Here is a 266,771-nt window from a genome sequence, read left to right as displayed (position 1 = left end):
TTCAGGACTTTTTTCCAAGTCAAGTTGTTGTCCTTTCAATCTTAGTTGTGGAGGGTGCAGCTCAGCTCCAGGTCCAGTTGCCGTTTTCTAGTTGCAGGGGGTGCAGCCCACCATCCCTTGCGGGACTCGAGGAGTTGAACCAGCGACCTTATGGTTAAGAGCCCACTGGCCCATGTGGGAATCAAACTCTGGCAGCCTTCGGAGTTAGGAGCACAGAGCTCCAACTGCCGGAGCCACTGGGCCGGCCCCTCTCATGTTTTTCCATGGAGGTTCCTGAGACAGACTTAGGCAACAGGCATGCAATGTCTATTAAATTTTGTGTTTTGTGTTTTAAATTTCTTTAAATTTAGTATATTACACTTTAAAATGTCTTTATTTTTTTTAAACACAAAAATATGTTATTTACCATCAGGGAAAACAAATACCAAAAATGGGCCATATGTTGGTCTTGTGGTTTCTGATATGCTCAAGCCTGCTGAAGTGTACCCCTGGGGTGTGTCCTGGTTGAGAAGTAGGGACTGAGTAGAAAGAGCATTGACCCTGGCCTCTGAGCTGGGTCTGAATTCTGGCTGTGCCTCTGCTTACTAATTGTGTGACTATGAGGAATTTAATTACCTCTCTGAATCTTGGGGTCCTTATCTGTAAAATGGGGTGATAATCCCCACCTTGCAGGGCCATTGTGAGGATTAGCAATGATGTAAAGCAACAAGCACACACTGTGGACTAGAACAGACATTTAAAAATGTGGTTATTGCTATGATGGTGCCCTGTGTTGAGAAGACACCCTGAACAATTTGTATCCCAAGATACTAGAAGCTAGTACCAGGCATACCATGTTTAGAAAATCTTAGGCCTCCGTAGAAAAGCTGCTAACTATTTAACAAATATATGTTGAATACCTACTATATGTTGTGCTGTTCTGGGCACTGGCTATATAGATGTGAGCAACACTGACATATGGTCCCTGCCCTCATGGAGCTTGTACTTTAATGGGGAAGGAGGCAGGGTACCTGTTAACCAAATACACACACGTGTGTAATGACAAATTATGACAAATTCCATGAAGTGATACTATAGGATATTAGAAGAGAATAATAAGGGCCTAATTTGGACTGGGTGGGTAAGTAAGGGAAGGGCTTTTTGAAGAAATGGCATTTACACTGAGATCTAGAGAACAAGGAGTTAGCTGGGCAAGAGAGGAGGGAAAGGAATTTGTGAAAGAGGGAACAGCATTTGTGAAGGAAGGCCTTGTAGAACACAGAAGTAGACTTTCACAAGAAGGTATCTGCAATCCTTTTTTTACCCTCACTAGAGGGAAACATGGAGAACTATGGTAGAAAAGATTATAGAACAGGACTTTGAAAAATAACAAGAAGATATTTAGGGGTGGCTGGATGGCTCAGTTGGTTCGAGCACGAGCTCCGAGCAACAGGGTTGCCGGTTCGATTCCCACATGGGCCAGTGAGCTGCGCCCTCCACAAATAGAATGAAGTCAATGACTTGGAGCTGATGGGCCCTGGAGAAACACACTGTTCCCCAATATTCCCCAATAAAAATTTAGGGAAAAAAAAGATACTTAAAGAGCACAGACGACAGTGGTCTATGTGACTTAGGCAAATGATTCTTAATTATGTTTCTTCATAAGATGCCCTCAAACTATGTGTAATGTCCCTCTACCCCCCTTTTCTTTCAAAAATAGTTTAAAACCATAGCATGGCTTTGCCTAAATAATTAATTATTAGAATAGTTCAAAATTCATTCGCCAGAAGGCAAGAGTTCAAAGTGTGATCTGAAGAATTATGAGTGTTCTTCAAAGTGACAGAATTCTGGGTTGGGCCAGGGGTAAATTCACAGGAGAGGAACAGGGCAGAGCAGCTGGGCAACTTGGAAATTCCTTCTGACTCACCAAGTTGTCTTCTCATCTTCTGGATTGTTTGAAAAAAATAAAAGTAAATAAAAAAATCAAGAGACTAAAACCTTGTGTGATTCCATAAGAAATAAATATTTTGTTTTCGTTCCTGAAGAGCTTCTACAACCCTTGGAATTTCCTGAGTGATAGGAGTATCTTCTGGTATTCCTAACAAGTCCCTGTCAACCATATCTGAGTTTATGCTAATAAAGTGACTCTAGGTGGGCCCCTAGATAGCTTCAGGATGGAGGCTGCTTGCCAGAGGAAGCTGTCATGTGATCTGAGGGTTGGAACTTTCAGCCCCACCCCCTGACCTCCAAGAAGGGGAGACAGACTGGAGATTGAGTTTATCACCAATAGCCAATGATTTAATCAGTCCTGCCTACAGTAATGGAACCTCCACAAAAGCCCCTAAACAATGGGGGTTCAGAGAGCTTCCAGGTTGGTAAACAGGTTGAGGTGCTGGGAGGATGGCATGGCCAAAGAGGACAGGGAGGTCCCCCACACACCCCCTCAATACCTTCTAATACGCATTTCTTCCATTCGGCTGTTCCTGAGTTGCATCCTTTATAATACGGTAATAGTAACTAAAACCCTTTCTTGAGTACTGTGTGCCATTCTAGCAGTTACTGAATCTGAGGAGAGAGTTGTGGGAATCCCAATTTATAATTGGTCAGAAGCACAAGAGGCAACCTGGGACTTCGAAGTGGCATCTGAAGTGGGGGCAGCCTTGTGGGACTGAGCCCTTAACCTGTGGGTCTGCGCTAACGCCAGGTAGCATCAGAATTGCAGGATATCCAGTTGGTGTCAAGAGAATCAGAGGACTGGGTTGTTGGGTGGAGGGAAGAATCCATACACTGGGTTGTCAGAAGTGTTGTGAATAAAAACAGTTGACCTTGGAAACTGTACTTTGAACTCCACACTGATAGTTTAGTTTGCGGGCACACAATGGTAGTAGGCCCTCTTGTATTAGACTTGCCATCTGATTGAAGTTTACCCTGAGAATGGTCTCCGAGGACCATGTGGTGGTCACATCTGCCAGTGGCATTTGTCAAGGATATAACTGTAGCTCTCACAGCTGCTCCTGTTTCATCCTCTGTTGTTTCCATTAGCAGTCTTGTGGTTAACCGTCCCTCGCTGCTTCAGTTAGGTGAGCCAACTGGGCACTTGCTTTAGGTGTGGGCGAAATGGGCAGAGCGAGAGATCGCTCAGCTGCGTCTCTGGGGACAGTGTAACCCACAGGAACTTGTTGAATGCCTGTTGTGCACCAGGTGTCTTGTCCTGTACTGGGGACAGAGAGGAGTAAAATGTACTCCAGCCCTTCTGAGGAGAGGGGAGACAGAAACACCCACTGATGGTAATGCAGAGTGATGAGGACCCATGAGAGGGCCTGCCTCCTCTCAGCACACCTCTCTCCCTACCTCCTGAGGCTGGAACCACACAGAACTCCTTTGGGTTATGCCAACAGCTTTCACACCTTGGCACCTTCACATATGCTGTGCCCTCGTTCTGGAAACGTCTCACTCTTTATTTGGCTAACTCCTACTCATCCATCAGGTGCCAGTTTAACGTCACCTCTTCCAAGAAGCCTTCCCCAACCATCCATTCTGGTTATCCCCCATCTTCACCTGACTGTATGGTGTCTCTTACCTTAATTTGTTTCCTTCTTAGCCCTTTTCCCAGCTTGCAGTTAGGTATTTCTTTGCTTTGGTCTCCCCCACCAGACCATAACTTCCCTGAGGGCATGTCCTGTTGTCCTCTCCAAGTTTGACACTTACTTGATTTGGATGGTAGGATAGGTGCTGACACCTACAGCTCAGCACAGTGTTTTCTGTGACAAGGAGTGATATGCCAGGAGAGGTGGAGAAAGGCTTTGTGAAGGATGTAGCATTTGAGCTGTGCTCTGTAAGAATGGGTAGGGTTTCACCCCCTTGGGAAGGAGGGAAGAGCAAGCCAGACAAAGGGGACAATGTGAATGAGCACATGGGGACTTCCTGGTGATGGGAGTGGAGAATGAGAACTGGGCTGGGAAGGGTCTGGACTCCAGGGCACATCCTGTAGATAGAGGGAGAGCCCTTGAAGGCTTTTTTTATTTGTGGGAGTGAAGCACGATCCTATTTACACTCAAGCAGTTTCTCCTTGAGCCAGCCTCACATGCTATTATTTCTCTTTGAGATAACAGAAAGCAATTTCACTAAGTGCAGCTTTAAGTTTGCCTGCTGTTCACACAGGTTTTCTGGGCTTAGTTGGCAAATTGTGTTCTGCAAGGAGCTTTCCCCAGGCACTACCTAAAGATTCCACTACCTAAAGAATTCCACGGAGCCCTTGTACTCGACTTCAAGATCCTGGTTCCCTAGGAATGGGGCCAACGGATTCTTCAGGGCAGTGGTCTGCAAGGTGGTCCCATTGCCACGTTGGGTAACAGAGAAATTAAACTGTGATTGGTTTTGAAATTTGTCTTCCTCGTCCAGTCAATAGAAGGTTTGCGTACGCTGTTCAAGACTCTGTGCTAGGTGTTGTGGGCTGCAGCTCAGGACGCTGCCCTTTCAGAGCTCCCAGGCTGGTAGGGAATTACCGCCATCCATAAATAAGTACAATGAAAGGTGATCAGTGGCACAGATATGGCGCTGACAGGGTGCAGGGGGGAGGGTCACAGATTTCAGTAAGGTGTGTGTTGAATTCAGTGATCAGTTTCTTTGCTAGATTTTCCCAGGGGCAGCAAGAGGAGCCAGGGCTTTGGCAACAGATTCATTTATTCTATCTTTTTTTGAGTAGTATCTAGAATGTTCTGGGCATTGTTCTAGTCCTTGGGATTGAATGAAGCCCCTGTGCACATTCTAGTGGTGGAGACAGATGGTAAACAGAGAAGTATGTGCTGTGTCTGAAGGGAAACCAGGCAAGTCGGGTTAGAGAGCGAAGCGCTGGGGAGGTGGTGACTGCATTCGAATGGGAGGGCAGGGAAAGCTCCATAATGATGACATGTTGTTACGTTTGAGCAGGGCCCTGAGTGAAATGAGAAAGCAAACACGTGGGTATCTGGGACGTGGAGGAAGAGGATTCCGGGGCAAAGGACCTACAGTGCAGAGACCTGGAGGTATGTTGGGGGAGGCACGGAGGCCAGTGTGGCTAGTGGGCAATAAGGTTGGAAACGTGGCCAGGGGCCAACTCTGAAGTATCAGTGAATTGTATTTTTAGACTTTTGGAGGCTTTTAAGCAAAAGAGGGAAATCTGACAGGAATGTTTTAAAAGGACCCCTCTGGCAGCTTTGTGTAGAACAGAGCAGAGGGAGCAGGCAAAGACACTGCTTAGAAGGGTTGCGGTAGTTTAGAGAGGTGGTGAGCTGGACCCGGCAGTGGGACAAGAGAGAAGTGGTAACGTGCCTTAGGAAATGTGTATTGCTCATAATTGGATTGTTGGTGAGAGAAAAAGAAGAGACAACGCGCCCCAAGATTTTTGATCTGAAGCCTATGGAAATGTCACCTCTGCTGCTTCCTTTCATGTGCCCTCCCCTTTTTAAAAGAAAAGGTTTTATTAATATATAATTCATCTACCGTATAATTCACCCATTCAAAGTGTATATTTATTGGTTTTTAGTACATTCACAGAGTTGTGCAACCATGACCACCATCAATCTGAAAACATTTTCATCACCCCAAAAAGTACCCATTAACAGCCACTCCCACTTTCCTCCTAACTGCACAGCCCTAGGCAACCACTAATCTTCTTTCTGTGTCTTCTGTGTCTACATTTGGCCCTTTTAGGGTCTCAAAATCCCAGTTGCCTCATCTGTCGCTTCACAAGGTGAAGGTGAGGTTTAAAAGAGAACATGATCACATGAGAGCATGCGTAATGGGCCACGCCGACTGGCCTTGGCCATAGTAAGTGCTCCGGAAATGCCAGCCCTTCCTCCCTGTTACTGAGGCAGCATGGGCAGTGGTGATGAGCGTGGGCACTGAACCCAGGCTGCTGGGTGTGAATTTTGAACTCGCCATTTCCTAGCTTTGTGATTATGGCAAAGTTTCTTAACCTCCATGGGGCTTCATCCTTAACAGTCAAAAAGGGACCATAGCAAGTACTTCTGACGTTGCTGTGACTCCAAGCTAGTGGAGTGCTGGGAACAGTGCCTGGTATGTAGCAAGTGCTCAGTGAGTGGTAATTGTTTCAGGGCCGTTAGAATTATTAGTCAGTTAAGGAGTCCCGTAGGCAGGTGGTGGCTCCCAGCTTCAAGGCCAGGAATGGACGTTTCTGAATCCAGGTGGTTGCAGGGGTAATCGAGAAAGAGACCACACATTTATTTTTACTGTTGTCCTCTTGTTGGATCTATGCCTTTGCAAAAGTCACTTGTTCCCTCTAAGCCTCAAGTTGCTCACCTGTAAAGTGGGAGTAAAAGTCAGCCTTATTTCATGGGGCTCTGTGGCGGACTCGGTGACCTATTGAGCACCTGTTGTCAGGCAGTTTTGAACACAACAGGAAAACAAGCCTTGCCCTCCTAGAGCTTAGGTGGAACTGGTAGAGACACAGAAAGTAAATAATAATCATAAGGATCATAATAAATAAAAAATACATAAATAAGAGAGAATATGTGTAAAGCACTTGGTGTCTAGCATGTGGTGAGCACTCCACAAATGGTAGCTGTGATGATTATTATGTGAAAGCACTTTGTTACGCTGGACAACACAGCACAGAAGTACTGATAGGTGTCTAGGTCACTGATGGTGCAAACATGTTGCCTTCATTTAAGCTTTACCTCATTCCTGCTCAATTACATTTCACTCAGCCTCCAAGGCCCCTTTCGCGTTGCCTGGTGGAAATCTGTGTATCTTACGGTATAGAGCTTTCTTCAGCTGGCATTTACTGAAGGTCACTTTGGGCCAGGCGTTCTGCTGGATACTGCGGCTATTAAGCTAAAAAACCCAGGAGGGGTGTGGTTAGGAGCGTGAATGGAGGGAGCCCTGGGCACTCCGGGAACCTCCAGGCCAGGCCGATGTGAAGGAACCTGGCACGTTGGTTTTATTCTGCCAGGGAAGACCCTGGGGGATTTTGACGTGGGTGATAAAGTTAGCAGGAAAACTTACGACTTCACAACATTCTTGTTTAAATACTGCATGGTTAAAGCAAACATTTGCATTATGGTCAAATGCGTAGTCTATATTTAAGCACTACAATCAAATCAGAGAGCTACAAGATGGAGATGTAAGAACTTGTAGAGGAGCAAAGACTTCAGGGCAAATAATGTCTCAAGGTGAAGACAGTATGCCACTAGATCAGCAGGAAATGTGGTAGAATGGAGGAGGGACTTTTAGTGCTGGATGAACCTAGGTTAGTTTTTTTTTTTTTTTTAAAGAGACTAGTATCTCTTTTTTTTTTTTTTTTTTTTTTTTTTTAAAGATTTTATTGGGGAAGGGGAACAGGACTTTATTGGGGAACAATGGTCAAATTGTTGTCCTTTCAATCTTAGTTGTGGAGGGTTCTGTTCGGCTTCAAGTTGTTGTTCTTTCAGTCTTAGTTGTGGAGGGCGCAGCTCAGCTCCAGGTCCAGTTGCCGTTGCTAGTTGCAGGGGGCACAGCCCACCATCCCTTGCGGGAGTCGAACCGGCAACCTTGTGGTTGAGAGGACGCGCTCCAACCAACTGAGCCATCCGGGAGCTCAGCGGCAGCTCAGCTCAAGGTGCCATGTTCAATTTTAGTTGCAGGGGGCAGAGCCCACCATCCCTTGCGGGACTCGAGGAATTGAACTGGCAACCTTGTGGTTGAGAGCCCACTGGCCCATGTGGGAATCGAACCGGCAGCCTTCGGAGTTAGGAGCACGGAGCTCTAACCGCCTGAGCCACCGGGCCGGCCCCCCTAGGTTAGTTTTTATTACCTCCAGCAAGCTGTTAGATTTTGGTGGGAGAGTTAATACTGACCCTGATGCTTTCAGAGTGCGGAAGGGGTTAAAGAAAACACCCATCAAGTGCCTGGCACTTAATAGGCACTCAATAGAAGGTATATGTTAAATATTAATAGCAATATTAATTATTAGTAACAGTGCAGCATTATGGAAAGAGATCTTTGTGTCAGCCAGACCTGTGTTCGAATCCTGATATATCGAGTGCAAGCTGCTTAACCTTTCTGAGCCTTGGATTGCCTCCGTTCCTGTAAAACGAAAGAATGAAAAATACCTTCCTTGTGGGGCTGAGGTTGGGAATAAATGTGATAATAAAGTTTCTAGGCTATATAATACGTGTTCAGTGAAGTACTACTTTTAAATCAAAGGACAGTTAGCTTTACTGAATATTCTGATTATAAAAATTATATAGTGTGATGGTAAAACATTCAAACAATATGGAAACATTGAAAGAAGTAATTAAAACCACTGGAAATTTCATTACCCATAGCTGATGACCAATCTTTTTGATATCTCTTGATGCAAACTTTTTAGTTTGACCTTCATAATATACATGGGTTCATAGTACACATCTGTCCTGTTTTCACTCAACAGTATGTTGTGAGCATAAGTCTAGTTAATAAATATAGACTTATATTATTATTTTTAATGGCTTCCTAGCAATCTTTTGTATGGAATACCAGAATTTAGCATTACGGATGGCCATTGAAGTCATTTCCAGATTTTTACTATTTTATACAATGCAACCTGTACATAGATCATCACTCATTTGTTTCATTTCCTCCCTGGAATAAATCACTGTAAATGAATTACTAAAGGTTTTTTCCACGATAATTTTGTTACATATTACTAAACTGTCTCTCAAAAGTTTTACTCCCACCAACAGTGTGTAGGTTGTACCTGTTTGTCTATATTCCTGTGAACATGGGGTTCTGCCAATCTTTTTAAACTTTGCCAGCCTGATCTATCGACAAACGGCATCTCGGTTTTGCTTTTATCTATAGTTCTAGGATGACCCATGAGGTCAAAAATCTTTTCAAGTATTTATTTCCGTTTGTGTTTTTTCTTTTGCTAATTGCCTGTTCAGGCATATTATTTGTTCATTTTTGTAATGAGGAGTTTCCCATTGACGTTTAAGAACTCTGTTGATTAGGAATCTGAATTCTTCTTTGTATAGGTGACAAATATTTCTGCCACTTCATTGTTTGTTTTTAACCTTGTGCGCCTGTTGTTGCCACATACTAATTGTTTATTTTATGTAGTCAGATCTATTGATTTTACTTGAATGGATTTTTTTTCTTCAACTGCTACAACATGCTTAGAAAGACTTTCCAGTTCTAGGATTATAAGTGTATATATATATATATATTTTTTTTTTTTTTAAATTTTTTTTTCCCTTCCAATACTTTCTTTTATCAAATGTAAATCTTTGATCTAGGTGGTCTTTAGATTTAAGGAGGGAGGTGGAGCTCCAACTTAATTTTTCTCCTAGTGGTCTAGCTACCCAGTGGTCCCATTCTGTTTACTGACTTCCATCTTTTCTCTACCAATTTGAAATGGTACCTTCACCATGCACTACAATTCCTTATGTGCTTGGCTCTATTTTTGTACTCTGTTCAGTTTAACATGTCTGTTCCTTTGTCAAAATAGCATCATTTTAGTTGGTGTAGCTACCTAATGCATTTTAATATCTATTAGGTTGGTGCAAAAGTAATTGCGGTTTTTGCACTCATTTTTAACCTTTTAAACCGCAATTACTTTTGCACCAACCTAATAGCAGAACGAGTCCCAACTCGTTAATCTTCAAACTTTTCTCTGCAGTCAGGAGGAGTGAATAACTTCACAGAGCTTGGGTTCATTCAGCCAGTTTGAGCTTTAATCCCAGGTCAGCCACTCGCTAGCTGTGTAATCTTGGGCAAGTTATTTTTTTCTCTCTGAATCTCTGCTTCCTTGTTTGCATAATGTTAATAATAACAGTTATCTACCTTATGGTGTTTTTGTGAAGATGGGATGAAATGATGCATAGCAAGGCCTTGGGACAAGGTCTGGCACATGGTAAGTGGTCAGTAAATGTTAAGTTATTTTGTTATAAAAATGATCTGTTTTTCCAGTTGAATTTTAGGATCATTTTGACAATAAAATCTCAACCTCCTTGGATCTTGATTGGGATGACATTTACTTGATAGACTGATTTGGGGATAATTAATATCCACCTGCTACTGGATCTTCCAGTCTAAGACAAGCTATGATATTTATTGGTCTAAGACTTCATGCTTGTTGGTAGAGTTTATAGTTTTCTTAATATAAGATGTGCACGTTTTAACTTTATTTCCAGATAGTATAAATTTGTTGTTGTTGTTGTTGTTGTTATTATTATTATTCTTGTGAATGGGATCCTTTATCCCCTATTATTTTCAAATGGGATTACTAATAGTACATAAGAAACTTATTCACTTTTTAAACTATATTTGACATATATTAGTTTCAGGTGTACAACATGATTCTGTATTTGTATATATTGCAAAATGACCAGCACACACAATAAGTCTAATTAACACCACACAGAATTTTTTTCTTGCGATGAGAACTTTTAAGATCCATTGTCTTAGCAACTTTCAAATATGCAATACAGTATTATTAACTAGACTCACCATGCTGGACATTACATCGCCAGGACTTATTTTATAACTGGAAATTTGTACCTTTTAACCACCTTTACCCATTTTGCGCACCCCTCCATCCCCTGCCTCTGGCAACCACCAATCTATTCTCTATATCTAGTTACTAATTTTTTAATGTTTATTTTACAACCAAAGTGGCTATAATTATTGAGTTGGGAAAGAATTTCTCCCCTCCTTGTGTCGGCTTTGAGACATCCCCTTCTGTCAGCTCCAAGAGCACCCCAGACTTCTGTCATTCGGGCACCTCCCACAATGGCTTACCAGCACTTGAAATCCGTGTGTGTAATGCAGAAACTATCTAATTGGGCTGTTAGTCCCCAGGGCTCAGCACAGGGCTTGCATCCCAGTAGGAGTTTATCAATGCCCATGAAAATAGGTACCTGATGCTGTATTACTGTTTTCTGGGATAGAGAAGGCTCTCCTCAAGGACAGCGGGCAGGATAATAAATAGGCCTGCAGTTCCTGACCTCATCTGGCCGACAGTCTAATTTGGGAGCAGACATTGAAGAAGTAAGTCATCATCACCGCCAAGAGTGAATTATATTTTTCCTCATTACATTTTGAAGGAAGCATTGGGTGCTATGGGAGTGTAAATGACTTAATGAAGATAGGTCGCAGGGGAAAAGCCTTGCTGGGGAAATACTCAAGGAGGCATTGAGGATAACTCTGCATCCCTGGCTGCTTCTCCTCTACTGCAGACTAGTCAGCACATGAAGAGCACATGCTCTGTGTCAGGTCCCATGCTGCTGGGCCTGGGGCTGCAAGGTTGGATAAGAGCCAGTGTCTGAGCTCAAATCAGAGCTCTGTGGAGTCCTGGTTGTTACCGGAGGCAATCAAACCTCCTTAGTACGAGATCTGCCTCCTGTCCCTCCCTCCCTGCCCCCCGCCCCAGCCCCCAGTCCACCTTTCTGACCTTGTCTCTTGTTCCTGCCCCACTGGATGCTGGCCCCTCCCCAACTGAACACACTTGCACTTTCACACACATATGGAGGCTCCCACCCCTCCACCCCCGGTCCCACCTCCTCCCCCCTCATACTCACTGTCACTTCCACCGGGAATTCCCCTTAGCCACTCCTCTTTCCTCTGGGCCTTCAAGGCCCAGCTAAAGTATCACCACTTCTGTAAAGTCTGCCCTCCCCATTTATTACTGTTTCCTTGTCCCAAATCAATCATAGATCTTAATAATGTACAGAACTTGTTTGCATGTCTCTGATCCCATTAGGCCAGAGAGCCATCAGCGTCAGTGACCTTGTCTTTGTCTCTTAGGTGGGACTTAACACACAATTGATCACTTAGGAATTGCAGTTAAAATGGGGTCAGAGAAATGCAACTTATGTTATTAAAGGGGCAGGGTGCAGAAGGAAGATGGAGGAGTGCAGATTTTTTAACTTAGAATGGTGGTTTGGAACCCAGGGCTCCAAGGAGGCAGAACAGCAAGGTTGCAAAGAGTGAGGCATGTGCAAAGTTAGGTTACTGGGTTTGAATCCTGGCTCTGGCATATATTGTCAGTTCTATGAGCTGGGACAAGTGGTTTTATGTCTCTGATCCTCCAAGAAAAAGGGGAATACTACTGTAGTTACTACTCTTCCTACAAATTAGTTTCGGAGGGCCTGGGCACACCCTGAAACATTACAAAGAATTTTGTATAAATAGGTATAAGTAAAGTTTTTCTGGAAAGAGGGTCTCGTTTTTTTTAGCAGATCTCACAAAATGCACCATCCAGAAGGGAGGCACTACCTCTTTCTTAGGTATCCATTTGCTGTGTAACAAATTACCTCAAAACTTAGTGACTTAAAACAATAAACAGCATCTCACACCGTTTCTGTGGGTCAGGCATCCAGGATCACCGTATTTTGGTGATTCTGGTTCCGGGTCTTTCATGAGATTGCAGTCAAGATGTCGGCAGGGGCTGAAGTCATTTGAAAGCTTGTTTGGGGCCACTGCCATGTGGACCTCTCCACGGGACTGCTTGAGTGTCCTCGTGGCATGGTGACTGGCTTCCCCCAGAGCACGTGATCCGCAGAACAAGGCAGAAGCAGCAATATCTTTTATGACTTAGCCCCAGAAGCCACACATGGTCATTTCCACAGTTGAATACCTTTTAAAGTGGGAGGGGACTAGGAAGGATGTGAATGACTGGGCCCATTTTGGAGGCTGGCTCCCACAGTGCTGTAGAATTTGGAATGAGTTTGGGGTTTAAATCTTGATGCCAGCAACCACTAATCGTGTGATCTTGGGCAAGTTCCTTCACTTTACGGGTCCTGTCAGTTTTCTCACTCCCCTCACACGGTGGTTGGGATATTAAAAAATGAAGGCCTGTGAAAGCCCTCAACTTCACATTCAGACATTAGCAATCATTAAAAGAAGAGGAGGAAGAAAAGCCAATTGGGGGGGGGGTGTAAGTTTCTAGTTTCATAAAACATTGAAAATGAAGAAATAACCCATCTACCCATCTCATCACATTAGCACCACCACTTTAAGAATTTTGTTAAAATGCACTTTAGTTTCTTTTCCATCTTCACAGAGAAAGGATGGAGGAAATGGCTTAATCTGAGGCCAGTTAGATTTATGGTAGATAGGAGTACACCTCTATTTCTGGCATTGAGAGATTAAACATTGGGATAAGCTCCTTAGTAAGGTTCTGAAATCTCCACCTGGAAACCTTAAAGAATCAGATGGAGACTGTTATTTTCCACAATTTTGGCAAAAACTAGCTCAGGTCATCCTTTGAAACCATTTGTGTGTGTGTGTGTGGGGGTGTCCCCACAAATCTTTTTAAGTAAAATGAAAAGAAGAATTTATTATTAAAGATGTTCTCACACTGTTGAGCATTAAAATTTTTTCATCATACTCATTCTAGACGATCTGGAAAATAAAGACAAGTGTAAAGAAGTGAAAAACATTACATCTGCCACCTTAATCTAAATGCTGTTTTGTGGGTGAACTGAAAAAGAATTTTTTTGAGGGTAATTTGACCTCTCTGAATCTCAACCTCATTTGAAAATGAGGATGAAGTTATTGAGAGAGAACATTCATCAGAGTAGCAAACTGTTTCAGGGCTTGGTTCACTGAAGTAGAGAAATGAGGCACACTAAATCTTCTTGGAAGCAAAGAGAGCTGGCATTTATTGAGGCAACTGTATGCAAAATGCTTTACAAAGATCCTATTTAGGGCGGATGGGTGACACAGTTGGTTAAAGCGCGAGCTCTGGGCAACAGAGCTGCTGGTTCGATTCCCACATGGGCCAGTGAGCTGCGCCCTCTGTAACTAGAATGAAGTCAGTGAGCTGCCGCTCAGCTCCCGGGTGGCCAGATGGCTCAGTTGGTTGGAGTGCGGGCTCTCAACCGCAAAGTTGCTGATTGGATTCCTCGACTCCCGTAAGGGAAGGTGGGTTGCGCCCCCTGCAACTGACAACTGGCAACTGGACCTGGAGCTGAGCTGCGCCCTCCACAATTAAGAATGAATGGATAAAGACTTGGAAAAAGTCCGGGAAGTACACACTGTTCCCCAATAAAGTCCTGTTTCCCTTCCCCAATAAAATCTTAAAAAAAAAACCCAAACATCCTATTTAACCCCAATTCTACCCTTTGAGTTTGTTATTATGCACCCCGTTGTCGAAATGATGACACTGAGTCAATGAGAGGTTTCATCACGCTGCCAAGGCCACACAGCTGGAGAACAAGTACAAGAAGATTCAAAGCCAGTGGCAATACACTATCTCCTAGTGAGGTTCGGCGACGGTGAGTGTATGTGTCCTTTTGGGAATCCTTGGTGTCTGCTTGTGGTGCCTGTACTAAGCATGTGAATTTTAGAGCAATTCTCTAGTTACTCCTTGGAGGTCAGAGGTGGGTGAAGCTACTCAAGAACATTTATTATTCAGATTCCTGAATGTGTCCCTTGCTCATAACTGTAGTTTGAAAAGTGACTCATCCCCAAATGGGGCAGGGTTGAATATCAGTCCTGTTTGTTTTATACTGCCCTGTGACACCTGTGTTGACTTTAAAGATACTCTGGAATAAAAGCACTGGGATTAAAAACAGAAACACACACACCAAAAAATGTATAGGGCAGGTTTTTGGTGCTTCTCACAAGAGAAGAAACTCATTGACTTTAAAAAAATCCCAGCTACTTAAGGCTTAATGAGTAAAGCCAATTTTCCAACACATACCGTCTACAGTCCTCTGAACACATTTCATTCTTTTTACTCTTAACTATGATGTTATCGTTAGTTTCTGTTTGATTCTACAAGGGTAGAGGCCTTGAAATACTCACATCTGGATTCCCCCATGGCTGGACCCAACTGTGAGAACTAGGCAGTGTTGGCTGCAAGATAAATAAAGGCGTTTTTCACAGTGCCTAGATTAGCTTTTTTGTGCTACTATAAATGTTACCCTGATACAGTGGCTTAAAACAACATCCATTTGTATTTCACACTTTCTGTGGATCAGAAGTTGACCACAGTGTGGCTCAGTTGGTTCTCTGCTTTGAATCTAACAAGGCTAAAATCCAGTTGTTGGCAGGACTGTTTTCTGCAGACTCGAGGGTGGAGGAGAACCTGCTTCCTGTTCATTCATGTTGTCAAAATTCAGTTCCAAGAGGTTGTAGGATTGAGGTCCTGTTACTTGTTGGCAGAGCTTGTTCTCAGCTTCTGAGGCTCCCTACATTCCCTGGCTCATGGCTCCCTTCAAAGTCAGCAACAGTGGGTTGAGTTCCTCTCAAGCCTGGAATCTGATTCTTCTCCAGCTTCATTTATCCAAGGCATCTCTTCTGTATTCTGCTTTTAACGGTCCATATGCTTACCTTGGGCCCACCAGATAATCTCGGATAATCTCCCTATTTTAAGGTCCTTAATTCCATCTGCAAAGTCCCTTTGCCAGGAAATATAACGTATTCACAGGTTCCAAGGATGAGTTCATAGTTTTGGGTAGGTTGGGGTCATTATTCTGCCTCCCACAGTGCCTGTACTAAGCATGTAAATTTTAGAGCAATTCTTCTCTAGTTACTCTTTGGAAGTTGGGGGGTGGGGTGAAGCTACTCAAGAACATCTGAAACAAGCCAAATGAGTTGTCAAAGGTTATTGTGTCAGGTATAAATTAAAAACAAAAAATCAGTTGAAACTAGTTTTTGGTGGTGGTGATAGTGGGTGTTGTTCTTCCTTTCCCCCCTCTTGGGGTGAAGTTGGAAGGGGAGAGATTTAAAAACATGCTTTCACCATTTAGAGTCTATTCACTTAGCAGGAGTTGTTTTAGTGGGCGTGGACGTCTGTGACCAGCATTAAAAGCAGGAGCACTGAACTGGTGTTGGACAGCATAGTATCAGTGTTCTCTCAGCTCCGGCTCGACCTTGTGCTAACACCAAGGAATGGAGGGGATGTTTCCTCACCCAGGGAAACTTTTGAAATGTGGCCAATCACCCAGCCTCCCTAATTTTTAAGAGCTGGCCATTAATCCAGTTTAGGACTGATTCTAGGAATGTTTCTGGATATTGATTCAATAGATATCTGTTGATTCAATAGGCTGCTGAGTGCAGCTTCTGCAAATACAGCTTCTGCAAACACATAGGGCACGAAAGCACAGGAGGAAATGAAGAAATGTCTGGGTCCATCAACTTGTTGACTCAGATATCTGTTGATAGGAACACACAGGAACAGAAAACCTATGTGTTGGGTACTCTGAACCTCATTTCATGCTCTGCAACCAAGGCTCGAAGAGGCTAAGTACTATTGCCCATTATCTCTCTGCTTGCACTAATTATTAAACACTTGCTCCACGCCAGGAGTCAAATTATATGGACCTAATATCAAGGTCCCTCTTCACACGCTCCTCCAATCTGCCAGGTGTTTTATGTTAATTTTAATCCCAACAATGCTGTGAGGTATTAAGACTCATGTTGTAGATTAGAAAATTGAGGCTCAGAGAGGTGAGCCCCTAGTTTTAGGCTGAGAGCCAGGGAGTGATTTAGCCAGGATTCCAGTCTAGGTCTGTTTGACTCCACCGCCAGTGTTCTCCCCGGAATACTGCCTCGAAAAAGGCCTCAGGTGCATTCTATTCAGTATGGCCTCCAAATCCAAGTTCTTTGCACTACCCGTCAACATATCACCAAATTCACCAAGTGGTAAGAACGCTCTAGGCTGCTGAGTGCAGCTTCTGCAAATACTGCTTCTGCAAACACACAGGGCATGAAAGCACAGGAGGAAATGGGGAACTGTCTAGGTCCATCAATTGTGGAATAACCGTTTTACTGGTATGAGTGGTTGTCTCATTATTATGCGGCAGTGAGTCATTCAGGGGAGGACCAAAAGGGAAAGTCCTGCCTCTTGTCACCTAAAAGAAGTGTCGGTGAGAACGGCTTAGGTGGAGAGAGGCACAAAGTGGGCTCTGGGAGTGGAACGATCAATTTTCGATCCCCACCCTCACCCATCAAGCAGCAAAAAGCGCCGAAGAGGTTAAACGTGGCTGGGGAGTGGTGGGGATTAAACGTAGCTCGGAGAGCCCAGCCACCGCCCCTTCCCAGCATCGCCTCCCAGAATGCCTCAGGCCCCCAGCAAGTTCCCGCACCTCGCGAGACTCCGCCCAGTCCCTTCCCCGAACGACTGCCAGTTCCTCTTCCTTACCGAGCTCTGCGTGAGGCTAACGGAGGCAGGGGAGGGCGGAAAAACAGGCCGCGGGGCACCCCGGGAGGTGTGGTCCAAGCGTTTCACGCAGCCATATTCTTCCGGAGCGGGGGAGGCCAGAGAGGCAGGCGGGACTACGATTCCCAGCAGTCCTTTCGGTTTGTTTTTGTTCAAAAAAAAAACCCCACACTCCCCCTCCTCACTCTTCACACACACTCACACACACCCACAGCAGACACTCACACACCCGGGCGCCGAAAGGAAAGCCGCGTCTCGCCTTCCCGCTCCGCCTCCAGTCCTGTCTCGGCCCCTCAGCAGAGCGGGAAAGCAAAGGCCGAAGCCGTGACCTCTGACCCCATGGTTATGCGGAGCCGCCGCATTCCTTAGCGATCGTGGGGCTGCCGCCGCCGCTGCCGCCGTGGGCGACTGACGCAGCGCGGGCGCGTGGAGCCGCCGCTACCCCTCCCCCATCACCGCCCTCGCGCCAGCCGGTCCCCGCGCGCCCGCCCCCACTCCCCGGCCGCACCCGAGTCCTCGCGCGCCGCCGCCGCCACGCGCCCCCCGCCGCCCCGCACCGTCGTCGCCCCAGCCCGCCCCGCCCGGAGGTCCCGCGTGGATTCACCGCTGCCGCCGCCGCCGCCGGGGAGGAGGAGGAGGATGAAGGACAAACAGAAGAGGAAGAAGGAGCGCACGTGGGCGGAGGCCGCGCGCCTGGTGAGGCGGGCCGCCAAAGGGGGGCTCAGTGGGGGCGTGGGGGTGGGATCGCCGCGCATCCCCCACCGGGAGGGGGAGGGGCGAAGCCCTGCCCACCGCTGGAGGGGCGGGGCCACCCTTCCTCCTGGAACGGGACAACCCCCCAAGGCGTTGGGTGGGGAGAGGTCCCCCGCCAGGTTGGATGTGGCGCCCTTTTCTGCACGCCACCCCCACTAAATTCCTGCGGAGGGGCGAGCTGGTAGGCCAGCTCCTCCCACTCCGGGCGGCGGGGCCCCAGCCTCCCCTCCCCCACTATTTGGCAGCGTCTGGGGGTCTGGGGAAGATTGGTTTATGCACTCGGGGGGGAGTTAGGTTTCCGGGAAGGGTCGGAAGCTCCTCCCTCGCTTCCTGGTGGGCTGTGGGGTGATGGGTTTGACTCCAGGGGTGGGGAAGCGCCCCCAATTTCAAGGACACGAGTGGCATTTTGAGCTTTCCCAATATAAACCAGGTGTGTGGAGGGAAGCAAGTGCTTCCTCCTAGCTTGACCCTGAGCAGTGGTTCTCAAACTTTAGTGTTCAGTGGGGACACCTGGGGAGGTTGTTAGGAATGCTGCTTCTGGGGCCCTACTTAAGAGCTACTGAGCTAGATTCTGGAGTTCCGCCTCAGTATCTCATTTTAACCGGATGCCCAGGTTGATTTTAATGCAGGTGCCATGGACCACACTTTGAGAAACAGTGACTGGAGTGTTTTATTTCATAAACTAGACTGGAGATAGGCACGCTACAGAGAACTGACCACACTTTGCAAAGAATGTATGTGTGTTCTTTATTCCTTAGTGTCCTGGCCTATGTATATATATACATGAAGTGTTGCACAAATACCAAGTGTCTGAAGGTACTGCTCACTAAGGTTTTAGCAAGGGAGAGAGTAATTTGAGTGTTTGAAGCTGCCTGGTCAGGGAGGTTGTGAATTTTGTTTTCAGAGTGTCAGAGGACTTGTAGGTGAGATACGTTCCTTTTGGATTTGCACCCACAAAACTAAGACACTTTGAGACGTGTTCTTATAAAATCTTGCTGATGACAGTAGTAACAGGTTGTGTTTCTCCCAGAGATGTCATTTCCTCAGAACTGTCACACAGCAGGGTTATAGTGCAGAGACCATTACTTGTCTCTTCACTCCCTGTAGTTTATATATAATTGCTATAATTCACTTTTAATGATGAATGGAATTCAACCTTCTAATCTTTTATTTTATTGGGAAATGAGATTCCTGCCTTAAAGGGGTGCAAGAAAAGATGAATATATGTTTAGGGTTGTTACAAATCTATGATACATCTTTTTCTTTTTTGGAGTCTCTAAAACTCAGTTACTGACTTGGAAGAACTATAAAGTTGTTTGGTCTATAGAGTTTTCACTGGTGTTCCAGATTGTCTTACCTGGGCTTTTTTTGCCCAAGGAATAGAAATAACAATTGTGCGCTGAAGTTTTTGTGCTTCAGTTAAATTGTTTTGGTTTGGCATGTGAAATTTGAAGATTTTTGAGATTCCTAAGTATTTTTTCTGATTCAATCAAAATTGGAAGCTTTGGCTAGCTTTCAGGATCTCTTGGAAATTTCAGGATTTCTTCAATGTGGCTTCACCTAGAAACAAATTTAGCCTTGAAGGAGAGTAAGGGAGAGCCAAAAGGATGTGCACTCTCTTTCCTCGAGGTCGAGTTTTGTGTGTTCATTGAAATTCTCCTCTGAGTTCCTGTTATGCAGGTGTTTATGGCTCTGGGCACCAAAAAGAAATTTGCTTGCCAGAGTTTTACTTGTTAGAGGTAGGTGAAAGTACCTTTAAATCCTGTTATTTATGTCCTGACAGAATTTTAAGTCTTATTTGTCTCAAAGCTCTGTTGGCTCTTACTAGTTGAAAGACTTGAGGAATTTGGGGTCGACTATTCTGTTCAGCCTCTTTAGGTTCTTGAGTTTACTGTGATCTGACCTTCAGTGTCCAGGTTGCTTGTTTCTGTTTTGTCATTAGCCCAACTTCATGCCAGATGATGTGAGTTTTCTCTTTTTCTTCTATGGTTCTTAATTAAAAAATAGTCATACAAATAGAAATTACTTTGTGGTGCACTTAAAAATGTGAAAGACAACTCCTGGGAACATGGTCTGTAGCTTTGCATATCTTTTATTGTTTTTTGTTTTAGAATTTTCTTTGGGTGAGGGGGAGCTTTGAGAATCCTCTCATTTAAAAAAAGTTGCTGTAACTGAGTGCTGGAGAGTTTGTGCGAGTTTACACCGGACAGAGTGGCGTTTGAACATGAAGTTTGTGGAGTATCAGTTTGGCAGTATCAGGTAGAGAGACAGGCAGAGACCAGATTTTGAGGGCCTTGTATGCCAACTGAGCTGACATGGAAGGGCAATAGATTAGATTTAACTGCTCTTTGGGCAGGGGAATTAGAAGTGCTTTACCGTGGCATTCAGATGCACTTGCTTGCGGGCATTTCATATTGCTTCTGACCTTGCTCAAAGTGGTGGCTAGAGTGATACAGGGAACCCTTTCAAGTGTTTTGGTAGGAGAGACAAGACTTCTGGAGAATTTCAGCAGTGTAGTATGCTCCAGGAGATTGATTTTTGCAGATGTTAAATATGTTAAGAAATAGATATTCTCTCAAACATTTTGTACGGTTGTCTTTTCTAGATGTAAGAGGTAGACTTCAGGGGTTTGGATGGGTATAAATACTCCTGGTTGTTAAGAATAACTTATTTGGGAGAAATAGCCAAGGGGATTTCCCTTTAAATTGAATGCCCTTAAATGGATTCTCCCTGGCTTTGAGAAACTCTTCATTGCACAGCTTTATCTTTCACTTTGATTCATGACTGACCATTCTTACATCAAACATTTTTTCCCCTTTGAAGTAGGAGAAGAGATACTTTTCTCCCCCTTTCTTTAAAGTGTGCTCTAGAAGCACAGAGACTAGGAATAGAACACTGCTGAATTGTTCTTATACTAAAAGCTGGAGGCATATACAGGTTTAAGAAAAGTAAATACTTTTATCTTTTAATGTAACTTCCTTTAGAGATTTTGTTTCCTCTGTCTTAGATTCTCAGCCTCTGATTCTCAGTTTTCCTGATTGTTGTTTAAATAATTGGTAACTAATTTTTTCACTCGTGCTTAAAAAAAAGTCCTACAAAAATTCACTAGCTCAGCTCACAATTAGTATCAAAGAAATTATATCTGTAGCAGTGAACATTAGTAGCTTGTCCCAGGGTTTGTTGTGGGTTTGTAGAAGTTGACACTGCCTACTTAGGTTCTTGGAGTACAAAGGTGGATAAGGTTTACCCTTGAGAGACTTACGGTCTTCTGGGGATGGGGAAGGTCCAGACACAGGAATAGAATTTTCCTAGCGGCATGGTAAGTGCCATCATAGATGTATAAATGGTAGAGTGACTTCTTGGTTCCTGTTTATTGTCCTGCTTATTGTAATTATGAACAGTCCCTCTTTTCACTCTCAAGTGTTCTGCTTCGGAAGGTAAATTATATGTGTTGTGGAACTATGGGGACACTGAAAAGACAATTCACTTCTGCCTGGCAGAGATCAGAGGTGGCTTCCTGGAGGAAGGTGCTTTCCGAACTGAATCTTGAGGGGTGAGTAGGAGTTAGGCCCATCACAGAGGATGTAAGCAGGAGCTGGTGACAAGAAATAGCAGAGGGAAGAGAGAAAGAGAAGGAATTTGTAAGGTGGAGATTGGGGGAATTGGGTAGAACTACGCATAGTTATTGGAACATGAAGTTTGTGGAGTATCAGTTTGGCAGTGTCAGGTAGAGACCAGATTGTGAGGGCCTTGTGTGCCAAGCCAGTGAGCACCTACTTTGTTCTGGGCACTGGACACACTTACATTATCTCTAATCTGTAAAACAACTCTGAGAGGAAGACATCAATATCCTTCCTTCACAAGTGAGAGAACCTGGGCTCAGATTGGGTAGGTTACTTGCCCAAGTTTAGAAGGCCAGAATTTGACTCCAAGTCTGTCTGGTTCTAAAACCCGTGTTTTTCTGGTGGGCCAATGGATTGTCTGGAAGTTTCAGCTTTTGCTGTGTGTGGTTAGGTTGCTGTTGAAGGATTGTAAAGCAGGAAAGTGATGAGGGCATGTTTATTTTGTTGGGTTGACCTCAGGCTATAGCAGGTAAGTTCTGCAAGAGCAGAGATTTGTCTTGTTTATTGATGAATTCCTAGAATTGTTCCTGGCACAAAGTATTCGTGTATTTGTTGAATGAAGGATGACAGCAGGGTAAGAATGGACTTGAGGAAAGCAGAGCTTGGTTGCACGGATATTAGTGAAGAGGCTGCTGTGTTGGGTCAGGTAAGAAACTGGTTGTAGGAGGTAGGGCAGGTGAGAGTGGAGGACGACACCTGGGTTTCTGAACTAGGTGATTAGATAGGCTGCCAACCAAAGTAGGGAATACTGGAAGAAGAGGGGAGATGAATTAGGGTGGATGGTCAAGGGGCAGGCCCGGTGCAGAGCTGAATATTTGAATCTGAAGTTTGGGGAGAAATCAGGGCTAGAGGTAGAGATTTGGGATTTAATCAGAATGTAGGTAGTACTTGAAACTTTGGGACATGCTAATGCTATCCAAGGAGAATGTAAAAACTGCAAAGAGACAAGCTAAGAATGGGTTCATAGTAAATAGGGGTTTTATTTCAGCACCTATTTCTCCAAAACTTGACTTCCTTTTGTGTTGAGGGCTCATGTTCTTCCGTAGTGAGAACCGTCAGCAGCAGTCCTGTCAGACTTCTTGCTTTACATTTTACTTGTGACAGAGCAGTACTTAGTTGTTACCGTTGTTAAGTGACTAAGATGTAGTGGGGGCAGCCCCTGCACAGGTGGAGACAGTAGAAAGGTGCTGACAGCCTGTCTTTTTTCCTCCTAGAGAAGGATAACATTTCTAAAACAACTCAACCTCTTAAAGTCAGAGAGCTGCAGTTGCTCGCAAGAAACTACCGCCATGTCTTAGTTACAGATGATGCCGACATAAATGGGACATTCTGTTTCTCATTGTTTTGCTTGCACCCATCATGTAGAGTCATAGCATCGTGTTGCCAAATGGCAAAATGGGCCGTGGCAATTAACACCAAAATTTTACAACAGTAGCAGAAACCATCATTTAAAAATATGGGTACTGGGGTGGACGGGGTGGCTCAGTGGTTAGAGCGTGAGCTCTGGGCAACGGGGCTACCGGTTCGATTACCACATGGGCCAGCAAGCTGCGCCCTCTGCAACTAGAATGAAGTCAGTGAGCTGCCGCTCAGCTCCTGGGTGGACAGATGGCTCAGTTGGTTGGAGGGCGTCCTCTTAACCACAAAGTTGCCGGTTCCACTCCCACAAGGGATAGTGGGCTGCACCCCCTGCAGCTAACAATTGCAACTGAACCTAGAGCTGAGCTGTGCCCTCCACAGCTAAGATTGAAAGGACAACTTGACTTAGAAAAAGTCCCGAAAGTACACACTGTTCCCCAATAAAGTCCTGTTCCCCTTCCCCAATAAAATCTAAAAAAAAAATAAGATAAAAAAATTAAAATATGGATACTAATCAAACTTCCTTGGGAAAGAAAATCTGAATGCATTTCTTATAAATTACTGTGTAGCACTATGTATTTTGTGGTTTAGTCATACAAACAGTGTCAAGTGAAACAGTAAACAGGGATGCTAAGGTCCCACATACTGTAGTATACGAGGTGGGACTTAAGTTTGTGAACTCATCCTAGAAAAAGTGCTATATACCACATTGCTGAATATCACTATGGTCACCTTCAAAGTACTCCCCTTGGGAAGCTATGCACCAACGCCAGCGCCTAGTCCACCCTTCAAAGCAATTTTGGAACTCTTTTTCTGGAATGGCCATCAGGGCTGTCGTCATATTACCCTTGATGTCCTGAAGGTCATCAAAATGTCTTCAATATTTCCTTTATCTTTGGGTAAAGAAAGAAGTCATTGGGGGCCAGATCAGGTGAGTAGGGAGGGTGTTCCAATACAGTTATTTGTTCACTGGCCAAAAACTCCCTCACAGACAGTGCCGTGTGAGCTGGTGCATTGTCGTGATGCAAGAGCCATGAATTGGTGAAAAGTTCAGGTCGTCTGACTTTTTCATGCAGCCTTTTCAGCACTTCCAAATAGTAAACTTGGTTAACTGTCCAGTTGGTACAAATTCATAATGAATAATCTCTCTGATATCAAAAAAGGTTAGCAACATTGTTGCAACAAGTTTGCAAACTTAATTGTCAGACCTATATGCTAGGAAGATGTGTTTTTAGAGTTGAGAATTAGAATATTTTAGCTAATTGCAGTCACAGCAACTATGTGTAACTTGGTTTCTAAAGTAATTTTAACTGTGGAAGAAACTAAATTGTCAGCAGTGATACTGCGTAACAGAACTGTAGCCCATTATATGTTGATAGATATAAATGGAAATTGCACACTGAAATCATAACATTTATATTTCTTCAGGTACTAGAAAACTACTCGGATGCTCCAATGACACCGAAACAGATTCTGCAGGTTATAGAAGCGGAAGGACTGAAGGAAATGAGGTTTGTATTGCTTTTGTTGCTTAACATGAGGGTTTCATAGGACGTGTCTTTCTGTAGTTCTGTAGTGATGTAAGTCCACATAAGCATATATATCTGCTCATATGTCTGGTAGTGGTGTGGAACTACTGTGTTTCCCCAAAAATAAAACCTACCCTGAAAATAAGCCCCAGTTAAGATCGTCAGCCAAATGGACACATTTAGTACGCTATGATGATGTTCCAGAAGAAGGTGACATGACTGTATTTGAATAAATGTAGATTATTGTACGTGAAAAAATAAGACATCCCCGAAAATATGCCCTAATGCGTCTTTTGGAGCAAAAATTAATATAAAACCCAGTCTTATTTTCGGGGAAATACGGTATCTCCCAGATTGTGTCCTCTTGAGTGGAGGGTGGGAGTGGGTGAACATTAATTTGTTTTCATCAGAGGTCCAGTGGCTTTCCCCATCCTTGATCTCCCTTAAATCTTGACTTGTAGCTTGCTTTTGTTTAAGGAGTTGGCACATTTTCTCTTGTACTGTGTTTTGTAAGTTTCAGTGATAGAGTGGGGTGGATTCTGACAGGCTCTATCGAGTCTAAAACTACCCTTTCTCTCTGCTGTATCTCTGAAGTCCTTTGTGTAGAATCAAAGAGGGGTGGTCTCATCATAAAATCCACTGGCTTTTTTTTCTCTTACTGATTCTAGCCATTCATGATATGAATATAGTAAATTTTGGGGTAACCTTGATTTTTGTTGTGCTGTGATGTAGGTTTCCCTGAGAAGCAGCAAGTCAGCAACAAAAAAGGGATTGCAGGTCCCCAAACCAGTGACTGCCCTTAATCCTTTTCTCTCCTCACCTGAACTTTTTTTTTTTTTTCAAATGCAAGAGGAGAGCTCAACACAGTCTTTTCTTGGGACAGAACAAACAGCGTATGTTTTTGCTGGTTAAGCTCTATCTGCTTGGCATTGACCTTTTAGGGTCAAAACATACTTTCCTGTTGTCAGTTCATACATTCTCGAGTTGACATTTTCTGGGGAAGGAAGCTCAGGATTGCCTAGATCACATTCATTTAAATAGTACCTGTGCACTGTGTAGTGTTATAATTGTGCTTTATTTTTGTTTTTACGGGCTATTTCCCATCATGCTGCTGTCTGCACTGCTGTTGGACCACTATGCCTATAGAAGGTAAATTAGTCCCTTTGGGACAGATGGAATTAAGAACTTGAATTTGTTTCTGCTTCTTGCTCTTGTAGGAATTCTGTAGCAGTCATGGTGGCTCGTGATGAGTGAGCAGCTCTGTAATTTGTAGACAGAGGTATAGTGTGTAGGAGCCACACTGTTTGCAGAAGGAGTCTACCAGCATGCTGTTCCCCTTGTAGCAGAGATGTTAGCACACCCACTTGATACTCCAGATTCTGCACAAGATTTCTTTTAGAGATTGGTTCTTCATGAAAGTGTTTTTAGCATCCAGTGTGTTCCAAAGCTGTCTAAGTAATAGGTTTTTTTAATGGCTTTTTTTAAACTCAGAAATTATTTTTAACACTGCATAAATCAGGGCCTCTGGTTCTGAAAAGTGCTAAGAGACTTTCAGATATTCGTATATTTTTTTAACATGCTGGGGAGAGGGAAGAGAAGGTGCACAGGTGAATGCGACCGCCAAGCTCGTGCTAGTGCCAAACTTGGTCCCGGTAACGGCAGGGGTCTGTGTTTTTGACAGCTTTTCTATTTTAAGATTTAGGAACTAGCCTCTCATTCACTGAGTTGTCATTTATTTTGGGAACTAGTGTTGTAGCAGGGACCATGAAATAACTTAACATGCCATCTTTTTTTTGGTTTAACGTTATTGGGTACTAAATCTGTTGTACTTTTTTTTTTATATTCAAATTGAAACGATTGCTCTTGTGTAGATGTAGAATAAAACCTATCCTTCCCCCTTCCCAACAGAGAAAAAGCAAATGGAATACTGTTCTTTTGTGTGCTGATTAGAAAATATTTAACTGGGAACAAAAAAGCTGTGCTTGTTCTTGGGACGGCACCATTGATTTCTGTGGTCTTTGTGTTGATAATGTTATGTGGCGGTTTCCAAGCATTACATGCATGAGTGAACTTGAAAAATAATTGTATAGTTTTTCTAAATTTCTTGAGAATTTGGTTCATATTGTCAAAATGCACTAAAGAAGTGCCAGGTATGGCTCGGGGTTATCAGAAAACATGTCTTGTCCCAGAGTACTGTGGATGTAATTTATGGGAATTTCACATGTTACTCTTTTGCTACTTTCAAAGTGGAATGTTGTCATGGGAGCTTTTCTTCTATAGTTCTTGCTCTGCTTTTTATTGATTTAGGAATGAGTTGGAGAGTATTAGATCTTTGAGTAAGTAGGCATATGGACTTGTATGACCCTCACCCATCCTTGTGTGTTTTTACAGTGGGACATCCCCTCTCGCGTGTCTCAATGCCATGCTGCATTCCAATTCAAGAGGAGGAGAGGGGCTGTTTTATAAACTGCCTGGCCGAATCAGCCTTTTCACACTCAAGGTAAGTAATATAAACTCGGTTTTGGTGCAGTGGTTCTTAAGCTTTTACTGGGCATACGAATCACCTGATAGCTCTGGAATGAGGCCGTGAATTTGCATTTCTAATAAGCAGGCCGGTGAGGTTGATGCTGTTTGGTCCTAAATGGCAGTTGACTGAGATGTTGTAGTGTGAACAGGGTATTAGGAATTATTTAGTCATATCGGCTGTTGTGTCTGTATTCGGCCTTTCCTGACTATAGCTTTGCAGATTGTATGCAGCACAGGGATAAGTATGTGTGGGGGTAATTACAAACGTGCCTTGATTAGGGTTTTGTGTGTGTTAATATTGTGAAGGATAAATTACTGGGCAGCTAAAGTAAGACCTGGTCTGGGAAATACCTGATTGTGAACATTCTAGTGGAAATTCAAAAACTCATTGGCATTTACTAAGTGACACTAATTATAAAGGAAGATAACTTAAGTCAGATAAAGCTTTAGTAGAACGGAAATGAAGAAGCTAATTATTTCTCTACCATTTGTGATACGTGTGGCTATCATTTAAACCAGCGTTGGCAAACTTATTCTGTAAAGGCCAGACAATATTTTAGGTTTTGTGGAGCATACTATCTGTATCATAACTGTTTAGTTTTGCCATTGTAGTGGGAAAGCAGCCATAGACAATGCGCAAATGAAGGGACCTGTCTGGCTGTGTTCCAATAAAACTTTATTTGCCAGAACAGGCAGTGGGCCAGATTTGACTTAGGGCTCCTGATTTCCTGACTCCTGATTTAGACATAAGATGACCTGTTGATGGTGAGGAAACTGAAATTTTGATGCTGACCCTTATGCTCTTCCAATATGTAATTATAAGTTGCGGTAGTCCACATACAAACATTTCCCTTTTAGTTTTGTTCTCTTGATAGGCTTGTTTTCTGTAATTAATTCAAAATTAAACACTTGAACAAATACAGTCACAAATGCAGTCAGAAAACTTGATGTTATATGTACATATCAAATGTATCATGTTCACGTCTGTGTCATTTTCTATATTATTTTTATTTCTATTATTTTGGACTTTTTTGTTAAGAGAAAGTATAATGTAATGTCAGGAACTGAGCCTTGGGAGAGACAAAGCCCTGAGTTAAACACCCAGCTTTGGAACCTGGGACAGTTTTAACTCCGCTTCATGGTGGCGTATGCATCCCTGGCACAAAGTCAGTTCTTAATAAATGGTAGCTTTTGTGGTATTCCTTTAGGTTCTTCATCCTTAATTGCTTGTTAATGGCATTTTTCTACTGTACATTGTTATATATAATGTAATTATACTATGTAATTATGTATAATTATAATTACGTGTATTGTATGTGTTACAAATATGCTTGTTAATGGCATATTTCTATTTTAAGAGGGAGGTGTTCTATAAACACCTTGAGGGTAGGAACTGAGTTTTATTTGTCTTTGTAATTTGTCTCTGGACAGAATTCTTGGCATAGTCCATGCCTAATATTTGAACTGAATTAAATTTCTTAATTTTAATATATTTGAGTAAACTCTATTGTATGAATCTGCTCTAAGCTTGGGGACATTCTGTTAGTCTGCAGCTCTGTCTGATGATGCATTGATTGAAGATGTATGTGCTCAGTGTGTCTTCTCACCTGCCTTTGGCTTTATGTTGCTTGGGCTGCATAGCATGTTGCTTGTTGGTGTTGTACATCACCGCTCTGATTCTTTGTGCTTTTTGGGGGTTAGTGGCTTGGTTGTCTGGTTCCCTCAGTGAGATTAAACTCCTTGAGGGTAGAGACTAGGTTTATTTATTTCAGTATCCACTAGGGTACTGTGCAGAGTAGCCATCAATAAATGCATGTTTAATGAATGATTAATGCATGATGGCTACATTTTGGTACTTAATTTTTATCCTAATCTTGATGAAACTATTCCTAGATCTGCCTCTGGCATGTAGCTCATATCTCAGCTAAAATAGGTGTTTACTGTTGTGGCTTTAGTAGAAGTATAGTTTGATTAATTATGTGTGTGTCACTTAATTTTAACCTGTTATAAAAGCAATATGTGCAAATACAACAGAAAGCAAAATACAACAGAAAAAGTGAAAGTAACCCATAAATTCTACCTATAACCTACATAAAAAGTTATATTAATTTGAAAAAAATTGGCTCATACGTTTCTTAATGGCTTTGCTGTTTACTTTAGTTAATATATTTGCCATGATACTAGTACGTATAGACATACCTTATTATTTTTAAAGACTGTTGTGGGATTCTAGATTCCAGGTTAGGAATATGTGGTAATTATTAGTCTCTTGTTAAATGTCTCGTTATCACTACACTATCTCCCAGAAATTGTGCAGGCGTTTACTTTATTGTTACTTAGGAATGGATAAGAATAGATACCAAAAATCTGAACCAGCTTGATTACCCTCCTGGTGATCTGAGAACCCACGTCTGTCCAGTAAACACTCAAGTTCAAGGTGGTGTTGACACATATTTTTAATCCATTTTTGTATTTTGAAAAAATTTCAAAACTGCAGAAAAATTGGAGTACAATAGTGAACGTCCCCTACCGTCTGGCTTTCTTATTAATTGTTACAAGTTTGCCACGCTTGCTTTAGTCCTCTCCACATAGGTATGTTTGTTTGTTTTTTGTTGATGTTTTCTCAGAACCATTTGAAAGTGTTAACTAGTGCTGGTACTTCACACCTAAATATTTTAGAATATATGTCATTTATTTTACATTTTTTTATTTTTCAATTACAGTTGACATACAATATTGTATTAGTTTCAGGTGTACCACATAGTGATGAGACATTTATATATCTTGCGAAGTGATCACCCTGATAAATCTAGTATTCATCTGACACCAAACATAGTTATTACTAGAATATATATCTTAAGAGCAAGGACATTGTCCTAAATAACGGTAATTTCACTATCACATTCAAGAAACTTAATATTGATACAGTAGTATATAATACATTGTCCATATTCAAATTTTCTCTAGTTCCAAAAACATTCTTTGTAGCTTATTTTTTAACTCCCGCATCGTCAAGAATCATACATTACATTTGGTTTTCATATCTCTTTAATCTCCTTTAATGTAGAACAGTCCCCTGGTCTTGTGTCTTTCATAGCATTGATATTTTTGAACAGTCCAGGTCAGTTGTCTTACAGAATTAAATACATTTTTAAAGGACTAATAAAAGTGTGGATATCTTGGTTATTTCCAGACTCCTTTACGATGGTACTGCTAGATAATGTCTACTGTTCCAGGGTGGAGCCCAGAACCACTCAGCAGTGACAGATCGAAGTGATGGGATGTTTTGTATATTGGTCAGGATCTTGCCTGTAATAAAGGACAGGAAGACACAGATTATTTAAATCACATTTCTCATTTTTCCCTTTAAAGGTGGTGGTGACACCTCTGAAATCCTGTGGCATTTTGTTTTCCTAAGTTTTCTCTCCTGTGTTAAGGAGAAAAGCATGTGCAGAATGGCTTGGTAGTTTTTCTCCCCCTTGCTTGGAAATCTCTTCTAGTGGGCCATCAAGGTCAAAGTTATACTTACCTATTTGGTTTTGTTACTTAGTTGAAAATAGAGGAGTTTTTTCACTTTTGGATACATTGTGTGGTGTTGTCCATGATTACCAAAGCTTTACTGATAAGCTGGAGTCTTTTGGGGCATGCCACAGGGTTTCTTCTCTGATAAAAGTTGTTCCGGGTAATGTGATGGTACATTTGACACTTTATATATAGATGCTTGCATCAGTCCGCAGAGCTAGTCCTCAGGGATACATGGGATAGATGAAATCTGCCCATGCTTTGAATTCTTGATTTGAATTGCTTTCCTTAAGCTGTTCCTGGAGTCAGCTGCTAGTGTCCATCATTGCCTGGTTAGAGGTAGAATTTATATTATTTTTTACACCGGGGATTTTCCATCCTGTAAAACCACTCTGAGCTGCTTTGTAGTGTTCTACATTTTTAGGACGTTCATGGTGAACTACTCTGCATTTGTGAATCTGATTGTGTCACTGGTGAGTTTAACCTGCATTGATGAGTGGTCATTTCGGCCCTCACTGTCAGGTATCACTGCAGTCATCTGAACATGGCTCAGTGTTACTGTGGAATGATGCTCGAAGTGAGATGTCACTTAGGTCACTTATGGCTATTTGGACTCCTTCAGGGCCTTTAATTCAATTAACATGCCTGGTTGACTCTTTTAAATATATAAAAAGTATAAAAGATGTCTTCTCGTTAAAAGAAATAGATGACTACACTTGAAGTATCCATCCATTAAAATCCACAGTTTGCAAATAAAGGAAAAAACAATTGGAGAAAGAGAAGGTAATTATTGTAGTCTCACAATGTTACTTATAGAACTGCAATTAAAATATTTATGTGCAACTCCACACTTAGAGCAATTTCAAAACTATATTACCATTAAACAAATGGAATAAGCCTAGACTTACTGCAATAAAATCATAGAGTCTGTCATTTGAAAGGCAGTGTCAGAATCCATTTTGATTTTTGATAGGTACACAGAAAGCAGAGTGAGTGGTCTTTTAAAAATGCGAATCACATCGTATCACTATCCTGCTTGGCCCTTGCCTACCACTCTGATCTGCTCTCCCGGCACTTCCCCTTGGTCATTATGCTTTAGCCACCCTTCGCTGTGTTTCTTAAGTACCCCAAACTTGTGTCTGCTTCAGAGCCCTTTCACTAGCCCCTCTGTGTAGCTTCTCGTCATTTGGTTCTTCGTCCAAAAGTATCTTCTCTGTGAAGCTTTCTCTAACTACTAATCTAATTCCACAACATTATCGGGGTTTTTATCTGTTTCATAGCCCCATCAGTATCGGAAATTACCTTGTTTGTTTGGTTACTGGGTTATCCTTAGCGTCCCTGCACTAGAATGGAAGTGCAGGGACTTTGTTTTCACTGCGTCTCCTGTGTCTGGCATGTAACGATTGGCTGACTGTAACGTAGAAGATGGCATCATCGAAATCTTCAGCCAGCTAGTTCTTGTAATTCACCTTCCTTTTATATCAGTTTTACTATAGAATATGCATATTTTTTCTTCTGCTCAGCAAGTTGACTTCTAAGAATTTTTTTTTCCTTGCCCTCTTTAGAGCAGTTCTACATAAATCTGTGAAAGAATCTGCTGACAGTAGAAATAAATCTTTCCCAGGCTATGGCTATAAACTGGTTTCTCTTAATTGCTGAAGCCAGAAACTGAGCCATTTAGAAACAATTTAAACATTTTAGGTATGTTTTAGATATCATGTTATTATTCCTTTTAGAGTTTTAAATTTTGATCATCTTGCTTGTTAGATACAGGAATTTTTCTACTCATTGAAAATGATAGTGACATTTTTAGACAATGTCTTATGGTCTGTGTTAGCCTTATCAAATATATGATCTTTTTAATGCTTAGAATCCTAGAATGTTAGTGTGGGAGGGTCTCTCAAATCATCTTAATTTTGCAGATTGAAAACAGAATTTCTAACAGATTAAATGATTTGAAATGATTTGTTTGTGACCATACTTCTGTGTGACAAATGCATGTGGCCGTGTTGGGACTAGAACCCAGGGCCACACCTTTTCAGTTTGATTTCTTTTCTTTTTTCCACCTCCCGCCACCGGTTTAAGCCATTGTTTCTCCGTCTAATTGGCCCAAGCTGGTATTATGAGCCTTGTGCTCCCCCTGCTGAGGCAGTCGGTTGGCCGCTCACAGCAGCTCTTGGCCCTCTTGCCCGCTGCTGGCCGCTCACGATGGCTGCCGGCCACTCACGCCGCACGCCGACCACCGGCTGCACACAGCAGCCCAGCTCCAGGGAGAGCCCTTGTTCACAATCTTAGCTGTAGAGGTCACAGCTAGCTGGCCCATGTGGGAATCGAACCAGTGACCTCGGCATTAGGAGCATGGTGCTCCAACCACCTGAGCCACAGGGCCAGCTCTTGATTTCTTTTCATTATGCCATTTTAGAATAAATAATTTTTCTTCAGGTTTTGTGACCTTTGGTCACTCCATCTTTTTGAAGCACCTTATGAGTTTCTTGATAGTTCTCAAAATGTCAGTTTTACTCTCTTTAATGAAAATTCTTATAATTGTTAAGCAAAAGTAGCTTTTCATATCCTTAGATGTGACGTCTTTAGTTATGGTTAATTGGTTTGCATTTCTGCCCTCTGCATTAATTCTGTTGGGGCAGTTCTGATCATAGGCGTTCTTTTCTATGCCAGAATGAGTAACTTCTGGTGGTGGTAAGAGCACTGGACTCAGAGTCAAAGTCTGGGTTCCAGCGGAGCACCTCATGTCTTAATGTCTTCATTTGTACATGTTTTTCTCGAACACTGAGGGGTTGAAATAGATTAGTTGTTTAAATACATCATGTGTAAAACCATTTTTTCTCATGAAATTGAGCTTCAGTAATAAGTATATGACTGTGAAACTGCTCTGTTTGAAACAAGCATGAGGGCCCAGCTTCTCCATCTCTGTGGATTTGCCATCCTCACCCCACTCCCTAAGCACCCCAGACGTTTTTCCCAGGCCCTGCAGCTCTGTTGAAAACATCCTGGAGTAAAAATCCAATAAAGATCCTTCCTGTGCTCACATTCTAACATCTAGACTGTTTTGTGTGAAAAGTAAGGCAGCCCTGGATATTTTCCTTTCCTGTTCTTTTGTGAGGCGTTTGCTATTTACTGGAGGCTCTGTTTCATTGCAACCCCTGTTCCACTCTGCTATCGGAGGTCAGCACAGAAGGCCCAGTTAGTAGAGCAGTGGTACCATTTGCTTTGGGTAATGATAGCAGTTTAGTTTTGATGAAGGCTTTGACCCTTCAATTGGTAAAAGGTTCCTTATTTGTTTGAATGATTCTCAAGGGATGTCTGAATCTGCCTTTGAAAAAAGGGATATTCCGTTGTCTGACAGGATTTCCAGACAGCTCAGGGAAAAGAGAGAACTTGATTGTTTGGGGAGCCCTGGTGGGACTCTGGTTTTATGCCTAACAGATGAGTTGCCTTTTGTCCTTCTACCTCCTGAAGTTCAAAGACCTGTAAGAATGAAGCGGTAAAGGTCAGGTAACAGGTTTGGAAAGCATTACCACCAGGAGGATTTTGTGGTAGCTCGGGGTGGGGGCAGGGGCAGGATGATAATTTCAGGGTTGTTAAAGTGACATACATTTTTAAAACAATTATAAACTTTTTTTAAGTGTGTGTGTGGTTCTTTTCCTTTCTTTTTTTTTTTTTTTTTTTTTTTTAGAGCACCACGGTTCTAGGGAAATGAGATTGTGTATGTTCCAGGTTTCCTTGGGACTGTGTTTGAAAAAATATTTAGTGCTTTTCTTTTGGTCAGCCAATGTGAAAACTCTGCATTTGATCTCTTTTCTCAGTCCTTCAGATCAGACTTTTTGGGAGAGTTATTTGAGGAACTTGTTTAGTCTAAGCATAGCTAAATCTGAAAGAAAAGATGGAAACTGGTGTTTGAGTGCTAACTGTATTCTAGCCAGGCATCATGCTTCTCACATTGGTCTTTTTTAAAACATAAATGTGTTTCCTATTCCTTGGCTAATGGGGAAACAGCCTGAGAGAGTTTAATGGTACAAAGTCACATTTTTGGGTATTTGAGAGGTTTGTATTTAACACGTGGGGGACAATTTAGGAGGTTTTAAGTTTTGACTAAATGAGTTGGTTCCCAAAAGTTTGAGAAGCATAGTCAAGGTTCTGAAAGAATACTTTCAAATTCTTTGTGCATCTTGGGGTGGGAGAGGAATAGGGAGCGAAAAAGGTGGCTATTTTTTTCTCTTCTGGAAGATTCTGTCTTTTTCAATTCATTTGTACTAGATGGGCTTTGAAATGTGTCCCTTCAAGGGTCAGCTAATTTTTTTTGTTTTAGTCTTTTCTTTGACTCTTTTATGCTAGTTTTCCTTTGGTAAATTAAGTCCCGACAATTCCCCTTTTAAAACTTTTTTGGGCTCTCCATTTCCATTACCACCACCTTAGCGGAAGTTATCCTTGTATGCGGGGTACTGAAATGGTTCCTGCTTGGTCTCCTTGCTTTCATATTTGCCTTTTTAGACTCCAGTTTGCTCCTTTATAATTCTCCCAGTGCCAGAGGGATTTTTTAAAAACATAATTTGATCATGACACATTTCTGTTTGATACCTGTCAATGGTTTTCTATGGCATATATAAAAAAAATCCAAACCTTGCTCAGCCACACCACCCTTTCAGTTTTTTGAATTCCTTAAGCTCTTTCCAGTTTTGGGATCTCCCATTTGGAACTCTCTTCCCTCTGCTTTTGCCTGTCTCAAATGTCAGTTCCTCAGAGGAGCCTTATGTGTAAATTGGATATTTTTCTTGTGCCCTGAACTTCTTATCGTATAATTTTATATAATTATTTGGGTGATTGTTTGATGCGTCTCTCCCGACTAGGCCTTAGGGGCAGATAATCTACGTTATTTTGTTCTTGGCTATATCCTCAGCATCTGTCATAGTAGGTGCTCAAATGTTTTCTGGACAAATGCAGTGGAAAGGTACATGGAGGGAAATACTTTGATTGGTAGCAGTTCTCTATGCTGAACAGGTGAATTGGTTCAGGATAGTGAATTTTAGTAACAAAATTGAACTTGTAGGGAATGTTCACCAGGATCTCTTTTCCATGGAATGGAGTATTTGGAAACCTTCAAAGTGTAAGCTTTATTTTCTCGAAAGAAGAAACAAATGTCCAGTGTTGGTTTTGAAATCTAGTGTCATATTGATTGCTGATCTTCTGTATGTGCCTCCCCCCTTCTTTCTCTTGCCTTTCCCTGAAAGCTTTTAGGATCTTTTCTGTGGTTATATACTTTCGTGTGGGTGTTTTTTCACCCTGTGTACCTTACGCAAATGTCTAATGATCCTTGGTTGAGGGCCTGTTCCTGAGAGTCAGGCTCTTAACGCAAATACTAGTGGGAAATTCAGTGTGTCGTGGTTTTGTGGCTTCACTTGTCTCCTGTAGCAGTGGGTAGTGGTTGTCACTTAGATGCATGGTGCTGGAGTAGGGGTGTCTGTCTCTTGCTAATGCAGACTTGCAACGATCCTCATGTTCTCACCCCCCACCTCATTCTTGTCTGCCGTGGTACCTGGTTTTAAGTTCTGAGCCTGTCTGAAATTTACGGGATAAATCTGCTTGGTTCTTTTTAGTATCTTCTGCTGTAATGCTTAGGTTTCATCTTCCTTTGTTTTGCTAACTTGTCTCTTGCTTCTCGGTTTCTCTGTCACCGACAGCTTTCAAAGTGTATAATACCCACCCTGGGTATTCCTTCTTGAACATCAGACTTGTATATATTCAATTGACTATTCAGTATCGCTATTCGGATACTAATGGCATCTCAAAATTCACGTACAAAACCGATCTGATGATTTTCCCACCCCAAATCCGCTTCACCATTGTCTTGACTATATAATTAGTGGGAATTCCATCCTTTAAGTTGCATAGGGTAGAAACCTTGGCGCTATCTTGGAGCCCTTTCTTTTCCTCTCATGCCACATGTAATCATCCATAAAGCCAGTTGGCTAAACTTGCAGAAGACATGCTCCCCCGACCACCATCCTGGTTTAAGCTACTATCATCTCCTAGATTATTGTAGCTTCCTAACTGGTCTTGCTGCCACGCTTGCCACCCTCCTCACCACTGGAGCCAGGAAGATTTTTTGAAAACGTCAGTCACATCATGTTCTTCTTCTGCTCAAAACCCGCCAGTGTTCACCTCCTTTCACCTTCACTCAGGGTAAAAGCCAAACCCCTGCCCTTACGCGGTCTGCCTTGCACCCTCACTACCATCCCTTTCCTCTTATTCTCTCCTGGGTCACTCTGCTCAGTAAACACAGTGGCCTCCCTGGTGACCCTTAAGCTGCCTGTGTTTCTCCCAGGGCTTCTGCCCTTGCTGTTCCAGCCGTCTGAAATGCTTTCCCCCCAGATAATACCTGCATGCTTGCGTCAGGTCCTTGCTCACAGTGCACCCTGACCGCTCCACACCCCATGGCGTTCCTAATCCCGTTTTCCTGCCTTATGTTTTTCTTCTTGGTATTTACCATTGTCTGATACACTATATTATGTATTTTTTTTTATTGCTGTCTGTCTCCTTTGACTAGAACGTAACTCCACTAGGGGAGGGGTTTTTAATTTTAATTTTAGTTACTGTTGTCTCTCCAATTCCTAGGAAAAATGTAGGCACTCAAATATTTGTGTGAGTTAATGAATAATAGTTTATTTCTTTTAATTTGGTAACATAGTGAATTATATTAATAGGTATTTTTCCATTGCTCAAGCACCCTTGTATTCCTAGAATAAATGTCACTTTGACATGGTTTTCTTTTTAAATACACACTGCTGGATTTAGAGTATGAATATTTAGGATTTTTACATCTATATTCATAAGTGACATATCTATCATATTCTGATTTTAAACCTTGTCCTGTGTTAATATCAAAACAAGCTATGCTGACAAATGAACACACAAACTGATAGACACAGACAACAGAGTAGGGTGGTTACCAGAAAGGAAAGGGGTTAGGGGAAGGATAAAGGAGATCAAACATATGGTGATGTAGGGAGACTAGATTTTGGGTAGCAAGCACACAATGCAATATACGGATAATGTACGTATTATAGAATTGTATACTTGAAACTTACATAGTGTTATTAACCAATGGCACGCCAGTAAATTATAACAAAACAAAAAACAAGCTGTGCTGTTTTCCCTCTCTTAATTACCTGCATTAGTCTCTTTAAGACTGAGATGATTCTTTTTAGTAGAACATGCGTATAAAACCTACTGGGCATAGTATGTTTTATTTATTATATGTATATATATTAACTTTTTAAATTGTGAAATATGTAATTTATACAAAATAAAGTATATACAAAGTTTGTGTCGTTCAAAGAACAATAGCTTAAAAATGAATGCACACTCGTGTATCCATCAGCTAGCTCAAGGACAGAACACCCTTTGTATTCTACTCTGTGAAACCTGTGAGCATATCCCTTTCTCTCACTGCTGAAGATAACCACTCTTCTGATTTTTGTATCAATCATCCCTTGCATTTATTTCTAGGCTTACTCCCATGTATATATTGCTGAACGTGCCTTTTAAAATTATCTGGATGTGAATGGAATTATACTGTGTGTATTTTTCTCTGACTTGCTGCTTCTGCTTATCGTTTCCGAGCTTGATCTGTATTGGTGCATTTAATTGAAATACATCGTATTTTCTGCTGTCTTATGTATGAATATACCATGATTTATTTGTCCATTCTGTGCTTGATGTGTTTTTGGGTTGTTTCTGGTTCTCATAATAGACAAGGGTGCATTGAATACCCTTCCTTGTACATGTCTCCTGGGTACACGTGTGCGGTAGCTTCTCTAGGGTGTGTACATTGCTGGGAATGCAACTGACTGATAGGTTTTCCTCTGATCATCGTTACTAGGTGTGGTGCAACTGTTTTTCAAAGTGATCATATGAATTTACACTCCTTCCATAGTATATGAGAATTCTTGTTGCTCACAGCCTGAGTATTGATATGAAATAGTATTTTGTGTTTTTCCCCTGTTTTTAAATTATGGCATAATTTATACACAGTTCCCATTTTGATGTGTTAGTGTACAGTTCTATAAGGTTTCTTAAAAATACATTTGATTTTTTAGTTTACATTCGTTTTGACATTTTATTTGGCATTTCAGCAATGCTATTTAAAGGTATATCCTACGTGGCTTGAATTCAGTTCCTTCAATAAATGTTGGTGCTAACAGGCTTCTCCCTCCCCTAAAAATTTAGTTTTACATACAGTAAAATTTACCCTTTTTAGGTTATATATAGTCCTTTGAGTTTTGACAACCATATACAGATGTGTAATTATCACCATAATTAAGATACAGCACAGTTCCAGCACCCCAGGAACTACCCCTATGCCCTTTTGTAATCACCTCCCCACCACAGCTCCTGGCAGTCAGTCATGGATTTGTTTTCCATCTTTGCAGTTCTGCCTTTTGTGGATGTCCTATTAATGGAATCATACATTATGTAGCCCTCTGAGTCTGGCTTCTTTTACTTAGTGTGAGGTATTTGAGATTCAGCCATCTCGTAATATTCGTTCCTTTTTTTGTTGAGTAAGATCTACCACATTTTGCTTATCCATTCCTCAGTTGATGGATATTTGGATTGTTTCCTCCTTTTGACTATTAAAAGTAATGCTGTGACTGTTTGCATACAAGTCTTTGTGTGGACTTACATTTTCATTTCTCTTTTTTTTTTTTTTTTTTTTTTTAAAGATTTTATTGGGGAAGGGGAACAGGACTTTATTGGGGAACAGTGTGTACTTCCAGGCCTTTTTTCCAAGTCAAGTTGTTGTCCTTTCAATCTTAGTTTTGGAGGGCGCAGCTCAGCTCCAGGTCCCGTTGCTGTTGCTAGTTGCAGGGGGCACAGCCCACCATCCCTTGCGGGAGTCAAGGAATCGAACTGGCAACCTTGTGGTTGAGAGGATGCGCTCCAACCAACTGAGCCATCCGGGAGCTCAGCGGCAGCTCAGCTCAAGGTGCCGTGTTCAATCTTAGTTGCAGGGGGCAGAGCCCACCGTCCCTTGCGGGACTCGAGGAATTGAACTGGCAACCTTGTGGTTGAGAGCCCACTGGCCCATGTGGGAATCGAACCGGCAGCCTTCGGAGTTAGGAGCATGGAGCTCTAACTGCCTGAGCCACTGGGCCGGGCCGGCCCCCATTTTCATTTCTCTTGTGTAGATATACCTAGGGGTGGAATTGCTGAGTTGTATCATAATTTGTTTAACTTTTCTATGAAACAGCCAAGCTATTTTCCAAAGTGGTCATATCATCTTACGAGATGTGATCAGAAAATACGGTGAATGTTTAAATAAAAAATTGATTACAGTAAAAGACACATTACATTAATCCCCCTCAAAATACTCCTCCTCACTTTGAATACACTTATCCCATCGTTCTTGCCACTTTCTGAAGCAGTTTTGAAAGTGCTCTTTCATGTCTTTAGTTGCGTTGTGGCTGCCTCGATGTCCCAAATCATTTTGACTTTGGGGAAGAGCCAGAAGTTGCACGGTGCCAGATTCGGTGAATAAGATGGATGAGAACACACCATAATGTTTTTATTTGACAGAAATTGCTGTACCAGAAATGATATGTGACACGGAGCGTTGTCATGATGGAGGATGATTTACGGCACACTTTAAAACATACTTTCCCTCAACCGTAGCTCACACCCAACTGACTGCACTGAACAAGTTGAAACTTGTCACACACTGTTACTAAGGTTCGCCTTGCTGCTTCCTGTATTGAAGATCCCTGCCTTTCCGTTGGATGGCATTCAGCAGTAGCATTCACCGTATTTTTTGATCACACCTCATATATTCAAGTCTTTTGTTCTTTAGGAAAATTTTTCCTTTTTTCTGGCAATATCTTTTTATTCCTGAAATCTACTTTGATATTAATATAGCTGATCCAGCTGTCTTAGAATTAGTTTTTGCACGGTATGTTTTTTCCCATCCTTTTGTTTTTAATCTATCTGTGTCTTGATATTTAAGGTTATTTATATTTCTAGTTGGGTCTTTAGTTTTTTTAATCTAGTCTAATAATTTCTGCCTTTTAATTGGGATGATTGGACAATATACTTTTAATGTGATTATTGATATGGTTGGATTAAGTCTGCCATCTAGCTCTTTGTTTTCTATTTGTCCTGTTTTCTTTTTCCTTCTTTTGGATTGAATGTTTTTGAGTATTCCCATTTATCACCACTACTAGCTTACTAAACTATATATATGTCTTTAATTTTTTCCAGAGATTGCTTTATCTTTTATACAATGCACCTTTAACTTGTCACAGACTACCTTTAAATAGTATCATGCCATTTCATCTAAAATGTAAAATCCTTGTACTGTTCTTCCATTTACTCTCTCCTCGCCTTTGTGATATTTTACTTCTACATAGGCTATACACTTCACAAAACATTATTACTACTTTTGCTTTAAACAATTCTTTTAGAGAAATTTAAAAATAGTGGGGGGGTATTTTTACCTACATACTTACTATTTGTGGTATTCTTCATTCTTCTGTGGAGGTCCAAGTTTCCATTTGTTATCATTTCCTTCCTCCTGAAGAACTTCCTTTACCACTTCCTATAGTGCAGGTCTGCTGTGACAAATTCTCCACTTTTCTTTGTATGAAAAAAGTATTTTGCTTTGAAGAATATTTTTGCTAGCTACCGAATTCTAGGTTGAAAGTTCTTTTTTTTCTTTCACCTTTTAAAAGATACCAGTCCTTTGTCTTCTGAGTTGCATAGTTTCTGATGAGAAGTTTGTGTTCTTACATGTGTTCCTCTTTTTTCTAGTGCAGGTTTTAAGATTTTTTTCCCAGCATCATAGATTTTGACAATTAGATTACGATGTGGTGAACTTATATCTGTGGTTCAAATTTGAAATATTTTCAGCCATTATTTGAATTTTTTTTTCTGTTGTCCTGTCTTCTGGGTTGACATGTATGTTTGACCACTGTTTATTGTCCCATAGGTCACTGAGGCTCTATTAACTTTATCCAGTCTTTTCTTTGTGTTGCACTTTGGATGCTTTCTGTTGTTACTGACCTTTTCTTCTGCAGTTTCTGATTTGCTGTTAATCTCATCCAGTGAATTTTTCATTACAGATACTGTATTTTTTTTTATCATTAGAGAGTCTGTTTTTTTATTTTATATCTTTTATTTTTCTTATGTTCATTCTTGCCTTTAATGCTTGATCGTGTCACATGCACTAATAGTAGCTGTTTTAAATCTTTGCCCATTGATTCCATCTCTTCTCATTTCTGGGTCTGTTGCTGTTAATTGATTGTTCTGCTTATGAGTCACACTTTTCTGCTTCTTGGAGTATCTAATAGTTTTTGTGTGGATGTTGAACAATGTGAATTTTATGTTGTTGGGTGTTACAATTACAAGTGTTGGGCTTTTATTTTGGCAGATCCTTAGGTTACATGTGGATTAGTTTACTGCCTTTGAGTCTTGTTTTTAAGCTTTGTTAGGGCAGGTGTAGAGTAGCCTTTACTCTGAGGATAGTTTAACTCTGCAACTAAGGTATTTCCCTTCTAGGGTCTCCACTAAATGCCTCAGATGTTTAACAATGTCCCCTCCACTCTCGCCGGTTGTAATTCTATGTCTCCTGGTCTTGAGCTCTGGGAATTGGCTCTGTGAATTATTCAGCCATTCATTCATTGCCCAGCCTTGTGGAATTTCACTCTATGCATATGCAGAGACCTCATGCAGAGTTCGGGAGGTCTTTTTCTGCATAGCATCCTCCTCTGTGGAATTCTGCTGTGGAACTTCCAGCCTTCTCAGCCTCCCAAAACTTTGTTCTCTGTCTCCACTCAGGAGAACTGTGCTCTGCTTGGGATCCCTCCCCCCTTTTCTGTAGTTTGGATTGTACCTCCAGGCAGAAAGTGGGGACAATAATAGGACTCAGTTTATTTATTTTTCTTTTCAGGACCACAGTCTTGGGCTGCCTGTTTTCATAACGTTGAAAACAGTTGTTTCATGTAGTTTGTCCAGTTTCTTAACTGTTTATAGTGGGAGGGTAAATTTGGCAACTGTTAGTCTATCATGATCTAACAGAAAAGATTGTGTACATACATACATACCTCTGTATAGAGAGAGTCCCCGACTTAGAGTTTTGCGACGTTATGATGTTGCAAAAGACACAGTTTAGAAACCAACAGTTCGAATTTTGATCTTTTCCTGGGCTATTAATATGTGATGCTGGGCAGTGGCAGCAGGATGGTTTTGCCCAACTGTAGGCTAATGTAAGTGTTCTGAGCATGTTTGACATAGGCGAGGCTGAGCTATGGTATTTAGTAGGTTAGATATTAAATGCATTTTTGACTTAAAAGATATTTTCACCCTACAGTGGGCTTGTCGGGACATAACCCCATCATAATTTGAGGAGCATCTGTATATATATTTCTGTAAGATAAACTATTTCAGGTGTTCTTACTGATAATCCCAATTCAAATTCAAGGCTAGGTTTTTTTGTTTGAACTTTTTCAACAGCCTCAAAATAAAAATACCAGCACTGCCGCCAACAATGTGATTATTCTCAATGGTGGTGGTGGATGATGTCCTTCGGGTATATCTCAGTAGGGATTTTACACGTTACTGCAATTAATTTAAAGTCACTTGAAATAATTCATTTGTATGTGGTTATGCTATCAATTTTATACAGTTTGGTTCATTAGTTTTACCTTTTTTTTTTAAGGATTGCTTTTATAAATTTTAATTTCGTTTTATAATGATGTGAAATATTTGTTTATGGTTAAATATATAGCAGTGTTTATTTGCTGAAGTCTAGCTCATATCCAATCCCCTCAACTTTTTCCGTCTTTTTCCTGCAGGTAAGCGTTTTATTTTTTATTATTTTCCTTTTTAGAAATACAAACAAATAACATATTTGTATTTGTATCTTCCTCCTTTCTTAGAATGGCATCATTACACACTTTACCTTACTTCACTATCTTTACTTAACATTTTGTATGCGGGCATTTTCCCGCCAAATCGCATCGTAACGCGGGGCTTTTTTGACATTTTCTCGCCAAAATTAGACTTTCCGTGAAATATTCATATCTTTCGATCTATTTGATATTTTTCTATGAAACTTTCAGTGTTTTAGTGTAAAAAGAGGTCTCTATTTATTTACTTTGCAAAATTTTTGCCGGTTCCAACTAGAGGCTATATGATGAGTTTACTCGTTTCCCACAAACAATGTTTAACAGTAAATCCAGATCTTTCCATAGCTGTATATAGAGATAGTCTTCATTCCTCTTTACAGCAGTATAGTCCTGTATTTTGTGGATTTACCATTGTCAGTGTTAATCAAAGTGAGATCCACAGACCAGTGTCAGTTGGTGAACTGTCGTTCCAGTTGATGATGATCTAAGTATAGAAATTGGGAGTGTTTAGAAACTTTCATTGCAGTCTGGCGTTGCCATAGTGTCTAAGCGCGATAGGTGGACTTCTGCCCACTCTAACACAGCACGTAGCTCAGCTTGGATGTTTGCACAGTGAGTCACATGTGGCACAAACTCTACTAGTCCAATACAGTAGGACCACATATTGGTCTTTGATGAGTTGGGGGCAAAAACCCAAACTGGTCCTTTACCCCAGATAGATTGAGAAGGAAGGAGTGTATTTACCCTGAATACCTTGTTGATGGACATGACCCCACAAGTTTTGACATGCATGCTTTTATATTTCTTAAGTTCTAAATATTTTGAGATTTCCTTTATGGAATCTTATTTAATTCATGAATTAAAGTGTTGGGTTTTATTTATTTATTTAGTTAGTTTTTGAGTACATATTGTGTTCCCTTTCCCCCATTTTACATGTTTTATTAAATCAGTGTCAAAGCTGTATGTGTGTTTTGGATTCTGTTGAGACTTCATTTCTAGCTTAATATGTGGTCAGGTTTTTAAGTGCTTAAGGCGTGTTTTAACGGTATTTGTATTTTCTCTTTGTCTTTATCACAGTATTCTGTATATGTATTATCAGTCGAGTTTTTAAATTAAATTTTAAGATCGCTCTTTAATTTTTTAATCAGCTTTATGTATCAACTTGAGCAAGGTCTTTTTATTGTGGATTTGTCAATTTCTCCTTGATGTCAGACAGTTCTTCCTTTATATTTTGAGGCTATATTTATTTATAAGCTCAATTATTTATGTTTTTAGTATGGTGTAGTAAACCACACCAAATGTTAGTATCTTAAAACAATAACCATTTTATCATGTCTCATGAATCTGTGGATTGCCTGGGCTCACTAGGGTGGATCTTCAACTTCACATGATGTCAGGCTGGGGTTACAGACATGTGGTGCTTGTGTTAGACTGAAATGTACAAAGCAGTTCACACATTTGACAACCAGGGATGGCTGGAAGGCAGGGCTTAGTTTGGATGCTGAGGGAGCTTGGCTTTCTTTCTGTGGGGTCTCTTTCTATGATGTTAACGTTTAGCACAACAGTCCTTCCTATGCTGTTTTTCCAGCAGGGGTATTCAACTTTCTTATATGGCAGTTCATGGCTCTCTAAAGTGCAAAAGCACGAGTTGCCAGGCATTCTTAATTAAGGGTCAGGCCCAGAACTGGCACAAGGCCACTTTTACCATATTCTGTTGCATAAAGAAAAGGGCGAGATCAGCCCAGATTCAGTGGGAGGGGGATTGTACAAGGACAGAAATACTAAGCAGCTTCATTAATTGGGGTCATTTTTGGAGACTAGCTACTACTGTGTTTCCCCGAAAATAAGACCTAGCGGGACCATCAGCTCTAATGCGTCTTTTGGAGCAAAAATATAAGACCCTGTCTTATATTATAGTAAAATAAGACCGAGTCTTATATTAATTTTTGCTCCAAAAGACGCATTTGAGCTGATGGTCTGGCTGGGTCTTATTTTCGGGGAAACATGGTACATCGTGCATTCAGGTTTTTGATGACAGCTTTTTGGATTGCTTCTTTTATTGCCAAAAAAAAAGTCCCTCTATATTAATGGTTTTTGCTTTAAATTCTTTTGTCTTTTGGGTGGGATGGGGTATGGTTGCCTTATCCTCTTCAAGTCTTTCGACCCTTTAACCTTTCTGTTACTGTTTTTGCTGTTGCTTATGAGTAGCTTATAGCTGGTTAAAAATATATTTAGTCTGGATTTTCTCTGTTTTAATAAGTGAATTAAACCATTTGCATTTGTGATTAGTGTATTTTTGTCTTCTGTCCTTTTTAATACTTACTATGTGTTATCTTGTGTTGCTCCTTTTTCTGGCTTTTGTTGGTCTCGTTTCTTAAAATTATTGCCTTTTTTAAACTGTGGTAAAATGTAAATACCATAAAATTTACTGTTTTAACCATATTTAAGTGCACAGTATTGTAGCATTAATATGTACATTCATGTTGTGCAACCATCACCACCCATCCATCTCCAGAACCTTCCCCAATGGAAACTTTGTACCCATTCAATACTAACTCCCTAGTCTCTCCTCTCCCAAACCCTAGTAGTCACCATTCTTACTTTCTGCCGTCTAACTATGACTAAAACGTCTTTTGACTATCTAATGAATTTAACTACTCTAGGTACCTCGTATAAGTGCAATCATATAATATTTGACCTTTTGTGACTTATTTGACTTAGCATAATGTCTATAAGTTTCATCCTTGTAGCACGGACTCATTTTTAAAATTCCCACTTTTTACCCTCTGCTGTCTTGGAAGTTATTTGTATCCTACTGGTTACCTTTTATACTTTTCAGCATTAATATTTACAGTCTGAAGTGAGTATCTCGACATGAATGATACGTGCATTTTAAAATGTTTTAATTCTGAATGTTTTCACTTTTTATCTTACGTGCTCTTGTCTACTACTTTTGAAGTTCCATCTCACTTTTAAATCTCTTAAAGCTAGGCATTAATACAAAATTTTCAAAGTTAATATTTATGTTGAGATATTACAGATTTCTTAGTTTAGCATTGCTGCTGCTGCTTCTTCCCTTTTTTTTTAATTTTTAAATTTTTTTGGTGGAAAGGAAAGCAGGTTTATTCAAAATGCCGGCATTCTGTGAGGATGTGGACTCCTGTCCAAACGCCAGCCCCTACCATTGCTTCTTGCATCCCACTCTTCCATTCTGTGTTTAATTTGTTTTTGTATTAATATACATCATTTATCAAGTTCTTTCAGTAAGGATCTTAAGCAATAAACTATATTTGTATTATCTTAAGGCTTCTATTTCGCCCGTACTCTTAGATGACATTTTAGCTGCGTAGTGATTTATAGTTGACTTCCCTCCTGGGAAGATGTCATTGCCTATTTGTTTTCTGGCATCTGTTGTTGCATTTGAGAAATATGGTATTTGTTGCTTTATTGTTGTTCTTCTTGGTTGCTTTTACTGTTTCTTGTTTGTCTTTATTCTGCAGTTTTGCTATAGTGTATATTTGAGTAAATTACTCTGGCAATCTGAAGACTCATGTCTTCAATTTTGGCCAATATATCTTTGAATACCTTTCCTGTCTCCTCTTCTAACTCTTTATCTTTTTGTGCTACTTTCTGTGAGATAATTTCTGATCAATAATATAGTTCACTAATTTTTCAGTTTTGACTAATATTCAGCTTTTTATCACATTTTTATTTCTAGATTTTTCTGTTTGTTTTTGAAATTTGCTTATTCATTTCTCATTCTATCTTATTCTTGTCTTGTGGTTTTTATTTCTTCTTTTATTTCTGTACATTTTAAAGCCTTTTTATTCTATTCTACCTAGATCTTGAGATCTAAATCTGTTTTGTCTGCTGAAAACCCTCCCCTGCTTTGCTGGTTCATTTCTTGATACAGTTTTAAATTTTGACTTAATGCTTATCATCTGTGGGATTTCTTTTTTATGTGAGTCAGGTGGTAGAGGTGTCCTTCTAGGGATGTTTGAGTTTCTGCTGAACTGACAGGTTTCCTTAGTGTCATATCTGTTCTTAGGCTAATATCTTGGGTTGGGGTTCCTGGACCACTTGGATGGTATGATTTTGGAACCCATATCTGTGACATGGAGTTTCAGTTTCTCAGAGGTGACTTTTTCATCTTCGACTTCTGGCAAGTGGTAAACTTCCTTTTCATGGCCTGGAAATTGGAGTTTTATTTGTGGCTTTTGGTATTTTATGCATCTAATTCATTTTCAATTTCTTGTCTCTTAGTCTTTTGCAGGCATTAAAAACCTGCTTTAAGCCCTAAGACCTGTATCTGGTTTCAGTAACCCTGTGAGTAATTTGGCGCTGAGTAGCTTCATTGTTCCCTAGCAACAGGGAATTTTTCTTTCTTGCTTTTGGGCTTGCCTATGTGTATGTGTTACGTTTTGCACAGCTTTTCTATGTATTTAGATTGGGAGATGAGTGCTTTTGTGTCAGGCCTATTGGTCATATTCACTGGAATATCTGTAACAAATTGCTCACTTGTATAATAGTTACATCCTGTAAAACAGGTGTAACTCACTAAAACATACACGTTTCTGAGTTCTGTCAGAACTCGTGCTACTGGTGATGCAGCAGTGGTATTGCTAAGATTGTTTGACCTTGTGCGTAAGCATTGCGTCAGGCTGAGGGGATATGTCAGTTGACATCACTAATGGGCCCTTTGCAACTTGATTCATCAGAGTACCTTTGATCGCCGTGCGCCGTAGCACAGTTCCTTCTCATCAGTTTTTGAGAGTCATTGCAGTGGCCCACTGCTGGTTTCTGAGTTTAGATGTATCTTTTTGCCTTAGCCATAACTTTATGTTGTTTTAGTGGTTGCTTTAGTGTTTATTGTATAGATGTTTAACTTACCACAAGTAACATTCAGGTAACATTGTACCACTTGACTGTATTGTAAGAACCGTTCAGTAGTACACTTGCTGCTCAGTCTTTGTGTTGTCATACACTCCACCTCCACATATGTAATAAACCCCGCAATACATTGTTAATGTTTTCATTTAAATAGTCAATTGTCTTTTCAAGAGATGTAAGAAATAAGAAAAAGTCTTATTTGTCCCTACATATTTCTCATTTATGGTGCTCTTCACTGCCTCCGTGTAGATCCAGACTCCCATCTGGTATCATTTTCGTTCTGCCAGGACTTCCTTTCATGTAGGCTTGTCTGCTGGGGACGGTGTTTTGAAGTGTTTATGTGTCTGAAAAATTATTTCCTTTTCTATTTTAAAAGATATTTTCATTTGATACAGAATTCTAGGTTAAGTTTCTTTCTATACTTTAAAGATATTTTCCACATTATGTCTCTGGCGCATACTATTTCTGATGAGATGCCTGCTGTTGTTTTAATCTTTGTTCCTCAGTGAATAATGTATCTTTTCTTCCTCCTTTGGGTTAATTTTAATATTTTCTTTTTATCACTGCTTTCTAGCAGTTTGACTATAATGTTGGGCGTTGGTGTGGTTTGCTTTATGTTTCTTGTGCCTGGGTTTTGTTAAGCTTCTTGAGTCAAACTTGGTAAATATTCAGCCATTCTTTCTTCAAATATTTTTCTCCTCCACATCCCCTTTCTCTTTGGGGACTGTAATTACATATGTACCATGTTTCCCCGAAAATAAGCCTCAGTTACGATCGTCAGCCAGACGGACGCATTTCGTACGTTATGACGATGTTCCAGAAGAAGATGACATGGCTGTATTTGAATAAGTGTAGGTTGTTGTACATGAAAAAAATAAGACATCCCCTGAAAATACGCCCTAATGTGTCTTTTGGAGCAAAAAGTAATATAAGACCTGGTCTTATTTTTGGGGAAATACCATATAAGACCCGGTCTTATTTTTGGGGAAACACGGTATTTGGCTACTTGAGGCTGTCCTGCAGCTTACTAATGAGTTGTTCATATTTTTTCAGTCTTTTTACTCGTCTCTGTCTTGGGCAGTTTCTTCTTCATGTTTACTAATCTGCAGTGTTAAACCTGCTGTTTAATCCAGACATTTAATTTTTTATTCCTAGAAGTTCTGTTTGGGTGTTTTTAATTTCTTACATGTCTTTGCTTAACATGCTGAATGTTCAACACATAAAATATTGTTATAATAAACACTAATTTGTAAAGCTACATGCACCCCTGTGTTCATTACAGCATTGTTTACAATAGCAAGATATGGAAGCAACCTAAGTGCCCATCAGTAAACAATTAAAGAAGATATGGTACATATGTACAATGGAATATTATTTGGCCATAAAAACAAATAAAATCTTACAATTTGTGAGAAGATGGATTGACCTAGAGGGTATTACACTAAGTGAGATAAGTCAGATAAAGACAAATACCATATGATCTTACTTATATGTGGAATCTACAAAAACAAAAATGAAAAAAATAAAGAAATGATAACTTCAGTTTTTTTTCATTCCACCACCTGTCATTTTTGAGTCTGTTTAAATTTTTTTGTCATTATGGGTCAAAATTTTCTGGTTCTATGCATTCCTAATAATTTTTTTGAATGAATGCCTTTTTTTTTTCTTAATTTCATTGGGGAATATTGGGGAACAGTGTGTTTCTCCAGGGCCCATCAGCTCCAAGTCGTTGTCCTTCAGTCTAGTCATGGAGGGCGCAGCTTAGCTCCAAGTCCATTTGCTGTTTTCAATCTTTAGTTGCAGGGGGCGCAGCCCACCATCCTATGTGGGAATTGAACTGGCAACCTTGTCGTTGAGAGCTTGTGCTCTAACCAGCTGAGCCATCCGGCCGTCCCTCCTAATAATTTTTGATTGAGTGACAAACATTGTGAATTATATTTTGGGTTCTGGATATTACTGTGTTCATGTCAATCTTTTTGAGTTTTGTTCTGGAATGCAGATAAAGTTACTTGGAAATGTATCCTTTGAGTCTTGCTTTTAAGCTGTGTTAGGTGGGGTTTGTCTTTCCTTGTTTATTTTTATAAAGTTATACAGATATACAGAGGGTGCAAAAAATTGTGTACACATTTTAAGAAAGGAAAAAAATGTATTAACATTGTAATACTCAATATATACTGATAAAAAAAGATGAATACAAGTCACGTGTATACATTTTTTTTGGGATCCTCAGTATGTTTTCTTATTTCCTTTTCTTTGCACAAATAGCCTGTATATGTTCTTTTCATTCACTTTTACTTAATGCTAATTATATTCTTATTTCTTACATTCTTACTCAGGCAAGATTTACCTTTGGCCTAATTATTGCATTAGTATCTTAATTAGTGCTCTAGTTTTCAGACTCCATCACTAATGCAGTGTTCAAATTGCTGTCAGAATTGATTCTAAAACACAACTCTGATAATGTCACTGCATTGCTTTCCAGTACCTGTGGCAGTGGGATTCACATTTATTATTGCCCAGTGATAATAAAAAAATTTTTAATTCAAATTTTACACACATACACACACGTACACACACACACACACACAATTTTATACACATATACATACTACTATATGTAAATTAGCATGTGTTCTTTTATAATGTCCATTGTGAAATATATCCTGAAACAGAAATTTTAAAGTATTTAAAAATTATACTGTATTTTAAAAATAATTAACATTAGAGTGAAATTATTAAATGATAGATGATGTATTTCAACTAGTTTTATCTAATTTTCAGAGCTTTTGGCTAACTCCTTTTCAGGCATGATTTGCTTATTGTTGATTTTTACCTTGTAACATATCTGAAGAAAGTTTATATACCCGGTGTAAAACTCAGCTTTACTGTTGTTTTAGTGTCTCTTGTACTTGCATTATCCATATTATCTCCAAACTGCCTTTCCTATTTAAGCCTGGTTAAAACAAGATAATAAAGTGTTTTAATCCACCTAACTAGGCATAAGAAACATGTTGAATACAAATCAGTGAATTTAAGAAATACTGAATATAATGTAGGACTGACATAGGAATTGCGAAAGGGCAGCAGTGTGAATCCATATACTAGATGGGTGAAGCTTAATTTCTTGTTTTATCTTAAGATTAAAAATACGTGTGTGTGTGTACGTTTCACTTTTGCAATTACTGGCCTTATCGATATAGACACCTGCCAGATCCTAGAGACCCTCCTAATTATTCTGTATGGCTAAGTATGTTATGTGTTTTATATCAGTTAGCTTTTGCAGTGTAACAGACTGTCCCCAAATTTGATGCCTTAAAACAGTTGTGTGTTTAACTCACAATTCTCTGGATTGGATGGGCTGTTTGTCTGGTCTGGCCTGGTTCCGATTGTCTGAGATTATTTGCATTGGGCTCTCGTATAACTGGTCAGCTGGAGGGATAGCTGGAGGCTGGAGAATTCTAAGATGATCCCTAATAACCCATGCCTTTCTGTAATCTCTTTCTCTGGCGTAGGGTGAGAGCTGTAATTTGCTTCTTACCACAGGATATGGCAAAAGTAAAGAGAATCTAAGCTGTGTATCAACAGTGTTTCTTCTTATTGTTGAGTAGTATTCTATTTTATGGGCATACCACAGGTTGCTTATCCATTCTTCTATTGAAGAACATTTGGGTTGTTACCGGTTTGGGGCTATTACAAATAAAACTACTGTGAAAATTTGCATGCAGGTTTTAGTGTGAAAATACTTTGATTTCTCTAGGATAGTAGAATTGCTGGGTCATGTGGTACTTATATGTGTTTAACTCTGTAAGAAACTACCATACTGGTTTTCAGAGTGGCGGTATCATTTTTCATTCCTACTAACAATACATGAGTCGTTCTGCTTTCTCATCACTACTTTCTTTCTTTGTTGGTATTTTTCGTTTTATCCATTCTATTAGATGCATAATAGAATCTCATAACGCCTTTGGTTTGCATTTCCCTAATGGAGTTGAATATCTTTTCATGTACTTACATTCCATTTGAATATCTTTTTCGATGTGGTTTTATGTATGTCTTTTGTCCATTTTCTAGTTGGATTGTTTTCTTCTTATTGAATGTAAAGTGTCTTAGATACAAATTGTTTGTTGGGTATGTGATTTGCAAATATTTACTCCCAGTCTGTCTCACTTATTAGTTCTAGGAGTTTTTTTTCCTCTAAATTTCTTGGGATTTTTAAAATTTAGACCATCATGTCTTCTGTGAATAGGGCTGTTTTTATATATTACTTCTGATGTGTTTGCCTTTTATTTCCTTTTCTTGACTGATTTCACTGGCTAGGACTTCATGTCCTATGTTGAATAAGAATGGTAAGTGCAGCCATCCTTGATTTCATCACTGTCTTAGAGGGAAAACATTGAGTCTTTCACCGTTATGATGTTAGCTATAGATATTTTGTAGATACTCTTGTTTTCAAGTGTAGGAAATTCCCTTCTATTCCTAGTTTGCTAAAAATTTTTATCATGAATTTGTGTTAAATTAAAATTATTTTCTGCATTAATGGATATCATGTTTTTCTTCCTATCTCATTGTTTTAATGTACATTTCTTGGATAAATAATGATGAATACCTTTTCATGTGCTTATTGGCTATTTGTATCATCTTCCTATGTGAATTATCAGTGTTTTATACGTTTAAAAAATAATTTGTTTTTATAGCGTTGATAAACTTTTAGAAAAGTTTTAGTACAGCACAAAACACTTTTTTCTTAGACTATTTTGGGGTCCAGTACACCTTAATATTTTAGTGTGCATGTGTTATAACCAAGGACATATGCCACATATCCAAAATACATGCATCAACTTCAGAAAATTACATTGAGACATTTTTACCATATAGTCTTCAGATTCTATTAAAGTTTTGCTAATTGTTCCTATAATATCCTTTATGCTTAAAGGATCTAGTTCAGAGTTACATGTTGCACATAGTTGTCGTAAGTCTTTGGTCTCCAGTCTAGGACAGTTCTTACATTTTTCCCTGACTTTCATGTTTGAAAATTACAGACCAGTAATTTCATAGAAGGTTGTTCAATTTGGGTTGTCTTAGGTTTTCTCATGATTAGATTCAGGTTATTCATCCTTGTTCAGTACATGAGAGAAGTGATGCTGTGTTCTTAGTGCATCCTGTCAGGTGGCTCGTTATTTCAGTTGGTCCTGTTACTAATGTCCACTTTTATTACTTGGTTAAATAACATCTGCCTGGCTCCATCATTGTAAAAGTCCTCTTTTCTCCCTTTTTCATAACTTTTGTGGGGAGGGGCTTTGAAGCTGTGTGTGAGATCTCATTCCCCTGCTAAATTTTGGTTTATTTATATCTTTATGAAACATGGTTTTTTATTTTCTTCAGTGGCTTATAACGTATTATTATCATTACTTATGTGGATGTTCAGATTGTCCCTGATGTGGCTTGTGAGAATTTTGTCAATCTGGCTTCTGTGTGCCTTTGACATACTCCCCTCCTTCTTGGAGTGTTACCACTTTCTGGTGAAAGCTGATGTGAGCTCACTGTGTACTTTCGCTGCTTAGGCCTTGTTATTAGTCATTTCTCCACAGAGCCTTGGTGCTTTTCAGGTACAGTGCTGCTTAGAGCCAAGATCTAGGTTCTAGATGTGCTTGTTGCTATTAGGGTGTCGCCAATCCGAGTTCCTCTTAGTGGGAAGAGGCTAAGGAATATTTGGTGTATTTACATACATATACATTTATACACTGACATCTATATTTAGGTCTAATTTTATCTATATGTTATAAACAATGAGTTTACATCAGTAACACAAATTCTAATGCAAGCCCAGGGTTCATTCCAGTTTTTACCCTTTGCATATTTGGAACCCCCTTCTCCAACAATAAGGAATTTGGCTCTTACTGTTTTTATCTCTATCATATTTACCCTAACTCTAATCCTTCTACCCTCGTATAACTAATTTCCTCTCCCATCATGTTGCTGCCCTTTCCTCACGACACTGTCCTCTTTGTTCTTCTTGAACTCCGGTGCCCTAGGCTGGGCTGGCTCCCCATGGATGGTCCACTGCCTCACCTGCTCAGGTTCTGGGCTGCTGTCTCATATACATGTCATCCTAACCCCGCTTGGGCTTTGATACCCTGTCTCTTGTCTTTCCTTGTTTGGGCATTTCATCCTTCCTGAGCTTTGACCCTCACACCATGCTACCCTTGCGTGGATACCTTCTGGCCCCACTCAGGCTGATACCCTACTCTTGGCCACTTGGGCTCCTATTCTCTCCCCAGTGGAAGGAAAGATTAGTTGGGTAGTTCTTCCCTTTAAGAAATGGTTTGTCTTTTTGGTTTTCATTTGGTCAGTTTTTTTTGTGTTTTTTTTTTAATATACTCTGGATACAAGTCCTTTGTCAAATACATGTATTACAAAGATTTTCTCCCAGTCTCTTAGCTGTCTTTTCATTTTTATTAAGGTGTCTTTGATTAGAAGTGTTCAGTTTTGTGAAAGTCCATTTTATCAAATTGAAAAAATATATAGTCATTGTTTTTAGACATTTTCTAGGAGCTTTATATTTCTGGCTTCTACGTTTAGGTTTCTGGTTTATTTTTAATCTTTGTGTGTAGTTTGAGGCAGTGGTTCAGGTTTGTGTTTTTATGTTTTATCTAGTTGTTCCAGCTTTATTTGTTGAAGTGACTTTCCTTTCCCCATTGAATAGCCCTGACCTTTGTCAAAAATCAGTTGACGGTGGATATGTTTAGGTCATGAAATCAAGTAGTGTTAGTAAGGTCAGTCTTCCAATTTTGTTCTTCCTTTTCAAGATTATTATGACTGTTCAAGTTCCTTTATATTTTCTTACAAAATTTAAAATCACCTTGTCAGTTTCTACCAAAACAATTCCTATTGGGTTTGTGTTGAATCGATAGATCAATTTGGGAAGAATTAGTGTCTTAACAACATTGCTTTTTCTAATCCATGAACATGGTACATTGCTTCATTTATTTAGGTCTTCTTTAATTTTTATTAGCAGTGTTTTATAGTTTCCAGTGAGATCTTGCCTTTCAAAATTTTTTCTTGGGGGCAGCCAGTTGGCTCAGTTGGTTAGAGCACAATGCTCTTAACAACAAGGTTGCCAGTTTGATCCCCACATGGGTCACTGTGAGCTGTGCCCTCCACAACTAGATTTAAACAACTGCTTAACTTGGCTAATGGGTACTGGAAAAACACACTTAAAATAAATAAAAGTTTAAAAAAAAACTTTTTTTCTTATTTAAAAAGTCTGATGCTATTTTAAGTGGAAATGGTTTTTAAATTTTGTTTTCCAATTTTTTGCTTTAACATGTATATGCAATTGAATTTTAAATAAACTTAATTTTTATGTAATTTCTAGTATCACACTTGCTTTATTATTCTCTTTTATACGTTATTTTTGTTCTGAACCAGAGTACAGTTGCATGCGGAATGCCCCCTTACCTCTACTTACTAAAAACAAGGAAATTCTCTTCCATAACCCCATTGCAATTGTCAAAATCAGAGAAATAACATTGTTATAGTACTGCTTGCTGTCTAATCTGCATACTTTATTCAAATTTTACTAATGCGAATTATAAAATTCTGGTTGACGATCCATCCAACCTTGGATCATCTGGTGTGTTTATCAAATCTTCTTTCATTTCCTTTTTATCTGGAAATGTTCCCACAAATTTTGTCTTTTGCGACCTTAATATTTTTGAAGAGTACAGGCCATTTGTTTTTTTAGAAAGTTCCCTGGTTTGAGTTTGAAGTTTTTTTATTATTAGATTCAAGTGGTACATTTTTGACAGGAATACTTCAGAAGTGATGTTCTTCTCAGTGCATTGTATCAGGAGACAAATGATTTCTACTTGTCTGATTTCTGGTAATAACTTCAGTCACTTGGTTAAGATGGTGTCTGTCATGTTTCTTCACTATAAATAATAATTATCTTTGAGAAACAGATACTCTCATCAAACTTTCATCCACTAGTTTTAGCATCTACTGATAAATGATTCTTTCCTGAAACAACAATTATTACTGGGATGGTGGTCAAGTGGTGATTTTTAAAATTCCACCATTCATTTGACATTTATTAATTGGCATTCTCCAGTAAAGAAGAACCTTCCTTACTTCCCCGTTTATTCATTATGGATCTATAGATTCTTTCTTTAACAATTTTATTGGGGAAGGGGAACGGGATTTTATTGGGAACAGTGTATACTTCCAGGACTTTTCCAAGTCAAGTTGTTGTCCTTTCAATCTTAGTTGTGGAGGGTGCAGCTCAGCTCCAGGTCCAGTTGCTGTTATTAGTTGTAGGGGGTGCAGCCCACCATCCCTTGCAGGAGTCAAGCAGTCGAACCGGCAACCTTGTGGTTGAGAGGACACGCTCCAACCAACTGAGCCATCTGGCCACCTGGGAGCTGAGCTGCAGTTCGTTGACTTCATTCTAGTTGCAGAGGGCGCAGCTCGCTGGCCCATGTGGGAATCGAACCGGCAGCCCCTTTGCCCAGAGCTCGCGCTCTAACCAACTGAGCCACCCATCTGCCCCTATTGATTCTTTTCTTATTGTTATCTGTTACTGTAATTTTTAACTTTAATACACAAGTTGTACAGAGTTGATCAGGTGGACTCCCTTCACTTTAGCTTTGTGTCCTAACATGTCACCCTCATTTCTGAACATTTTTTTACTTATCTGCTTCTGGCTCAACAAAATGTCTGGGCTTAACTTGTATTTACCCAGCTCCAGCTCTGGAATCAATCATTTTCCCAGGGAGGTCTGGGTCCTTTTAGTTTAGAATAATGTACATGTACACATTTATATCTATTTCGGCATTTGCCTATCTTTACATACGTTCATACTGATACCTTCAATTCCAGTCTCTTCAGAGTTCATTCTAGCTTTACTCCTTTACATATTTGTAATTTGCTACTCAAACAGTGAGAAACCTGGCTCCCATTATCTACTTTATATTTACTTATTTGCTCAGTTCTAGAATAAACACTTAATAGTGTCAGAATTACCAGCCCATTCCACTGTGAAAAACAAACCTACTAACCACAGCTCAGAATTTTATAGTTGATTTAGTTCGTTAGCCCAGATGTACAGCTCAAATACTGTCTCCAAGGGTTACTTGGGTTAGATCCATCCCTGTCCTGGTTCTGTGTGGTTATGTTAATCATTTAAAATACATACTAGCAAAAAATTTTAAAGTATCACTTTCTCTCTTCAAGGCTGTGGGAAAACAGGCAGTCTAATACACTGCTGTTAGGGACACAAATCCGTACAGCTCTTTTTGAGAGAAAATTACATTTGCATCTGCCATTTGATCCAACATTTCCACTTCAAGAATTTACCCTGAAGACATACACCTTCAGCAATACAGAAGTGCAGATTCACAAGGCAGTAGTGTTTCTATTTGCAAAATATTAAAAGCCATCTAAATGCTGGTACCGGGGGGATTGGTTGCATAAATAAACTTTGGTACATCGGCATCATGGATATGTAGCTGAGAAGAGAATGAGAAGATTATCTATGAAATGATAGAGCAACTTCCAGGATGTATTGTTAAGCGAAAAAAGCGAAGTGTAACATGCTACCTATGGCATGCAATTTTTTTTGTCTAAGGATGGAGGGGAAATAAAATAGGTATTTTATCATTTGTGTGAAAAGAAACACAAGAAGAATAAACCAGAAACTAGATTGGTTACCTAATAGGAGATGGGTAGGAATAAAGTGGAAAGGTTGGGTGTGTGGGGAGGGAAGTGAAGGGGTAAGGGTCTGTATCAATTTGACTTTTATTATAATCGTGTTGTTTCACATACTTAAAAATAAATAAGTAAGACGAAGAGGAGGGCTAGAAAACAAAATGGATTACAAGCAGAAAAGATGAAGCCTAATGCTGTTAACAACTGTTCAATTTCTGTACAGTCATTTTTTCTGAAGGTTGGTCTTGGAGCCGTCCTCTCTCCTGCACCCAGCCCGGTATGAATAGTTTGTAGGGAGGCCCACTGTCCTGGTTGGCTCAGGACAGATTTCCTGCAGCACAGGATTTCTGTTGCTAAAACCCGAAAAGTTCCAGGCACCGGGGCAAGTTGGTTCCCTTTTTTGACACGGATATAACTTTTCCTGGGAGTTCCTTCATCTTCACCTGGGGAATTCTTTTCATCTTTTCTCCTATGTTATAGCCTCTCTGAGACCTCATGCAGATCTCAGTTTTTGTTTTGTTTTTGTTTTTGGTTTGTTGTTATTTCTGTATGTGACACACGTTCTCCCGTAGCTTTCTGAGAACAGGTGCATAGGAGGTAAATTAGTTGAGACCTTACATGTCTTTATTTAAGTTCCATATTGAATTATTGGTTTGACTCAGAATCCCAGATGTTATTCTATTGCATTGTTCAAAACTGCTCTTGAGAAGAGTAATGCCATTGTGAATCCTTTGTTTGTGATGTGTTCTTTGTGACTGGAAGTTTAGGGTCTTTTTCTTTCCATCCTGTATTCTGAAATTTCATGGTGTGGTTCTGTGAAACGGGTCTTTTTTCATTCATTGTGCTCGGCATTTTGCCTTATTAAACCTTGAAACGCAGGTCTTGTCATTTTGGGAAAACTTCTTGTATTTCTTTTTCTGTTTTCTCTTTCTGGAACTTCTGTTTTTTGGATGTTAGACTTTCTTGATGCAGCCTATTTTTCTTTGAGTCAGTTCTCTGGGAAATAACCTATTGTTGCTACTTTTTATTGTATCTCATTTTTAATTTCTAGCAGATTGCTCATGTTCTCTGATCTTTTCTTTTAAAAAAAATAGCATTCTGTACATGCTTTGGGCCTATCTCTTTGAGAACATTTACTGTGAAATCTTTATTATCTGTTTCCTTTCAGTTCCTCCTTTTGTTTATTTTGGTTGCTACGTTTCATAAAACAGTTGTGTTCAAATATCTGTTGGTCCTTGATAGGTCATTCATGGCGAGAGGACTGTCAAATTCTGTGCTTCTGGGAGCTATTTGTTGCCCACGATAGAGAGTGGGGATCCAGGTGCTTTTTTGGAATCCCCAGTTATTTGTACCTGAAGGTTTTCTTAGGCTGGTCACTTTCTCCAGGAGGAGAAATCCTCTCATCTGTTGCCAGCTAGCTGAGCGTAGGCTGGGGTTAGGGTTGATGGGTTACCGGTTTGCAGAGCTTTGGCAGCCAAGCTGGAGGAGGGAGCGAGTAGTGTCACCATTTTGTGCCTTGTCTTTGACTTAACGGCTCCTGTTCAGAGAGAGCGTGGCATCTCACTTCCTCCCCAACTCCTTGAACTATGCTTGGTGTCTTTTATTCCAAAACCTCTGGTTCAGTCCAACCAGAATATAAATCTCCTGTTTTCTTCTGGAGCTGAAGAAGGGTATTGCCTGTTGTTTGGGACAAAGAGTGGAGGGGACCTGAAGATGTCTAACGTCTTGTTCAGACTTCCAGCCAGTTCTCCTGTGTTCATTCTCATGCCTCACCACTGTCCGCAGTTGTTCCTGGCACCTCTGAATCCCTGCCCCCTCAGGGTTTTACTAACTGCCTAACTGGCTTTTTGTGGCTTTTCCTTCTGCAGCTTTAGACTTCAGCTTTCTTTCTCCCGCTGAGTCGGTTACTTCTTGTCTTCCTGCAGTCCATCTTCCAGAATTCTGTTGACATCTCTCATCGGCTGCCTTTTCCTCCCCCTTTCTCTGTGTCTTCATGTGTTTATACTTTTGTTATTCCCTTACAGCCATTCTAATGCTTCAGGAGGATGCAAAGAATTGAGTGTTCATTTTGCCATGTTTAAATGGAAGCTCAAGCCTTTGTTCAGAGAATGGGGGAAATACCCTTGACTTCCATGCTAAACCCAACCCCTGTAGCCCACGGCCTCTGGCCCTTGTTCCTTCCCAGTAGCAACCCTGTCGTTAATTTAATGTGCATCCTTCCTACTTTTATGTATCCATGAAAAATGTGTGGTTTGTTTATATAGATGTATTTTTATTCCTTTTAACTACTTTTATTTAGATGTATTTTTATTCCTTTTAACTACTTTTAATAGTATACCATAGCAATGTAGCTCGTTTTCTTTATTCAGTAACCTATGGTGCACATTTAGGTTTTTTACTATTTTTCCAGTTTTTCACTATTACAAATACTGCTGCAATAATCATCCTTTTACTTTTGTAGTCTCTGTATGCAAATGCGTGAGAATTTTTCTAGGGGACTACTTTACCTTTTAATGGGTAGAATAGAGGTGATTGGGCGGCTGTCTGTGGGACTTGATGAAAACATTATATTAAATTTTCTTTACATTTTATACCAATGGTGAGAAAAGCAGAATTATAAAACTTCCAAATTTTTTTAAAAATTTCATGGAGAAACATGCTTTTTTTTTATGGTCCATAATCCCTTATTAACAATTCTGAAATCCAAATATTTTGAGAACCAGATGTTTTTTTCCTAACTGATTTGGCATGAAAACCTGACCTGTGTGAACTCATTTGGTAGCAAAATTCTGACCTAGACTGACAAGGCTAATTTAAAACTATTTATTATACTTGGGATGTACAGTGTGTGTTATTTCAGAAAACGTTCACGGTTTGATTTTGGGTTGCTGGTGATGTGAATTTATGATATATTAAAAATGTATGTATTCTATTACCATTCTAAAATTCAAGAAATCCTGAATTCTAAAATACATCTAGACCTAGGGGTTTCAGAGGCAGGTCGTGGGCCTGCGGTCACCACGACTTTTGTTTGCAGATATGGTGGCAAATCACAGATGAGAATTTGTTTTATTTATGGTTGATGGAAATTTTTTTGGTCATTAATGAGCGCTCAGGCAATTTCTTCTCTTTAAACTGTATTTTAAAGAGTGTGTTCATTTTTAAAATAATTCTTTCTTTGACAACTGTAATATCGAAAGTGCTTGTGATAATGCAAATGGATTTTAAATTCAACAGAACTTTTTTTCACATTAAGTATTTAAAAAAATTATGAAACCTTTTTTCAGGCATACGCTAGGGTTGCTTTAAGACTTTTAACTGTTTAGGATTAATGCACTATTTTAGCCTCCATTATCTAAAGTTGAATTTTAACTTTGGATCTATAAACTTGCTTCATGCATTAATATTTTTGTGTGGTTTTTACAAATTAAAATTCATGATATTCATTCATGTTTTCAGAACTGTCAGTTAAATCGAGTAAGCCATTTTTGATCTAGTTACCCTACAGTTCTCCCATTTGAAGTGGACAGTTCAGTGCCTTTTGGTATATTCATAAAGTTTGCAACCATCACCATTATCTAAAGCCAGAACATTTTCATCATCCCCAAAAGACACCCTGTGTCCTTCAGCAGTGATTCCCTAGTCTCTCCTCCCCCACCCTCTAGCAACTCCTAATCTACTCTCTTAATTGCTAGACTTTATGAAAAAGCAGGTCCTCCCATCTTGTTCTTCAAGAGTGTGTCTTGGCTATTTGTGGCCCTTTGTATTTCCATGTAGAGTCAAGTTCTCCAAAAAAATAAAAGTAAAAATAAAAAAATCCTGTTTTGTTGGAATTGCAGTGAATCTACAAATCAATTTGGAAGAAATGACATCTTTACAGTGTTGAATCTTCTTAATCAAGAACATGTCATAGCTCTCTGTTTATTCAGATTTTAAACCTTTCTCGGTGAAGTTTTGTTTTCTTTATAAGATGAGTCTTTTGTGAAATTTATCCCTGAGTAACTTACGTTCTTTGTTGTTCTCAGTTACATTTTCTAACTGGTGATGTTACTGCTGATGTTAGAATCACTTGAGTTTTTAATATGATCTTGAATCTTACAACCTTGATGTATTTCTTACTAGGTCTGAATCTCTTTAATGTAGATAATTATGCTGTCTGGAAATTATGACACTTTTGTCTATTCTAATCCCCTCTTGTTTTCTTTTTATTATACGTTGTTTAGGATTTCTGGTATACTGTGGAATGGTCAGTATGTTCTTAGCTTTAATAATTTGTATTATTCCTCAGATCAGCTTTCCCTAAGAAAGAGTACTCATTTCTTACTCAGGAAAAGGTATATCAGACCCACAAAGAAAGGAAAGACATACCTGAGATTTTTTAATCATTTTTATTTGAAAATCTTCCTCATTTTGGGCAGTGTAAACTTTATCAGTTTAAATTTTAGTGTTCCATTTTATTCATATTGGGGGCTTATTCACAGTGCCTTTTATTTTTAAAAACATCTGACTTCAGGGGAAATACTTTATCGAAGCTTATTTATTACTGCTGATTGCTTTTTATTCCCCATCACTAGCCTTGTTGGCTTGCCAAACTAATATACTTTATGTATTTTAAAAACATTTGTTTGTGTTAATAGGTGAATATGGGTAAAAAGTATATGGCAAGTATTCTCTGTACTACTTTTACTCTTGCAGCTTTTCTGTAAATTTAAAATTATTTCTAAATGAGTGTCTGAAATGTATTTGTTTGTAAATGGAATACATGCCCATGATCAGTATTTAAAAGGATCCAGAATATAGAATTCCTACAAGTATAATAAAAAGAGGTAACTCAAAAAATGAGCAAAAGACTTGAACGGAGACTTCAAAAAGGAAGATATGTGAATAGCCAATAAGCATATTAAAAACTACTCTATCTTTTGTCATCAGGAAAATTAAAATTAAAATCACAATGAGGTACCACTACACCCCCTCTAGAATGGCTACCATAAGACTGGCGATACCAAATGTTGGTGAGGATATGGAACATCTGGAACTCTGATCCAGTGCTGTTGGGAGTGTAAATCTTTGGGAATGTTTGGCAATATTCTTTTATAAAGTTAAACATCTATGCCCAGCAATTCTACTAGATACTTGCCCACGAGAAATGAAAGTATGTCTATAGGAAATTGTATACAAGAATGTTCATAATAGTTTTATTCATAATAGCCAAAATCTGGAAACAACCCAAATGTCCTTTTGCAAACTTTATAGGAGAATAAACAAATGGTTGTATATAAATACCATTCTGTAGTAAAAAAGAATGCATGCAACAACCAGATGAATCTCATAAACAGACTGAGCGACAGCAGCCAGACAAAGGAGTACATACCGTGTGATTCCATATACATGAAGACCAAGAATAGGCAAAGCTAATTTTGTGTGATAGAAATCGGAACCAGCATTGTCTTGGTGAAGGGGCAGTGTAGAGTGGGGGCTGACTAGGAGGGGGCACAGGAAACTGAGGGATGCTGGACACCTTCTAGGTCTTGATACGCATTTGTCAAAACTCATGAGATAGTATACTTCAGGTCTGTATGTTTCACTCTACGTAAATTATACCTTAATTTGTTTTAAGTACGGGAAAGGACACAAGGGGTATACATTGAGCCAACAGCATTCTGTTCTCCTACATACGCAGAATACAGTTATCACACTCAGGAAATTTAACACTAATGCAAACCTACCATCTACTGTGCAGTTCAATTCAAATATACCAATATTGTCTTTTATATCCTATATATATATATATATATATATATATATATATATATATATATATATATATATTCAGGTCTTACTGAAGGATCACCCATTATCTGTTAATTATTTTTCAAAAATCTTGATGGAAAATATAAAGATATTTACAAAACATGTGAAATCTTGACTCCTAGGGCATATTTTCTGGTGCCTATAATTTTTAATAGCTCATTTCATTTTTGTCAAACTTCAAGAGATAATGTTTGGAAAGTTAATGGTATCAAACTTCTAGAATTTGTAAGAAAAGATTAACAATCCAATAAAATGCAGAACCAGAACTGCAAATCTTGCTTTTTTGTAAAGATTTGTTCTTCTGTTTGCTTTTTACTGAAAATGTATGACTTTAGAAACAATGGGTAGTTTGAATTGTGAACGAGTGGACAGTATCTCTGTTTAATTAATGAGATTTATAATCACTGCGTTTCCCCTAGACTCTGGGATCTAGAAGAAGGAAATTTGACTTAGCTGTTGGCGAAGCGTTTAGCACCTTAATTTTTCTTTTTAAATGTTATTTTCTTGATCACAAAAAACAGTACACATTAATTGTAGAAAATACCCAAAGTCAAGAGGAAAGTAAAGTACTCACAGCTCCACCACCTGGAGGTGGTTCTTGATGGCTAACACCCTAGGGAATATTTCTCTTTTGCCTGTGCAAACACATTCACACAATTTTTATTTTTAAAAACATGGTGGAATCATGCTGTATGAATTGAACTGCTTAATGCACTTGCTGCTTCATCATTTCTTTTCATTAGCAATTCTACAGCTTTATTTCAAATGGCTATCTGGTAATGTTCTTTTATAGAAACACTCGTTTTATTGTGCTTTACTTTATTGCACTTCACAGATAGTGTGTTTTTACAAATTGAAGGTTTATGGCAAACCTGCATCCGGCAAGTCTACCATAATAGCGCCATTTTTCGAACAGCGTAATTCTTGCAATGTTTCAGACTTTCCCCTTATTATATTTGTCATGGTGATCTGTGACCAGTGATCTGTGATGTTACTATTATAATTGTTTTGACTTGTCATGAACTGCACCCATGTAAGAGTGAACTTAATTGATAAAAGGTCACGTGTGTTCTGACTACCAGTACTGGCTGTTCCCCAGTATCTCTTCCTCTCCTTGGGCCTCCCTGTTCCCTGAGACATAGCAATATTGAAATTGGGCCCATTAATAACCCTACAGTGATCTCTTAAGTGTTCGAGTGAAAGGAATAGTCGCACGTCTCTTACTTTAAATCAAAAGCTAGATCTGATTAAGCTCAGTGAGGAAGGCATGTCAAAAGCCAAGCTAGGCCTCTTGCTCTGGTTAGTGAAGTTGCGAATACAAAGGAAAAGTTCTTGAAGGAAATTAAAAGTGCTATTCCAGTGAACACACAAATGATAAGAAATGGTATCAGCCTTATTGCTGATATGGAGAAAGTTTTAGTAGTCTGGATAGAATATTAAACCAGCTACAACATTCCTTTAAGCCAAAGCCTAATTCAGAGCAAGGCCCTAATTCTTTTCGGTTCTATGAAGACTGAGAGAGGTGAGGAAGCAGCAGAAAAAGAATTTGGTTCATGAGGTTTAAGGAAAGAAGCCATGTCCATAACATAAAAGTGCAAGATAGAGCAAGTGCTGATATAGAAGCGACAGCAAGTTACCCAGAAGATCAAGCTAAGATAATTAATGAAGACGTCGCCACTAAACAAACACGTTCAGTGTAGACGAAACAGCCTCATTTTGGAAGGAGATGCCATCCAGGACTTCCATAGCTGGAGAGTTCTTGAGAAGCCAATGCCTGGCTTCAAAGCTTCAGAGGATAGGCTGACTCTTGTAGGGACTAATGCAGCTGGTGATTTTAGGTTAAAGCCAATGCTGATTTACCATTCCGAAAATCCTAGGGCCCTTAGAATTACGCTAAATCTACTTTGCCTGTGTTCTATAAATGGAAGAACAAAGCCTGGATGACAGCACATCTGTTTACAACATGATTTACTGAATATTTTAAGTCCACTGTTGACACCTATTACTCAGGAAAAAAATTCCTTTTAAAATATTACTGCTCATTGACAATGTACCTGGTTTCCCGAGAGCTCTGATGGAGATGTACTAGATTAATGTTGTTTTCATGCCTGTTAACACAATATCCATTCTGCAGCCCACTAATCAAGGAGTGATTTTGATTTTCAAGTCTTATTAAGAAATACATTTTGTAAGGCTAAAGCTTCCATAGATAGTGAGCCCTCTCCTCTGTTGGACCTGGGCAATGTAAACTGAAGGCCTTCTGGAAAGGATTCGCCATTATAGATGCTATTAAGAACATTCATGATTCATGGGTAGAGGTCACAATATCCACATTAACAGGAATTTGGAAGAAGTTGATTCCAACCCTCATGGATGACTTTGAGGGAGTCAAGATTTCAGTGGAGGAAGTAACTGCAGCTGTGGTGGAAACAGCAAGAGAACTAGAGTTAGAAGTGGAGCCTGAAGATGTGACTGAATTGCTGCGATCTCATGATAAAATTTTAGCGGATGAGGAGTTGCTTCTTATGTATTAGCAAAGAAAGTGGTTTGAGATGGAAACTACTCCTGGTGAAGATACTGTGAGGATTGTTGAAACGATAGCAGAGGATTTTAGACTGTTACATAAATTTGGTTAATAAAGCAGTGGCAGGGTTTGAGAGGACTGACTCTAATTTTGAAAGTTCTGCTGTCAAACAGCATCACATACTGCAGAGAAGTCATTTGTGACAGGAAGAGTCAGTCAGAGTCCATCAATGCTTCAGACTTCATTGTTTTATTATAAGAAATTGCCACAGCCAGCCCAACTTTCAACCACCGTCTCCCTGGTCAGTCAGCAGCCATCAACATTGTGGCAAGACTCCATCAATAAAATGCTTACAACTGGGGCGGCCAGGTGGCTCAGTTGGTTAGAGCACACGCTCTTAACAATAGGGTTGCGGGTTCGATTCCCACCATAGGCCATTGAGCTGCACCCTCCACAACTAGATCGAAGACAATGAGCTTCCGCTGAGCTTCCGGAGGGGCAGCCGGATGGCTCAGTTGGTTGGAACGTGAGCTCTTAACAACAGGGTTGCCGGTTCAATTCCCACATAGGATGGTGGGCTGCATCCCCTGCAACCAAAGATTGAAAACGGCGACTGGACTTGGAGCTGAGCTGCGCCCTCCACAACTAGATTGAAGGACAATGACTTGGAGCTGATGGGGCCTGGAGAAACACAGTTCTCCAACATTCCCCAATTTAAAAAAAAAAAAAAATGTGCTTACGACTAGCTGAAGGCTCAGATGATGGTTAGCATTTTTTAGCAATAAAGTAATTTTTAATTCAGGTATGTTCGTTTTTTTTAGACACAATGTTATTGCACACTCAATAGACTACAGTATAAGTAGTGTAAACATATATATGCGTTGGGAAAGCAAAAATTTGTGGCTTTTTATTGCTTTATTGCGGTGGACTGGAACTGAACCTGCAGTATCTGAGGTGCGCCTGTATTATAAAGGAAACACCTTTGTGATGGCCACGCAGATCACCACGGCCAACATGGCCCCAGCCAGAGCCGCCCCTCCTCCACCCGAGCCCCTTCCCTGTCACAACTCCCTTTGTCCCCTTAAAGATAATTACTATCCTGATTTTGTGGAAGTCATTTTCTTGCTTTATTGTTTCCCACCTGTGTTTGCATTACCAATGCTATAGTTTAGTTTTGCCTGGTTTTGAACTTTTTACAAATGGAATCATTACAGTATGCATTCTTTTGTGCCTGGCTTGTTTCATTCAGTGTATTGTTTTTAAGAATCATCCATATTGTTGTGAGTCATTGTGGTTTGTTCATTTTTTATGATTTGATAATGTCCATTTATTGAGTACCCTAACCATGTATTGACTCTACTGACAATGGGCATTTGGGTTGTTTATAGCCCAAGTCACAAAGGCTGCTGCTGTGAGCTTCTGTGCTTTCTGACGTGCATCACCATGTATTTCTCTAGAGAATCCACAGTTAGGGACTGACATTACTGGGTCTTGGGAGCTTTGTATTTTCAACTGTACCAGATAATGCAAACTATATTTTCACATGGTTGGATCCATTTTCGGGGTACCTGTTCCACATCCTCACTAGCACTACGTGGTATTTTGTTAAACTTTAATTTTAGCCTTTCTTAAGTGTTGCTACCTTGTTGTGGTTTTAATTTGCTTTATTTTGTGTCTTCCTTTTGCTTTATTTGTGTCTTAGGTTAAATGCCTTTTCATGTGAATGTTGGCCATTTGGATGTCCTCTGTAGTGCAGTGCCCGATTCCCATCTTTTGCCTGTTTTTCTTCTTTGTTTCCTTTTCCTTATTGATTTATACGGTCTGGCTACACAAGTTCTTTATTGCTTATATGAGTTGCAGATACCTCCAACTCTGTGGCTAGCTTGCCCTTTTTACTCCATTAATGGTGTCTTGTTGAACAGAGGATCTTAATTTTATTAAGTCTCAGGAATAGAAGTATTTGGTTAAAGGGTACATACATTTTTCAGATTATTGCTTACAGTTTGTTTTCCCAGTGGCAGCCTCTGAATCTTTCGATACCATTTTCACTCTCACCAACAGTATATACATAATGTTCCCACACTCTTGCCAGAGCTGGAGTTTTGGGGTCAGTTTTGCCACTGTAGTAGGCCTTCTCTATTCATTAATGAGTAGTGTATGTTAGTTTGTCCCTGGGGTCAGAGAGTAAATTTGTTGCATCATTCCAAGAACATGGCAGTTAATAAGCATAATTGCAAGCTTAATACTAAAAGTATTCTTTAGCTTTTGAGTCTGAGGAGCATTTACAGCAGGTAGGGAAAAGAGACTAAGATCTAAAAAGCCATTTTCTTTTTTATGAATTGAAGTCAGCTTGATTTGGGCTTAAAGTAAAGAAAATAAATTACTGAAAAACTTAGTAGATTAAGGGACCCATGAAATTGATGAATTAGAATTTTGTGGATTTCCCTTACAAATTTCTGGTATATTTGTAAGAGGTAGAATCATGATTTTTACCTACCCTTCTTTACACATTTTTATTCAAAGAAGAAGACTTCCCTGCCCCAAATTATGTGTGCTCCTCCTCTCTAACCCTCAGTATTACTCTTTCTTCAATATTACTCCTGTCTTAGTATTAATTACCTACTCCTTCCTAGTTTCAAGGTGTGAGGTAGTTTCTAAGTTTTTCTTGGGAATGGGTGGAGTTTAATTTTGAAACTACAACAGAGCCTGTTGCATTTAGCAGATGAAACTTGGTGTGGCGCTCTCCTCTATACTCTAGCTTTGTCTCCATTATCTTACTTTAGTTTAGGTCTTCATCATTTTTCTTCTGTCATAGTCTAATTCTTCTTCCTACCTCCAGACTTCCCAGGGTTAACAGAATGAAATTCCTAAAACTCAGATCATTTCCCTAATGTCCTTCAGAAACTCCGAAAGCAGTGAAAGTCTTAATCCCTCAGTGCACAGTGTCTTATTTATTTATTTATTTTTAAAGATTTTATTGGGGAAGGGGAACAGGACTACAGGACTTTACTGGGGAACAGTGTGTACTTCCAGGGCTTTTATCCAAGTCAAGTTGTTGTCCATTCAATCTTAGTTGTGGAGGGCGCAGCTCAGCTCCAGGTCCAGTTGCCGTCGCTAGTTGCAGGGGGCACAGCCCACCATCCCTTGTGGGAGTCTAACCGGCATCCTTGTGGTTGAGAGGACGCACTCCAACTAACTGAGCCATCTGGGAGCTAAGCGGCAGCTCAGCTCAAGGTGCCATGTTCAACCTTAGTTGCAGGGGGCGCTGCCCACCATCCCTTGCAGGACTCGAGGAATCAAACTGGCAACCATGTGGTTGAGAGCCCACTGGCCCATGTGGGAATTGAACCGGCAGCCTTCGGAGTTAGGAGGTTAGGAGCACGGAGCTCCAACCGCCTGAGCCACCTGGCCGGCCCCCTGCACAGTGTCTTATTATCTACACTCTTGCTAGCGCAATCTCTAGCCCCTTCTCATATCCAACTCGCCACGTGCCTACTGAAATCTGCAGTTTCCTTGAGTTTGGAATATTCTTCCACATTTACTCATCCCGTTATCTAGAACCCCCTCTTGTCTTCCCACTGCCAGCCTATTTGCCTACTTGCTAACTTTTAAAACTTAGCTCAGGCAACATGTCTCCTTGGAAGCCTTACGTCCCTTATCCTTGCTTTCTGTACTCCATGCCCTTTCCTCAAACTTAATGGCTTAGACGCCCCCTCTTCTGGGCTGCTGCAGCTCTCTGTATACCTCTTTCACTGTGCTTTGTAATGTAATAGATTTGATTTTCTTCCCTACTCAGTTGAGCTCCTTGAGGGCAGGGCCCTGTTTCACCCTCCTGATATCCCTGCTCTCCCCCTAGGAACTAGCATGGTGTAACTTACGGGAGGCACCCCATAAATGTTTAATGAATGATTGAATGCAAAATCATATCTAACTTTCTTGATGTATGAATGAAATGTATGTATGAAAAGAACTTGCTGAGAAAGGTCCGTTGGCAGGGGAAAGCAGTACACAGTTAGGGATGACTCCAGTGCTTGCAGGATGTGTAGGGTTCTGCTTACCCGAGTTTCCCTTCCTGTCACAGAAGGATGCCCTGCAGTGGTCTCGAAATCCCACTGCCGTGGAGGGAGAGGAGCCAGAGGACACAGCCGATGTGGAGAGCTGTGGATCTAATGAAACCAGCACTGTGAGTGGTGAAAATGACGGTGAGTGTCCTAACAAGCTGGGTGAGGAGCTGCAAGTAATTGTTAGGGACTAACCGTTATCTCCCTCTCTTCCAGTATCTCTTGATGAAACATCTTCAAATGCATCCTGTTCTACAGAATCTCAGAGTCGGCCTCTTTCCAATCCCAGGGACAGCTATAGAGCTTCCTCACAGGTAGGGAGGAGGGTTGGTGACTAGCCGGGGGGATAAGTGAGGCCGGTCACAAGACAGGACTCTCCCTCGTGCAGTTAACTGGGAGCATGTTTGAAGAGTGGAGAAAATCAGTTTGGCCCGTCCGGTAGTACCACTTGAAGGGGGCAGTAGGAACAGTGGGTCCTAGATCTGAGAGCAGAGTAATTTGTTTTTTCTCTTCACCGTGGCTGGATAATTTTGTTTGTTTTTATGACAAACATGGCAACATCCAGGGAAAAGTAAAGCATGGTGTAGAGTGGGGAGAGCGCGAGCCTGAGGGTCAGTGGTTTGAGTTATGGCCCTTCCACTCTAGCTTTGGGACCTGGGGGATAATGACGGCTTCTCTTCAGCTTGGGTGATGCTCGGCACGGGTCCACGCATCCATGTCTCCGGGTGATGGCTCCATGACATCAGTCAGTGCTGCCGTCGGCAATACCTGCCTCAACTAGTTGGATACGAACTCTTGTTTTTATAAGATAGTGAGTGGAGACGCGGCCAGAGGGAGCGCTGCTGCGGCCCTGCAGGTGACTCAGGCTCTTTCTGTTATCCCCGCTGGGAATATAGGCAAACAAGCCAAAGAAAAAGACCGGGGTCATGCTGCCTCGAGTTGTGCTGACTCCTCTGAAGGTAAACGGGGCCCACGTGGAATCTGCATCAGGTATGTATGTGTAAGCTCGTGACCGTGGTGCTCCTTCCTCCGGTCCTGGGAACCTGCCCCTCTCTAGCAGCAGTTTCTGCCGTCGGTAGTGTGAGGCCAGAGGAGTCGGGAGACCCTCTCCTGGAGGCAGCAGCGTGGTGATGAGACCTGCCCGAGGTCCCGGTGCTGGGCTCTGCTGGGCCCTCCCTTTTGCCTCAGGGCAGTCCTGAGGGCCCAGTGAAGGAGTGTGCAAGTGCTTTGTAAAAGCTGTAGTGCTGTGCAAACTAAGGCAGTGGTTTGGCATTCTTACATGATATTTGAAAGCCAGCCCATGAGGTGGTAAGCTCTGCCAGCCCACGGCTGGGCCACGGAAGCACCCAGTAGTGCCGGCAGCATCTCAGGGAGAGCTGGGAGAAGGAAGCTTGTCAGAGCCATGGGTGCGGCGGGTGGTACTTTTGACCAGTGAAATGCTATGCCTTCAGGGTTCTCAGGCCGCCACGCCGATGGCGAGAGTGGCAGCCCATCCAGCAGCAGCAGTGGCTCTCTGGCCCTGGGCAGCGCTGCTATTCGTGGCCAGGCCGAGGTCGCCCGGGACCCTGCCCCGCTCCTGAGAGGCTTCCGGAAGCCGGCCACAGGTGAGTGGCGTGGCACTCATTTCTCTGCCTGGAAAAAGGGCCCCTGCAGGCCTAGTGAGAAGATGAAGTCTGCTCTACTCCTTTTACCAGTTTGTTTTTACTTCTTGGTTGGCCCTTGTTGGTTTTTACCTCGCGTTTTGGTTATTCCATGTATAACTCTTGTCTGCTAGACTCAGAGAGCTCCTTACGGGCAGAGATGGCACCACATCACCCCTTGTATGTCTGTAAGGGCCCAGCCTGTGCCTGCCTTGATACTGCTTAGTGTGCAAGTGAGTGAAAATTGCTTCTGAGCTTCTCACTGAAGAATTCCAACGTCCGTTTTCTTTCTTTGGTAGCATCCTGCCACGTTTGTTCTGAACATCTGTAGTCGCTGTCAGATGTCCCCTCCCCCCCTTTTTATAACCTAGTTAGTATGTTAAATGGAAGCCTAAGTTGAATTTGGAGGATGCAAACCAATTCAGTAGTGTGTACCTCCCGCCCCCAGTGGAGCTGCTTGCAAGGCCAGTTTGCTGTTGCTATTTCTGGGTTTATTTCTCAGAGCCCACATGCTGGTTGTATGTAGATGGGCCACAGGAAACCATTAAGAGGACTAGCCTTGGCTTCTGAAAATTAGAATAAACCATTGCCCAGATGTGAGCTAGGTTGTTTCCCTTGCTGTTTTTCCAGCTTATCAGCAGTGCTTAATCTAAGGTCTCATGGGTCTCTATTCTTAGTGACTTAAAAAAATAAATAAAAGTAACATTTGCTGAGGCTTCCGTGAAAGGTATGAACATTTCAGTAGGCTTTAAACAACCCTTAGTACCTTTCTGCATGGAGGTCATACCTGTCTCGCTCATTCACGAAGGCTTCTGCAGATTGTCCTGTCGAACACTAACGAGATTTGCTTTTAGATAGCTGCCATCATTTCTCCAGTTGGCTTTGTGGAACTTGTTCTCCAGCTTTGGAGGGAAGGTCAGAGCCTGCCCCCTGCCTGATTTTCTGTGAAAAGAGTGTCCTCTTCAGGCTGTGACACAGCTTGCTGCAGAGTTGTCTGAAAGGATGCAAGCCCAAATGTTCGCTTAGGTTTGATGGCAGTGACAGTAACCTGGAAAGAATTACAGGTTAGGGTGGGCTGGGCAATTAAGCAGATTGTGTGCAGATAAATTCTTGGTCGCTTGGGTGCTGCCACCCAAGTTTTTCCCCTTAGTTAGCATTTGCTTTTCTCTTAAGGTGAAAATCTATACCTTGTTTTTTACTGCTTCCAACATCACAGGTCAAATGAAGCGCAACAGAGGGGAAGAGATAGATTTTGAAACACCTGGGTCCATTCTTGTTAACACCAACCTCCGGGCCCTGATAAACTCGCGGACCTTCCACGCCCTGCCACCCCACTTCCAGCAGCAGCTCCTCTTCCTGCTGCCTGAAGTGGACAGACAGGTACGGATGGGTAGCCTCCCCTTTGCTTCTCTCTGGGGGAGCTTCTATTGTCTTTCTGAGGTTCTAATTGATTGAGTTATTTGCTGATCCTTCTAGGTGGGGACCGATGGCCTGTTGCGTCTCAGCAGCAGTGCACTGAATAACGAGTTTTTCACCCATGCGGCTCAGAGCTGGCGGGAACGCCTGGCTGATGGTGAGTACAAATTCTCACCTCAGATGGCTTCAAAGGTACCTGCCATAGGTGGTGTCCCTTGTCTCTTGGTACTTAAAACCCAAACACTCATTTTCACCAATCTTTTTTTCCCAAGGGATTTTTAGTATAAGGCAGGCTTTCCTCACATGACTAATAGATGTGGCAGGTGTTAATGTGCTCCAGAGCTCTACAGAAATGACAGCTGTTGGGGCTTTCACTATTTTGTGTGTGTATCCATCTGCATCACCTCTTCATCACCAAAACTGGCAACTCCTATTCTTTCCAGGAAGCATGGTGTTGTCTGGATGGGTGGAGTGAAGAGCACCGTGGCATTGAGCAGATACTCTGCTTTTAGACATTGCCACTTGGAGGTTAGCTTCTCCTAATTTAATTCTGTGCAAAGCTACAAGGGGAATGTGTTGAGAGGTCCCCGAGTCCCCCTCCAGGTTTGATGATTCACTAGGAGGACTCAGCATAGAGTCGTCTTCATGGCTGTAATTTATTACAGTGGAAGAATACAGAGCAAAGTCGGCGAAGGGAAAAGAGGCCTGGGGGAAAGTGCAGGGAAAGCACGTGTAGGCTTCCAAGGTCCTCTCCCAGTGGAATCACACACAGGGTGTGCTCCATTCCCCCAGCAACGACTTGTGACAACACACGTGCATGGTCTGCCAGGGAAGTTTGCTAAAGACTTGGTACCCAGGGTTTTTACTGGGAGCTGATCATGTAGTATGCGTGTGCCTGGTACATACCCGAATTCCAGATTCCCCAGAGGAGAGGAGGTGCTCCCCATAAACCGTCTTGTTCGCAGCAACAGTTTAGGCACAGTGAGCCGTTCACATTAGGGGAGTGGGAACCCTCCCGAAATACAGGTTCCCAGGTGTCAGCCAAGGGCCAACCTTGTAAGCAGGCCTTTCTAAAGATAAGCAATCAGGCCTGCTAGGTTAACTTTTTTTCTGCACAGCAAGAGTGGTTTTTTGTTTGTTTATTTTGCTTTTCTAAACAATGTGTTGCTTGCTCTTGAATGACTAATCACCCTAGGGAAGAATAAATTTTCCTTATAATAGACATGTTAGTTGTATCCTGCGGAAGCATGATGTGAGAAATCCTCTCAAGGACATAGAGGTTAAAAAAAGATCTCTAAACTCACCAAAGTCACATGTATTTTGAAAACTGATGAGGTAGAATTGCAAGATTTGGCTTTCCATATGACAGACATGACTATCCTGAATGCATGCACTCAAAAAATTTTTGTTTCTCTCCAGGCGAATTCACTCATGAGATGCAAGTCAGGATACGACAGGAAATGGAGAAGGAAAAGAAGGTAGAACAGTGGAAAGAAAAGTTCTTTGAAGACTACTATGGACAGAAGTAAGGCACTTGGTTGCTGTGAGTGCTGGTCTGGGCTTTTGGGGGAATAGAGGCAGATGTTCTCACAGCCATGCATGTTTCTATTTGGACGAGAATGTAGAGATCGCAGTGACTGTGCTCATTTAGCTTAATGCCAATCATACGGAAGCTCCCAGAGGTTTTCCTATAATTAGTGTTACACACCATGCAGATTTTTTTGGTTCTGAGCTATCTGACATCTGGGTGTGCGTTGCCCATAGAAATAAAGTGAACATGCCCTCTCTGCTCTGTAACTGATGGTGTGAGTTTGCTTTGCAGATTGGGTTTGACCAGAGAAGAGTTGTTGCAGCAGAACGTGGGCAAGGAGGAGGCTGAAATCAAGAGTGACTTGCGTGTCCCAGGAGAATCAGCACGGCCACAACGTGGTCCAGCCACTCGGCAGCGAGATGGGCATTTCAAGAAACGCTCTCGGCCAGATCTCCGAACCAGAGCCAGAAGGAATCTGTACAAAAAACAGGAGCCAGAACAAGGAGGGCTTGCTAAAGACACACAATCGGTGGCACCAGACATCCCTCTCTACAAGGATGGAGAGGCTAAGATTGACTCAGCTGGAGTGGGCAGCCCCCACTTGCCCAGCACGTCCTCTGCAGCGCCTGACCCTGAGGGTCCTGAATTCACAGCGGAAACGGGGGCTTCTCGGATCCAGACCAATCTGGATGACCTGGCTCGGGCCTCTGCGTCTCCAGACAGAATTCCCAGCTTGCCTCAGGAGACTGGGGATCAGGACCCCAAGGATCAGAAGAGGAAATCCTTTGAGCAGGCGGCCTCTGCGTCCTTTCCCGAAAAGAAGCCCCGGCTTGAAGATCGTCAGTCCTTTCGTAACACAATTGAAAGTGTTCACACCGAAAAGCCACAGCCCACCAAAGAGGAACCCAAAGTCCCGCCCATCCGGGTAGGAAGCTGTTTGATTCTTGGCTGCCCTGGGGCCACGTTCCCCTTGAGGGCCAGATTTGTGGAGCCCCTTTGGCCCTTGTGTTGATTTTGTGGGCGTGTAGAGCCCTCCACAAGAGAGCCATTCCTGAGACCAACTTGATGATCAAGGGGATGAGGGTCTTTTCTGCCTCACTTGTTTGTTCACTCTGGTGAAGTTATGTCTAGAGATCAGAATCCTGTGGGGTTTTTTTAATCTTTTACTAGGTGGCGTTAGATTCTTTGTGTAGTGATTCGCACAGTCCCACTGGAAATTCAGTGTAGACGAGAGAAGGCCCTTGAGCAGAGCCTTCTCAGATTGGTGTGGTATTGTGGGCCGCCATTTTACCATGACTGTTTCATTTTGAAGGAAAATGATATGATTCTTTAGTCCGTGACCCATAAGCTACTAGAATTTCAGTTTAGCTTTACAGTGCCTAGGTCCAAACACCCAGTCACTGAAAACTGTTCTCTCATTCTTCTCTTGCAGATTCAACTTTCACGTATCAAACCACCCTGGGTGGTTAAAGGTCAGCCCACTTACCAGATATGTCCCCGCATCGTCCCCATCCCGGAGTCCTCCTGCCGCGGCTGGACTAGCGCCAGGACCCTTGCAGACATTAAAGCCCGTGCTCTGCAGGTCCGAGGGGCGAGAGGCCACCACTGCCATCGAGAGGCGGCCACCACTGCCATCGGAGGGGGGGGTGGCCCGGGTGGAGGTTGCAGCAGGGCCACCGATGAGGGAGGTGGCAGAGGCCGCAGCAGTGGTGATGGTGGTGAGGCCTGTGGCCACCCTGAGCCCAGGGGAGCCCCGAGCACCCCTCGAGAGTGTGCGTCAGATCTACAGCGAACACAACTACTGCCGCTTCATCCTCTAAACGGGGAGCACGCCCAGGCTGAAACTGCCGCACCCAGAGCCAGGAGAGAGGACCTGGCTCCTCTCAGAGAGGAGGAGAGCTGCCCACTACAAGGGGTGCCCGTCCTCACAAGCGGCCTGGAAGATGTCTCCCAACTCCCAATTGCTCCCACTGGGGACCAGCCGTGCCAGGCTTTGCCTCCGCTGTCCTCCAAAACCCCAGCACCTGAGAGATTAGTCGAGCAGCCTGTATTGCATCTGGATATTAGAACTGAGGGTGAGTCTTGTGCCACTTCTTGGGAAAAGGCTAATGAGGAGCAAGGACTGACTCGTCCCACAGAGAATGGTCCTGTTCAGTCTCTGGTGGGGGGTGTTGTAGTAGGAGCAGAAACCGGCCAGGCTCTGGACGGTGACAGTAATCCAGCCATGAAGGATCCTGTGAACGTGACCCCCACTTCTGCCCCCGAATTGTCATCGGTTGGTTGCCTACAGGACAGTCAATTTGATGACAAATTAGGACTTGGTGACTTGTGCCCACCCATGAGGGAAAGTGCTTCTAGACAAGAAGACTTGAAAACCAAGGCTCTCATCTTGGATGGTGCTGTTCCTTGGATACCTGGCCTGTCAAATGACAAGGCAGTGGGACAGCCCGAATCAGACTCGGACAGTGTCCCATCTGTTGAGGCCCAGGTCGGAGGAGAGTGGGAGAAGGCTGCTCCCCTTATTCCCGCATTGCCGGAGGGTTTGACAGCTGAAGAGGGTCTAGAGCTCCCCGACAATTGTTCCTCACTCTGGACAGTGCCGTCTCGGGGGTGCATCGACAGTGCTGGCCGCGACTGCAAACAGGTAGACGTTGAAAAGCTGAAAATCAATGGTGACTCTGAAGCACTGAGTCCTCACAGCGAGTCCACAGACACAGCCTCTGACTTTGAAGGCCACCTCTCCGAGGATAGCAGTGAGGCTGACCCCAGAGAAGCCACAGTGACGAAGAGAGCCTCGGCCGTGGACAAGGAGGAGAAACGTGACAGGAAGGACTCTGCCTCGCTCTCCAAGGTGAATGGTGACCTGAGTCTGGTTACAAGGACAGACAGGATGCTGGCTCCTCAGAGCTGGGTGTCTCGCGTATGTGCAGTACCCCAAAAGATACCAGACTCCCTGCTGCTGGCCAGTACTGAGTACCAGCCAAAGCCCACGTCCCTGGGCAGACCTGGGTCCTCAGTAGAGGCCACTAACCCACTTGTGATGCAGTTGCTGCAGGGCAACTTGCCCCTAGAGAAGGTTCTCCCTCCAGCCCTCAGTGGCAGCAAACCCGAACCCCCACGATTCCCAGTTACGAAAGAGCAGGGGTTGGGATCTTTGCAAGATCCTGGAGAAAACAGTTGTGTGGTTGGCAGGAGCAGCCCCAGTTCTTTAAGAGCTTTGAAGGAACCTCTTCTACCCGACAGTCTTGAAGCAAGTACTGGTCTTGTGAGGCTGGAGGCCACCCAGGCTCCTGGCGCGCCCCAAAAGATTTCCAAGACAGTCCCAAGTTTAGACTCCCTATACCCAGTGACAAATCCGACAGCTGCCTCTGGGAAAGTAGAAGTGGATTCCAAAGAGCAGTTCTCCCCCTTTAGTTTTGAAGAACAGAAGGAAGCCCGCGACTTGTCCCAGTGCAGTAATTCAAATGCTGCCCCAGGCAGAAGTCCAGAAAATCTCACTACCTCGCGAGTCCCTTGTTTCTCATCTCCCAGTGTGATCTCCTTGGGTCCCAATCAGACAGGTCAGGCCCTGGGTGAGCAGAACAGTGCTGGGGGCCAAGGGAAGAAGCTCTTTGGCTCTATGAATGCGCCTGCAGCCCTTCAGTGCCCCAGGCCTGTGGAGCCAGCGCCAGTACCCGCGGATGCCCCTCCTGCTTTTCCCAGTAGAAAGTTGGGTAAAAACTCTGTGTCTGGTGGGGTACAGACTGCGCGAGAAGACAGGGCTCCAAAGCCACCGCCTGCCTCCGTTGGCAGCATCAAGAGTGAGAAGACGTTTGTGGGGGGGCCTGGCCAGGCGAAGGCGGGGAACACACACACAGCCGGGCCGGGCCCTCGGGAGCTGGGGGGCCGCCTGCAAGCCATGCCCTTTGTCCTTGACTTGCCCTTCTGGAAATTGCCCCGAGAGCCTGGGAAAGGGCTCAGCCAGCCTCTGGAGCCTTCTGTCCCCTCCCAACTCAACATCAAACAGGCATTTTATGGGAAGCTTGCCAGACTCCAGCTAAGTTCCACCAGCTTTAATTACTCCTCCAGCGCCCCTGCCTTTCCCAAAGGCCTTGCTGGGAGCGTGGTGCAGCTGAGCCACAAAGCAAACTTTGGTGCGAGCCACAGCGCGTCGCTCTCCTTGCAGATGTTCACCGACAGCAGCACAGTGGAGAGCATCTCGCTCCAGTGTGCGTGCAGCCTGAAAGCCATGATCATGTGCCAGGGCTGCGGCGCGTTCTGTCACGATGACTGTATCGGGCCCTCCAAGCTCTGTGTATTGTGCCTTGTGGTGAGATAATAAATTATGGCCATGGGAAAGGTGTATATTTAGTGTGTATTTTGATAATGAGCTTAAGTCTGCATACAGAATATCATTGATATAATAGACTCTGTCTCTAGGCAGGAGCGCTCTTGCCTCGCCCTGAAATTGATAGTGCTAGGAGGCTCGCTCACTTACCAGCCTTCTGGTCTTGCTGGAAGGTTTCTCGAAGGGCGACTCATTGGGCTGCCACCCCAGCTCTCCCGCAGACAGAGCCTGGTATGTGGTGTGGGGAGCCTGTTTGACACCCAGAGGGACTTGAAACTGAAGAAAGAAGGTTGTGTTCTCCACTAAGGGAACTAACCTACCCGAACTGAGTAGAAATGTCAGTCTTCCACTGCCCCCTCCCTGCTGCCATCTTTCCTTCTACTGGGGAGCTGATGATTGGGGAAGGACCAGCACAGGGTTAAGTAACTCCCAGCAGTGCCCACCAGGGGGCTCGAGCACCTGCTGACCTCAGGGGCCCAGCCAGTTGGTGGAGCCAGTTTGACCTTTGGTTTTGTTGCTGAAGCAGAGTTGGGACTTTGCTGTCTCGGTACAAGCCACTGGCCACAGGAGCTTTTGGAACCTTGAATAGACCTGCTTGGACAGTGGGGTCGGGCAGAGGGTTGTCTTTCTTCTTAAAATGCCATCTCTAGACCTTGTCAGTCAGATGTCCAGATGTTTGGCAGGTGGATGCGTCTGCCTGACACCCTCCCTGTCACGTTGGACTCTGGGAGCGGGCATCTCCACACACCTGTGTATGTGAAACTCATTTTACATTTCAAAGCAGTGTGTGTTTCTTATTTTTATATTTTTAACTCTACCCTTGGATGTATAAAGTGAATTTTTTGGCTTCTGTAAGTATGCTCTATGCACCTCTGATGTTTTATCATGTATTTATATGTTGTACACAGTACTGGCCGATTCTGTAAATGGATGTATTGTACAGAGAACATGATCGTCTCTCCCTTACTTTACGTCTTGGGCGTCATTGCATTAAAGTGGTGTAATTGACTTCTCTCCACCTGTGTCGGAGCCACTGCATGCTGTGCTGCCTGACCTGAGGGTAGAGGGAGTGACCTGTCACCTGCTAGGTTGGCCCGGTGACCTGTGACAGGGCTCTGCTGCAGCCTGCCTGCTCGCTCACTCCTCACATCTCTTCTCCAACCTTCACTGGCTGCTTGCTGCCAGTGACAAACCACACCTCCCGTGTTAAGTGCTTCTGGATTCAAGGGTGAGTGCCCTGGGCAGCCCCCAGGTGGAGCTTCCAGACCTGGCTCCAGGGCCAGCCCACCTGTCAGCAATACCTGGGACCGAGCTCTCCGGGGGCCACAGGGCTCCTTTTGGCATACTTTTGACAACAGGTTGGGGAAGAAACAGCCAGGCCTGTTGCCTGCCTCTTCCAACACATTTCTAACAAATAGATGTCTCCATAGTTGTCTTCCCTCACCCTGCTTCCTGCCTTATTTCTCGTCCCTCGACTTGTTGCATAGTTGAGAGTCCTTGTTTAACTTCAGTCTCCCTGTGCGAGTGCTTCTGTGTGAAGTATAAAACTAGTATGACTTAAGCAGGTCTCAGTTCATCTGAAAGGTCCTCCCCCTCTTCCCCCCAACCCCCCATTCCATCCAATGTGGCATTTTTGTCCTCTGAAGCATGAGTGAGAAGTTGGCAATGATGTGGTGATTTCAATGCAGTATTGGCCAAGTCCAAGTTGTCAACTTCAAGCGTCTGTTTACCAAAGATAGGGAGCAGAGGCCCAAGCCTGCTTGATCCTCCTCTTCCTTCTGCTGTGACCTTGGGGCCACTCTAGGGTACAGTGAAACTGATCTGGTCCATGGGGCTGCCCAGGGAAAGCACTGCTCTTGTATGTCTCGTGGTATTGGAAAAATAAACCTGTACAACCTGCACTGTGGTCTCAGTCATCTTCTGTGGCTGCCCTGCTGGGGTGGGAAGGCCAGGCTGGAGTGCAGAAGCTGGATTGAAGGAGCAAGCGCCGGCTCTGGAGCTGGCTCTGGAGCTTCTGTTGTGTAAGGAGCTCTTGTGAGGTGCATCCGAAAGGCACGGCTTGTCAGTTTCACAGGTGCAGACTGCCTGACGTGACGTACGTACCTTCCCACCACGTGCACCCGAGGCAGAAATCTAATGAAACTGATCAGGGTGCTCATCCCAACTGCCTCACTGAGACGGAGGCTGTTGCCCAAGAGCTTCCTAATGGCTGATCTGTGGGGAGGGTGAACAGTTCCCAACCTTGAAAAGCCGTCAACTGAGCACCTCTGCTCAGCGGCAGGCAGCGGTGAGGGAGGGGCTGGCACAAGGTGGGGTCTGATGCTAGTTGATCGAGATGGTGGATGGCAGCCTGCAGGGGTTGACTTCTTAGTTCCAGCCCTCAGACTTACCTGGGGTACTTAAACATGCTTTTGTGCTTGTCAGAAACTAGCTTAGTATATAAATACGGAAGAAGTGAAAAAATAGAATGTAAAAGTGAACTAAAATATGTATCCATTAATTTGTGTCCTGTGACTTGGAGAAAATAGACTTAATGTGCGGTGGGACACATTTTGGGGCCGTCCAAGCTGCAGTTTTGTGGTGTTGCTGTTTGGTACAGGTGCGGTTGGAGAACTTAATGCTTAAGGGACTCTGTGCTGTCTAGGCAGCCACCTGGTGGTGAGAATGTGTACTTGTGCCTTCGTGTCACAGAATCTCTGTCCACTTAAGTCTGCGGGAGCTTAGGTGGCATTAGGATCCGGAGTTGCATCTCATCAGGGAGGTGGCATCGCGTGGCCGTGGGTTGAGTATAGGCCCTGCTACCGGCCAGCGCCGTGCTTGGAGCAGTTAGCCTCTCTGCCAGCTTTTCCATCCCTAAATAGGGTAGTAGTTCCCACTTCGTAAAGGTATTGGTACCCCGGACCGTTAGTTTGTACCAGGCCAGACAGTGGCTACATGAACTTGGAGTAGAAATGTGTCCGGCTTCTGCCACTTGCTGATCCTCACCCGGGGGAGCTGAGGAGACGGCGGCCTGGTGTGCTGTGCCGAGGGGCGTGTGGCCTCAGTGCACATCTGGCTTGTGGCCTCACACTATTGTTGACTACACAGCCCTGAGCTGAGAGACTGTCTGGTAGGGGAGACATTTCACTCAAGGTCCAAAGGATGATGAAACCTAATGTTTCAGAATGTGCAAGAATGTCTTACTGGCCTGGTGAAGTATTCACTTGTTTTATGTCCAACCTTCATTTGAGGACGTCAGACCCTGCTTGAGATGGGGCTGTCATAGGCTGTGTTGCCCTCATGTGGGTATCATTTAAAGTGATAAAGGGGGGTTTTAGTGACCTTGAGATGAATAGTTGAAACCAGACATAAGTGCCCTGCTTCCTCTCATGTCTGTGCATCAGTTTGAAAGCCTGGAATGAACATCTCCACCAAAAGATGTAGACAGAAGCTCTATGTGGAAAGGAAGAGGAACGAAACGACAGCTGCCGGGGCAGTGGCTCAGCCTTTCTGAAAACACGGGCTCCTCCGAGAACCCGATGGCAGGTCTGGAGCCTGTCCCCTCAGGAATGCAGTTGTGGATACTGTTTCCGAGGGCACACAAGCTCCTTAGGCAGCTGGGGTCCCTCATGTAAGAGCCCCTGATTGATAACAAACCTAACAAAATCTGATTTTATACCAAAGACCAAGGAGGGGAGAGATGATTTTGCAAAGGATTCTTAGGTTTCCTGTAACTACTAAGCATCTGTAGTGCACTTTAAATTACTTTAAAAATGCAGTGCTGTTCAGGTTCTCCATGTCTCGAATGAAGTGAGGGTCGCCGGTGTAGTCACTGAGTAAATTTGAGTTCCCTGTTCTAACGGAGCGTTCCCATTTGACGTCCTGTACACTGTGAGCAGTGGTCGGGAGCGCCATTGACAGAAGCCAGACGGGATCAGCAACGCCTCTCTGCCCTGCAGTGATTTCTCCCCGATCTCTGCTTCCGCAGAGCTGCCATACTTCATCCACAGGTAAGTGCTTCCCTGGTCGGCCCACGTGGTCTGTGTGTGCTGTCTGGGTTCTGGATATGTTGTTCCAGGTCATGGGGATTTATGGTCCCTCAGTGATTCTCAGCAGCGGTAATTTCGGTAGGACAGATGTGTTCATGGTATTACTGAGGATTTGCTGCCCGTGACCCCCACGTGCGTGTGAAAAGATGGGGTGCTGAGGTGCCATCTGCTTTGACTGTACTTGCTACTGTCTTTATGAATCACAGCCCCAGAGTCTACTCCCTGGGTACAGCGGCCTCAAACAGTTGGCTTCTCCTTTTATCTATTTTATATACTCGGCAGCTGCACAGAATTGCTATTTTTAAGATTCTTTGGCCTTTACCAAAAAATCAATGTTTTGAAAACAGCTGCCACATAGTGTGTGTGTATCTGTACACACAAGACACATACACAATTTTTAACAGTAAAACTTAGGTTTGTGCTTTTAACTCACATGGCACATGGTCAGAATTGCTTTTAAACTCATGACAATGAGGTTTGTCCCTACCCATATTTCCGCAAGTTTTCTTTTAAAGTTTAACCTAAATGATACATGTAGGATGAGAAAGTCTGTGCACAAGTAAACATCTTTGGAAAAAGCGGCCCTTTTGTTTCCTTCAAGGTGGGATCTGGGGTTTTGGGTCGAGTGGTACGTCAGGTAGTGAAGGTTCAAGAATGGTGTCTCGTCAGTTTTTCAAGCCAGCGCTGGCTCGCTCGCTCGCTCAGGGATTGTTACAGGAGTTTGGTTTCAGTCAGTGAAGAGCTGAGCCCTGGGGTGAGGGGAGTGGGAAGGGCACGGTGTGCAGGCAGACGGCTGCATTTAAGACCTTGCTTGGTCACTGGCTGAATTTAGGCGAGGCGTGTCCCCATAGCGCCCCTGCTAACTCATCCATAGGTGGGGCAAGGGCACCTCCCTGGGAAGGTGACCATGAGATTTTCACATGGGGCCCGCCTGTGTTTGGCACCTGGTGAGCACCAGTGAAGGCTCGTTTCTTTCCCTTTCTAAGGGGCTAGGTGCTAAAGGGAAGGACAAGTTCATCTGTTCCAGAAAATTGACGGAGGACCTTCCGTGTGCTAGCTTTTTGGCTAGGAAAAGGTAGAATCTAGTAGTAGAAAGGTGTGTCAGTGCCAAACTGGATTTAGAAGGAAGAAGTCTAGCTGGTAGTGCTGCTGTAGAGAGGACACAGTGGAAATAAAGCATGTGATTTGTTATTCAGTGTTTATTAAGTAGATTCAGTCTTATATATGATATACAGATTCAAAAGAAAAAGGATTCCACATACTTATGAAATCAGTGCATTTAGCAAGTAATACCATGGAGATAACAGCTCGATTAACAGCTCATTGGTCTTTTGTTAAGTGAGGGGAGAGGGAGTTGGCCTGTGCTAGTCATTCCACAAACAAAACAGAATTTAGTTGCATCACATAGAGAAGACACAGTCTAAGAATTAAAATATTAAGCCACATTTACTGGAAAAACTCACTATATAGAACACAAAGAATTTTTATAGAGCATTGAGGAGGAAGTCCCCACCTGCTTAGAAGAGCCACGTTAAGTTGCATAGGTGCATATCTGTAAAAATATAATTTAGAGGTGAAGCCATTGATTAAGTAATAAAGAGTCACCTTTAAAAGTTGGTGCCATCCACTCTTTGCCTCAAGTGCCATATGCTTATCGTCTGCAGCCCCCCTGCCCGTCTCCAGAGGTGATGCCTCGTGCACAGGCTGCCTCCAGGGGGGAACCTGCAGAAATGCTTGTGCCATCTGCACTGGAGTCTTACAATCTCATCTCATGCGGAACATGCGCTCTTCCAAAACGTGTCTGAATTAGGACTGAGGACCCCTGGAGTTGTCCTGAAATCCTGAGAGGCTTGACCCTGAAGGTCACATGAGTCACCGTGACTTTCCTATTCTCAGGCTGCCAGGAGAACATACCCATCCCCCGCTCCGCAGCCAAGTTCTCCTTTCCCTTTTCATCTGTCCGCAGCACATCACCCACCAGCGGCCACAGCAAGTCTGTTCTGACCCCTGCTTCTCAGCGGCCCACGTGATAGACGCATATGGGCCCTCTGCCATGCGGAGATTTTTCTGAGCTTAGAAAAGTGTTTTTCAGCAAATCTGAGTTCTGTGTGGTATAGGTTTTCTGTTTTTGTTTTTAGGTGGAAACGTAGGTAAAAAGTGAGAGGTTTTTGTTTTGTGGCTTTGCTAAGCAGGTGGGCGTAGTGAGGTTCCCCTTCCTCCTCAGGATCGAGTCTTGCAGAACACACAGGGACGGGGGCATCTGTACATGTAAACAGTACACTTTCACTGAGTCCAAAATTAGGAGCAAAAATACAAAGGTTCACATTGGTCTTAGGTAGATACAGGCGAAAAAGGATTGAGCTGTTTAGCTCAGAAACAACAAAAACAAAGTTTCTAAAGCACCACTAAATTATATAAAAATCAGACCATGGACGGATTGAAACTGGTATTCTGGTGAAATACTTTACTATCTTGTAAAAAGTTTTACAAAAATTACAAATTAAAAGTATCAACCCTCTGAGTTCAAAGCAGCATTTTGAAAATGAACTGGTAGTTAATCCTATAACCACCCCTGGAGTCCTAAGTGGCCCTTGGGAATAGGGATGGTGGGGTTCCACCTGTTTGAAATCCTCTAAAACCGTACTAGCCCCTGCCTATCCCCCCCCCCATGCTGTCCTTGGGTGTACACTGTCCGCTTGTACGAGTGGTGAGGGTAAATGAATTTCAGATGCGTTACAGTAGTTCTGCTCTAGGTGATCTGCCAACTAAGACCAATCCCCGTTCTCCTGATTGCATCCTTCTCTCGGGATTAGCCCCCTGCGAAGACTCTGGAATTGGTGTGTTCTACTCTCCCATTACCTTTTTAACTCTGGATCCCAAGTGACTGATTTGTGCCCTGAGGCCCTCCCTCCATAAGAATTTTAAATGGCTGTGGGGCAGGGCTTTGGGAGCAGGCAGTCCCTGGGGTGAGGGTGGGAGGGCTGGGGCGGGGTTCAGCGGAACCAGCTCGGATGCTCCCCATGTCAGGAGGAGAGGGACTGGGTTGAAGCTGCATCTTTTAAAAGAAAAGCAAAACAGAACAAGTTCCCTGACTGAGCTAGCTAATGGAATCCTGTTTCCACACAGTAACTTGCTCCTGATTCTGCCATGTCCAGGACTTCAGGTGAAGCTTCGCTGCGAAGGAGCCCACCCGAAAGGTGGGGTCGACACGACAGTCCCATCCTGGGGGGCTGCTGGAAGCCCCAGTGGACTAGTACCAGTGGCATTCCTTTCCTTTCTCTTTAAAACACATTGAAACTCTGCTCTTACCGCAGTACTAGGTCGGCTGAAGGTGGTCAGGGCAGCCTGAACTCAGAAAAACACGACTTCAAACTGTAGCTTATACTGATCTTTCGATCTAATCCCTTGTGTGGTGGTGGCGGGAGCCCCTTCCCCAGTCTTTCTCACTCCGTTCTGTTAAGAGCAAACCATTCGTGCCTGGCTTGGGTACTGCCTCTGGGAGGAGAAATGACATGTTAAGCAATTGGTATCAAGAATTCTAAGGTGGCGATTGTCTCTGCCAGTTTTTAACATTAAGATTTTCACAAATTGCCTGGGGTAACATTTTGCAAAAGATCTACTGATTACTTTGTAATATTGTTCACACACAAAAATAAATATTTACACAAATTCAAACGTCAGGGAGTGTACTGAGCAGGGGGTGCTAGCTGTGTGGATGGCTGGGATGTGGGAGGCCTTGGGCACTGGAATTTGTGCTGTGCTAAGGGGAGTCTCGGGTGTCCTGGCCCTGACCGGAGGAGGCCTGGGGGTGGGTCCGATGGAAGGCAGAGGTGGTGTGGGGGGTGCAGTGTTGGAGGCCACTTGAGAGAGAAAAGACCACCCCCAACCTCTAGGGACTGGAAGTAAGCATGGGGTGGGGCAGCCTACCTTTCAGTGTTTAGGGATCTGAGGCAGGTGGGGCACCCACACTGGAGCCCCACCCCTGCCCCTCCTGAGGGTGGTTTGCCACAGTGCCAGGAGGCAGTTGGCTGCAGAGAAGCTGGTTTGGGAAGGGGTGCCTGCTCTGGGGTCAAGTGGTTCTCTGTGGCTGTCCCAGGGTCCACTCGGCCCTGGCTCCCCTGGGGCCTCTGCTCTCGGGGAGGAAAGGCAACAGAGGGCTTCTGCCAGCTCTGGGCAGGGGCGGGCAGCAGAGAGCTGCTGTCATGGCTACGGAGTGTTGCATGGGGAGGCCCCGTGGGCCTTCTGAGGTCTGGATGAATCCCTGGTTTTAGCAGCACTGGTAGGTATTGCACTGAGCAAGAGGAAGTGCCTATCGGGAGGAAGGAAACCAGGCCAGCCATTTCTTCTGCCTTTTTTCACACTCCAGGGATTATGGGTTTCTTCTAGGACAGATTCCTCCAGAAGAAGGGCTGGTCCTAGGAAAACCCAAGTGGCTTTTCCACTTCTGTTGATGGTCCCATTTCCACCATGGGAGCAGGGGCTGGGCGCTGCAGTCCGCCTAGGAGCTTCTCATTTGGTGGCTGGCTGCCTGACAGCCAAGGGCTCATCACCCTGAAGAAACGGCGCCTTCCCAGTAGGTATCTGAGGGCCCCAGGGTCTGTGGAGAAGTGTTCAACCTGGCTCCCGGGGGAGGGCCCTGCTGACTGGCTGCCATCCCCCAGCACTCAGTCCTGTCTAGCAGCTGGGAGGGCCGGGGCCAGGGCCCTCTCTGGGCTCCAGCTCCTGCCACCCATCTGGACTTACCTCCCAGGCAGACACACTGTGTGGGGGAATTGGGAGACAGCCATTCAGAACAGGCTCAGAGCACATCCTGGAAAAAGCCCCCGCTGGAGTGTGAGGTAGAATACAGGTGGCCGTGGCTGGGGCTTCTGTGGAATGTGGGGGTGGGAGATGGGGGGAGCCATATGTGTTTGCTTTGCAATGGGTATGGGTGAGGTCCTCCTGCTTGGCGGTGCTGGGCACTCAGAGATAGCCAGCCTGGCGCCCGCCCCCCCGCAGCCCCCGCCCGTGCCAGTGTAGTGATATGGAATGTTAGGTCACAGGGAGACATCCTTCTGATCAGACAGACACAGACTGGCAATCTGTACAAACACAAAAGAATCCATTTTCAGAAAAATAAATTACTAAGGGGAGAGGAAGAAAAGGGTCCACTTTGTTTTTCTTAATAAATATGCAATTCTGCTCACCTAAGACTTGAAAGGTAATTATCTGGGGGTGGGATTCTAACATCAGGGTCCACAAAGATGATTCTAAATAGAGCTGCGGCCCCAGCGCCTTGTCAGGGGATCCCCAGCCCTTCCAAAGCTGCCCCATTGGCCTCTTCCAAGCAGGTCAGAGCACCCGTGTGGTGAGATTCCAAAAAAAAGTGTCCTTGTGCCCAAAGTCTCAGGTGCTTGGAGTGTGGCTAGAAACAACTTTTTTGGATCCCACCTCTTTCAAAAAACAAAATGTACCAACTGGTGAGGCAGGAAGCCGGGTCCAGGGCGGTGTCCGCCTCCTTTCCTAGGATAGTGCACTCCAGGTGCCGCGGGGTCAGTTCTGCTGTAAAATGAGGTTTTCCAGTTCATCTGCTGAACGCAGCAGGAAGGCGGCAGACTCTCGGTAGCCGGCGATGAGCTGCCGTACAGCGCTGATCTCCGTGGGGCTGAGCTGGGCGGCGGGCATGGCCCTGCTGGTGCTGTTGCTGGCGGGCGTGGGCGTGGGCGTGGTGGAGGTGGTGCAGGCCCCACCTTTCATGCTGAGGTCCGTGGGTCCTGCAGAGAGAGAGGGAGTGAGGGGGGCGCGGACACCTCGCATGGCACCTGGGAGGTGCCCTCATCCTTTACGTCGTCTGGAGGCCTGCTGTGGGTCAGGCACTTGGGCCTGAGGCCAGTCTGCCTGGTTGGTTGGACCCCTAGTGCTTAGAATGGGGCCTGGTACCAGCGGATGAGACGTGGGGTTCTCCATTAACCCTTAGGGAGATCCCGCAAGGAAGGTCTTGAGACCTGTTGTCACTGGGTGACAGGTGGAAGAAGCCGAGGCCTGGCGGGTGAGGTCTGCCCAAGGTCACACGGCGAAGGTGTGCACGTGGCTCTATTCAGCGCAGGGTGGCATGCGACAGGGTGCGTGTGTTGGCGTCAGACAGGGAACAGGGCTCCCTGGCACCGACCACACCTCTGCTGCTGTCTGAGGACCGTCAGGTAGATGGTACTCCCCCAATAGGCACGCAGCCCGGTTCTGGTCACCAGGTAAGGAAGCCTTGTGGCAGAGGAACGTCCCTGACTCTCCCCGACGTGGTGAGCAGAGCTTTGGGAACTGATGGTATCGAGAAGACAGGCTGTCAGCGTGTCTGGTGGGAGTGCACGTGTGATGGGCAGGGGCCTGATGTGTGAGAGGGACAAGTGTGCAGAGTCCCCCGAGTCGAGAGTCGAGCCACAGAAGACCAGAAGAACTACACGCACGTGTGTGCTCAGACAGGGAAGGGGCTTCCAGCCAGCTCCCTGCTTGGCTGTGGGAAAGAAGCGGGGCCAGAGCAGCCAGGCTGGGACGGAAGCGCAGCAGATGTTCAGCCTATCTCAGGAGCCGTGGCACCTGGGACAGGAGTGCGAGGTGGGTCAGGACGGTGAGGGCAGGCCCCAGGTACCGTCCTGAGACATCCGCTCCCCTTTGCCCTTGGACAGTGGCAGTAAGAGGGAGCCTAACTAACGTCTTCTTCACCACCCCAGGCCCTGTCTCCCCGCCTTTCCCAAGCAGCTCTGTGGGCTTGGCTGCTGGCTTTGGAACCAGGCGAGCCTGGCCTGCAGGCCCACTCTGCCACTCTACAGGCCATTTGCTAACCTTCCTGAGCCTGGTCTCTCGTCTGCAACACGAAGCGGCTGTTGTGGGGCTGAGCCATGCCTGTGAAACCCTCCGAACGGCCAGCGTTTCTCAGCCGTTAGAGGCCCACCGGGGAAGGGAAGGGCTTCCAGACAGGTGTCAGCCTTTCTGAATGGGCTCCCAGGAGACTTGGATGCTCCTGGAATTTGAAAAGCATTCTTTTGAGGTGTTCAGCAGGAAAACAGCCAAGAAGTGAGGACCTAGGGCGGGGGGAGCTGGAGTTTCCATAGGGAGGCCTTCTCTGACCCCGCCAGGCCCGTCCCCAGTCCCTCCACGTACTGCCCGCATGCAGACTTTATTGTACATGGTGTGTAAAGCTGCGCTCAGTTATCAGCCATCTCTCCACTACCCCGTAGCTCCTGGTGGTGGTTTCACTCAGTGCCTCTGCAGGGCTAGTTTTGATACTGCTATAAAGAGCGATGAACAAGCTCTTGTCACTGGAGACATCTAGACGGGACGTAACATCCTAAGAGAAATTATGGAAACTCGACTGCTGTTAAAAGGAAGCTGGTGCAGCTCCCAAATGGGGAAGGAAGTTGGAGTCTAAGATGGGACAGTGTGTCACGGGGTTATTTCCTCTCTAACTAGAGAACATGGGTGTCAGGAAGGAGGTCCTAGGAGCTGCCTTGCTGAGGAACATCCTTGGAATTGAGTCAAGAGAACAGTTAAGTCCGTTAAAATGAAACACAGGATGAAGGAGAGGGGCTGTGACTTGCTGAAAACAGCAGCCAAGTAGGCAGCTGATTCTCATGTTGGTCAAATGAGAGGCTGGGAGCAGGGGCACCTGTGCTGGCTCCCAGTCCCGTCCAGACAATGCTTGGGGACGGCAGAGGAAGGCCGGAGCTACCTGCCACAGGTGTTGTGCTGGCCCTGGGCTTCCTCTCTCCCACCTCCGTCCCCAAGTCTTGTCCTCGTCACCCCTGTGCTCAGAGCTGTCCTTAGTCTCTCCTGGGCTGTAGCTACAGCACAGAAAGGAGAATGTCCCTGTTTCCTTCAGCCAATCTGATCTGGAGCCACCCTCCCTCCAGCTCCAGTTACAGGAGGACGCTCAGGTTGCCAGGTGGTTGCTGGCGGGGCCGGAGCAGCAGGAGATGCCCAGCACCCCAGGCAAGGCAGGCAGAGCCCGATTCTATCTAAGCTGATTTGCATCTCCAGATGACAACCTAATGAGCAAAGTGAGGTGCTCTGAGCCACTAGTACAGCTGCCCAACCCAGGTAGCAAACCGACTGAACGATCATTTAGAGGCTGCTGTTGGGGAGGGCAGGCGACCTGGGAGCCCTGCAGCCACGCAGCTGCTTGTTGCTTTCCTCCAACTGCTGGACTCAAACCCAGTGCCCACAGGACATGCTGCCCAAGGCAAGGAGGTAAAGGAGATCTCTGCCTTAGTGACCTCAGTATCCACCTCTAAGGAACCGGGGCACTCACAGAGACTGAGGCTCAAGGAGGTGCAGAGCCAGTAGCCTCCCTGGCAGGTGTGAACAGGGCATGCAGCAGGCCCAGGGCCCTCAAGAGGCTGCAGCAGTCCCGACAGCTGCAGCCCTGAGACAGGCCATGTTGCGTGGCGCCAGGTGGAGGCTTATCACCATCACTTGTGGCCTGCAAAGGACTGGGCCCCAGACGCCCCAGGAATAAGGGCTTCTAACCTCCCTGTCCTGGGACCTGTCTTCAGATACACATTTACAGGGTCCCCACTCAGGACTGTCAGATGGCTCTTCTTTCTGGAAGGAAAGCGGCCCGCCTGGTAGAGCCATTCCACCCCTCGCTGCAGCCAGCCACCCTGGCCTCAGTTTCAGGGATTAGGGCCAACAGCCTCTTATTTTAGGTTACGAGGCATTAGGGAGAGATGAGCAGTTAAGCCCAGGCAGGAATCTTCCAGGGACTTGCACATACTTCCTGGGGGTGGGCAGTTGAGTGGAAGGTGCCTGGGCTTTCTGCCATGAGCAGGGACCAGTACCCCCCTCGCTGCCCAGGGACACCCAGGGGTCTCCTGCAGTCAAGGGCTTGAGAAGAATTCTCAGCCATGTTCAGCCAAGACCTAGAACCAGGGTTCCCCGGCCCGTGGGTGGCACCCTTCTCCAACCTAGTCCTCAAGCAGCAGCGTGGTGTCACCCTCAGCTCTTCCCCTCCCCCTAGCCTTTGAGTGACCCCAAAAGTACACTGCTTCTGCCTCTTGCCCTCTGCGTTCAAATCTCACAAGGGCAGACTGCACAATTCACAGCTTCCATTGCTTAAAACCTATCAGTGCACCGAGAACAAAAGCCTGGCCGAAGAGGCCCTGAGATCACTCCCGCCATCCTTGCCATCCTGAAGCCACTAGGCTGCTTCCACCAGTGGGATCGGCTCTTCCCCTGCCACACCCACACCCACCCCAGCCCCCGTGTGAATGGGCCTGAGGTCCCCGCTCAGGGTATCACCTGACCCCACGGGGAGGTTTCTATCTTTCTAGGGACTGTTTCTCCAATACTGGTCTATGTCCTGTTGGCATCAGAGTTGCCTCGGAAGAGTTACAGGGAGCATCTGAGGAATCACGGCCCCAGGTGACCTCGAAGGGGCCAGGGCTGAGGCCCAACACCCAAATGAAAGAACTGTCATCTCACAAGTGAGGTCCTGAGCTGAGGCCTGGAGAGGGAGGTGACCTACCTGGAGCCACTTGGCAGGCCAGCCAGGCTGCAGCAGAACTGGGCCAGGCTTGGGCCAAACCTTGGCTCCACCACTGTGTCACTGGGCCTTGGTCAGCGTGGGTAAACGGGAGCGTGGTGGGTGTGAAGAGGACACAGCTCGGGTAAAGAGCAGGGCCTGGCTGCACTCAGGGCTCACAGGGGCCTTGACGGGGAGGGTAGCCAGAGAGAGGCCCGGCAGTGCAACAAACGAAGACGCCTCCTTGGAGACGAGACAGGAGAGAGTAGGCTTTTTGTTTTAATCACTTGAAGTCTTGTTTTCCAGTTTAAGGAGTGGTTAAGATTATGAGATGGAAAGGGTCCCTGTACCATGAAGGAGTCACTTTACCCCCTTCCCAAGGCTGCAGGGTAGACCAGCCGGGTGCCAAACTGGGAGCCAGCGCACTCACCATTACTGTGATTTCCTGTTTGCAGGGAGGCAGGGGGCTGCAGGTTGCTGCCCAAGGCCCCGTAACCACGGTAACTGTAGTTGAGGCCGCCGTTGACATACACAGGGTCCTGGGAGTAGGAGGAGGCTGGCAGTGAGTAGGTGGAGTGGGTGATGGCTGCGGTGTCACGAGAGTGCTGCTTGTCCAGGGCTATGGGCTCGTCCTGCAGTGGGGAGGGAGGTGCTAGGGAACCAAAGGGGCAGCAAGGCCCAACCCCTGTCCCTGGACGAAGGCTGCAGGACTCTGCTCCCCCTCCCTGCTCACCTCACCCAGGGCCCAGCTCTGCTCATCTCTCTGCTGGGCAGATTTGATCTGTTCCTGCCCCACTAAAAACCCTTCCAGAGTCCTTGGGCTGAAGCCTAGATGCTCTTCCTGGGTCTGCAGGGCCTTGGCGACCGAGCCCCTGCGCCTCCCACCCCAGCACCCTTGCCCCCTCGGTAGCTCCACCACCCTCAGGACGGCTCTCCCTGCTCCCTCTGCACTTAGGGCCCCAGTGTCTGTGGAATGACTGATGTCCACCTGCCCGGGAGTGACCCTCGCAGCGGCCGGCAGGGAGCAGGTACCTGCGAGGACTGGTAGATCTCTAGGCGCATCCTTTTGGCTGCTTTTCTTGTCTCGCTCTCACAGGCGGCTGCCAGGATGTTTTCTGCCATGGCCGAGGTCAGGTGGGGAGGCGTGGGTCTGGTCTGCAAGTGAATGGGGACAGAGCAGTGTTGGGCTTACAGAGAGCCTGCCCTAGTGGTGGATGGTGCAGAGCTGGGCTTTGGGCTCTGGCACGTCATCTGTGGAGCTGGGACATCTTTCTGGGCCTCAGTTCCCGCCTCGGTGCCAGCTTCCGGGGCTTGGGGAGCATGATGGGTAAAGTGTCCGGCTAGAGGTCAGTGGCAGTGCTGCAGGGCAAGGGCTCACCATCTCCATGCCGTTCTTCTTCATGCGCCGGCAGGACTTGAGGTATGTGCGAATGCGCTTGCGGGCCCGCTCCTGGAACTCGGGGAACTGCCGGCTGCAGGACTCGATGATGGCCTGGATCTTCTCCTTGGGCTGCTTGGAGATGGGCACCATGCGGTCCAGGTTCTCGTCCACAAAGAGACGCACGAACATCTGCGGGAGACACAGGCTGTGGGAAGGGCTGGGCCTGGCTGCCGCCCCCGCCCGACCCAGCGCCCGCGGGCACTCACGTTGAACGCCTTCAGGCGCTCGGGGTCCACGCCCTCCGAGTCGTTCATCTTGTCATTATCCTCGTGATCGTCATGCTCGTCGTCGTCGTCATCTGCTGGGGGAGCCCGGCCCACAGTCAGGTCCTCAGGGCAGCCGCTGACCTCGGTCTTGATGGAGTCGTAGCTCCCCGAACTATAGGGGGGGGACTGAGAGAAGGCAGGGGTCAGACCAGGTCCACTCATCGTCTCTGACAGGCCCTGTGAGCTGGGGAACTAGGATGAGCCACAGCTGCAAGGCCCCACGCAGGTCCCCTTCTCTCCCCACTCCCTTCACCTGTGAAACGGGGACAGCAGTGCTGCTGTCCCCTCCCCGGGCAGCTGCAGTAAGGACTGCCCATGACAGCACACGCACAAGCCTGGTGCCCTGGGAGGCGCTGAGTGGAGGGTGCTCATGGTTTACTCAGCAGCAAGCCCACACCACGCGAGGCACAGGCAGACACAGAAGGCGTGCCCATCACCAGCCAGCCTCTCCTGGTTGTGCCCAGATCTCTTCTGGCTTCAGGGGTCTCCTCCCTGATACCCAAGGGACTACAACCCTGAGTTGATGACCGAGCTGTCACAAAAACAGCAAGTGTGGTGTCTGTTGGGGAGGAGGAACAGATGGCTGGGAGAGGGAACCAGCCAAGGTGACAGGTCCATTAGGCAAAGTGCATTCCCAAAGCTCCCGATCTGGGGTTCTCCTGTCTGCCACTGTCCGCAGGGAGACATCATGAGCCCCAGTGTAGAGTGTGTGTCGAAAGGGGAACAGGGAACCAGGTGCAAGTCACCAGGCATTCATCCCATCTTACAGCAGAGAAGGGACCCAGCCCTTTACTCCCACCCACACCACCCCCATCTAGAATACACTCCCCATTCTTCTCCCCCCCGTTTTCTCCATCTTTTTCACCCTCCACAGCTCCTACCCCCTGACCCCGGCCCCCGGCTCCTGCCCTGAACAGGCTCCGTGAGGCCCACTGTCATTTGTCTTTTAGAAAGTTTGCATCTTTGGTAAGTCCTGACTTCACTCACTGGGATCCTCACTAGCAGTGTCCTGGAAACGTGGTCCCTGCCCTCAAGGAGGTGGGCATCTAGCAGGTGGTCGAGTCCAGGAAACAAACAGCTACAGGGTGAAACCCTGCAATGTGGTCACGTGGTGGCCCGGAAAGGGATCACAGCTCTTGCTGACGAATCAATGGAAAAAGATAGACACTGAATGGCGCCCTGACCCAAAGCAGCTGCCACCACCAGGCTTCCCTGTGACATGTCCGTAGGGATCAGCCTCCCCAGGGCCTCTTGCTGCCTTATGCGGGCTTGGAACAGAGAGTCAAAAGACCACCTGTGCAAGTCATATTCGCAAGCTGCTCCTTAGCCAATCCTCTGCCAGCATCAGAGGAAACAGAGAAACTGTAAGATGCCAGCTGTTGGTGGCATTCGTGCTCCCATCTCACTTGCTCGGCCCACACATGTGGCCATGGTGGCAAACTCTCCCTTTCCAGCTCTTTGCTCACTATGGACAGCAGCTATGCCTGTTCCTTGAACGCAGTCAAAGAGGGAACGGCTTTGCTTTGGCCAGTGCCCACTCCATGGCCTGAGCTCAGACACAGACAACTAAACACCGAGCCATTTGTACAGAACTTTCCCATGAGATGCCATCAGAGGCAAGCAGCAGCCCCCCACCCCATCCCCCTGCACAAGAGAAAACAGGGTGAGGGAGAGGAAGGAACCTGCGTAGGGGCACATGGCTGGAGTCCAGGCATGGAGGGCTCTAGGAAGGCACCTCTGGCCCCCCGCCCTGGCAGGAGAAAATACTCCCAGGAGCGCTCATGTGCTCAGTGCTGCACTGCAGGAAACCTCAGTGGCCCGGAGGCAGCTTGCAGAAGTATGAGGGGAGGCCTCAGATAGCAGGGGGAGTGCCAAATGGTGGGGACACCTGCCCTGCCCACCTTCTCTCACCCCCCATCGGCCTGGCCTATTTACATCCCTTGGGCCATAAACAAAGGCCTTACCCCTTTTCTGCATCATCTGTAAAATGCAGAGTAGCCACAAAACGTGAGGCCTTGGGCCTGTGTGTTGGATGTGGCCACTTGCTGTTATTCACAGCAGACTGTCCTGGGTGTGGAGAGGGACAGACCACACCTCACCCACCCCCTCTTCCAAAGCATCGGCCATCAACCCCACTTCACAGATGGGCACGCAGGCTCAGAGAAGCGAGGGCCTTGCTGAGGTCGCACAGAGTGGTCTCCCGTTCCAGAGCCTCCCCAGGAAAATGATGGCAGAGCAGCCACGGCCACCCCCTGACTTGGCGTCAACCCTGGGCACATCGAGTTTCATTTCAGCCTTGCACACCCTTACATGTCCAGGAAGAAACAGGCTCAGGTGGGCCCGTGGCCCGCAGCCCCACACACCTCAGGGGTGGTCTTCACCCCGTACTTGACACGGCTCCGCAATCCATCGGCGCTGCAGCCGTCTGAGGGGTAGGAGGGCGTGCCAAGCACCGCGCCTGGCGGCAGCTTATCACACAGGTTGATGGGCTGATCCTCAGCGGTGGCCGTGAAGTCCATGGGGGCCACAGCGCCGTTGCCATTCATCTCGGGGAAGGCGGGGTCACCCTGCGTGCTGCTCGATGTGGATGGGTTCAGGGTGGAGGAGCCATTGCCGCTGCCACTCTCAGAGGAGGAGTCGTCTGAAACAAGAGGCTTGGGTGTGAGACCCCACCCCAGCACGTACTGTCCCCTAAGACTCCCTGGAGTATCGTGGCCACAGGGAGGACGTGTCCCGTGTTATCCTCACAAACATCCCTGGCTGGAGGTGAGCCTAGCTGCCCCTCTTGGAGGCTCCAAGAGGCCAGCCCTGCTCAAACCCGAGGTGAAGGTAGGGTCCCTCTGCCACAAACTGAGGCCACTGGGTCCAGAGTGGCCACAGAGTGTGCAAAGGGTGCGGTGGTCTCCTGTACTCCACACCCACAAATGCTACATCCAGGCTCACGGGAGGCCCAGCTTCAAGGGCCTGGAAGTGAGTGGATTCAACCTCAAGTCTGACCAGCCTGCTGCCTGCCAGAGGTCGTTGGACACCCCCAGAAGCTGCTTGGGGCCTGGCCAGTGCCCCCTTCTTCCTCCAGCTCACTGCAACCTTGCCCCTTCACACCCTCTTCCCACAGGAACCCCTCCCCACAGCAGGCCCTGGAATTTCTCCTTTCTCTGCCTGAGGAAGGGATGGCTCCATTATAACCCTGCCAGTTACCCACTCCCTCACTGCAAGCAGGCCCAGCCCAATCCCGGCAACCTAATGGCATCCCCCAGATCTGCGGTCTGTGCATAACCCAGTAACCTTGGATACCCGGAGACAGGGCTGCTGGGTCTGGGGTATGCATCCCCTACACCTCAATGGGCCATCCCTGCTTTCATGAGGTGACAGCTCAACAAAGCTCTGCCAAGGGCGCCCCCTGCTGCAGAGAGCATAGCATTGCCTAGGAGATGCAGGGGAACAAACTTTAACTGGTAGGCCAGACATTTTCAGATAAATTCCAGGCCCTTCTGCCCCACCCAGCCTCCTGCTTGAGCACCTGAGACGGCAGAGACCGAGGCTACACTTGAGCTCCCGGGTCACTGTCAGGTGAGTACCATGTGGTTCCTGTGCGGGCTCTGCACCTGCACCCAGAGCGGGTAGGGGAAGGTTGGGCACAGTGAGCCGTCCTTCCCCCCCCTCCCCCAGTCGCGGCCAGGGTCGGGCAGGACCCCACCCCCACCCTCTCAGCGGCAGATTATGAAGATTTAGTCCCTGGTGCTGGGCACTGGGCACGCGCGCCTCCAGAGCGTCCCCATGGCGACCGAGCGGCTCTACAGCCCCAACCAATCGCTGGCTGGCTGGGGGCGGGGCCGGGCTGCCCATCAAGCAGCCGGGGCCCTGGTCAGAGGGGGATGGGAAAGGCCTAGGCACAGTGGCACCCCTCCCCCTTGGCTACCGCAGGTCCCCTGGGCTAGGGTGTACCCCCCTCCTCTGGGCAGCCACCGATCTTCCATCCTTCTGCAGGGCAGCTCAAGTCTCTGCTCAAAGCCTCCCCCACCACTCCCCCCTCACTTAGCTATACCCCAGAGTCTCCAGGCCTGCGGTCTTGCTACTTCTGGGACCACACTGCCCCTCCCCTCCTCCTTCATCACAGATGGGTCTGGTTTTCTTCTTTCAGTATCTCCAGCACCAATCTAGACGTCTGTGGAATTCACAAATTACCCAGCAGTATTTACTGAGCACCTACTGTGTGTTGGCCCTGTCTGTCTCAGCTAGGAAACACAGTGACTACAACGTATAAAGTAAATGGGCCACCAACTACCCTCCAACTTGCAGACCACACCCATGCCCTCCACCCACCCAGTCCAGCCTCCTTGGCTGTCCTCCCTCTTCAGCACCCCAGCTCCCCTCCATAGCGCACGTTTCCACCTCACTCTTTTCCAGCACTGGCCTAATCATCCCTGCTCTGATTCCTAACCTTCCTGTTCCCCCCAGCCTGCTGAATGGAGTAGACTCCTTCCCAGTGTGTTCCTGGTCCAATGCAGCCTCCCCCCAGCCCAGGTCCCACTATACTGGCCACCTCAGACCTCACATCTCCAGACCTTGCTTGGGCTCTGCTGTCTGCCTGCCATGTTGCTTCCAGCTCAGTAAATTGTCAGTCAACCTTCCAGGCCTGACTCGGAGCTACCTCCTCAGAGCAGCCTCCTTCCTCTTCTGTCCCCAGAAAGGAGGGACTCAGCCCTGCCTGGTGCCTTTTCCACCAAGGGATCCTTTGTGCTTCCTTCTCCTGGCCCAGGGGTGGTCCTGAGAGCTGCCCACCTCCCATCAGGGCAGGGCCTATTGCCCAAAAGGCCCCACACCCGAGGATCAGGAGCCTCTGCCGGGCCAGGGAGTTGGTGGGCAAGGATGGATACCTATACTGGCCACCGTCTGAGCTCCTCTGAGCTCTGGCAGGTGCCCACCTGTTTGACCTTGGAAGGCCATGTCTTCCTCCTCTGGAAGGAAGGCTTGCTAGGAGGGTCAACGGGCACACAGAGAGCCGTCCCTGCTGCATGGCCATGAGGCCCACGGCCCCCTGCGGTGCCACATCCTGCACACCCAGAGGCAGCACCCCAACCACCGGCCTCCCCATCCAGGTTTTCTTCCAGGAGTATGAACCCCTTGCCCTGTGTTTCCTCAGTTGTGAGCATGGAGGAGACTCAGGTATTACGAGGAAACACAGGCAGGCGCTCCTAGCTCCGGAGCCTGGGGTGGCGGCTCAGACTCTCGAGCTGCCAACGCCCTTGCCCCAAGGCTGTGGACTTGGGCTGCCCAGCCAGGGAGCCTCAAGTGCTGGCTCCAGCTGGTACCCCCCTCCCACTACTCAGATGCCACCCCAGTCTGGTAAGGGAAGGGCTGCCCAGACCTCATGTGGCCACCCATTCCAAGTTTTTAGAAGAAACTGGAAATCCGCAACATAAATATCTACACTTTAAAATACTGGTGACTGACTGACATTGTTTACATTTTGAAAAACTGCCACATAAATGGGTAAACAAAATTTTGTCTGTCCATGCAACAGAACGTTATTCAGCCATAAAAAGGAATGAAATTCTGACACATGTTACAACATAGGTAAACTCTGAAAACATTATGCTAAGTGAAATAAGCCAGATACAACAGGACAAACACTGAGTGAGTCCATTTATATGCAGTATCTACACAGGCACATTCATAGACACAGAAAATATATCAGGGGTTACTGGGGCTGGAGGGAGGGGGGATGGGAGTGATTACTAACAGATACGGAGATTTCATTCAGAGTGATTCAAACTCTACAGTAAGTCCTCACTTAAAGTCATGGTAAGTTCTTGGAAACTGCTACTTTAAGTGAAATGACGTATAAGGAAACCAACTTTACCAGAGACTGATTGATATAAATAAGAGAGTTAAGTTCCTCTGGCATATTTTTGGTCACAAAAACATCACCAAACTTCTAAATAAAGACCCAAAACACTTCTAATATTAAACACTGAAATCAGTGTGAACTACATGTACACTTAAGAAAGATTAATAAAAACACGAGAATTATTTTCCAACATGCTTATTCTAGTTCAGGTCATGGGTGGCTGGAGCAAACCCATGGAAACCCATGCAAACTCCACACAGACAGTGGCCCCGACTGGGAATCGATTTTTTTCTCATCAATATTATAACAAAATGACATTGAATAAAATGGAGAACATTATTCGAAGACCTGCAGTATTCTGGAAATAACGGTGCTGGTTGCACACTGTCAGTGTACTTAATACACGCTTTAAAATGGTACAAACTGCAAATTTTGTTTTACATATTTTACCACACACACACAAAAAATCCCCCCAAAACAAACCAAAAAATACCTTGAGCTGGCCAGTGGGCTCCAGTTCACAAGCTCTAATTCCTCCCATCTCATTTACCCATAGGTCAGGCCTCTCCCACCTCCACACCACACCACACCCAGCAGCAGGAAGAGCCAGCCACACACACAGCCCATGTCCGAGGGGCGAGAGAGCAGAGCCTGTGCTCCCGTCATGCTGCTCGGGCCCCTCAAGCCAGCAAGCCAACCACCCGCCTGCACGGCCTGCCCAGTGCCACCTGCTCATGGCTGCTCCCAACACAAGTTCTCTTTCTGCCAACTCGGTTTTAGGCAGAACGCAGAGGGGCTGTGGAGTGGGATAGACATGGGCTATGTCTCCTTGAAGATGCCACTTCACCTCCTGGAGCCTCAGTTTCCTTTCAAAATGGGTGTCATATCAGTAAAATAGGATTTATAAGGTGTAGACGATACCTGCTATAGAGAGCAGACACTAAAAAAAAAGTCGGTTCCCTTCACCTCACACTCTCTCACTTCGCAACGCACCTACTTCCATACACGTCATGGAACGTGGGCTTCTAGGGGCCCCTCAGAGCAGGCACCAAATCTGAGGTGGGCACAGTGAGGGCAGGAGGGAGAGAACTGCACCTGGAAGGAGCTGTTTCCACCTTTGTCCCTTCCTTTCTTGAACACCTACTGGGTGTCAGGCCCACATAGGGCACTGGGGACACTGGTGAAAAGATGAGGGTGGCCACTGTCCTGGGGGCTCATGCTCTAGCAAGCAAGAAACCAAACACAGGAGTTCTAGAGGAGACTGAGCTCTGAAAAGAGCATTCATCCCTCCATCCCCAACTCCAGCTGCGATCCTGGGCCTTTGCACTCGCTGTTCCCTCTTCTGACACCCTGGCCCTAGCTCTCTCAGGCACATTCCCTCCCCTCCAGGTCTTTGCTTATAGGTCACCTTCTCGGTAAGCCCTCCCTTGCCCAGCCTCCTACCCCCACTCTAACAATATAGACTCCTTTACCTAATTTTTCCAGAGCATTTATCACCTTCTTACATATTGTGTCTACAATCAGACCCAAGGTTAGCAGGGCTGTACTGGGTAGGCCCAGGTTGGTCCTACCTCTGCAGAAACCATGTCCCTCCATCTGGTAAGGGATCCCTCGTCTTCCAGGTGAGTACGTGCCCAGGCCTGGCTACGCGGTGCAGCCCACCACAGCGATCAGTGACAGGTCAATCTGGATGCAGAAAAGTCAGCCCTGGGGCTTCTGCTGAAGTGACTGGAAAGAAGTGTCCCCCTCGGGGCTGAGCTCACTTGGCAGGGAGCCCCATGCCTGGAAGGCAGGGCTAACAGGTTGGCATGGATGAATCCCCTAAAGCCAACCCATCTGTGCCTAAAGCCAAAGAAGGCCCTAGACTGTTCTGTTATGGGAGCCAATAATTCCCTTACTGCTGAAGCTAGTCAAGGGTGGGTTTGCATCACATGTGTCTGGTGTGGCCCTCCCCCTTACCCCTTCAGGGGCCGAGGGACTAGAGCTCAAGCTGGCTGTCTCCTTACTTCAGCCCTCGACAACCTCAGGCTGAGTCCAAAGGTGGCTGGTACCTCCAGGAGGGGCTGGCTGCAAGGCCCTCCCCTAGCGCCTAGCACAGAACCCAGCCTAGAGAGCTCACCTGTCACTGTTTGGGGACGGAAGGAACAGAAAAAAGTGTCAGCATCCCAGGCTGAGCCAGCTGGGTTCCGATCCATTCCTAATTTGTTCCTCCTCCCAACTCCCTCCAAAAAAATGTGATTTAAGAGACACACACACACACACACATACCCAAACCTATGCCCCGATGAGATGAGGCAGCCCAGGCAGGGGGCAGGTGTGGGGCCTTGCTGCCTCTCGACCTTGGGCACAGCCGCCTCCTTGGCAACTCTTATCTGCAGTCCAGGGAGTTGCCGCTGACGCCCTGCTGGGTTCTGACACTTTATGACCCTGTGAAAGAACCCAGCTGGCCCCACAGGTACCGAGGTCCTGGAATACGGGGCGGAGGAGCTGGGCCTTCAGGGGTGCAGGCCTCCAGCTTCAGGGCTCTTTGGGCAGGCGCGTGTTCTGGTGAAACCTGCCCCAGACCTGGAGCTCAAGGTGACCCTCTTGTCCCCAGCTGTACTGCTGTGCCAGGAGGCCCCTCCAGGACAGGCACCCCACCCAAGGCCAGCCTGCTGGAGCCCAGAACACTGCCAGCAGGACAAGACTGCCCCCAACCTGTGACAATGTGAGCCAGAGAGAGAAGGGTGCACTGAGGGGCCGCAGGGAAGCAGCTGGGGAATGCACCCCTTCTGAACATTTCCATAAAAGCAGGCCTCCCCAGCTCTGATCTGGGCAGGACGCAGAGCCCACCACCTGTGCCCGGAATGCCTACGGGCAGGGAAGGACTGCCATGCCCATCCATTTAACGTGGGGCAATGTGCTGCTATTCAAATGGGGGAATTAGTGATGAATGGGGGAAATTGTTCCTCTCTCTGTCCCGTCTCCAGAAGGAGACAAAAACCCCTTTTACCTCGGCAAACAATGCCCTTATGTGGGCGCCAGTGCCCCGCAGCCCGCACAAGCCTGGCTCTGTGCAAGCTGCCAATCGCCACACCGGGCTCTGCAGCCACAACCAGTGGCACCCTCTCCCAGTGGGCGACCCACGCTGGCTCCCAAGGCAGGCTAGGGAAAGGCTGGGACGGTCTGCCATCGCTGCGACCATGCATGGGCCAGGCATATGGCCGCACCAGCCCAGCAGGCCCAGTGCAGACTGCCTTCTGTGGGCAGAGGTTCGGCTGCTGGAGGCAATGCCTCCCTCCTTCGTGATCTGTCACCACAGCAGCCAGGCAGGGGAGAAAGGAGGAGCCAGGCAGGGGAGAGCAGGGGGCATCAATAATTCACACACAAAAGAGAAGGGTGGGGGGAGTGTAGAGTGCTGGAGCCAGCAGCCCCACCGTGGGCTGGGGAGGTGTGGACACCAGCAGCGGCTGGATGTCTGAAGAACCAGCCTCTTCCTCTTCCCTCAGCCACTGTGGCTTTGGGCACTGACTGCTCTGAATTTGGGGTGTGCACCTCACAGGGCTGCGCCCCCCCCCCCCGTGCCCCCCCTCCCCCCGTCTGCTTTGACAAAGGCCAGTGGCCTGGGCCGTGTTTACATGATACAGAGTTCCTGGGAGCACTAGGCTCCTGGATGGCTATCCTGCTCTTCCTCCCAGAGGGAAAGGGGAGGGCCCGGGGTCAAATGGGGGCCACTGAGAAGCTGGGTGACGCAGTGCCACTGGGATCCCACCATCCTGGGTGAGGCGATCACACTGGGCGCTTGCCCCACCATCTGGCTGCCCCTCCTGCGCACCCCGCTCCAACCCTGGGGTTCCAAGGGCTCCACTAGCCTAATGCCACCAGCCCAGGGATGCCGTCAGCACCTCTGCTCCACAGCACCCACCTTCCTGCCTTTTTGTGACTCATTTCTTAAACAGGTGCCCGCACCTGGGGCTCTGAGTCTCGAGCAGCACCGTCCAATAGGAACCGAGTGAGAGCCACCGAGGGAATTTTCAATTGCCTAGTAGCCACATTTAAAAAAGGGAAAAACATGTGGAATGAATTTTAATAACCTATTTTATTTAACCCAATATATCCAAAATATCATTTCAACAAGTCATCAATACTGTGTTAAAACAGATATTTTACATTCTCTTTTCATACTAAGTCTGAAACTCTGTGCATTTTACACATACTGTAGCATGTCTCAGTTTGCATGAGCCCTTTTCAATAGCCATCTGTGGCTACCATATTAGCCAGAACAGACTTAGATTTCCATGACTTTTCCCTAAAACTGAAATCATTTCTCTCAGTGTAGGGACCCTGATGCTGGCCCCTAAAGAGGTGCCCAAGCTGAAGAGGGAGAAGAGTTCAGGTCTTGGGGCAGGTGGCCAGAGCAGGGTTGGCGGCGGGGCACTGGGATGGGTGCCTAATTCGGTGGGGTGCACATCCAGTCTGTGTAGGCACCCAGCATACTCCTCACGCCTGATCTGCACAACCACCCCTGCAGCAGGCAGCAGGGAGGAAACTATGACTCCCAGAGGGAAGTCACTGGCCCTCGCACAGAGTGAACAGCAGAGCCCAGATGAGCCCCAGTGCTGCCTGACTCACCCCTGGTGCTCTGTCTTCTCTAGGCCTCAGTTTACCCATCTGTACTGTGGGACAGGTCCCCGTCACTGCCCCCCTTCTTGCAGCCCCTCCCCCAACACACACTGGCCAAAAATGCCCAGGGGGAAACACTCCTAGTACTAAGCCTGGGTCTGTGTCTTCCCAGGTCCGACATTCTCCCTGGCCCCACCCTCCAGGCCAAGCATAGGCAGCGAGAAATCAATGCTAATTCAATGTACAAAGCTTTAGCTGAGATGCCCACTGCACCCTCCCACCCCGAAACAAATCATGTGCTCTGAGAGCAAACAAAGCCACTTCAGGCAGCCATGTGTGAATGATTCATGGGGCATGGCCCTACCCCAGAGCCTGTGTGTGAGCGTGTGGCGTCGGAGGGCCCCTGGCAGGCCCTCTCCCAGCCCTCCCGGAAGCAGCCTGGGTTCGGTGCATCCCAGTCCTTAGGTCAGCGTGATGACGCCAACGTGGCCCCGGTCACTTCCTGGTTCCTGGGAAAGTTGCCCTTGGACAGGCTCAGGGTGGCAATGCCTCTCCTGCACACCCCTCCCCCAGCCTCCTTCCCAGCAGAGCAGGGCCTCCTCCACAAAGGATCAGTTAGCAGTTGGGGTCTACATGTGTCCTGGGCTGAGGGGCCCAAGGAGGGGCTGGGCTCTGACATCCCCGATGGTCCAGGCAATCTTCCAGGTGTGTGTGGGGGAGCCCCCTCTCCCTCACCTCTCAGGCCCTGGAGCGTGTCCTGCACTAATGCCCTCACCAGGCATCTGAGGGCCTCAAGGGGCTGACGACCCTGGCAGCCTGCACAAGGCCAGGCTGTGTGGGCCAGGCCTGCTCCTGGGATAAAGGGCTCTCTCGGTGCTGTCTCCCAGCCTCTCTTACTCTTCGGCGGCAGAACGCCAGGACAGCCTAGCATTGTCTGTACTGCCTGCAGCCCAGCTGATGATGGACACTTTCCTGTGACCCGGGACGGCCAGGGTGGCCCATGGCCAATCCCCGGAAGGGCCTGGGCCCCAGTTCTCTGCTCCTGGGGGGAGGGGAGGGCAGGAGGCCACCGCCTCTCCATCCGGTGTGGATGTTTAGAGCCTTGAATAGGAGCAACAGCTCTTGCTCGAGAATGGAGGTGTGTGTGACCTCTAGCCAGTAAAGGAGGCCGGGATCTTCAGATGTAGGTGAGAGAAAGCTCAGGTTCAAAGCCTACTGCAGGAAAGTCCCTCAAAAGCCATCCCAGGGAAGCCGTGATGAAGGGGCCACTATCCAACCCCCATGTGACAGTGACCAGGGCGGATACCCAACCACAAATGTTGAGTCCGTGGGGACTCGCCATGGAATGCTATAGCCCCTGGTAAGGAGAGAGCTGCTCTAACCACAGAAGTGAGCCCGTGGGAGGGTGGACACCATCCGCAGAAAACAAGTCGAGGAGGCTCATGGGTAATGCGGGTGACCATCTCTGAGCCCCAGTGCCTGGCCCCAACTCCCACCCGCCCCTTCCCCACTAGCAGCATGGCCCCTGCTCATTCCCGTGCATGAGCAGCTTCCACCCCTAGCTGACGACACTCCTGTGGCTCCTTGGTGCCAGCACAGCGACTGTCCAGATGCCTTCGCTTTGGCTGCCTGCTGAGCTGCCCGCCAGCAGCAGAGCTTAGGATGGCTGTGAGCTTTGCACATCAAGGGACAGGGTCTTGGGGGGTTCGGGGTCCCATGACAGGCCCAGGCAAGTGTGGGTTGGGAGTGGGATGGGAACTCAGGAGAAACTAGGACAAGCTGTGCATATCCAGGCCCACCTAGCTCTACGACCTTTCCAAAGAAGTAAGGCTCTGGAGGGCTCAGAGCAGGGACACAGGGCACAGGTGTGAGTCTTGTGAAGAAAACTGTGGTCAGAATCCCGCAGGGCTCAGTGGACAGAGGGAACCAAGAGAGATCTGAACGGACGCGGAGGCAGGAGTGTACCAAGGGGGAGCAAGTAAGGGTCCCGAGAATCTGGGAGAGGGGAGGAGGACCCTCGGTCTTTCAAGGGAGGAGCCTGACCCACCTACAGCGCCATAGCCTACGAATACCCGCGCCCCCCCCCCCCGGTGGCCATGAGCCCGGCCGCTGGCCCTTCAGCACAGCCCCTGGTACCAGCCTGCCCACCTCAGAGGAAATGATTTGCTGAGGCTTCCCCTGCACCAGGTGTGTGCTGAGCCCTGTCCACACATCATCCAGCCCTCACCCACCTTCCAGTGAGGGGAAGAGATTTGCCCCAGGCCACACAGTGAGAAGGAAGGGGAGGCAGGATCTGAGCCTGTGTGGGGGCAGCATGGCTGGGGCCTGCACACTTGTACTGGAGACCTACCCTCTGGAGACAGGGGCAAGGCCTGGGAGAGAGGAGAGGACCCACCAGTGAAGAAAGGAGAGGCAGCACCATTGTAAATACTTAGCCCTGGACAAGCAAGTCACACACCTGCCTACTCCCCAGGTAACTTCCCTGCCCCCCAGTTTGCATTTCTGGGTAGTGGAGGGCCACACCCAAGGGCAGCAAGAGCCATGAGGCAGGAAGCCTGGTCTTTCCACAAAGACTCCTGAGAACACATCAGGATTAACGATCGCAGTCACCCGGGCCCTGCTACAGGCAGAAGCCAGGCATCAGAGGGTGAACGACTTGCTTAAGACCGCACTGAAGGAACAGGGTAGGCCAGGGCCTGCTGGGAGGTCCATGGCAGAGAGCCAGGGGCCGCCTGCAGGGAGCCATGTCCAGTGGAGATCCCAGGCCCACAGAGGTGGCCTCACCTCTCTATCTTCCCGCAGACCTTCCTTACCAGATGGCCTGGCTGTGGCCTCCCTGCGCCATCTCTCCTGGTTGAATCTGGGGGTCCTAGGGAGCTTCTGGAGACATGCGATGTAGGAAACCCCCAACCTTGGCAGTCAGCACCTTCCTCCCATCCCAGCCTCCCCCTGACATGCTGCCCGAGCTTCCCGGCTGTGCCTCAGGCCTGCCCCATCTGTCTCCTCCATGAGGCTTTCACTGGGCCCCATCTCTGCCCCTGGTTACTCTACAGCAATCTGCTGAGCACCTATTCTGTGGTAGGGGCTGGGGATTCCAGCCGGCGCATGGCCTTGCCCTTGAGGATGCTCCCTGGGGCACTGTAATGACACAAAAGGGGGACCTGAACGTCCTCCTCCACGAGTGGCCCAAATGCTGGCTCTAGAGTCAGAGACCCTTGTGGTCTGGGCAAGTTCCTTCCTCCTCGGTAGGAAAGCCATCGTCATAGCTCTGAGCTCAGTGTCACCAACCTGTCACCAGCTTGGGGCGGAGCACGCAGTGGGCTTAGGAACGGGGCCTCCAGTGACTAGACTGACCGAAAACTTTTAAAAATGCTATTTCAGTGAAGGGGGAGGGGCAAGCGATCCTACGTGGGGAAAAAGGTGGCTGCAACATTATATGATCCCATCCCTTTTTTTTAAGAAAACAAGACTGTGATTATATGCACAGAGAAGACTGAGAAAAATATGTCCCAAATATTGGTATATTTGATTTTCTTTTTTTTTTTCTCCTCTATTTTTTCTAAATTTTCTACAATGAATGTAACCTTTGTGAAATAAGGGGCAAAATAAGACACATATCTACAGATACCCCTTCTGCCCTCAAAAAGCTTACAGCCCAGCAGGGATACCATGTGCTGTGTGCCTGTCCCTCTCCAAACTGCACGCTCCTTGAAGGCAGAGACCGGCTTACCAACTTTGCATGCCATGACGGGCTCACTAGTCACAGCACAAGACTGACGAAGAGCCCTGAGAGAACCTAAGGCTTAAGCCAGGACCCTCAATGCCTTTGTCCAGCCTCATGACATGGTGATGGGCACTGGAGGGGCAGCAGGCAGGAAGTGCTGGTACCGTGTCCCTAAAAGGGGGGGGGGGAAGCTCCAAGGCCCAACGGGTCCCTGAGGCCGGAGGCTGGAGGAGTGGTCTCATCTGAGAGGGGTAAACAAGAGGTCCTGAAATGCCCCAGGACACCACAGAGCTCCTGCCCAGCAACTCCTGATGACCCTGCAGGAAGACAGAAGCAGGACCCTCAGCTCTTCCCTGGCGCTGGCTTCCTGTCTGCCCGGGAGGTGAGTAATGTCCGCTCTCCACCCCCATGCATCCCTTCTGGAGGCCAGGCCTCACATTTTCCGTTCAGGAAGGGGCCGAGCAAGAGGCCTGGTGAAGCACATCAAGGGGAAATGGAAGGAATGGGCCCTCGCCTTGCCCCGCCTGCACGACCTGGACCCTGGCCTATCCGTGCATCTGACAGCAGGAGGCCTGCTGGCTCACCTGCCTGTGTGCCTGTCCTCGTTCACTTTTTCATTCACTCATTCACTCAAGAGACACTTCCCCGCCCCCCCCCCGCCCCCCTGCCGCCTGCTCTGGGCCAGGCCCTGTGCTGGGGTCCTGGCTCTCAGGGTGCTCATGGTATCTGGGGAAGAGATGGGCATCAGATAATCTGCTGATGGGCATAATTACAGACTAACAGGCTGTTCAGTCCCAAGGCAGCACCAGACTACAGTATCTCTGGACAAAGTCTCAACAGTTGGCTTCTTCCAGGTGTACTCTCTCCACCCCAAAAAGGCAGCCCTTTTGGGCCAGAGTGTTTTTCCAGGCAAGTGTGATAAGACCAGCGTGCTATCTGGATTCAAAAGAAAGGCCAAAGCCTCAGCCACCTTAGTGGTGGGTCTGCAGGGGACTGGGCTGTATGTGAGCAGGAGGCAGTGTGGGGACGGATCACTGGGCCCCTGAGAAGCGGGTGCTCTGAATGTGTGGGGGAAGCCTCCTCTAGCCCCCAGGATCCCGTCTACCTTCTGGGGAAGAGGAACAGCTATTTATTGAGACCTGGTTCCTAGAACCTCACACACGGCCTCGACATCTGCCAAAGAGGAAAAGGGCAGCCTCAGCACCCATCCGGACTCTGGCCAGATCACCCAAATTCGCTCCTCAGTTTCCTCCTGCAACATGGAACAAGACGGAAGTGTGACCCACAGCAGTTACAGCCTGCAGCAAGGAAGTGCCTTGCAAGTGATGCTCCCTGCCTAACCGACAGCTATGATTTAGGGAACCGATCAGCAAAGAGATCTGTGAAGGGAAGCCTCCGCAGGCAGTGGCAGGCGTGGGGGAGAAGCACAAGCTCGTTTCAGGGCAAGCACACTCCCACTGCTGGTTAACCTCGGAGACAAGTTAGGGTGAGGCGGTGGGGATGCTCGTTCCTGGTCTCAGCCCTGGGACCTGCCCTGCCAAGGCCCGGACTTCACTGACTTTGTTAAAACTTGAAAGAAGAGGAGGAGGAAGAGGAGGAGGAGGAAGGCAGCCCCAACACTTCCACCAACAGGTGTGAATCTGTGCAAACTGCCTGGCTTCCTGAAACGCTTCTGGGCTATATCGCTGAGCAGCAGCACAGCCTTGGGAGCACCCACACTTTCTGGCGAAAAGACCCAGGTGCTCAAATTGGGGGTGTCCCCAACAAGGGGGAAACCTATACCACCTCCGGAAGGTGTACTCAGGGGGCAGGTCTCAATAAGTAGTTGTTCCTCTACTCAGAGTAGAAAGCAAGATCGGCGTGGTCCACGTCTCTCGCAGAGCTCACAGTGGGGCCTTAGCCGTCATCTTTCCAGTTTGTCCCTTTCATGGAGGAATGAGCGTCAGACACCACACACTAAGCCACCCTGGGGGAAGCTTCTGGATGAAGACACATGAGCAGGGGGTGGAAACCATGGAGGGCTGTGGCTGGGTGCAGAGTGCAGGGCCACCTAGAGCCCCAGCTTGACCTGCCCACACCTAGTCCTTCGTTACCAACAGGGGACATGAGAACACCCGACAGCCCCTGATGGTCTCCCACTGACTCACTGATGGGAACGGGATCTTAGCCGTGCCTGCACTGTAAGCACCTTCAGAGAAGGGAGCTGGCTGCACGCCACTGTGGGGGCTGGAGGGCTGGACGAGGACGCCAGGCTGGGTCTGTGCCCAGCCAAAAACCTTTGGGAATCCACCGCTCTGGTCAGACGTGGCAGTCACCAACAGAGCTGGGACCAGAAGGGGCAGCAGAGACCAGGCCAGCCAGCTGGGTGTTCTCAAGGCCTGCGACCCCCAGCATTGGGTCTAGGTTGGCCTCTGGCCAGCACATCAGCCCACAGCCTCCAGACACAGCCTCTGATTAAATAATTAAGTTGATGGTATCATGGCCGACACCATCCTCCCTGTCTCCAGCTCCGGCCGCCCGCCCTGATAAACACCCTTGTCCTGTCAGCAGGCCAGCCGGCCTCAGTGCCAGCACCCAGGGCCAGGAGGGGCCTGGGCAGCAGGGGGTGGGGGGATGCATGCCTCCACCCAGGCTGGCTCCCCACCGGGACCGGCTCCTGTGGGAGCAGCTGTAGGACACGCTGGCCCCACAGCCTCTGTGCTTTTCTCAGCGTCATCTTCATGATCAGCAGGCCCCTGGGCAGCGGGGCACAGACGCTGCAGGAGCCCCATGACCCCCATGGAAACACCCCCTTGGGTACCAGATCCCGGAATCACCAAATGTGCCCAGGAAGTGTCTCTGGCAGAGGTCATACCCCCAAACGGTGATTGTGAGCAACAATAACACAAGACTTTTTTGAGAATGAGTTAGAGGAATATGGCCCCCATTGAGTCCTACTCCTCTGGGTTTTTCTAAAAAACTGTTCTGGATCCTTCGTGGGAAGGTGTAATCAACACCCTCGGCTGGGCTTGCTGGCCTAGCCCTTGGTGTAGCCTTTGGGTGTGGCCCTCAGTTGGCTCAGATGAGGGGGGTCAGCTGCTGGGCACTTCCCAGCCACAGAGCCCCCAGCACCATGTGGCCACCGCAGCCCCAGGTCCCCACCCCGTGGGAACACTGGAAGGCAGTATTGGTCTGGGAAGCTCGCAGCACAAGGGGGTCCGGCCTCACGAGGCAGCAAGGCACAAAAGCCTTTTCTTTCCCAGCAGCCTCACACCCCACTCCTTGAAGAACCACCCCCTGGGCTCCCCAGCCCCTGGCCCAGCCACCCCAGCTGCCTCTAAGCTTGGTCTCCTCCCAGACAAAGCCAGATTCAGGCCTGCAAGGGCAGTGGCTCGAGGGTTCTGCCATGGAGATGAACTTTGACCCAAACTGCAAGACTCCTACCCCTTATTTACTCTTTAAGGCTAACCCATTTCACAGAGTTAACATTACACCCCTTTTTAACCCTCACCTCCCTCCCACATTCCAGGCCCTAACCTTTGACCCCTTCTAATTGCCAGCTCTACACCCCAGTTCTCTTGACGCCGGGCTTGGCCCATCCTCTACTCCCAGTCACCTCCTCCCCAGAAAACAGAGCCTTGCCAGGACCTCTGACCATAGGTGCCACCCCAGGCCCATAACTGCACCTAACTGAGGCAGACACTGCAGCCCCAAGCCCAGTACTCCGGGCCTCCACATGGGGGCTCTGGAGGAGACCTCTGGGATCTGACTTCTGACCCCAACTCTCCCACCCCAAAAAGGAAGTCTCTGTCCCCAGGAAGGCCAGAGGATGTTGCCTGGCAGGCCCTGGGGGGCGGTGGGGCCAGTGTAGGGAGAGTCCAGACAGTTCCTCAGCCAGGGCCATATAGCATCCCGGGGGCTGGGGGCAGACACACGCACAAGCACACTGCCTACTCACTCACCAGGTGACAGGCAGGGACCCTGTCCCATAGCCTCACATCTGTGCTGCAGAAGCCCAGCTGTTGTTTTCACTGCTGGGCAGCTGAACTGTTCCAGGTCAGGCACACTGTTAACCTTCCCAGACCCGAATCGTGGTGACTTTGAATCCGTATCACCAGCCCATGAGCCTCAGGGCACATTAACCAGCATGACGCCTGTCAGGCTGCCATTGCCTGAGCGCTCCATCCACCTTAGCTTTGGGAGGAATGACTTGGCTTCCCCCAAACCAGGAGCCAGGCCGTGGAGCCCATGGAGATACTGGGGGGCAGCTGTAAGCCTGGCCCAGATTCCACCACCTTGGATTCCTAGGCCCCTGGTGTCTGGTGCAGCCCCTCCCCCACCAGCCACCCAAGGATACTCACCATCCTCTTGGCTGTGGAGATTCTGCGGGCTCCGCATCCTCTCGTCCTGGCTGGGACTCAGGCTGGAGGCCAGGTGTGGGTCAGCTGACATCCATGTGGAGTCATTCATATCAAAATCTTCACTGCTCACAGAAGTTTCATCCTGATCAGGGACAAAGAAGGTGGGCTTTCAACAGGGAGAGGCTCTTGGCAGCCCCCAGGCAGCCTTGTGAGTGAACCCCAGGGCCCATGGGCATTTGGAAGTGCCCCAAAGGCCACAGGGAGCCCCCAAACCTTGCAGAGGGGGATGGGTTGCTCCCTTGCCCCCTGTGGAAGTGGCTCAGGCTCTGGTTCCTGTCGGAAGCCAGGGCTGAGGGCCGGCGCTCTGTAATTGAAGACAATTACGAGGTCTCACATCCTGCAGGGGCGGATGGCAGGGCCTGGCTCTTACCCTTGTGAGCCAAGGTTGAAACAAGCGCTGTAAACAAGGGCCACAGCTCCCAGCTCCCTGCCCACAGCCCAAGGAAGAGGGCTCACTGCACACAGGGCCAGGAGGCCAGAGTGGGGAGCAGGACATGTCCAGCACCTCCGGGGCCAAGCCGATCGCCCCACCAGGCCTGCGGCCCTGACTCCCGTGGAGCATGCATGGAATTCCTTTCTCCCACTCCCCCAGCCCAGAGGACGTTTCTGTCTTCCTCCTTCCTAACCTTTGCTGTGCTTCAAAGATATGCTCTTGGGCAGCTTCCAGAGCTGAAAAGGCCAGCCCCAGAAGTGTAGAGAAGGAAGGGGGTGGGGCAGAAGAGGGTTCAGATCAGACCGCAAAGGGGGTTCGGCTCAAGGGCCTGGGGGGCCACCAGGGCCTTCCAAACAGCCGGAGGGCCTGCTGGAGAGGACCACGCCTGCCTCCTCTCCCCATGCTGGCTTCAGTCAGCAAGCCCTTGGCCAGTCATCCGGGAACCCCCGGGGCGGGGCCCCTTCAATCCAGCCCTCCAGCGGGAAGGGACCCCACCTCCTTCTGGCCCAGCCTCTTTCAGGAGCAGCAAGCAACTGTTTGGGAGCTGTCTGTAAAATGCAAGAAAGATGACCCAGCAGCTCCCACACCCTGGATCTCTGACTTTGCCCCCTCCCCTGTCCCCTCCAGCAAGAAACAATGGCCTCTGTGGGCCCCCAGTAAGGACCTCTGGCAGAGCACCCCCACCACCAAAGCCCCCACTCCAGGGCCCCCTTACAGACGTCTCTTTTATAGTGAGCAAACACACTTCAGTTTGAACTTTATTCTGCTGCTGTCCCTGAGGCAGACACATCTGCTCTCCAAGTGCTGGGGAACCAGCCGTGGCTTAGCCTCCACTCCCTCCCCCACCATGCAGGGCTGGCAAGGAGTTTCCTGGAATTTACAGCTTCTGTGCAGCACAAGTGTGTACCCTCTGCGGCAGAATCCGAGGACTTGAGTTGGGCCAGGATGCCAGCTTTGCCCAGCTCAAGGGTCCCCACAAGGCACACTCAGAGCCTCAGGGGACGGAGACCACGTGTCTTCTTTATGCCCTCTCCCCACAAATGTACACACGTACTCACTCTGCCTCCCTCCCACAGGCCACCCTGCTCCTTACTCACAAGCAGAGCCACCCACACTCTTCCTTGGGTGAAAACACGCTCACTCACATTCACTCAGTGTTCTCACACCCAGAGGGACACACATTCAAAAGGCTCTCTGCACAAAAGATCCAAAGGGACAACAAAAATCTCCCCTACGCCAACTGCATAGACCCCCAGAGTGAGAAGGGAGGCTGGCAGGTGGGGCAGCAGGACCCTTGGAGGAACAGAGACCATGTCGGCTCTGGAAGCCAGGACCAGGGGCATCCTTGCTTAGGCCCCTTGCTCCTTCCTGGCTGCCCAAGGGACACTGGTCAGGGTATAACCCGAAGTCATGGCTGAAGTAGGAAGGCCCTTTCCTGGCTCTTGGGTATCGTTGAAACTCATGACTGAAAAGACTGAGCATTCTATTAACAGGTGGAAGCACCACCTACTGAAAATACTCAATCCATTCATTCAATAAGTATTTACTGAATATCTACTATGAGCCAAGCACCTTTCCAGGTGCTGGAAAATTCAGGTGTGGACCAGGCAGAGTCCTGGCCTTAGTGCCCACTGCCCAGTGGGAAAGATGGACAATCAGCAGGAAAAACGCATAATGTCGGTGGTGATGATGGATACAAAGCGAAACAAAGCCTAACAAGAGGGGAGAGCGCTCCCCTGAAGGGCTGTTTGCCCAGGTGGCTAAGGAGGGCCTCACTGGTCAGGGAACATGGGGCAGAAGCCCACAGGAAGTGAGGAAGGTAGCTGTGTGGGGGTCCCCATGGGGAGGTTCCAGGCACAAGCACATGCGGTGGGTTTGAGCAGCGAGGCTGCTGTGGTTGGGGTGGGGGAGCTAAGGGACATGGAGCCACCAGGAGTGTCTCCTCCCAAGGTGCACATAACCTGGGGCAGGGATGTCTCTGGTTCAGAGAAAGCTCGTGGATTGTTCCACTAAACACACAGGGCTCTCACTGAGGAGCAGGAAAAAGTCAGAGCTGCTAGGTGTGGCACTGAAGACTCCTACACTATAGCCTCAGCCGGCCAAGTTTAAAACAGTAAGAGAAGCCAAAGTTTATCAGACACCAAGTGCTGCCTTGGATCATCTCTTCTCACCCTTACCACAAGCCCACCAGGTAGCTACAGTTATCAGCCCCACTCTACAGATGAGGAAACTGAGGCTCCAAGGGGTTAAGGCACTCGCCCAAGGTCATGAGCTAACAAGTGCAGAGCCAGATGTGTACAGTCCTAAGGGCCCAGACACACCCTGCTCATCTTTCCCCCTCACCTGGAATGTCCATACTATGGCGGTGCTCCATGACCCACATTCCAAATACACATAGCCCCTTCTCCACCAACTCCAGCTCCGTCTCCACCGTTCCTCTTATACAATCTGCCTGTACCATTAACCCTGGCAGTTTTCAGGCACACAACCCTCAGTTGTAGCATGTCAACACGCTATGGGTCTCTGCCCTGTCTTTTTCCCAGAAAACCTTAAGTCCTTCCAAGAGTGGGGACCAGGCTGTACGTTCCCCGGACCCCTGACAAGGCCAGGGAGACTCACTGAATTGGCTGGCATGACACTGGTGTTTAATGACGATGTGGCATTAGTTTGACAATTAAGGACTCAGTCCCATTATGGAGACCATATGAAACCTGGACCCTGGCTGGCAGGCAGGCCAGCAGCAGTGAGCTGCCTAGCAAGGTCTCCCTCCGATAGCTTCCAGCCATCCCACGTAAAGCCTCGAGTTTCTTTGGCTCAGATCACTTAACTGTCCACCGAAATGACCCCCCGCCACCCTTCCCTGCTCTGACAGGTCCAACTGTAAGAGGTGGGCTAAATTTTACACTGACATCGCAATCACCTGACAACGAAGAGCATCCAGTGCCCACACACAAGGGGCTTTGGGGCAAGGGTCTTAGGAGATTTCCTTGCTACAGCCCCCACCCACCCCTCCGCAAAGCAGGCACCCATGTCAGACCTATCTCCAGATCTGGTACCTGCCCAGCTGCCCACAGGCACCTTAGCGAGTGGCAGAGCTGGGATCCAAACCCAGGCAGTCTGCCCAGAGCCCGGAGTGCCACCACACCAAAAGGCTGCCTCACCATACTTCCTCCCTTCAATCAAAAGAACCAGAGTCCTTAACAACAAAGTGCCTCAATAAGAGACCCAAAGGGAACTCATGGAGATGAAGCTATTTACACCCACACACCCACATGCTCACAAGTTCTCTTCAATGTGTCGATACACATTTATTGAGCATATACTATGTGCTGGCATTGCACTAGGGACATAGATGACTAAGGCAGGGCTCCTTTCCTCCAGGACCTTGTTATTTAGAAAAAGAGACCAGAGAAAATCCTGACCCACTGTAAGCGTGGAGAGAGAAGGGGCGGTCGAACCCCCTCCCCAGTTATCTCCTGACGCTCTCCCTCTCCCCAGCGAGTTTTCCCATGGCCCCCAGGGTTTTGCCACGAGTCCCTGTTTTGTGAGCGGTGATTCTAAGATTTTGACACTATTGCTACAGCAGTTTTTTCAAGTGAGCCATCAAGTCCATTAAACCTAACTGGAAAAAAACACAAATTTCTAATCAAACTTAGTTTCCACACCTTCACTTCTAGGGTTGATATGGGAGTAAAGCCTTCTTAAGAGCCCTTTGCAACTCACCTGCTGCAGTAGAGCCCCCAGCTGCAGAGGGTAGACTGTAACTGCACCCACTCACACCAAGGCAAGGCTCCAGGAGCAGGCTAATTACACAGCAATTACCAGCGCACACAGTTCAGAGCCATCAACAACTGCAGAGGGGGAAACACACCCAAGTCCGGAGAGACCGCAGGAGGCAGCCGGTGCAGGTCTGCAAGTGGCAGGGCCTCAGGCCTACGCATCCACCTAGGATACGCCCCCTACTCACACAGAGATCCTGTCATAAGTCAGATACTTCTTGCTTTTCCCTCCTGGAATCTCAAGAGAATTTGGCCTACTAATTTCTTTCTGTAAACAAACTTCAATGAAACTTTCATCAGAAAATAAAAGTGTGTACAATCCATTACTTCTGGGCCCCCTCCCTCCAGATCCCACGTGACTGGCCAGCCAGCTACCCCTGGCTCCTCTTACCTCTGCCCTCGGATACCTTGAAGCCTGCAGCCCACGTGTCCGTAAAGTCTATCATTTTATTCGGCACCAACCGGCCTGAGCCATTGTGGTTCACAGGTGATACCGAGTATCCCCGAAAATAAGACCTAGCCGGACCATCAGCTCTAATGCGTCTTTTGGAGCAAAAATTAATACAAGACCGGGTCTTACATAAAATCGGGTCTTGTATTAATTTTTGCTCCAAAAGACGCATTAGAGCTGGTGGTCCGGCTAGGTCTTATTTTCGGGGAAACATGGTAGATAGAGCAAACTGTCCTTCTGAAAAGGGAACTCAAGAGTGGGAGGGGGCAGGCAGGTAGCACCCAACCAGCCCTGGGACACACCCCAACCTGGGCAGAAAGAGAGGAGCCTAAACCCTCCCTGCTCTTATCTGCAGTCCAAAATTCATGGGCAGGTTCAGTTTCTTTCCACTCAGGTTCTGAGGCCCTTCCTACTCTGCAGGCAAACACCAACCACTGCCTAGCCCAGGAGGAGGAAAAAATGGGAGACCAGCGGGGAAACAGTGGAAACACACCTGTATCCATGGTGTGTTAACTACGGGCAGGTGCTATCAGTAACCTGATTATTTTACAACTAGGGTCAATTTCTCGGGAACTGGGTTCCTGGTGCCTCTGAAGTTGAGCCATTTGCATCCTCCAGGACAGGGAACCTGGGGCGTGCCTCACACAACATTTTCCAGGCCTTTCCCCAGAGCTGTAACTCTATCTCTACCACTTGCTTTGAGGAAGAAAAGGGGGAGGATTTGCTGAGAATTTAGTGCAATTGTAAGCCATAAGCCCTGACCAGGAGCCTTGGGTATGTGTTGGGGGGGGGGGGGATGTGCAGGGGTGGGGGGTGTATTCTGGGACGGGCAGGAAACAGACCCCTCTCTGTTCAGCGCTTGTGCATCTATTTGATGAGAGGCTGAAGCTCCTGCTAGAAAGATCACCAGGCTAGAAAGTCGCCCCAGCACCAGCTCTACCTCAAGTAGGCAGGCACCAAGATGCAGAAAGGGAGCACCTCCTTCTGGAACACCTGCAAGCCCTTCCAGGCCCTGGAAATTCTTCAGTACAAGGCAATTCCTCCCCTTGTCTCCATGTGAGCGAGCATTATACACACAGCCTTCTGAGCATGCCAAGAAGGTACTGAACCGCATGTGACCCCAACTTAACCACTTCAGTTCATCAGATGGCTTATTAACAGAAGACGAAAACCCCCCAAGATCTAAAGCAAGCAGGGTTCAAATCCCTGTTGTGAAGGGACTGCACAAATGAAATCTTCGGGTGGTCTGAGACTCGGCTCCTGGGAGTTGTGGGGTCCCCAGGCTGCTGCTTCATGCTACACCCCAAGCCCATCTGGCCACCAGGGGAGGAGGCTGCCTCCCAGGGACACACCCTGCACAATTCCACTCCTTCCTGCTAACATACCTCCTCTGCTTACTAGTCAGTCATACAAGCACAAGCTCTTCTGGGAAATGTGAAGTGGGGAGGGCTGACACATAGCCAATCACCTACCACATTTTAGGTATTCTCTCTCACACACACACTGGGTCTGTCAGAAACATATTCACATACACATGAGGATGCCCTGTTGTCCTTGCTGTCATGGAGGCCTGGATGCTGGGAGTATTTTCAACACCTTCTTACTAGTGCATGGAGTGCAAAATGGGCTTTTGTTTCCTAAGCAAAGGCAACTGGCTGTTTTCCCAGCACTCCTCACCAAGAGGGCCACATTGATACCCCACAGGCCCTGCCATTAACAGGGGTCTCTTGAAAAGGAGGCTAGAGAGATGGGCGTTAGCAGACAGGGTCCTCCCAGCCAAAAGGAGGGCTAGAGAGGAACCACTCTGACCTAATGCCCTGCAGGGGTTTCCTTCCAAGAAAAGGACCCAGACAAGACAAAAAAGTTCTTGAGCAACACAGGGGCAGTCCAGCTCCACATGGCCCCAGGGTGACCCGGTCAGATAAGTTCCCCAAAGTCAGTCTTCTCAGCTGACGGAAAGGTCTTGGGGTGCTCTGCTCCCAACTTCAGCATGAAGGTGCTGAATGGGGCTATCACCCAGCCTTGGTGCAGGGGGTATGGGAGGAGATGCTGTCTTAAAACCCTACTCTGTAAAACAAGCCCAGCTTGAGCTGGGATTAGACAGGAGCTTGATATTATTCAAGGACACATTTAGGCCCTAATGGTTTTCCAATGAAGGGGTAATTTACTACCTGGGGGATTAAACTACCATCAGGCCTGGGCCATAAACAGGCCTTTCCCCCACAGCAACCCACAGCCCAGGAACAGGAGGGAACATGGGGCCCCTGCTCCCATCACACAGATGGCTCTCCCAGAGTAGTGAGAGCCCCCTCCACACTTCTCCCCGTCACAAGCCCCACCTGGTGGGGGTGGAGGGGACCCAGGCTGGGGTTTCCAGCTGATTCTGGGATAAGTAGGGCTTTATCTCAAGGGAGAATCTATTTCAAGCCACGATCCTTCTCAGAAAGAGGAGGAAATCACAGAGTCCAAACACCATTTCAGGTGAAATCAGGAGGTTATTAATCTCCCCTCAGAGCAGACAGAAAGAAAAATCAATGTTTTAGAGGGGGGGAAAGGTTCCATTTGAATTAATGGGTTTGTGGCTTCTCCATTGATCTGCGCCTCTTCACACTTTCTTTTTGTGCTTTTGTGCTCTTGGGGAGGGGGAGGGAGAAAGGAATGGGGAGGAGGGGGGTGGGCCTCCCGAGAAGGAAAAGGACGGTCTAACCTTAACCTTTCTCCAGGAATAATGCTAATTAGCGAGGCTTAATGAGAACTTCTCCTAGGAAGCGCCGCCCGGTAAGAGGCAACCGGACTCAGGCATTCACAGCTCCAGGTGGGAGTAGAGGGGCTCATTTCTGAACCCGAGTGGCTGGAATAAAAATGCGGATGGCACTCCCCCACCCCGCCTCCCGGACAAAGTGTGGGGCCCTGGAGGACTAGGTGGAGAGCCGCGAGAAGCGGCGTAAATCCAACTTAACCCAGGCGTGCGCCCTCCCTCCGGACAGCTTCCCCCGCCCCCTGTGTCCCCTTCTTTAAGGAATTGCCCCTTCCCCCAAGGGCCGCCGACGCTCCCGGCTTCCGCTCCCACGGTACACCTGAGAGGGGCACCGGGTCTACTCGCGCCGAGCAGGGACAGGGGCCTGCCGAAGTGGGCTCAACTCTGCAAACCTCGTCTCAACTCCCCGCGCCCAGGCTGGGAGCCCCTCCCTGCCACTCAACGCTTCCCGTCTTCACATCCCCAAATACATTCCACTTCCCTTCTCGCGGCGGCCGCGGTGGCGGCAACGCGAGCCCGGCCCCCACTCGGGCGCCTGAGAACGTCTTCCTCCCCGGGACACGGTGCCCAGCTCGCTGCAAACGGTGTGGCCGCGGCACAATACCGCGGCGCGGCGCACACAATCACCGCCCCCCGAAGACCAGCGGCGCGCGCGGCCCGGGAGTGGGGTGCGCCCGGTGGACCCCGCACTTCGAGCTAGGCACACCTCTTGGGCACCTCGAGGCCCCCACAGTACAGCCTTCACACACACCCCCATTCGGTAACACTCACCCGCCCCCCCGCCCCAACCCACTCCGCCCAGGGCGCAGCCGCTTCCCTGCGTCCCCCTTCCCAACCCTGGCGCAGGAAGCTCCCCCGCGTCCCCCTCCCCGGAACCCCCCAGTCCCCCGCCCCCCTAACCGCAGCTCAACGGCCGGCGGCAGCGGCGGGAGAAGGGGGGCAGCGACCCGGGGCCCGGAAACGGCCGGATCTTGGGGATCCGGGCTGGACTCCGTACCTGGGCAGGAGGCGAGGCGGAGACTGGCGGTCGGGCTAGGCGAGTGAACGGGATGAGCGGTTGTGACAGCCCCACCGCTCCAGCTGCTGCCGCTGCTGCCGCTGCTGCCGCCGCCGCGGCCGCCGGGGGAGAGGGGCTGGCACCGCCGCGGCGCGTCACTGCCCGGCTCGGGGGCGGGGGTGGCCAGGGGGAGGGCCAAGGCGAGTCGCGGCGGTAGCGGCGGCGCCGCGGCCGGGAGGGAAGAAGGGGGAGGGGGGACACCGGGCACGGGGAGGCGGGGGAGGGGGGCGGGACCGGGCACGGGGCGGGAGCCGGGGGAGGGGAGCGCAGGGAGAGCGCACGCTGGGGGGAGTAGGAGGAGCAGCAGGAGGAGGAGGTGGAGGGGCGGACGAGAGGGAGGAGTGGGCACGGGGGGAGGGGGAAGAGAGGAAAAGGAGGCACCCTGAGAGAGGAGAAAGGAGGGAGAGGCTGGCGGGGGGAAAGGAGGAGGAAGGAGGGGGTGCTGGGCCAGGTAGGGGGGAGGGATGAGGGCGCACTGGACGCGCCGCCTTGCGCTTCGGGGGGAGAGTGCTCTTAAGGGGGAAGCGCTTCAAGGAAGATCCTAGCCGGGGGCTGAGCCCGGGAAAGAAGGCAGTGGGGTCTGTGCCCGCCCCTCGCTCCCGGAGGCCTCAGCCTTCGGGTACGGGGGTGGAAGTGGGGACTGGAGGGCACACAACCGGCTCTCCGCGTTTAGGTAGGAGAGGAGAGACTTGGCCCAAAGAAAGTGACTCAGGCACCTTTAGGAACTCTCGGCGCCCCGGGGCCTTCGGGAGGCCCTCGACCCCCGCGCGTCTCCAGGTTCCGCGGGGACACGGTCCTCGCTGGGCGGGGCTGCTGGCCACCCTCGCGGTCGGAGCGAGACTCGAGTCTGGGAAAGCCAGGCACGTGGCCGACTTTCTGCTAGCCCCCTACCACAACCTCAGGGCCCCCCCTTTTCTTGATCAAGTTCAAGCTCGGGCTCCTCCGCGCGCTGCCCACCCGCTGCCCCATCCCCTCCCTTCCCCTCCCCCTCCTTCTATTCCGCACCACCTCGCCTCTTCACTCTTCCTTTGTCTCTTTCCCACCACTTAGTTTACACCCACCTCCGTACCCCTCCTTCCCCCAGGCGGGCGCCTAACAGTCCAGGCTGGGCTCACCTGACCGACCCAAACATTTCAGCTATACCGAGCGCCTGCCGCCCGCTCGCTCCCGGCTCCCTTCGGTGGGTCATTGTGCCCCTCTGGACCACGCCGTGCGGGCTCCTTAAGGCGCGCGAGCTACAGTTGTAAAGTAATAGGATAATATCAATACAGCTCTATCCCAGCCAGACCTGGGCGCGCACTGTCTGCGGAGACACAGCATCGCCGGAGGGGTAAGACCCACTCGGATCAGAGACGCCGTTCTCGGCGCAGACAGACTTCGTCGTCCTGGGGTGCTGGAGAAGGCAGCCTGGGGCGTCGCGGGGTGAGGGTGTGGCCCCTGGACCTACCGGCAACCTCACATTCAGCCTGAAACAACACGCTCGTCCCCAAACAGCAGAATTAGAGCCCGACAGATAAGATGGGTCAGGGGGCAGATGCCGCCCTCCCCAAACTCACACCCTCTGTTCTAACAGATCAGCCTTCAGAAAAAGCTTGTGCTGTGACAGGAATGGGGGAGCTCCTCTCGTGAGGAAATGGCCAAAAAACAAAACAAAACCTAACAACGATTCCACCTCCAGTTTCCCCTGCTCGCATCGGAAGAGGCAAGGCAATTTCTACTGACTTGACGCTACAACTCATTCACAGTGGAACCAGCAAAGAAAGAGAAAACGAGACAGCCACCGCGATTGTTAGCAATTTTGAAACAGACTGCCTTTAACCCTCCAACTTTTTTTCTGTAAAAAGCCTTTTTCTTTCTTCCACTGAAAGCTTTGCATTGTGAACAACCCGAGATAAACAAGGCTCCCTCTACAGGTGCGAGTTGGAAGTACAACACCACAGATTCAGAGCGAAGTATATTCACCCATTAGAAAAATGAAAAGATGACAACACATCAAATTAATGGCACACAGACTTTTTCGGCACATGCTGAAGATTTTACTGTCAATATACAACTCACACTTTCTTTTTACAAGAGGCTCTAAGCATGTTATTCATTAGCACCTTTTGTCCCTGAAATCAAATGTGTTTTCAAACCAATTTACTCTTCCCAGTTTTCCCTGTGAGGTCTTTACTTTGCATCCTCTGGGGTGGGGGACAGTTTGGAGGCTTCATTATCTAAAAGTCGACACATGTTGCCTAATAATGACTTTTAGAATTAGTGTCCACAACTCCTCAGTTCATCCAGGGAGATGTGGACGTTTCCAACACGGGAACTGTCCTTCCTCACGCTGAAAGGAGATAATTCTGGCCTAGGATTTCCCATCTCTTCCCACCACATTTCTAGAGACCTTTGACTTCTCCTGGCCGGAGTCACTATTTCACAGCGGTACTGGACATCTGGGCTTGAAATATAAAGCCAAATCCAACTGAAGTTCAAAGGTGGAATTGAACCCAGATAACCCACTTCTTTTCTGACTAATAAAAGAGATAGTACCGCCCAAGAGGTCAGAGCAGTGATTTTCTCTAAGCATGAAATGTGAACTCATTTACCATCCCTGAGATAAAACACTCCCAGCCCCGCTCCACCCACAGAAAGCAGTTGGGAGCCCTGGAGAACCTGGCTGTTGAGCAGCACCGGGAATTAGGCAAGTTTTATGTGTGCTGAAGCCTGCAGAAATCTCCTGCAGGAGCTGCCACTCCTTGAGTAACCTTGTGTAGGTTGCTTTCAGTGTCTTTTTGCCTGTGGACAACTCCCTTGATCCTTAAAGTGGCCACAGCACAGGTCCTAACAAGGAATGGCATAACCTAGTTTTTTTTACCACAAATTCTCCCAATGATGTGTCCCCGTCTGGTGGGAGATCATGGCAGAGAAAGCAGCTCCCATCTGCTTAAGGGGGCAGTTCTACCTTCATGTCCCTTCCAGGCTCTGCAAACCGTGGGTGCTTTTGTAAGTGAACAATTGGCCGGGCATTTGCTCAGTGGTGTTTCTTAAGCAGCAACCCCTCCAAGCAGCTTCCTGTATGAAATGAGACTCCTTCACATGTGGGGACCTAGCCATGGGAACCAGGGAGTTATTAGGAATAACAGGATCTTAGTGTGACCAGAGCAGATGCTGTTCAAGCATCTCAAAGCATTTAAAAACCCATTTATCCCTACAAATTACTTATTAATGATAGAAGGGAACATGTACCTGCACAATGGAGAGATCTGGTAGACATGCCCCTAACCAAGTGATCAAATGCAGCAAAGTGGGGCCACCTGACACAATGTGCTCACTTCCTGAAGGGATGCAACAAGAGGACCCGGCATCACCTATGTCGTGTTCTCCCCCCAAATGCTTAACCTGGCTCTGGTCATAACCTGGCTCTGTCCTGAACTCTTCAAAAGAGCCACTGTCATTAATTTGACTGTTGTAAATCATGAGACTATAGAGAAATAACTAAATGCAAAGTTTGAATCTTGGTTGGATCCTGGGTGAAGAGGCAGGGGATGGGGTAGTGGGGTGGAGGGGAGACAGGGGTTAAGGGTGGAGACAAGTGTGGGCCCTGAGCTGATTGGTCAGGGAAGGCCCCTCCCAAGAGTAAATCAACCTGTGCCCTGACCCTGGAATGGCACAAGTTAACAGCTGGCTGAAGAGGGGTGGGCTGAGGGTGGGGGGCACAGTGCCAGGCAGAGGGAACAGTTGGTGAAAGGCCCTCAGGTAGGAAGAGGCATGGCATATTTGACGAATAGAAAGGTGACCAATGTGGCTAGAGCTCAATGGGCCATGGGGAGAGAGAGGAGATGAGGATGACAGGGCATGTAGGGCTAAGCATGCAGAGCCTTGTACACCAATGTGAGGTGTGTGGATTTTATTTTAAGAGTGAGGAAATAATGCAGTCTGAATTACGTTTTTAGATGACAGGAGATGAGATTATAAGAACGCAACAGTGGCAACAGGGAGGGAGACCAGTAAGGAGGTCCAGCCAAGAGTCTAGAAACAGTCTAGCCAAATGGGACTGGTTCAAATTCTGGCTCTGACACTAGAAAAGTGACCTTGGTGGTAAACCTCTCTAAGCCTCAGTTTCCTCATCTACAAAGTGGAAAATAAGATAGTGTGTTTAATGGAGTATTTGACACCAAAATGTCCCCTTTGAAATTAGAAACTGTGGTAGCCAGCCTCCAAGAGGACCCGCGATGATCCTCATCTGGCGTCACACTCTAGTCCCTTGTCATCATGAACAGCACTGTGGAAGCAATGGAATATTGTGGAAATGAAGGTGTATGACTTCTGACATTCGTTCATAAAATACAGCTTGACATTTTCCCCGGAGGGAGTACTTGGTAAATGGTCGTTTTTATCATCATCACCAGGATTCTAAATTTTCACAGTGATGGTCATATCCCTCTCCACAAATGTTGTACCAGTTTCCTCAGCCACCAGCAATAGCTGGTAGTTTTCATTTCACTACACACTTGTCAGCACTTAGTATGAGCTGTCTCTTTTATCTTTGCCAATCTGAAAGGTGAAAAATGGCATCTCTTATTTTCTTTTGTCCCTCTTCATTTGGGAATGTGAGCATATACGTATTTATGTGTATCATATGTTTATTGGTCACTTGTATTTCTTATTTTTCAGAACAACCCATTCATATTCTTTGTCCATTTCTCTATTTAGCTTGGTGGGGGATTTTATTGCTTGTTTGTTTTTTGTAAGAAGTCTTTGGAAATGAAGGAAATTAATCTTTTCTCACATATTTTACAAATTATGGCTTCCTTTTGTTGTCTTTTTATTTTATGATGGGATTTTTTTTTGCCATATGGAAATTTTATATCATTCCATTAATTTTTTTACCTCTGGGACTTTAGGGTTTTATTTAGGTCAAAACAAAAGTTTTTTTTCCACTCTAAGATTATAAAAAAAATTCACTCACATTTTCTTCTAGAACATTTATAGCTTCATTACAATTAAATCTTTATTCCATCTGTAATTTATCTCCATGTAAGTAGTAAGGTGAAGACCTAGTCTTTTTTGTTTGGGTTTTTTTAATGGCTATCCAAGTTGTCCTAGTACCATCTTTTAAATACCTCATGTTTATCCACTGATTGGAAATGCCATCTAATTTGTACACTAAGTTCCCATTATTTTTGGAATTGTATATTCTATTGATCTGTCTATTCCTATCCCAATATTACAGTTCTAGATATATTTTAATATCCGGTAGGGCGAGCACACACCTCTACCGCCATGAACTGTCCCTGCCCGCAGCATAATAAAGACAATGAAAGCCATGCCACAGCGAAGAGGTGCCCTACGCGTAGCACAGTCACGGAGAAAGGAGAGATGTTTCTGTCTGAGGAGCTGGGGAAGGAGAAGGGTCCCTGGAAGAGGAGACATCTACTCTGAACCAAAGAAAGCAGGAGGAATGTGACAGGTGGCAGGGCAGCCCAGCAGGAAGAGGACAGAGGCACCAAGGGCTTCCCAGTTGCCTAAATTCAAAATATTATAGTTGATCTGCGGGTTGGGTCATAGCTCAGCTTATCCATTTGTTATTCACATTCGCCAATGTTTGTACAGGTGGCTACAACCTCATAGTCAATTTGATACCTTTGCTGAAATCTAGGAGACGCTGTCCAATACTGTTTCTTCATTCCTTCTCTATTTTGATAATTTCCCATGATGAATATAACTAAAGAGCCTGACTTGTTGAAATATACTTACCTAACAGCCACAACAAAGGTCAAAATTACAGTTTCATCAATCTTTTCAGAAATGTGTTGCTTTAAAATGTTATCGATTAATCTCTGTTCATGTCACACTCCTACTCCAAAACCTTCAATGGCTCCTCGTTACTGGCAGAATCAAATTATAGCTCTCTGGTTTCGAGGCCTTCCATAGCCCTGCTGGCCGTATATCTTTCTGTTCCAAACTGTGAACTCTGGTTCAGACAGACTCACCATCTTCTGCACCGCACCCCCCCCCATCGCCCATGTGTGACCCCTTCCATGCCCTCATCATGCATGCTTTCAGGCACATGTTCTTTTGTTCTTTCCACAAATACATACAGACCTGCTATCACACACTAGGTACCATAAGTATGGGTGACACAGCAATGGACAATACAGACAGATCTGCCCACTTGGAGCCGGCAGGTCAGCAGAAAAGAGAGATGAAACAAATGACCACAGAGTTTCTGGTCATAGAATGTATGTTCAGTTTGTACTTGACATCTACTCTGCTAGAAAGGAAGTACCCAGCATTTGAGAAGAACATAGTGGATCCTGGAGGGATCCACTGAGGAGGTGACATTTAACTTTGGCATTGAAGGATGTATGGGCATCCACTAGGTGGAAAGATGCTTTCGGTAGTCGGCAAAGACACCCTCCACCCCTGGCAAATCTAGGCCCCCTGAACTCAGAGTGCCAATCTCACAGACCACCCAGCTGGCTCTGGTGGCAGGTCTCTGTTAGTCTTCTGTCACCTAATATACTTGAGGTACTTCCCGTTTCCTGCGTTATACCTCATCTTCCCCAAAAGGAAGTGAGCTCACAGGGGCTGGGACAGGCTCTCAGATGACACTCCCAGCAACATCCTGCACATAGTAGGGACTCATCACTGCACCACTCAGGACCCCGTCCTGCCCACTGCCCAGCACAGCCCTGAGGTCTGTGACAGAGCTCTGAATTAAGCACGCTGTCCTCAACATTGGCCACACTTTGTAATTGCCACAGAGTGTGCACCTACGTGTTCTCTCTTCCTTCCTAGCACATTCGGAGAGGCTCAGCCAAAAAAGCCAAGGCTGGCCACAACCCAGCACTTCCACTCCTAGGTGTGCACACAACAAAAATGAGTACCCATGGTCCATAAAGAACACATCAAGAATGGTCATAGCAGCACTATTCACAGTAGCCCCAAGTGTCCATCAACAGAGAATGGATAATTGTGGCACATCTACACTGTGGAACAGTCCTCGGCAATAGAAAGGCACCAACACTACTACATGGTGACTCTCACAAACTTATGTGTGTAAGCAGAAGAGCCCATGCTGTATGATTCTCTTTATATCGACTTTGAGAACAGGCAAAACTAATCTATGCTATTAGAGGTCAGGATAGGGGTCACCTTGGCTGGAGGGTAGTGAACTGGAAGGAGCGCAAAGGGTTTTTAGGGTACTGATAATGTTCTGTGTGGGGTTTTTTTTTAGATTTTATTTTATTTTACTTATTTTTTAATTAAAATTTATTGGGGTGAAAATGTTCTGTTTCTTGCTCTGAGAACTGGATTCAGTTTGTAAAAATTTACTGAGCTGTCCACTTAACTATACGTGTTTTTTTCTGTATACATGTCATACTTCAATAAAAGTTTGAAGAAAAGGGAAAAAAGTCGAGGCCAGTTACAAAGGCTGAGCAGCTTAGAACTTGGTGTATTCAATTATTGCGACCCACTCTAGACTGGGAATCTGCAGTGGGTGGTAGTACGTTACCTTATTTAATCAGCCAAATAACAAGGTTGATAGTAACTGCCATTTTAAACATGAAGAGTAGGAGCTCATTGAGGGAGATTAAAGGACTCATCCAGTCACCCAATGGTGAGGAAACAGGTGCTCAGAGACCAGGGGACATGCCCACAGTCAAGCCCTAGAAACTAGTGGCCGGGCTGGGTTTCAACCAGTGTGTTGGTCTCCATGGCGTGTGGTGGGCCCTGCTAAGGTGGGACCACTGAGTGGGACAACGTGGAGCTGTGCCTTACCAACCTCCAGCGGAGCAGAAGTAGGAAGCCATCAGCGTGAGTTCGCACCCATGGTGCAGCCAGAGGTTCCCATGGGGCTGAGAACTAGAAGTGGGCTGGGGCTGCTCTGCTCAAGGCATTCAGCCTCTGGCGGGACCCCAAGGCTTCTCCATGCAACGCCTGAGGGAGACGGTTCTCCGAAGGACCCTGGGCCAAAACTCTAGCTGGCTGCTCAGCAAGTGATGAGGTGACAGGTGAGGGCCCCCCTGCAGGCTGTAAGATGCTAACTTACCTTGCTTCAAGGACGACACACTGGGAAATGGGAGCTGGCTACCAAGAGAAAGGGGTAGGCAGCACCTCCCATTTCAGCCCGAAATCCCACAATGACAGAGCCCGCAGGTGGGCTATGTGTGGGTAACGGCCAAGGGTTCTGGCGCCAGGGCTACTGCACAAAGACCTTTCTAGAGTCATGTGTTTGGTGGTCAGCATCTAGGGTAGGGGGCAGAGCAGAGGAGCACGTGACTGGGGATGTGCTTTGTTTGCATTCAGGCCTTTCCTCAGTGTGACCTCAGGCAGGTGACTTAACCTCTCCAAGCCTTGGTTTTCTCATCTCTAAAATGGGGGAACAACAACAGGGCTTTGTTTCTGAAGGCTGCCATGAGGCTTAAATGCAGTGATGCCTGCAGGGGGCTGAACTGGTGCCCGGCGCAGAGCAGCTGCCCAAACCTTCGTTATGCCTGATGATGGTGGTGTGAAAAATAAGTAATTAATATTCAGGCATCAGTTAACAAACATTTATTGAGCCCCAACTATGTACTGGGGCCCGACCCAGATGCAGGGACTGTGGTGGTAGGATAAGCAGACCCGGGCCTGCCGCCATGAGGCTGATGGTGCTGGTGTGTGTGGCTGGGCCTTGGCCTGTCCCTACCCTCACAAGCACACACCCCCTTTTTCTTCTCCTTCCCCTTCTCTTGGGAAATAACAGTATTAATTTTAGAGGGAATAGGACTCTTCTTCTCACTAACTCTATGGCTTTGGACAAGTTAGTTAAGTTCTCTGACACGGAGCCTCAGTTTCCCCCAGTTCTCTGTGAGGGACCTGTCATACAGAAGGCCTTCAACAACTGTTCCTGCTCTTCTCTTTGCCTTCCTCTCCTCTCTTCTTTCTTCTGGCTTCCCCTCTCTTTCCTTCCCTTACTATTCTTTTCCCCTGCCCAAACCTTGGTATCGTAACACCCAAAAGCATTGTCAAGCTCAGCTGATAGCACCCAGGCCACGGCAGATGCTATGAACTAACTTACCCAATACCTAAACTCAACATTTTCTCCCTTTCCTTTCTCAACGACAGAGGGTGGGGAAATGCAATTCTTTCTTTCTCAGCCTCCCTTGCAGCTGGAGTGGCCATGTGACCTAGTTCTGGCCAATGAAATGTCAACAAAAGTCTATTGGCAACTTTCTGGGAAAGCTTTTGCTTTGCTGGACTAAGATTACACCACCCCTTCCCATCTTCCTCTCACTTGAATGTGGACAAGATGGTTGGAGCACTAGCAGCCAACTTGCAACCATGAGGAAAAAAAAATCAACAAAATCACAGAGACCAACCCAACACTGCAGACATTAGCACCAACAGCAGCTCCCTCTCTCTCTTGTTTTAGGAGTAAAAAAACTTCATATTTTGCTATACAGTCAGCTAGGTTTTTGTACTTTTAGTCAAAAGCCTCCCTGACTGATTCACAGGGCTCCGTTTGTGGATGGACTGGACAGCAAAGACCCCTGCTCCCAGGTGGCCTTTTCTCTAGAGTTTTGACCACTCAAACAGACTATGGAAGGGGGCTGTGTACCTTTTGTGCACATGGTGGTGCCTGAGGGAAGACAAGAGCTTGCTTTTATTACCTACGGACTCTGCTGGCGGGAAAGGTGTCCAGGCTACTGCACAGGTGTGCCCAGGTACTCTCGGAGCCACAGCAGTGTTCCAGTTAAAGAGCATCTTCTGTTTCTGTCCTATCTTTTCTTTAGGCACTTGGCGCCATTCTAAACATCTGAGCCATAAAACAATCATGGGCCCAGCAAGGCCTGGGGTCTGTTACTCATTCCTATAGAGGAGGAAACTGCAGGGGAGAGAGCCTGAGGCCAGGCTGTTTGTGGCCATGCTGGGCAGAGCCCTCTCTCTACTGTCTTCACTACCCCAGCCTAGAGCTCAGGGCTACCCAGGCCGTTACTGGGGCACTGCAGAAAGGTGGAGAGGAGCTGCCTGGAAGTGGGAAGGGCAGGCGGGCAGAGCTCTGGGCCCCTTTCCCAGCTTTGCCAGTGACATGCCCGCCTGCTGCTGACCCTTGACACACTGGACTTCCTCCCCAGCAGCGTTTCCTTGAAGAAAGGGGTTCCTCTGTCAAAAAGCAAAATTTGAAAACTGCTGAAATCTGGCCCAAACCTGCCATTCCGCTAACAGGGAAGCTACAGCATGGAGAAATGAAAGTTAGACGGCTGGTCAGAGGCAAGGCCACACCTAAAACCAGTCACTGGACTCTCTCTTGGGTGCTCATGTCCACTTGCCATCACCCTCAGTTAAATGCCTGCCCTCTCTCCTCTGGCAAAGGCTTCACATTGCACATAACACACTGTATCCAGCTGGCAGGCCTGAGAGCTGTCCTCTGCTGACTGCTCAGACTTATCCCAAGCGAATCTCCCCCTCACTCCCTATTTCCTAGACCCCTTGTTGTTCCCACCCCAGGGCCTTTGCACTCGCTGCTTTCTCCACCTGGAAAGTCCTTTCCCCTTCACTGCTACACTTCTTATCATTCAGGTCTGGGCTTGATGCCACCTCTTCAAAGAGGCCTTCTCACCCAGAGTCATAGTCTATCAACTGACCCTGTTTTAATTCTCTGCCCCAAACTTCTCACGTTTGTGTGTTTTTTTCTGATTGACTTGTTTATCATCTCTACAGCCTGTGCGCTTCCTGAGAGCGGGTTTCTTATCTGTCTCATTCACCGCTGAATCCTCAGTGCTCAGAACAGTGTCCAGGACATAGAAAGAACTTAAATGATTTTTAAATGAATAAAGGAGGAAATTTTTTGAAAATGATACAAACACAGGGTCACAGGGAGGGCAGCGATCTGGTGGGCTGTGAGCAGAAGCTGTGGGCCTCTGTCTCCTCTGTCTGAGTGGAGGTGGGGGAGCTACCAGCCCACTGAGGGTCCACGCCCAGTCTCCTTGAGCAAAAACAACACTGTGCCATTCTACCCTCAAAAAAAAAAAAAAAAAAGGCCTCAGGCTCGTTAATGAGGTAAACACAATCATAACCAGGAAAAATCTTGGCTGTGCTTCTTCAAGTCCACCCAAAGCCATTATCTCTAATTGATCTCCAGACATCAGCTGCTGAAGCGTCTGAAACCCTCCTGCATCCTCCAGGTCTGGTTACAAAGCCTCAGCTCACCCACCCACCCACCGAGTGGGGTCAGGTCTCCTGCAACAGCTCTTTGCTGCGGTGCTGGGACCTGTCTGGGCCCCACATGAGAAGAAGCCATCAGGCTGGCAAGAGTGAGGCTGGGTCAAGAACCTGGGTAAAAGCCACAACCAATAAATGCTCAGTTGCCAGGGGCCAAGGCTGTATTTCAGAGCCCTAAGTGGAAGGTTCGACAAAAGCCACCAGGGTCTCCCCCTCAAAAAAATGTGACTTTTTAGGAGGGCTGGAGAAAGCACCCTGCCCAAAATATCCCACTTGCTCTAGATGAAAGACACATTCTGAAAAACAACAACAAAAATCCAACAGGACTTCACCAGGAGACACCAAGGTCCCTCCGGGTCTCAGGCTGGGCTCAGAGTTGGAGGGGGGCGGGGCACGAGGTCAGCGACCATCTGGATGTTTGGAGACACCCCTTCCTGGCTCAGTCTGGGAGAGACAGAGAGACGCTCCCTTTCCTGTTGGATCTCTCTTATCCTTAGAGACAGAGCAGGGTGTCAACTACCCAAGGTGAGTCGCAGGGGCGTCTACAGTGAGAGATCTGAGAAGACTGTGCTATTGCCTCCCATTTATGGAGGCCCAGGTAGCAGCTCCTGACCTTGCTCCCGGCTTTTCCCTTGACACAGATAAAGTATCCCCAGGCCAGCCCTGCATGCAGGATTCTGCTCATGGCACCAGGCAGCTCTCCTGCACCAGTAAATTATGGGCACTGTGCGCATCCCCCCCCTGCCCCCCCATAATGAATTTGAAAGGCCACATCAGCATCCTTGCATGTAGGGGGGGTGGATGTCCGCAGCCTGAAAGGGGACTGAGCCTTTAGGAGCTGATGGGGACAATGAGCTGTTTAGATTTGGAGTATCTACTAACTCTATCAGGCAACTGGCTTTTGAGACAGGATGTAGGTTGTTTTCTGCTGCTTTCCCACACAGCTTCAGGGAAACAGGAGGAAAGAAGAGACGCAGACCTCTCTGAACCCAGGCTGCCCTGGCGAAACAGCCATAATGTTCATTTTCTTGGAGTGTTTGGAAGCTGCAGCAAGTTTCCAGAAAGCACCCGAGGACTCTCAATAATATAAATTGATCACTAAAACAGTGCTCCATAACAAAGATGTTTGACAATGGGTTTTATGTCTCCAGTGTCTTCTCACAATAGAGGTTTCCAAGAAAACGTTCCCTCTCAAGTTAAGAAATGCCCTATCTTGCTTGACACCATCTTTAGGAGGATAGGAGTGCTGGCCTGTAAATGTTTATTGCCCCCCGATTCCAACACTGAGATCGTGATGCCCCTGGATCACAGTGCACCCCTGTTTCTTGCATGAACAGAAAAGCCTACGGTAGGGCCAGCCTGGTGGCTCAGGCGGTTGGAGCTCCGTGCTCCTAACTCCAAAGGCTGCTGGTTCGATTCCCACATGGGCCAGTGGGCTCTCAACCACAAGGTCGCCAGTTCAACTCCTCGAGTCCCACAAGGGATGGTGGGCAGCGCCCTCTGCAACTAAGATTGAACAGGCACCTTGAGCTGAGCTGCCTCCCGGATGGCTCAGTTGGTTGGAGCGTGTCCTCTCAACCACAAGTTCGACTCCCACAAGGGATGGTGGGCCCTGCAACTAGCAATGGCAACTGGACCTGGAGCTGAGCTGCACCCTCCACAACAACTAAGATTGAAAAGACAACAACTTGACTTGGAAAAACATCCTGGAAGTACACCCTGTTCCCTAATAAAAGTCCTGTTCCCCTTCCCCAATAAAATCTTGAAGAAAAAAAAAAGAAAGAAAAGCCTGCAGTAGAAGTGTCTTAGCTTAGTGTTTACGTGGTCAGATCAGTGGTGCCTCTGTCGTATTTTTCCCCCACCAAAAAGAGGATGCAAAAATTTTTAGGCATTGAACAATTTTTTTCCAAATAACTATTTTTTCAAGCCAGGAAAACTTTCAAAAAAGAAGGACAACAAAGGGGAAACCATTCCTACTAAATATCAAAACATATTAGTCTTAATACTTAAAACAGTGTGGAGCTGGTACCTGAATAGACAAAAACACCAATATACTCAACAGAAATAGATTCTGTTTCAGACGGAAATTTAGTAAATTATAAAGGTGGCATCTCAAATCAGTGGGAAGAAAATAGATTCTTTAATAAACGATGCTGACACAAGAGGGTAAAGCAGGATCTGTATCTCAGAATACACCAGGATAAGCTCCAAATGGATCAAAGATTGACTATGAAAACATATATTTTGTGCTCTGTCAGCTGAGAGGGTCTAAAAGAAAGGACTGCCCAGTAGCAATAAGCACACCTAGCACCCAGATCTTGGTTTTTAATATGACTCCAATTTAAGGAATCAGATCTCCTTGGAGATACAGCTGATTCCAAGATTGGGGCAAGGAATACATAAGATGAGCCTGGAGCATCTTGTAGTGCCAGAAAGTAAAGAAACACTAAAACAAAATGAAATGAAATCCTACAAAAAAAACGAACATCGATGGGGTATTGTCAAAATAGCACAGGATCCAAGTGAAAGAACTCCCAATGGCCAAAGCGGAAACACTTTCAGCAAAAAAATGAATAAAGCAGTACTGAATTATAACCCCAAATAAAAAGCCATATAAATAAATGATTGAATAAATTTATAAATGAGGAAGGAAAGACAAATCTCTAAATAATGTACGTGGCTACCTCTCCCTCAAAGAGAGAAAGCATAAACCCCACTCCTTAGGAGTGGGCTACCTACAGTGACTTCCTTCCAAAGTGTACATTATGGGGGGTGGGGGCGGGAGAGTAACTTGATCGTGATGAAACGTGACAAACATTATCTCAGTCAGGTATGGCCAAGGCCAACACCAACAGTTATGAATCATGTTGACAGTATGTACCCTTGACATGAGGTGGTACAAACAGCACTCTGTCTGTGGCCTTCCTCCTAATAACCCATGACCCCAGTTTTATATATTGATAATAACATCAGACAAATCCCAAAATTCTACAAAATATCTGACCAGTACTCTTCAAAACTGTCAAGGTCATCAAAAACAAGGAAAGACTGGGAAATGGTCACAGCCAAGAGGAGCCTAAGGAGACATGACAACTAAATTGCCCAAGTTTAGTTGGAACCCAGATAGAATTGCTGAACAGGAAACTGACATTAGGTGAAAACTAAGAAAATCTAAATAACCTATGGACTTTAGTTAACAATAATGTATCAATATTGGTTCATTATTTGTAACACATGTATCATACTGATGTAAGATGCTAACGGGGAAAACTGCAGGGTGGGTGCATAATGTGGGAATTCTGTACTATCCTCTCAATTTTTCTGTAAACCTAAAACTGTTCTAAAAAGTCTATTAAGGGCCGGCCCGGTGGCTCAGGCAGTTAGAGCTCCATGCTCCTAACTCCGAAGGCTGCTGGTTCGATTCCTACATGGGCCAGTGGGTTCTCAACCACAAGGTTGCCGGTTCAACTCCTCAAGTCCTGCAAGGGATGGTGGGCTCCGCCCCCTGCACCTCAGATTGAACACGGCACCTTGAGCTGAGCTGCGGCTGAGCTCCCGGATGGCTCAGTTGGTTGGAGCCCGTCCTCTCAACCACAAGGTTGCCGGTTCCACTCCCACAAGGGATGGTGGGCAGCGCCCCCTGCAACTGACAACAGCAACTAGACTTGGAGTTGAGCTGTGCCCTCCACAACTAAGACTGAAAGGACAACTTGAAGCTGAACGGCACCCTCCACAACTAAGATTTAAAGGACAACAACCTGACTTGGAAAAAAGGCCTGGAAGTACACACTGTTCCCCAATAAAGTCCTGTTCCCCTTCCCCAATAAAATCTTGAAAAAGAAAAAAGTCTATTAAGAAAATGAGGGCAGCCGGATGGCTCTCAGTTGGTTAGAGTGCGAGCCCTGAACAACAGGGCTGCCGGTTCAATTCCCACATGGGCCAGTGAACTGCACCCTCCACAACTAGATTGAAGACAATGAGCTGCCATTGAGCTTCCAGAGGACAGGTGGATGGCTCAGGTGCTTAGAGCACAAGCTCTCAATAACAAGGTTGCTGGTTCAATTCCCACATGGGATGGTGGGCTGTACCCCCTGCAACTAAAGTTGAAAACGGCGACTGGACTTGGAGCTGGACTTGGAGCTGGACTTGGAGCTGAGCTGTGCCCTCCACAACTAGATTAAAGGACAACTACTCAGACCTGATGGACCCTGGAGAAACACACTGTCCCCCAATATTCCCCAATAAAATTTATATATATATAAAAAAAAAGAGGGCCGGCCCGGTGGCTCAGGCGGTTAGAGCTCCGTGCTCCTAACTCCGAAGGCTGCCGGTTCGATTCCCACATGGGCCAGTGGGCTCTCAACCACAAGGTTGCCAGTTCAATTCCTCGAGTCCCGCAAGGGATGGTGGGCTCTGCCCCCTGCAACTAAGATTGAACACGGCACCTTGAGCTGAGCTGCCTCCCGGATGGCTCAGTTGGTTGGAGCGCGGGCTCTCAACCACAAGGTTGCCAGTTCAATTCCTCGACTCCCGCAAGGGATGGTGGGCAGCGCCCCCTGCAACTAAAATTGAACACGGCACCTTGAGCTGAGCTGCCGCTGAGCTCCCGGATGGCTCAGTTGGTTGGAGCCTGTCCTCTCAACCACATGGTTGCCGGTTCGACTCCCGCAAGGGATGGTGGGCTGTGCCCCCTGCAACTAGCAACGGCAACTGGACCTGGAGCTGAGCTGCGCCCTCCACAACTAAGACTGAAAGAACAACAACTTGAAGCTGAACAGAACCCCCCACAACTAAGATTGAAAGGACAACAATTTGACCATTGTTCCCCAATAAAATCCTGTTCCCCTTCCCCAATAAAAAAAAAGAAAAAAAAAAAAAAAGAAAATGAAAACATGAAAGTCCTAAAAGAAAGCATGCAGGTAAAGTGGAGATAGTCTTTTTAAGATTCAAATACAGAAGCCATTAAAGAAAAAAAATTGATAAATTTGAGTACATAAAAATAAAAATGACAAAACACACATACCATAAAGCAGGATCAAAAGATAGATTGCTAAGGTTGGGAGTGGGGGTGTGGGGAGAGGCAATGGCCAACTCCAGGAATCCAAAGAAAGGAAATGTAATCACAGTATGCTAATTGGCTCAGGTATGAATAATATATACACAGTCACAATAATATAAATAATGATAGTGATTTATCTACATAGAGAGGTATAGATATACTGAAGGCTGGAGGAAGGAGAAATAATACGCGTGTTTATGAGAAGGTATAAGAGGGTAAATACTGACCTACTATAGCAAGAAATTAAACAACAATAAACAAAACTGAAAAATCAAGAACTAGCAGTATGAGCATGTTATTTAGAAACAGGAGGAAAAATACCAGAAGAGACAGCTGAAAGATAAGAAAAAGAGGCTGTCTCTGGAGAGTAGAAATTGAAGAGGGGAGTTGGGTCAGAGTCTTATGTTTTTCTATATGATTTTAAAAATATGTATTCTATTGACAAAAATAAATACAAATAAACAAAAAAGATAAAGGGACACCTGGGAAGCTGTTTCTGAGGGCAAGCCACCCTGGGGTTATGGGGGAGGGTCTGAGGGGTACAGGGCAGAACCTGAGAGCAGCTACCATATCTGCACATCTTCTCACAGTAGAAATGCTCCAAGGATCATTCTTTGCCTGGAGAAATCCAAACAGCAGCCTTGGTCAAGGTCAGTGTTTCCGTTGCCTTTTGTTTTTCTTGCCGCAGCACAAACCTTCCACAGTGCCAGCGATTTACTAAGCTAGGAAAAGGTTTGGGCAATAGCTTCTCAGATCTTAAATGGGGCCAGTGACATTTCAGGCCTTTCTTGGGCTCTCATGGAGGCAAGCTGGGCCCCTGCAACTCAGCTACTTAACAAGTAGCAGGTGGGCTGATCCCAGAGGCCTGCTGAGGGTGTCTGAAAAGAGGGAGGTGAGAGATGGAGCCAGAGAAGGCAGCCAGCAGAGAAGCAGGAAGGCCAGAAGTTGGGAAGAAGGGGAGGAGGCTGTGAACTGGGAGAGTGGCCCCGTAAGGAGAGGACAGGAGGGACTCGGCAGCTAAGGCAGCAGACCCCACATTCTCACAAATTCCACAGGGTCCATCCCAGGCACGTTTCTAGAGAGCAAACACAGATGCTCAAAGTTGGAAGACACTGGTCTAGAGAAGTGACTACAGGAAGACAGTAGCAAAAACTGCAAATGATGAAGAAACTGAAGATGGGTCAGATGCCGAGGGCTGCGAAAGAAAGATGCGGCCTCACAGGGTGACGACAGCGGTGCTCTTTGTGTTCAACAGGACCAACCAACCTCCTCAGCCTCCTCCCGGCGCAGAACTCCAAGGTTAAGAGGCTCTGAAATCTTCCTGGGAGACTGTACCTTTCACAACATAAAATATCTCTCTGTGCCTTACTTAATGCTTTTTTCTTTGCCTTAAAATTGTACTTATTTGACATTAATAGCACGGCCCTCTCTTTTATTTTCATCTTCTTTTTTTGTCATTAAAAAAATAATGTCTTTCATAAACACCAAATAGATTTTGCCATTAAAAAAAACCCCATCTGAGTGTTTTTGACTCTTTGTAGTGAAATTTAACCCATTTATATTTATTGTGATTTATTGGTATTTGGTCTTGTTCCTGTTAGCTGACTTATATAGCTCTCTTTTGGTTGTTTCTTCTTTTATTTCCCCCATTTAATTACTCTTGCTGGGCTGATAAAGCTTTCTTTATTTCTTTTGTTTTTTTTAGTGGTGTAGAAGTTCTACATTCTATTTCTATTCCATGGAGATTACTCATTAATTTTAAAGAAACACATTAGAACCTCTAATCCTTAAGAGACCATCAAAGGTTTATACACACTGAGCCAGAGCAGGGAACATGCAAAGTTTCCATTGTGCTATTTCTCCCCTGAGCTCACACCTCCCTGGACTACAGGGTGGCCTGAGGAAGGGGAAGGAGGAAACCATCATTACTATCAAGCTCTGAAATCCAGGTGTCAGAGTTAGCACTCTGATAAGGTGGCTCTCCATAGGTAAGAGTCTTATGAGTCAGGCATTGTTTACGTTCGTGACAGGCTCTCACCGTAAAACCCATTTGCTGTGTTTCTTCTTTGGGTCTGCCCATTTTCTTGGGGTCCTTCTGAGCAGAAGGGCGGCTAAGAGTATTCATGAGAAAAGAAAGCCACAAAGAGGGGTAAGGACTCAGAGGGAGAAGGAACAGAACCTTGCTTTAATCCCTCCCTGCCCCACAACCTGGTCCAAAAGATACTGAGGAAAAAAAGTCAATGTCGTTAGCCAAAAAATGGAAACAACCCAAATGTCTGTCAATGGACAAATGGATAAACACAATGTAGTCTATTGTACAATGGAATATTATTCAGCCATGAAAAGGAATGCAGTTCTGTCACATGCTACATCACAGATGAATCTTGGAAACATTAAGTGAAATAAGTCAGACAGAGAAGGACAAATATTATATGATTCCACTTATATGAGGTACCTAGATACCAGGGGCTGGGAAAGCGGGGAATGGTATTATTGCTTAATGGTTGCAGTTTCTGTTTGGGGTGATGAAAAACTTTTGGAAACAGATGGTGGCAATGGTTGTGCAACATTGTGAATGTACTTAATGCCACTGAATTGTATATTTAAAATGGTTAAAATGTCTAATTTGATGTTACATATATTTTACTACAAATGAAAATAAAGTGAATGTGTAGAGCTTTTCAGAGCAGGCTTGTTTCCTTCTCCACGTAGGGAGATGGGAGCCTGAGTTCCTGCCCTCAACCGTGCTCATTTCCTGTCCAAATCCTTGCCTACCTCCCCAAGGCTAACCGAGGAAAGGGCTGCCTCATGGCCTCACTTCCAAGAAAGGCCCATGAGCTATCTCCTCCTCCTCCTCTTTCTTCTTCCTCCTCCTCTTTTCTTCCTCTCCTTCCCCAAATTTCCCCTGGCCTTTCCTCAGCCCAGGTCCTCCTAGAGCTGTTACATCTCAGCTTCCCTCACTTGGGCCCTCTTTGCTTTCTCGAATCTCATTTAAAAATCAGTGTGTATCCCCTGAACCACGTGGCAGGTTCCCGGCCCCTTCTTGTTTCTGTTTTCTGCCCTGGGTTATAATTCATGACTGCTTGTCCCTTCTACCAAGAAACGCCCCTTGAGAGCAACCACACTTCGTCCTCTTTCTGGCCCTGGTCTCTTGTACAAGGTCATTCCCTGTGTCTATTAAACAAAAGTTGCATAATAATATTACTGTCAATAGCAGCAGAGATCATTGAAACTTTCTCCATGTTTGTAATGTGCCTGGCACTGTGCTCAGCACTGAGCTTGCTTTGTGTCTTTTTAACTCTTGCAATTATTCGATCAGGTAGGTGTATTATTATTACTCTCAAGTAACTGTTGACAAAAAAGAAGCAGACAGGGGAAGCAATTTGCCCGAAGTCACACAGCTGGTGGTAGTGGAATTGGTCATGTCAGCCTGACTCCAGGGTCTTGGACTTAGGTGGGTGGGCTGGCATCCTGGCTGGGAACAGCGCTGCTCCACACTGGGCTGCAGAAAAGTCGGAGGGCCAATATTTTGGAGACTCTGGGGCCCATGGACAGGGTCTACTGACCCTGCAGGCCCTACCTGTGTGTCAGGGGGAAGGGAAGTCCTGCCCCTCCTCCCCCACCCTCCAGGACCTAAGGAAACACTGGTCTAGGAGCACAGGCAAAGGAGAGGGAGGCAGAGGTTAATGGAAGCAAGTAAGAGCCTCCATCACACGGGCTTAAACAATGGAGCCTCGCACCACTTCACACGCTGCTGGGAGAACCATTAAAACCATTAGTGGGACATTAGCACTGCTCCAAGAACTGGAGAGAGGGGAGGCGGAGGGAGGTGCTGACAGCCCTCCTGCCCCAGGATGGAGTTGTTGGTGGGGGCAGGGGGGTGGGTGGGAACCAAAAGAGCCGAGCCAGAAAGTCGCTGAGCCTCCCAGGGTCTCAGCCTCCGCCTCTATAACATGAAAGTATGTGTCAGGAAAGGAACACAGATGATTTGTCTCTCTCCTTCAGGATCTGGATCTGATTTCCACCATGGGGTCTTGGTTCAAACCCTGGATCTCAGGAACCATCAGGAGATCAGGATAACGTCACCCATAATGTGGGTATCAAATTACACATGTGCCGCTGCAGATAACAGGGCCTTCACAGAGTAGGGGCAAGCTCCCCAACCCAACCCCAGTCCCCTGCCAAACACTTCTGCCAGTATTTCCTCAGGCATCCCATATTTAAGGCAGTACCAGTTCCCAGGCCAAACAAAGCAGCTCTGCCAGCATCTCCGCCAAGGACGGTTTCCCTCCACTAGCGCCGTGGGCGATACCACAGGCGGCACACCCGCTCCAGGTCCTAAAGAGCACACATCCTCATCCAGCACACGTGCAGAGAAGCAGGGCTTGGGGCCCCGGCAGGTGCACAGGTTCCGGGTGGAAGAGATCGGGGCGTCAGTTCACATTAGTGGTCCCTGTGACCTTGAGCAAACACTGACTCTTTTTGAGCCTCAGCTATGGCATCTATCAAATGAGGATAACAATGTGACCCTGCAGAGTTGTGAGGACAGGGGGTAAAGTGTATAAGGAGCTGGACACAGAACAGGTGCCCCCAAAATGACCCACCTGCCTGAAACAGCACCCACCCTGCGTGCTCCCTGTCCTTCCTCTGTCCCTCCTCTCAGCTCTTCCTACAGACCCCAGTGTTGATTTCAGTTTTCCTTGTCTCTTTCACTGAACTATGAGAGCTCGAAGAGCAGAGACTTGGCTCTGTTCACCACTGTCTCCTTGGCACCTGGCTCAGGTGCACAATGAAAGGATGGAAGGATGGATGGATGGATGGATGGATGGATGGATGAATGGATGGATGGATGGATGGCTGGATATAGGCGAAGGAATAAGTGAATGACAGGAAAATCATATAACCAGCTTATTTGGTAGGTGGAAACATCAAGGCTCCATGGCAAAGAGACTCCAAATTATATGGAAAATAGCATGAGGAAAACAAAGGTATTCAACGGTCTGCAAAGGTGGACACCAAAATATTCAGCGATCTGAGTGGTGGAATGATGGTGATTTTTATCACCGTGCTTTTGCTTTTTGGCTACTGATTTTTCTACTGAGGGCATATGCTACTGGTGTAATTAAATTTTTAAAAGTATGAAAGAAAACTAAGAGACAAAAAACAAAACCAGTGGCCGCATGAGAAAGAGACCCAGCACTCTTCTTGCTGCATCCTACACTCAGCCCTGAAAGGGGTTTTGAAAAATAAGCAGCTAGGTTGGCACTGACTGGCAGCCTCTGGTCCTTAAGCGAGGGGCTGCCCCCCTCCCTGGGACCTCATCTTATGAGAGCATGCTCCACGTCAGTCCTTCCTACCCTGCCCCTACAAGAAAATGTATTCATCATCTGAATGGGATTTCAGTTTTATATCTTTATGAGAGTTTTCCCAAGAAGAAAAAAAGATTTTATCAGGCTATGTGTATTTTCAGCTCAGTGTGGCCACTACCATGCGAGTTCCTGGGATCTGTGTCTTAGCATGGAGGTCCTGGGAGGGTGAAGTCTGAACCCCAAATGTCTTACACATTGAGGACACCATAAATATTTGCCACATTGAATAAGACATCAAGAAGAATCTTTTTTCTTTGTGTTAATATTGCTATTGAATTTTCATATTACCTAATACTCTCATGGAGAAGGACCCATCTCCCAGCATATTAACCTGACATGACTGGACAACAAGCAACGTGATTCTGTCCATTTCACAAGTAAACCCCGTCACCTGTTCATTATCTGCTCAAAGCAAAGTGAGGGGAAACATTTTACTTGCCATACTGTTTGTCTCTGGGATATCTATTGCTGGGGGAAAAAATGAACTATTAGGATTTTTCTCACCCACATTTTTTTTTTTTTCAGCTCCAAGTCAAGTAGTTGTTTCAATTTAGTTGTGGAGGGTGTGGCTCACAGTGGCCCATGTGGGGACTGAACCAGCAAACTTGTTGTTAAGAGCACTGCACTCTAACCAACTGAGCTAACCAGCCACCTCTCACCCAGAGTTTTTAAATGTAAAACTTTGTTCAGCATTAATAAAATATCATTAATCCTGGTTCCTGGTGACTGTAGATTAGGTCTATTTTCCATGTAGCCTGTGTGAGTGATTTGCAAACACTACAGGTGTCCTCTACATCCCGTGGTCAGAGTGATGAGCAAGGAATGAACCCACTTTTGGAGGCTGGTCATGGGACGTGGGGTTGGACAGCAGCAGAGCCAGGCCCATGGCTGCCTTTGGATAGGGGGCCAACCGCCCACCCCAAAGGGAGCCCTGCTCTGACTCTGCTACAGGAAAGAAGCTACTAATTTAAGTCTACGTATTTTTAGTTCCAACTCAAGCTGAAGAATGAAAGACTTCTGGGTCCTTGGCCCTTCCTTGCTGCTGCAGATAAATAATCTGGTGAGATATGTGATTTTCTGTTTCGCCACGTGCCCAGCTGTAATAGGAGTAACGGTGCTGCCTGCGAGGCTGAGGCCTTGAGAACTCATTGCTGTGTGTGGAGTGCTGGAGACTGACAGATGAAAGGCCCTGGGCACAGGGTAGGATGCTGCTTCTCCTGCCACGTGTGCAAGGAGCATCTGCATCTTTGATCTCCTGCAGCACACAGGAGAAAGTCGGCTGCTTTCAGAGGGCCCCCATCTGGGAAACTACCAGTGACAGCAAGGGAGACACAGTCAACTCCACTGTAAGCAGAGGCCACCCCAGTGTCAGCCCCAGCTGGACTCTCAGAGCACCCTCAGGACAAAAGCCTTCCCACAATCCTCCCTTCCGTTGGGAGTAGCCTGAACTTCACTGGGGCAATTTATCCATCTCGCTTCATGAACTTCATTTTATTCACAGATTATCAATCAAGGGCCTAACACTGTCCTTTCCCCTTTGTCTTCAGCAGTAGAACTCTGCACAGGTTCTGCACCAGCCGCACCAGCATCTCAAATTCCCACAGGCACTATCTTCCCTTGAGCCACAGGGCCCTTGCACAAGCTGTTCCCTCAGCCTGGAGTTCTGTTCCCTTCAGACCTTGATCTCAGCTCAAGCATCCCTTTTTGAGGCAAACCTTCCCTACCCTCTGCCTCCATTCATCCCACCCTCATCTAAGGACTCACAGCACCACGTGTCCCACTGCATGGCACTTGTCACAGCTGTATTGTAATGGCTAATTAATCTTTCCCTCAATTGTTTGTGGCTACTTGCTAGGAGCTGGGCATTTGTGTGTGATTTTTTTTGTCAGTGTCTGTCTCCCCCTAGACCCTGAGAAGAACCAGGAATGGTGCTGTCACTGCTCGGCCCCAGCTCACAGAGTAGGGCTCCATAAATACTTGCTGAATGGTCGAATCCTGCTAATGCATCTAGCCAACAGTCTTAATCTCCCCCAGACAGTAAGAATTTGTATAACCGAATGAAATGTAACAGGATCCACTAATGAGGGCTCACACGTGGGCTACACTGACCACTACTGGTTCTGGTGGTGGTCTGGGCCCTGCGCCATTTTGTAGGAAATAAAGAGCCATGGGGCTTTACTCCCGGCTGTCCAAGTGGCTCTGTGCTTCACGCCTCATGGTGGCAGGATAAAAATGGTGATAAGAATGCGTGAGAAGCCGGTGCCTGTGACAGTGTGGATGGTTATAGTAAAAGAAAGGCCACGGGTCCTCTCCAGCGGTAGTCAGAGGAATTCTCATGCTGAATCTGCCCCATGGTGTGTATGACTTAATCTCTATCACCAACCTTACTGCTGACATTCCTACACAGAAACAACTTGGCCACGCTGAGAACGAAACTCCAACACCATTTTCCCCATTGACATTATCTCTGATTATGTGAAGTTTCTTAGGGACACAACCATCACAGAACAGATACTCTCAGGTGAGATGCGGGAGACAAAGAGACGAAAACAGCTCTACTACTCAGAGCAGCGTTTATTTCACTCAGCCTTTAGGGCTGCGCATGGTGGGTATGCCATTCCCCCTCCGTAGGGGAGTGCCAACTCGGTATGTTCAAGCCAACCAGCTCAAATCCTCAAACTGGGTGCCACAGCCCCAGATGCTACCTGAACACATCCTGCTGCATCACCTTGGAGCTGGCCATGGAGCCATCCACCCTCCCTACCCCCATGACAACACAAGCGCAGGTTGTCAAGGAGACCAGCAATGAGAGAAACAGCATGCATTCAGGGCTAGAAATCAGACTTTCAATGAAAGAACCCATTCCCCTGGTCAGGCCACAAAGATATGGTGAGTTCAGATGTCACACCAGATGAGGACACTTGAAGCTGGAGGTGCGAGATTATTACCGTGGTTTTAGGCAGTGGCGGAGGAAGGGAGTGAAACTCATTTGTCCTCCTTTGAAAGACAGTCAGGCTACTTGCTTTGCAAAGGCCTAGAAGGTGGACTGTGGGGAGGCAGGCAAGAGTGGTTTTCTTTTAATAGCCCGTTTCCACGGTGCCTGACAACGCTTGGCAATCCACTCTGGGGAGTCTTGGACAGCCAGGGGCCTTATCTTACTCGGGCCACCCGCCAAAGCCCATCCTCCTGGCCTGTCTGGGCCCCCAGAGTGACAGAGGCCACAGGCTGGAGGCCAGGACCCCCCTCTTTCATCTCCCTGGGGAAAGGAGGTGAGTGACGTAGCAGACAAAGGGCAGAACAGAGAGAGAACCACCCAGGAGCCAAGGTCTGCAGCTCTTACTGTCCCCCTCCCATCCTTGCCCTTGGGGAAAGTTTTGTGAAGCTTGAGCTCCCTGGGTTTCACTGAAGACCCGGCAAGTCTGTCTGCCCAGCAGACCCTCTAACTAGGAACACATTCTTTCCCTCCCCTCTCAGCTTGGACTGCACAACCCAGATAACGAGATAAGGGCCTCTTTGATTTCCAGTGTGTTTACACAGGCTGTGGCCCCACATCTTGGAAAGGATCAACCACAAGCAGGCAGGTTAGGACGCCTCCAGGTGGGGTGAAGGGGCCAGACGTCTTACCTGCTCCTGGGAATTCATCACCCGCAACTTCATCTGCTTCAGGTACGTGGAGGTGAGGGGCATGTTGTAATCGATAATCCCGGAGACCAGAGGAGAGGCAGGCTCGTTTTCTGGCAGAAAGAACCAAAGGAACCTTTTAGTCTGTGCTGTGGGCCACCAGCGCTGCAGCACACCCTGTCACCCACACGGAGAACTCAACACAGAGCCAAAGGTCGCAAACTGGGGGTTCGCCCACCATACCTGGCCCGTAGGTGTGGGCCGCATGGAGCTGCAGATACTTTTCATTTAGGTGCCAGTGTTTTGTGTGTGTTTTTCATTAAAAAAATGTTCAATTACAGTTGACATTCGATACTATATTAGTTTCAGGTGTACAGCATAGTGGTTAGACAGTTATATAATTTATGAAGTGATCCTCCGATAAGTCTAGTACCCACCCAGGTGCTAGAGTTTAATAAGAGAGTTCACATTTAAAAAAATGAGGGGTATTTGGCTAGACAAATGGAAGGTCTGGCCACACAGGGGCTGTATTCCCACATGACAAACCACCACTGCCTTTCAAGACAGGTTGCGAGCTCTCCATTTTGCCACAGGCCCCACCATTCCCTATGGTATTTTACACTTTCACTCAGTTCTGATACTTGCTAGGCCCTTAAAGGCATTTATGTTCCCAACCCTGAGCTAAGCCTGCTCTCTTCCTGGTGCACACATGCCACCACCACCCCACCTCTCACCCCCATGTCATCCCCCCAAAAGCACCATCACTACCATATGGTTCACAGCTCTGGGCCAGGCCTCCATTACCACCCTCCCCCTCCAAATTCTGGTTCCTCCTTAATCACACAGAACATTGTTCCTCCCATTTATTGCTTTGTTGTCCTGAAGATCAAAGTAACTTATGTTCTTTTTGTAGAGCATGTGCAAAGTGTGGAAAGATGTAAAGAAAATTTAAAAAAACCCATAATTGCACTAAGCAGCTTGGCATATGCTTCTGTTTATTTTTTCCCTGTGATTTCTCCTTTATGTCCTTGATATCATAATGAACACAGAAAATTATAGTCTGCTTTACAAATTTTTTTTTGCTTAACGTTTTGTCATAGGCATTTCCCCCACCATCAAAAATCTTGTTTTCCTTTACAAATATGATTTTTATAGCTGTGTCCTATTTTAGCAGTTTACTTAAGTCATTCCCTTATGATTGGCTATCTATGTTGTTTCCTATTGGAGGCTGTTATAAACAACACTGTAAGGAACATCTCTGAGCATGGATATTGGCTCAAATTTGTGATCATTTCCTTTTTAGAACAGATTCCAAGAAATGGAATTCGTGAGTCAAAGGGTAGGGATATTTGGTAACTCTTGAAATCCCTAGTAAAGCTGCCTTCTACAAAAGCTGCTGCCATGGACACTGCCCAGCCATCGGTTCTGCATCTTAGGGGCCACTGTAGGTGGCACACAGGACAGACGAAAATGGTACAGGAATAAGGAAGACGGGGAGCATGATTAAAAGGGAGACTGTCACCTCTCTCCCCAGTCCAATTTCCCCTTCAGATGTCTCCTGTTATGACCAAGCTTGAAACCCTGAAGTCACCTGTTGGGACCTGTCACACTGAGTGATGGCTCATTTTAATCTCCTGACCCTGCTTCTCCCTCTGCCTGGGGAAATAGTCTTGGTTACTTGTTCTCGGACTTCCTCCTCCTTCTCCCTCCAAGGCTCCAGGCCTTTGATTCAAAGTTCCCCCTAGTGCCTGGTTCTGTTCATGGGCTGGGACTTGAGTATGTAAGCAGGACTAGCTGAAGCCTGCCCTCCACCGTCACCACCGTACCCAAAAGATAGGCTGAAGGCGAAGTGAGCGACAGGGCCAAGGTAGAGGAATGCAGAGGATATGCAAGGTGATTTGCTAAACCTGCTGCTTCAGAGCTGGAGCCCAAGCCAGAAAGGCCCCTGCAACCTTGAAAACACTATTCTGAGTGAAAAGATGCCAGACACAAAAGGATAAATACTGTGTGATTCCACTTATATGGAATATCTAGAAGAGACATATTCATAGAAACTGAAAGAATAGAATAGATGAGGGACAAGGGTGGGGGGATGGGAAGTTACTGCTTCATGGGGACACACTTTCAGTTTGGGGTGATGAAAAGGTTTTGGAAATAGTGGTGATGGTTGCTCAACAGAGTGAATATAACTAACGCCACTGAATTGTACACATAAGAATTAATAACATAGCAAGTTTTACATCATAAATATTTTACCATAACAAGGAAAAAAGAACTCTGCAAACAAAGGGGAAAAAACTACCCAAAGGGGAGAAGGGACGTGCCTACTTGGCAAGGATAGAAATAGCCCTGCAGGAAACAGGGTCCACGTAGACTGGGCCTGGGAACTAGGGGTGCTGTTTGGAGGTGATATACATGTCTGGTGACTGCACGGCTTAATTAACATTTCTTACATTGTATACAAATTCAGAACTTTGTTTAGCTTTCTAAAGCTATGTTGTCAAACAGAAATTTTGTGTTCTTTGAGGAACATTCTTGTTCTTTGAGGAAGAAGTAAATGTCACTACTACAATGTCTCAGAAACTGGCTTAAAATGGACCAAACTTTTTCTTTTTTTTTTTCCAGACAATTCCTCTTGGTTCGATGGCAGAGGGGTTCTCTGAGACAAATGAACACTGGCCCCTGTGGCACAGACGCCTGGTGCTGAGGGGAAACTAAACTGTGTTTTTGGGTCCTCGTGACCTCTTCTCCTTGCTGTCCCATCATCAACCCAGACTTGACCTCCTTAAACCCAGGGGCATGTTGGGACCTGCCCCCCCACCAAAAAAATCCATGGTTGGATGCCGTATATGACAACACTGAGATGGTGTCTCTCAAAAGAGCCACAGTTTCTGTTTTCGGATCATGGGTCTTCAGGTGGAAAATTCTGCTGTTTCCATTTAATTTCCTCGAAGATGGGGTTGTCTGGTGACAAACTGTTAGACAACATGGTACGTGAGAAGCCCCCCTCCCCACCTAAGGGACCCCGGTCAGAGCCACAAATGACAACTTCACCAGGTATCATGGTGACTCTTGGTGTTCGGTCATCCATGGAGGCTGAGCGCTATGTTCTTTTATTGATGGTCACCCATGTCCCTCCTGAAATGCCATGGCTGCATATGAGAAGGTCTTTTTAATAAAGCCCGGTACAGCTTGGTTTAGAAAAAAAACAAAACAACAACAACAAACAGTGGCTGGGACGGTGCTCTTGGAAGGTGGGAGAAGGGCTCTTCCTTGCCCTATTCCCTCCCCAGCAAACCCACAGACCAGAAACTGCTTTTGGTGCCCAGAGGTGACCCAGGACGGCTCGAGAAGAGGAGGCAGGATGCCCTTGTCTGGGGAAGCTGGGACATCCTGAACCACGTGCTCACATCCATCAGAGGTCGGTGTGCAGTGAAATGTTCCCATCTGCAGTTCCAGAAGTGAGAGTTCTGTGGGGGAGACAGGACCTTGGCGGGCAGGGAACATTCCAGGTGAGGGAATGCTCCAGGGAGCTGACTGTGGGAGGTCAGAGCTTGGCCACAGCACAGTCAAGTGGAAGGCAAGCCGGGTTTTCTTCAGTGGGGAGTCCCCACGGCTCTGGAGGCAATAAATGCCACACAGAGAGCATCAGCTTAGTAGGAAAGAGGCAAGGAGCAGGCAGGCCTGCAGGCGCTCACAGGTGAGACAAATGCCAGGATGGGGGCTGAGCTGAAATGGACACATGAACGAGGAAAAGTGGCTTCTGTGGACTCTGCTGAGACAGGCCAGGCTCCTGCTGTGGTCAACACATGCAGTGGCTGTGGGGACAGAGTCCCAGAGAGCAGTTTCCAGGCTCTCGGCCTCACGTGGAAAGGTGCTGGCTCCGGTAGTAGATGGCCGTCGGCTGTGGCTGGTTGGCCGTCAGCTGTAACCCTTGAGCCATTGGCCGCTAATATAACTGCCGCGGCTGTGCTGGGGAGTCGAGTCAAGGAGAGTGGTTGGTCGGTTGGCAGAAAAGCAGACAGCAGGTCGCACATCGTGTGAATCCAGCCTCCAGTGAGACCGTGGTGGTATGACTCCCCTACCTACGGCTCCGTGGGTGTTCCTTTTTGGCCTCACCATATCCTGCGTTCTTATGTGGGGAACAGAAGCAGAGACCCCGTAGGCCGTCCTGCACGACAGTGGCCATGCTTGAGCCACCACAAATAACCTGATACCATTGGTGAGTTAGGAGCTAGCAAGGGTCATGGAGTTGAAATAATCCAGCAGGTCGCTGGTGACAAAAGCAGAGGAATTACCCAAAGAAATGTTTCAACACCTCTTTGCCAAGGAAAACTGAAACCAGCCCAAACACAAGACCTAGTTTTACAGGCCTTGAAGATAATCAGCAATGCAGAGTCTTTACCCAGGCCACACCTCGCAGGCAGGCGAGCCCAGCGCTGACCCCCACAGCTGGGCTCCAATGGCATTCATTAATCAAGGTAAATCTCAACTGAGGCGGTGGCCTTCGCTCCTCCAGGTGGAACACAAGGCGGTGGTTCTCATGATCTTTCACCTACAGAATGGAAGGACCCCTTGGTTCTGGGCACCTGTGGCAAGGACTGGGTGTTGAAGAATGCAGGGTCTCAGCTCCCGCTCCCCGCACAAGAACGCAGGACATGGTGAGGCCAAAAAGCAACACCCACAGAGCCATAGATAGGGGAGTCATACCACTATATTCTCGCTGGTGGCTGGTCGAGACACAAAAGCAAACATCCGCCAGTACCCCAACAGGGGGTCTTCCTGCACCCCCGTTTCACTGGCGGCCCGGGCAAGACACAGGAAGTAGGATCCACGTGATCCGCAATCAGCCACCAAAGCTTGCTAACCGCACTGGCTAGCCGCAATCCGCTGTCCGCTTCTCTGCCAATCAACCAACCCCTTCACGTAGCCACGCAGTTATATTAGTGGCTAATGGCTAACCGGTAACAGCTGATGGCCACCCAGCCACAGCGGATGGCCATCTGATTACAGCTGATGGCCATCTACTACCCGAGCCAGCACCTTTCCACGTGAGGCCGAGAGCCTGGAAACTGCTCTCTGGGGCTCTGTCCCCACAAAGGATGTGTGCATGATGAAGGCCTGCTACAGAGGAGCCCCGAGACCAGCTCCTCATGGGTCTCGGATTTGAAAACAAAATTGAGGGCTGGGGCAAGCCAGAGGTGATTTAAAAAACAACCACCAAAACCCTCTGTAGGAGAGAAATAAATCAGTGGCTCAGCAAGTGTTCAAGGAGCACCGATGTGTGTGCTTTCGGGGTGGGGCAGGTGGGGCAGCCCAGTAGGTACAGTCCCTGCGCTCAGCAGGGTGGGACTGACGGCAAGTCCATTAGAGCTCAGAGGAGGAAGAGTTCAAGGCAGCTTTGTGAAGAAAGGATCTGAACCGGACTTATGTTCAATCACTCAGCTGACAGCTACTTAGCACTTGCCAGGACCTCCTCGCAGACACTCCTGCTTGATGCTCCCACAAACTCCACAAAGTGTGTGCTGGTATCAATACTTCCTTTTATAGAGGAGGCAACAGTGCATGGAGAGGCTATGCAATCTCCCCACGTCACCCAGCAAGTGAGGGGGAGAGCTGGGAGAGGACAGGCCAGCAAGCGGGCCAGCATATATTTTGTCACATCAGAGAACACAGAATGTGCCCCCTGAGGCTCCTCTCCCCAGAAGCCAGGGCTGGTCTGACGGCCCACTGGTTCTCATTCTCTGTCTGCTTTCCACCTGGCTCAGGGGCTGGTGGAAGAGGAGCGTGGAGCCTGGAGGCCCTGGAATTTCCCATCCTTGGACTTCCTGATCCTCAGCAGCCTCCTTTGTTTGTGCTCCTGGCGCTGGGGGAGGGTCTGGGACTGTCCAGGCCCCCACACTCTGACGGGACAAACCGCTAAGCAGGGGAGGCTGCTTTGCTTCCTCTCTTTCTTTTTAACACGAGGCCAGGAAGCGAAGCATTCTCCCAACAGCCCCTCGAGAAGTCTCCATCCTGTTCCCTGTCCCCCTCCTGCCCCACCTTCCTGGGACAGGAACCCGGGGGCCTGACTCTGGGGCCAGGGGCAGGTTCTGATTTCCCTGCAGGCAGGCGGGAGGAGGAGGAGAGAGGGTTGGCATGGCAGGAGTGCCTGTGAAAAAGGGGTCGGTGTAGCTGACCGCATCATCCAGAGAGACTAGCATGGTAGGCGGCAATAAAATCCCCAGGCTCTCAGGTGGGGCAGAAGGGAGAATGCCAGCTGGCGAGTGTGGTCCAGGCAGCTAATGCCTCTGCCCATGGAGCAGACAGGGGAGCCTTTCAGACGCTAAGGCTCTCTCTCCACTGGCAGCTTCCAAAAACCAAACCCTTCCCCTTTGCCCAGCATTCAGCTTATGGACCCAGGGTGTTCACCTGGGGTGACAAACCATGTGTCTCCCCACAGGGCCACCTGGACACTGGCAGTCTTGAGTCTGGGCTCCTTGTGTAACAACATGGGAGACAGGCTGATGTTGCCCAGGCACCCACTGCACCAGGCACCCAATAGAATGCGGCCGTTTAATTCAGCGGCATCCTCATGACCGCCTGGAGAGAGGTTTACTCCCATTTTGCTGATGAGAAGATAAATCCGCCTGCCTTCTGGGGACGTTGGACCAATCGTTTCTCGACAACACCTTTCTGTGCCTCATTTCCTCGGCTGTAAACCGGGATGGATACCTCATAGGCTCGCAAGAGCTGTTATGAGCAGATGAGGTTCAGAGAGGTCCCCTAACCTGCTGAGGGACACACAGCACGGAAGAGGGTGGCACACCCAGGCCTGCCTGACCCCAAGCCCATGCCCTTCCATGGGCCATGCTGCCTCCTGCTCTCCTGGTATCTCTTCCCCTCTCTGCATGAGAAGCTCTGCTCTTGGGGACAGAGAAGTGGCATTCCACCCAAGGATAGGCAAAGCACAACCTCTCTCCACCTGCCCTTTGTCCTGCCTGGAGCAAGCCCCTGGAAAGAGAGGCTCCACACCAGAGCTCACAGAGCTGGTTTATATTCTAGGCCACTCCTTCCTGGCTGTGTGCTCTTTCCCTCTCCACCTCCCTCCCTTCCACCTCCCTCCCTTCCACCTCCTCCCTCCTTCTACCCTGGGGTGGGGGCACCATGGTGGCAGCATGAAAAAGAAACAGGCTGCTGCTGTGCTGGCATCACCCTTCCAACCATGCGGAAGCCCACAGATGAGGAGGAGTGGGGCTACACCCCTGGAGACCTCACAGCCTTCTCTCTAAGGAGTGGGGGAGGTGAGAATGCCCTCCACACCAGCAGGAAGGAAGGAAGCAGCAGAGATGGAGCCTGCAGACACCCCAGAGTAGCCCACAAATGCGGGGCCCTCTTGGCCTCGCCTCTGCTCCCCCAGGCAAATGGTTTCTGTATCTGACTATGCCAGTTGCTATGGAAATGATTAGGACAGAACAGGAGGGGATAGGCTGATGGATGGACAGAGAGACCAGGAAGCTGCCACCAAGGCATGCACCCTTGGGGCCCAGACCTGGGCAGGGTGGGGAATGCAGCAGGGAGAGCCTTCGTGGCCCAACTGTAGGTACTAAATGGCCCAGGGGTTGCAGCTGGTGAGCTAGGGCCAGGCTGTGTGGGGCAGGGGCCTCACTCCGGCATCCAACATGATCACAGTAACTGCAACAGCCGCAGCTCACTCCTGCATGGTAGCCGTGTGCCAGGTATAGGGATTAACCCTCAAATCTCAGCCCCTGAGATGGGTACCATAATTAACCCCATTTCGCAGAGGAGGAAACTAAAGCTCAGAGAGATGACGTCACTGGTTCAGGACACACAGCTATTGAGCAGCAGAGCTGGAATTTGAACCCATTCAGTGTGGCCCTGGAGCCCCGATCTTAAACCCGGAACCCAGCACTTATTAGGGATTAACTAGATTTGTTTCTGTGCCTCGAGCTTTAGAAGCTATCTGATGTACCCGATGAAGCAGCCGTGGCCTAGCGGCCCCCATGGACAGGAAAGCCTCTGGAGCTGATGAGTTGGCTGGTGTCAGAAGTTGCTCGCGTGAATCAGGGATAACCAACATGAGAGGGAAACCCCAGGTGATGCCTGTGCTCCAGTTCCTCTGTGGTCACCTACCTACGCAGGCTTCACTGTAGATTTTCTCTTTCCCAGATTTGGAGGATCCCACCCAAGTAAACAGGTCGCCCTTCATTCCAAGTCTATTCCCATCCTCAGGCAAAACACCCATGGACTTCAGCAGGCTTGAGGCCCAGGAGCAGCCCAGAAGCCCTAATAAATCGCCCACCTGGGCACCATTTCTCAGGGCAGAGTTATATCACACCAGCCAAATGTACTGGCCCATCTTACTGTGCCAAAGCCATGTGGGAATAGATGGGCCTGAGGGTTACTGGACGGCTCTGGGGACATTTAGGTTAGGGGTGTGGGGATACTGAAGCGAGGGTCCTTGCTGCATCTCCCTGGGTAGGGAAGAGCTGGGGAGCATGGATATTAGGCCAAGGAAACAACTTTGGCTGGTCACAAGTGCTCTGGGCATTTTATATTCTAACCCGTTCCCTAGATTTCCTGGCTGTGTTCAGGGAGGACCTACTAGTAGCAGGTGTGTGGCTACAGGGTAGGAGGGTACACACAGCGAGGGCTGTGCTCCTGTCCTCTGGGAGCTTACAGTTGGGTGAGACCAAACCCATGTGGACACCGCCGAGGTGAGACCTGGATGGCAAGAATTACAGAGCTTAGGGAATGGGGTGAGGTGGCTATTTCCATCCGGAACCGTGATGGGAGAAGAGCATGTGACCTAGGCCTTGAAATGCAATAGGAATGTACTATTGGTTTTTGAATGAAACTGTACATTTGAAAAATAAAACCCAAAACGAGGCTCTCTGGGCAGCGCCGTGAACCCACACTGGCCTCTGGGAATTGTGACAATGACTGGGTGTGCACTTCCCTATCTGTGCCTGCAAAGGGCAGGCCCTTCTGGTGGGAGAGCCTCTCCTGGCACCGCCTCCCCCTCTGTGAGCTTCCAACACGTCTGCCTCCTCCCCTACCTTTGGGCTCCAGGCCGTTGGAATTAAAGTGCATTCTCTTCTGACACTCCGTGCAGCTCATCAGGAACCGGGTCACAGCCTCTCGTGGAAGGAAGGCGTAGGTCTCCGCGATCTGGGGGAGAGAGGAGGTTGCGTGTTACACGGATCTGTGGGGAAGCACTTAGTCACCGGGTCACAAAGGGCTGTGATTTGGTGGCAGGCCCTTGCCAAGGAAGGGCAGGGATTTGAGGAGCAAGGGGTAGGTGTCCTCGATTCTCAGCCATGGAAATGAGTCAGGACTTTTGCAGAAAACGATTTGTTTTAAAAATTAGAATAGAAGAGCTTAAAAATTTAAAAAGCAAAGCATTTAAACATCATCTAGTCTTTCACTTATATTCTAGTAAGTAATATTCCTCTCAGAACATTTTATTGCTGCTACTGAAAAATGAGCTTATAAACATTGCTCTAGGGTAAGATGAAACAATTCCCCTCTTAGGGATGAATAAACTGAGACCTGCTTAATAAATCCACAGGCTCTGGGCCTAAAAACAGAATCCAAAGTTCTATCTGCAAGCTATTTCCTGCCATAACTCACAGATCTAGAACCTTTTTAGGGAGATCTCTGACAGGCTGATGCCAAGGGATCGTATTTTTCAAACTAGACAGGCTCTTAGGGACCCCGTTGTTCCAGGTGAGGTCATGAGGCACAGAGAGGTGAACCCATTTGCCCAAGGTCACACAGCTCTTTCGAGGCAGTGCCAGACTAAAGCCCATCCTCCAGGTCACACCACCCCATATCTGCCTCCAGAAGGAATACAAGAAAGAGGTTGGGTAGGGGAGTAGGGAAAAAGGGGGTGTGGGCCCAGAAGCCCAGCCCTCTCCTCTAGCCCTGGGTTTTGGGAAACCCACTGGCCCTGGTATGGCTGCCTGAGGGGCCCAGAGGTTCCCTGGGCTGAGGCCAGTAGCTCCCCAGTTGCTGGATTTTGCACATTTCCCCGAGCCCAGGCCCTTCCGCTCCTCTCCACTAAGGGGCAGCATCACCTCAGTATTCCACTCTCCTCGCCGCAGCCCAGCCGGGAAAGTTGGCTGAGGACGCTGGTCAGCCCACAGGCCGCGGGGGCTGCTCTTCAGGACAAACCCGGTCTGCACCTTCGGGATGCATAAGTGCCCTGCTTCATCTCTTTGGTGGCCAGGAGGTGCGGTAGGGTAGGTGGAGTGGGTGGGGTTGGGTGGGGTGGGGTGGGTTGGGGGATATAAGAGGCCCAGGGAACCTCCAGGCTGTGGGCAGGCCTCAGAGGACCAGCTCAGGCTGTACTCCCAACTCAGTGGGCCTTTGAGCTCCAGGGGCCACTCCTGCCTGGCAGCCAGCTGCAAACGCTGAGTAATTTTGGTGACACAATTGTTATTTCTCAGCTGATTTGATGCTCTGCGGAGCAGGCAAGCTCCTTGATGAGTTATCTCCCTTCCAAATGCCCTATCTGATTGCCTTCCACTGGAGGTCAGGGACAAGGGCAAAACCCTGGTCTCTGATTGGAGCCGGTAGGTGGGAGGGTGCTCGTGTGCCTGTCCTTGGATATTAGGGTTGAGGGATGGGGGCGTTCTTGCCACCCACATGGACATCTTCATCCCAGCCCAGAACTGCCTGGAACTCTTAGGGAAGGCATGTACCTCTTAGGCCTGTGGGGTTGGAAGGGATGGGCCCTGCTGAAGGGCTGATGGCTGCAGGAGTAAACGGGCAAGAGGACAGGGTGCCTGCTGGGCAAAACAGAAGGATGTGGCTGACCTGGGCCAACAGAGGACCTCACAGGTGCCCTGAGGTCCAGCATTCCAGGCCAGGCCTCAGAGGAACTGAGCAGAGGACTTGGGGAGGATGGTCGAAGTCTGCTGGGTAAAGGAGGGAAGGTTCATAGCATAGGCACAGCTCTACTTCACTAGATGGAGCTCACCTGCCACTGGACAGAGGAACCATTTTTACAGGGCTCAGGGAGGGCCTTCCTGCTGCCCACAGCATGGGCAGAAGCCTTTCTTGCCACCTGGCCTGCTGAGGGTACAGGAATGTTTCCCATAGAGGGCTCTGACCAGGGGCCGGAATGGTGGCCACAGCTCCCCTGGCCTTGCAGGGACGCAGCAGTATGCAAAGGCCAGCTAGAGTGCCACATGCAGGGGGAGTGCTGGGTGTACCTCCTTTGCGCCTTGAGTCTCACCAGGGGACAGGCAAGGTGGACCAAAGGCAGGTAGGTGAGAAGTTCTTGGAGCTGTCTGATGGCCAGAGAAGGAAGCCCTGCCCTGCATGGCTGGAATGTCTGCAGCCTCGCTAAGAGCTCCCTGGGAAATCAGTAGAGTGGAGTCCAGCCCAGCTCTGTGCTGTTGTAGGGACCTGCATGGAAGAGGATACCTCCCCCGACCGGGGCCTACAACCTTCTGCGGGCATCTTTTGGTTCAGCCTCCTGGCTTGTCCACACGAGAAACAGAACCTCCATTTCTGTTTGACTGCATGGATGCCCAGGGCCACCGGACCGCAGGATGAGTTGAAATGAGGAGGACTATCCCAAAGGATGCTTTAGTCACTAGCATGGTGGTTTTCAGATCGTTTTAGGGCTCTAGGCACTACTCTGGAAATAGACTCATGCTGAAGCCCAAAACATGAAACAGATAAAGATAGAGCTGCTGTGTTTAAGGAGGGGAAGCTCCAGGACCCGTCTGCACCCAGCATCCCTCAGCTGTTCTGGGCAGCCTGCTGCCTTGCTCTCCTCAGGGCCTCCTGCCTGGGCCCTGAGACCCATATGTGAATTTGCCTTTTACATTTTTCCTATTAGTAAAAACTGAGATAGATTTAGCTGGGAGGGACAGCAAAAGCTATTTGCAGAGTCGTTGACTTGTAAGGCCCCATTTCGCTCCCCAACTCAAAGGCCGACAGAGACAGATGAGGCCAATTGGGGGGATTTGCACCACTTCACAAGATCCTCCTTCTGCCCTGCGGGTGGATTAGCACATGGTGGGCCTGGAGCAGCTGCTGACCACATCTGGCCCCAATTCCAAAGTGGTCTGGGCAGCCAGATCCGGACTCGAACCCCATCTAGCCTACCAGCACCCTAGGAGAGAGGGAGGAAGCAAAGGGACTTACTCTAACCCAGATGAGTGCAGACACCAGAAAAGCCCATTGAAAAAAGACCAGTCTTCTGTTGGGGTTCAGTGAACTTTGTAGAATGACTTGGAACCCTCCCCAGCCCCAGCATTGGCAGGATGCTCTGGGATCCTCTGCCCCTCAGGTCACATTGCATCTGAGGCAAAGTAAGGTAGGGGCTTTATGCACAAAGTGGGAATCCTCCTGCATTAGCCACTGTCAATGGCCATCTACCCCTGGCTCATATACTTCCCGCTTCAGAAAGATCATTTACCTAATCCTGACCCGTTGCTGAACAGTGGTAGGTGCTAGAAAGTTCTTTTTTCCACTGAAGAATGGGCCTCCTTTAATGCCCTAAACAAGTCTGCCCATCTTCTTTCCAGTCCCCTGCCTCCCACACACACCCTGGGCTTGTAAGGATCTGAAAGTCTCAGGTGTCCTAGAAACCACAAGTCCCAGGATTCAGGTTTGGCAAAATACACACAGACAGGTCCCCAAACCCCTCAGCCAAGGGCCTGATACAAACCCTTTGGTGTCAGGCTGTGCCCCTCTGCAGCCTTTGGCTCCTTTTCTACAGGCACGGAGGGGTGGGGGCCTCATGTCCCCTGGGCAAGGCTGAAGAGCTAGGCTTGGGTTGAGGAAATGAGAGCAGATGAAAAGAGGGGGACAAAAACATCCAGACACCACCTCCACCCCCAGAAAGGAAAAGGGTGGCATGAGAAGGGTGACAGATGGGGAAGGGGGGAAGGGAGAGGAGGTGCACAGGGGAGAAGGGAGGTTCAGAGGCCTCCTTGGCCTCACACCCACTGCAGGAGGGCCCTGGCCTGCTCCACTAAGCCTTGGCCCTGCTGCTGAAATTCCAGCTCTGTGCGCAGCCCAGCTGGCTCACCGCCAGTCATGTGCCAGCTCCAGGCTGGGCATCAGGAAGTGGGGCACGCGGCAGGCATATGGACAAGAAGCCAGAAGTGCAGAGCAAAGGGCTGGACGTCTGCTTGGCCCAGGGACACAAACGCTGCCAGGACCAGCCCAGGCCTGCCCTCTCGACAGCACGGAGGCCACAGCCCCTGGCCTTCATAAATATCCAGGGAGTGCCTGCAGGTGAGGCTTGGTGCTGGGTACCGAGTGGCCCAGGAATCACATGGTCTGGCTGGCCCAAGCCCATCTACCTGGAAAACAACAAGTAATTGGCCCAGCTGAGCGCGGGGGTTTGTAGAAAGGCAATATGTGTAGTGGTCAGGGTGCAGGCCCTGGGGCCAGTTGCCTGGCTCTGCATGTCAGCTGGGTGACCTCAGAGAGGTTGTACATCTCTCTGAGCCTCGTTTTCCTCATCTGTAAAATGGGGATAACATTAGCACCTGCTTCATACGTACAACCTTCATACGTGTGAAAGCTCAGAGAATTGCTGCATGGTAGGTGCTGAGCACAGGGCCTGGCACATGCTACTTGCCCAGCACTGGCAAATTTAATGCTGAGAAAATACGCTGGGTCTCACTGACACCAAGGGGCCCCATTGGCCCCAGCCTGGGTGTCCCTCCCTCTGCCCATGACTCTCTAGTGGAAATACCCTCAGAACTCCCTTCCCACAAGTTGTTTCCCACATGTACTGAGAAGCAGGAGGGGTGGGCCAGATGATATAATCATCTCTTGCATCCCTCAGCCCAACCTCCCATCTCTCAGAGGCCTCTGGCACAAGCGTTCATCCTTAAGACTCATTTAAGGCAAAGGTCATCTTCTGAGGTCAAGGACAAACCAGATTGTTGGATTTTTTAAAAATCAGGCCATATGGACACAAATTATAGACTTATAGACTTATACAGCCAACTCCACTGCAGTCCAAGGCTCTTTATACAGAAAACTTAACTTGGTGTGTGTGTGGGGGGGGTGGGGGTCACATTCTGCCTTGGGTGGAGAAGCACAGTCACAGAGGGGCAGGTTTCTTGGAAGCCACAGAGAAAGTCAACACATGAGGGCATGAGGGCACTGGCTGACTGCTACTCAGGTGCTGGGTGACCTTAGGCAGCTCAACTCTCTGGGTCTCCCTTTCCTTAACTGTGAAATGGGACCACAGTGCTTCCATGACAGGACTGGTATGGAACTTGAGTGAACATAAAGTGCTTGGCTTTACAGGTTTAGTGGCGGGTGCTGGACAAATGGGTCAGAGCTGTGCATAAGCCATAATGATGGGGGTCAAGAGGGGATGGGACCTGAACACAGGCAGGGCCCTCCCGCTTGGGCTACCATCCCCTCTACCTCCCCATGTTTGATGTTTCCCACCCCTAGCAATCTAGCTGTCTCTGCTCCCTTCTGCCTACCCAAAGCTTAGAATGCTGACTTACATGTCACCTTCTCCATGAAGCCCTCGGCTTAGCACAGTTTCTGGAGGTACCTTTGCTGAATGCCCAGGTACCGGGTTCTTGTTGCCTCAAAGAGAGTCTTGGAGACATTTCTGTTTCTCACGTCTTGGTTTTGCTCTCAGCCTCCCCACCCCAAATAGATTTGTGACGTCCTGGGGGGGTGGGGACCAAGTCCTCAGACTTCCCCTGGAGAACTCCCAGTACTGACTCCACAGAGTGGTAGGGGATAGAAAGAACTCACACATAGGAAGCACTCAGGACAAGCCTGGCACACAGTAAATGCCATGGAAGCACTTGCCCTTACGAATATTATTATTATCTAGCCACCCCAGCCCCCCATGGCCCCAGAACAGGCTGCCAGGGGCTGGGGGTGAGTGGAATGAGTGAGGCAGAGACCAGAGAGAAGAGGGCTTCCCTCCTGCCCTCATCCCTCTCCTCCCCCACAACCCCCTTCAACCTGCTTCTCCTTTGTGCTCAGACCGCAGAACCCGCCCCCTCGCCCAGTGAGCCATCTCTAGCTGCCATGCCCTTGCCCTGTGCCCCCTAGTCCCCAAAGGCCATTTCATCACGCCTCAGCTCTCTGCCCCACCCCCTGCCCAACATGTGCGGAGCTCATGGCCTCCTGCCAAGGCCTGGGGCTGCCAGCAGAGGCAAAGGGACAGGAATCTCACCGCTCGGTAGGTTTTCTTCTGCCCAGCGTGCTTGGGGGCTTTGCCTGGCTCCGCTGAGCTCTCCACATGCATCGAGTAGATGATGTCAAAGAAATCTTCCACCACAGCGACCCGCTTCAGAGAGATGCCCTCCGGCTCCGACAGGCCATCTGCCCCCTGCGAAAGGGTGGACAAGCTGTGTTACTGTCAGGGACGATGACGGCGGGGTGTGAGCTGGGCCCTCAGGCCGGGTGGTGGGTCGGGGGTGGGACAGTGCTGTTCCCTGGCCCCAAAAGGCCTCTGGTAGATCTGGGAGGCTGGGGGTAGAAGGAGACCGCTGAGAGGACCCCAGGGAAGGGGTAACAGAGTCAGGGTGGCTGCTGCTACTAAATCTACCAGAAACAATGGGCAGAGAATGACAACAACGAAAATACAAATTAAAAAACCAAGAGGCTCCATGTTCACAATTTCAGACAGATTGTGCCAGACTCAGGCGGGGAGCGCTTGAATCACACTGCTGTGCCAAGACCATCCTGGAAGTCTCTGGGGAGGGGGGAGTGCTAAATAGATGCGCCCATCAGGAGCTCGCCAATTAGCGGTAACCTTTCACTGTGGTCCTGGGCTGGGGTCCCAGGGGAACGGCTTGGATCACCTGGGTGACTCTTGCCTCCGCCCTGGCCTTTCAGAAAAGCTTTTCACCATTGCCTGCCCTGCCCACTCCAGCAGCTGAGCGCCAGCAACAGCACCAGGGCTCTTTGTGTGAGGAGATGTAGAGAATAACAGACATGAGGCCACATGGAGGTGGCAGGGCTGTGTGAGCAGGGTGGCTGTGGGCCTCTTGCCCCGGCCTCTTATCAGGCTGACATGAGTGCTGTCAGCTGGCCCCAGAAAGGTGTGCCAGGATTGAGATGGGGTCCTGCACTAGCAAACTGCTGCTGCACAGACACCTGCCTTCTCCCACTAGTAGAGCTAGGAGGGTGGGGGTGGAAAACTGCAGGGTGTGAGGTGGGGGATGCAAGGATGGGGCAGGGTCCTTAAGGGAGCAGACTGCTGAGTGCCTTATTCGTAGGGTAAGGGTTACACACAGACTCAGCTATACCCAGCTCTCAGCCTTCATCTCCCTAAGGGGAAGACTGAAGGGCTCTGGGGGCTTCAAAGAGGAAGCTAAGGGGGGAGGCTTTGGGGAAAAGGAGGTAGGCTTTTCTCTAAAAATGCGTGAAACACAAATCTCCAAGACAATTCTTCCCCAAAGGATCCTGCTCAGGAACTGTCAGCTCTGTGAGGGTGTGGGCTTCACGGGTTGGCTCACAGCTGCCTCCCCAGCACCTAGAACAATGCCTGACACATAGCAGGCTGAATAAGTAAGCACCAAATGACTGGTTAGGAGTGGCAGCCAGGCAGTGTAGTGTAGACACACTCTTGCCCAGTTTGAATAAGTCCCCATCATTTAAGTGGCTGTGTGGCTCTGAGCAGTTATTTTGCTTCTCTGAGCCTCAGGTCCTTTATCTGGAAAATAGGGATAACAGAAGCACCTTCCCCACGAGCTACGAAGAGGAATGAATGAGATATATGTACAGCACTCAGCACCGAGCCCAGCCCAGAGGAGCTGCTGGATAAATATTGTCATTGAGAAGTGCTTTGCCATTTGCCGAGTTCCCCCCAGCGACAACAGGCTGGACATCGCAAGGAGCCTGGGAGGTCGTGAGGACCAGGGCCTGCCTGTGCTGTGGCGGCTGGGAAGCGGCAGAGCTGGCTCAGGACCTCAGGCTTTGTAGTTGGCGGAGAAGAGAGGCCGTGCTGAATGGGATCCTGGCCCACAACACATTCTGGCCACAGGCAGGGTTTGATTTTAACCAGCGACTTTCCCAATGTGCCACGATGGGCAAACAGGGTTGTCTCTTTGCCACCGATCTACTTGAGAGCAGCCGGGGATGATGGGACAGCTGGGATATAGGGTACTAAATCCTAGACAGCCAGCGGGCAGCATTCATGAGTGGTGACCGTGGTGGTGACCTCACCTGGCTCTGAACAGGCCCTTTTGCCAATGGCTTCCTTCCTGGTCAGGATCCATTTCAAGGGGGACTTCTCAGATAGCTTGCATCTTGGGGTGGGGTGGGGCAGGATGGTGTGTGTGTGCGTGTGCATGTGTGTAACTGCCTGCTCGTCCTGCTTCCTTGTGGTGCGACTGTGAGCAACCTCTTCAACCTCCCTGGGCTTCACTTATGAGATGAGCTATAAAATTCCATGACTCTTCTGCGTTTAAACTCTTCTCAGGAGTTACTGTTACCTCTTTCTCGGGGGTATCTGAAGTTCTGGGTAATTTGTAAATAGGGCTTCTCAGTGACTAACTCATTCACTAGCTGACTTGTAACTCCCCAGCATTTTGGGGACCTTCAAATATTGCCGTGAGAGAGTTGAATGGGACACATATTACAACAGGTCATAAGATACTTCTAACCAGAGGTTCATGTTGACAAAAACAAACAAAAGAACCTTAAGAATGAAAATATAACTGGGTTTCTATTTCTTGATCTGGGTGGTGGTTATACAGGGTGTTCAGTTTACAAAAATCCATTAATCCGAACACTTACAATATGTGTACTTTTCTGTATGTCTGTTAAAACATAATTTTTAAAATGTATACTTAAAAAAGTGTAATGGGTGGGTAGTTCCACAACATTTTGATAATCTGAATCCAGAGGTATAATGATGGACTTAGCTGCTTAAAAGTGAATAGACCTCTTTGCTCATAATATTGTTTTAGGCCACATATACTACTGGAAAAGGGAGATAAAATTTTGTGGGAAGGAATGGAGAAAGCAATCTGATAAAAGACAATATTTCAGATAGGTGAGATGAAAAGCGCCCCTCATCAGCTTGGTGACCTTGGGCAGGTCACTTCTTGACCTCTTGACTCAGTTTCCTCACCTGTGAAATGAACCTAAAAAGTCCTAGTTGGATGTTCCAAGGATTATGTAAGAATGTACGTCAGTCACCTGCCACATACAGGCTTGTAAATGTTCATCTCTTCCCTTTAGACCCACCGAGTTTGAACATTTTATGTTTAGAAATCTGCTCTTATCTCTAGTCCCCCTGATCATGGGTCCCTCGAGGTGATATCTATCACATGAAGACATGCACAGTCTTATGTAATTCCTAAATAACACGCTAAGGCTGTCACACAAACTTGGAATAGGCTTTCCTAAAGTCAAGGTGTAACTAACAGACCATTTTTTTACACGGCGAAACACTGCTCCGTCCCAGCCTCCTACCTCCACGTTAGGCAGACACAGCTAACCAACAGCTTTGTACCTGGCCCAGTGTGACCATAAAATTATCCCAGAGAGACTCTGCAGGGGAGCATTTTTAGTAGCTCCTCATTTAAAAATTGATGGCCATCTCCCTCGATGTTCAAACCCAGGTCCTGTGATCAGTCTGTCTCAACTGCAGAGATGTACACAGGAAAGGAGAGGGCCGTAGCAACCAGAATTCACCCCGCACAAGGTCTGCAGAGCCACACCTTGAACTGTCCTCCGCTGAGCTGTGGCCACCTGGACACCATGTGTGCTACACCCTAAGGGAAGAACACCAGGATATCTGTGTGGCCTTCAAGGAGAACTCTGGCAGGAGAACAAAGAAATCCCATGGTAGTCACGTGCCACAGACATCTCTGCCATGCCCTGTATCCAAAGAGGTAATAACCTTCATGCTAAGTGCTGTGGGAGAGGCATGCCTTCCCTAGCTGAAAATCCAGACACAGCTCTATGAGGCAAGAGCTGCTAGTCAAGGGAGCAGAAAGTACCTTCCCCTAGCCTTGGGATGCCCCTGCCAACCACTTCTGCTTTGTACCCAAGTAAGCTTAATCCGATTCATTGCCCTAAACACACTGGGCCCTGGATTGACAAAAGAGGCTCACTTCTTTTACAGGCTGGATAAAGAGGGGGCCTGGAGCCGCCTAACTATGCCCAGTTTCCTTGGAACACCAAGCAAGAGTGATGGCATGGAACCCTTCAACATCCCCATGGGAAAAGCCATGAAAAAAACACATGGTCAGTTGCACAGGACCGACCTCTGGAGCCTTCCTGCATGGGGAAGAATATTGCCATGGTAACACACTCCATCCTTTAGAAACAGCCAACTCTAAAACAGCCGGCCACACTCAAGCCAACAAAACCCTGACATGGCAATTGTTTCTAAAAATTCATGGAGTTACTAACTTTCTTGGACAATACCATCTTCCTTAAACCCAGCCCATTTGGGTTCCAAACTAAAGGCCAGGTTGCAAGTCATCAAGGAAATCAGCAAATGTCTACTTAAATACTGCTGTTATTTCAGAATATTTAGAACAATTGTCCTCAAAGTGTGGTCCCTAGGTCACCAGCATCAGCATCATCTGGGAACTTGTTAGAAATGCAAACTCTCAGGCCCCACTTACCAAATCTGGGGGTTTTGAAAGGCATCAAATAATTTTGATGTGCGGCAGATTTTGAGAACTGATGAGTGGAATGTCTCCATGATTGAGACAAGAAGGTAACTAGTAGGGAAACTGGCACTGGCTCATTAAATAGAGACATGCTCTGTGCTTCTAGGCCTAATAATATATTAATATTTTCTTCTCTGGTGAAGGCCAATTTTCCTAATGTTAGGAACAAAAGAATCTTATTGGGTAACATTAGTATAAATTCAGAATACCTTCCCAGAGACTTAATGTGGATTATGAATAGAAAGGGCAAGAGCGCCCAGCATCCTGGCATCAGATTTTTAAGTCCTCCCTGGCAAAGTGAATTAATACTTAAGCAGGTCATCCCTTGACACTCTCTTCTGGCTTCCTCACTTTCCTCAAATGATCTGAATGCTCAACACAAGGAAAGCTGCTACATGCAGGGCTGCAGACCTATGAGGGAGACAGCATGTCTTACCAGGCCATTAGCCAGGTTCATGCCGGGGTGGCCTCATGAGCTATCGTCAGGAGTTATCCCTCAGGTGAGGTCCTGAATCTGACTGCATCTTGTCTGTCTCCCCACTAAGCCAATTAAATGACCCCTGCCCTTGATAGCAGGTGAGGTCCAATTGCTAATGGATTGCAATTCTGTCATCTCCATTGGAACTTTGAAGTCACTTGCTGGTAATAAGTTATATACTTATCAAGGTGGGCTCACCATTTCAGACCACTAGGGTGCCGTTTAGTGCACCACCATCACTATATCAGCGGTGTATGCCTTCCAGCAATAAAGAGGCCATGGTTGAGATGATGTGGCTAAATAGCACGGACATTTCTCAACTGGTCTCCTACAGTAGAGGAAGAAACCACAGAGAAAGTCCTTAGGATGTGCCTTTTTGGTGCATTTCAGATCCAGCTCTCGACAAGGCGTAAGGATCAATAAAATTGCCATCAGAGGAGAAGGTCAGTCAGCAGAACCTACCCCCTGGGAAACACACCTCTGGCTACCACTTGTGTGGGAGCCCAGGGCTTCAGGGGGTTGATTGCACAGGCAAATGCTAGGATGTTGCTCCATCCCATTTGGGCCAGCTGCCTAAGTGGCTGAGATGACAGGCAAAGGCTACTGCGAATATTAGCTGCATGTTCCTCCTAACTTCTGAACCATGGCTGTTCCTCCTGTCCCCCAAACCATACTTTCACACAATCAGGCAGGACCAGGGTTTTGGAAATTGGGGTAGCAGATTCTGGGAGTTCCTACAAAGTCCCATTCCAATTCCTGGCAGGACGGAAAGAAGACTCAAGAGAAGGAGTCAGCCTTAGAGGGAGAGGCTGGTCATAATTTAAAAACCACAATAAATGGAGAAAACGAAAAGAATACAAAAACAGAATAAAGACCCTCACCCAAATATCCAGAAATGCTCTGCTCAGAATCCCCAAGAAAAGCTGGTCATAATTTGTAACGGACAACCAGGTGATTGAGGGGAGGGTGTTGCTTAAATAAGGGACAAAAACAGTATTTGCATTTCTCTCAATTATGAATACTATCTACTGTGGATGAGAAACCAAAAAACCCTCCAAAATAAAGATTCACACCAGAATTGTAGGACCCATAGTTGCATTGAGCTCTGTGGGTCTAGATGGGGCAGAGGGATGGGACCCCTCCCCATAAATAAATACAAAAACAAGGTGCTGAGGACTCAGTGTAGCACCTGCCTCTCCTCCACCCTGTGCACAATCTCCAACTGTTAGTGCCGAGCCACCACCAAGTCGCACCTGCCATCTGGAACAGGCCTCACATATTCCAAGTCCTCCTTTCTGCTTCGCTGAATCTCCATCTTCTTTCAAATCACGCTGGGGACCAACATGCATACCCGGGGCCACAGAGAAAGGTGTCTGGGATCAGCCTCCAAACAACAGTGCTACCTTTTGAGGGATGGCATGTCCTCCAAGCAGCTCTGAATATTTTTCCTTTTTAGGTATTTTTAAATTCTGGGATGTCTGAAAAGGGTGAGGAAGAAAGGGGGTGGAAGAGAAAGGGGTGCAATGGGCCAAAGTGTCCCCCTCTTGATAGGAGAGGAATAAAGACCCCAGTTTAAGAGATGGAGGGAGGGAGCAGCTAATGGCACTCTCAGGTGGGATAAGGTTGGGCCTGGCTACTGGATTCCGGGCTGGGGGTACCAGGAGAGAGTGGGTGCTCTAGTGGTGAAGTCATAGTCCTGAAGTCACAGGACAATCCAGCCCTGACCCTGGGCAAGGGGCTGGCCTGCCTGGGCCTCAGTTTCCTCCTGTGTTGAGGTGACACAATATGCACAGTGGCTTTTGCCATCTCACAGGATGGCTGTGGGAACCCAAACGATACATAAATAGCCGCCGCCCTAGGCGAGACAGCCATAAATGACTGCTGTCACCACTACTCTGGAGGGACGAGCTCCGGGACTGTGGGGACCCGCCTCCCTTGGGCGCCACGGCTAAGGACAGGGAACCGGGTCGCTGAGGGGGGTACTAGGCGGAAGGGGGCGGCCCTGAGCCAAGCAGGCCCGGCGGACGGGTCCCTCCGGGATCGCGGCAGGCGGCCCGGGCGCGCTAACGAGAGGGGGCCCCAGGTGCGGGCCCCACCCAGGCCGGGGGTGGGGGAGAAATGGGGCTTGAGGGGGAGGGGAGCGGCCCGCGCGCTAATGACTGTTGACAGCGCGCGCTGGGGCTGGCCTGGACGCGCGCGCCACTGACAGCTGCTCGGGCGCGGGGTGGGGGCGCGGGGCGGGGGTGAGGCTGCTCACACTTCCCCCACGGCGCACGCGCGTGCGCCTTGGTGGGGTGGGGCGGGGAGGCGCGCGCGCGCGCCGGGCTCGGGTTCCGAGGGCCTGCTGGAGCGGCTCGCGCGGGCTCCTCGCGGGCAGGCAGGTAATGAGAGTAACCATGGCAACCCACCAGAGGAAGTGTATTCTGCAGGAGACGTTAATCCCCTCTCCCCGGAGCTGGGACAGCCTGACTTTCCATTCTCACACAGTAATTAGATACCAGCTGTCAGTGCAGGGGGGAAGGCTCCGAGGCTGCAGACCGGCTTGGGGGGACACACAAAGGGGGTGGGGGGCGCGGGGAGGGCGTTAAAGACACAGGGACTCTTTCCTGCGGTGGGTCGGGCGACGCGCCTCCCCCAGTTTCCATCCTCCGGGGGCGCGCCCGCTCACCTGGAGACCCCGCCCGCGCGGGGCCCCGCCCACTCCACACGCACCTGCTGCGCGCGCGCGTGCCCGCCCGCCCGCCCGCCCTCGCGCTAGCCCCGCCTCCCCATTCCCGGAGCACCTGCCCTGCTCCCGCCCTACCCTCCCGGGACGCTGCCCACCTGTCCTTTGTGCGGGGCGGTACCATTCGATCTGGCCGGCTCTCCTTCAGGGAGCGCCCGCTATGTGCCAGGCGCTGTGCCAAGCCTGATCTGTGTAATTCTCACAGACCCTCTGCGGTAGGCGCTTCTGCTGTTCCCCGCCCAAGGCGCAGTGGGGTGTGGCCATTTGCCCAGGTCACGCAGAATTGAACCCCCATCCTGATGCCCATTTAACCATCAAGCTACAGCGCCTCCCCATCGCGTCCGCATCCGTTATAGTTCCGGGGAGCCTCCCAATTGCTCAGGGAGACAAAACAATCACACTGGTGGCTGGCATTGTGGTGCACTTCATGTGTGCCAACATTTACTGCTGCATTTCACTTTCCCTGCAGCTCTGGGAGGTTCATTACCCCATGTTACAGGTGAGGAAACTGAGGCACAGAAAGCTGGAGCGATTTGCCCACAGTCCGGAAGAACAGAGTGGCAGGACTGGAATTCAAACCCAGGCAGTCAGACCCCAGGATCCATGCTGCCAGCTACTAGGCACTATTAACTCCACCCTTGAGTTCCTGGTGGCTGGAATCCAGCCCAGGTCTCCTCCTTTCACTGTTCAGCCCACCCACATCCTGTCCCAGCATTAGTGAGGAGCTGCCTCTCTTTGCCATACCTGAGAAATCTAAGAAGTTCCTAGGCCTTAAGCCACTGTCACCTCCCTCCCTAATTTTTGCAAGGCCTCCCAGAAACCTTTGCTCTCAGCGTGGGTAGCCACTTAGAAATCATTCTAGGCCAGTCTCTCCATTTCCCAGGTAGGGAAACCAAGACCACCAAGACCAAAGGCTAGCCCAAGGAGGAGATGGCCTAGTGGAATCTTTGGAAGGGGGTGGGGAGTTCAGTCCCCACAAGCCCAGCTGTGCCTCCTGCCCCCCACTCCACAATCAGGCCTAGGGGTGGGGCATGCCAAGGAGGGGCAGGAAGTGCTGAGAAGCAGAGCAGCTCCTGTCCCCAGTGGCAGCGGTGTCTGGGGCAGGAGGAGGCTATCTGATCCCTTCCCCACTGCCCCGTCCATGACCTCCTCCCTCCCTCCATCTCTCCCTCCTCCCTCATGGCCAGGGTAGCCAGCACCCTGAGCTGCAGCTGAGAACCCAGCATTCTCCAACCCAGGCTGCATTCCTGTGGGAGGAGGGGGTGGGGAGAGGCTGGGCCAAAGGCTTTAGGGACAGGGGCACCCTTGGGGATGCCCCACCCTGCAAGGGCCAAGGCCCAGGAGCCTCACCGTTTCCTGCCTCTGCTCTCCCATCTCTCAGTAGCAGAGCTGCCTAAATTTGGCTCCAGGAGGGAAGGGGGTGGGGGGATGGCTGCAGGCAGGCGCTGTCGGAGGCCAGGGCGCAGCTCCCTGTCTAGCCGGCTGGTGTTTTTGCTGTCTGGAGGAGGGCAGGGGGGCCCAGATGCCCTCTCCAGGAAAGGGAGATGCTGGTACCTTCTGACATGCGCTAAGTAATGTGCAAACGACATGCAAACTGAGCTTCAAACTGGCATCTCAGCCAGGGAACAGCTTGGGTGCTGCTTTTGGGATGAGAACAGAAGGACCAAGCCCACTCCCCAGGGGTTTGGTGGGGGGTACAGGGTGTCCAGCGCTGGGAGTTGGGAGACTCAGTTTCTTGCAAGGTATATATAGCTTTGGGGCTTTAGATCAGCAGCTGGACCCTCTGGGTCCCAGCCTGAGGTCAGAGCCATGGCTTTCTCTGCCTGCTCTGGCATAGTGCTTGGCACACTCTGAAACAGGGTTAAGCACATGAGTTCTGTAGCCACCCTGCCCAGGTTTAAAACCTGGCTCTCCATGGGCCAACTGGGAGAATTCCTCAACAGTGTACCTAGGCAAATGGCTAGTGGGATTGAGTATCTGTTTTAGTACAGCTACTGCCCTAGAAGTTGGGCCCAAGGCCACGGCTTGAAAGAACATGGGCTTTGGAATCAGACCTGAAGTCCAGGCCTGGCTCAACTGTCAAGGCTCTGTGGGTCTCACACTCCTCATCTGGGAAATGGGTTCAGGATCTCCAGGCCACATAAAGGCCTGGCACGCAGTGGTCACCCCAAAAGTCTTCCCACTGGTATAGTCTCATTGCTCTCTGAATGCATTGAACTACTTTCTCTGTCCTGTTCCCATCTTCCCTCTCCTGTTTGATCTTTGTCCTGTTTTTTCTCTTGTCTCTGGATAGTTGTAAATCTTCTGCGGTCTCCTCCCTTTCTCTCCACTTGTCTTGCTGACCTCGGGCAAGTCACTGTCTCTCAGAGTATCAGTCTGTACATCTGCTAAATGGAGGTAATGGGAGGTGGATGATGAGCTCTATCTGGGGTTTGGGGCCCAGTAGCCACTTGATGGGTGGCAGCTCTTCTTTACGAGGCCTCCCCCCCTTCCCACCTATCATCCCAAATGACCAGGAGGGGTGGGCTGTACCCTCAGATCTTCGGGTATGGGGTGTGGGGGCCCCGCTTCTCGGTTACTCTGTTTAACCCCAGATAACTGCTCTCCTGCCCCTCGGCCGGGGCTGATATGAGCTGAATCCAACTTCCTGCCACCCAAAAGCCACTTCCTGCCAAACTCGAGCTGATACCAGAAGAACTTGTTTTCTGTGCACAGAGCAGTCCCTGGTGTGGCAGCCACCTGCCTGCCCCGGGTGTGAACATTTTTTCCATTTGCCTGTCTGCCTGGTGATGCTGGGTGGGGGAGGATGGCGACTGCCCTCCTCACCTCTAAACCAGCCCGGTTCTGCCCCGAAGTCGCCTCCAGGCCTGCCAGCCATCCCAGGAAGGGTGCCAAGTGTCCCTTTGGGCCCAGACAGACATGTGTAGGCAGTGATACACAGTCTGACACAGCCACACTGTCAGTCTGACAGAGTTCCCACAGCCACCAGGCATCTGGGCTCCAGGAGACAAGTATGTGACACTGTTGTGCACAGTCACTCACACTCAGAGTCACATACAACCATACAGTCATCAGTCACACAGAGTCACGGTCAGAATCCCGCACAGACAGTTACACCCAGTCTCAGAGTCACACACATACGTACACACAGATACACATCTGCAACCGACTGGAATAGGAACAGGTAATTAGCTGACCAGTGCTGTTCCCTCAGTTTCCCTATCTGTGAAAGGGGGATAACAGCCCTACCCCACAGGGCTGTTGGGAGAGTTAATAAGCAACTGCATGCAGAGCCCCTGTCCCTGTCTGGTCCATGGAGAGTGCCCTCTAAGTGACACTATCTTAGCTAGCCAGAAGCATCCTGTGCCCAGCTCCCACTGAGCTCTTACGTACATTATCACCAGGGAAAGGCATCTCTCCAGGAGGCAAATGTCATCACTCCCATTCTTACAGATGAAGAAACTGAGGTTCAGAGAAGAGACCCACAGAGGCCTCAGAGTGTCCCCACAGACCTCGTCTCCTGCCACACTCTCACTCTGCTGCTCCAGCCTACCTCACTACCTGCCCGCACTGTTGCCTCTGCCTGGAATGTCCTTGCCATTTGCTCTTGGTTTGACCGGCTCCTGAGCTGCCTCCTTACACAATTCCTCCCAAAAGCCTGTGCCAGCCCCTGTTCACTTCCTTCACAACACTTACATTTGCAAAATAGTGTGGACACCCACTGGACTTTAAGGGCTAAGAGTCGGGACCATTTTGTCCTGTTCTCCGGCACATAGTAGGTGCTCAACAACTTCAGAACTAAATGAATAAATGAAGTAGCCTCTTCACAGCTACTGAGGACAGAGTCTGGAACCAAACCCACACTTGGAAGCCAGAGCTTACTTCTATGCTATCATGCTTCTCATGCCACGGCAAGGCACTTAATAACTTGTGAATGAATGAATGAATGAATGAAACCAAGATCTTGAGATCCCAGTCCAGTGCCTGAGCTAAACCTCTTTCGTTTCCTGGCAGCGTGGACAGGAGCCAAGCTCCAGCCGCCTCGGATGGTGGCAGGGCTGATGGGCCGCCTGAAGCCGGCTGTCAGAAGCTCGTCTGGCCACAGCCGCCAGCAGGGGAGACCAGCTGGCGGTGCAGGGTCCATGGGCCCAGGCCTGGAATCTGAGCCGCCCTGAGAGGCCCAGCTTCTCTCCGGGCCCCCACAAACTGGCCTTTGTTCCCCAGGCCGGCCAAGACCCAGCAGCTTGGGCTTTCTCTCTGCCTGCGGCACTCGCGCTGAGCTGTAGAGGTAAATGGGCCAGCCTCCCCTCTATCCATGCCCAGGACGACGCTTCAGGACTAAATGGAGATGTAATTTTCTATACAAATCCATGACAATTTAGATGGAGTGATTGTAATTGGCTTTTCAATGGGGGTTTTGTCCAGTGCTGGTGGCTAGAACTGGGTGGCCTGTTTGAGGCAGACTCTATTTAAATGACAATAAAGTAATAATATTGAGGACTTGTACAGTGCCCAGAGCCCCTCCTGGGTCCAAGAGGAGCCTCATGTTTATGGATCTGGTCCTTCCCTTGGGGCTGTCTGGACAACTGGGTGGGGGGTGGGGGGGTTCGTGAACCTTGGAGAGGGGCTACCACATTTTTGGGCTTCCAGACACAGGGTTCTGGGATGGTTGGGTAGAGAGAGTCCCATGACACCCGCTTACCTGCTCCCTCAATCATTACACACACTAACTAGTGCTGCCTGAGGGGGCTGGCTGCTATTCTAGGCTTTGGGGTGCTGAGATACAGAGAACCCTCCCGGGCAGGTCAGAGGAAAGGGGGTACAATGGCCAACACAGCATGAGGTTTGAGAGCATGACCCAGAGCCAGATAGCACGGGTTCAAATCCTACTCCACTCCTTACTAGCTTCATACTTAACCTCTCCGTGCCTCTGTTTCCCCAGCCATAAAATGGAATTGCAATGAAAATTATTATGAGCAGGAAACACCGGAATAGGGCTCAGCAGAGTGACTGGCAGGTGGAAGGTGCCGTAAGGTATTGCCACTGTTCATTAAAAGCTCCACCTCCGGAGTCAGACCATGGGCACGTGGCTTAACCGCTTTAAACTTCCAGTGGCTTCTCTTTAAGTTGGGGCTTTTAGGAGAGCCAACCCCATAGGGTTATGAGGATTTCAGGAGAGGATACAGGAAAGTGCTTAGCACAGAGCGGGCACAAGCTCCGTAAACATTAGTTCTCGTTACTGTGCCGTTCCTTGGCCTTGAGGAGCTCACCATCCAGTGATAATTATAGTGTTGAGTGTGGGAGGCAGAAAGGGAAGAAAGCTCATAGGAAGCCACCACGGAGCTGTCTCTACTGTCAAGGGATGCCCAGGAGAGAGAGATCCGGAAGGGCCTGGCGGGGGGGAAAGGGCGGGCATGGAGCTGTGTAAAGGAAGGAAGGCTTCACAGAGAAGGTGATATATTGGGCTGGGCCTTGAAGGATGAGTGGCATTTTTGCCAACATAGGGTGGATACCAATGCGGGACACTGTGGCTACAGAGTCACAGGCAGACCCTGTGGCCGCACCTCCTGAATAGTGATTCACGGGCAAGTGGTCAGGGAGGCCCTCCTGAAGAAGTAGATTGAAAGCATCTAAGAAGGGAAACAGCCTGGGCAAAGGTCCTCAGGTGGGCAGATCAGGCAGTGGCATCTTAGGCAGTGGAGAGTGGATAGTGGGGAAATTGCAGAATGTGGATGAAGAGATGGGGTAGGGATTGTGGCCTTACAGTGAAAAAGGCAGCCATGGAGGGATTTTAAGCAGGTGGGTGTCAACATCCAAATTAATTTCCTAAGGACCCCTCTGGCTGCTTGTGAAAAATGGGCTGCAAAGAGTAAGGGGTGAGATGGGATACAGGGAGACCATGGACAAGCAGTAAGGTCACCACGGTGAGGGAAGTGGCTGGATCTGAGAAACAGCAGCCCCTCATTAAGTGTTGGATGATGGGCGGGCAAAGGAACATGGGGCACTCATGGCCTGATGAGGGGCAGTGTGCAGCTGGTACATAAACAAGGCTGGTGGAAAGAGATGACAGAAAAGAGGTGAGGGCTGCCTCCCACCTCTCCACGCCAGGCAGAAGCTCCTGGGCGTTTTCCTGAAGGCAGCATGAAGCCAACACCATTTTTTTCAAGGCAGGGAAAGACCATGCTGAGATTTATGCTTTTGAAAAATCATTCCGGCTGCAGGGTGGAGGGGTTGCAGGTGGCGTGTGGGTGAGGCCAGAGGGAAGGAGGCAGGGAGGGAGAGTGATTGTGGGGCCTCAGAGAGGGTAACAGGCACCCCGGCCATCACTCTGAGAGCAACAAACTTCTCCCTTGGAGACATCTAAAAACTAGTCCTAGGTCACGGAGCTTGTCAAGGCAGAGATGGGATCCCACCCCAGGGCAAACTCAAAGCCCAGTGTTCTTTCCCCTTTGGCACCATCATGAGTAGTGTTTATTATAAATAGTATTTATATAATAAAAGCCGTCCAGCTATAAAACCCTTAGGACGAGCCCAGGAGGTGGATACTATTATCATTCCCATTTTATGGATAAGGAAACCAAGCCTCCAAGACACCGGTCACTTGCCTAAGGGCACCCAGCTGGGAATAGAGGCTCAGACCCAGGCCGTCTGACTCCAGATCCACACACCAGAGGTCCTAACCAGGCTACAGGCCAAACGGGCCTATGGACACATGGAGGGGGGGGGGGGCATGCGGAAGTTTATTATAATTTTGAATTTATTGCTAATATTTAAAAGTTGGGAAATTTCATGGAAGAAGAAAACTTGAACTTTGGATAAAACCTCCTAACATTGGCAGCCCCAGGACCCAGTCCTTGAATCTTGTCCATCTCGTGGCCCCCAGGGTCACGCCTCTAGCCTGGGACCTTCCTTTGCCTCTATTTCGCCGACTGGACATGTCTGAAAACAAGTGTGTTGGGAGGCCGGGGAAACGCATCTATCCATTCATCCAACAAGCATGTAGATCACCCCCTCCACCACCTGGCCGTCACCACCAAATCTGCTCAACCAGAAGCTTTCTCCATCTCCACTTCCTCAAGCCAAACACCTGGGAGTCATCCTTGATCCCTCCCTCTTTCTCTCACATCCCTCCATGCCCATCCCATCCATCAGTAAATCCTATTGGCTCCGACTTTAAACTGTATCCAGCGACTGCATTCTACCACGTCTGCTCCGAACTCCTGTCCCAGGGCCTGTGGGCCCCAGCGAGAGGCATGTGCTGGCAGTTGAGAGCCTTGGGGCCAAGCTCCTGCCCTTCTTCTCTGGTCTCAGTTTCTTCATCTGTAGGATAAGTGGGACAAAGAGGGTCATTTTAACTCCTAGTATCCTTTTGTCCAGATTTGGGAGCTGGGAAGAGCCTGGTTCACAAGACACTTTATGTTAAAATTCTAATTGTCTTCTGGCCTGGGCAGGACACAGGAAGAGAGAGGGTGTCTGAGGCAATGACTGTTTCGACTTTTAACACCCTGGGTGTGACTCAGGAGCTCCTTGGGCTGGATGCTGTCTTGTTCACCCCTGACTAGATTCCCAATATCTACTGGAGCCTAGAAAGAGTAGTTCTCAGGAAGCCATTATTGAATGAATGAATGAATGAATGCATGAATGAATGAATGAAACGTCTGGCCCTCCAAAGGGACTCTGGGCATTCATTCACTTTCAGAAGGCCTTGATTTTTTCCCAAATGAGAAATGAGTTAACCTAATGCCTTGCCTTCCTTCTCTGTAACAAGTGACATTTATAGAGCACTTACTATGTGCCAGGGACTGGTGTAAGCGCTTTACATATATTATTAACTCATTAAGTCCTTAGTGTAACCTCAGGAAATAGGAACAACTTCCTTTTATGGTTGAGGAAACCAAGACCCAGAGAAGTTAAGTGACATGACCAAGGACACACAGCTCACAAGTGGCTGAGCCCAACCCAGGCAGCCTGGCCCCAGAACTCTCATTCTTAAACACTGCTCCAGGCAGCCCTTCAAAAAGAAATGATATTTGGGGAAGCCTGCCCCAAGGAGGCAGATGGGGATATGCCAGGCAGGGCTGCCAGCTCAACAATCCTTCCATGGCTCCCTCCTGCCAGTCAAATAATACCCAGATATCCACCTCTGGAAGCAAGGCCCCTGGAAATGTCTCCAGCTGCATCGTCTCCTCCCTAAGGCCCCAGTACAAACCTGACACTCTAACTGCCCTAGTTACTTCTCTGCCCCATTAGCCCAGGGGCTGTCTTGCCTCTATGCCTACACACAAGCTGTTCCCTCTGCCTAGAATGCCATCACCTGACTCCTGAGCCATCCCCCCTCTAAGTTTCACTCAAATGTCCTTCTCTCTGCTGCCCACCCACCCCACCCCACCCCACCCCACACCCTCTCCCCACAACAAGACCTCCTTAATCCCCAGCCATATCTCTTGCCTTCAATTTCCTATAGCACTATGTCAACAAGGATAATATCGTTAATGTCTTAATAATATCGTTAGTATGCCAGTAGGTACTATTACTATTAACAATGCCATTTTACAGATGAGAAAATTGAGGCACCGAGAGGGAAAGTGAGTGGCCCAAAGTGACATGGGATGGAATCAGGATTGAACCTACATTTGCCTGACTCACAGCTAGACCTCCAAGCCCTAGAGTCAGCCCACATCTCCAGAAGTCTGTCTGAGTCTCAGCTGCCTCACTAGGCCGATGTAGCCTGAGGGCAGAGTCCATCTCTCACTCCTATCAAAGTGCCAAGCATACAATAGGTGTTCATTCAAGATTCCCTAGTGACTGAATAGCCTTTGCCCTCTGACTCAATGTGGTCTTAGAGATTTTCCAGGCACCACATACGGAATTTGCATTATTTCTTTAGTTATTTCAGAAGGGCTGTGAGGTACTTGGAAGGCATGGGGGCTGGACAGGATGCAGGGTCAGGAGTCAGACAGGGCTTAGGACTTGATATCACTGTAAAGCGGGGATTTTAACTCTGACCTACAGGGTCATTGTGCAGGGATGAATAGTGCCACGGTAATTAATTAATAGTTCACAGTCTAGACATTGCTGCCAGGAGTGGAGGGCACGCTGGCATCATCTATTAACGACCAAAAGCATATTTCCTCAGACCCAGAAATTCAACTCCTCAGTATAAATTTACATACATATGAAATGGCCACCTATGCTACAGAATGTTCACTGAAGTCTTGTGATGAGAGCAAAATATTGGCAACAACCTAAATGTCCATCACCAGAGGACGAGGTAAATAAATTATGGTGCATCCATAAAACTGCATACTATGCAGCTGTAAAAAAGAATGAGAAAGTTCTTTATGTTCTGACAGACTTATGTACTGACATCACATAAATTTACTGTTTAATAGAAAAAACAACCTGAAGGATATAAGAGCTAAAGCTATAATACTCTTAGAAGAAAACATAGGGGCAAATCTTTGTGACCTTGGATTAAGCAATAGTTTCTCAGATATGACACCAAAAGTACAAGCAACAAAACAAAATTAGACAAATTGGACTTCATCAAAACCAAAAAACGTTTGTGCTCCAATGGACACCATCAAGAAAATGAAAAGACAACAGACAGACTGGCAGAAAATATTTGCAAATCACATATCTGATAAGGTACTTGTATCTAGAATATATAAAGAGCCCTTATAATTCAATGATAAAACAACAAATAACGCAATTAAGGAACCGACAAAGGATCTGAATAGACGTTTCTCCAAAAAAGATATGCTAATGGCCAATAAGCACATGAAAAGATGCTCAATAGCATTAGTCGTTAGGGAAATGCAAATCAAAACTACAGTGAGATACCACTTCACACCCGCTAGGATGGCTCTAATAAAAAAGATATATAATAATAAGTGTTGATAAAGATCTGGGGAAATCAGAAGCCTCATACTGCTGGTAAATTATAAATGGTGCAACCATTTAGGAAAACAATCTGGCAATTCCACAAAAGGTTGAACATAGAGTTATCGTATGACCCAGCAATTCCACTCCTAGGTAGGAGAGAACTGAAAACATACATTCACACAAAAACTAGTACATGAGTGTTCATAGCAGCATTATTCATAATAGCCAAAATGTGGACACAAACCAAATGCCCTCACCTGTTGAATAAATAAATAGAATATAGTATATCCATATAATGGAATAGTATTTGGTAATAAAAAGGAATGAAGTACATGCTACAACACGGACAAACTTTGAAAAAACTATACTAAGTGAAAGAAGTCAGGCACAAAGACCATGTACTGTATGATTTCATTTATAGGAAATGTCCAGAGAATGCAAATCTACAGAGAAAGAAGCAGATTAGTGCTTGCCTAGGTCAGGTTGGGGGAGGGTTAGGGGTACATGGAGAAAGACTCCTAATGGGTATGGAGTTTCTTTTTGGGGTGACGAAAATGGTTTAAAATTGATTGTGGTGAGGCTTGCACAATTCTGAATATACTCAAAACTATTGAATTGTATTTTAAATGGGTGAGTTGTGTAGTATGTGAATTATATCTCAATAAAGCCATTATAAGAAAAAAAATCAACCTACAACAGTGTACAACACATTTTGTGTAAAAATAGAAACAAACCCCCAAAAATGTGCGTATGTGCTTATATATGTATAAAATACCTCTGGAAGGTTACCAAAGAAATAATAATGGTTTTCCCTGGGGAGTGGAAATGGGTGTCTGACAGGCAGGGCTGGAAGGGAGACTTTTTTTGCACATTGGTACCTGCTGAATTGTTTTTTTTAAATAATGAGATTCTATTACCTTTTCAAAATGTTACACTTAAAAAAACAAACCAGTGGTTTATGACTGGCCCTCAGCCAGAGGATGTGTTGGGCTAGGCAGCTCTAAAACACAGGAGATCAAGGGAGAAACCCAACTTTGCAGTTTTCCAAAGACTTGCTAACACCCATCCTCTTTTTTATTCCTCATACAAGCCCTGTCAGAAGGTTTCAGTGCCAGGCCTGTTTCTACCAGCAAATCCTGTGGCTCCTCCTTTGAAACAGGCCTAGAATCTGCTCACTTCTCACCCTCCATGGGCACCATTCTGGCCCATGCCACCATCCCCTTTCACCTGGCTCACCTGGATCATGGCATCAGTCTACTCCCAACTTCCATCCTCCAGTCTATATGCCACACAGATCGGCCCTTGCCTCCCACCACTCACCCAGTGCCACACCCTGGGCTCCAACCCACTGGGCTCCTGGCCATTCCTCAGACTTACCAGGCACTCCCTGCCTCAGGGCCTTTGTACTTGCTCTGCTCTCTGCCTAGAATATTCTCCCACCGGATATCCACATGGAGGTTCCCTCCCCTCCAACAGGTCTCTGTTCCAATGTCTCATAAGAAGGCCTTCTCAGACTCCCTATCTCCAATAGCAGCCCCCAGCCCTAGCTCCTTTCCTTGCTTTATTTTTCTATATAGCATCTGACATATTTAATATTTCTATTTGCTTATTTGTGGTCTGTCTTCCCACCCCAAAATGTAAGCTCCATCGAAAGCAGGATTCTGTTTCTTTCCCCAGCACCAAGAATAATGCACATTGTAGGTGCTCAAAAAATGTTTGTCGAAATACATTTTGTCCTAAAAAACTGCCACAGACCAGAGGAGGTTAAGGTGACATGATGACTAAATGTAATGTGATATCTTGACTGGAATCCTGAGACAGAAAATGAACATTAGGGAAAAACTAGTGAAATCTGAAAAAAGGGTGAGTTTAGCTAACAGTGATATACCCTTGCTGGTTCCTTAGTTGTGACAAACACATCATAACAATGTCAAATGTTAACAGGGAAAACTGGGTATGGGGTATACAGAAACTCTCTGGACCATCTTGGCAACTTTCTGTAAATCTAAAATTGTTCTACAATAAACCACTTATTTAAATTTTTAAAATGTGTTGAGTGAAAGCACAGGCTACACAGCCAATGACAAGCAGTGGCTCATGGGCAGAGAGACCTGGCAAACATCCCCAAGAGAAGGAGGCTCCTATCACTGGTGAGCCATTTATTTTTGCAATAAAGGGCAATGTTATATTGAGGGAGGGTGGAACTCTTCTTTCCAAATATCACAGGAGGCTCAGAGACATTTGATTGAGAATCCATGCCTAGTTCTGTAGAGCTCAGAAGTCAGGCACATGCTCCCGTGCAACTCCCCAGAAAATTCGTCCTTTTCTCCTTGGATCCCAAGAAGCCCAAATGGCCTATCCAGGCCATGATACTGTTTGCCAAGGGTACTTGGCCCTGGTACTCGGGACCTCAAGCAGGGTCATACAAATCAAGGTATGGGACAGGGAGGGGACTAAGGAAGACCAAGGGTGGTCCAGGAATGGGAGAGTAAAGGGACAACTCATCTTGAATACCTATAAAGAGCTGGAACAGGGCAAGATGTTTTAGATCCATGTGACCTCATTCCAGGCTCCCAGCCCCACAAGGCTGGTTTGGTTACTCCCGTTTCACTGGTGAGGAAACCAATGATTGAAAAAGGATTGTAGTTATGGGCAATGAAGCAGCCGCACTGGGACGCAATCTCCTGGGCCTCATCTTGAATCCCTCTCCACACCTTCCCTGCACTCCAGCCACACCGGCTTCTCTCAGAACCACATCTATACCATGTGCTCCCTCCTGCCACTTGGCCTTTGCCCGTGCTGTACCCTCTGCCTAAAACACCCTTTCTTCCCTACTAGTAGGTTAACATCTACTTGACCTTCAGGCCTCAGCTCAAGTGTTAACTGCCTATTATGGGCTGAATTGTGTCCCCCCCCACCACTGTAATTTCCTATGTTGAAGTCCCAAGCTTCCTACCTCAGAATGTCTATTTGGAGATAGGGTCTTTAAAGAGGTAATTAAGGTTAAATGAGATCATATAGGTGAGCCCTAATCCAATATGACTGATGTCATTATAAGAAGAAGAGGTTAGGACCCTGAGAAACAAAAAGGCAGACCACGTGAAGACACAGGAGAAGGCAACCATCTACAAGCCAAGGAGGCCTCACAAGACACCAACCCTGCTGATACCTTAATCTCTGACTTGTAGCCTCCAGAATTGTGAGAAGATAAATTTCGGTTGTTGAAGCCCCCCGGTCTGTGGTACTTTGTCATGGCAGCCCTAGCAAACGAATAGATTGTCTCAGAGAATAGATTGTCTCAGAGAAGCCCTCCTCGACCCCTATGCACAGTCAGGTGTTTGTGAGCACCATTTCCTTTCCAGTGCCTCCCACGATGGCAACACTGTGTATCTGTGTAACTCTTTGGTCACCGGCTATCTCCTCTGGTTGACGGAGAGCACCGCGAGGCCTCTGCCACGTTCTCCACCAGGGCCTAGCACGGTGCCTGTGCACAGTAGGTGCTTAACGAACAAAGTGATGGAGTAAAGGACAAACAAAGCCCTATGGCCTTGGGTTACTCCTTGCCTCCCTTTGTGCTTCTGTCTTCCTGGCTATAAAACAGCAAATCCAAGGCTCCTGGGACTTTTAAACTTCATTCCTCTTCTGAAGCAAATATTTCTTTTTGAGGGGCTTCAGCTCTGTCAGGTTCAGTTTTGTCCAGCAACTTTAAATCAAATCCTTGCTGAAAAACATAAAATTCATTCCCAGAGTCAGCAAAAGAAAAGGTGCCTCACCCTCCACTGCTACCTGTCCCTGGGCCTCTTCAATCCTGTTGTTCCTGCTCCCCAGTTCCAGCCCTGCCCAAATTCCGCCAACTCACTGGGGCTACATCCAAACACTTCCCTCTCTAAAAAGCTCATCCCTGGGAACCTGGAGATGTGACGTGCAGGATAAGAAAGGGAAAGAGAGTAGCCCAAAGCCACACAGCCAAACAGAGGCTGGCGCATCTGCGAATCGCGGCTCTGAGCCTGGTCCCATTCCTTGGTACTAGCTGTGGGATCTGCCCACATAAGTGTCATCAGCTCTGGGGAAACTGCCCTACGCCTCCATTAACCCCAACCAGCAGGTCTGCTCTGGACTGAGAACGGACTGGCAGGAGCTGACCTCAGGCACAGCAAAGGTCCCAGAGAGAACATGACCTGCCCAAGGCCACATAGCCAGTAAATAGTGGAGTCAGAGCTGGAAGCCCCAGAGCCCGAGCTGCTGACCACAGCGCCACCCTGCCCTTCTCTGTCAGCTGCACGACTATGTAGGAGCTGGGTTATGTCCCACTGATCAAACTCCGCAGCAGGGCAGATGGGGAATCTTAGCAATCAGGCAGACCTAGGTCAAATCCAGCCATGTGACTCAGGCAAGAGTTCCATCTCTCTGAGGGTGCTTCCTCAATTGTAACATGGGATTAATGGTGTCTACCAGGTGGGGATGTGGTGAGGGTTAAATAAAACAGTGTCAACATTCATTCAATGTCAATGTTAAGGGTGAAGCCACTAACACAGAGCCTATTTGCCACATAAAGTGGGGTCTGCCAGCTCAGCCCATTCCATAAATTGGAATCCAACCGTTTCTCCCTCCTCCCACCTGCCCTCACGGATGGGCCCCCTGCTGCTGAGCTGCCCTATGGTCTCATCTGCTGAGTCACGGCAGGCACCAGCTCTCTTCACCACCTGCTTTGTGGATGGTGCTGAAGGTGGATGGGGTAGCTACTTAGAATGTTCTCAACATCTCCTTGGCCTCTACTTCCTACTTCCACAGAGACACACTCTGAAAGTAGGATCCTCGGCCTCTCTGCAGGGAAGCCAGCAGCAACCCCACAGCTTCCGAAATCTCCCCATTTGGGCCCAAATGCCCTGGCAGGGGAAGTATGGAGGGGGCTCTACCCCCTACCACGCTCAGCTAAGCTCTGGTAAGCCCTTAATGGTGGATGGGGGCAAACTCGGTCACTGACCAGTTCTTTCTAGCTCTAAAAACAGGTTTTGTACATTAGCGTTTGCCTACATGTACATCAGACGTCTCTGGAAAGACAGACAGAAGCTGGTCACAGTGTTGCCTTCTGAGAGGGGAACTGAAAATCTAGGGGAAAGAAAAGGGATGGGAAGGGGATTTTTACCATAGATTTTAGATTTTCAAATTCCAAATCACATGAACGCATTATGTATTTAAAACAAAATTAAAATAACCTAGGATACTGTGTGGATAAAGTTTGCGTGACTATTCTGTCATCGCGGCAGATAAATGACAACTGGCCAGAGGGCCTGGGCTAATGCAGAATGAGCTCGGTCAGGGTCATTTCACCTCATGGGTCTCAGTGTCTCCTCGGAATCAAGAGAGATATTGAAGTCTACGGCATCATCAAACCCTGATTTGCTAGTCTCATCTATGGATCAGACTCGGGGAAGGCATGAAACAAGCCATCACGGGAGCCACAGAGTGAGGGGTGCGGGGTGAGTTCGTGAAAGCCGAAGTGGCCCAACACTCTGAATGAGACTATTGAGGGTATCACACAGGCAGCCCTCTTGCTTTACTGAGGGGGAAACTGAGGCATGGAGCTGGAAAGGGACTATGTGACAAGATGACACCGCCAGGCCAGGCACATCACCACCTCATCACCCTGTAACACTTGTCTGCTGACAACCACAATCAGGGGTCCCCGTCTGTACTAAATTCACCCCTGCATCCTCAACAGGCTGCATGGGCAGGTGGAGGATCTGGCCTGGACTTGGCCTTGTCTGCAGCCCGGGGAGGTTGGAGGGTCAGCTGTGCCGGCCCTGGTTGGGCCTTGCAGACTGTGTGCGGTATGGAGTCTGGTCTTTGTCCTAAGAGCCCCTGGGGAGCCACTGAAGGGTTTTAGGCTAGGAACTGATGTTGTCTGATTTATGTTTTAGAAGATTGCTCTGGCTGCTGGGTGGGGAATGAACTGGAGGGGCTAGAGAGAGAGCAGGAGACTGAAGCAGAAGCTGCAGCAACCTAGACCAGAGTGGGAGCAGTGGGAGAGCTATGAATAGGTCCAAAGGAAGGGCGGCTGATTGCAAATGGAAAAAGTATATTCCTCCTTGTGTAGTAAGTCCCCTGTCCCTGGACATGTTTAAACTAAGCCCAGACCACAACAAGACAGAGTTATTACAGTGAGGACTTGATAAGTTAGACCACAATGCCAAGATTCCAGGTCACCTCCTCCAGGAAGCCTTCCCTGACTTCCAAGGCTGGGTGGCAGCCCCCTGTGCAGCTCCCATCACAGCATTGATTGTCCTGGGTCATAATTATCGGTTTCCAGATTTCCGCACCCTTCCGTACCACGAGGGCAGGCGCCACTTTTCTCCTCTCTGAATTCCCAGTGCTCAGCAAAGAGCCTGGCACACAGCAGGACCTCATACATCACTTCCTCCCCCTTCCTTTTCCTTCTCTTTCCAACACCACTTCTCCCACGTTTTTCATCTTGGTATCCCCAATGGCATACAGTAGGTGCTCAGTACATGTTTAGTAAAACAGATCTTCTCTCCAGAATATCTAACAAACAGTAGGAATTCAACAAATATTTGGCCTTTTGCTCTTAAGGGCAATAACAATAGTAGTAACACTTACTGGGTTCTTTCTTTGTTCTAGAACTTCTCCAAGCATTTGAGGTAGGACTATTGTTATATTTTTCAGACCAGCTAATGGAGGCCAAGAAAGTTGTGGGAGTTTGCTTAGGCCACACAGTTGTAAAATATTGGAGCAGGGATTTGAACTCAGGCTGTCAGGCTTCAGGACTGGAGTACGTAGCCTTGTTCTGACGGTCCAACTGCTACCACTGGTCCTAACACATAGTGGGTGCTGAGACCTATCTGAAGTGGGCCCTAGAAAGACCCAGTCACCCCCAACCTGGCTGCCATAGAGAGCCCCAGTGTGATCCCACTCACCTCCTAGGCTTGGGTCTCCCTCCTGCCTGAGTGGGCCAGGCCATGCCTGGGGGCTGCTGCCAGCCTAGGCCTGCCCAGGCCCTGCTGCCTACGCAGCCTTCCCTGAGCTGCCAGCAGGTCGACAATGTGGCCTACCCCAGGGAACTGAGCCTTGGCCACTGGGTGACCCAGACAAAAGCCGGCAGTGTGCCCATCCCTCTGGCACTCAGGCTGCCTCCTTCTCCTCCTCTCCCTCCAGGGCCTGTGTTGGGGGCACTGGCAGAGGTTGTTTTCAAAAAGGAGGTGGATAGAAGAATGAGGGGCAGGGCCAGGCAGCCCCAAGGATAGAGGCTAGAGCAATTAGAATGACAGGCAGGGAGCAGGGCAGTCCTGCAGGGCTGAGCAGACCAGAAATCAGGTGGGTGGGAGGCTGGCGAGTGCTGCCTCCACAGTGGAACCCAGTAGGTGCCAGTTGAGGTCTACTGAATAATGACCACTTTGGGAACTGAGTGCTGTCAGGGTGGGGCTCTGAGCACATGGCAGTACAGATACTCCCGACGAAAAATGGGGCTTTGGACTTACGCTGAAGGGAGCAATATTGAGGCAGCTAAGGGGAAACTGAGGTTCGGAGAGGCCAAGTGACTTGCCCAAGGTTGGACAGTTGAAAGTGGGGCAAACACAAACCCCACCCAGGTCTGATTGTAACAGATTGAATGCTTCCGACTGTCCTGTTTCTTTATAAATAATTAATTAATAATAAAAACAGAAGCAACAACTAACATTTATTGAGCATTTAATATGTACTAGGCACTGTGCCTACAGCATTGCCTATATTAAGTCAATTAATCTTCAAAACAACCCTATGATCTAAGAACTATTATTATGCCCATTTTACAGAGAAAGAAACTGAGGCCTGGCAAGGCAGAATAACTTGATAAGATCAAACAGTGGTGGAGTGAGGTTTTGACCCAGCTATCAGAGTGGACACATTAAACCACCATTCTATCCTAGGTGGACAGACGGGTGGGTGGATGGATGGATGGACAGACTGACTAATGAATGGGAGCTCTACCCTGTGTGCACCAGGCCTAAGGCTGGGCACCCAGTAGGTGCTTGGCAGGCAGTAGCCATGACAACACTGTGCTTTCTCCTGCAGCTCTTGCTGGAGAGGCTTCATGTCCCCAGCAGGGCTGGAGCTTGGGGGCCCTGGGCCGTGTGCCCGGGCTGCTGGGGCGGCCCGAGCTCCCTCACTGAGCCAAGCAGCGGCATGACGGATGTGCCCGCCGCCACGGGGAGCCCAGGGTAGAGCAGTTGCCTGGAAACAGGCTGTTCTGGCGGCCCACACTCAGACCTTTGTCACCATCTCAAGGACCTTTTTTCCTCCTCCTCCTCCTCCTTTCTCGCTGGAGGCAGACCCTGCACACAGGTGAGAAGCTGCAGCCTACACTACCAGCAGCCCCCATCACAGGGGACCCACAGTGGGGGCCCATGGCCCCAGGCTGGGGAGAGGGAGGCAGATCAGGGTGAGACAGGCAGCCTGTGGCAGGGGAGACAGGACTCCATGGGCAGTCCAGCCAAGGCTTAGAAAAATCCTCATGCAGGGATGCTTCTCTCACTGCCTTTATTTCTCCCAGCTTCTCTGACACAAAAATGAGCCTTAGTCTTTTTCCTTAATGGTGCAATACTAACAGCAGCAGCTTCTAGAACTGAGGGTGGCACTGAAGAGATCTGGGCAGGGCGGGGTCTCTGGGGGGCCCAGAGCAGGGGGACAGGTGTAGTGCCCCTCGAACAGCAGGCACTAATTGGCTCTTGAGATGGTGGGCCCTGAGAGGGGATTAACTGGGCCCTTGGGAACTGGCTGGGGAGAGGGCCACACCCCAGCAAGGGCCCCGCTTAGGGACAGAAGTATGGAGAAGCTAACAGCAAGGACTCTGGGGCAAGGCCAGCCTGGGCTCAAATCCCAGCTCTGCCCCTTGAGCAAGTCATGTCCCTTCTCTGTGCCTTGGTTTCCTCCCCAACCAATGAGGAGAACCTGCCTACAGGGGCAGGTGTGTGAATGAAATGATATAATCCACGTAAAATACCTAGCCTACAGTGAGTGCTCGGTGGAAGATCACGGGTGACTTTTTCACTGAGATGCCTCAGGGTGCCCAGCCCCAAGCATGTCATAAGGATGATTTCATCTGCGCCCCAAGCACTCAGGGAGGCAGGAGGTCTACAGCTCACTTGCTGGACACACGCAGAAGCTGAGGCTGCGTGGGGGATGAGGTTTGCCCCGGTCTGACACTAGAAAGGGTAAGATGCCAGGCTGATTTCCACCCTCTATCAGGTTTCCAGTTTACACAATGACTACCTCAGCCTCCCTGACTAATGGAGCGGCTCCTTGACTGAAAATCCAATCTTAATGCTGCCTGTCTCGAACCTTCCTTGGCTCCCCATTGCCTGGATAAAATCCAGGCTCATCTGTGGGCATTAGAGACCTCTGTGATTTGGCCCTGCTTACCCCAGCTCTGAAACGTGCTTTGGGCCTCTGCAAGGCTGTCTCCTCTGCCTGGACACACACCCTCTGCTTAGCTCCTGGCAGAGTCTTAGCCCTAAGGTTCACTCTTCCAGAAAGACTTCCCAGCCCAGCAGTTCCCAGGGCAAGCCAGGGACCCCTTCTCCTGTGCTCCAGGAGCTCTGTTCACCAGCCCCCAACTCCCCACTCCCTATCCCAGCCCTGGCAGATCTCCTCCCTGGGGTCCCAGACCAAGGGGAGAATGCACCTGGCCTGGCATCCGAAGCTGCCCCACCTTAACCTGCCACAGCTGCCAAGTTGCAGCCTTTGTCCTGGGCTACTAGCCTATGTCATAGCCTCATGGCCCCTGAGCAGACTAACCATTTGTGCTCCACTCCTCTGCTCACACAGTACCCCCACCACACTGACCTCCCCAGACTGCTAGACAGCACACACACACACACACACCCTCCCCGATAAGTCCAGTTCAGACCCTTTCTCCTCTGGAGTCTTTTCCTGACCTCCCCAAGCCACAGGCAGTCCTTCAAAACTCTTTTTCTGCAGGAGTTGCTGCTACCTCCCTCTTGTGTGTTCCTGGGGGGGGGGGGGGGGGCAGGAGGGAGGGAGGAGGAAGGATGGAGCCGGTGAAGGGGAGAGCAGGAGTTCTACCTTTATTAGCACTTACTCCAAGTCAGGCCCTATTCTAGGCACATGACTACACAGTATCTTGATTATTCCATTCCTTAGAGGAGCAAAAGGAAGCTTGGGCTCAACGAGATTAAGCCTTTCTCTTGCCTAAGAGCCTGAGGCCTAGCTGGGCTTCTGCTGCCTGTGATGCTAAGGTGGCACTACAGGGTCCCCAAGGGTTGTCACTGGGCTTGCATTCCTTGTATTCTCCCACCTGAGCCAGTACAAACAGTGGCAGTGGTAACAATATGGTGGTAGGAATACTACCCATTGACAATGGACACTGTTAGGTGCCGGGCTCCAAACCCACACAATCTTGAAGATAAAGATGAGGAAACTGTTGCCCAGAGAGACAAAGCGACTTACCCAAAGTCCTACAGCTAAAGAGCCACAGAGCCAGGGTCTGAACCCCATGATAGAAGTGCCATGATGTCTCAGAGCCCGGGACATTGCCTAGTCTCCCAGCTGAGCTGGCACCAGCGGCAGGCAGCTATAACCCCAATTCTGGCCACCAGGCTCTGAGCCTGTCCCGGGTGGCCACCTGCTAATTAGCCAGGCGGCTCTGCTTGCTCAGTGGCTGCTTTGGAGCAATTCTCCCAGGAAAGGCCGAGCTTGCAGGAGCAGGAAAGGTAATTGCTAATTTGCACAAGAGGAAACAAAGGGGACAAAGGCACCCTTGGCTGCCCAGTACAGCTTGAGTCAGCCTCCTGTCCACGTCATAAAACTACCCACCGCTTGCCACCCACCACAACAGGCTCCCTAGGCATCGGTCTGTCCACAAGACACATCCACACACGGTCCTCATTCAGACTGGGGCACCAGGCCACACCTCAGGAAGAGCAAAAGAGCGTATGAACATGGCACCTGCCATCCTCTCTAGCATTGCAGGGGGCAGTGGACAGGGACCTCAACGATTTCAAAACTAATGACACTGTAAGTGTTCCATCATTTTCTGCTCACTGAACCTCACAGCAGCTCGAGGGCTAACATTGCTCTCAGCCTCATTTACAGGTGAGAAAACTGAGACATGGGGAAAGGAAGTGACTAACCAAGGCCACCGCTAGCAAGTGAAGAAGCCAGGATTTGAATTCAGCTGTCTCACTTATCTTGATTTCCCTCCACAGCATTTACCAGCATCTGACCAGCTGGGTGCTTTCCCTGGTTGTTATGTAGTGTCAGCCCTCACTAGATTGTCAGCTCTTCGAGGGTAGAGATTTTCATTTGTGTCTCCACAGAGCAGGCACTCTGTAAATATTTAAACAACTAAATAAAACTGAGGCCCGTGGGCCGCAGAGCACACCGGGAGCCCAGAGACAGCATTTATGTCTAGTCCTTCTGTTCCTTCATTTTCCACTGTGCTCTAAATTGAGATTGCCCAGTTCTATTCTCCCATATTACAACTAAAGAAAGTGAGGGCAGGAGGCTACTTTATAGAAAAAGCATAGGCTTTGTTTAAGTCCAGCTCTGCTCTCATGTCCTGCATGCTTCAGGATATAATCTTTCCTCTCTGTGCCTCAGTTTTTTCATCTAGAAAATGGTCCTAGAAACCCCTGAGTTGTGTGGGCACTGGAGACAGGCTGTCTGGGGTCTTAAGGGCCTGAGTAAGGCTGGGCTCCCTGACTTCTTCACAGTGGTCAGATGGTCAGCGCAATGCCCACAACGTGCTGATGCAGGGCGGGGCCAGAACCTGTGGCCCCGAGCCCCATGAGAGGAGGGCTAAGGCTGCAGCAACAAAGGAGCAGAGACTGGTGGACAGGGCATTCCATCAAGAGCAAGAAGGTCATGCTATATGGCCAGGAAGGTGGGCCAAGGGAGGAAGGGGTACTCCTGCCCAAAGCCCACCTGCCAGCACCTGGCTAAGCTATGACCAGCTCCCCAGGAGGAATGGCCAGCACTGGGGCTCGGTCAGGCAGACCCAGGTCCAAATCCTGGCTCCCCCAACGCCAGCTGGGCATGGCCCTCTCTGAAGCTCCACTTCCCCATTTGTCGTGCCCATCACCCCCAGCACTGTCCCAAGGCTCTGAGGCTGATTGGGACAGTCATGTGAATGACAAGGCACTGGGGGCTGAGCTGCTGCGAGACCAGTCTGTAGACACAGCCTGACTTGCCCAGCAAGGCCTGACACCAGATGGACAAACAGGCCAAGTGGACAAGCACATGAGCCCAGACCTCTTCCTCTTCTCACGGACCTGCCCCAGACTCTGCTTGCCTGTGGCCTCAGCTTCCCTACCCTCTGGGCCTTTCAACATCCTTACAACAGACCTCCTGACCCACCAAGCCATGCCTTACAAAACCTGCTCAGGGACCACAAATCTGAAAGTCGTTCTTATTGCGTGGCAATGTGTGTGCACATGTACACACACACTCATGAGGGAAGGCAGGCTCTGGACAATCTCCACTCCCCAGAGCCAGGAGACGCACGTCTTAGCCCTCCACTGGCCCTGCCTCAGTGTGACCTTGGTTGAGTCACTCACCCTCTCTAGACCTCTGGTTACCCCTTTGTAAATCAGGCTATTATTTCCTGACCCCTCTTCCTCCTGGAGTTCTTAGAAGGCTCAAGTGATGTGATAATTCCCAATAGCTGTGAAAACAATTCAAAGCCATACAAATATTACGTTCTGGCTTTAAACGTTTACTGAGCACCTCCTACGGGCAGGCCCACGGCTGGGCACTTACACATGCTTCCTGGTGTGTTTCCTACAAGTCCCATCACAACCTGATAAACAGGCATTGTATCCCCATTCTGTAAATGAAGGCACTGAGGCTCAGAGAATGACTTGTATAAGGTCATATAGCCAGAAAGTGGCAGACCCAGGATTCGCACCCAGAGTTCTGTGAGAGTCGGCCACTTGGAGTGAGGAGTCAGAATGATGGTGTTCTCTTTTCCAAGCCTCAGTGGCTCTTAAAATCATCCTATGGGTTGGAAAAACAGGTAGTAAGGCCCCTGCCCCAGCCCCATCCAGGAAGCTGGCATCACCAGCTCTTACTAGGGTGGGCTATGAGGGCTCAGAAAGAATTTTGTTCTGGGGCCTAAGGTTCGGAGGGGTAAAATGCAGTCTTTTGATTTCCAAATACAGGAGACGGGGACACTTGCCTCCTTGCTGTTCCTCAAACCCACCAGATACACTCCTGTGTCGGGTCCTTTGCACTTACCGTTCCCTCTACCTGGAATGCTTTTCCACCAAATACCTGCATAACTTAGTCTCACACCTCCTTCAGGGCTTTGTTTAAAATGTCACCTTCTCAGTGAGGCTCTCTCTGACACCCTGTTTAAAATTCCAACACCTCCCATCCCAACACCTCCAATTCCCCTCACTTTGCTTGATTTTTCTCCACAGCACTTTCCAGCATCTGACCAGCTGGGTGCTTTCCCTGGTCGTTACCGTGTTTCTCCGAAAATAAGACCGGGTCTTATATTAATTTTTATTCCAAAAGATGCATTAGGGCTTATGTTCAGGGGATGTCATCCTGAAAAATCATGCTAGGGCTTATTTTCCGATTAGGTCTCATTTTCAGGGAAACATGGTATGTAGTGTCAGCCCCCAATAGATTGTCAGCTCTTCAAGGGTAGAGATTTTCATTTGTGTCTCCACAGAGCAGGCACTCTGTAAATATTTGAACAACCGAATAAAACTGAGTCCTGGAGAGGAAAAGTTGTGGGCCCCAGGGCACACAGGCAGCCCCAAGACAGCATTTATGTCCAGTCCTTCTGCTCCTGATCCCTACCTTCTGTTCCCTCCCTTCACTGGCACAGGGTCGGTTTGGGTTTGCTAGAACTGGGGGTGCAGGTGCCTGGTTCCTGCTTCCCTCCTCCCCCCAGAGGCATAGGAGTCAGCAGTGAGTGGAAGAAGAACAGCCCCCTCCCAGGGGCCTGTGTAGGGGAAGCCGCAAGGGGGGTTTGTACAGTGCGTCCATCCAGGAGACCCTGGCTTTCTGCCTGCACCCTCCCCCTCCCAGATCCCAGAGGCAGGGCTCAGAATAGAACCTTCTTTTCTTTCTTGCCTCCTGATTTAGAAAATGGGATCTCCCCCTGGAAACATCAACCGCCACAGTGTGGGTGATGGTTCCTTGCCTTTCTGGTGGCCTCCCTGGAGGACAGTTCTTCCCTTTCACAGATGAAGTGCTTAGGGCAGAAGAGCGAGGGTACCATTTGCTCAAGCTTGCTGGGGCAACGCCAAACCTCAAGCCCTGTTCAGGCAAATCAGACTCATGCACTTGCCCCTGTGCTGGGTCCAGAAGGCGAGGAAGGAACCTGCCTGTGCCTGAGGGAGGGAGCTGCAGCTGGAAGTGGCAGGTGGCCATAGCTGCGAGCAGCTGCTGGTCAGCCAGCCTGCCTGGGCTCACATCCGGGTGCCGCCCTTTGCTCACAGGGGGCCTCGGGCAAGTTGCGTAAGATCTCAGTGGCTCACAGGATTGTTGCAGGAGCCCAGTGTACAAACACACAGGAAGCACTTAGAGCAGGCTGGCACCTAGTGAGTACTCAATTAATGTGAACTGACACACCACCATGACCACCATGACCCCCACCATCACCACCACCACCACCATCATCACCACTACCATCACCATGTCCTGTAGCATCTGTCCCCCACAACGCATCCTGAGCTCTGCCCTACATGACGGAAAAGGCCCTGCACTCCCCACATCTGTGAGGCTCACCAGCGCAGCCCAGGAGGCTTTCTCCAAGTTGCTGAATGAATAAATGAGTGAATGGATGAATGAATGAGGAGGACGCTTTTATGGAGAACAAAGCAGCTGACATGAGGACGAGGAGACTGTTTGATTCATTCCTTCAGCCCCCTTGCCCTCTCCACCTCATTTCTCTAGCTCCTGCTCCCATTTGAGCCATTGTCCCCTAGAACCCAGAGTCTCCCTGGGCCTCAGACTCCAATCCCTGCTCTGCACACAATGGACCACACTCGGGTCCCTAAATGCCTCCCTTCCTATGTTTCCCTGCTCTGCAGTATTCAATAGTTCTCCCTGCCTGAGATGTGGCTTTCTGGGGCCCTGTTAAAGGATTTCCCCAGCCCCAAGGCTCCCTCAAGCCAGCTTCTGTTGCCCTCTTCCTACAGTTGTGTCCCTGCCCTGCCTGCGCTTCCCAACATGGCCAGGAGTGAGTCCAAATGCTTCTTCATTAGGCTTGGGGCCCTCGTGACCACCTGCTGACTTGCCAGCCCCCACTGGCTCTCTCAGCCCTTGGACTGGAGAGGCCTGATTGTTGGCCAGGTCAGACAGCCATTGACGGGACCCCAGCCATCATCACGCCAGCCTTCATGTTGGCCCCATACCAGCCCTGATCCTCCATTTTGCAGAGGAGAAAACTGAGGCACAAAGAGGAGAATGAAAAGGCTTAAGGCATTCATTGAATAAATACTTACTGCAAGCCTACTATGGAACACAGCCGTGAGCAAGATGGTAAATATTCCTGTCCTCACAGAGCCCGAGGCACACACACAAAAATCACAGTGTTTGTCAGAGGTTGATAAGGTCTCCGAAGTTGGAGTAAGGGGCTTGAGAGTGATGAGAGACAAAGGGCGTTCTGAAAAGGCAGTCAGGGAAAGCTTCACTGAGGAGGTGACAATTCACCAGGGCCCAGTATGGGCTGGGGGAGACAGCCTGGAAGCTGGTGTGAGGGCAGTGAGCAGGAGCTCAGAGGGTGGAGACAGGGGCCAAGCTTGGCCTCATGGCCACGGTGGCTTTGGCTCGGAGGGTGACGGGGACCCACGAGAAGGTTTTGAGCAGAGAAGGAACATGGTAAGGTTTACATTTTAACAAAACACTTTGGCAGCGATGTGAAGAAGGGAGGAAGTAGGAGGAAGGACAATGAGCGCTACTGCTGAGGAGGAGGTGACAAGAACTGGGGTGGGAGGAGAGTGATGGAAAAGGCCCTGCACTCCCCACACACCCAGAGTTCTAAATCCCTGGGACTCAGAGCTGGACACGGGGGCAGAAGAGCTAGCTTGGGGATGCTGGGCAGCAGTGGCCCCCTTGAGTTCAGCAAGCCTGTCACAACTGGATAGGTGCCCGCTGCCTAAGCCAACCAGCTGGATGGCACACCAGGCCCTAGGATGCCCCGATCACCAGCCAGTGGGCGTACATGGGACTTCCAGCTCTGGGAGGGCAGAGATCAAGTCTGTCCTCTTCACCACTCCTCCTGGAACACAGTAGGAGCTCAACAAATCTTTGTGGCATGAATGAACAGGACCTGGTACATAGCCGGTGTCAAAGTTCGCTGAATGAAGCAGTGAATGAATGGATGGCCTGCAGCCCTGTATTGTTTGCTGGTGGTTTCTCATTTTAGTCTGAGTGCCTTAAAATAATTACAATTGCTGCCAATCACAGAGCCTTACCGTGAGCCAGGCCTCCGGCTCAGTCTCAACAACCCCACATGGCAGGTTCTATTACTATGCCCAATTTATAGAGGAGGAAACTAAGGCCCAGAGAGGTTAATTAATTTCCCCAAGGTTTCTAAGCAGCACAGCCAAGATTTGAACCCAGGGCTGGTTTTTGTCGGCTACACTTTAATACCTCCCAAACTGGAATCTTACCAATGACACCATCAACTCAATTGTGAATCCCCTGAGGGCAGGAACCTGCAGGTGGGGGTCCCTGCTGAACAACTCCAGTGCTGCATTACCTCTGAGGCACCGCCTTGGCTCCTCACTGCAGCCTGGTACCACCTTCCTGATAAGGAAGTCAAGGCCAGGAGCTGGGAATTTTTTCAAGAACAGTAGGGCTGAGAAGTGGCAGAGGAGGGCCTTGAAACCCCATCTTCTGGGACCTGGCCAACAGCTCTCTCCACAGCCCCCTCATTCCTCCTGTCCCCACCACCACCCCATGTCCCAACACAGGGGCAGAGGATTGAGTCCTCACATCACGAGCTCTGGACAAGGCAGTGGCTAATTCCTGGGGCCCAGCCAATGACAGAAAACCCCTCCATGCCAGAGGCCTGTCTCAAGAGCCAGAGACACTAGGCTGACCTCCAGCTTGACCTCTCACCTCTGCCTCTGGCCTAAAGGGACAGAAGCTCCAAAAATTGAGCTTCAGGACCTGCAAAGGAAGCTGGGCACATGTGTAGCTACCCATGCACAATGGTATTCACAATAATAATAGCAACAGCAACAACTGATAAGAACGGCCAGTGCTCACAGAGCATTCAAACACAGGCCCTGCCCTCTGCTAGACTTCAGGAACCTTGATTGTCACCACAGTCCAGAGAAGCAGGTCTTATCATTACTGCCATTTTCGAAATGCAGAAGCTGAGGCACAGAGAGGTTGAGTAAGTTGCCCGAGTGACACAGCAAGTCTATGGAGGATTCAGGATTCAAACTCCAGCAGTCCAGCTCCAGGGCCATGTAGCTCAGGGAGGGACTGACACATAAAGGACTGAACCTCTCTGGCAGAGGAACTAGACGAAGGGGGATGGGGTGGGCTGGGCACTTCTCACCCCCTTGGGGGCTGCCATTTTGTGGTGGTTGTGACTTTAAGTCATAGGCGTGTGTTACCTGGAAAACAAACCTCTCTTGTGCTCTTTTGTCCACAGCGCCCCTTGCCCCCTCCTGGGAGGCCTTATCCCTTCTTCTCCCATTTCATGGCTCACCTCCTCATAAGAGCTCTCCCTACTTCCTCCCCGGCTTCCTTGGCATTCTCTCCCTGCTCTGATCCCATCAGTCCCACCCAGGGCGGGCACGGGCCACCCATGTCCTTTTGGGATTGTTGGCAGCTGGCTGCAGCCTGGATGTAATAAGGCTGAGCCTTGTCATGCAGGTGGGCACAGGGCTCCTCCTGTGACAGGTGAGTGGGTCACGTTGGCTGACTGGCTGGCAGGCTGGCTGTAAGGCTCTACGCCACTCCCTGGTCCTCTCTGAACCACAGACTCCCTCAGTGACCCCCAAGGCTCAACGCCACCAGGAGACTGATTCTGTTTGTGCCTCAGCAGTGTGCCCCAGTGTTGGTGCGCTCTGCCAGACAGACCATCCTGGGAAGAACCATTGTCCAAGCCCAGGTAATACCACAGAGCACCTCAGGATCTGAGCCTTGTTGTCAAGAGGCTGGGTAACTCATTTAGGGGGCTGACTCCCTGCACAGGCTCCGGTCCCTACTCTGGCTCTTAGGGGCTGTGTGACCTCAGGCATGTTACTGAACCTCTTTGAGCTTTAACACCCTCATCAGCAAGATGAGGATAATAATGGTAACCATGTCTGGATATCACATGGAGTCATGGGCTTAAACTACTTAGCAGAGCACTTAGCACTCCATAAGCATTCAACAAATGCAAGCTGTGTCACGACTGTCATTGTTTTGACTTGGTAGTAGGCATTGCCTGAGCACTTTATGTATCTCAAGTTATCCCCACAACAACCCTAAAAGGTAGTTAATATGACTATCCCTATGTTACAGATGTGGAAATGGAGGCTCAGAGAGGTAGAGATGTGTCCAAGGTTGCACAGCTGGTTGGTGAGGCAGGATTTGAACTCAGGGCTCCCGACTCCAGGCAGCATGCCCATTCTTAGTCCCATAATGAGCAGCCTGGACTCTGTGAAGCCCAGTTCCCCTCTCGCCCTCCTTCCCTGACAGCCAACTTCTGATTGCACCAGCAGGACGTCTGGCCTCTCCTTCTCCACCCGCTTTGGCCCAGTGCCTTCCCTCTGCCCTCTGGCTTCCATCAAGGCCTTCTCTCATCCAGATCTGGGGGGTGGCGATCTGGTAATCATTTGGAGCAGACCCAGCTGACCACCTCTCCTTCTGGAAGCCCTCCCCTTCAGTTTTCCTGCACATACCCCTCCTTCATTCTCTTCTACCTCTGTCCACTGCCCCTTCTATGATTCTCTGCTCTGGTGTCCCCTGGCACTGCCCAGACTCCGCATCCCTAGGTCTACACTGGCCACAGCACAGGCACAAGTAGAGAACACTCCTGTTTCCTGTGCTGAGTGCTTGACCTGGAGTCTCTCTTCACAAAGCAACCCTGTGAAGGGAAGTATTACTGGGCCCACTTTACAGAGAAAGAAACTGAAGCTCAGGGAGGGGCAGAGACATGTTTCAAGGTCATCCAGCTAATGAGTCGTGGAGCTCCGTTCAAACCTGGGGCCAGTCTGAACTCTAAAGCCCAGCTCAGCAGCACTGTTCCATGTGGCCTCATCACAGATTCTAGGGTTATTGATTCAATCCCAATCATAATCCTAATTATAGCTTCTTTTTATTGAAGACTTGACTATGCCCACACCCTGGCACAGATGCTTCTATACTATAGATTATAGGAATATAGAGAGAGAATATAGAGTAGAAGGTAGATATAAGTGAAGCCACAGCTATTATAACCCCATTTTACAGATGAGGAAATGAAGGCTCAGAGAGAAAAGATGTGCCTAAGATTGTACATCAGTAAGTGGCAGAGTCTGGACCCAGCCCCTGCCTCCACACTCCCCACTGCTCTGCTGACCTGCAGGGGCCTCACATTTAACATAAAACATTTTGCCCTCAGCTGGCTCCTGTCCCAGACTCCAGCTCTCCCAGAGAGGCCCCATCCCCACAGAGCTTCCCAGCCTGAACTCTTGAACTGCCTCCCCTCCACTCCCCACCTTGGTCAAGGTTTTCCTATCACCCCACAAAGGGCCTCCTAACCACCCTTGGGAGACTAACAGCTGTCTGGTTTGGGGATCTTTGCAGTGAAGGGGGGGTCCTCTAAGGGACCCTGAAATGGAGCAACAGCTCCTATTCTGTGGCCTGCCTGATCGACTTGGTTTTATGCCATCTTCCCAACCACCCCACAGGGTATGGGTTATCACCCACTTAGATACAAGAGGCCAGGGGATCAGAACAGGCAAGTCATTTGCCCAGAACCTGAAACTGGTGGCAAAGCTAGAATCCGGATGCAGGTCTATTGTTGGCCATGTTACCGTCAGGCCTTCCCTACAGTTGCACTCCTGGCAGAGTCAGTCTCACCTAGGCAGACCCCTCTCCACATTCCCATGAAAATGACAATCCCACTGTTTAAGCATTTCACACGATTCTCTCCTTTGGTTTCTCAACAACCCTGTAGGGGACGGACAATCATCAGACCCATTTTTCAGATGAAGAAACTGAAGCACCAAGTGGTTCCTTAGCTGGGTGCCAGCAGAGGCTGTACCTTGGTTTGCTAACCTGTAGAATGGGGTCATAACATCCTCCCAGGGTGGTCAAGGACTATGCAAGGTTGTGGAAGCCAGGGGCTCTTGGAGACCCGCCCTTGAGATGCTCTCAGACAAGGCCCGAGGCCCAAGTGCGTTTTCCTCACCTCGCCAACATCCAGTCAGGGACTGGCCTGCCAAAGGAAGGCCCTTGAACATTTTCTCAGCCCAGGGATGCCGAGAAAACGATGAGTCATCCACCCAGGCAGAGGCCTCCCTGAAGCCTACATCGAATCCCGGGCGGGGAAGGTTCCAAGCTGGGAAGGGAGCTCCCGTGAAGATGATGACTCCCTAGCTGGTCCCACTGAGGCCTGAGACACCAAGTCTCCTCATGCCCTCCCGTGCCACACACTACCAGCCTAGAGGACGGCTCTTAGATTCTGCCCACTGGACCCTGCCCCTGTGCCTTCGGCCCAGATCTGTGCATCTGCCTACATTTCTGGTCTCCTAAACTCCCCTCCTTCCATCCAAGAATATGGCACCAACAGTGCCCCTTGAGCCTACCTACTAACCCCCCGCCCATGTTACCCAGTTTTCAACCTCTTGTCCTTCAAGGAAATCAGCCCCTCCTCTCTATCCCAGGCCGGAGAATCATGTGAAACTCTTAAACAGTGGGATTGTCATTTTCGTGGGGATGTGGAAAGGAGTCTGCCCCAGTGACAGGGCTCCCCTGGGCAGAGCAACAGTAGGAAAGTCCAGAGGGTAAGTACTACAGCCAACAACAGACCTGCATTGGAATCCCAGCTCTGCCACCAGCACCTGGTTCTTGCCTTCTCTCTCTGCACCCATTTTGCAGCCTATTTCTCCTTCTCCGGAACACACCTTCTTGCCACAGCATTTCAAGGCTTCCTTCTAAAACCCAAATCTAACCTTATCTCCCCTCCTACTAAAAGCCCTCCTGCGGACTCCTTGCTGTCCTTGATGGTGACGCACTAGCTCCTCTGAGTGGCTTTCCAGATTTTTTCTCCTCCATCTGGCCCCAACCAATTACACCAGCTCATCCCCTCCGTACCCCACAGCAGTTCTCAAGCTGATTTAACCAGTTACCCACCCCCACCCCATTTGAAATATTCTGCAGAACAGGCTTCTCCAGGAAAGTGGCCTCATCACCATCACATACTAGGCCCTGACCCCGCCTAAACCTGTCCCACCTCTCAGCCCGTGTTCATATATTCCCACTCCCTGCAACGAGCTTCCCCCTGTTCTGCTCTTGCTGAAACTTTTGTTTTGCCCCTCAAGGTCCAGCTCAAATGTCACCTTCCTGAGGACTCCTTGGACACCCTTGGGCAGGAGGACGGGTCTGGGCCCTGGGGCTCCTGAGGCCCTTGGAGGGCAGAACTGGATGGGTGGTTCTCAGATTCCTGCTCTGAGACAGATGCTGTCATTGTTTCCTCCCCCACTCCACCTGCCCGCCCCGCACCACCCCCTCATCCCACAGTGGGGAACCCCATAGGGGCAGGGGCTATTCTGGGCCCTGGGAATACAGCAGCGAACAACACAGACACATCTGCCCTGGTGGAGCTCATAGCCTTGCAGAGAGACAGATACGAAACATATAAACTAGTAAAAATAAATAAGGAAGTTAATTAATTAATATACACAGAGAATGTTCAAAAAAATGTTTATACATTTTAAGAAAGGAAAACTGTATTAAAATTGTAACACTCAATATATACCGGTAACAAAAGATGAATACAAGTCACGTTTGACTTCTGCAATTACGAGATGTGCTCATAGTGGTTCCCATCAGCGTCCAGACACTGATTACAGTGAACTACTGCTTGAGCAACACTGACCAAAGTGTCCACTTGTATACATTTTTTTGGCACCCCCGGTGTGTGTGTGTGTGTGTGTGTGTGTGTGTGTGTGTGTGTAGGGAGAGGGAGAGGGAGAGAGAAAGAGAAAGAGAGAGAGAGAGAGAGAGAGAGAGAGAGAGAGAGAGAGAGAAAGAGAGAGAATGTCAGGGAGTGATAAGGGCTATAGAGAAAAATTAAGTAGAAAGGGGTGGGGGGATAGGGTCCAAGGGTCCTAAAGCTGTCCTGACTGGGTCATCAGGGAGGAGGTGACATTTGGGCAAAACCCCGAAAGAGGAGAGGGAGCCAGCCATGTAGACACCTGGGGGAAGAGTGTTCTGAGCTGGGAGAACAGCCAGTACAAGGGCCCTGGGGCTGGACTGTGTTTGGTGGTTTCTGGGATCGCAAGGAGGGGACAGCAAGGAGGCTAGTGTGGCTGAGCCTGAATGAATAAACGAAGAGTGGAGGGAGCTGAGGGCAGCAAGGCAGCTGGGACCAGATCATGCAAGGCCTTGTAGGCTTTGGGAAAGGCTTTGGTTTGGGGCTTTGAATGAGATCGGAGCCTTGGAGGGTTCTGAGAAGAGGGAGAGAATCTGATTTGCTTTTTGCAAAGTTTCCTCTGGCTGTATGAGTCAGAGGGGATTACAGGGTCCAGAGTGAACACAGGGAACCTAGTAGGTAGGTGGATGCATCTCTCGGCTTGGACAAGCCTAGTGGCAGTGGAGGTGGTGAGAAGATAAAATTTGAGATGTATTTTGAAGGTAGAACCAATAGGATTTGCAAATGGGTTGCATGGGGAGGGAGGGTGGTAAGAAAAAGGAATAAAAAATGACTCCAGGTGTGGCCCGAGCAAGGGAAGGATGGAGCTGCTGAGATGGGGAGGCCGGTGAGAGGAGCAAATGAGTGAGCAAGTGAAAGAATGAATGACCCTCCAGGCTTTGGAACCAGATGGGCTCACACCCAGTGCTGAGGCTCGGTGGGATCTTGAGCGAGTTCCTTCCACTCTCGACCTTAGTTTCCCCATCTGCAGCTGAGAAGCCCCATGTCCCAGGGTGGCCAAGAGGATTGGATGCTGAGGGGAGTCAATGACCTTGTGGGGAGAGGACAGGCCAGCCTCCCAACTCCTCCCTCTCCCCAATCCTCACAGCCTGCCCAGGCCTGGTCAGGCCTATAGCTGTAGTTGAGATGAGAAGGCAAGGGGTGTGGGGGAGGAGTGGCATCTGTCTCCCACCAGGCTGGGTCTGGGCCAGTGGGAGGGCTGTCTGCAGCTCTGAGAAGCTTTTGTGGAGTGCCCTCAGATGAAAGGACACCATGAGCCTGAGGTGGGGACGTGGGAGGGCTACAACACCTGCAGACCCCTGCCTCCACACCCAGAGGCTTAGAGGGTCAGACAGCCATGGAACCCACGCCCTGCCACTTGCTCACTGTAAGACTCAGGGAGGGTCCCTGGCCTCTCTGATGTCAGGTTCTCAGCTACCTCACAGAATCCAGGGTAGATTAAATGAAATAAAGTGTCTGGCAAATGGCAGGGGCTTGAAAACATGGGAGATGTGCTCAGACCCTTGCCAGAGGGAGGCAGTCATTACAGCAGCCTCACTGTGTTCTCTGTAAGAACCCAGAACTCAGGGTTTTGACCAGCGACTAGGGCAAGGGTGGGGCGGGGGTGTGTGAGAGGCCTCTGGGAGGCTAAGCCTTCTATTATACCTTCCTACCTGGTAAGTACCTTGGTAAAGCCGCAACCCTCTTCCCTCTTGTACACTGACCTCTGGGATCTGGTACCCCCAGCACCAGGAAGGGATTCAGAAGCAGAAGGGACCACAGGAGACTTCCCTGTGTGATAACTAGGGAAACTGAGGCTTAGGGCAGGAACCAGTGATGGCAAACAGAGACCTTAAGTCTTCATGTTCCCAGCCCTGGGGGCTCATGTCACACCTGTTTTTCACCAGGACTTTTCTGGTGTTCTGTACTATTCAATACAACATGAACCAGGCTCCCAATGGCACTGGAGATAGAGAAAAGACACAGACACAATCTCTAGGGAACTAATAGTTGCTGCCCACCTACTATGTGCCGGGAACTTGGCTGGGTACTTTATTTCCATTGTCCCATTTAATACCCATGTCATCTTTCATCACCACCCCCATTTTCCAGGTGAGAAAACTGAGGCTCAGTGAGATCACATAGCAGCGATCATTTCCTAGGACTTGCTACATTCTTCAGGCTCTACATGCATTAATACAGTCATCTCACACCTGTCCTACGAACAAGATAGGATTATGAGCTCAATTTTACAGATAAAAAACTAAGGCCAAATTGGTAAAAAGGCAGAGCTGGGATTTGAAGGCAGAGTCCCTTGGCTTGAAACCCCAAGCCCGTCACTTACCCTCTATGTCAGACTAGGCCAGGGGCAGAAAGCAGACTCAGGAGTCCTTATTCTAATAAGCTGCCCACCTCGGTTCTGCTCCCTCTCCTGCTTTGGGGTCCAAGGGCCAGGCTTGCTCTGACACAAGTAAGCAGAATGTCCTTTCAAATGATAGCAGAGGCTCTTCCTGTTTGCCAAGCCTCCTGGAAGTGGGGCTTTAGGGCCTGTTTCCCAGATGAGGAAACTGAGACTCGGCCAGGTCAAGCAGGCTACTTACCTGGGTCACATGCAAGGAAGTGGTTTGAGTTGGTTAGCATCCCATAGGTCCTGGCCCCGTCACTTCAAGTCCAGAGCCTTCTCTCCCGAGAGGACTCATCCTGACCCCCACGATGTCTGGCTTTGGGCTTACTAAGTGCCACCATGGCTGAGGTCACAAGCTTTATCCTGCTGCCCTTGTAGGGCAAGGAGTAGGCAGGAGAAAAAGGCTGGAAATAGGGAGATGCCTTGGCCACTGCGGGGAGAGGGACACGGCGCTACCTCTTATGTCCACTCCCTCCCTCATAGTGAACACAGGGAACCTAGTAGGTAGGTTCTGAGTAGGCAGCTGCTGAGACCCCAGGGGCAGCAAAGGCCAGAGCAGCAGCTCAGGCTGGCTTGGCTATGATGGAGGACACCGCTGTCAACACCGCACTGCCAGGCTGACAGGGTTTTTTCAGTAGGATCCGGAACATGTGTGCACGCACACAGGCACACTCGTGGTCTGCCAATGCCCACACCCCAGGTGCTTGCACATCTGTCAACACAGACGCTCAATCACACACATTCACATGCATGCAGTCTCCCCTCCACCTCTACACACACACACACACACACACACACACACACACACTGCTCCCGGCACACAGAATCATCAGCCACACATGGACAGGCACAGGCACACTCACACCCACATAGTCACGCTTCTGCCTGCACACACACATGCACACCGCCCCACGTGCACACACATGCTCTACTCATGAGCTCACGCACATGTGCACAGTCCTCAATCCCACCACCTCCAAGGTAAGAGCTGGCTTGGAAAAGCCCAGGTTAGCCTGAGGCTGGGTCACGTGGTCGCTGAGGAGCCCCAGCCACAGGCTCCCTAGTCCCCAGTCCTCCCAACAGGACTTCCTGACTCCTAGACGTTCAGGTCTGACCCAAAGGAGAAGGGGACATGCTGTCCACCCCCCCCACCCCCCCAGCAAACAGTGACCCAGGTCCCAGAAAGGCAGAGCCTGATCCCTCAACATCACCCAGGCTCCCAAATGCAGTCCCCCAGGGTCCCCAAGACCACATTCACCTGAATCACTGAGGCGTACTTAATAAAATAGCCCACTCTGCCATGAAAAATTTAAATGGGGCCCATGCCAGCCCTCATTGTCAACCTCCTCCCAAAGGACCCCTGGACCCAGGAGAACAGAGGCCTCCTCCCTTCTTACTCCATTTCTGTCCTAGTGAGCCCCGAGAAAGCTCCCAGGGAGCCAATCCTGCCTCAAGCACCAGCCTGTGATTACAGACATGTTGACCAGAGGGATTCTTCTAAACTAATTCAGATTAAGGTGTAATCAACTGAAAGCTTGTCATGAAGGACCTAGGCTTTCAAATTGGATCAGGCTGCAAGACACCTCTGACAGGGTCAGAATGGACATGTGCGCAGGCAGTACCCAAGTTCAGGGCCTGCCCCCAGCAGTGATGGCCTTAGGGAAATTCTGAGCCTCCTTAAGCCTCAATTTACTCCTCTGAAGGATGCCAGTAACAGTAACAGCACTGACCTGGGCTGCTGTGAGAATTCGAAAAGTCACTGGGACCAGCGTCTCAGCACAGTGACATGTACAGCGTCCCAGCACAGTAATGTGCTCACAATAGTAACTCGGAAAGGGTCACTGTGGTGATAATTTGGAGAAAAGCGGGAAATATTGAGGTATTCAACTGAAGGTCACAACATATATTACACTGTGCTAAGTCAGAGGCCATTTCCCGCCTAGACCAGTGGCCGCAGGTGCCAAAGGTTTACACAAAAGCTCTGGGGAGAAAGACTGAAGACTGTGAAAATGCTCTCCACTAAATGAACGTTGTCTGCAAACTGGGAAAAGACCACCATTAGTCAATTTGGCCAGCGGAACACCTGGGGTCCGGCTCAGAAAAAGCCTGGTGTTGAGAGTGGAGTTGGGCGATCCAGCATTTCCCCTCGGGGAATGGTGCTCTAATGGGGGATCCTGGCATGTGATGGGCCATGGAGAAGCCACAGTGAAGCACAGAGATCTGCATTCCCTACCAACAGAAACTTCTCTCAAAGCCTCAGTTTTTCCATCTAGAAGATGGCAGAGTTGGGCTGAGAACATCTATCTCCAAGAAGCCTTGGGGCTTTCTCATCCTGGGAGTTGACAGATGGTCCAGGGCCCCGCCCCAGACATAACCTGAGGCCCCCGCAGGCCCTGAGGACAGCACAGCTCTGAGAGACCAGAGGAAAAGGAAAGGGGTTGGTTCACTTTGTGGCTGAAGCTGGAACGGAATCAGAGGGTCTTGCCTCCAAGGAGTTTGCTTCCCCTGCTTGGCAGCCCACGGAGGCCGGAGCAGGCCAAACTCAAGAAATAATAAATCCTACCCAGGCTTTGCTCAGCCAGGAGGCCTGGCTGGCTCTTGTCATAAAAAGATCTTATCCCCAAGAGCGCCCCGTGCCCAGTGTGGAGGACTCCGCCCTCCTCCCCTCAGTCCTCCGCCTCCACTTCTATTTCCTGTGACAACCTGCAAACTGAAGACCAACTTGCCTCTCCCCCCACACCCAGGCTTCTGCTGCTCGACCCCCGCCCTGCCCCGCCCCCCACCCGGGCCCCAGCTGCAGGAGGCCCCTGCAGAGTGTAATTCCCCTTGCCCTCCTCTCCGCCCTGGGCCGTCCGGACAGATTAAGCCTTTGTCACACACACCCAGAAAAGCTCAGGGCCAGATGGGACAGGACAAGTGGTGTCAGATCATCGACCTGCTGCTGGCCAGGACTCGGAAAGGGCCCCAACCACAGCACCGCATATGGCTGTGGGAGGAGGAAAGGGGGCCCAAAGAGGGGGCAGCAACATGGAAGAGAGACGACACACCATGGCCACCCTTAGGACCGAGCCCACGCAGGGGGCCCATGTTCAGCTGCTGGATGACCCAACTCCCACGCCCCCACTTTCCTGAAATTGTTCTGCCTGGCTTCTTGATCATATCCACAGCTGTACCCACTTCCCCCACTAGCTGGGTTCTCCAGGAGCAGGCACAGAGTCTAACCCACCCCAATGCCCCAGTGCCCCCCACGAGGCCTGTGGGTGCTAAACAAATGCCTGAGACAAAGGTTTAAGGCCCAATGACCTTCACAAAACCCACCCAAGACAAAACTACAGGACCTCCCCCAACTGCCACCAGAGGCAATGATAACTTTAATTGGGTGTGTGAGGGTGTGTGTGGGGTGAGTGAAAATGGGGGATGTCCTTTGCACCTTTCAAAGAAGGTCCCATTCAGCCCCTCCCCGGAACAGGCTATGGCTGCCCCTGAATTCCCAGCAGGATTCATTCCTCTTAGATCAGTGAAAAGGAAAATGGAAATGTAAAAATAATAACTGAGCCCCAGGAAGGTGCTTGGATATGGGGGTGGCAAGACTAGGGGCATCTCCTGTGGCTGGCTCCGGTTGGCTGGGCAAGTGGCAGGTAACTAACAGGCTCTCTGGGGACCAGCAGGCCAGGCAGGCGGGTGTGGAGAGCTCAATGGGCGGGCTGTCACAGGAGGGCACGTCTGTTGTGTTTGTTATCCTCCTGGCAGCCTGGGCAGGGAGGCCTGGGGCCCCTTTCTCTGCCTCCCAGGCAGGTGGTCCCTTGGGGAGGGCTTATTATTGGTCTGGGAGCCAGGGTGGAGGCTTATGAGGCCCCTGCTGCCAGGGCAGGTCAGTATGGGCCTCATGAAGGGTCTGAAGAGACTGCTGGGCTGGCAGGATGTGAGACCCAGGCCTAGCACCCAATTACTGCATGTGGCCTGGATGGACACGTGTGCCCTTGCTCTGCTGTGACTGTGGCAAATGGGTTAGGGGGACTGCCCCATGATGCCCATTCCCTAGAGGAGAGGTCCACCCACACAGAAAACCAGTGAACCAGCTACCACCTGCCCCCCAACTCCAGGAGTGGGTGTATTGGGAGCTCCTGCCTCAGACTAAGAAAGAGATTGGGCCAAGACTCCCAACTCACTAGGGAGGGATAACCTGGATGGGATGGATGGGGGCCACTAACTGACCTGGGAAGCCTGGAGGTCTCAGGGCAATGACTCAAGGTAGGGGGCACAGACCCAGCCAACCATCTGATGGGTCACTGACCTCACCTAGGCTGGGGACACTAGCCCAAGATGGGGGAGAACTGAGGGAGGGAGGAAATAGCAGGGTTGGGAGGGCTGACCTAGGCTGGGAAGAGGCAATGACCCATATTCCCCTTGTGGGAAAGTGGGCACTGATTTGGGCTGGGGAAGGGGTCTCTGGCTTCATCAGGGGAGGGGGAAATGATCCAGATTCTCCAGGTTTGGGGGAGAGCACTGATTTAGGTTGGGAGGGGTCCCTGACTTGAGCGGGGTGGGACACTGCCCCAGCCTTCCTCTTGGGGAATCCGGCCCTGGCGCGCCCATCGGCCTGGCCCTCTGCTCAGGGTCCGGCCGGAGGCGGCAGCGGCGCAGATGGGCTGCTGGCGACCGCAGAGGCAGCGGCGCGGTTATCAGCGCTCCTCGCAGATGGGCCGCCCGCCCTCCACGCTCACGGCTCCCCACTCCCCGCGGCCTGCAGCCCCGTCCCCAGGGCGCGGGGGGAGGCGCCTCCAGATCCGCTCCCTGGCTCGCGCCTCTCTCCTTCTCGGCCCCTTCACCCCGCGGGCCCGGCCCGGGCGGCTGCCGGAGGGGGAGGGGGAGGGGACAAGTGCACTTTTCGTAACGACCGAATCAATTGTGTGTGAAGAGCCCGCTCCGGCCGGGGACGGGGCTGAGCGCGGGGCGGGCGGGCCGGACGGGGGAGGAGCACGGAGGGGGGAGCGGGGGAGCGAGGGAGGGAGGGAGGCCGGCGCGGGGCGGCCCCGCTCGCTTGCTCGGGCCGGGCGAGGCCGGGGAGGGAGTGAGGGGGGCAGGGAGGGAGGCCAGCCCGGCCCGGGAGGGCCGGGGGCTGAACGCACTAATGGAGGGTCTCTGCGACGGAAAGTTCAAAGCTCAGCAGCGCCCGGGGAGCAGCCGCCCCCCCAGCCCCCACCCGCTGCAGAACAATGAGGTCCCGCGGGGGAGCCGCGGGGCCCGCGCCGCACGCCCTCTCCAGGGCGCCCCGGGCCGGAGGGGACGCCCCCGCCCGGCCACCCGCCTCCTCCCTCCCGGCGGCTGCGGTTCCCCGCCCCCTCCCCCACGCCACCCCGCCCGGACCGGGCCAGCCCCGGGGACGGGGGAGGGGAAAGGATGGATAGGTCAGGCCGCCCCCGTCCCAGGGAGGGGGAGGCTAGGGGCCCGGGGGGCGGAGGGGGCGCCCCACCCACCCGCGGGAGGCTGCTCCTGCGCCAGGCTGCGGCTCGGGCTGCCCCTCCCCGGGACAGCCCCGGGTGGGGTCGGGGAGACAGTGCCCGGGCGGGCCCCCTCCCCAGGCGCTGAGAAGGCGAGTGGACTCCCCGTCCCGTGGCTGCCCCTGCCCCCCTTCCCGCGGCACCACCCTCCACACACACACACACACACACACACACACACACACACACACACACCACAGACACACAGACACACACACCGCCCAGCCGGCCCGGGGGCGGGAGCGCGAGGCGCCCGGGACAGGCAGCCCCGGGGCGGGCGGGGGGGTGGGGGGAGGCTCAGGCTTCGGAGCAGCCGCCTGCTGGCGGGGGGAGGGGACGGGAGGACGGAACATGCAGGGGTGAGCAGCCCGGGACAGCCTGCCCGGCACGGCCACAGCCCGGGCAGCGGCGCAGAGGGGGGCAGGGACACCCCGAACCGGGAGCGCTGCCGTGGCGGGTCGGGGTGGGCGGGTGAGCAGGGACGCGTGCGCCTCGGGCGAGCCAGACCCACGGACAACCTCAGGGACACACGTTCGGACACACATCCACACCCCCAACCCGCCCCCGCCCACCCCGAGCCCCGCGGCGGGACCGGCCCGCGGCCACCGCGCGCGCACTCACCGAGCCTGTCTTGACCGGCACATACACCACTTGGCCCATCTTGGGTTCCCGGCCGCTGCCCAGGCGGAAGCCCTTGGAGCGCACCCAGAACTGGAACTTGCCTTTCTCTCCGGCCGCGGGGCCGCTGCCTGCGCCGGTCCCGCCGCCGCCCTGCAGGACCTCGGCGATCCGCTGGTATTTGCTGCGTGTCACCGTCTTGGTTTTGGCCGAGTCGCCGTAGGTGCGCAGGCACCAGTCCCGGAACTGGCGGCCCAGCTCAGAGTCTCCGGGGCTGCGCTCGCGCTCCCAGCCCCCGCGCAGCAGCAGCGTCGGCTTCGGCATCCTCCCGCCGCGCCCGGCGCCCTCGGGGGCGGGCCGGTAGCCGGGCCGCCGGGTGCCGGGACTAGGCTGGGTTGGGCCGGGCCGGGGCGCGCCGCGGCCCGGGCTGTCCCGCAGTGTGGCTCCCGCGCAGCTGCTTGATGGGCACGGGCGGCGGCCGGACGCGCGGGGCTGCAGCGCGCTCTGTCCTGCTCGGGCGGCGGCGGCGGCGGCGGCGGCGTTGGCGGCGGCGGCTCCGGCTCGCCTCCTGCTCCGCCTCCTCCTCCCCCCGGCCGGGATGCAGGAGCGATGGAGGCAGCTCCGGGCCCGGAGGTGCAGAGGGGGCGGGCCGCCCCGCGGGCGGCCAGGGGAGGCGGGAGGCGGGGAGCGGCCCCGGGCGCCGGGAGCGAGACCGAGCCTGAGCGCGGGCGGCGGCGGCGGCTGTCAGCTCGCGCGGCTCATCCTGCTCCTGCTCAAGCTCCCGCTGCCGCTGCTCTTCCTCCTCCTCCTCCTCCTCCCGCGCCCGCCTCCACCACGCCGCGGGATCCCACCTGTTAGAGCGTCGCAGCCTTAGCCGCCGTCCCCCCTCCCGTGCTCGCCCGTGGGGCCCAGCCCCCGCTCGGCCGGGCCCCTGGGGGCGCGGGGGCTGCCGCGCCCGCAGCCGCGGGGAGGGCAGGAGCTGCAGGCGCGCAGTGCTCAGCGCAGGGACCGAGTTTCCTCTGGCCGGGCCTGGCCCGCGCCTCGCAGGCCGCGCTTGGTACGGACCTGCCAGTCTCGCAGGGAGTAGGGCACAGACCCCGCCCGACCACCAGCGTCCCTGCCTCGCCGGGGCGGCCCCACCCGATTTTAGCCCGGCGCTGGCGGTACCAGGGCCCCTTCCCTCCGGACAACTGGCCTGACCACTCTGGTACGAGCCGGGAGCCAGAAGAGCAGTGTTCCGCTGGGGAACCCCAAACCGCCTCTCTTAGGGGCCCCCAACTTCCTCCCCTCAGCCTCACCCCAAATTCCCCGAAGTTTGGTCTGCCTTGCTTCTGCCAGCCCCACTGCTCTGAGACAACCCCAGGGAAGTCGTCAACCTTGGCCCATGGCCTCACTCAGGACAACCCCACCAAGGCTTCAGGCAACACTCAACACACTCACAAACTCAGCCTGAGATACCCTGTCTTCTTGGGTGTACCTTGGCCTAGAATCTCTTGCTGAGTTAAACTCAGGTGGCCCACCAGCCCCCTACTCCCTGGGCAGAGCTGAGCTTGGGTAGAGCCAGCCCCCTCCCCCTTAATGAAATTACTAACATAAATAAAGGCACAGAGCAATTCCCCAGAATTTCTGCCCTCCTTTCTAAACAGGTTGTGAGGAATTGCTGTGCTTCTCTCCCTGCTGTTCCCTGGGGTCCAGCCCACATATCCCCAGGCCTCTCCTGTAGGCAAGTCACCACTCAAGCCTGAGGCCCAGATTTTAGCCAGTGCAAGACCATTTTCTGCCTAAGAAATACTGGCTACCCCCATCCCAATGTCCCCCACCTTGATACCTATATTGTGCCATGTCCTGGCAACTCTGAGAGGCAGAGGGGACTGGCCCTTTTTATAGATGAAGGCCTGGGGCTTGGAGAGGTGACCTGACCTGCTCAAGGTCATGCAGGGAGGAGGGGAAGGTTTCAGCTAGGGTTATCTGGCTCTTGCTACCACATCATACAAGAAGTCTCCCCCTGCCATCCTGCTGGGAGGGATCCCCACACTGTATGTGCTCAGCTCCCTACCACCAGTGACAGGGGGCTCAGGGCCCATGTCTGACTCATCCCTATACCCCAGACCCTAGCACAGTACCTGGTACACAGTAGGTGCCAATAAATGCTTAAAGAACCCAAGAAGTCGTTTAAGTCCCAACCTCTCTCTGCATTTCACATAAACTTATTTTTAGATAATTTACATTTCCATGTTACTTTATATACACCAACAACTCCACAGTCATTTTTCCTCTTTATCTTCCTAAGAGCTCTTTTTGGTTCCATGCTAGCATGCCCATTTTTCAGAGGTGACCTCTGGGGCTCAGAGAAGGGAAGGTACTACCCAAAGGCCACCTAGGTCCAGAGGTACAGGGGCGCCTGCCTGACTGCGAAGACCATGGCCTGACTTTTCCAATATATCCCTTAACACCCCCACAGCTGACTCCCTTCCTGAGAACAAAGTTGCTCTAGCCCAGCAATGCTAATGGTCACTTTCCACAAGGGTTCCCTGGTGCCTAGGTGGTGGGGCCCTCATTTGATCCCAGGTCTCTCTGTCTCATTCCAAGACCCACTTCAATACCCGCTAAGCCAGACCACCTCTCCATGCAATCAGGGTCTTAGCCAGCCTTTCAGAATCTAAAAACCTGGTTGTCCATCTTGGGCTGAGTTCTAGTGTGGCAGAAAGTATGGTGTAGTGAAAAGAACATAGGCTTCAGGTAGAGTCAAACAGATTTGGGATTAAATCCTAACTATTTGCCATAGCATTCTTCATGCCCACTGGCTGCCTCTGAACTGAATGAACCCATCAGTCCACCTTCGCTGGGTGACCTCAGGCGGGTCACTGAACCCCAACTTTATCATCTGTACAATGGACAGAATGTTATGGATGTAAAGGCTCAGCAGAATAAAATATAGGAGAGAACCTGGCATAGTAACATGTGTCCAATAAATGCCACTTTCTCCTTCATAGAGGCTGCAAAGTATTCAAGGAGGAAGATGAGCATTGTTGATACTTTTCATGTTTCATTCATTCAACACACTTCTTGAGCAGTCATTATGTACCAGGTGCTGGGGATCTCTAAGGGCCTTACCTTCTAGGAGCTCACTGATGGGTGGGGAAGACAGCCGCTGAATAAACTAACTATCAATAATACAACTTGGGGAAAGGGCCCTGATGGAAATAGGGAGCTGTGAAAACAAATAGTGGGCAGGAGGGACTGCTTTTCTTAGGGGGATCAGGAAAGACGCCTCTGAGGAGGCAGATTTGAGAGTTACTTAAATGAAAAGGAGCCAGCTGTGTTCCGAGGGAAGAGCATTCCAGGCAGAATGTACAAAGACCCTGAGGTGGGAAAGAGATTGGCATTTTCCAAAAGCTGGAAGGAGGCCAGTATGACTAGAGTAAGGTGAGTGAAGAGGAGCTGGAAGGCAGGAGACCATGGGAAAAACTTTGAATTGCGTTCTAGATGTGATGGGAAGCCATTGGTGAGTTTTAAACGGGAGAGATTGAGGAGTAGAGGGCAACTGCAGTAGCCCAGGGGTCTGTGATCAAAAGGCTTAGAGGTCGGAGGCCTTAGTTTCTCCTCTCATGTGTCAGCTCACTCTATACCAGGCATATCTCAGCCTCTTGCCCCAGGTAGAGGTGACTGAGCCAAGACCTGAGAATGGCCTGCTGCAGCCCATTCCCACTTCTGTGGAAACAGATTCCCAGACCGCTGGCCTGTTCATGTCAGTGACATCCTTGAACAGGGATCCTGCCCCAGAATATGCTGGGTGGGAAGTAAGTTTCTCACAATACCCAGCTTGGGAGTGGGGTAGGCAGTCGTGATCATAGAGGGCAACTGTTCCTTCTTTCTTTCCATTCCAGATACCTACCGAAAGGACATAGTAGGCTGCCACTTAATCATAGTCAGTGGAGCCCCTGGATATCCAAGGGAGGCTGGGATTGAGCACAGGGAGTCCAGAACACCAGGGCTCATATCTACTTCCAATACTAACAGTAATATACTGGGTCACAAGAGGTAAGCGATGAAGGGTCTGCAGAGAGTATACAGTCTAAACTGCCTGTTACAGGTGGGTAAACTGAGTCCCAGAGAAGGGAAGAGGCTCAGGGCCACAGGCAGAGTGTGCACCTGGCCTTCGTCTGGTTCTGCCCAAATCACCTGCTTTTTACTGAGCTCTGACTCTGGGCCCAGATGAGTAGCAATGCCTACAATTGAGAGGTGGGGTGGCCCCATCCTGGCCTGGGGTGGGGCAGAGTTCCAGGCCTGGGGTAGGGCAAAGTGACTCAGGCCCCACAGTCTAACAAAGGCTGGGAGGAGGCCCTGAAGTCTTGGGGAGGAGTGATTTCCACTGCCAGACGCTGGTGCCACCTCCAAGGGCTTGTGCCATTGCCAACCCCCATTTCAAAGCTTCTCCTCCTGCAGTCTGCCTGGCCATGCCAATCAGCTGCTCCAGGTCCACCTCACCCAGAAAGGCTTCCTGACCCTTCAGTTTGGTTCAGGGGCTTCCATGGTTGCTCACAGACCCCTGGGCCTTTCCCATCCCAGCTCTGACCACACCATATCATGATTGCCTGGTTGGTTGTATCTACCAGTGCCCAGCACAGGGGCTGAGGTTTAATAATTATTGAATAAATGAGCGAATGAATGAATGAATGAATGAATGAGCTCGTTCTCAAAATGCATGTCTCATACTAGAGTCGACAGCATTTTCCACCACACTACTCTGCCTCCCTACAATCAATCAGTCTATCAGCATTTAGTGTGCTCTTCCCAACAGGCTCTGCCACTGAGTGACCTTAGATGAGAGCCTTGATTTCTCTAAGCCTCAGTTTTCAATGCCGGTAAAATGGGCATAATAATTTTTCCTAACTCACTGGGCTGTTATGAGAATAAGCACTCAATAAACGTTAGCTTATATTACCACTATGTCCATCTGCCATTCATTCTGACATTTGTTTGAGTATCCTCTGTATGTCAGATGCCATGCCTGGTGTTGGGAATACAACCATTAACAAGATCGACCTGGCCCAGCCCTTGTGAAGCTCAGGGAGGAGCTGACTTTAAAAAAATCGTGACAAATGGGTTGAGAATTAGAAAACAAAAAGGTGCTGTGAGAACATATGATGGGGGCTTAGATAAGCATCTCAGAGAAGCCCTACCCTAAGGGTTCCTTGGATGGAAGCACTCAGGGCAAACAAGGAAAAAGAGAAAAATGTCTCTGCACCTACAATGGCCCATGCCATGGTGCCTGTGGAACCACAGCCAAGTGGGGAAACATTCTGCCCACCTCGCAGTTTGAGAATCCCTTGAGTCCAAGATCTCCCTTTTCCAGAAACTAAAGCATAAAGAGATAAAGATTTCATTCAAATGTCACCTCCCCAGAGGAGCCCTCCTTGACTGCCCTTTCAAAAATAGTCCCCCAGTGACTATCCCCTGCCCTGCTTTATTCACCTTCACAGACTCAGCACCACCTTTCATTGTAACATGTATTTGTTTCCTTGTTTCTGTTCCTCTCATGCACTGGAATGTATGTTCCAAAAGGGCAGGGATTCTGTCTCCTTGTCTACAGTATCTCCAACATCCAGAACAACCTGGCACATAGTAGGTATTCAATACATAGTTGTTGAATAAATGAATGAATTTATTGGGGATATAGCCTAAGTATGTATGTATGTATGTGTGTGTGTGTGGGTGTGTGTATGTGCTCACATTATAATTAAAAATTGCGATAAGATCCAGGAAGATTTATATCAAATTAAAAAGGAAGGAGGCTTTTCATTCTGTTAATTTTGTCTTTTGCAAGTCACTTCACTTCATTAAGCCTCAGTTTCCTCATCTGTAAAGTGGAGCTAGTACTGACTTTGCAGAATCATTGTGAGATGTCAATCAAATGTAGTACAAAGTGCCCAGATAGGGCCTGTCACACAGTAGGTGCCCTGTGATCAACTCTGTTATTCTGATGAAGCCCTTGGTTGGGGAGGCTTATGAAGGGGGATCCCCAGGGCCTGAGTGTTCCTGCAGGACACAGAGGAAGCTGATATTGGATCTGTCCCGTCACCTGAACTCGCCAGTAATTTATTGATGCTGGATGCCGGCACCTAGCAGCTTGCCGGGTCAGCCTCAGGGAGCAGGTGTGGGCCATCAGGGCCTACCCCCAGTCTCACGCATGCGGGGCAGGGTGGGGAGAGTGGGTCTGCATGGCCTAGGAAAACTGATAGGTCAGCCTTTACAAATCCCCTACTATGTGCCAAGCACTAGGGGACTAGGGGGGAAAAACAGGCGCATTCCCTTCCTGGCCTGAGCTCCTAGAGGGTGAGATGGATATGATTTGTAATTTGAACAACCACAAAAATAGTGAGAGCTGCAGGAGGGCCTACTGTGTGCCAGGAAATTTGTACATATAACCACATTTAAGCCTCAATGAGGTCTGATTCATATTATATACGTCAGAAAATGTCATCAAGGAAAGGCCAAATGATGTGCCCAATGTCCCACAGCTAGTGGCTGAGGGAGAATTTGAACCCAGATCTGACTGGTTCCAAAGCCCAGGCACATGTTACTGCCACCCTGCCTGCATCAGGCTGGCTGGGCTAAGGGGTGTGTTTTAAAACACCCTAAGTAAAAAGCTCTGGGAATTTAAAAGTGAGAGGAGGTCCATTCCACTGAAGGCTTCCTGGAGCCAAAGCCTTTAACTTGTCTTCAGAGGATGGATGAAAAGAGCCAAGAGGGGGGTGTGGTGTTTCAGGGCATGGAAACGAAGACTTGAAGGCAGAAAAGGAAATGGTGTTTGAGTGTAGTGGACATGCCCACCTGAGAGAGCAGAGGGGCTCTGCAATGGGCCAGGGCTTGCTGGGGTCTTGAATGCCTGGCCACACTTTGGGCCTCACTGGGTGGGCCATGGGAGCCATGGAAGGTCGTTGAGCAATGAAGCCACTGTTTCCCCCTGACCTATATGTTCTAAGAGGCCAGCCAGTGAGGCCAGAGGGGCCTGGCATACAAAGACCTCTAAGGAGGTACATCCTCACCTCCCTCTACTCTCCTTCACCAGCTCTCTGGGCCTGGCAGGCTGACCGGCTCTGGAACACAGCTTCTCTCTCTCACCTCTGTATCTCTGTTCTCAGAAATCCCTCACCCTGAACGCCCACTTCATCTACCCAGATCCTACCCACTGCTCAGGTCTCACTTCCAGGCCCACTTCCTCCATGAAGCCAGCCCCAACCGCACCAGCCTCAGTGACAAGCCTCAGCCTCAGAGGCCTGGGCAAGGGCCCATCCTCCACTAAGAGCCGCAGCCCTCACCATCCACAGGGGTCTGCTATTGCTTTCACCTGCCTAGCAACATTCTTCTCCTGGTAAACTGAAATTCCTTGTAGAAACTGCCCCTTCTCCATATTCAGAGCATGTGGCTGGAGCAGGACTGACCTGAACTCTGGCCATTAAAAACATCCCATCCCCTTGACCACTGTGATGGTGCCCAGAATTCTGAAAACACCATTTTGAACCCCTGGATTAATCTGTGCCTGAAGACCCTTTTTATTTTCACTTAGGTCTCTTTGTGCTAGATTCTTGCAACCCAAAGATCCTTGTCATATGTACTGTCTGTTCGGTGAGGTTTGGGCCCTCTCCGGTCTGGCCCAGACAGCTGTACCAACCTCCTCACTGGACTTCTGGCCTGTAGGTTTTCCTCTTCACACCAACCCAACGGGTCCCTTCTCTCAATTATGATCTGTTATTCCACAGAATAACGTCCTAGCAGTCAAAGCCTTTCACTGTCCTGTTCTGGACTACTCCTCTCTGTGCCAGACACACTGAACTCTCCATTTCTTTGAACAACAAACTCTTTACATGACTATAATTTATAAATGCTGTTCCCCACTGGGACTGTCATTTTCCCCCAATTTTCTTCCTGGAGTCTCCTACTCATCCTTCAAAACCCCATTTGACTGTTACCCTGTCTGCCATACTTCCCTTGACCCCCAAGTCGGGTGAGCTGTCTCTTCCCAGCTTATCTCCCTCAGAGCAATGACCACACAATGTGGCTATTATCTTCTGCTTGGCTACCTTCTCCCCAGATGAGGAGCTCCTCAAAGATAGGGTCATGTCTTATTCACTTCTTATCTCCCAAAGGGCCCAACGGACTAACATGCTGATGGTGGCTCAACTCAAGGTCATACTGCCTTGAGGCCTTGTGAGCCATTGGGTAACTATTTTTGCTGGTCACTGCTTCAAGCTGAGCACTCATTGGGTTTTTCTTTTCTTTTTTTACCTCAGGACTTCTCAGAGCCTTTAATTTGCTAATGGGCCCTGTGAACCTATGCATAAGCTTGCAATCATCTTACCCAATTTGTCCATTTCAGGAATGGAGAAATTGAGACCCAGAGAAGGATTCACCCACGCTGTTGACAGCAGAACTGGGCCTGGTGTCCAACCTCCTGCCCCTTCACCCAGTTTTCTGTTCTCTATACCTCTATGCTTCTCCCTTCTACTCCTCAGGCCCCCTGTAGGTACAAGTCACCTCTGTAGCAAAATGTTAAGAGTGAGAGCTCTGGAGACAGACTGCCTGCAATTTGAGTCTTGTGCCCCCCTCATCAGCTGTGTGACCTTGACCAAATGACTTAACTGCTCTGAGTTTCCGTTTCCTCGTCTGTAAGGTCTTAATACTAGCTCCTACCTCATGGAGTTGCTGCGAGGGTTCAAGTGAAGTCGTTCATGTAGAAGCACTTAGCACAGCGCCCAGCACATAGTAGGTCCTCAATAAATGGCCACCAGCATCTCTACGACCTCAGCTTTCTCAGGAAATATTGGGCACACTGAACCCTGACATCTTTGTGGAGCTAGAGTTCTCTCTGGAGAAAGAAGCCAACTAAGTGTTAGGTCCAGGCTGGAATTACCTCCAGAGGGTTTGAATCTGGGTCTCTGCACAGGGCCTGCTCGTCTGGATGCCTAGCTGTCGAGCTTTCCTCCTCCCTGATTTAAAAAGAGACATTTTTTGTTTAGAGGAATTTTCCTCCATTTCTTATTGGCTCTATAAATTGGATTTTGTTGAGTGTTTTCTGACAAGCAAGTTGAACAGGCATGTGTGTGGAGGAAATGCAAGGCCGCCTCTGGCCACGGGGGTGGATCTGAGGCCTTGGGTTCTGCCAGTTGCTGGCTGAGGGCTCAGCCCCTGGGAATTCTTTCCAGAGGTTTCCCAGAACCTTCCCTTAAAGGAAAGGTCCTAATGGCAAAAGGCCTCACCTCACCAAGCAAACCCGCACCCTGGATTCAGATTCATGGTGGAGGGAAGGTGTCCCTGAGCCTCCTACCCTCAGCACAGTCTCCTCCAAGATGATAGTTACGGGCCATGAAGAGGATCACAGGGCTTCTCCACATCTTCAGCCACCCAAACAAGGGGAAGTTGACATAGTAAAGCAGGAGAGATTTCAATTAGACAGCAGAAAGGACTTTCTCCCTACCAGATGGCTCACACCTGGCCTATTCATGACCCTGGAAAGAGCACTAAACTAGGAGTCAAGACAGCTTTGGCTGATGATTACTGTGGGACCAAGTCAGTGCCTTACTTCCTCCTTCCTTTGGTTTGCTCATCTATACCATGGAGGTTATAAATGCTATTCTCCATAGAAGATTTCAAATGAGACAGTGGGATGAGGCCTTGAGGCCAGTGGCAGAGGGCTGGATCAAATGACCTCTCTGGGTTCCTTTTCCTCTCCCTTTTGGAAGGAATTCCCAGGGCCACAGGCCTGGCATTGGGCCCAGGGACCCAGTAGTGAAGTAAGTATGTGTATGTATGCATGTGTGTGCATATACACAGGTGCATAGGACTCTGGGGCAGTCAGTAAGTACTAAATTAATGTTTGGTTTTCTCCCTCTTCTCTTGAGCCACTGCAGTGCAGAAAGAGCTTTGAGCAGATGTTAAGAAGCGTGGGGTCTAACTCTGGGTCTGCCCCCAGTTTGCTTTAACCTTGGCCCTGTCCCTTACCCAACTAAGCCTTGGTTTCCCCATCTACACCATAAGGAGTTCAGATGGTTTCCAAGACCCCTTCTCTCCTGAAACTGTGAAACCCATGACTGACCCAGTGTGGTCTCACCCCCTGCTCCCCACCCCCACCCCCCACCAGCCATCGGTTTCAAATACACTGACCTTTCTTTGCTTCTTTGAGAATGGTCTCATGCCCCTGTCACAAGTCATGTGACCCTGGACATGTCACTTCCTCCCACCCCAGAGCCTTAGCTCAAACCCTCCCCTCTCGCCACAAGTTCACCTAATTAACTCTAACTCATCCAATAGGTCTCAGCTCAGTCATCACTTCCTTAAAACCCTTCCCCATGATCATCCCCTTCCATGATTCACTCTCATGGAGGGTACTCTCCTGGGGTACTCCCCCGTACCCCTTCTTTGTAATACCTAACCACCTGTGCATTTCACATTTATGTGGTTTCCTTATTGATATCTGTCCTCCCCCAGACTGTGAATTCTATAAAGACAGGGATGGATCTATCTTGGTCCCAGCTGTGTTCCCAATGCCCAGCACAGGGGCTGGCACAGAGTAGATGCTCAACAAATAGCTATTGAATGAATGAATGGATGACCTCCCCATTCTCTCTGTCAGGAGCTGAGCTGCTGACAGGCCCTGTCTTCAAAAGATGGGCTGGGGCTGTGTTGGAGCCCATGACGGTGCAGGCTGTTTGCAGCTCACACCCACAACCAGGCTCTTGTAGGGCTCTCCCAGCCATCCTGAGAGCTCAAAAAAGGCGGTTACCATCGGCTCCATGTTGCAGATGAGGGAAGCAGCCCCAAGAGGCATGCTGGTTGGAGGAAGGTCACACAACAAATATATGACCGGGCTGTGACAGGACTCCAGGGTTCACAAAGCTGGAAGGGTTTTCTATTCTCTATTTGACAAAGGTGGAAATTGAGGCATGGAGGGGGAAGGAATTGGCCCAATATTTTCTGGACTGGTCAGCAGCAAGGTGGTTCTTGAACTCCTAACCCTTCTTCTGCTGGGCTGAGGGAGAGGATCCTTGGGTTTGACCCTGGGATGACCTTGTGGCTTTAGATGATGAATAACACCACAGGGTGACCGCTGGGAGTGACTGATACTGGCAAGAAGCACCGTAAGGGTCTGGGTATTAGCACTGCACCAGGCTGCCTGGGTTTGAACCCAGCTCTGTCACTCACAGCTGTGTGACCTTGGCTGGATCACTTTACCTCTCTGTTCCTCAGTTTCCTCATCTGTAAGACAGAGGAAATCTGGGTTAATGCATAAATAGAACAAAGCACTGAGAACAGGAGTAGTCTGGGACAATTTTTAGTACATGTGAACTGTAGAGCTGACCTGGCCAGAGCAGGAGGAAGTGATTCATTTTTCTCTACATACCAAGGGACTGTGGCTAAGTATCAGCTCCTGCTTCTCACCCTCTGGTTCAATGGAGAAAATGTATGAGAAAGGCTTCAATAATCTTACTGAGCATTTTTTTTTTTTTTTTTAGTCTCCGGTATTTTATAACTCACTGAATCCTCATAACCACCCTAGGAAGCAGACTCTAACTATCCCATTTTACAGATGTGAAAACCAAGGCCTAGCCAAATGACTTGTCCAAGTCCCACAGCTTGTGACCTACAGAAGGCGAGGCTCCTGCCCAGAGCCTGCTCTGATGATGGCTTCCCTTTGAAGGACCTGGGGCCAAAGGATGAAGAGAGATCTGTGGGCCTGGGGAATAGACTCCTGGAGGAGGTACTGGATGGGCCTTGCAGGCTGAGGAGAACTGGGCAGTGGGTGCTGGTGGGAGGTGCACCAGATCTCCTCTGTGGTGGGATCCTGGGTGTGTCCTGCTGGGTATCACGCCATTTGCCTAGTGCCTGCTGGGAAAGCTCTATGAAGGCAGGGCTGAGTCTTTCATCCCCTCAGTTGGGGTACCCAGTCCAGGCCCTGGGCTGGCAGTAAGTGAGTGCCAGGCACCCTGCTCTATGGTTGCTAGACCTCTTAACAATCACAAGCTCTGTTCTACAGGTAAGGAAACTGAGGCTCAGAGCAGGGAAGGGACTTGCCCTAGGCCACACAGGTCTGTCTGAATCTTTACTCTCCTCCAGGAACATAAGTCCTTGGACCATGCTTCCCCGCCTCTAGCAGTTAGCACCTGCGACAGACCTCAGAAGGCAGGTAAGACCAAAGGGGGTGGGGAACATAAACCATCTTGCCCAAGGTCTCACCAGGCATAAACAGAACAAAGAAGGGCAGCTTCTCCACAGCTCCCAAAGACCCCCAATGTGAAAACGTACGGACCATTTGTAGGGTTCAAGGAGTCCAAGATCCTTCTTTTACAGGTGAAGAAACTGGAGCCCAAAAAAAGGATGAACCACGTCCAGGGCCACCAAGCAGGTTAGGGACAAACCGGAACCTAGCCGAGCAAGTACAAAGGCACTGAGGCTGGCACCAAGTATGAACGAAGGCCAGCAGGCTGAAGGGAGAAGAGGCTGGAGAGACGGGCTGGGGCCTGGCCAGGCAAGGAGTTCGGACGCTAAGCCAGAGCACTGGGAAATCGCTGGACTGGAAAGGTCTATCTGCCACCTGGCTTTGGTTCTTAAGAGACCCATCTGGCAGCCAGGGACTGACTGGCCTACAGGAGGGTGGGATGGAACTAGGGGGACCCGGGAGGGGGTGTTGACACTGTGCCCAGCCTGCTCCTCGCCCTGACCTCCAGGCCTGCTTCCCCTCCTGCTGACTCAACCTCACCACGCAGAGTGCTGAGGGCACCTCAGCAGAAGGTAGCCAAGCCTGAGCTCCTGCTTTCTACCCCCAAGTCTGCCCCTCCCACTGCCTTCCCATCTCAGTAAACACAAACTCTATTCTTCCTATTTCAGGCCAAAAACCTGGAAGTCATCCTTGCCCCCCTTCTCTCACCCACTACACCTGATCCTTCAGCAAATCCCTTTGGCTCCACATTCACAATATAACCAGAATCTGACCCCTTCTCAACACCCTGCTTCTGCCCTTGGTCACCAGCAGGATGGTTGCACCAGACTTTCCCTTCCCCCAACCCGGCCCCCCACAGTATACCTTCAGGCAGCCAGAGGGAAACCACTGAAACATGTCAGATCCTGACCCTCCCCTGCTTTGAAACCTCTCCTGGCTCCCCACCTCCCTCAGAGTAAAGTCCTGACCTCAGCCATGGAAGCCCTCGTGCTCTGGCCCTCTGGCCCTGGTCTCTCACCCTCACTCCACTGTGGCCACACACTCTCCTCCTTACCTCAAGGCATTTGCACATGCTGTTCCCTCTGCCTGGAATGCGCTTCCCCAGATGTCTGCAGGGCTGGCTCCATCACCTCTTTCAAGTCATCAGATGTCACCTTCTCAGGAAGTTTTCTGTGACTCCCCTATTTAAAATGGCAAACCCTTCCTCCCATCAAGCATGCATCCCTTTCTCACCTTCATTTTTCTCTATAATTTGCATCTAATATACTATTTAATTGACCTATTCATATTGTTTATTCTCAGCTCCCTCGTCACCCCCAACCCGCACCCCACATTAGGATTTCAGCTTCCTAAGGGCAAGGATCTTTGAATCGCCAGTGCCCAGAAAAGTGTCTGGTGCAAAGCTGTTAAACTCATTCATTCTTGTGTGGTTCTAACACCTCTGGGTGGGCGGCTGCCTTAGTCTCCTGTCACAGAGAAGGGCACTGAGGCTCAAGGAGGGAAATGACTTGCTTGAGGTCACAAGGCTATGGACTTGGACCCTGGCTCATGCCTGTCATCCTGACCAGTTCAGGCTGAGCATGGGCTGGGAGCAGGACCTCGGAGCTGGCTTGGGGCGGGGAGCAGCTTCTGCCAGCCTGCCTATTGTCAGTGCCCTCCCCAAGGGGCCAGGGCAGGCTGGGCAGAGAGAACGCTCCAGGGTGGTGATGTAAGAGGAGCATTGGGAAAGGCCCAGGGGCACCAGGTCCATTCTACGGTTGCCCAGTCCTCAGAGCCTGAACGGCCATGGGTGAGAAAGGAAGTCAGCAGGATCCAAAATAGGCCTATGTTTTGGGAAGTGAAACTGGGTGCTGGGGACACTTGGCAGAAGAAGACCTGGGCCTCCTGGGCTGAGGTTCTCGGGGTGGGGGTGTCTTCCCCTGCCTCCTCAGCCTGGGGAGAGTGAGTCTTGGGAATAGGCTTGGGCCTCTCTCACAAACCATGTGACCTTGGACATGTCACTCCATTTCTCTGACCCTCAGTCTTCTCATCTGTAAAATAGGACTAAGGGTTGTACCTACCTCACTGGGAACTGGGAAAGTGTGGTAAGACCACACCTTGAAGCCCAAGGCTATTGCTCAAAAGACAGTAACAGTTACTGTTCATGTTCCAGATCCATCTTGGGTTCCTCCTTCTCTAGGAAGCCTCCCCTGATTGATCCTTAAGTCAGAATGAATCTCTCCTTCCTGGTGTCTCAGCCCTTCTCAATTTTTTGTTTCTGTTCACCCGTGTCTTTTCCGCTAGAGGAGGCCAGGACCCCATTTGAGTACTCAGCGTCCCCAGTATGCAGGACAGGGCCTGACAGGTGGGAAATTGCACACATTGGAGCTGAATAAAGGAACCAAGGGCAGAGGCTGATGTATGCACTGGAGGGTCTGAGGTCTGCACCCTGAGAGCCAGCTCCTCACGGTGGCCTAGAGTTGTGACAAGAGGAGGGCTCTGAAGGTAGATAAGTTATGTTTCCTCTGAGCCTCAGTTTATGCATCTGTAAAATGAGGACACTTAGAAAATGGGACCCACCGCTTCTCTGTTCTGGATCAATGAAACACAGGCTACCCAAGATGCATTCCAGACACCCCAGAGTGTACCTGGTGCGGGGATGCCCCAAGATGGGACCCTTCAAACCCAGGTGGGTCTTCATTCTACTTGCTCCAGCTCCTGTCCTGCCCTGATGACAAGCAGACCTCCAAAACTTTAAAACTTCTCAGGTATAGCTGGGGGCTTGTCACCTCATAAAATCAGAAAATTTTAAATAATGATAAAGTTATCAGTCTGCAGGGGCCTTTACATCATCCTGGTTTTACAAACAAAGCCCAGAGACGTTAGGTTATTTGTTCAAGTTCACACAGCAAATTTGGGCAGAGCAGGTAGGGTGCCCAGCGCTCTTGACTGTCAGTCCCAGGGCTCACTCAGCACATCTTACAGTCATCAGGTCTCCAAAAAGTGAGAATTAGGACACCCATCCTATAGATGAAACCCTCAGGCTTCTAGAAGAGAAGCATCTATCCCAGGACCTTTCCCATCCTCCAGAGAGGTCCCACCCTTGGAGCTTCTTAAGGGCCCCTGGGGTCCCTTGAAGGCTGAGCCTTCAAACCCAGGGACTAGACTCAGAGCTAAGGCTCCTCCAGGACGGACGCGAAGGGTCCATGTCCATCAGCCCTCTTGTCCTGCCTGGTTCAGCCATGAACCCACTGCTGGTGTGCATTTGGAAGTCCCACTGTGCATCCAACTAGGCTGAGAAAAGAGTAATGAGAATAGAGAAAAGACTGCATGGTATTTAGTGCATACTGGGCCCTGCTTTGAGGGCTTTACCTACATTGACTCATTTGAGTCACAATAACTTGGTGAGGTCAACTCTGTGACTAGTCCCATTTGTACATATACAAAAACTCATGCACATCCCAGGCTGAGCTCAACATCTTCTAAAAACCTGCTCCTCTCCCAGTTTCCAGCCCAGGCAGTGGCACCTGAAGCCCTCCGGCCACTGCGCTGAGAATAGGAGTTATTTCTGACACACACACTCACACACACACACACACACACACACAGGCTCTTGGTCCCAACATCCTGTCAAATCATCCTCCTTTCCTGGCCACTAACCTGCTCTGTGAACTGAGACTAGTAACTGAACCTCCCTGGGCTTTACCTGTCAAACACGATAACAGCCCAGGTCCGTGTAGGATACAGCACAGTTGCGATGATTCACTATCAGTGCCCAGCTGTGTTACCTGGGGCAGGAGAACCAACCTCTCTGGGCTGCAGTTTCCACATCTATAACGTGGAAATAACAACATCACTCAAAATAATAATAATAATAACATCACTCACCTCCTAGCGTTGTGAGGGTGATTCAGTGACCTCCTCCCCTCTATCTTCCCTAAAATATTGCTCTAGAAACTCTCCCCAACTTTTAGAGCCCATCAGGGTTTTCCTGTCTCCCCAATCAACCCTAACAACATACAAACTGCGGATTTTTCTCTCCTCTTAAAAGAACGCTTCTCTGAGCCCACACTCACCCACCCCCCCTGCTGTCCAGTTTCTCTCCCGTCCTGCACAGGAGCTCCTTGAAGGTGTGTTTACCCTCGTGTCCACACTCCTCCCTGAACCCCAGTTTCACTCCCCCTCCCTGGAAACCAAGGATATCCATATTTCTAAACCCAAAGCCATCTCGTAGCCCTCGTCAGTAGGATTCGACAATGTGACTTCTCCCTGTTCCTTCATCGCCTCCCTCGCTGGTTGGCAGAACTTTCTGATTTTCCTCCTCCTTCTCTGGCTGCCCCTTCTCAGCCCCTTTTCTGCTTCTTTCGCCATCTTGCCCCCTCCCTCTCAGGGTTGGGGGCTCCACGGCTCAGTCCCTGATCCCATTTCTATCTACCCTCCTCCCTGGCTGAGTTTAAAGACGGTTTCTCTGCAGGCAACCCCCACACTGATATCTCCTCTGAGCTCCAAAGCCTTGTGTCCACCATCCTCCTCCACAGCCCTCGCAGCCTCTCCAGTTTACTTTATTCTGGTCTGATCTCCTGATATTTGCACAATGACCTGTTCCACCCTCAACCTTCCTCATCCCAGTGAATGGCACTCCATTCTTCCCACAGCCCAACACTCTGCCATCCTGAACTCCTCCCTCTCTGTGATTCTGTCTGTCTCTGTCTCTCTCTCTTCTAGCCCACGTGGGAAGCATCAGCAAATCCTGCCGACTCTAACTTCTAAATCCATCTCAGTTTCCAGCATACCTCACCCTCCCCTCAGCCTCCCCCTGGACCAGACTCCATCATCTCTCCCCTGGAGCTTTATCCCAGTTGCCTCCCTGTTCCCCGGGCTTCTGTCCCTGCTGCAGGCAGTCTATTCTCCACACGGCAGCCAGAGGGACCCTATTCCAAGAAGAGTCAGACATAGCCTCATGTGCTCACTACCCTGCAGTGGCCCCCAGTCACTCAGAGAAGCCCCAGGCCTTATAAAGACCTTCAAAGCCCTGCATGCTCCCCTCCTTCCTCCCTCCCCTCCCCAGGTTCACTGCACTCCAACTCCTGCCTCAGGGTGTTTGCTTCCTGGAATGTCCTTCCCCTAGCAGCACACACACATGCAGAAATCTCCTTCTGAGGAGGCTTTCCCTGGCGCCTTATCCACAATTTCAACCTACCACCTGACACTTCCTGTCTCCTTCCCCGTTTCACTTCTTTCCCTTTAGCACATAACATATATTTTACTTACTTACCATGTTTATAGTTGGTCCCTCCCTGGAGGGCGGGGATTTCTGTCCTGGGTTCATATGGTCCTGCTGCCTCCCCTGGGCGTAGAACAGGGCCTGGCCGGCCGTCAGTGGCTCAGATGCACTTGGTGTATGAGTGAGTGGGAAGAGTACTGTCTGGACGCTGGATGTAGGCGCCTGAGCTCTGCTTATAATAAACGCAGCCCAATTCTATCCTAGGCCTACTGGAGGCCTTCTTGCACTCCCAGGCCTTTTCTGGCTTCTCACTGTCTCCTTGCCTCCCATCATCTGTCCCCTGGTCCCACTCAGAGCCATTCTACTCTCCTCAGTGGACACCAGAAGTGTCTTTAAAAGCCTGCATCTAATTATGTCATCCACTCCCCCAAACTCTTCAACAGCTGTTTGTGGCCCCCAGTATAATGTCCTGATTCCCTACATGGCATGGCAGACCCCTGAAGACCAGCCCCAGGCACCACCCCTTCCTCTTCCTCCCTTGCCAGCCCTCACTGCCTCCCTGTGCCCACTGGAGGCTCCTCCTGTGGAGGGCTCTTCAGCCAGCTCCCTCGTACCCTAGCCATAGACGCCCGCAATGGTGGCGGTGCTTCCTGAGGGCCTCAGTGTGCAGGCCCCACGCAAGAGGTTCTGTGGTGGTCCATAGTTCCTCCAACCACCCACTGTGACAACAATGCCAGACTTTATTAAGCACCTACTATGTGTTGGATGCCATGAATGGAGCAATAATGAAGACAACTCCTCGTCCTCGCCCAAAGAAGGCGTATTCCAGTGCCTCTGTCTTGTTTTCCCACAGATCCCTAAACTCTGCCTCTCTGCTTCTTCAGCTCCTTGCCTCAGTGTCACTTCTCCGTGAGGCCCACCCCCCACCAAATGCCCCACCCTTCTCCCTCATTACTTTGTCTTCATCTGTCTCACCCACTAGAATGTACCCTTTGGGAAGGACAGGCAAAGGGTGTCTATTTTAATCCCTGCTCTCTCCCCAGCACCTAGGAGAGTGCCAGGCACTGAGGAAACGTGTGTTGACTAAAGGGATGCAATCTCGCTGTACTTGGAATACAAAAAGCATGGTGAAGAGATACAGTGTGAGGGGGTGGCTCTATTTTGACTGGTGTGGTCCAGGAGACCTCTCTGAGGAGGTGGCACTGAGCACAGACTCAAGCAAATGAAGACTGAGTCTGAAGAAGAATGTTCCAGGTGGAGGAAGCGGTGAATTACAAAAGCCCTGAGACAGGGCTGACTTGGGGTGCTACAAAACAGTGCGTGAGGCAGAGTTGACTGAACCAGAGGCAAGGAGGGGTAGGGCGAGGGAGAAGTGTGCCTAAGCCGTTTTCCAGGAGGGTCAACTGAGGCTCAGGGAAGTTAAGTAACGTGTCGAAGGCCACAGAACAAGGAAGTGACAGAGGTGGGACTGGACTCAGGCCTGCTGGGATGTGAGCCCGGAGACAGACTCAGGGCTTCCCTCCCTAGGTGGGGCCCTCCCTGCCACTTTCTGGGGCTCACCCATGCTCTGATCATTAATAGCTAACCCAGGCGGGGCCCCGCTGGGTCAGGAGCCTCCAGGTATTGGCTCACTCCAGTGGCCTCCAGGGCAAAGCCCAGCGAGTGAGTGAGTGAGTAAGGGGCCAAGGGGCCGCTGGGGAGCAGCTGGAGCCATTATCTCCTGCCCCCTTGAATTGATCCATCGCTACTCAGGGAGGCCCAATCACAGCCAAGGGCTTAGAGACTATGCAAAAGTCGGACCAGGTGGCTCCTGCTTAGAACCTTCCTGAGACAGGTGGGCCCATGAGGCACTGTGGGACCATCTGTGGTTGAAACTCCAGCTTTCCCCCTCCCTTGGCCCCTGTGGTCAAGCCCTGCTAGCTTCCTTGCTGCTCCCGGACAAGGCGGGCCATGCTCATTCGTTCCCTCCACAGGGCTTTCCCCCTTGCTGGTCCCACTGCCAGGGACCCTCCTCCCCTAGTGCTGCATGGCTGGTTCCTGCTCAGCCGCAAGCCTTAGCTCAAATGTCACCTTCCTCAGAGGCTTTCCCTGACCACCTGTCTAAAGCAGGTCAGCCCCCCACCCCCACCGCCATCTCTCACTCCCCATCAGAGGACATTTTTAGGGCTCTCATGACACTTAACAAAAACGACATCCTATGTGTTGTTCACTGGTCTATTGTCAGTGTCCCTACTCCTACATTGGGGTGTGAGCTCCCCATTGAGCTGGCTCCCTGGAGTCTCTTCAGGGCATGCCATAGAGTCTGGTACACAGTAGATAATCAATAAATATTTGTGGGAAGCGGACATGAGACTCTACCTTATTATTGTACATAAGCAGCAATTGAGGTTCAGAGAGGATGAGTCACTTGCCCAAGGTCACACAGCAAACCAGAGGCAGAACCAAGGCAGCAGCCTAGCTTAGCTTACTTGACTCTGTGTCCAGTGGTCTTCAGCCTGCACCATAACTAGCACTCAGGGCTCAGCCAGCCTTTCAGATAGGACCTCTACCCCTCACTCTATTTTTCAGCTCTGGGGAGAAGGAAGAAGTAGGTAGAAAGGATAGAAGGGGACAAACAGGAGAGTGAGTGTCAAAGATGAATGAGTCCTCAGAAGTCACATAGCCCCACCTGACAGGGTCCAGTGAGGTTGGACACCTGGCCTAGGATCTCTGGGCCTCTGGGCCCATAGTCCAGGTTTGCCCTTGCCTGCCTGAGCTAGAAGGGGTTAAATTTCGTGCTTGGCTCCTGGCTCACTGTGGACTGTGACTGGGACAGAACATCTGTCTGTTGCTATGGTTGCCGTACACTTGAAGGGGATGGCTGGATAATTATGGCAAATGCTGCTGAGCGAGTGTGCCCAGAAGTGGCTCAGGACCCTTGCCCGCCCGGTGGAGTGACAGGCTGCAGGCCCCTCGCCTGGCCATTTCACTGTGGGCCTTGTCCCCAGGCTTCAGCTCCTGGAGGAGAGTCAGCTGGAGCCACCTTGGCCTTTGCACAATGAATGGTCCTGGCCACGGGGCTCCCGGAAACCCTAGAGCAGGGAAGATACTGGCAGCCTTGGGCACCGGAGCCTGAGGGCAGTGGGCCAGCTGGCATGGATGGTGGGCTCTGATAATGCCCCAGTGCCTCTGTGTCTTCCACTGGGGAGAAGCCCTGTCATCCGTCCCTGCCGCCATGGGTCCTATGAGGCCTCTGAGGCAGCAGGCGGAGACTGGCTCTGAGTCCCGGCCTCTCAGCTCTATCCATTCACTGGGCAACGCAGGTGGCCTACTGGCCCCTGAGCTGCAGTCCTCGTCTGCCTGTGCAGTGTAAGAACGCCTCCTGGCAGACCTGAAGGAGCTCTGTGTGGGACAGTGTCAGGGCAGAGGTTGTTCTGGGGCAGGAAATGGTTGCCCCACCCTGGCTCATCAGGGAGCTGGTGAACCTTATGCTGCTGTGGACTCATAACCTGCAAAATATTGTCCCGTGGAAGGGCTGGAGGCTGCTCAGCACAGTGGCCAATCACGTGATTTGTCCTTGGATTCAACCCCTGCCAGCGAGCTGTGGGCAGGGCAGAGGGGCTTGTGACAGGGAGGGCTTCTCCCCTTCCCTCCCCCCCCCCCTTTTCCATTTCCCCAAGGCTGAGAGCCCAGCTTCTGAAGGCTCTGTGCAAACTCACAGACCAGCAGACCCCAGGGGCCGGAGAGCTGCTGCTTCCAACTCCCTCTGCAATGGCCGGGAGACAGAGGCCAGGCGTCTTCTCCAAGGTCACCCTTTCAGGTTCCTGGCTGTCCCCATGCCACTGCCCTCTCCTCCTGGCAACTTCTCTCCTCTCCTCCCATCTGCTTCCCTCACGTATCAATCGCAATAAGAATAACTAACGTTGTGCAGGTGCTGAGTTCTCTGTGCATTAGCTTATTTACTTTTTTCAAAGATCTCTGAGGAAGGTGCCATTGTGATGCTGTTTTCAGATGGGGAATATTGAGGCACAGCTCTTCCCAAGTTTCCCCAGCTGGTAAGTAGTGTAACCCAGAAGCTCAAAATGGAGCCATTCTAGGCACCAATGCCTCTTCTGCCTTCCTTCTCCATGAGGATGACTGTTTTGATGTCAGAGATGGATCTGGTGGTTCTCCTGTTTCTCTAGCTGTGTGCACAGAGGAGGCACAGACACATGTTTAACTTTCCATTCATTCATTGGTTGCATTCATTCATTCAGTATTCACTGAACACCTCTTATGTGCCAGGGCCTGTGTAGGCCAAGGCTCGGTGTCCTTGGATCCCTTTCCCCACGGTGGCAAACCCACAGGTCCTGGGGACATCTAACCCCTGTGCAGGTGAAGGATCAAAGTCACTCTGGCAGCCTGGATCCTCCCACTGTCTGAGGGGGGCAGGGCAGTGGCTATGCCCTCATGATGTCACTAAGGAAATGAAGTTCACAGAGATTAGGGGCCCTGCCCAAGGTCATACCTCTATGTCCCAAGTGGGGCAGTCCCTGGAACGCAGGGATTTTGCACCCAACAGAGCTGTCAGCATGGGGATGGCTTTGGCCTTGATGGAGTTCTCACAAGCAAGTCACTAACTGATTTGTCCCCCTCAGACCCAGGCAAATTAGATAGTTGGTCACCCTCGCTCAGGTGCCACAGACCCAGGCTTTGGAGTCTGGATGCCTGGTCTGAGATCCAGCTCCCTCCCTTCCTGGGTATGTGAGCCTGAGAAAGGGAAGACCCCTCTGAGCCCTGGGTCCTCCCTGCCACGCCCCAGGCTGCCTTAACAGGTTGGAGTCAATAGTTCTCTGCCAGGGGAGATACCAGGCCTGCCCAGTTCCTGTTCCTCAGGGAACGCTGGCTGGGTAGGGAGGCCCAAACCCTCTTTAAAGAGACAGGCACGCAGGCCACAGCCCAGCTCCGCATATTTAATAGGCAGCTCCTGTGAGCCATGAATCAGCATCCCAGGGGACCTCTTGGTGGCACAGAAGCTTTTTCCCAACCAGGCCCATCCTGCAGCTGTTGGGTAGGTGGGGGATGGGACAAGGAGGTCTGCAAGGAGGGGTGTGGGCCCCAGAAGGCTGCTCCCCTCCCAGCTGCAGGGGCTCCTTGGGGATTGGCAGGGCTTCCAGGAAACTTGCAAAAGGGGCTGTAGTAGGAGACATGGGGGCCCTCTGGTTCCAAGCCTGATCCTCTTCCTTCCTGGCCATGGAAACTTGGATGGGGACTTGAGCCTCTCCTGGGCCTCAGTGTCCTTGGAGCAATGGCATCTGGTCTCTGTGACCTCTCTGGCTCCTTCCAGCCTTGCTAAGATCCTCTAACAGAAACTGGACTTCCAGATACCCAGTGACAGCTGGCGGAATCCTGGACCTTCTGGTCCCTGGGTCTCAACACTCAGGTATCAACATGATAGGTGCTGGGGAACACAGAACAGAAAGATGGATGGATGGATGGATGGATGGATGGATGGATGGATGGATGGATGGACGGACAGATGGACGGACCCCTGGGCCAGTGGACTCCTCATTGCTCAGAAAGGGACCTGCCTGGCTCCACTTGAGAAATTTAGGGGATCCTTGGCTTGCTCTTAGCCTCACAACCACTCCATCTTCATGGCCATCTATTTTACCTCTAACTTTCTCTCTGTCTCCCCTGCTACCTTCTGGCTAAGGCCACTACGCTCTAGCCTGGACAACCAAAGCAGTCTGCTCACTGGGCTCCCTACTGCCTCCCTCACCCCACGTCAGATCATTCTCCTAGGAGAAGTTAGGACATCAGTTAGCCCCCACTTTCCCATCCCTCAAATCTCGCCCCCTGACCCTGTTACCTCTGGCCCTCATCTCCTGCCCCCACCCAGCTCCCAATCTCTCTGTGCTCCTCCACAGCACACTGGTCTCCTTGCAGGGCTTCCCCACCTCACACTAGTGACATCTAGGGCTGTGTGACGCTCTGTTGCTGGGCTGTCCTGTGCGCTGACAGGATGTCAGCATCAGTAGCCCTGGGCTCTGCCTGCCCACTAGATGCCAGCAGCACCCCACCACCAGTTGTGATAACCAAAACTCTCCAGATGCGGCCAAATGTCTGTCTCTTGGGTGCAGGGAAGCAAAATCTTTCCTGCTGGGGGTGACAGAGTAGAAACCACTGCACTGCCCTACCAGGTTTGCACTGTCCCCACAAACCAACTCTGTCCTAGACCTCCTACTGAAAACAGCCCATACCTTAATACTTCCCATTCCCACCCCCAGCTTTATTTTCTCCAGAGCTCTTTGCAGCATCCAACATTTCTTTAGTTCACTTGTGTGTTTAGCTAGTCTGACTCCCCACCTGGATTGAGCTCATGAAAGTGGGCACTGACTTGGATCTCCCATACCCAGCATAGGGAGTTCTCTATATATTTGATGAGTGGTTGTTTAAAAATACTGTTAATGGCCAGGAACCTTCTCATTACATTAGAATTCAGACCATCACTCCCTGTTTTATGGATGAGAAAACTGGATTAAAAAAAAAAAAAAAAAAACTGGATCAGAGAGGTTTAGTGACTTATCCAAGGTCACTCAGCTAAATCTGTGAAACCACCAAGACTAAAACTAGAACCTGGGGCTTCTGCCTCCAAATCCGGGTTCATTTAACTCTATCTACGCCCTTGACAGCCAAGGCCTGGGACAGGGTGGGCAATGTAGAGGGAGACAGAGTAGCTGGATCCCAGGAAACAAGATTCCAGTGGGGTTCAAACCCGTGACCATGTGGATAGGAAGCATATATGTGATTTCCCCACCAACCATCACAGTGTGAGGCTGAGGAAAAAGGGGCATTGCTGGGGGATGTGAGCAAAAATCTTCCGATGATTAATTCATCCTAATTGACAGGGTTTTATTGAATTCCTAAAAAGCCCCAGGCTGGGCATTTTGGAAAACACGGTTGCGGTGTCTCCCTGGGAAATATCCTCCAACATCAGGCAAGCAAGCAGACACCCTTTAAGATAAAAGTTTGTTGAGTTTACCCAGTAAACATTCCAGCTGGGGTAGGGAGAGGCGGTGCTCAGGAGAAGGGGGTGTGATTTCCTGAAGAAGAGAACACACTTTTCATAAATTACCAGAAGCAAAATTGTGTGTGTCAGAATAAACTCTGTCAAGAAATATAGCTGGGCTGCTGGATAGTTAATAATTCAGAGCTGCTCCCCAGCATGATGCAGGATTTGAAAAATATTTCCTTGGGATTGTTGTTTAAAAATACTGTTAGTGGCCAGGAACCTTCTCATCACATTTGATGACCATAATGGGCCAACCTGGTGGGGCTTCTCATGGAAGGCCAAGGACAGTGACACAATGACCTATGTGGCATGTGAGTAAAGTTGTGCTCCCCAGGAAAGCGCCATGGACACCCATCTCATTATTCTCACAGTCTCTGGGATGGGAGGTGAGCACTGTGCAACTCAGAGAGGGCAAGAGCACAGCCCCAGACCACACAGCGAGAAAATGGAAGAGGGGCTTGGATGAGTGGGGTGGTTGAATTGCACGACCCCACCCTGACTTTGGCAGGGGATTTCCCTCCTCTGTGCCTCAGTTTCCTCATCTGTAAAGTGGAGATCTGTCTATTCGCTCAGACAACCCATATTTACGGAGTGCTTGTTAAAATCCAGGTGTTGGGATTCAGTGTGACCAAGACAGGACCAGTCTCACTTCCATGGAGCTCAGTCTCGTAGAAGAGTCAGACAATGAACAAATAAATAGATCCCATCAGATATGGTAATAAATACTATCAAGAAAAATGAAGGAGAATTGGGTGATGAACACACAATGGGATTTATAGATGATGTAATACAGAATTGTACACCTGAAATCTATGTAATTTCACTAACAATTGTCACCCCAATAAATTTAATTTAAAAAAAAAAATGAAGGAGAATAAAGAGACGGTGGAAGGGTGGATACTTTAGTTAGGAGAATCTCTGGGCAGGTGATAGTTGACTAGAGACCTAAGAAAAGAGAGGGAGCTGAGAGGATTTCTGGAGGAAGAAGGCAGAGAAAACAGCAAGTGCAAAGGCCCTGGGGTGAGGCTATGCCTGCTGTATTGGAGGACCAATGAGGAGGCCATCATGACTGGAGTAGAGTGAGCTGGCACGAGAGATGGGAGGTGACGTCAGAGATGCCAGCAGTGGCCAGATCACAAAGGACCCTGTAGAACTTTGGATTTTATTCTAAGAATGCTGGGCTAGTTTGCAGAAGAAGGACCAGTTATAAGGTATATTTTTAAAAGACCCCCTGAAAATTCTCCAGATGAGATTATCAAGTGAAAAAAGCATGGGGCAGAACCATGCGCATGGTATGCTACTGTCTGCTTAAAAAAGAGGGGGGGAATAAAGGTATGCATTGACTTGTATACACATAAAATTGTCTCTGGCATGATAGATAAAAATAGGAGGAAACAGTGCTTGCCTCTGGGGAGGAATTCTGGCTGGCTGGGACTGGGTAGGAGGGCTACTTTCTTCTTCCTACATTTCTTCTAGCACCTTTTGAATTCCGAGCAGTGCAAATTTGTTACCTATTCAAAAAATAAATAAGTACTTTTTTGGAAGCAAAAGAAAAAAGTAGAAAGAAAAGAAAAAGGCCCCTCTGGCTGCCGTGTGGATAATGGATTATAGATGCACCCGGGTGGCAGTCAGGAGGGAGATGGGGAGGGGGCTGGGCCCTCTTGGTCGGTATTTTTAGCTCCAGTTTACGAATGAGGACTGTGGGGCTCAGAGAGGGAAAGTGCTGAGCCCCAAACCACACAGCTAGGAAATGGAGGATGGGCTCAGATGAGAATCCAGGCCTGTTGGGTTCCTCACTGCCTCCCTCTCTGTGTCCTTGGATTATCTGCCCAGACGTATTCTCCTCACGGCCCGGGTGTGGGGGATTTGGTTCCCGGGGCCCTGTACCAACAGCAAGATCTTGCCCACAGTAGGTGCTCCTAAATGTTTGCTGAGTGATACATGCATTCACTCATTCATTTGCTCATTCATTCATTCATGTATTCAACGACTGTATCGGGTTCTTTCTCTGTGCCAAGCATTGTGCTAGGCCCCAGGATTTAGCCACGAACAAGACAAAGCCACCACCTTTGTGGAGCTCACATTCTCGGGGGGCAGGGCATCGGGAGGCAGATGATTATATGTGAATTGAAATATGTATAAGTGCTAGGAAGAAAACTAAAGCAGAGCAGAGAGGTAACAAGTGAGAGGGGAGGTGCCTTTATATGGTCAGTGAGGGGTCCCTCTGAGGAGGAAGCATTAGAGCAGAGGCTTCAAGGAAGTGCAGGAGTTTGCCTGGTGGGATCTGGGGGAAGAGCGTTGCAGGCAGAAGGAAGAGTAAGTGCAAAAGCATGAGTCAGGATCCTTCTTGGGGTGTTTGAGGGACAGCAAAGGGTGGAGCAGAGTACTCCAGAGGGAGAGGCAGCCAGACAGGGCCAGGCAGGGCTGTCAGGCACTGGATTACTGCAGAGATGATACAGCCCCTTTGGAGGGCTCTGAGCAGGGGCTCGACACGCTCCAAATGAGATTTAAAATGAATGAAGCTGCCCCCTCTGTACTGTTTGTGGGATGGGGATGGTCGTAGCCTAAGCTGCATAGGCTGCCTTGCGAAAGATTCTGAGAGGAGCAAATCCCAGAGTGGTGAGGCCAGAAGGGTCTGTTCCATCCTTCGAGGATCCTGGAGTATGCCGGAGAGGGCCTGGCCACAGTGACATAAGCTGGTGTGCGTTCCTAGGGCCTCAGCTCTCTGCCTTGTCACAGGGGGACAAGGTCACAAATGGAGAAGGGCTCCTGAAGGCTGGTGACACTTAGCACTAAGATGAGCAGTGCAACTGCCACTGGTAGAGACTGACCAGGACAGCTAAAGCCCACCAGGAAGAAGAGAGGGCCCCCGGCCACCTCCATCGCCAGTCCCATCCCAATCCTGGCTCTGGCTCCAGAGACCTGGCTGTGGCCTCCTGTGCTTTTGCCATCTGTGCACTGAAGCAGGCCAGGCATGCCCTTCTCTGGGGTGCCCATCTGGATGCCAAGCTGACAGCACATCCGGCTCAAGCAGGGCATCTTACAAGCAATCGTTCACGGATTCATCAGGCTTCAAGTGATTGTGTTTTGTTTTGTCTTCTGGCCCATCTCCTCTCCTAGTTGCCCTGACAGGGAAAGGGAGAGGAGACAGGAGCTCACTCTTCCTGTCTACTCTGCAAGAACTGGACTGGCCTTGACAGTCGTCATCTTGTTCTGTCCTATATCAACCCCCCCTTTACAGGTTCAGAAACTGAGTCTCCAAGAAAATGGTGGCTTGTCCAAAGCCACCTAAGTGTTAAAAAGAAAAACCAGGATTGAAACCCAGGACTGGTGGATTCCAGATAAGCATTTCCCACCAAATCCCAATTCCTGATGACACCAGATGCCTAGAAGGGGGATGGGGAGGGGATGGGGGTTGACAAAGCAATGTCTTCATCACAGGTTCTGGACCAAGGAAGGCCCTGGGCCATGGTTCCTCCATGGCATGGGGGAAGCGCGACAGCTGCCAGGCTGTGTGGGAACACGGCTCCCTCCTCCACATGGAGCGGCCACGACTGGGGCTCAGGTGACAGCATCTGCAGCTCAAGCCACCCACTGCCTGCCTGGCTTGCAGGCTACAATATTCCCAAAGCAGAGGGCAGGCAAGCCAGGGGCCTCAGCTAACTGGCTCAGCCTCAGGAAGCCCAAAGAGGGGGTCGGGAATGATGCTGTCAGGCTTCCAGAAGCTTCTCCAATTCCTGCAACCCCGGCAAATTCTGGAATGGACCCACGGCAGCCTGACCTCTGCCCAGACCCCCTCACCAATGCCAGCTCCCACATACAATACACATATACTACCACCAACAGTGATACCTTCTGCCCTTGGCTTGTCAGAGGCTGGGAGGCTCTGGGGAAAACCCACCATGGTGTCACTGTGCCTGAAATGCCACCATCATTTTGGATTAAGAATTGGCTTGTCCCAACTACTTTTTTTTTTTTTTAATACGCCTATAATCTCATGAGGGAGAAAATGCCAAGTCTTTAGCATATTAGTGAAATAATAACCAGCTGAAGGGTAGGAAAGAGCATCAACTTCCTGTTATATTCATCAGACCTGAACTCTAATCATGATCCATGCCTCCATGCCAGTCACCCCTCTCTGCTCCCTCTGGCCTCACATCTGCCTTTCAGCCCCCCTCAAAGGCATCCTTTCCTCTCTTTCCCCAGCCACCCCCTTAGAGTCAAGCCCTCATCATCCCTCACCCGGACTTTTGCAGTGGCCTCCCAGCTGGTCTCAGCCACTCCATCTACCCTCTACAGAGGCCACAGAGTCTTCTCTCTGAAACATACTTTGGCCCTCTCCCTCCCTCACTCAAAACTTTACCATGGCCCTCTAGCAACCCCAGGATTAGGCCCTGACACCTTAACTTGGACTTCAGGGTCTTACATGGCCCAACTTGGACTGTCTGTCCAACCCCACCCCAGGTGTTTGAGAACATGGGCTGTATGATTGCTGTGTGACCTTGGTCAAGTTACTTAACTTATCTGAGCTTCAATCCCTCATTCACAAAAATGAAATAGGCCTCTGCTGCAAAGGGAGCCAGGTTTACATTGTGTGATTCCAAGGAGATCATGCCTGTAGCACTGGGCTGGGTGTACAGTCAGTGCTCAATAAAGGTAGCTATCCTTATTATCACTAGCTGTAAGGAACAACTTAAAAAAAAAAAAAAGTCCCGCACCATGCCGTGCTGTGTCTTATGTCTGAACCTGTGCAGATGCTGTGTCCTCTGCCTTGGCAGCCTAGTGAACTCCTATTGATCCTTCAATACCCCTTTCAGGCAGTGCCAGTGTCAGCTCTCCTTCCTCAGAACAGTTCTCCACATTGGCGAAACAGCTGATCTGGAATTTTTCCATTTACTTGTTGATCCTTTACCATATGACTGTGGGCTCCCAGAGCAGCAGCTGACAAATGACTGAACTGAACCAGACAGTGAGGGCTGGGATGGTGGGAGAGGGGGAGAGGTGGAGGGAGAGGGCCTCTGTGGTTGGCCAATGCAGAATAAAACTTCCATTCATTTCATCACTCACTCATTCATTCGTTTGTTCATTTATTCAATAAACATATATTGACCTCCTTCTCTACCTAAAGCCACTTGCTAACTTCCCACAGCTTTTAGAACTACATCCAAAACCTCTCCTCCATGGCCCATGAAGCCCTGGAGATCCAATCCTAGGCGACCTTTCCCACCTCAGTCTCATTGCCCCTCTCTGTTTCCCTCTGTGCTCTAGAACTCTGGCCTCCCTTTGGTTCCTTAAGCAACGCCATGTTCTAGAATGTCCTTGTCCTGACCTTTTCAGGCAGGCTCCCCTTCAGGCTGGCTCTATCTCAGCCCCGTGTTCGTCTCCTCCCCCACTCTCACAGCCGACGCTTCAGACACACCTGTGGGATTAGGTGATTAATACCTGCCTCTTCACCAGGCTGCGAACTCTCCACTTCCCATCCTGACTAGTGCCCTGCCAGAGAGGTTTGCCTTCAGAAAGCTGCCTGGAGAGCCCAGGGAGGCCATAGTCAAAAGGGGCTTGGGTGACCATGTAGGTCCACTTCCTTGTGCTGTAACAATAATACAAATAATCAAAATTCCAACAATAACAACAGCTAACACTTCCCACAAACCAGGTGCTGCACTTTCCATGCACTGTTTTCTTTAATCCTCACAACAACACCGTAAGGGGAGGTTCGATTATATCCCCATTTTACAGAGGAAAACAAAAACTGAGGCCGGGAGGGGTCAACTCACTCCACGCCAGGCCACAGAGCCTGCACTCTCAGCTAACCACTGGGCTACATGGCCAGATGACAGAGGGATGGGAATAGCCACATCGAACACCACATTAATGGCAGGGCAGTGACAAAATTGAACTGGGTTGAGGCTTCACATTTTTAGCTGCGTGACCTTAGGTTACATGACCTCTCTGACCTTAGTTTCCCCGTCTATAAAATGGAGATAAACACAGTTCCCTTCATCACATTGAATTTTGCAGGGCGGTGGCCGACAGGGCCTCTACTATAGAATTGGGGGGGAGGTAACATGAGGGCAGGATTCTGGAGATCCCCAAACACTGGACCCAGGGCCTCCCCAATGGGCAAATCCCCTAGCCAAAGTTAGCCCTACCCAAGGCTACTCTGTGCCTGGCTCCGAGAGGATCCCAGGAGGGCAGGGTGAGTAGAATCATAAACACCCTTCTGAAAGAGCACCCAGAGACCACACGCACCTCTCCTGGGGTGTGAGGCGGGCAGCTAGGTAGGGGCACCAGCATGCCCCAAGTTGAGTCCTGAGCCACAGGGACTCTGGGTGTCCCCAGCCCTCCTGACACCTGCTCCCCCTTACCCCATGGGCCCTGGCAAGGGGAATGGGGTGTGTGTTGGAGCCTCCCCTGGGCTGTGCCAACATCCCTGTGCCCAGGCAAAACCCCCACTCCCTGGCCTCTGGGGAGGGGGTGGGTGGGTGAGAGAGCTGACAAAGAGTGCATGGGGCTTTGCCTGGGGCTCGTGACACCCCCTCCCAGACCTGCCCAGAGCGCCCACACCCCCTCCTGCCACTTGGCCGCTCTGCTGGGGCACCCGGCACCGTTGCTATGGCGGCAGCTCTGGGGAAGCTGCAGCTGGGTAATTATTGCGAACATCCATCCTGCCTCCTGCCCGCCCCGGAGAGCAGGGGAGCGAGCAGCCAGGACCAGGGCAGCCCCTCCTCACCCGCCGGGTGGCCACACCCTGGCCTGGCACAGTGCCCACCAAGATATGGAGGGGAGGAAAGAGTGCAGGCGGCAGGAGCAGACAGGCAGGCCGGCTCCAGCAGGGGACAGCACGTGGCTGGCTAAAAGGCCCCCACTTTTGCCTCTGCCTCCCACCTCGGGCTCACTCTTGGAGCTGACCAACCAGCCCAGAACTCAATTTTTCTAGCTATAAACACACCCACCACACACAAAACCAACCAGAGAGCCTCCTTTGTTCCAATGGAATCTTTCCTTGGCTCTCTCTTGGGCAGTGGGAGCCAACAGTGACTGGTCTGGGCTATGGCCTCTTATACAGGACTGGCCCCCTAGATGAGGAGGTCCCCCTGGGGCCCCACTGTGGGCCCTGCCACCTCCTCAGCCCCAGAAACTTGCCCTGGCCCTGGTGTTTAAATATAGCTCAGCCTGGCTGAGTTTGAGGTCACACTCACTCCCAACTGCCGAGGTGGCCATGCAGAAGACAGCGAGCAACATCCATTTGTTGGGGCATCTAGCAGACATTTCGGGAGTCTCTGTTGGTGCCACTGTTGGTGCCTCTGTTGGGGACACAGCCATGACCCCTTAGAGAAGTTCACTCCATGGAGGGCACATAAGAAAGGGTCATCTCAAGCAGACAAGGGGCACCCTGGGGAAAGGGGCCTGAATGAGGCCTGATGTGGGTGAGGCGATGCCGCGGTGAAGCTGGGGGAGGGGCTGTCCAGGCAGAGGGGGGAGGGAGCAGGCACCACCTGGGCCTGGGGCAGCCTTGTGTGGGTAGGAGTGGGGGTGCACCTCAGGCAGGACACAGGGTTCGAGAGCAGTGGGAGGCCACTCGAGCAAGCCACAGAGCACAGAGATACCCAATTCCCCTCCTTTGGCCCCCGCTACCTTTGGGGCTCCGTGCAGGCTGACTCTTGGCAGAGGGCATCTGGAGGGTAATTAGCAGGAGAGATCTGCCAGATACTTGATTTCCAAAGGTCCCTCTTAGTCAGGGTAGGAACGGAGGGAGCATGAGGGGGGTGGGAAGCTGGCTACGGGGGAGGCGAGGGCCCTCTGGGGCAGTGGATTAGAGGGGGAAAGGAAGGAGAATAGACAGGACTGGGGGGTGAGACAGGGAGGGCTTGGCCTGCCTGGGGTTCCGGCTGCCTGGGCCCCTCCCCAGACCTCAGTCAACTCGGTGCTGACCAGAGCCCTGCATGGGGACAGACATACTAAGATAAGACGGGAAGTGTTTGTTGAAAGAGAGCCCAGCCCCGGGGAGCCCCCAGATGTGAGGATTTCTGGGAGAAGGCTGTCGGGTCCTGACCACTGATGGAGGAAGAGCAGCCCTGGGCTTCTGGGTAGGGGCCAGATGGCCCTCATGGCCTTTGGACTTCACATTTACAGACATGGCAATACATTTTCCCAATGGGCCAAGTTTTTCTATCTGCAAAGGTCTTTGCCATCCAGCATCTGCCATTAGCTTCAAACAGCCCTAGTGCTCGGGAGCCATTAGGCAAGGAGGAGACTGAGGCTCAGAGAAATGTGTTGATTTGCCCAGGTAGGGACAGGGGGAGAGCAGTCACAGTGTCAATTACTCACCAAGTGGCGATAACCTTGCACGCCTCACTTAGGCTGCAGCTAGAACATGTCAGGAGCAGAACTTGAACTTGCAGTTGACCCCCTAATCCAGGGCTGCCCTGTCCTCCTGAGACAAAAGTCCACCACTCCCTTTAACAACATGTTCCTGAGACTAGGAGCGAGAGGGGCAGGTGGCCCAAGACAAACAGAAATGCCCTTAGGAATTTATCTAGTCTGACTGTGACCACTTCTATCTTACAGATGGGGAAACTGAGGTGCTGGGCAGGCCCAGACCAAGAAGCCTGCTGTTTCCCAGATCCTGGAGTAGCCAGGACTGGGTGGGTAAGCCCCACTGATTCCCAGAGCTCTGTTGGGTCCAGCTGTTCAGCAGATCGTGGGGGTTTTAGAATGTGGGAGAAATAACTCTGGATACAAATTCAGGAGAGAGAGCTCTGCAGCTAATATCAGCCTTGGGGACGCAAAAGTCACTGGGTTAAAGCAATTTGGATCACGAGAGATGAGGAGGGGCACGCTGCAACCAGCACCAGCCATCTGCAGAAATCTCAGTTGTGCACGTGGCAATGATGGTGCACGTCGGGCACCATAAATGAGAAAATGGAAGTGAGGCCCGCTAAAGCGTGCCCGGCGTAGGAGGAGGCTGCAAGACACACTCGTCAGGATTTGTATTATTATCCCTGTCCCTCTGCACCAGGTTTCTGTTCCGGGTGTTCCTCACTTCATCCTCAAATGACTCTGTGAGGGAGGCTCTAGTGTTATTTCCATTTTAAAGACTAAGAAATGGAGGCTCAGAGGTGGCCGGATGGCTCAGTTGGTTAGAGCATGAGCTCCCAACAACAAGGTTGCCGGTTCAATTCCCGCAGGGACGGTGGGCTGTGCTCCCTGCAACTAAAGATTGAAAACAGTGACTGGACTTGGAGCTGAGCTGCGCCCTCCACAACTGGATTGAAGGACAACGACTTGGAGCTGACGGGCCCTGAAGAAACACACTGTTCCCCCCCCCCAAAAAAAAAAATAACTTGGGGAAAAAAAGAAATGGAGGCTCAGAGACATCCATCCATCCATCCATCATCCATCTTCTTTCCTTTTTTCTCCCCTTCTTTCTTTCCTTCCTTCCTTCCTTCCTTCCTTCCTTCCTTCCTTCCTTCCTTCCTTCCTTCTTTCCTTCCTTCCTTCCTTCCTTTCTTCTTTCCATCCTTCTATTCCTCCTATAGGGCAGCCCTAGTGCTAGATATAGGACACACAAAGGTGAGTCAGCAGTCCTGATCCTGCCCCCGTGGGATTCCCAGCTTAGTCAGTTTCCTCATCTGTGAAATGGACATCATGGAGCCCATATCCTGGAGTTCTTGGAAGAATAAGCTCACATGTGTGGGAGGCCAGAGCGACTGCAGCTGTATTAGTAATGGAGACATCGTTGACTATAGATAATAATGAGGGTGGTGATTAGTTGTGAGGCAATCCCCTGCCTTGCATTCACAGCCCACAGTGCAGGCCTGGTCCCCACAGCTTCCAGCTCTGCATATAGCACCATGACCCAGACCAGGCTTTTCTGCCATCAACATGCCAGGTTCACTCCCTCCCCAGGCTTTTGTTTAGGTTGTTCCACCCACCTGGAAGGCCCTTCCATTCCTCCCCAAATCCCACCCATCTCTCCAGGTCCCTGCTCCCCACCACACACACACACACACACACACACACACACACACACACACACCCCTCCAGCTTTCGTTTATCTCAGGCTCTCCAGGGAGTCAACACAACCTTCTAGCATGAGTCTTAGCTCCTTGTATTTACGGGGCCTGGATCTGGGGCTATATAGGCCTGAGTCCAAATCTTGACTTCCCCTCCATCCAAGCCTGTACTTCTCACTTGCGGGATGGGGTGCAGGGTATGTGCCTCAGGCTTGGTGTGGTGCTGGGCGCATGGGAGGCATTGTGTAAGGAATAGGCCGTTTTATGGTTCTACTTCTTTTGATCTCCCTATTCTTTCCACCTTCCGAGCCCGCCCTTCTTTGCCCCCCACTGCCTGTGTGGTGGAGAGCCTTAGGCAAAAGGGCTCCCAAAGGAGACAGGGCCTCCACCAAACTACCCACCTCATGGAGGAATTTCAGAAGGGGTGACCTTTAGATGGGGGAGAAATTTGAGGACTGGGAGGCTTAGCCCCTTCTCCCTGAAATCATCCCAGGCAGGAGGCCACTCACCGGCAGGACAAGCCAAGGTGGCTGGAATATTCACTGTGGCCCGGGTTTCAAAGCCAACCTAGTGGAGTGATTGGAGGCTTGGGGAGTAAGGATTATGCTGGGAAGAGATGGCCTGATGCAAAAAATATGACACACTAGACAGCTCAGTGTTGGCAATCAATAGGCGTGGAAACAGGCCATGCCCTAGTGGAGAGTTAGGCTTAGCTCAGGATTTCTGGAGTGAAATTTGTTAGTACCCATCACAAATTCGGTACCCATCCCCTTCAGTAGTGCCAGTGGGTTAGCCCGGTACCTATCCTGGAGAACTCGCGGGAGTGCATGATGAGGCCTGCCCAGGGCTGTTTGTGAAAGCGAAACAATGGAAACAATTCAAATGTTCATCATTAGGGGACCGGACCAAGAAATGATGGGCCAGCACATTATGGAAAGAGGTGGTTGTATATGTACTGACACATGTCCATGACACAATCAGTGAAAAATAAGGCACCTTGCAGAACAAAACATTCAGAATGTTACCATTTATATGAGAAACACAAACACTACACACATCAAATGCTTATAGGTATAGATGATATGGATATAGAAAAAGGTATAGGTATAGATACAGATATAGATAAAGGAAAAGACATGTGACAATAAAATGTTCAAAAAGATACCCTCCAACTGATAATGTTTGAGGGGAATGGGGCTCAGGAAGTGCAGGGGAATTACTTGGGCTTTTCTTCATTATAGTCTGTCAATGTTTGAGATTTTACAACGAGAATATTTTCCCAAAATATGTGTGTGATGCTAAAAATTTAAAAAGACAAGAGGCTGGCACCAGGGTCTATGGGGTACAGCCTGCTGGCAGCCTCACGCTGCTCCTGGAGCCTCTTCCTAAACCAGCTGTGGTGCCTTTTCCCCAAGGTCAGAGGCGGAGTACTGGCTTTGGCAGCAGCAGTAGGTAACCTGGTCTGCAGGTATGTGAAACCTGGGCCATTTACTCTGTGAGGTGGCCCACCTCCACCCCAAGAGGCAGGGCAGGCCCTCGGAACCTGGCAGAGGGCAACCTGGACGTGCGGGCAGAGAAGTGTGTGAGGGATCCCAGGGGCTGCGAGGCCTGCAAGAGAATGACGTGTGGAGCCTGCAGGTGTCTTCCCAGACTGCACTTGCACCTGAGCCTGACACGCATCGCATTCGCAGACACAGCAGTCCATCTGTGCCCCCTGTACTCCCAGCCCAGTGGTTAGCAAGGTTGTGGGTGGGGGACTGGAGCACTTCCTGGGTGCTGGACCATGAGCTAAGTATGTTTCTTACTCTGTCACTTTGGCCTTTTAATTTTGTTGGGGCGGGGAGGGGGGGATGAGCGTTGACACACAAAAGTTGGAGACGTTTTTCGGCCAGATAATAAAAACAGAGGGTTAAAATAATCCCAACACTACAAAAGGATATAAAGTGCAAAGCAAGCCTTGTTCCCACCTTTTGTCCCAGCCACCCACTTTCCTCCCCAGAGAATCCATGCACACATGAGCAGGCGCATGTCCACTCACCCACACCCCTCCTCTGATACTAGCAGAAGCACACCACGCTAAGTATTCCGTGCCTCGCTTTTTCACTAAAAATGTGTATCTCAGAGCTTCTTCCATAGCAGTACATGCAAACTGGCTTATTCTGTTTCATGCCTGGATTTCCGTAGCATACAGCATTCTTTAGTATTCGTGGACCCAGATCTAGAATTCTGGTCCCATGGTCTCCTGCCTTTCCCTCCTGCTTACTTCTCCTCTGCACAACAAGGCCTGGGAGGCAGGCGGTCCCCCATGTTACAAGTGAGGAAACTAGGGTGACCACCCAGCCCCGTTTACCTGGGACTGTCTGGTTTTAGCACGGACAGTGCCATATTCCGGGAAAATTCTCATTTCCAGGCAAACCAAGAGGGCTGGTCACCCTACAGGAAACTGAAGCTCAGAGGGGTAGGGACATTTTCTGCGACTTTGGGGTTGGTCAGCACAGGCCTGAAACTACCACTAGAGTCCATCTGATGAGAATGACACCATAGGAGGACAATAATAGCAGCTACTGCTTAGTCTGTGTTTCCTGTGTACCAGCAGCTCATCTCGTCCTCACCACTGCCCCAAGACGTGGCCTGCAGAGCGTCATGGATAGAACCTGTGACCACCAAACCTAGGTTCCATCTCAGCTGCAGGGCTCGCTGCGTGTGTGACTGTGGTGGTGAGCTCCTCTCTGGTCCTGAGCCCAGAACAGACACGCAGAAAGTGTTTGTTGAGTAAAAAATAATAGTAATAAATGAATGAATGAATGAAGTACTAAATTAATTAGCCTCATTTTATAGATAGAAAAACTGAGGCACAGAGAAGCTAAGTCATCAGTCAGGGCCACACAGTTCATAATAAGCAGGGTTAGAATTTGAAGCCAGACAGGGTCATTAGAGGCCATGAAACTTTTCCCTCTTCTGGAATGTTCTTGTCCACCTTACCCATTTGTTGCCCACTCCCTCTGAGTCCTCAGTTCACCCCCAGCTAGCCCCTCTTTCACTGCACTCCCCTGGGGTCCTGGGTCCCAGCCTCCCTTCACAGAAGCCTTGCTTTCCCTTCTCCCCACTCCTGACTCTGGGGGCCCTGCTCTACACCCCACTGTGTCCCCCTGGACTGGATGCTTATCTGGAGCCCAATGTCTGAGCTTCAGCCTTCCCTCGTGGACTTTGTTTCATTGTTCATCCATTTGTCCAACTCTTCCTTTGCTCAACATTTACTGAAACCAAAATGAGCCAACTCAGTCCGTGGTGCTGGAAATTCAAAGGTGAATCCAGCCTGGCCCTTGTCCTCAGGGCACAAAGAAAACCAGACAAAGAAACGGCACTCATAACCCAGCAAGGTAGCAGCTCTGATGGAGGTGGCCCAGGCACAGCTGCCGGGGTGGGGGGCAGGCAGGGGGACCCAGCCTGGGGGCTCTGGAAAAGCTCCCTGGAGAAGGTTGTGCTGGAGTCTGGAAAGATGAGGGAGAATTAGAGGGAAGAGAGAGTTGGAGGTGGAGGTTGTAACACTGGACAAACTGGCCTGGAGGTAGGAGAGAGAGTGAGGCATTCAGAAAGTGCAAGTTGTTCCTTACAGCTGGGCCCCAGGCTGTCCTCAGGTGGGGACATGTGGTCCTGGGGAACCCACCCCCTCTCCTGCTTACCCAGCCAGCTCTGCGCCTAGCAGGGCTTCCAAGAATCTCATGTCCAGGAATTAATCACAAAGAAACATGGGATTACGTATGTATAAGGATGTGTATCAGGGTGTCTTTGTTATAGCAAACAAGGGGAAACAGCCTCAGTGGCCAGTCATGAGAACGGCCACTCTAGCCAAGAGTCCGCCACTGGCTGGGGTCATCCGAAGGGTTTAAAAGTCAGGTTTTCAGAGACTATTTAATGGCACTGGAAAATGGGTCTGATGTAATTTTGAGTACAAAAGAGCAAGATGCACCCTATTTTATTATTCTAAGTTAGGAGACATAGGTAGATATGTATATATACACATATATATGTATGAAGATATTAGGAAGAACTGTATCAAATGCTACACAGTGGTTATCTCTGGTGATGGGCTAACCTGGGGTTATATTTCCTTTTTGAAAATAATTTCCTGTGTTTCTCTCATTTTGCAACAGTAGGCCAGTCTCACTTTTATTTTCAGAGAACAATTCCAGGAGACAAATTCTGTGAGGCCACCACTTTCCTTTCCAGCCTCCTCGGAGCCGTACCTCCCAGCCCACCAAGAACCCTCCACGGAGCCACACAGAATAATCTGTTGTCCCAACATCCCTTGTACCTCCAGCCTCCGTGCTTTTGCCTTTACTGTTCTTCTGTCTGAATGCTCTTCCCTTTCCCTCTCCATCTGCCGAAACCCCCCAGCCTCCCAGGCCTCCCTCAGGGACCTTTCTCTGAGGACCTCATGTTCACGGAGCACCCGTGCCATTGATGGATGGGTTTACACCCCCAGTTTCCTCACAGGACCCTGAGCTGCTGGAGGGAAGACCCTGCCTTATCTCCACCCTCACCAGATGCTTCACACGAGGCCCAGAATTTATTTTTATTTATTCCCCCCAATATTTTATTTTGAAAATGTCTAAACCTACAGAAAATAGTGCAACGAACACCCGTAGGCCCTTCACTTAGATTCTCCACTATTTGCTGTCTCTCCCTCACTCTGTCTTGCTGACCAAGTGCAGATATGTCAGCCAGGGTTGGGGACTTGGTAGGTGCTCAATGCCTGCTGGAATGAAGAAAAAAAAGAAAGAGGACATGGTATTGCACCCCCCTCCATCTTCTGCTCTGGAGAAGAACCTTGCATAGCAAAGCATTGCTCTTTCTAAAATGCAGACGCAATCAGGTCGCCCACCTGCTTGGAGACTGACTGCCCACAGTCGATGCAGCCCCTGCACGGATTCCCAAGTCTGTCATCCCTTCCCACCTCATTGACCCCAGAAGACAGCCTTATCCCCACACTGGCCTGCGCCCCTCAGATGCTCTTGTACTTGAGCGTTGGAGCCTCTGCCCTGCTCGCTCACCTGGCAAGGGCACATGGTCTCCCCCTTCCACACACCTTGTAACTGTCACATCCTCAGAGAAGCGAAAGTCTTTGCTGACCATTTCTCAGCCCCTTGGCACTGAGGGCAGCCTCTGTAAGTGTGACCACTTGTCCTGGTTTGCCCAGAACTTTCTGGTTTAGCAATAAAAGTCCTATGTCTCAGGAACTAGGCAAAGCAAGATGGTTGGCGCCCTAGCTTCTGTTGATTCTTCCAGGGTGAGTGAAATATGTTTTTGCCCCACTGCTGGAAGATGCCCACCTGTGAGCCACTCTGGGTAAGTCCACCTCTCCACACTCTGCGAAGGCCACAGAACAGGTCCAAGGAAATGTTTGCTGATGCTGACTGATGGCCTGGGAGAATGAATGAATGAATGAATGAATGAATGAATGAATGAATGAATGAATGAATGAATGAACGAACAATAACCTCATCTTTAAATCTTTGCTCAAATGTCACTTGCTCCATGGGGTCTTCCCTGGCCACCCTGTCTCAATAACAACCATTCCCTGTACCCTGCTGTAGGTGTTTCCCAAGCATCTATCATTACCTGACATTCTCTATATTTCACTATTCATTGCCTTTGGGGTCTGTCTCTCTCACTAGTGTCAGCTCTACCGGGACCAAGATTTTGTCTGTTTTGCTCACCACAGTATACCTAGTGCCTAGAACAGTAAGTGCTCAGCAGGTATTAGTTGAGTAAGTGAATGGGTGAATGAATGAACACTGCATTTTCCTACAAAAGGTGGAGCCTCTCATGCTTTTGGTCCTTTGTTTGATTGTTCACTAGACATCAGCACCCACTGTACCAACGGGTAGGGAGGGGAGTGTGCAAAGAGTGCCCAGTCTGATGGCCTGATGGAGGGAGGGACAGATGCCAGGATAAGGACCCAAAGAGCCATCATGCCTAGCTGTGGGTGAGACCAAGGACCTGGCATGTGGGGCTGGGACCTCTGGGACGAGACCCTGTGCACTGCGACAGCCCTAAAGGCCAGGATCATAGTAACCACGGCCAACACACAGTGAACACTTGCTAGGTGCCCAGCACTGTTCTGAGTACTTTACTTGTATTTTCTCAGTTAATTCTCAAATCTCTGAGGTGTGATTGACCCCATTTTGCAGATGAGGTGACTGAGGCAGGGGAGGCTGAATAACTTTCTCAGGGAGCTACAACGAGCTAGTAGAGTGTTAAAATCAGACTTTGGAACCACAGTTGCAGAGAAGGAATGAGGGCTCCAAGAGGTGGAGTCACTTGCCCGAGGTAGCAGCACTGGCCAGAGGCTGGGCTGGGATTTACACCAAGGTCCACAGGACTCTAAAGGCAGCCTAGGTCCCATTAGGTGGCCAGCCTGGAGGTAGTACTGAGGGTGACCAAAATGAAGGGGACAGGAGGCAGGAGAGGGGCAGAGACCCAGAGCCACGTGGGTTGGGGTCTGTGTTCAAGGTGTGCGACGCGGCTGCCTGGGATGGGGGACAGGAAGGACCTGGCCTAGCTGGCGACATGGGGCCAGACTTCTCCGTGGAGGTGTCCCCCCTCCCTCTTCTCTCCTAAGAAATGGGTGTGAATACCATGGTTGACTCGTCTCCTGCCCTTCATGTGGGCTGGCTGCCCATCCACTGAGCCTGGAGAGAAGTTTGTAAAAAGTCAGGGTGAGCAGCGGCCCCTCTCCTGGGCCACTCCCCCTGGGCTCCCTGCATCTACCCACCCGATTCACCCTGGTGATAGGAAAGCTTATCCCATGTCAGGAGTTGTGCTGAGCCACTCGGAGGACTCTAACTTATTTAATTCTCACACCACCCATTACAGACAGCTCACACAATGAGGTAACTGCCCACGTCGCCAACACAGGGGGGATCCCAACTGTCTGACTTCAGAGCCTGTAACCCTTCCTGAGGACGAGGACATGGTGGGTGCCTCGGCTCAGCCTGGCCCGCACCCCACCAACCTGCCCAGCCCAAGATGCAGACACCCCATTCAAGCCCCTGCTGTGTCCCCACAGCCCAGCGGAGGGCTCAGCCCACAGGAGGCAGCAAAAACACATCCTTGTGGTTTGAAACCTAGGAGCAATGACTGTCCCTTTGGATGCCCCCTCTAGGTCTGGGGAATAACAACACAGTCCCTCACTTGGACACAACTCAAGGCTTTTCAAAGCTGCCCCTTCCTTGGAGCACAGAAAAGTGGCAAGAACACTGGCTTTCAACGAGGCAAATCTGGAAATGAACCTCAGCTCCACCCTCAGCTGTTTACAAAGGGTAAGTGATGTACCACCCTGAGCCTCGCTTTCCCCCTCTGTCACACAGGGTCGATAATGGTCATTGTGAGAAGACAACACACAGTAGATGCTCAGCAAGGGTGGTTTCTTTCCATTGAAGGTCAAAACGACCTCCAGGACTCTCCCAGGGTCTGTCCCTCACACTGCCCCCCACCCCACACTTTTTAACTATGAGATCATGGTATGTTTGAAATACACAGAACAGTAATGAGCTGACCCCGGTTGGAATGCTCAGCGATGGCACAAAGGTCTTCATAACAGAGCCTCCTCTTTCGGAGTGTTTTCCTCGGGCCAGGGTCTGTACCAGGTGTGACAGATGTGTGACCTCCTTCCTTTAGTCCTCACTACTTCTTCTGGAGGTGGGTCCTTCGGTTACCGCCTCCCCTTACAAATGGAGAGACCAAGAGGTGAGGTGGCTTACCTAAGGTCCACAGCCAAGGAGTGGTAGAAGTAGGATTTGGTTTTCATGTAGAGGTATATTTACTGACATGGAAAGATGTTTACAATATATTATTAAATGAAAATTTAATAGGGCAACAGAGAGTAATTTGGGAGAGTATCAATAAATACAACAGTAGTCTCTAGGTAATAGGATTATGGACATCACAATTTTTTCCTTTTTCTTCCTGCCTATCTGTATTCCCTCATTTTTTTTTTTTTTTTTTAAGATTTTATTGGAGAAGGGGAACAGGACTTTATTGGGGGAACAGTGTGTACTTTCAGGACTTTTTTCCAAGTCAAGTTGTTGTCCTTTCAATCTTAGTTGTGGAGGGTGCCGTTCAGCTTCAAGTTGTTGTCCTTTCAATCTTAGTTGTGGAGGACGCCGCCCAGCTCCAGGTCCAGTTGCCATTGCTAGTTGCAGGGGGCGCAGCCCACCATCCCTTGTGGTAGTCGAACCAGCAACCTTGTGGTTGAGAGGACTTGCTCCAACCAACTGAGCCATCTGGGAGCTCAGCGGCAGCTCAGCTCAAGGTGCTGTGTTCAATCTTAGTTGCAGGGGGCGGAGCCCACCATCCCTTGCAGGAGTTGAACCAGCAACCTTGTGGTTGAGAGCCCACTGGCCCATGTGGGAATCGAACCGGCAGCCTTCGGAGTTAGGAGCATGGAGCTCTAACTGCCTGAGCCACCGGGCCGGCCCTCCCTCATTTTTTTATAGCAGCTTTATGGAGATATAATTCACATATCATACAATTTGCTCATTTAGTATCTATTCCAATGTTTTTTAACATATTTATAGAGTCGTGCAATTATCAACACTATTTTCTAATATTGTCATCACCCCACCGCCCTCAAATAAACTCCTAACAGTCACTCACCATTTCCCCAAATCCCCCTCCAGCTCTAAGCAATCACTTTCTGTTTCTATAGATTTCCTTGTTCTGGACACTTCATACAAATGGATTCATACACTATATGTGGTCTTTGTATCTGGTTTCTTTCACTTAACATGTCTTCACGTTTCATCCATGTTGTAGAATGCATCAAGATTTCATTCCTCAAATATATGGTGATGGAAGGAGAACTGACTCTGGGTGGTGAACACGCAATGGGATTTATAGATGATGTAATACAGAATTATACACCTGAAATCTATGTAATTTTACTAATAATTGTCACCCCAATAAATTAAAAAAAAAAAGATTTCATTCCTTTTTATGGCCAAATAATATTCCATGTGATATTTATCAATTCATCAGTTGAAAGACATTTGGGCTATTTCTACTTTTTGGCTATTATGAATAATGCTGCTTTAACATTTGTGTAATTTTTGTGTGGACATGTGTTTTCAACTCTTTTGGGTATATATCTAGGATTGGAATTGCTGGGTCATATGGTAATTCTATGTTTAACCTTTTAAGGAACTGCCAAACTGTTTTCCAAAACGATTGCACCATTTTCCATTCCCATCAGCAATGCATAAAGGTTCCGATTTCTCCACATTCTCACCAACACTTATTATTATCTATCTTTTTAATTAGAGCCATCCTAGTAGGTGCGAAGTGGTATCTCATGTGGATTTGATTCACATGTCCCTGACGGCTAATGATGTGAAGCATCTTTTTGTGTGCGTATTGGCCATCTGTATATCTTCTCTGGAGAAATGTCTATTCAGATCCTTTGCCCATTTTAAAAATTGGGTTGGGGGCAGCCAGATGGCTCAATTGGTTAGAACGCGTGCTCTTAACAAGGTTGCTGGTTCGATTCCCACATGGGCCAGTGAGAACTGCGCCCTCCACAACTAGATTGAAGGCGGGGGAGGGCCAGCATAGCCACTGTAGAAATGAACCCAGTGTGGTGCCCAGTTACAGCCTACAGACAGCAAACAACTCTATCTAGGAATTGGTGAACCAAAGGGGAAGAAAAAGACACCAAGAAAAAAAGTCAGCACCCCAGAAGGAGGAAACAACCGAGGCTCTGCTCCGGGAGGTAGAGATAAAACGCTGAGTAGCTGAGAGGACACCGTGACAATTGCTTCTTGCATCCTCAGTGGTGGTAACCTATCTGCCTGTTACTGACTGTTTTTATGTTACTGACTGTTGACCCAAGTGAGGCTGGGAAGGGGAGGCCTGGGAGATTAGCAGGTAACCCAAGAGCATATCTGTTGGGAGGGGTGACTATATTGGGTCTGCAGGGGTGGTGGCTAGTCAGAGGACAGCAGGAGCCCAGAGGGGTGTGGCCCTACAGCTGTCCCGCTGTCCTGGTGCCAGAAACCCACAGCTTCATCACCAAGGGCACCTGTATCTTGAACATCCAGATCTGGAGTCCAACTGCCTAGGTTCAAACCCCAGCCTCACCATCTCCTCACTGTGTGACGGTGGGCAAGTTATTTCCCCTCTCTGAGCCTTGGTTCCCTTTTGAGCCTCTCCTATGGAATGGGGATAACCAGCGTAAGGATGAACTGAGACCATAACACAGCCTCTTAGAGGGACCAGGCTCCTGGCAGGGAGGCTGTGGACAGCAGGACTCACCCAAGGGGTGTCCCCCAGGTCCTAGACTCAGAGTTGGACGACTGTCACCCTGTGGAATGGAAGCCACAGACTCCCCTGAGAACACCTGAGACCAGTCACTTGCACGAAGCTTCACCCTCAGACAGGCGCTTATGTGTGTGGCTGCCGAGAAGGTAGCTTTGCACACCTCCGTGGTGAAGGCAGGCTGTGCAGTGGTTAGAGTACAGCTCCTCCCTCAGGCAGCCTGGGTTCAAATCCCAGTGCTACCACTTACCAGCTGTGAACCTTGGGCAAGGGCTATCTCTCCGTACTCTCAGTTTACATTTTAGAAAATGGAGAGGACAACAGTGCTGACTTTATAGGGTGGTTGTGAAGATTACATGTGTTAATGCAGGTAAAATATGGGTTAAAGTCTTAGCTTTAAAATGAAAGTATCTTCTGCATCCTATACACTTATTTAAACCCTAGGTTACCTCAGAGTCCCCAAGATTCCTCCAGCTGTGGTACGTGGAGGAGAGGGAAGTTTTTGACTATTTTGGCATTTCCAAAAGTGGGTTCCATAGCCCTCTAAACTCACAAGGTGCTGCAGGACAATTGAAAAGGCTGCTGGCATTGATAGAACCACTGCCTCTTAGAACTTCACAAATGCACAAGAAAGGCTGGGAGAAACCCTGCAGAGAAGAACCCCCATTAGATGTTTAAGTTGGTGTTTCCCACATTTATTTGACCACGAATACCCTTTACTGCCCAATAGCAATGTAACCTCCTCCTGGAAAAACACTGATGGCCAAGGTCATTTCTAGCTCATAGTCTCTGCCTCACAGAAAAGACAGAAGGTTTTCTAAAAGTCATCATCTCCGCCTTTGAAAAGCCCCTTCCAGTTTTTCAAGCACTTTCACACGCGCCCACAGGAAAGCGTCAGCCCATGTGCTGTGCTCTCGGCCCTGCTCTTGGGGTCAGAGAAGCTCGCAGTGGGGAAGGGACACCCAGTAAGGACTGGCCCAGCTCCCTTCCACCCCCTGCAGCCACCTCCAGCTCCCACAGACCAGATGGAATGCCCAGAACATTGTCAAGACAGAAGGCAACCTCTTCCAGGAACCTTCTAGAAAAAGGAGTTGCCAAAAAGAAACTGGTGGGTTGAGCCAGCCCAGCCTCAGGTGAAGGAGGTGTATGAGGGTCAGGAGTCTCCTGGCACCTGCGGACGCTCTGTGACCGCCTGTTCCCCGTAGGAGGGCCAGTGCCACTTGCAAATAGTCTTTCCTCTCTTCCTGTACATGTTTCAGCAATTCTAACATTTGGCAACCAAAGTTCATCTCCCAGACGGCCGCATGAACACAGGACAAGTGCCAGAGTTTGTCTCTAGGCCCTGTGAGATTGGAAACCGAGATTAATCAGCTAGTCAACGGAGAGTGACATTTATTGAGCACCTACTACATATGGTGCATTGTGTCAGAAGCTCTATCTTTATGATGAGATCTCAACCCTGATAATAACCCTATTTTTCAGATGGAGAAACTGAGGCTCACAGTGGTGAGTTAACATGCCCAGGGATGCAGCAGAGCTAGGAATCAAACCCAAGCCTGATTTTGCCTCCCCAGTTCCAGCACTCCCCACTCCACTGCGCCATTCTGCTACAGCCTGGCTGAGATACCAACAAATGCTCCTAGACCCGCTCCATATCGACCCTACACCCCCTTCTCATCACTATTCCAGGTTCTCAGGGCCTGGGATACAAAGAAGGGGATGGGATGGGAGGCTAATGTAGTGTGGCCCCTGATGGTCGGGCCCACATGTAGATGAAAAAAACTGGCATTGGGATTTGAGATTCTGGCTGTTTCAGCCCCCAATAATCTGATCATCCTTGGGAGCATGGCGGCAGGGGTAGGTAGATAAATCCGTTTTCTGAGCCGCTGAGCTAAAAGCCAGCCCACCAGCCTGGGCGACCCTGCCAATGTGAAGACCTTCCCTGGAACCCAGACTGAGCCGGCACTTGAGCTGGGCCGCTTATCTCTGTGTCATTTCTGCCTGCTCCTGGCTGCAGCCTCCTTCCCTGCGTCCTGTCCCACCAGCCCCCCTGCCTTGCTGGGTCCTGGCCCTCCGCCTAGGGGTGGGTGTGAGGAATTGGACCTATCACCTTTAGAAATAACCTTTGGAAACCCCTTTTCCCTCTCCTGACTCCTCAGAATTCCTGGGTCCGCAGTGTGGCTGTGAGCTGGGTAGCAGATTGAGGCAGGAGAGGGGGCTCCACTCACCCCTCTCCCAGAAGGCCCCTCACCTGCTCTGTCTGCACAGCTGCAGGGAAGGAAGGCCCCATCTTGAGCTCCCGGCCCCCTGAAACATCCACCTGGCAGCACCCTTCCTCCTGCCCATCACAGGAAGTAGCCATTGCAGAGGGCAGGTCCCAGCACCACTCGGCCCCGGAGGCCTCTCCCACTGCTGGAGCTCATTCTCAAGTCCTGTGAGAGGCAGGCTTCCTCTTCTCCACCTTGGCTGGGCAGCTGGATCACAGGGAAGACAGTGACTTGCCCAAGGCCATGCAGCTAGGCAGTTGTGGGCATCACTCCCAGGTCTGGTTGACTCTGAACTTGGGGTCCTTTCTCTCACTACAGTGCAGTGGCCAGGGGTGTGGGTTCTGGAGCGAGACTATCAGACTTAAGTCCTGGCTCCTCAACCTCCTTGCTGGTTCACCTGGGGCTGTTACTCAACGTCTCTGTGCCTTAGTTTCCTCATCGATACAATGCTGCCAGAGAGTCCCTGAGTCCAAATCCTGTTAGCTGTGTGACTTTGGGTGAGTGACTTAACCTGTCAGTGCTTCAGTTTACTCCGATTTAAAACAGAGCGCCTGATGGATATACAGCAAGCATTAGTAGAAGATTAAGAGACAACCGAGCACCGAGGGCTTTCTGGCAGGTGGTGCCTGCAGGCCCTCGGGGCCTGCTGCTTGTTTCCTGGTGTTGTGGTCAGGGTGCTACCATCCAGACTGGCTCCAGAAGGATGCATGAGAAATGGGTTGTAAAGGGCAACTCTGGGGAGGTAAAGTGAGTGGTGAGGGCCCTAACTTGTCCCTATATGTTGTTTTGTACCTTCAGAATTTTGCATGACATACGTGTAACATTACCATTATCGAACTTGATTTATAACTTGTACAGAGATGTTCCCTTGCCCTGACACATGGTCTCATGCTGGTCAGAGACCCCCCATCTCTTGGGTGTCCCCATTCCCAGTGTGGCGCACCTCTCTGTAGCCACACCTAGGCCTTGTCCAGACCCTGCCTTTTAGCCCACTCCCTGTCTCCCAGAAAGGTCCCAGCGCAGCCTCACGGGCCATGAGGTCACTTACCAGGAGACGTGGGCTGATGGCTGCTCCTCTGCCATAGCACCTGTAAATGAGATGATGGTACCGCCCCCACAGAGTAACTGTAAGGACGAAGATGAGGTACTGATTTGTGGAAAGTGCTGGGTACAGTTCCTGGCCCAGAGTTCTCCCTCCCACTTCCTGTCCTTTGAAAGGGCAAAGATATTGAAGAACAGCTGCCTGCTTCTCAGAGCTCATCTCCACCCGCGGAGCCCCCTCCCTCCCACCCTGCCCAGGGACCTCAAACCTCCCCAGCCAATTCCTGTCTCCAGGCCTCTGCACTTGTTCCCTCCTCCTGGCAGCTTCACCTCTGATCTCCTTGAGGTTGGCTCCTTCCCATCACTTAGTTTCTCTTAAGTGTCACCTCCTTAGAGAGTCCCTCCCAGACCACCTTCTCTAAAATGGCCCCCGTATCCTCTTTATCTCTTGCCCGTTTATTTTCTTCACGGTTTGTACAATTACCCACAGTTGTATTTTTTAAATAAACTTTTTTGGGGGGAATAATTTTAGATTCACAGAAAAGTTGCAAAGACAGAACAGAGGGTTCCTGTATACCCTGCACTCCGCTTTCCTGTCAGCCCATGACCTAACCGTGGTATTTTTGTCAAAACTAAGAAATTAATGCTGGTTGCCTTACCATTAACTGCAGACTTTCTTCAGATGAAATTGTATTTTTCCTTTATTTATTTACTTGTTTTCAGCTGCCTCCCCAACTGGAAAGCAAACTGAAAAGCGGGGAGTTTGCCTCGCTTACTCACCACCAGTTCCCACATACCTGGCAACCAATAGTGATGGGTAAAAGGAGGGGAAATATGGCAAGAGCAGCCAATGATTATTGAGGACCCCCTCTGCTAGGGACTGTTCTGAGTGCATTAAACATTGTAAATCTTTTAATCCTTACAACAACTCATGAGGCAGCTACTAATTGTGTGGAAACTGAGGCACAGCAGAGTTTGGTGTCTGGCCAAGTCCACACAGATGGTCAGTGCCTGAGTAGACGGGCTCTGGCACCTCCCTCAGGTATCAGAATAGATGCCAGTCCATCCACAGCCTTAGTCCATGTCAGAAGGGGGGGTCAGCCACCTCCTAGGCTAGGACCCTGAGGCCCCAGGGCAGCTGATTTGCCTGAAGCCACAGGATGGAACTGAGTGTAGGGCTGGGATGCAACATGAGACTCCTGCTTCCAGCTGGCTGCCCCAGGCAGTGGCTGCCTTGGCTCTGCCCAGAAGGGTGTGGGATGCCTCTCCCAGGGCCACCAGCCCCGCCCTGCTTCAGGGAAACAGAGGGTAGCTGGTTCCGCCACAGACTGCAGGCTCACTCCTGTGCCCCCAACTTCCTAGGGCCCTGCAAACATGGACCAGGATGGAGACCCCCACCACCTCCTTTGCCTGTAGCCTGGGTTTGGGCCTCCAGGATCTGGCCGCTGAGGGAGACAGGGTTGGGGGATGGGCCCTCTCCATCCAGGAGGATGCAGCCTTCTTAGGGGACCCTGCGGGGCTCTGAGACAGGGAGGAAAAGGAAGAAATGGTCATTCCTTTCTGGATGTGAGGTGAGAGCGACATGGAGGATTATTACTGTCTTTTCCCAATACCCTGGGACCAGTTGGAGCGATATCCCAACATCTCCCAAAGGGAAAAGCTATTCTCAAGCTGTTGGACAGGACTGACGCCAGCCACCCTATCCAGCCTGAGTTCTGCCCAGCACCAGCCTGGTGCAGCCTGGAGGCCTTAATAATGTTTGCTGGGTGCCTTCAGTGCAAGCGTCAGTGCCCAGAATCTCCATACGGTTTCAGCCAGGCATGCCTGCCCCATCCCCCAATCTGGGGAGCAGAATAAATATGGAGGGGGGGACAGGAGACACCATGAGGTGGTGGCAGCATCGGTGAAAGAGGCAGGCTGCTCAACCCAGAGTTGGGGGTAGGGGCGTTTGTGTGCGGCTAATTAAACAGTGACGGTGATGAATCGGGAGAGGCTGCTGCTTGCTAATTAAAGGTGCGGGCGTCTTGCCTGGCAAGGATGGGAGATAGGAGCAGCGCTGGAACCCTGTGGAGGGGCCAGGCCCCCAAGGACAGCGCTTGGTGATAGCTCTCCACTGTGCTGGCTCTGGGCATGCCTTCCATCCTCAGGCCCACCCAGCAGGGCCCCTTGGCCCCCTCCCCACTTCCCTGTCTCTTCTACCCACCTTGCTGGGGCCTAGGACTTCACCTCCCCACCACCCAAATTGTTTTCCTGATAAGGGCCATGGGATTGGGGAGGAGGCGCCTGTCGGTGTTGCATCTGAGCTGGACGGTGGGCATCATTTTGAGCCTTTGAGGTACTGCCTCCCGCCCCCACTTCCAAGACCCCAAAGTTGGACAATGACTCCAACCAAAATGGAGGCCGACCATGGGAATGAGGCTCCAAGATGTCTTTGAGAATCACAGATTCTGAGATTTTCAGGGGCTTTAGGCATCACCCAATTTCCCTGCTGTAATAACACCCGATGCTTGGCCCTGGCTGCTTTGGTGTGTGAAGTGTGTGAGAGACAGAGAGACAGCATGCCTTCTGGCCTCAGCACTCCAGTCTGGAAAAGAGAAGATGAGAGTGAATGCTCTCTGACCCCTGGAGCTGCCTGTCCCTGCCCTGTGTCAGCTCGAAAGGCTCAGTGGCTAAGACCAAGGGCTTCAGGGACCAGACACCTGGGTCCAAGTCCTGGCCCCAGCGTTTGTTAGTGGTGTGACTTCAGCAAGGTAGCTAATTGCTCTGTGCCTCGGTTTCTCCATCTGCAAAACTGGGAATAGTAATGGTGCCTACTCGGAGGGTCACTGAGGGGATCAAGAAGATAATCCAGGTGAGGTACTCAGCACAGTGTCTGGTCCATAGGACAGGTTGGGAAATGTCAGCCATTGTAATTTGACAATTCAGGGCCTCAGGCGGGTATGGCCACCGCCCACCTCTCCTCCATGTGGCCTCTGCAGCTATAGCCCTGCACGCTGAGGACAATTACTAGACACAGGGAGAACATGTCAAAAAGCTCTCACCCCCTCCTTGACTCTGGCAAACTTCTGAAAAACGTAGAACCACAAAGAAGAAAACAAAGTGGATTCTCAGAGTGGTTAAGTTAGGCATACAACGAAGTAAAGGGCAGAGGCAGCCCTAGGACCCTTGAGCGGGAGGAGAGGATGGGATTGGGGTTCCCATGATGACATGTATTGACCGTCTAACTAGACTCCAAGTCCTGAACCAGCCAACATGGAGGGAATTGAACAGAATGTGAGACTCACTTTGCCTTCAAGGGGACCCAGTTTGGAAGGGAAGAGAAAACACACACACAAGGAATGGGAATGCAAGGCAAATTCAGTAAGCATCTAGTGGGGGAGAAGGGTACTCGGGCACCCCTCCAAGCAAGGGGCTGAGAAATGCTGTTTTGTCTTGGAGCTCGATTTGCACAGCAAGGGTTCCGCTTTTGTTTGGAGGGTAAAATCAGCCTGAGGGAGCCTGGATGGGGCTGATTGAGCCCTTCACAAAGGAGTCGGATACTCTGCTCTGGAAAGTGCCAGGTGGTCCCTGGTGTCCATGGTACCTGCTTCCGTGGTTCTGGGCTCTGCCACTTGAGGTACTTAAGGATCTGGGACGCTGTGGTTTCAGAGACTATACTGTCTAGGATCCCCCAGCAAGAATCCTTCCACTTCCAAAATGGGTTGTAATGTGCCCCTTCCAAGATGCCAGGCACCCACCAGGATGGGGGCTTCCTACTGCCTGGCACTGCAGTGAGGAAGGAGTGCAGTGCCTGTAAGAGGCCCCAAAACAGGGGAAGCCTTTCAAGGCTCAGAAACTCAAGGCTGTTGGCCCTGATTCTGGGATGTTTGGCCTTAGGCAGCCAACCCAAAGCGGGCAAGGAGAGCAAGGTCGTTGGCACTGGGGGCAATGTCTCCATCCTCCTTCCTTGGAGATCAGCGCTCAGCCAGAGGGCCTGGGCACGTCTAGCAACAAGGAAGCCCATGCAAGCAAAACTAGTGGCTCCTGGAAAACACACCCTGCCTCAGGCTCCCCAGGGTCCCTGAGCACAAGCTGGGCCAAATGCTGGTCTGGGGCGCCCTCTGGTGGCCACTCTAGGCAGTGGCAGAAGCAGCTGTGGGTTTAAAGGTGGGTGATCAGAGTTGGAGGACTTCAGAATGGATCACCCCTCCGATTGCACAATTAGGAAAACCCGGGCCTGGAGAGGAAGTGACTTGCCAAAGGTCATACGGCGAGTCAGTGGCCGAGCCCAGAACAGAACCCAGACCTCGCTCTGCACCAGTGGCTGCTCTTTGTGGGTCTCAAGGCATCCCCACCAGAGGAGGGAAGGCTAAGTGTCCAGGAGGCTCACTCCCCAGTGACTGGACAGCTGGATGGCAGGCAGCTGAGCGGCTGTATAATGAGGCATGCAGTACTTCTGCTCTGTTCCTGGGTTTCTCACCTCCAAAACCTGGGGCTACCCTGTTGGCAAGGGGCGATGGCACTGGGGTCCTTCTCACATGCAGCTCGTAGTAAGGTGCTAACCAGCCAACCTTTCAGGAAATCCTAAAATAAGCCTTCTACAGCAGGTATTATATTTAATGATGAAACACGGGTGCTTTCCCCGCGAGATCAGGAACAAGACAAAGAAGGATGTCTCCTCTCACCACTTCTGTTCAACATTGTACTGGAGGCTCCAGCCAGGGCACTTGGGCAAGAAAAAAAAGGCATCCATATTGCAAAGGAAGAAGTCAAACTATATTTGCAGATGACATGATCTTGTATACAGAAAATCCTAAAGAATCCCCTTTTATAACTATATTAAAACTAATAAATGAGTTCAGCAAGCTTGTAAGATACAAGATGAATATACAAAAATCAACTGTATCACTATACACTTGCAATGGGCACTTTAAAATGTAATTAAGAAACTAATTCCCTTTACACTAGCATCGAAAAGAATAAAATGTGTCGGGCTAAATTTCATGCAAAGAGGATAAAACTTATACTCTGAAAACTACAAAATAGTGTTGAAATTAAAGAAGTCCTAAATAAATGGAAAAACACCCCATGTTCATGGGTCCGAAGACCTAATATTGCTAAGATGGCAAGATTTCCCAAACTGATCTTCACATTCAACACGGTCCCATCAAAATTCCAACCTGCTTCTTTGCAGAAACTGACAAGCTGATTAAAATTCATATGGAAATTCAAGTGACTCCAAATAGCCAAAACAATGTTGAAAAAAAGAACAATGTTGGAAGACCCGCATTTCGAATTTCAAAACTTTCTACACAGCTACAGTAATCAGAACAGCGTGGTTCTGACATATGGGTAGACCTATAAATTAATGGAATAAAACTGAGAGTCAAAAAAATAAACCCTCAGATTTATGGTCAATGATTTTCAACAAGGCTGCCAAGACAATTCAATGGAGAAAGGACAGTCTTTTCAACAAATGGTACAGGAACAACTGGGTATGGATGCACCTGCAAAAGAAGGAAGCTGAACACTTTCCTCAGACACTCCAGAAAAATTAATTCAAAATGGATCATAGACCTAAATGTAAGAGCTGAAACTATAAAAGTGTTGAAGAAAAGATAGGCATAAATCTCCATGACCTAAGAGGAGGCATTAGAATTAGTTTCTTAAAAATGACACCAAAAGCACACTAACAAAAGAAAAAAGATATATTGCACATTACCTAAATAAAACATTTTTGTTTTGCAAAAGACATCATTAAGAAAGTGAAAAGATAATCCATAGAGTGGGAGGAAATATTTGCAAATCATGTATTTGAAAAGGAATTTTAACCAGAATATGTAAAGAACTCTTACAACTCAATGATATAAGACAACCCAATTTAAAAATGGGCAAATGATCTGAATAGACATATACGTATCATATATGGTCTTTCGGTATGTGTCATATTTTATGATAAAAAGAAAGGTCTAAAAAATAAAGTATGTTGGGCTGGCCCAGAGGTTCAAGCGGTTGGAGCTCCGTGCTCCTAATGCCGAAGGCTGCAGGTTCGATTCCCATATGGGTAAGTGGGCTCTCAACCACAAGGTTGCCGGTTCAACTCTTCTGGAGTCCCACAAGGGATGGTGGGCTCCGCCCCCCGCAACTGGTAACTGGATCTGGAGCTGAGCTGCACCCTCCACAACTAAGACTGAAAGGACAACTTGACTTGGAAAAAAGTCCTGGAAGTACACACTGTTCCCCAATAAAAGTCCTGTTCCTCTTCCCCAATAAAATCTTTAAAATAAATAAATAAATTGTACTCATTTCAATTTTTTAAAACTATTCTTGTAAAAACAACCTATAGCTATATGTATATGTGCACAAAAACACCTGGAAGTCTGGGATTTGGGGTGCTCTTAATGGGTATTTTTCTGAATTTTCACATTTTTTTCTGCCGTAAGTAAGAATTACTCTCAGAGCCAGAAAAAAACAATAAAGCTATTTGCTGTATTTTGGGGGTTCCCTTGGAGCTCTGACATTAAGTGAGCAGAAAGGTAGATTGTGCTGAAACTGAAGCAGCGGGGAGATGGCACAGGGGCACTTTCAGAAGACCAAGGCTCACTGCCTGCCTGGCCTCCCAGGGCCTCACCGAGATCCCAAGGCCCATCCCCACCCCAGCTTTCTGGTGGCAGCTGCTGCAGCAGAACTGTCCCACCTGGCCCTGTGTTCCAAAGACACTGGGAATGCGGTTCTGGCCTAGTGAGCTTGATGGAGGTCACTCTGCTCCCATCTGTACAAGTCTCTATTGTGAGCAAGGAGGAGACGCCTGGCAGGGGCGTGGGTTAGGGTGGGGGCAGGCTCTCATCCTGGCTGGCTTTGCTACTACCAGCAACAACCCCCTTACACGAGCTGAATGAGCACTTTCTACATGCCTGGCATTCATGCTGGGTAAATTGCATGCTTCATTTTCTTGAGTCGTCCTGATGACCTGAGTGATGGGTGGGGTCACCATCTTCAGAGTATAGATGGGCAGGTGAGATCCTGAAAGCAGAGACACCGGAGTAGTCTCCATCTCTGAAGCTGGACTTTGCCAGATCCCTCAAGTTCACGACCTCAGTGACTCCTCCCAGGAACCCGGGAGGGTGGCTGCCCTCGTTTTGCAGATGAGGACACTGAGGCTGAGAGAGGAGAGTCACTTGTCCACCTACCTCAGCAACCATGTGCCAGGGCCAGGCGGCCTCTCCCAGCTGCAAGGGGTTGTGGGCATGTCCCTTACCTCTGTGGACTGGCTCCTAGTAGCGTTAATATAGTTACTGTATTATAACCTTGGGACCATGCGCGACAATGGCCAAAGGACTGTCATATTCACCATCTCATTTGCTCCTCTCATCAGACCTATAAGTATTCGGTCCAACCATATTTCCTCCATTTTAAAGTCTGGAGGCATAGAGAATTGAGTGACAGGCTGAGAGGGCCTGGGAGCCTCCATTATGCAGCTGCTGGCCTTGCCCGGCACCAAGGCAGCCCGGTGTGACAGCTCTTGGAGGCAGGTCCGTCAGCTCCTTTTCCAGGTGCAGGGGAGACAGAATAGCAGCTCTCCAGAGGAACTGGGCCCACCTCCAGGCCAAGCCCCCCAGCTACAGTTTGTGCATTTCCAGCGGGAAAAAGGATACCAAATGACAAAGCCAAGGGCAAGGTGCCAGGGACAGCTGCCAGGGTCTCAGGGGATCCATAACCCTCCACTGCCTTCTCTCCCAACCCAAGATCATCCCATGTCCCTCCATCAGTCAATCGATCAGTCAGCTCATCCGAGAGTTCGCACCATGGACAGAGGGCCAGGCCACTGCCAACAAGCAGGGCTACTTTCGCACGAGTGCCCACCACCTGCCAGTCACTGACTGTGCCAGGTATCTTGTACCAACCCTCACAAAACCCTTCCGATGTGTCAGCCCCATTTTACAGAAGAGGTGATGGAGGCTCAGTGAGGTCGAGTGACTTGTTCAAAGTCACACAGTCAGAAAGCCTCAGAGGTTCCTGGTAACCAGTTTCAACCAAGGAGTGACAGAGGAAGGACCATCCAAAACCCGGGGAGAAGGGAGGACCTTCATCGTGAGCTCTGACTCTCTTGGGATATGACTTACGCCTCAATCCATCTGTTCTCTGTTCATTTACATATTCGTGTACCTTCTCCACTGGCCAGTCTCTTTGCTGGGCATTGAGGACTCAAGTAAATCAGGCTCATCTCTGTTCTCACAGAGCTCACGGCCTAGCAGGGCAGGAAGGAAAGGAAAACCAAGGCAGACAGAGGCCACTACTTGCCTGGGTCTGCTAGCATTTACTGAGGGTTTACAGAAGGCTGGGCCCAGTACTGGGCACTGAGGGCACCACGTAAATGAGAAGCATGAGACTCCTGCCCTCCTGAAGCATATATTCTAGTTGTGTCCAGCCCTAAACCTCCAGAAACCCTGCTTACACCACCCTGAGCCCTGAATGCAATGGGGACTTTCTCTGGAACAGTTAGGGGAATGTAGCCGACCTAGGGGTCCTCCATCAGTCATTCTCAGGCCTGGTTGATTCTGAGCTACTGAGCAGGG

At 49.2% G+C, this 266,771-nt stretch overlaps 2 protein-coding genes across 7 annotated transcripts; one reads left to right on the top strand and one right to left on the bottom strand.

The window, feature by feature from the left end:
* The first annotated feature begins 16,579 nt into the window (after positions 1-16,579).
* On the top strand, positions 16,580-81,139 carry ASXL1 (ASXL transcriptional regulator 1). Of its 2 annotated transcripts, XM_074318244.2 has the most exons (12): positions 16,581-17,803; positions 24,271-24,353; positions 26,763-26,871; positions 70,345-70,465; positions 70,541-70,638; positions 71,221-71,314; positions 71,776-71,928; positions 73,181-73,344; positions 73,441-73,537; positions 74,800-74,905; positions 75,203-75,836; positions 76,344-81,139. In XM_074318244.2, exons 1-12 carry the CDS (start codon positions 17,747-17,749, stop codon positions 79,227-79,229), a joined length of 4,602 nt encoding a protein of 1,533 aa, XP_074174345.2. In that variant the 5' UTR covers positions 16,581-17,746; the 3' UTR covers positions 79,230-81,139. The 2 variants fall into 2 exon arrangements, with proteins under 2 accessions (XP_074174344.2, XP_074174345.2); XM_074318243.2 differs by lacking the exon at positions 71,776-71,928 and having other exon boundaries at positions 16,580-17,803.
* Positions 81,140-84,447: 3,308 nt separating this feature from the next.
* NOL4L (nucleolar protein 4 like) lies at positions 84,448-210,639 on the bottom strand. Of its 5 annotated transcripts, none has more exons than XM_019748480.3 (11): positions 210,123-210,639; positions 161,951-162,106; positions 155,823-155,934; positions 146,767-146,876; positions 112,984-113,125; positions 96,830-97,107; positions 94,407-94,592; positions 94,138-94,329; positions 93,792-93,914; positions 93,190-93,298; positions 84,448-89,019 (listed from the first exon to the last, which is right to left on the bottom strand). In XM_019748480.3, exons 1-11 carry the CDS (start codon positions 210,441-210,443, stop codon positions 88,799-88,801), a joined length of 1,950 nt encoding a protein of 649 aa, XP_019604039.1. In that variant the 5' UTR covers positions 210,444-210,639; the 3' UTR covers positions 84,448-88,798. The 5 variants fall into 5 exon arrangements, with proteins under 5 accessions (XP_019604039.1, XP_019604038.1, XP_074174343.1 ...); XM_019748479.3 differs by having other exon boundaries at positions 93,190-93,391; positions 210,123-210,619; XM_074318242.2 differs by lacking the exons at positions 146,767-146,876; positions 155,823-155,934; positions 161,951-162,106; positions 210,123-210,639 and adding an exon at positions 121,462-121,667 and having other exon boundaries at positions 93,190-93,391.
* Between the last annotated feature and the right edge of the window lie 56,132 nt (positions 210,640-266,771).

This window comes from Rhinolophus sinicus, chromosome 13, assembly GCF_057876585.1.
Source record: "Rhinolophus sinicus isolate RSI-liver-muscle chromosome 13, RSI-T2T, whole genome shotgun sequence".
Taxonomy (NCBI): Eukaryota; Metazoa; Chordata; class Mammalia; order Chiroptera; family Rhinolophidae; genus Rhinolophus; species Rhinolophus sinicus.
The sequence above is the reverse complement of the archived record's forward strand: the minus strand, read 5'-3'. Positions and strand labels throughout refer to the sequence as shown.

Coding starts and splice junctions, on each gene's coding strand:
- ASXL1 (XM_074318244.2), top strand. CDS start 17,747: ATGAAGGACAAACAGAAGAGGAAGAAGGAGCGCACGTGGGCGGAGGCC. Junction 70,466..70,540: donor TGTGAGTGGTGAAAATGACG/GTGAGTGTCCTA, acceptor CCTCTCTTCCAG/TATCTCTTGATGAAACATCT. Junction 73,538..74,799: donor GCGGGAACGCCTGGCTGATG/GTGAGTACAAAT, acceptor GTTTCTCTCCAG/GCGAATTCACTCATGAGATG.
- NOL4L (XM_019748479.3), bottom strand. CDS start 210,443: ATGCCGAAGCCGACGCTGCTGCTGCGCGGGGGCTGGGAGCGCGAGCGC. Junction 162,107..210,122: donor TGCCGGTCAAGACAGGCTCG/GTGAGTGCGCGC, acceptor ACCCTTTCGCAG/GGGGCAGATGGCCTGTCGGA. Junction 155,935..161,950: donor AGAAGAAAACCTACCGAGCG/GTGAGATTCCTG, acceptor TCTCTCCCCCAG/ATCGCGGAGACCTACGCCTT.